This window comes from Gopherus flavomarginatus, chromosome 11 (assembly GCF_025201925.1).
Source record: "Gopherus flavomarginatus isolate rGopFla2 chromosome 11, rGopFla2.mat.asm, whole genome shotgun sequence".
Taxonomy (NCBI): Eukaryota; Metazoa; Chordata; order Testudines; family Testudinidae; genus Gopherus; species Gopherus flavomarginatus.
Genome location: NC_066627.1, coordinates 26,656,593 through 26,944,353, shown reverse-complemented (window position 1 = coordinate 26,944,353; position 287,761 = coordinate 26,656,593). Strand labels below are relative to the sequence as shown.

At 45.9% G+C, this 287,761-nt stretch overlaps 5 protein-coding genes across 8 annotated transcripts in view; 3 read left to right on the top strand and 2 right to left on the bottom strand.

The window, feature by feature from the left end:
• Window positions 1-13,563, bottom strand: part of MYL9 (myosin light chain 9) — a 20,714-nt gene extending 7,151 nt beyond the window's left edge. Inside the window, exon 1 of the mRNA XM_050917488.1 lies at window positions 13,446-13,563. The gene's annotated coding sequence lies outside the window, so the exon portion shown is untranslated. The remainder of the gene's footprint in view (window positions 1-13,445) is intronic.
• Window positions 13,564-25,919: 12,356 nt separating this feature from the next.
• RAB5IF (RAB5 interacting factor) lies at window positions 25,920-37,154 on the top strand. The gene is made up of 4 exons (XM_050917500.1): window positions 25,920-26,111; window positions 32,097-32,200; window positions 34,903-35,032; window positions 36,574-37,154. The coding sequence occupies exons 1-4, from the start codon at window positions 25,977-25,979 to the stop codon at window positions 36,613-36,615; spliced, it is 411 nt and encodes a 136-aa protein (XP_050773457.1). The 5' UTR covers window positions 25,920-25,976; the 3' UTR covers window positions 36,616-37,154.
• A 17,933-nt stretch (window positions 37,155-55,087) lies between these two features.
• Window positions 55,088-103,552, top strand: GGT7 (gamma-glutamyltransferase 7). 2 transcript variants are annotated; one of them, XM_050917328.1, is made up of 15 exons: window positions 55,088-55,294; window positions 65,773-65,999; window positions 68,423-68,574; window positions 71,900-72,017; window positions 74,796-74,863; window positions 76,033-76,106; window positions 78,260-78,453; window positions 85,423-85,510; window positions 86,894-87,021; window positions 92,157-92,245; window positions 94,087-94,239; window positions 94,848-94,965; window positions 96,014-96,151; window positions 98,190-98,289; window positions 101,916-103,552. In XM_050917328.1, exons 1-15 carry the CDS (start codon window positions 55,111-55,113, stop codon window positions 102,077-102,079), a joined length of 1,995 nt encoding a protein of 664 aa, XP_050773285.1. In that variant the 5' UTR covers window positions 55,088-55,110; the 3' UTR covers window positions 102,080-103,552. The 2 variants fall into 2 exon arrangements, with proteins under 2 accessions (XP_050773285.1, XP_050773286.1); XM_050917329.1 differs by lacking the exon at window positions 55,088-55,294 and adding an exon at window positions 64,617-64,744 and having other exon boundaries at window positions 101,916-103,551.
• A 15,693-nt stretch (window positions 103,553-119,245) lies between these two features.
• NCOA6 (nuclear receptor coactivator 6) lies at window positions 119,246-193,053 on the top strand. 2 transcript variants are annotated; one of them, XM_050917230.1, is made up of 16 exons: window positions 119,246-119,373; window positions 129,412-129,527; window positions 137,808-137,954; window positions 139,379-139,657; window positions 142,666-142,821; window positions 143,813-143,935; window positions 152,434-152,562; window positions 155,676-156,491; window positions 159,724-159,870; window positions 160,868-161,978; window positions 167,097-167,218; window positions 168,593-171,055; window positions 174,377-174,445; window positions 177,257-177,293; window positions 187,298-187,446; window positions 192,441-193,053. In XM_050917230.1, the coding sequence occupies exons 4-16, from the start codon at window positions 139,423-139,425 to the stop codon at window positions 192,485-192,487; spliced, it is 5,604 nt and encodes a 1,867-aa protein (XP_050773187.1). In that variant the 5' UTR covers window positions 119,246-119,373; window positions 129,412-129,527; window positions 137,808-137,954; window positions 139,379-139,422; the 3' UTR covers window positions 192,488-193,053. The 2 variants fall into 2 exon arrangements, with proteins under 2 accessions (XP_050773187.1, XP_050773186.1); XM_050917229.1 differs by having other exon boundaries at window positions 168,593-171,532.
• A 12,994-nt stretch (window positions 193,054-206,047) lies between these two features.
• On the bottom strand, window positions 206,048-252,873 carry TP53INP2 (tumor protein p53 inducible nuclear protein 2). Of its 2 annotated transcripts, none has more exons than XM_050917476.1 (4): window positions 252,548-252,873; window positions 224,091-224,457; window positions 211,833-212,178; window positions 206,048-207,274 (listed from the first exon to the last, which is right to left on the bottom strand). In XM_050917476.1, exons 2-4 carry the CDS (start codon window positions 224,212-224,214, stop codon window positions 207,025-207,027), a joined length of 720 nt encoding a protein of 239 aa, XP_050773433.1. In that variant the 5' UTR covers window positions 224,215-224,457; window positions 252,548-252,873; the 3' UTR covers window positions 206,048-207,024. The 2 variants fall into 2 exon arrangements, with proteins under 2 accessions (XP_050773433.1, XP_050773434.1); XM_050917477.1 differs by having other exon boundaries at window positions 211,833-211,968.
• Window positions 252,874-287,761: the final 34,888 nt, after the last annotated feature.

The window sequence follows — 287,761 nt, the reverse complement described above, 5'->3', positions numbered from 1 at the left end:
GTGGCAGCACTGCTTTTGGTAGGCTCCAGGGCAGTCTGAGCTTGCTCTGAGCAGGGTTAATGGTTGAAGCACCCTGAAGAGTCTGCACTAACACACCCACCTCTAGGTCCTACAGCTGCTGAAGCACAGGCGGAGCTGCTCCTCTGCCTGCATCTACACTGCCTTTTTCTAGATCTTTTCCAGAGTCAGATCTTACACTGACCCACCCATGCTCCCGCCATATCTGTAAGACATTAAAAATGTGAAGAGGAAAAATACTCCAGGAACCAAGCTAGCAGCCTTCTTGGTCTAGATCTGCCCCTGCGGCAGCTTCTTGTGTGCAGTCACCGGGGCACCAGCTGTACCCACTGGTCTCAGGCTCCAAACTGTCCTTTGGGGCCTTTCTCTTTAGCCCAGTCTGCAGAGAGAGGCTTCTAGCTGAGCATCTCGCAGCTTCACCATGCTAGGGACTGTGAGGGTCCTGGATCAAGTCTCAAGTGTCATGATGCTTATGTAACACATCCCCCTGCACTCCTCCAGGGAGGGCCTCCTCGCTATGGGCACTTGGAGCCAGATTTTGTTCCTCTTGCTGCTGGTGTAAATCTACTACCCCTAGTGTACGTGCCTGAAAGCAGAATTTGGCCCGTCCTTAACCAGAAGAGCCCTGTGCAATAGACAAGCATCTCTCAGGCTACTAGGGAGAGGGGGCTCTGTGGTCAGAGGGGGCCCAGCAGGTGGCATGCTGCTTAGCTGCCTGTTACTGACCCCCATCCCCTGAGCCCAAGGGCAACCCCTCAGGTCAGGCAGAGTGTCCCCATCTTTAGGATCCTTGCATGGAAGGGGTTATAGATGTGCAAAAAGTTCCCCTTATCAGGGAAAGAGTCCAGCCATCCTCCCGTTCATCACAAAGCCCTGCAGTGATCTGCTTGCCTTGTACACTTTAAACACACAAAGAAAGGCTCACAAACAAGGCATGGGCTCTGGGCTGCCTTCCCAGTGCCGGCCCTGTTAGGAACAAGCAGGAAGTTGGTTATCTGCTCCTTGCAGATTCCTAGCATTCCACTCCCCTCCCCCTGCCCTCTTTGTTTCACCAGAGAGCGGCTGCCGGGCTGGGCTCACCCCCGCAGTAGCAGCTTGTGACCTAGGGCTAGGGGGTCCCAGCACACTGAGCAGAGCTAAGGACTGAACTGTAATCCGGGGGGAGGGGAGGGTTCTGATTTACGCTCAGGATGGCCTAATGAGCACATCCAGCAGCCCCGTGCAGGACAGCAGCAACCTCTCTTGCATTGGTGGGCTCTGTCACGGCAGGGAGAGGGTTAACAGTTACAGATCTTTGAGCACCTGGCCCTAAGCTCACCCTCGCTGTCCTGGCAAGGCCATGGGAGCTCAGCTCAGAGAGCAGACGCTATTTCTCCCAGCTTCTAAGCAGGGTGTGGCATTGCAGCCAGCAGGGGAGAGGCCTGGCCCCCCGCATGCAAGCCCCTCTGCTGAGCAATTGCCATGGGGGCTGCTGGTATCATCATGCCAGGCCTGCTTTCTAAACCCCAGCAGGTCTCCTAGCAACTGCCCTGGCTGCCCATTGTTCTGGTGATTGCCCCTGGCCATGCACCTGCCCATCATTCCTGCACTGGTCACCTGACACTCTATCCAGTTACTGGATCAGCTGGGTGTGAACAGGCCCCTCGCCCCAGATGTTCAATAGGTGAACAGTCCGCCGCCTGCTACATAGTGAGTATTTTTCCTCTGTGCCCTAGTTGTGGCTCTTCCTCTGATCGTCTGCTTAGGGATTTAATTGTTCTGATAATTTCCAGTCACATCACCTGCTTAGTATGTGCTACTGGTACAATACATCTTGCTGCTGGATGGACTCCCCACCTACTTGGGCCATTTCACCTGCTCAGTTCCTGCCTGAGAGCTCAATTAAGGGTGCCATCAGCCCACCCTAACTGACTGATTCCCACATGGCTGCACCTCACCTGCCAACTGAGGGATTCAAGTCATCTCTGTCCCTTTTCACCAGGCTCCTGCACATGGGAGGTAGGAGAGGTGTCACCTGCACCTCCAGGGAAAACTCCCTCATTCAGGGGGCCTATGCATTACCGCCACAGAAAGCTGTGGGTGGGTGCAGGAATCCTGGCCAGGGAACACCTGCATCCCACAGTGGCCGTTGTAACAGGAGTGGGAGTTACTGTAGCTGCTAAATGAACTCACACACACAATGATAAAAGACACAAACACCCTGTTACATGTGGGTGAGCACTTTTCACAAAGCAACCACTTCATAAACAGTCCTCATCCTCATGGGAAACCTGCACAGCAGTTTCCAAAGAGCTTAAACTCATTCTCCACTACAAGGCAAGGGCTGGAGTGAGGAAAGGTCAAAGATCCCAGCAGTCACAGGACCTGCCTGATCCTTGGCGGTTTCTAATGTCTTGTCTGCACATGAACTTGTAGTGGTTTGGTTACAGGTGTGGTTTTAAACGGACTCATTTTTACTGAAAAGGGTTTGGTGCTAGTTTAAGAGTGTCTTATATCAGCTTAGCACGTCTCTTCCTTATTGACTTCAGCTAAACTGCATTAAGCCACTCTTAAACCAGGACATGGGCATCTACCCAGGACCTGGCACCAATTTAACTGACTTGATTTTTAAACTGATGTCAACCCGTGCAGTGTTCTTGTGTAGACAAGGTCATGGGGCAGCTGCTAGGCCTGTAGAGCAGAAGCAAACACTAGGCCCACAGCAACAGCAAGTTCGAAGCCCAGCTGCCTAACGCAGCAAGAGGGCTCCAGGAGAGGCTCATTCAGTCAATCTCATAGCAGCTGGAGGTAGAGACTTAGTTCAAGGCTGCGACAGCCTCTCACAACATGCAGGTAAGAGCCCCCAGCTAGGGATGAATCCACTGTTATGTTTGCCACAGGCCAGCATGGATGGGTCACAACTACTTACTCACCCTTATCACAGGAGACTGTAACCTGGTAATGTTACTAACCAGTTAGTTGCAATAATACGGGGCACTTATACTGTGCTTCACACAGCTGAGTCCTTCCAACTCCTCTGGGGAAGTAGGTTGGTATCATTCCCCCATTTTGCAGCAAGTGCATTTTACTCCCATTTTGCAGATGGGGAAACTGAGGCAGAGGCAGGAGCCTATATTTCCAAGCATTCACTCATTTTGGGTGCACAAACTGAGTTGTCAAGGGCCTGATTTTCAGGGATGCTGTGCACTCACAACTGCCATTGTCTTCAGCAGGAGACTAGGGTGCTTCTCTGAAAGCCAGACTGCTTCCTTTAAGGTGTCTCAAGTGTGGCACCCAGAGTTTATGTAGATGTTTAGCCCCACATTTCCAAGCAACTTGCCTAGCATAACTCAACAACCAACAGGAAAGACAGGATGAGAACTGGGGGGACATCCTGGTTCCGAGCCCCTTGTGCATGGATCTGTGCCTCAGGCCTGCTGGCTGATCAAGTTCACAATGGCCTAGTGGTTAAAGCACTGGACTGGGAATCAGGAGATCTGCATGCTGTTTATAGCCTTCCATGTGATGACCTTGGGCAAATCATGTCACTGCTCTGTGCCTCAGTTTCTCCATCTGTAAAGTGGGGACTTTAGCACACACCTTCTGTGCGAGGGTGGAGGGGAGGTGTGAGGCTGAATTCATACTTGTTGCAAAGTGCTTTGAGCTCCGTGGCAGGAAGTTCAGAGTATTATGATTGGTGCGTGCCCTCTATGCCAGGCTGGGGAACACACTCGCCTGCATTCCTGGCTTATCTGGCGTGGGACACAAAGCAGTTAAGACACCATGTCATGTCGCATTAGGCTGCACAATGCCACTCAGTGCTACGTGCCAGAAGACACACCCCGGCTGTTTTGGCCACCTCATGTGAGCTGTTCTGGGTCATTGTTGCTGATAAACCTGACAAGACCTTCGCGATGGCCAGACCCCACAGGGCCAGGATCTCCTCAAAGTCTGCAAGCCAAGGTTGGCCAGCATGCCCCTAGAGCAGGAGAGCCTGTCCTCACGTGATGAACTGGGACATGGACATCCTTCTCTCGCCTGTTCTGCCGTGCCGTGGCACAGCTGCCACCGCCTAGTCCCTCACTCCTGTTTTTACTGCTCTCATTCTATTTTCTTTCTCCTCCTCTGTTTGCGGCGTATTTCCCCCTTTCTTTCTTCTTTCATGTCTCCTGTTCCTCTTCCCTTTCCCAGCGAAGCTGCATTGGTGGGGGGCATGAGGGCAGTCAGGATGCAGGGCTGTAAACCACACCATGTTGTCTGAAAGTGCTCCCTGCTGCCTGGCCCTTGTCTCACACTCGCATCCTTGGGAAGCAGCCTCCTCTCACTGGAGCTGCGCTGGTGGGAGACTGCCCCGCTGACGTGGGGCACCAGGCCTCCGAGCCCCAAATGCAGTTTTACCACCAGTACATGCCAGTACTGTCTGACATGGGTAGGGAGCCTCCGAGTACTGAATTGGGGCAAGGCTGTCGTGACTGCAGCAATCTCCTCCTGCTGCTGCTTCCCTGAACCCCTGTCTGCTTAGCCTGCCTCCTACCACCTCCTACCCTCCTTCTATCTGCTGCATGAAGAGCACCTGTTATTGCCCCAGGCCCCAGCCCTAGGCTTCGCCCGCTGAGAAAACGCTACAAGAGACCTTAGTGTTTGGACCACCCAGGGAGGGCTCTGACCAGGGAAATGGTACTACAAGTTAGCCCCTTTCTGAGGAATGACACATTTATGAGCCAGTCCGGTAACACAGCTGCCCTCTGAGGGATGCTGGCTCATCTCTGGCCTGGGGGCTGCCTTGTGCCCGCTGCGACATGGGGGTATGTTTCTCAGTGCAACACCACCAACTGCAGGGAGACTTGGAGCGCCTAACAGTGACTTCCCAGGGAGAAGCTCTCTGCCCTCCGACTGGGACTCTGGTTGGGCACTGAGGAGTGCACCCCTACTGTAGACATGTATTCACCCAAAATGCCGAGAGCTGCGGGAGGGGGAAGGGGTAGGGGAGAGAAAGTGAACCTGGAGCCCTTCTCCATGGAGCGAGCTGGAGGAACCAGTAGCATTTACAGACCATCCTGCATTCCTGCAGCTAACAATCTGGGGCTCACAAATAGAGGTAACCCCTCCCCCTTTCCTTATCCTGCCCTCCCCACTGCTTGTCCTCACCTTGGGATGTGGTGCCCAACACGGGGCCTGACTCTGCAGCCCTCACATGCAATGAGCAATGCATTGCACTCGAGGGACTATGTAGGCGAGCAGGTGTCGATCAGCAGGAGGAAAGGTGTCAGAATAAGGCTCCCTTGAGTGGCAAACTCCTTGACTGCGATTGTCCGTTAGCACCGTGCAAATCTATGGCGCAGAACGAATAAGGGACAGTAACCAAGTCCTCCCAGCTGCCACCTCAGGCCACTCAGATTCCACCTAGAACATTCTCTCCTTCCCCGAGGCCCATGAGGAGATGATAACATAACTGAAGCACCAAGATGTGCACATCTAATCTCCTCCTTCCTCATCCCACCCCTTCCCTACTGCTTTGATGCCGCTGCTCGTCATGCCCCAGTTAGATTGTCAAGTGCTTTGTGGCAGGGACAGTGTCAATCTGCATGTCTTGGAGAGCACTCAGCACATGCTGGGTCCCTGTAACAACAATTGGGGGTCCAGATGGCTGCAGAGACTCCAGTCTGCCAACAGGAGAGTTCAGCCGATATGCACGAATCACCCGGGACCTGATCCACAGCCCAGTGAAGTCAGTGGAAAGGCTTCCATTGCCTATGATGGGCTTTGGACCATACCTGCACAAAGCCAAAAATACACTGCAAAAATTAGCAAAAGGCTAGGAAAACAAAACACTGGTTGTGCTCTAACCATTATCCAAATATTTACCCTGCACCCTTCGTGCTTTGGGGACAAAAGAACAACTTGGATTGTTTTCCCTGCTCGATGGTTCTCGTTATGTATCTGGAACATGGTTTTGACAGCATGGAGTTTGGTTGTTCAGGGGCCTTAGACCAAAATGTTCCCTGGCAGAATGCTCAATACCAGAGCCTGGCTTGGCTTGCTCACAACAGTCTAGCTATTTAAAACAACACCATAAGTCTCCATAGAGCTATTTTAATGGAATTCCTGGAAGATTTTTGCAAACAGACCCAGCTAATAAATGATGTAGCTGAGCAGGGAAAGATCAAGTAGCTTGCCTCAACTGCACTTCAGAACATCTAAACCATTGCATTCAATGGGATGCTCTCATCCCAGCTATCCTAGGAAGCTGAGTCCACTGTCGGCAATAGTAATTAATAATGGGTTCTCCTGAACCAGTGCTGGAAACAGCTTAATGTATGTAGGAAATTGGCAGAAGCCCATTCTTCTGTACCGGTGCTGAAAACCTGGTGCCATCTGGGTGAGCAGTTCTAAGCATCACGTGCCATAAACAGGTCAACTTCCTAAAGCAGACAGGGCATGATGGCAGGGAAGCTCCATTTGTCTGGCTTGTTCTTGGACTGTGTCAACGCATCCATGCAGCAAGGTGGTTTTCGACAGGTCCCTCTTGGCATGTCCACATGCCGCCCAACTGCGTCTGTACCGATATTCTCTGGGATTCTTTTCCTAGTGCCCAGCACTGTGGCTGGGAGCAGGGACTTATAGTCATTTCCAAACACCCTGCACTGCAGAGTTAAGGGGACTGACTGAACTGGTGTAGCTGTAAACCCTGTAGCTTCCCATTCATTATGGGGGGAAACTGAAGTAAATGCCATCTGCTTAGCCAGACCTGAACAAAAGTCCTCATCCCAGGTGTTGTGACCAGCGGGTACAAGCAGCACTTGCTAATCATCTGGGACAACTGTGATGTGGATATCAGACTTTGAACAAGGGCTTGTAACTGGTGGTGTATTACTTACAACAGAGTCCCTTCTCATCCAGTGTGAATGCTGGACAGGGGAAGGCTAACCTATTCCAAAGTGGCCACTGATCTGGGGTGCCCAATTTGAGGCTTGAAAATAGGCAAGTCATGTTGGCCAAATGGTAAGGAAGGATCGAAAGCCCAGTGAAGTTAAAGGGTGATTTTCCACTGACTTCAGTGGCATTTGGGTCAAGCCATATGTCGGCAGCTGAATGGGATTAGAATGCAGACACCGCCAGCCCTATGCATAATCCGCTTGACCATGCTTCCTCCTTAAGCAGCACTTCCAAAGCACTATATCTAGCCATCATTCTCTTCTTTTTTGTAGGAGCTACACTCCCTCTGCAGTATGTTATCTCTGTCTCAACAGTAGGGCCCTGTGCTGGAGCAACCTATGGAGACATTGCTCCTAATATTACTAGCACCGAGCATCCCAACTCCAGGAGCTAGAGCCTCAAAAGTCATGAGACTAGCTTAAAAATCAGATCTTGTAAATTAGTTTCTAAGAATAGTAGTGAAGAGCTCAGTCATCTGAATACTCAGTGTCTGCTTATTGTGCAACCTTATTGCTTTGCTGGGATCGTTAACAGTTAATTGCACTGCTGTAAGACTTAGAGGCCTCAGCCAAGAGGGAGGCCCCATGATGCTAGGTGCTGTACAAACACAATGACAGACAGGCAGATGGATGCGTGGGTGGGTGGGGAGGGGAACAGGCACCAAAGATGCCAAAATATGACGACGACATCTGGTCTAAATTGCCAAGCCCCTTAGCTGAGCATTCCTCCTATGGGGATCAGCAATTAAATGGTGAACAATCTTAGCGTTTCAGAGGTAAAGTTAATAAGTGGGCTGCAGTGTTAACGTGTCATTGAGATGAATGAGGGAGTGGGGGAGTTCACACCTCTGAGAGCTATCGTTTCAATAGGCCTGGCAGTAGACTCTGTCATGTGTACTCCCATTTTCTGTCCTCCCTCGTTATATTGCAGCTCAACGTCTCTTCCATGAAAGCAGTTGGATATTTGCAATCAGGCATACAAGTCCTCTAGGAATCCAAGGTGGAGGTCTCTCTGGGATCAAAAACACCCACAAAGGCAGGAGGGGGAGGAGAAGAAAGCCACTAGCAGTCATTCAGTTGCTTCCTCTCCTCTGCTATGATGATGTGAAGAGGCAGGCAGCTGGGGTTGGACCTGGACCCACTCAAGCCTTGTCTACACTAGAGAAATGTTCCAACCCTTTCTCACTTCTGCCAGCGCTGGCTCAGCTACTCCATCAGTGTGAGCAACACCTCAGTGTAGGCAGCCTAGTGCCTGCCACTGGTGGATTTAATGCCAAGTCATCTAACCCTGCTTAGAGTAGCTCTAGACAACACGGTTGTCAGTAACAGCGGTGCCTAGCCTACACAATGATGCCAGCCACTGAAGCTGCAACGGTGGGAAATTCAAAGAGCAAAATTTCTAGTGTAGACACAGCCTTGGGGGGTGGGGGTGAGAGTTTCTATTTGTGGAGTGGCTGGGACAACACAGTTATGGGAGAGGGTGGATTTGGGGTGCAGTCTAAGACCCCAGCTGGACTGAGCTGTAATACCAACCAAGCTGCCCTGATCCTATCACTGTGTCAACCCATCGGTGCTACAAACAAAAAGGGATGTTAGAACATGGGCACCCCTACCACTGCAAGGGAGCTGTGCCCTGCTACCATGAGACTTGGAATGTAGATGAGGCCCCCAGATATGGGCATATAGGCCAAGATTTCCAAGCTGACTAGTGATGTTGGGTGCCCAAGGTGAAACACCTTAAAGGGTCCTGCTTTTCCAAAGGCAGCTGCTCAGCTCTTCTGGAAAATCGGGTCTCTGTAAGGAGTTTCAGGCTTGGCTCCTTTTTGAAAATGTTGACCATGGGCTTGCAGCAGATTGGGGCCTGCCTGCAGTGCTCTGCAGGTAGATAATGACAAACCTCTCTTTCTGCTGGCACGTGCTGCTGAAAGCCTCTTTCCGCCTGGCTAGGCTGGACTGTCGGCATCTAAAGCCAGTGAAACGTGGGGTTTGTTTTTTGCTACCTTTCAGTTGGGCTTCATGGGGCATAAATAACCAAACGACCTGGATGACCCCAGATTAGGTTCTTGCAGTGTAAGTGGCACCTTCGGCTAAGCGTTGGGGGAAATAATCCAGTCTCTTACTAAAACCCAGTCAAACTCTTCTCAGACCAATGAAGTTCGTGGCCAGAAAGTTCAAAACCAGGACAAAGCAGTATTTTGTCAGACTGGGTGTAGTGAACAAGCCCTATTGCTGCCCTAGGTCTGAGCCACCCACTCTAACAGGGTTGTAAAGCGTTATGACAAGTAACTTCATGTAACGGAGGGGTCATCAGATATCATGCTGCGGGGCGCTGAGTTGCAGGGGGGCGGGGAGCACTATCCCCAAAGCACAGTGCAGCAGGAAGAGCCAGCTGCACGGTGGGGGTTTCATGTTGTCCTTTGAAGCTTCAGCTATCAGCAGTGGGGACCAGGCATGGCCTGCTGGAGCACATCAGATGTGCTTTTTCCCCCCCCCCATCATGCTTTGCTGATTGCTCCAGTCAGACACCTTTCACAGACCCAATTAAGATGGTGTTTGGGCACCAAGATGATCCCCCGCCATACCCTGCCCTTTTTTTTTTTTTCCTTTCAAACAAGCCATTTCCTCTCCTTCCCCAGCTACTGAGGCCACAATCTGCTGTCACTATGGCAAACAACTGAGACATCAGCCACAGCAATGTGGCATCACTGAGTGTGTGTCTTCATTGGGCAATTGGCACCAGGGCTGGCCTGGCCTGGGTGCGAACAGCCATGCCGCAGAGTCCTCACTGGTGCAGCGCTTCCCTATGTGTGTCAGCTAGGGCTTCTGGGGGCCTCTCCCACATTTCTTTGTGCTGCAGTGAGCTGAGCCATTCTTTGACACTTTCCCAGTAAACTGTGGGAGATCCTGTCTGTCCTCTGGGCACACAGGGAATGGTGGGAAGGCATAGGAGCACACTCAGCCCTCCAATGATTTAGCTTGCATCCTCACTGCAAAGCGAGCAGGTTACCAGCCCTGAGTGAAAGCAGCACCCAGGCTCTAACCTACCCCCAGTCGGGCCAGCTAGCTTGGGTTGAAAGCACTATCAAACTTGGGTGAGAGGGTTTTGTGTGTGGACGGGAAGGGGGTTATGGCCAACACCAAGGTAAGAGCCCAGGCTAACTATGCAGCGAGAATCTGGAAGAGGCTGGGCAGAAAGCTGAAAGCGTTCAAAGCAGGCTGCGTGGATGCATGGGATGAGTACAGGATTGAGCAGCTGGACCCCAAGGACCTAATCCCAGCTCACTGTGTAGCTCCAGGTCAGGGTGTGCTGCCTCTCTGTGGCTCAGTAAAACAGGGTAATGGTAGAGGAATTACTAATGTGTAGGCAGCACTTTGACGATTTAAAGGTACAAACCGCTGCTAACCCCAGCGTGCAGGCTGCCAGCACAACTCGGAGAAGGAAACTCAGGTCAGATTAATGGGGTTGCTGATAAAATAAGACAAAGCTTGCCAGAGCGTGACTGTGGCTCTTTAATGATCCACACAAATGGTGTCTTCAGAGGCCCGATCGTCCTTGCTGCAGGGAGTGTCACCTGATAGAAGCCACCCCAGCAACTCCTGGGCAAGACCTTTGGGAGCCAAGAACCTGAGCTGGATTTCTGTGTGCACCTCGTGAGGGTAAGGGAGCAGGGGGGTGGGTGGGTGCAACTGGCCACTCTCCGAGCAGTCTGAAATTACCATTTATATGTTCCTTTTCAAGCTCTGGAGAGCGAAGGTTTACCCTGGGTTTTCAGGCTTCTAGTGACCTTGTCCTTGCCATGCAGAAGATTCTGAACTGAATTTTTATTCCCTCCTAGAAGAAATTTTGGGCCATGTCCAGGGAGGGCATCCTGGCCCAGGCAAATGAGAGAGGAGGAGGATTTGGGACAGTGCTTAATTTATAGAGGTGCCAGGGCTCAAGCAACATTTTTACTTTCATAACTGATGTGGCTAGTCCAGAGGTGCCGGGCTGTGACCTGCCAGGCCCAGAGGTCCTGGGGCTCTGAACTGTGAAGCCCTGGCACAAATTAAGCACTGATTTGGGAGCACAGCGATATTTAACTCCTCCCACTGGCGACAGAAAAAGCCAACAGCAATGGGTAAAGAATTTAGATGCCCAGGGAAACACAGCCATCTTTGGTAACCAGCGACTGTTCATGCCTGGAGCTGTCTCATACAGGCACCGCACACTGGCAAATGCTGCCTCTGCCTCCTCTTCCTCCTAGGGTTATATGTTAAAGAGCCTTCCCAACACTATTTTAACACCCCTCTAATATTCCCCAAATACAGACACTCAGCAAGGGGCTCGATGGAGGAAGTACCTGGGACTAGGAAGCAGCCAGATCTCGGATTCTGATGGACATTGTCCGAACAGGACAAAAGTTACTCCAGGCGCCGTGGATGCTACCAGTGCTCCAGCTGCAGCTACGCCACTAGACACTTGCTGTGGAATCGAAGGGGTTTTCCCGTTGCTGCAGTAAATCCGCCTCCTCAGGAGGTGATAGCTAAGTTGATGGAAAAATCCTTCCAGCAACCTAGCTAGGTTGGGTCGACCTAATTTCAGTGCGCCACATGAGGCATTTTTCAGAGCCTGGCGCAGCATTGCTAGGCTGTCTGAAGTTTTAGGTGTAGATCAGGCTTTAGGATTGAGAGAGCAAAAGGGAGGTAAACAAAGTTTTTCTTACGCAAGAGAATTTATTGCTTCAAGCAGGGGTGGATTGGGGTTTTGTGGGGCCCCTGGGCCCCTGGCCCACACCACTTGCTCTTGCAGTCATCATCCCCCCACAGCGTGCTCCTGCTGGGGAAATGGAATGGGGGCTCGGGGGCTTGCCCTGCTCCGCCCGCCCAGTGCTCCAGCTGGGGAGTGGGGTCAGGGTATAGGGGCATCCATTTTGCCAAGGCCCCCCAATTGGCCGGGGCCCCTGGGCACAGGCCCTGTTGGCCCAGAAGCTAATCCTCCATTGGCATCAGGTCGCTCAATAGATCACTAAGGAGCTCTCTAAGATCACTAGGGGATCACCCAAGAGAGGGCAGTGTGCATGTTTGCCAGGATCTTGCCTTGTGCCATCTGCAAAAGGACATGGGAGAAAACAACATTCCAGACAGAAATGAATCTTGCCCAAGAAACCCAGAGGCAGGCCCTAACAGCAAGCTCAGAGCGGGGAAGCAGACAGAAAAGCCCAGCTTGTTTCAGTGCATTGCAGTGTGCTCACAACAGCTCTGATTCCAGGCCCCGTTTTGCCTATATGAGATTGATGCTTCCTGAAAGAAGCCCCCCGACTAACTGAGCAATCCACGGTCAGTAGGAAAGCCCAAGAGAGAGCACAGCCAACTCCTGCCACGGCTGCGTGTCAGTGGTTCCGTAACCATGGCTGTGTCTTGCTCTGTCATCAATGCTCTACGCGCTCTTCTCATCTCTGTTATGGCCACGGGGCCAAGCTGCGCAGCCTTTACTTACTCTGGCAAGTAGTTACCTCCAAACGCAGTGCCACTGATGTTAGTGGGACTGTTTGGAGGAGCCAGATGCTCAGCAGGGTAAGGGCCCTGTGATGAGAGTGGAGAGCTCTGCCTGTCCCTGTCTCCCTCCTGTCACATCCCAGCAGTGACAGCACTGCGTGGGTTCGCTCGCTCCCTGGGGATGCCTGCCAGGGTTCTCTGCTGCCGTAACAGGTGTTGGTAGGTGAACACCCGACCACGGCAGCACCCAAGACCATACACCTGCCCCCGAAAACACACTCTGCTTCAATGTCTTGCCTGAGGGAAGGTAAGAAGTTAAGCAGCGGGAACACAGATCTGGAGGTTTCCTTCCCTTCTCATGCAGGCTCAGACAGGATTGCATGGAATGTGAATCTCTCTACGGCAACTGGCCTTGTGAGAAGACAACCAGCAAAGGGTCTGCACGCCTCAAGTTCCCATCCCCTGCTGAAGGCTCTGCTCCAGGGTGTAGCGCACGTCCCAGGCCATGCCAGCTGTCTAAGAACTCAGACATAGGTTGGGTTTATTTCCTTCCATGCACGTCTATTTGCTCCCTAGACTGATAAACTATTAGCCAAGGCACAGACGCATTTCCTCCCATGTAACTTCTGATAGCACAGTGGGCAGCCTTCTTATCTGACTCCAACTTTCTTTCCTCTTCTGCAGTGAAATGCTAAAGGCACCAGGAACCCTCTGCCAGAATACCCCTTCCTGTGGTGGAGGACAAGTACTCACACAACCCTTTACAGGAGATCAGCATCTATTTCAACAAAGAGGGTATTCTTGACTGGATCCCACTTCTTTCCCTGAGAGGTTCTGATGCTACAGAGCTCTGGTCTTGGTCCACTAACTCACGTTCGTCCCTAAAACTGCTAGAAGCTTTTAACTTGAGACTGGAAAATGTAAGAGCTCAGTTTTTTTGGAATCTTCCCGCACCCTCTGATTTCATCCGTGACACACCTTAGCTGCCCCCAGGAAACCACACCAGATGGAAAGTGAATCAATGGGAAAAGCTCTTACCTGTGTCAGAAACGGTTAAAAACCCAGAGATCCCAAAGGCGTTTCTGACTCCTGCGAATAGAAGAAATTAACTAGCTGTTTTAATCTCCCTGGCTGGAAGGAGCTGGGTCATATGGCAAAGGCAGCCAATGGAGAATGGAGTTTACCTAAACTGTTCCCACCCACCCCAAAGGATTTGGCCATACAAGGCAAAAGAATGCTGCGAGCGTGTGGTAGCAGCCCAGCTGTGGGACGCTGGAGTTTGGGATATGAGAACAAGAGGAGAGGGGGGGAAAAAAAGAAGGCTGGGGAAAGAGATGATTCTGCCTTATATAGATGAAATGCTGACGGAAAAAGCAGCAGAGGGCCTGCAGCCTGGTGAGCAATGCTCTGCAGTGAGAGCCCAACTCCTTGTTGGAGATGCAGCTTCCTTTATAAGGGGCTTGTAAGGAGAACTTCAGCTTGTTTTCTTGGTACGGGACTTTTAAACAAAGGTCCAAAAATAAAAGGACCCACTGCTCCGAGAGGTATTTCCAGTGTACAGTTAGCGTGCAGGTTCTTCCAGCTGTTTCCTTGCACAGTAAAGGTGCTGCTTAGAAAAGGTCAGGTTTATATTAGCCCCACAGCTAATGCTTCTGCTCCGTTACCTGCAGTGACTCCTGCTGGGACACGTTGGGAGCAGAGTAGCTGTGAGCTTCCCCATAGACAAGCTTTCTGGTATCTATCGGGAGTTAAAGCACCAAGACCTCTAACCTTAGGGTGGCCACTCACGCATTCCCGGAAAACCAGATGTTCCAGTGCTTCCAGGAATGGCATGGGCCCTCCCCTGCCAGCGTGACACCCGCCTCCCCAGCAGCATGACCTCACACACACAGTGGATGGAGAGTCACACTAGTGAGGGTGGCAGAGCAGTGTGCTCTTTAAAATGGTGTCCCGCATTCGGTACCGGACAACACCACGTCCTGTTTTGTCTGAGTACTGGATGTGGACAAGCCGTCCAAAAAGAAGACTGTCCATGTTAAAACCAGATGGGTGACCTCCCTATCCAACCCTGGGGCCTCAAGCGACCTGGGAGCTCTTCCTAGTTCTGCCACTGGCTTTCTGGGTGACCTTGGGTATGTCTCTGTATTGCTCCATGCCTCAGTTTCCCCATCTGTAAAATGACAATGATGCTTTGTAAAGCACTCAGATCTATTGATGAAAAGGGCTGTATAAGAGGTAGATAGTCTCAATATTACATAACACAGTGGTTAAAATGCTGGCTGTTGCCAATGCCTTGTCTATATTAGTGCTGGAACTGCTGGTACCTCCAGGGGAGTTGAACCACTGAGGCTAACAATAGGAAATCTGGAGCAAAGACACCTGGTGTAGAAAAGGCTTTTTTACTGATAAGAAGGTCAGCAGCCTGTTTTTATTTGCAATATACAGCTCTCCATTTTCATGCTGGTCTATCAGAGGACCGATAACCTAGTGGATAGGGCGCAGGACTGGAGCTTAGAAGATCCAGATACCATTTGTGGCTCAGCCATTCACTTCCTGTGAAACCATGGGCAAATCACTTAAACTAACCTGTGCCTCGGTTTCCCCATCTGTACTAAAGGGCTAATATTTTCCTGCATTGTACAGATGTGAAGATAAAATCCATTAATGTGTGTGAGACACTACAGTGAAGAATGCCACATAAGTATGTAGAGGTACATAAATACGCCTTATTTATGTGCACGTATCTCTCCATTACTAGCTGTGCTAAACACCTGGTTCAGCTATATATTCCTGTTATAACTGCATTGATGCCCCTGTTTAAAATGTCTGGATCTGAAAGCTTCTAGTGCTTGAGTTAATGGACCAGGTGTGTTAGCTTGATGACAGTAACAGACTCATAAACAGGCTTGGCAGAATTCATTTTTGAAATAATGTTGATAGAGATTGATGTTTATTTTTAAGCATTTCCCCTCAATTTTTATTGATATAATTTTTCACAGTTGTACAAAATTATGGGGTTTAAGCATTTTTTAAAATTTGTATCCATTTACATTTTCACAGTTGCAGGAAATTATGTGGGGAGGGGGTCAGACAATAATTATTTAACGAGAGTAGACGTTGAGATTAAAAAAGTTACTAGTTTTATAACAACGACAACACAAATTGTCACAAGGTTCTCATTTTTCTGACTTTGCCTATCTGTAAATTTCAATTATTATAGATGGAAATATCTTTTCACTGGGCACACTGTGAAATTGACATTTATCAACATTTACCAATAAAAAACTAATCCTTCCAGGCCTACTCATAAACCTCTTTTAGTGACCTGACCACTAGAGGGGTTGCGGAGCTTCAGTGTGTGTGTGTGGGTGGAAGGGGGGGGGGCGACACACTCAATGGAACAGGGGCTGGCCCCGCCCCCCGGTGAAGGGGCAGAAAGGGGGGGGGCTGTGGGTAGGGCCACAGGTGGAAGGGGGGGCACTTGATCTGGCCCAGGGCCCCAGGAAACCTTAATCCACCTCTGACAACTTGGCCCTGGTGCTCCGTATTTCCAGCCCATGTGCAATGTTGTTACTGGCCCGTGTCCCCTCTGAGGAGTGCTCTGGTGCCCAGGCCTCCAAGGCAGCTCTTGGGGAGCTCTAAAGAAGTCCTGCCCCAATGGAGCTGTTTTTGATACATTTTTCCATTGCATTACAGGCTCCATCGCTCCTGTTTACGGCTCAGGGGAACTGGCAGGGTGTGTGAAGCTGGTGGTTAGCAGACTCAGATCCAGATGGCAGCAGCTTCTCACCCACATTCCCTTCCTGTTGGCTGGCTTGCTCTGCTTGCAACCCCAACTGTTCAACCCCAGAGACTGGTTTACATTCGGAAAATGATGAATGTGGGGCCCTATCCTGCAAACTCCCACAACAAGCGTACGGCCATTGAGATGGCACCCAGGAAGTTTTGCTGGATCAGGCCTGTTGTTTTTGATCCTGCCAACTGCAGGTCTCTCCATTCCCCTTGACTCTGATGGAAGTGGAGGATGCTCAGCGCCTCCTAGGACCAGAACTAGAGCTAGTAGAAAAATGCAGGAAGCCAGGGGGACATGCTATTGAGATCTGGTTTGTTTGAGGTTTTTTAGATTCTTCCCCCCACCCCCAATTTTGAAACTGAATCAATGCGACTCTGCCTGTCTGCAGCCAGCGCACCCACGCTCTGTTGGATCGGAGCTGTAAGACTATAAACAATCTGGGGTAGGGACTGTCTCTCATGATGTGTCTGTGCAGTGCCTAGTGCAACAGGACCCTCCTGCAGCTGGGGCTTCTCGGTGCTGCCTGAATACAAATCCATGAGAACAGTACAGTACTGTGTCCAGTTGACACTGCCAGGGGAATTTTAGAGAAGCAAAATGCAGTTACCTAAATAAATAGGGATGTGGATAGGACACCCTGCTCAGCACTTTTACTCTTGTAAAAAAAAACAAACAAAGGAACCCCAAACCATTGGCTCTATAATGAGCAGCGATGGGGGCCTGTGTTTTATGTCTCAGACAAAAGACACCACCAGGGCCAGTGATTCAGGGCTGACTGAATCACAGGGAAGAGCCCTGCTCACTGACTCACCACAACCACTTCCTGTCAAACCCTGGGTTTTCTTTGGAGACTTCCTAGCCAAGTAATGACAAGGCCTGATGCTAAGTCCCTGGCAAAGGCTGATGGGACTGCCGCCCGAGGGGGCAGCCTTTGGTTGCCTTATGCCCCATATGGTGAAGCTGCTGCTAAAGAAAAACAAACAGAGTCTTTTTGGCTTCATGCAAAGCATAAGGAACTGCGGAGAGGGAAAGCAGATGACAAATGAAAACCATTCAGTGCTCTGGGCAACAGTATCCTTTCCCATGAAAGAGACATGACTGGAAGATGAGCCAGGCACCACATGGACGGCCTTCAGGAGAAGCATCAATGAAACACTCCGAAAAGCCTGAGGAGTTCCAGGAAATGTTGCCTTTGAATGTCAATGGTTCTGCAATGTGGGGGATTGATGCAGGAAGAGCCAGAGGGTGGTTAGTCATTATTATCCCTCGGCTCAGGCCAGCAACTCTGCGATCCAGACTTTCTCTCTCTCCACTGCAGAGCCTTGGTTACATTTGAGCTCTGTCCTGTGGTTGTTCTATAACATTCACTTCTGGCTTGAAAAACGTCATAGGGAAAATGAAAATCGATGCTGACACCTACTGGCCATTCTGAGAGATCCTGTTGCTTCTCCTGAAGCCAGGGCAGCCAGAAAAGACCCTGAAAGATCGGTGGTAAACACAGGGCCTGGCCCAAAGCCATTACTCCAACACACCCATTGACTTCCTGGGGAGTTTTACAGGAGTAAGGATTTAAGGACTGGGTCCACAGGGCCACTTTTCCTCTCTGATCTGCACATAAGGTATCCTGGTCTCCAGGCTATAAGTCTTAACTGCTTTGACTTCAGTTGCAAAATATACAGTAATGACAAGCCAGAGTCAGGAGGGTGATGGGCCAATGTCATGGAGAAGCAGTGTTTCCTAGTGGATAGAGCAATGGACCGGAACTCAGGAGAAATGGGTTCTGTTGCTGGCTCTGCTACTGTCCTGCTGGGTGACTGTGGGCAAGTCACTTTGCCTCCCTGTGCCTCAGTTTCCTCATCTCTAAAATGGGAACAATGGTACTGACCTGCTATGAGATCTACTTGTGCATCTGCACTACACTCACTGGAGCAAACTCCCAGTGTTACACTAGTGCATCTCCCCAGGTAGTAGCCAGGGAGGTGGGAGCACAAATGTAGAGAAGGCATCAGTGTTTGTATCACCATGTCACCAAACCCTGCTCAGAGCAGACCTAGATGACACAGTGGTAAAGCTCTCGCAGCCACCTCAGGCCCCTCCACACTACAAATGAAAAGCACAATATAAGAGCCAGGGATTATTACTGCTGCTGCTTCTGGTGGAGATGCAGTATTTCTAGTGAACTGAGGGGTGTGTGTGTGCAAACGTGCAGGGCAGGGGGTGCCCCAGCAAACAGATCAGTGCACATAAGACCTGAGCAGTCCAATCAGTTATTACATTATGCCTAGCTCAGAGAAGAGCAGGGAAGATGGACAGGTAGCTTGGAGGGCCTCTCTGATGGTGAGACGGACAGGAACACTACCAAGATGTGAGCATAAGAATACCTTGAGGCCTCCTGTGTTCCAGGGGTTCTATGCTGGTCTAACTCCTCTGACGTCAATGGCATGATTCCACTGTGCTGTGGCAAATCTGGCCCTGGGTTCACAGTTTGACATGGCCTTTTATGTCCTTGTCTTCCTCCCCCTGAATAAGTGGTGGATGGACAAAAAGAACCACAGAGAAAGCAAACAAGTGGTGCAGTATTGACGTTTAGCATCCCAACTGGGTGAGGTCGGATGCTCAGGACCTCATATCTATAGAGGGCCTCTCAACGGAGTATCCAGAAGTTAAATACAAAAGTTCAGATTTGCATAGCATTCTCCACAGAGGGCCTCAGAGGGTTCTGCTCTTCACCTCTCGCATGGACCGGGAGGCTTTGGTTGCTGTGTGTCAGGTATGGGGAGTTTTGGAAGTGCCTTGTCTTTGCTCGGGTGGGAAAGCCATTGTGGACAGGTGCGTTTAAATCTAACTATTAGAGACCAGGGTGAGACTTGTGTAGGGGCAGGTTATCACACATTTGCCTTCAATGGAGTTCTTGCACCTTCCTCTGCAGTGTCTGGTACTGGCCACTGTCAGAGGCAGGAGACTGGGTTAGATAGACCTTGGATCTGATCCAGTATGGCAATTCCTATATTTAGCACTGTGCACTGAAGACAGATCATTTTGGGTTCAGTCTCACCCACTCGCCCCCAGGTAGCTTGTTCCACAGCTGAGCACCCTATGCATAACATACTTATGGCTGGTGAATTCAAACACAAAGCGTTTTCTGTTTATCTCTCTAGGAGCTACAAAGGGAAGCAAAAATCTCAGTTATGTGCACCTGTTTATTGTAAAATGTAGGTACACTTTGAGCTCCTCGCAAGTGGCCAATGCAGCCTTGGCACACTCTGTCCTTCCCCCCTTAATCCTAAATCATCAAAGAGCTTCTGACATGTTCCAATTTGTATTATTACAGCTCCTTCAGCACACAGAGGCCATCGCACAAAATGCAGGGGGATGGTTTTAATTTGCCTGAACCTGTAGGAAGATCAGCTTTGTCATTTCTTTTATATTTGGCATTTTAATAGGACCTGAAAGCAGTGTGGTTTTTATAGATTTCTTGAGTTTAAGGCGAGGAGGGACCATTAGATTATCTAATCTGACCTTCTCTATAACACAAGCCATTAAAAATTTCACCCAGTTATCCCTGTACTGAGCCCAATAACTTGTGTTTGGCTAAAGCATCCTCCAGAAAGTCATTCAATCTTGATTTGAAGACATCAAGTGCTGTATAATCTGCCACTTCCCTTGGGAGTTTGTTCCAGTGATCAATCACCCTCACTGTTAAAAATGTGCCTGATTTCTCATTTGAGTTTGTCTGGCTTCAGTTTTCAGCCACTGTTTCTTGATACACCTTTCCCTGAGATATTAAAGCCCTTTAGTACCCTGGTGTTTTCTTCTCATCAGGGTATTTCTATGCTGTAATCCAGTCACTTTTCAATCTTCTTTTGATAAAATAAACAGACTGACCTCTTGATGTCTCTCACTACAAGGCATTTTCTCCAGCCATCGAATCACCTTTGTGGCTCTTTTCTGCACTCTCCCCAATTTTTCATCCTTTTAAGAACCTAGACATTAGAACTGTACGTAATATTGCAGTATCTGTCCACCGCTGGATACAAAGGTAAAATCACCTCCCTGTTCCCTCCCACTCCTCCCCTGTTCATACATCCATGGATTGTGTTAACCCTTTTTGCCTCAATAGTGCACTGGGATCTCATGTTCTGTTACTAGTCCACTATTGCTTCCTCAATCTTTTTCCAAGTCACTGCTATCCAGGAGACAGTAGGTGTGGTCTGTAGCCCTGGTTCCTAGATGGAAAACTTTGCATTTTGGTTGCACTGAAATGCATTTTGTTTGAATGGGCCCAGCTTACCAAGCGATCCAGATCACTCTGTATGACTGCCCAGTCCTCCTCATTATTTACCACTCCACCAATCTTTGTGTCATCCATGAATTTTTCCAGCCATGACTTTATATTTACATCCAGATCACTAATGAAAATATTGAATAGCATCAGGCCTAGTACTGATCTCTACAGAACCCCCTTAGAAAATCACCATTTGACGATGATTCCTCTTTTAGAGATCTGTCAGTTAGCCAGTTCTTAATCCATTTAATTGATCTGTATGGCAGAGGTAAAGCCAGCTTCCTTCTCACTGGGTAAGCTATAGTTTAAGCAAATACTGCAGACTCCATGGTATCTTTTTACTCTAATGGCTGCATGTCTGATCCCTGGTGAAAGAAATTCCCAGAGTGAGACAGCGGAGTAGGAACAAGCAGCTAAAGATGTACATTTCCTGCCATCTAGTGGACAAATGGGTTCTGTTCAATAGTAGTCATGCACAGGTCACGTGGGCCTGATTCGCCCCACTGTGGGAGAGTAACTCCCAGCAGTGAACCAGGCAGATGTGTGGCGTCATCAGGAAACAGAGGTACAGAGACTCTATATGTCTTGCCCAAAGTCACAATGTAAGCAGTTGGCAGAATTGGGAATAAAACTCAGCTCTCCTGGCTCCTAGTCTTCTGATTTAATTGCAAAACCATTTAGTCCAGTAGGACACTTTGTTCTGAGTTAGACTGGTAGGCCTGCTAAAACAGGGAGGATAATCTCATGGCCAAGGTACCAGACTGGAACTCAGGAGATCTGGATTCCATTCCTAGGCCTGCCACAGACTTTGTGTGTCCTTCGTGCCTCTCAGGAGTGCTATGGGGTGTTCAGAGACTATGGTGACAAATCTCATATAAGCAGATCAATGGAAGAACCATATACATTTCTCTCTCCATCCATACAGTTTATAAACATATTGTGTGCTCCATTATGGGCCAAAAAGCAAGTATAATGGGGCTCCTCACCTCCTCAAACCTAGTAAGCCTTAACAACAGCAAAGATGCGATGCATCTGAAGCCCTCTGAGCTAGCTCAGCTGCTCTCATTGGTCACCAAACTATAGTTTGCTGGAGCTGAAAAGCATACTTAGATGCATCATGGCCAGATCACATCCCCCCAATCGGCCCTTAAGGTTTGACATTTGGATTCAGGTATCAGAGAAACACCTCTCTGTTAAAGTCTTGACTAGGAAAAGTGGTTGAGTCTGGACCGGGCTTAGCTGCCATGTGCTAGCTCAGTCGGAACTAAACTTGTCCATTTTCCTTGTGTAGATGCAGGATAACACTTTGTCACTCGCAGTTACCCTGCATTTCTACTAGGAAAAGAGGTCATGTTCAGGTGAGGAATAGCATGCATGTATGAGCTAAACCTGACCTAAACTCAAGCACTTTTCCTAGTCATGATAAACCCAAACCATGCAAGTATGGGCTGTGGCTGTGGACATAGCTCTCAGCTCATATGTAAGTCTGCTATCCATCTCCACCCCACAATTTCTATCAGCCTCGTTTATAACTGCCTGAGGATGTAGAGTACATCCTAAAGAGAATCAACCATAATATAGGTCAGCCAAGGACAGTTTATTATTCCTGCGTTATTCCACTGGGATGCAGTTAAAGTGATTCTCAGCTCACTTTCTCGTAAGAAATACAACTGATCTAGGCTTAATGCTGTTACTTTCGCAAAGCAGGAATATAATATAATAATGGCCAAGTTATTAGGACCCAGTTGATATTCCAGTTATTGCTTTAATTGCAGATACAACCAACAGCAGATTTCTGGAGCTGGAATGTGCCTTGCAGGCCTCAGATGGTTTGCATGGGTGTCTGATTGAATTAACTGAGACACAGAACTCCTTTTGACCAACCCCACATTTTCTGTGTTAAAGGACATTCCTTCTTGAGTGCCTCAAGTCCTGTATTCTATAAGGAGTTACTAAGATTAAATGTGTGTCATTTCAAGTAACAGTCATGTAGCAGACAATACATGGTGATATAAATGCAAGATTTTGTAATACGAATAAACATTGTGGGAGTTATCCCCTGAAAAAATGTCTCCGCACATGTGATCCTCACCACCTTAGTGCGTCACCATCATTAAGGGGTTTTATCCTTGCAATACCCCGTAAGATAGGGAAGTTCTACCTGCATTTTACAACAACTTGCCCAGGAGCGGCGCCAGGGTTTTTGGCGCCGTAGGTGGGGGTCCTTCCGTGCTCCTGGTCGTTGGCGGCAATTCTGCGGCAGGGGATCCTTCCACGCTCCCGGTTTTCGAGGCACTTCAGCGGCGGGTCCCGGAGCGAGTGAAGGACCCGCTGCAGAATTGCCGACAACGACCCAGGGCGTGGAAGGACTCCCCCGCCGCCGAATTACCGCTGAGGGTGGCAAAATGCTGCCCTCCCAAATTCTGGTGCCCTAGGCGACCGCCTAGGTCGCCTAAATGGAAGCGCCGGCCCTGAACTTGCCCAAGGTCACACAAGAAGGCTATAGTTGAGCTAGGAATTGAAGCCAGGTCTCCTGAGTCATAATTCAGTGCTCAGATCACTAGACCATCCTTCTTAATACCTCAGAATAAGCTTGGTCCAGTATTTTTCATACTTGTCCTCTGTTTCCTCAGATAGCCTGTACAGGTGCTGCTGCTGTCAGAGGTGTCATCTGTTGGAATGCACATCATACTGGGAAACTGATTGCCTATGGTTCTTAAGAACCCCTGGGTACTTTATGTCAAAACTGGAGTGTTAACACAGGTGCCTTGCCATTGAATTGTAGGGAACTACGTTCTGCTTCTCCAAATTACCCAATAGTTTAAATCAACTATGGGGATTCTCGTGACTGTCCTATAGCGGCTGTAGAGGGAAGAGAATGTGTGGCCTAATGTTTAGAATATAGGACTGGGAGTCAGTACTGCTGTTTTCTGTTACTGGTTCTGCCAGTGACTGTGTGTAACTTTCGGCAAATAATTTTTCTCTGTGCCTCAGCTTCTCTATCTTTAAAACAGGGATAAATAATACTGTCATGGTTCAGGGCAAGTGCACTTATATTTCCCCCTTATGGTCCAGCAAAGACATCCACTCTACACTCCCAGTGCCTCAGCCTTCATCTCTCTTGGTCAGAGATCCACATCTTTCTCCCTCCTGACAGGAACATTTCCAGGGTGCACAGTTCCTGGCCTAGATGGCAAGTATCCCAGCAAGTCAGACTGCCTAAATGGCAAGCATCTGCACTTCGCTTTCTCTCCAGAGGTTATAAACAGTGTAATTGCCACAGTTACAAGCCCTGTCTAAGCAAGCATATTTACTCTTAAGGTGAAAGCTTGACAGAGGAAACACGTTAAAAACAATAAAAGAAATTACAGACATGCTAATAAGCTTACTGGGGATCACCCCCAACTCCAACAAGAACTCTGGTAGGTGATCAGTTATTCAAACCTCACACAGGGGTTTTGTGGTGATAACTTCATAACAGCTTTTTTTATCAGAACAAGAACATATATGCATAGAAAGGTTAACCTTTCCTTTATATAGCTTGGGTCTTTGATAGGGTTGCCAACTCTTCAGGATTGTCCTGGAGTCTCCAGGAATTAAAGATTAATCTTTAATTAAAGATTATGAAAACCTCCAGGAATGATCTAACCAAAATTGGCAACTCAATTTTGATCTTCAGAGACCATGAATAGATAATCAGTCAGACAGTGGTTCTCTTCTCAGGGCTAGCTTTAAAAGGTTGGGTCTGGAGGTGAAAATTTGCATGACCCCCCCCCGATATTTCCTAGGAAAGCCACTTAATTTTCAGAGGGGTAGCCGTGTTAGTCTGAATCTATAAAAGCAGCAAAGAATCCTGTGGCACCTTATAGATGCATCTGACGAAGCTGGTATTCACCCACGAAAGCTCATGCTCCAAAACGTCTATTAGTCTATAAGGTGCCACAGGATTCTTTGCTGCCACTTAATTTTGTTTGTCCTAAAAGTTCCCTCTTGCATGACACATTGTTTAAAACAGTCCCTTGAAGCTCTGAACACTTCCCAGGGTATACACTGGCCATGTGTCTCCCCTAGGGAGTTTACGTGCAATCCCAAAATAATACATAATTTTTGCATTTATAATGCCATTGATCCCAAAGCTATTTAAACTTAATTCAATATGATCTCCCAAAGATATTGCCATATCTCTCACAAATACTTCCTCCCCGGCAAACAACTGGTGCTGCCTGCCCTGTGGGCACCTGCTTGCAAAAGGTATCTTTTGGGAGGGATGGTTGGTGTCCAGTGGACAGGGATGGTGTCCCTGGCCATAGGCACTGGCTTCCCCTCTGCCCCAGTGGGTGCTTGACCCCCTCAGCTCCTGGTCCTGCCCCTTCTCCCTCCCTCCTGGAAAGTCCTGAGCACCACCAAACAGCTGTTAGGAAGTGCTGGGAGGGAGGGGGAGGAGTGGGGACACAGCATGCTGAGATGGGGGGGTGAAGGAGGCAAAGAGTGGGGAGCTTGGCCGCAGAGCACCCATTAATTTTTCCTCATGGGTGCTCCAGCCTCAGAGCACCCATGGAGTCAGCCCTATAGAATCACAGACTATCAAGGTTGGAAGGAACCTCAGAAGGTCATCTAGTCCAACCCCCTGCTCAAAGCAGGACCAATCCCCAGACAGATTATTACCCCAAGTCCCTATAGCCCCCTCAAGGATTGAACTCACAACCCTGAGTTTAGCAGGTCACTGCTCAAACCACTGAGATGTCCCTCCCTCTGTTTGCCAGAAGCTGGGTATGAGCAACAGGGGATGAATCACTTGATGATTACCCGTTCTGTTCATTCCCTCTGGGGCATCTGGCATTGGCCCCTGTCGGTAGACAGGATTCTGGGCTAGATGGACCTTTGATCTGACCCACTACAGCTGTTCTTCTGTTCTTACGTGCATTGAGGCCCTTGGAGGGGAGGTGCTAGAGGCTGGCAGGGGTAGTAGATCTGAGAAGCTGCTGTGGAGGGGTTAACCTGTGGCTATGCCCCACCCCAGACGGTATGGCTCCCCTGTATGGCATACAGCTCCCCAGAGGACACCAGAGAGCATGGGCAGCACCAGAGGGACTGTGGGCTCTGCAGTGGGACATCTGCCCCGTACGCCCTGCAGCTCCCCGCCTCCCTGTGGCAGCGGTCCCCAACCCTGCTCTTTCCCAAAGCCCCGCCCCCTCGTTCCCAAAGCCCCGCCCCATTCTGCTGCTTCTGTCTCCAGCTCTCAGGCCCCACCCTCCAGGGAATAGCAGCAACGCTTTTCAGAATGACCCCTCCCTCCTGCCGTAGGGAAGGAAACGGACCTTCCCCATCATGCGATAGAGGGCGGTCCGGCGTCAGCCCCTCCCCCTCCCCTCCTTGGCAGGAAGAGGTGTGATTGGCTGAGCCCAAGAGCCGGCCGTCACGTGCGGTGCTTCCCTTGCCGTGACCGCGGGGCTGAGGGCGGCCGGGCGGCCTGTGGTGGGGCCTGGGGAAGATGAGCGGCGCCCGGCGGAAGGAGGAGTCGCCGCCGTCTCACCCGCAGCAGCACCTGGTGGCCAACGGCGGCGGCGCGCTGCGCGTCTCGGTGTGGGGCAAGGCGCTGCGGAGCGACTCCGCCTGGGAGGACAAGGTGCGGCCGGGGCCCGCGCGGGGTGGCCCGGCCCGGCCTGGCCTGGGTTGGCTGGGCGGGGGGTGGAGCTCGTCTCCCCCGGGCGCTGGGGGGCTGCTGCTGACCGCTGGGGGGTCACCCGTGGGTGCTGGGAGGGTGGGGGGGCTGCTGCCGCCCGCTGGGGGGGGTCACCCGTGGGTGCTGGGAGGGTGGGGGGGCTGCTGCCGCCCGCTGGGGGGGGTCACCCCTGGGTGCTGGGAGGGTGGGGGGGCTGCTGCCGCCCGCTGGGGGGGGTCACCCCTGGGTGCTGGGAGGGTGGGGGGGCTGCTGCCGCCCGCTGGGGGGGGTCACCCGTGGGTGCTGGGAGGGTGGGGGGGGGGCTGCTGCCGCCCGCTGGGGGGGGTCACCCGTGGGTGCTGGGAGGGTGGGGGGGCTGCTGCCGCCCGCTGGGGGGGGTCACCCGTGGGTGCTGGGAGGGTGGGGGGGCTGCTGCCGCCCGCTGGGGGGGTCACCCGTGGGTGCTGGGAGGGTGGGGGGGCTGCTGCCGCCCGCTGGGGGGGGTCACCCGTGGGTGCTGGGAGGGTGGGGGGGCTGCTGCCGCCCGCTGGGGGGGGGTCACCCGTGGGTGCTGGGAGGGTGGGGGGGCTGCTGCCGCCCGCTGGGGGGGGTCACCCGTGGGTGCTGGGAGGGTGGGGGGGCTGCTGCCGCCCGCTGGGGGGGGGTCACCCGTGGGTGCTGGGAGGGTGGGGGGGCTGCTGCCGCCCGCTGGGGGGGGTCACCCGTGGGTGCTGGGAGGGTGGGGGGGCTGCTGCCGCCCGCTGGGGGGGGTCACCCGTGGGTGCTGGGAGGGTGGGGGGGTGGTTGCTGCCTGCTGGGGGTCACCCATGAGGGTTGGGGGGGCTGCTGCTGCTGCCTGCTGGGGGCACCTGTGGGTGCTGGGAGAGTTGGGGGGTGCTGGTGCTGTCCACCTCATGGGGTCACCCATGGGCAGTGGGAGGGTTGAGGATACTTCTAGCCTCATGGGCTTGGAAAGCCCTTTTAAAAGTGTTTTTTTCTCTGGCATTTTTTTTTTTTGGCACGTCCTTAGAAACTCTGTTTGAGTATTTTTCAGAAATCAGGCTAGTCATTTCTTTCCTGTGAGACTAAAGCACAGAGACTTGGAATGAAATTGCAGTGCTCTGTGTTGGAGACAGTCTGTGTGCTGATTTCATAACTTTTCTTTAATAATTGGAGCAATAAAACTTCTCATGCAAGCAGCTGAAGGCATTTTTCAGCCTACGCTGCTCTTTAGGATACTGTGAATTAATTTGTGCTCATTTAGGCCAGGTCTATCCTATGAGCTTATATTGGTATAACTATGTTGCTCAGAGGTGTGAAAAGTCCACATCCCTGAATGATGCAGTTATACCAACCTAACCAATGCTGTTGACAGACGGACTTATGTCAACATAGCTACCACCTCTCATAGAGGTGGCTTAACTATGTTGATGGGAGAAGTCTGCCATTGGCATAGTAACATCTTTTACTAAAGCACTGTCGGTGGCACAGCTGCATCATTGCAGCTGTGCCTCTGCTGCATTTTAAGTATAGACCTGTCTTGACTCTTATCAGTGAGCCATGTCTGATGAATGGTGTGAGCTGGAAGGAAGCTGAGATTTTTGGAATGATACAGAAGCAGGTGAGGCACCTAACCTGAATAGGGCACCTAACATCACACACAAACAAGCAATTTCATGTTTTGCATGTATAAAAAGGGAAGAACAGAAATAGTTAAAATCTCTCCATGCACGTCTGTTGCAATGAGATGTAGTTGTAGCTGTAGCTGTTTCAGTCCTATGATAGAGAAGGTGAGTGAGGTAATATCTTTTATTGAACCAGCTTCTATTCGTAATAGAGGCAAGCATTTGAACCACACAGACATGAAGAAGAACTCTGTGAGGCTTTGAAAGTTTGTGTCTCTCTCCAACAGAGGTTGGTTCAATAAAAGATACCACCATTCACAATGAGAAGGATATGTAGGAATGTGTTAAGTATTGCATGGTGGTTTAGACTAGTTCTGAAACATGCAATGCTAGTAAAAAATGTCAGTAGCTAGTCTACACTGGCCCTCCTACTGGTGTTGATAATGCTACAGCAGTGCTAGAAGAACAGTAGGTGGATTTCAGAAAACTTCTGGCATAGATGTAGCCTCTAGTGCAAGGATGGGCAAACTTTTTGGCCTGAGGGCTGCATTGTAAATTGTATAGAAGGCCAGTTAAGGGAGGGGGTCATGGCCTGGCCCCCTGGGACTCCTGCTCCATCCAACCTCACCCACCATTCCCTGATGGCCCCCCCGGGACCCCTGCCCCATCCACACACCCCTGCTCCCTATCTCCTGACCACCCCCAGACCCCTGCATCCCATCCAACTCCTCCTCTTGTTTCTGACTGCCCCCCCGGGACTCCTGCCCCATCCAACCCCCTCCTTCTCCCTGTGCCCTGACTTTCCCCTGCTGCCCCACCCATCTCCCTCCTTCCTGACTGCCCCCCCGATCTGTTCCCCCATTCAATCCCCCATTCCTCCCCTGACCGCCTGGACCCCTATCCACAGCCCTGCCCCCTGACCACCTCCCAAACTCCCCTGCCCATTATTCAACCCCCCCCCCCCCGCTCCCTTCCCCCTTACCACGCTGCATGGAGCACCGGTGGCTGGCGGTGCTACAGCCACGCTGCCCAGCTGGAGCCGGGCCGTACCATCACCACCATGTAGCACAGAGACTGGGGTCAGGCTGGGCTCTGCAGCTGCTCTGCCCCAGGAGCTCACAGCCCTGCTGCCCAGAGCATTGCACCAGTGGCAGGGCGAGCCGAGGCTGTGGGGGAGGGGGAACAGTGGGGGGCCAGCCAGAGGCTAGCCTCTTGGGCCGGACAGGATGATCCCGTGGGCCAGATGTGGCACGCGGGCCATAGTTTACCCACCTCTGCTTTAGTGCTTGCTGTAGACTTGTCTAGGCTTAAAAACACTTGCTGGCAGTAGTGGTATATTGGCAGACCCCTCTAGTGGAAAGAGAACTTGTACTAGCAAAAGTTACTTTGTCAGTGTAACTTAAACCAGGTACCTGAACAGGGTAGTCTGTACAGGCAGAAAGCCTTCTTTGCTGGTATGATTGTGTCTACCTTAGGACATAGCTATGTCAGTCGAAGTGGGGAAAAATTGCACTCCTGACTGGCGTAACTGTACTGGCAAATTTTTAAACTGTAGACCAGACCTAAGGGTAGGTGAGTTTCATTTGGTCACATGAACCACCTCTACTGCAGAAATAGACAGTTCCCCTGTAATTTATGTAAAACAAATCATTTCATCTTTCTCTGCCTTTCTCTATCTGTAGTAAATGAGAGTAATACCTTCCTACCTCATAGGAGTGCTGTGAGGATGAACTTTTTATCTGTGAGGTGCTCAGATACTGTGTCTGTGATATAAGTAGATCTACAGCTTCCTTTTGCTTTGCACTCTGCCTGTACTGTCACCTTGTGAGTGTCCCAAATGAATACAACTCCATATTCTCAGTGCAGTTGCCCCTTTCATGTCAATCATTTGCTTAGACTGCTGGTTTAAAAGGGTTATTTGCTCCTGTTGTTCAGCTCTTAGAATGTAGCTGGTTACAAATGTTCAGCGTGAGTTCTACAACTTACGTATTTAGAGGACCAAAGTCTACTCTGTTACACCAGTATAAATCCAGAGTACACAGTGCACTCTGGATTTATACAAAGGTAACTGAGAGCAGGATTCAGCTCATTGACTCTGTTTTAGAGTTAAATCAAATTTCTACCTGCACAATCCAAAAATCAAAGCTAGGAATAAGCCAAAGGAAACACCCAAATGTTAGTTATCTCTTGTAAGATGATGGTCATCCAGCTGGGCTATTTGGGGAGTAACACAGCGTAACTGGTGAATCTGAGGGCAGGTCTAAGCTACTGCTGCCCGTCGATCTAAGCTATGCAATTTGTGTTATGTTAGTAGCATAACTCAAATTGATGTAGCTTAGATCTACTTACCGCAGGGTTCACACTATGCTGTGTTGACGGGAGATGCTCTTCCACCTCTCATTGAGGCGGAGTACAGAAATTGATGGGAGAGTGTTCTCCCATCAATTGAGCATGTCTTCACTAGACCTGCTAAATTGATGCCACTGCATGGATTGCAGCAGCGCTCCATAGTGAGGACAAGCCCTGAGTGTCTGTCATGCTGTCATGGCTTAATTTTCTGTATTTTTTTTTTTCAATTATAAAGGTCATGGCTACTCAATTCGTTGTGATTTTCTTTCAGCTTTCATTAAAACAACACATTAAGGCCAGGATTCTCCAAAATGGATGCATATACCTGACTTTAAGCACATAAAATTGTTCTGCTGAAGTCACTGGAACTACTTGCATGTGTAAATTAAGTTCCGCATATGTGTTTGCAGAGTCAGAGCTGTGATCTTCCAAATAGGAGCAAAGCATAAATAATGCAGGGCTGCCTTCGTAACTTCGAGAGTAGTTATTTTCTGTTTTTATAAAGTTGTATTTGGAGATGACAGAAAACCTGTAAAACCATGTCATTTAGGCATGTTACACATTCCTATTAAAATAAGCCTTAGTATCATTTTATATTTTTAAAAAAAATCAGTATTAGTATTTTTTTCTATTTGAATCAGATACTTTTTTTTAGCAATTTAAAAAAATAATACATTTGGAAGAATGTGAGCCATGATTTTTAGCTGAAATTGTGACATTTTTGCATTTCTTGCTACAAGCGAGCTGTGACTCCGAACTTTTTGTTGTAACAACGCAATCAGCAGGGCAATGGCTTGAGTATTCAGTGCTGTCTGTCAGTCATTGTGCAAATAAAAGGACTTCTCTGGGGTGCCACTGCCAACACGGCAAAGAAGTCATTAGAGCTCTTGCGGATGCTGCCACGTTTGAGTCACCGGAGCATCTTTCCTCTGTGTGCAAATGTTTCTTTAAAAAAAAGACTCTGAACTTGATAGAAAATGAATTGATGAAGATTGCATTATTCAAATAAGAAATATTGAGCTTTTTGGAGAAATTGACTTCTGTATAACATCAATGCATGGAGAGAGGATGTCAAGGCATTAATTTACCTGTTTGGCTTCAAACAAGCTGAGATGCTGGGAAGTGTGGAAACACGAACTACCTTGTACAAGACCATAATAAAAATTCTGTAGGCCAAATTCTGTCCTAAATTATGCTAGTGCTCATATTTGAGAGCAGAATTGAATTTTGATTTGAAGTATGTGGCAGAATAGAATACAAGCGTTCTTAGCTTCATGAGCTCTGCAAGGAGAACAGGAATAGAAAGTTATGCATTACTGTCGCTCAGCTATTCAAGTATGACTCTATATACCGACATGGCATGCAGTTTAAGTAGGTGCCATTTTTAGTCTCTTTGGAATAGAATTGAACTTTAAATCTTTTTTCATAACTGATTCCCCCCCTCCCGCTTTTTTTAACAGTCCCATGGAGACTCAAAATCTTCCCTTGCCGATGATGGTTTTTTATCTCCATGATTCATTCATACCTGTTTGTCATTTGTGGTGTGCTTGAGAGTTCTGATTTTCTGGCAACATTTGTTTGTGGGTGATGGAAAAGAACTCAAGAATGATGTAGCCTTTTAAATTGGTAAAGAATATAAATAGCTGAAAAGTTGGAGCTTTGAACATTTTTAGTATCTAATTCTAAAACAAATGGACTAAATATCTGTTCTCTGTGTCCCACCAGTGGGAGAACTGTAAACTGAAGCCAGAACTTAGAAGAGGAGAGAGGGATGGGATCCATCTAGTGCTGTTAGCTACTTTCAAATACTTTTATATATAGTGACTTAAAATATTTTTTCTTTTGAAAAGCAATCTGTGTTCAGAGCCTTGATTTTTTTTCCCACGTTAGTTGCATGACGGGTTCTTATAAATGTTTTATCTAAACTAGATATTGTATGTGAGATATCAAACTGCTGTTTTTTCTCTCTTCTCAGGATGAGTTTTTAGACGTGATCTACTGGTTCCGACAGATCATTGCAGTTATTTTGGGAGTCATCTGGGGAGTAGTTCCACTGAAAGGATTTGTGGGAATAGCAATGTAAGGTTTGTTTCTTTCTTATCTGACGTGGGGTTTTTTTTTCAGATGTGGAGGTAACAATATCTGTAGTCTGTTTTAAAAAGGCAAAGCAGTGGGGTGCTAGCAATGCATTAAAGTCTGACATTTCCTCTAAATACTGTATCATAGTCCAAAGGATAAATCATTTGATTTCATGAGCCAATTGGCACCTGTAACTCTTCCCTCCACCCCCTATTCTGAATAGTTTTGTTTTACTTTAAAAACATCTCGGACTTACTGGAGAAATGTCCAATGTCTGTCTTTTAGAGCAGTGATTCTGAATATTTTCCATACCATGATGCCTTTTCTCCATACTGGGACTCCCCCCGTCCCATGTAACTGGGATCTGTATGGGAAAGGCAGGGTGGTTACGAACCTGATAATTGTTTGCAGCTTCCAAGCTGAGTACCCTTGTTGTAGAATGTGTTCTGTACAGTCCCACTAGGGATGTTTGTTCCTTCTGAAATCAAAAAGTTGTCTCCAAAACAGTAGAAAATGTAAACTGTAACAAGCAAGACATCATTCTTGGGGGTCTTCTGCTGTTCTCTCATCCCTCTCATGAGAGATACTATTTTACCAAAATCTGTACCTTCAGTATCATTGTAAGAGGAAGGGGCATCCAAAACTAACTTTTTTTATTTATATCCATGCATATGTATAATAAAACCTCTAATCTGCCTACATGTATGGGATCCTTGTTCCCGTCTTAGTAAAGACATCACAGTGTTATAGTGAGCAAACGAATTAATTAAAAACGTTATAAAAGGGTTTGGAAAGCTTACCAACCACCCATGAGTTAAAGGACCAAGCCAGCTAGACAGAAGTAAATACAGGAAAAGGGAAGGGCACCAGAGGCGGTGCTCTAGGTGTGGAAGCGGAGGAGTACTGGGATTTCATATGGGTGCTGTCCCTCAGTTCTGATGGGGGACTCCATATTTCTATCTGCCTGTGGCTAGTTGATGTCTTTAAAAACTTAAACCTTTACACCCCTCCAAGTTCTGGAAAGGAAGTTTTCTGTCTCCCCCCTTCTCTCAGACATCTTAGCTGCTGCAGGAGGGCAAAGGGAAAGAAGGTAGTCTCTGGTTCTCTACACTTTCAGACTGTTTTTGACCACAGGGGTCTTCTCCAGTGGCTGCTTCTGCTTGTGCTCATATTTTTCCACAGCACCAGCAGTGTGATATTCATACAATTCTGGAGAGTTGTATTGTTGCTCACATGGTTCATAATAGTAGCACTGAACCTGACTAGTCTTGTTAATACCATTGCGAAACCGCCTGGGAAAGCTCTGAGCAGCAGAGACATTGAAGCTGTTTGCAGACTCTGGAAGAAAACACTGTATCATTTTGCATCTTGAAAATTATCTTCACCACTCTTAGGGCTAGAAACACTTTTTGTGTTACTGAAACCTTAAATTCTGCAGAAATTGAGGAGTAAGAGCCCCAGGGAAAGCTTTATATTAACCACTGGAGACCTTGTTTTTCAGTTCCTGTTATAAATAGTTAAAACTAAACTACAGTAACAACAGATGAGAAATACTGTGTTCTTGCTTGTGTTCACTTACAAGTTCAGTGTGTCTTCCAGCTGTTTGTGTAAATGAGTTCCCGTGTGGAAGGTTATCAAAGTAACTGAAGCTGATATTTGGTAAACAGTGGAATCTTCCACACTGGAGAGCTTGTGTTTAACAGTTTCCTAATGTGCCAGAAACACATAATGCAACTATGACTATTGTAGGTTCTCTGGTAAATGTTGTGCATGTTCTCTTTTAAGAGCAACATGGAAGGCAGGACTCCTGCCTTCCATTTGGCACAGAGCTCCAGGCTTTTCCCACCCTCCTCCTTTCATCCCATGCAACTCTTCTTGCAAGAAGTGCACTGTTTGAAGGCAAGTTTTCACTTCCCAGATTGTCCCAATCCTGAGTCTCTTGAGGCCAGATATAACGCTGCACTGGAGCTTGTGAGATCTCTGGGACAGGCTGATGGGTGCCCAAAGTTACACCGTAGCTGCGGTGGCCCTTAGCACTGGCCAGGAGCACAGAATGTCCAGGGTACAGATCTACCCAGGCTGCATCAGATCTCCCCTCTGGCCTGTCCAGGCCTGTCTCCGTGTTGCAGCTGATTGTAGGGATCCCCTTCACACTAGCCTAGAAGGCAATAAAGTGTGGTCACAGGGGAACAGCAGATTAGGCCCTGGGTGTTTTAGGGTGAGATGAGCTCTGTTAGACTTGGGTTTAGTTAATTGGTGCTGAGACCAAGAGTTTGATACTGTATTTAAGTCCCTGGGTTTTAGCTTTTATGCTGCTGATCTCCTGAGCATTTAACTACCAGTCCCTGCCTATATGGCCACAAATCTGTACTCTACTGACAGTGTGTGATGGCAGTAATCTTAGGCTTGGATAAGAAGTCATTTCCTGCTACAACTATATGAAGCCAGACTGTAGATGCACTTGTAGATCCAGCACTTGACAGGATGGGAAAAAAGGTGGGTAGAGTTAACATTCCCTGCACTGGAGAGAATCTGCTCTTATATGCTTTCTTTCCAGAAGGCAGAAGAGTTTGAACTGGAGACTCTAGCAAGCTGGGGACAGGAGGACAACATCCTACTTGTTGGCTGTAATGTTGATTAGATCATTAGACGGTTTTATCCTGTAATTTGGAAATGATGGCTCCTAATATCTTTGTCCCCAGATTCTGCCTGATCAATGCTGGCGTCCTGTACCTCTATTTTAGTAGCTTTCAGCAGATAGACGAGGAGGAGTATGGAGGCACATGGGAGCTAACGAAAGAAGGATTCATGACATCGTTTGCACTGTTTTTGGTAATTCCCTCCTCCCCGCTTCCTTTCCAGTTGCTCCAGTTACCCTCTGTGGAGTAGTAGTGATGAGATGTGAGTGAGTAGGAACATGCCATGGAATCCTAGGTAAGGGAGGGCTAAGGGGCAGAAACTTCACAGCAAGGAGAAAGGCTGTACTCTAGCAGTTGTAAGGTCAGTTAGTTCTTAGTGCTCCCCCTCTCTCCAGCATACAGATGAGACACAGCTAGGGGAGGTTACCAACACTTTGGAGGATAGAGTTAAAATTCAGAGGGATCTTGATAAATTGGAAAACTGAACTGCAGACAACAAAGTGAATCCAACAAAGACAAATGTAAGGTGTTACACTTAAGGAAGAAAAGGTAAATGCACAAATAGAGAAAGATAACTGGCTTGGCATTAGCACTGCTGAGAAGAATCTGGGGATTGTGGTGGATCACAACCTCAACACGAGCTCTACTCAGTGCTGGTTCGGCCTTGGCTGGAGTACTGTGTCCAGTTTTGGTCACCAGTGTGTAGAAAGGATGTAGAGAAACAGGAAAGGATCCAGAAGTAAGCAGTAAAGATCAAAGGGATGGAATGCAAGCCATCTGAGCAAAGACTGTAGGAAGTGGGTATCTTTAGTTTGGAAAAGGAGATTAAGGGGGGACATGGTAGCAGCCTTCAAATACTTGAAAGGCTGCCATAAAAAACATGGAGAAAAGTTGTTCTTGCCACAGAGGGCAGGGCAAGAGGCAATGGATTCAAACCACATCAGATTTAGATTAAATCTCAAGAAATATTTCCTAACTGTAAGAACAGTGGGACAATGGAACAGGGAGGTTGTGGAAGCTCTTTCACTGGAGGTTTTCAAAAGAAGCCTGGGTAGCCATGTGTCTTGGATGGTGTAGACACAACAAATCCTGCATTTTGGCAGGGGGTTTGACTAGACCCTTCTAACCCTATGGTTCATGATGATAGCAGTGCAACTTTATTTTTAAAATCTGCTCCCCATCTCCATCAGGGTGTAATCTAGAGCCGTGGCATTTGTTGTTTTCAATTCACTGCTCTTATCTTTTAGGGTCTCTGCTATGACTCAGTAATACTGCACCTTGTAAAGCATTCCCTCTTCTCCTCCCCTCCCCCCCAATACCTGTGATCCCATTTGGGGCTGTTTCGAAGCTGGCATAGATTCTTTGGTGGCACTTCAGCATGGGGCATGTAGGACTCCAAGCCAATCAGATGGCAGACTGCACCAGTCTGTGGTATGTGACATTCCTCATAGCTGTCCGCAGTGGCCCCAAAGTTGAATTTTAGTTTCCTGTCCAGTAGAGAGACCTCTTGCTGAAAACAGTGAGGGATTTCTGATGGTAAAAATGATTTACCCCCCTGGAGTTGCACCTTGGATTCTGTTTGTGCTTGTTCTCTAGCACCACTCACAGCACTAGCACGGCTTATTGAAAAATTCATTCTTTTTTGTGATAAGGGGGAGGGCGGTAAATGTTTGAAACCTTTCCACAGGGGCTTGATTAACCTTCACGTTCTCTCCTTGTTTGTCCCTTCTTCAGGTTGTTTGGATAATCTTTTACACTGCCATTCACTACGACTGACAGTCTGCAGCCCTTGCTTCCCATTCCGGTGTTCAATAAATCCAAGAACATTTTAATAAATCAGAGCCTGTAATGGACTGGTGGGAGATGAAAATCAGCCATCTTTTCATACCAGCGGTTCGAGGAACCTGGAACAGCCCCAGCTCCCCTAACCGAGAAGCAAGTCCGTCTTGATTTTATACAAGCGTTGCTTATTGGAACTTTTTTAAAAGCCATCACAATTTTTGAAAACAGTTCAAGACTATTCAACTTTTGAACTTTTTCCATGACTTTAGCACACAGGAGGTTGTTACAGTTATTGAATAAAGGGTGAATCTGTTAATTTCATTTGTGTAAAGTACCTCAGCCTCTGGATGAAATCTGTCGTTAAATTGTGACTTGTCTTCCATTGTTGTCCTTCAGACATACAGTTTTAAAACAGCAGTCACTTTAAGGTACTGTCAGTGGAGAACACTGCAGCATTCAAGAAGTACATGGAATTCAATGGTTGCCCTTGGCTTCTTTGAAGATAATTAAAGATGTGATTTATTTGAGTAAAATGACTATTGTTATATATTTTTTTAAAATTAAGAATCATTTGATCACCAGAATTTTCAAATGCTCTTGGCTAAAGACATTGATTTTTAAATCATTTTGCTGGGGAGAGTTAAAGTGATCTGCTTTGGGAATGTTTAACTTGTAAACAGTGTTCATCATGCTTAGGACCTCCATCTAGTCCAGAGGGCTACTAACTCAGTTCCCGGAGCCTACCTCAGAGTTCAGTAGTCTAGATGGACAAAATAATTCCAGAGGCATTCTTTTAAATGTCTGAATTTAACTGCTTAAAATCTTAAATTTTTTAATAGTGTGTGTGTGTATATATAAGTTCATGGGATTCCAATTCTCGTCATCGACAAATGCAGGAGACTAAAAATAAGTACAATTGAGGCAGCTAATTTCAGGATGCAGAATTACTAACTCTTCTTTAAAAGAGGCATTTTCCCAAGGGCGGACGGCCTCCGGATTTCAGAGTTGGGCTCTTCATGATACTGAGCAAAGCACCATCTAAACCAGACATTGCTGAGCTATCCCGTCAGTTTTGAGCTACTCCTGGGTGTTGCCACAGAGGTAAGCTGGGGGCTGTTTACTTCTCTAAAATGCTTAATTATGTATCTTTTCACAACTTGTACTGACAGTGGTAACATGCACAGTTCTGCCTACACAGTTATCTTCAGGAAGCAGTGCCACTGTGTGGTTCGGTTGTAGAATAGTCCCTGCTGTTCTAACCTATAGTTCAGATAAACTGGGAGAAGGTTTGTACCAAGATTGTCTTATGGTGAGAATTCGACTTACTTTTAATAATCTCTTGTTGAAATCCTGCATTGTTTCCTTGTCCCTCTTCTGAAAGCTCAAGATCCCAGAATTCGTAGGCTTGCATATAAAGTTAGGCACCTAAATAACTGTTTTCAGTGCTGAAAGTAGGAAAGTTTCCCATTCATTTCCCCCACCCCCCAAACTTTAATAGGGAGGATATCTACTTTGGGAAGGGAAATATGGTTAACTACTAGTCCTGGTGAGCTGTGGAAAGAGGAGCTGAGGCTTGCTGCTATAGCAGTCTGAGTTACCAGTTTAAAAAGTGGATGATCTCATGCAGACTCCTAAACATGCTGCTCTCGTGTGTGTTAGATTTAAACTCTGCTATGATTTTCTCCTCCTCAGCTATAAGCATTAATTTCCTTTGAGAAATGCCCTGTCCACTAGTTTGTTGTTCTTTGCTATCATCATAAGGTTGTGTGTCTCCTTAGTTATCCCCACCCATCAATAAAATAAACCATTGTATACTTGAAAGCAATCTATTAAATAATGTCACCTGACTAAGCAGTTGTGTGGCTTCTATCCTCTGTCTTCTCAGTATTATAAAATGTTGGGAGCATGGGGCTTTTTTTAATACCCTTATTTGTGACCACTAATCTTGATCTGGAGCCCATCATGTATAATTTTGTCTCTTGGATCTGTCTCACAGGGTTGACATATACCCTCCAGAGGGGCAAGGCGGCCACTGGGATTTAAAGCCTCATCTTCACTGATAATGAAATGAGAACTGACCATTTCCCTCCCTGCAAGCCTTGCGTCCCTGTAGCACACTGGTTCTTGCGCTGTGGTTGGCAAGCTCTGGTGGCACATTGGAGCTGGGCACAGAAGCGCTTTTGGAGCCATGCAGCCTAAGTTCTCTGTAAGTTTGTTTGTGCAATATGTTTGTGACTCCGTGCACCACTATAAAACTTGCGTCGTGTAAATTGGTGCATAACTATCCTTGACCCTATGAACTATCCCTTTTTATCATCCTGAGTGGAGAAGACAGGAGCTGGAGAGAATGATGCTGCCCATCTCCTTACCTTGCTGTTGGACTGAGTGAGATCTAAAGCACTTCATCTGGCCCCCATCACTGTGGTACCAGAGCACCTTCTAGTCTTTAGTGTAAGGTAGTCCTGTGAGGTAGAGCAGTGCTATTATCCCTATCCTACAGATGGGTACCGAGCACAGAGATGCTAAGTAACTTGCCCAAGGTCACACAGAAGTCTGTGGCAGAGTAGGGAATTGAGCCTGGGTGTCTCATGCTAGCCCTAACCACTGGCCCATCCTGACCACTGTTTCTCCATTTAAAAAATGTACTGTTTTCAGCTCTGTGGCATTTCTTTGTTTTAATCTCTTTTGGTGGCTAAAACTGGGTTGAATTGCCCTATGGAAGGGCCAACAGGCCACTGCAGCAGTCAGATAGGACTTCATGGAGGTAATAAAACAGGCTGGTTTTACTGTAAAAGACGTTTCTGGCTCCTGGGTTGGAGGGCATCTGAAAGTGCAGGTAAAAAGGCTCCAGTTACTGAAGTTGTAATTACAACTGGCCCTTTGCGTGGAATGCCATTGGATTTAACTTGTGAGTGAACCTGACTAACTGTCATGGCAACTTACTTTGGAACCCAAGAATTGGCCAGTGAATGCTCATGGTAAAAGTGCGGTAAACATTGGAAGGGATTTTTACGAAGCCTTCTGGTTTGACTTTTCAAAGTGAAATAGATACAGAAACATGATGTGTAAAAATACAACCATGACTGAGACAGATACAGTCCTGAGTGTTCAAACCCCAGTGGACTTAAATGTATTGATAGGGTTATTCCTTTCAGGAAGGGGAAATGCTCGGGGACAGTAGCTGCAATCTATCTTGGTGCAGTGTTCTCCAATGGCTAGAGCTAGACGGCAGACAAGCTAGGTCCTATTGCCAATTCTTGATTATTAAAAGCTCATTTTTTTGGTGCAGTTCAGGGTGTAAAGATGGAGAGGCCTTCCCCAGAAAGTTGAAAGATGAACAAGAATGCCCTGAGTGACCCAGAGGATGGTGTGGGAGGAGATGGAAGATTTAAAGGAGGAAGTGTGGAGGCCTGGAGCACTGGGCAAGGGGAGTCAGTCTGGCCATAGAGGACAGCCTGGAGAAGATCAGAGTGGGAGAAGGAAAAAAAGGAGCTTGGTGGTGGGCTGTAGTAATGAGAAGGGAACATGTCGGTCAATGAGAATATGAGAGCTGGGCAGCATTGTGCAGCGTCTTAGAGATCAGGGATGTTACAGCAGATTTAGTAGGTGATGAGGGGGCAGTGAAGAAGAGCAGCAGGCAGTGAAGCTGATTTCAACTGCTGCAGTTGGATGGATGTGAGGAGGAGGAAGGGTACCCTAGTCCAGGTGGTAAATAACTCAGTTAACTGTTCACTAAGGATGAGTGGAGATATACCTATCTCATAGAGTTGGAAGGGACCCCAAAAGGTCATCGAGTCCAGCCCCCTGCCGTCACTAGCAGGGCCAAGTGCTGATTTTTGCCCCAGATCCCTAAGTGGCCCCCTCTAGGATTGAACTCACAACCCTGGGTTTAGCAGGCCAATGCTGGAGCCACTGAGCTATCCCTCTCAATGGATCTGTTAATGAAATGTAGTGGAGAGACTTGAGAACAGTATACAGAGAGAAGAAAAAGTACCCCCTGGAACATGAGCCTGGCCAGCAAGGAGCAGGGCTGGCTCTAGGCACCAGTGTTCCAAGCATGTGCTTGGGCAGCACTTTCCAAGGGGCGGCACTCCAGCTTTTTTTTGTTTTGTGTTTTTTTTGGGGCGCAAAAAGCCAGGAGCCAGACCTGAGCGGAAGTGAGCTGTGGCAGTGGGGGGTGCGGGGAGGGCTGCAGGAAGTAACCTGGGGGTGGGGCAGAGGAACTGCTCCCCCCCCCCGCTCACCTCCACCTCCTCCCCCGAGCATGCCGCTGCTCCTCTTCTCCCTCCCTCCCAGGTTTGCCTGGGAGGGAGGGGTAGGAAGGGAAATGTGATGTGCCTGGGGGAGGAGGTAGGGCCAGGGATTTGGGGAAGGGGCAGAGTTGGGGCGAGGCTGAGGGGGTGCGGGAAAATTGTTTTGACTGGGGCGGCAAAAAACTTAAAGCCAGGCCTGGCAAGGAGGCTGGTGGATTGAGAATGCAGAGGGCTTAGGAGCAATCAGGAGCTCTATTCTAGATCTGTGGTGTTGGAGGAAGAGGTAGGACCTCCTGGAGGAGATCTGGGAGAGACAGGAAAGGGTGGGAGCCTGGGGAGAAGCTGGGGTGGAGTGGGAGGCTGGAGAAGTGGTAACGGAGGCTGGGGAACTGAGGTCAGTCACTGTAGGCCAGTTTGGGCACCGAATGGTCAAATGAAATAAACAGCACCCATCTCAGTGACAGAGCACCTGCAAAACCCAGTGAAACTGGGGAGTCTGGTGTCTTCTAGATAGGTGCCCACCTTTAAGAACCCAAGTTTGGAAAATGTTGGCCTTAACCTCTGTCTGTGCCTCTAAAATGGGGCAAAGGCTGTGTCTACATTACCACTTAGATCAATATAATTTGCCACTCAGGGGTGTGAATAAGCCACCCCCTGAGTGACGTAAGTTATATCAACCTAAGCACCAGTGTGGACAGCGCTATGGTGGTGCGAGAGCTTCTCCCACCGACATAGCTACAACCACTCACTGGGGGTGGATTAATTAAGTTGATGGGAGAGCTCTCTTCTGTCAGCTTAGAGCAGCTACACTAGAGAGCTTACAATAGCGCAGCTGTAAACTCTAGTGTAGCCACACCCTTTGTATCACTGAGGTCCTCTGGGGAAAGGCAGTCTGTAAAGTGCAGCACCGCTAGTGGAGTGGGTCTGAGTGTGAGATGGATTTTTACACTCTAAAGCAAATAGCAGAAGTTTAGCAGTCCCTGATTCTGCATCTTGGTCTGTAACACAGGACCAAGAGGTGGTATAAACTTACAGGGCACTTAATGTATCTGCCATTCTACCCAGCAGCCACTTGATGTGTGAGACTTGCAGGCAGGCGCACACTGCCACTACTGCCTCAGCTAGAAGCAGAGTTCATGGGATAGTGTCCTTTCCAGCTGCTGACAACCAAGCCGTGGACAGCAAGGATGAGATGCTGAGTTTGTGGAAGTGTCTGCCCAGCTCCGACGGGCTCTCCACATTCCAGCTTCCAGGCAGCCCTTTGACGCAGCCAGGATCTGAGATGAGTCTGTGGGCCAAAGGAATGAATCACTCTGCCAGCTGCATGGCCCTGGGACTGTGCCTCTGCAGAAGGCAGCAGATGGCTGGGGGGGCAGGAGAGGGAATGTCCAAGACACCTGGGCTCAACTCAGCTTCTGCCATGAGATGAAATCAAGTGACTTCTTCCCACTCAGCCAAGCGTGTTGGCTAGGATGTGGAAATGGGCATGGATGACTGCTGGAAAGTCAAGTGTAAAATCTATTAACCCTTCCAGGGTGGTATTTTTCAGCCGGCAGCAAAGCAACCAGCCTTATTCCGTGCAAATATGTAGTAAGGAGCTGCACTGAGGAAGTGACATTGCCAGATGTATTGTCAGTGAGCAACAACCGTATCAACAGGGTAGCAGCGAGACACTGCCCCGTGGCCGTGGCGCAACGTGTTTGCCTAAGACAGCAGTTAAAGTAGATTCTCCCCAGGGTAAATCTATTGACTTCCCTGCTTTTGCAGCAGGGATGTATCTGCCCATGTTTGGCAGTGCGTCTAATACCAATACAATGAGCTGTGCAGGTTCAGTGTAGGAGATGACTGTAGGCAGGAAGCCCTGGGAGGCTGTACTTTTCCCTTCCTGGCATTTGCAGCTCAGTGCTGGCACCGTTGCCAGGTAAGCTTCCAACTTGCTCCCATTTCTGCCCTTGAGCAATGTCACAGCTCAGTTAAAGATGGGCCTTTCCAGACATTTTCTGGCTACTGAAGAGCACAAACTGAACTCTGCTGAGCAACGGAAGATTTGCAACCCTTGTTGTTAAACGATCCTGAGCACTTCATCAGTGCACCAGTCTGAGCATCACACATCCCTGTACAAAAAAGGGCAAATAGCAGCAGCAGTTCCAGTTCAGGATGGAGAAACCAAGACGTGGATAACTTAAGTGGCTTCCTTAAAGGCCAAGCAGCTGGATATTCAGCCTGGTCTTGTTTCCAAAAGCAGCTGATCCCCTGGATTAATAAACTGCAAAATTCAATTGAGACTCTCCCTGTATTTAAAGTCATCCCCATAAGTGCAGGTGTCAGTCCTGTAACATCAGGGAGGCAGTGTGGCCTAATGCAGAGAGTACTGGACTGGGACTCAGGAGCCCCATTAACATGAATTTAGTCCATAGTGTTTGTGACTCAGCCAGGATCCCAGGGTCCTATGCTGCTTTGCTTCAGCTAATGTCTACACCAAGTGTTGGCTCAATGGCAGCAGGAGTTCAGCTCTCACTGTAGTTAATGGGAGCTGCAGCTGCTTGTGCCAGGGCTGAATTTGGCCTGATGTCCTACTCAAAAGACACAGCACTCAAATTATTCCTGCTTCAGAAAACACTCCTTTCCAACTCATTTTAGGTAGAGGTGACTGAACTGTCCTTCCAATGACAGTATCCGAGTCTGGTAGGAAAAGGAATTCAATGGCCTGTTTGTGATGGTCACAGATCCCACTGTGTGAATGATTGGGGCTCCAGCCAAGACCCAAGCAGCAGGAGTTGCCTTCAGAATGCAAAAGGCCCTTCTAATTGTGAAGCATAAATCTGTTTTACAACATTGTCTTTGTGTGTTTCAGCTTAGTAGGGGTATAATGCTGCTGATTTCACACAAACTCAGAAGTGAATTGCTGGCTGTGCTACACTTTCATTGCTATTTGCTCCCATGGCTATTCTACATTCTATTCTGTGTAGGTTCTTAGACTGCACTCCTCACTATAGTACCTATAGCCCCATGAAACAATTAGTCTGGTAGCAATAAGTGAAAGAAGACCTTGATTTCAGGATTGTCATCTGAACAAGCAGTGCTTAGAGTGCAGGTACATGCACATGAAACATCTCAAGAATCTCCTTGAAAACTCTTCCATCTGCTTGAGATCCATGGTGGCAAACTCTTCTGGAGTTGAGGCCAGGTAATTTCCAATCTGAGGGCAGGGATGTTGGTTCCTTTCTCATCCCCTAAAGGAGAGCATATTGATAGAGATTCTCCAGGTTTTAGTCAGGAGGAGAGGATGAAAGAGGATAAAGTATGGGCCTGACCAGATGAGATACATTCACATAAAAAAGAATCTGACCCATCAGAAAAGAGCAGACATAAACAGTGACAAGTTTTTGAAGTGCTTGTACACACATGCTAGAAGTCTAAATAATAAGATGGGTGAACTAGAGTGCCTCGTGTTAAAGGAGGATATTGATATAATAGACATCATAGAAACCTGGTGGAGCGGGAACAGTCAATGGGACATAATCATTCCAGGGTACAAAATATATCAGGACAGAACAGATTGTGTGGGGGGAGGAGTGGCACTATATCTGAAAGAAAATGTAGAATCAAATGAAGTAACAATCTTAAATGAATCCACATGTTCCATAGAATCTCTGTGGATAGTAGTTTCATGCTCTAATAAGAATATAACAGTAGGGACCTATCATCGACCACTTGACCAAGACAGTGATAGTGACGATGAAATGCTATGGGAGATTAGAGAGGCTATAAAAGAACTCAATAATAGAGGGGATTTCAATTATCCCCATATTGACTGGGTACATGTTACCTCGACAAAATGCAGAGATGAAATTTCTCAATACTTTATACTTTCTCAATACTTCTTGGAGCAGCTGGTACAGGAATCCACAAGGGGAGAGGCAATTCTCAATTTAGTCCTGAGTGGAGCACAGGATCTGCTCCAAGAGGTATATTACACCTCTACCCCAATATAACGTGACCTGATATAACACAAATTCAGATATAACGCGGTAAAGTAGTACTCTGGGGGGGGGGCAGGGCTGCACATTCTGGTGGATTAAAGCAAGTTCGATATAACGCGGTTTCACCTATAACACGGTAAGATTTTTTTGGCTCCCGAGGACAGCGTTATATCAGGGTAGAGGTGTGTAACAGGACCACTTGGAAATAGAGACCATTAATACATTAACATTTATCATTCCTGTGGTGGGAAGAACACCTCAACAGCCCAACGCTGTGGCATTTAATTTCAGAAAGGGGAACTATGCAAAAATGAGGAGGCTAGTTAAACAGAAATTAAAAGGTACAGTGTCTAGAGTGAAATCCCTGCAAGCTGCATGGACACTCTTCAAAGACACCATAATATAGGCCCAATTTAAATTACCCTAAATTAAAAAACACAGTAAAAACTGAAAAAGAGCCACCATGGCTTAACAACCATGTAAAAGAAGCAGTGAGAGATAAAAAAGCATCTTTTAAAAAGTGGACGTCAAATCGTAGTGAGGAAAATAGGAGCCTAAACTGCCAAATTAATTGTAAAAATGTAATAAGAAAAGCCAAAAAGGAGTTTGAAGACTAGCTAGCCAAAAACTCACAAGGTAATAACAAAATGTTTTTAAGTATATCAGAAGCAGGAACCCTGCTAAACAACCACTGGGGCCCCTGGATGATCACGATACAAAAGGAGCACTTAAAAACGATAAAGTAATTGCAGAGAAACTAAATGAATTCTTTGCTTTGGTCTTTACGCTTGAGGATGTTAGGGAGATTCCCAAACCTGAGCCATCCTTTGTAGGTAACAAATCTGAGGAATTGTCACAGACTGAAGTGTCACTAGAGGAGGTTTTGGAATTAATTGATAAACTTAACAGGAAGAAGTCACCAGGACCAGATGACTTTCACCCAAGAACTCAAATGTGAAATTGCGGAACTATTAACTATGGTTTGTAACCTGTCCTTTAAATCGCCTTCTGTACCCAATGACTGGAAGTTAGCTAATGTAATGCCAACATTTAGAAAGGGCTCTAGAGGTGATCCCGGCAATTACAGACTGGTAAGTCTAACATCGGTACCGGGCAAATTAGTCAAAATGATAGTTAAAAATAAAATTGTCAGACACATAGAAAAACATAAAGTGTTGAGCAATAGTCAACGTGGTTTCTGTAAAGGGAAATCGTGTCTTACTAATCTATTGGAGTTCTTTGAAGGGGTCAACAAACGTGGACAAGGGGGATCCAGTGGACACAGTGTACTTAGATTTCCAGAAAGCCTTTGACAAGGTCCCTCACCAAAGGCTCTTACATAAATTAAGTTGTCATGGGATAAGAGGAAAGATCCTTTCATGGATTGAGAACTGGTTAAAAGACAGGGAACAAAGGGTAGGAATAAATGGTAAATTTTCAGAATGGAGAAATGTAACTAGTGGTGTTCCCCAAGGGTCAGTCCTAGGACCACTCTTATTCAACTTATTCATAAATGATCTGGAGAAAGGGATGTCAAGTATCAGAAGGGTAGCCGTGTTAGTCTGGATCTGTAAAAGCAGCAAAGAATCCTGTGGCACCTTGTAGACTAATAGACGTTTTGGAGCATGAGCTTTCATGGGTGAATATTCACCCACAAAAGTATTCACCCACGAAAGCTCATGCTCCAAAACGTCTGTTAGTCTACAAGGCGCCACAGGATTCTTTGCTGCTGGAGAAAGGGGTAAATAGTGAGGTGGCAAAGTTTGCAGATGATACTAAACTGCTCAAGATAGTTAAGACCAAAGCAGACTGAAGAATTTCAAAAAGATCTCGCAAAACTAAGTGATTGAGCAACAAAATGGCAAATGACATTTAATGTGGATAAATGTAAAGTAATGCACATTGGAAAAAATAACCCCAACTATACTTACAATATGATGGGGGCTAATTTAGCTACAACTAATCAGGAAAGAGATCTTGGAGTCATCATGGATAGTTCTCTGAAGACGTCCACGCAGTGTGCAGCAGCAGTCAAAAAAGCAAATGGGACGTTAGGAATCATTCAAAAAGGGATAGAGAATAAGATGGAGAATATCTTATTGCCCTTATATAAATCCTTGGTACGCCCACATCTTGAATACGGCATACAGATGTGGTCGTCTCATCTCAAAAAAGTTATACTGGTATTAGAAAAGGTTCAGAGAAGGGCAACTAAAATGATCAGAGGTTTGGAATGGGTCTCATACGAGGAGAGATTAAAGAGGCTAGGACTTTTCAGCTTGGAAAAGAGGAGTCTAAGGAGGGATATGATAGATATAAAATCATGAGTGGTGTGGAGAAAGTGAATAAGGAAAAGTTATTTATTTGTTCCCATAATATAAGTACTACGGGCCACCACATGAAATTAATGTGCAGCAGGTTTAAAACAAATAAAAGGAAGTTCTTCTTCACACAGCACACAGTTAACCTGTGGAACTCATTGCCTGAGGAGGTTGTGAAGGACAGGGTTTAAAAGAGAACAAGATAAATTCATGGAGGTTAAGTCCATTAATGGTTATTAGCCAGGATGGGTAAGGAATGGTGTCCCTAGCCTCTGTTCATCAGAGGATGGAGATGGATGGCAGGAGAGAGATCACTTGATCATTACCTGTTAGGTTCACTCCTCTGGGGCACCTGGCATTGGTCACTGTCGGTAGACAGGATACTGGGCTGGATGGACCTTTGGTCTTACCCAGTATGGCTGTTCTTAAGGGGGAGACAGGCTAGGCTAACAGGAAGGGGAGCCCACTTGCTGCAAAAGCTGAAAGGTGCTCGTGCCAGTTGGAGAAGCATCCTGAAGGCTGCAAAGTCTATTTTTGCTCCTTAGAGGGGGTGTTTGTGGTGGGGAATGGGTGTATGCAGAGAGCAAGCTTACTTATAGCCGGTACAAGAGTGCTCCGTATCTGTATAGATGTAAATAGAGTTCATAGGTAAGGTGCCAGTAGATGATGCTCTAGAATATATAGCACAGTTCCTGGGTTTTGTAGGCCAATGGAATGTGTCCTTATGTACCACAAATTGCTTCCTCTGAGAGCTGTGTGTATCCACGTGGAACTGCCATTAGCAATGTCTTGGATGGGGTTCCAGGGAATTGGCAATGAGCAGAGCAATGTGTAAATACCGTTAAACCTGGGTCTGTGTGCATTAGCTAGCAGGAGCAGCAGACTCCAACTTCTTCACTGATTCTGCTCAGTGAAACAGCAAGAACAAATCTCCCACTAATAAATCTGTGATCCAATCCTGGGCAGTGCAAACTATATCCTTCCTGCAACGCATGGGTAAAAATGCCTGTTGCCTAGTTTTCCACTAAGACTAGGTTCCCACCTCTACAGTAGACTGCAGCCCTTGGTCTGAAATCGGTAGCCTTTGTGTGTGGAGTGGGGTGGAACTTTTTTGATGAATTGTAAATTGCATTGTGGGGGCAATGAACCTATTCGTGAATTTGGAAACTTTGTAAATGTCCATTTTGAAATGACGCTTTCAAATCTGTTTGAACAGACATTCAAAATGTTTCATTGACTAAACAACTTCTTTGGTTTTTCTTTTTGGACAGAAAAACTCAGTTTTGGTTCAAAACTGACTGACTTTTTTTCAGGTATTTTGGTTCAGACACCAAAAGGAAAATCAATTATTCACGCGAGTCCATGTGTATTAATAGGGTGGGAAGAGCAAGAAAAGGGTGGGGGCAGTTCTGAATTAATAAACAAAGCAAGCCTGGCTTTTAGCAAGGGTTTGACAGCCAGGATGTCCCCCAGGAGTGTTTTGAGGGATTCCTCAGGCTCTCAAAACTGAAATGGGCATCAGACTAGCAATGGTGCCTTGTCACTATTTCAGAGTCAAATCCAGTATGAGACCTGCTGAAGTGCATGGTACTGTTGCCCAAACATTAGACACCAGCATTAAAACCTTTGCTTTGTCCTATGAAACCTGGGAACTGTGCAATATGTTCTTGAGTGTCACCTACTGGCACCTTAACTAGATATACATCTAGCTATGTATATCACCCCAGTAACAGGTGATGATAAATATCTGCCTGTTTTCTTTCTCTCTCTTTTAAATATACTTGCTCCTCTCTTGTAATGAGCCTTTTAAATGAGCACCGCTGCAGTGTCTCATGCTATAGCCTCAGCTAGTTCACAGGAGACCACAGCGTGAAGAAGGTCCAGAGAAACGCTGGAGGACAAAAGGACTTGCCAAGCTATGGTGCTGTGGGCTATTTCTGAAGTTACACCAAAACACCACTCAATTGTTCCCAGCACAGCATCACAACCGTTGAAAAGTCAGTGTAGTTTAGCAGTAGTATCTCAGATCTCACTGTCCTGCCTTTGCTGTATATAAGAAATCCCTGTGGTACTAAGTGAAATGTTGCCCTTTTAATGCCGTGTTCTTGTAGCTGTGTTGGTCCCAGGATATTAGGAAGGCAAAGTGGGTGAGGCAATATTGGACAAACTTCTGTTGCTGGGGGAAATGAGCTTACACAGAGCTCTTAAACAGGAGTGAAGTAGCACATAGACTTTATGCTGGCCCTCCACATTGGGGTTAATTTGGTGGTGGAGGCTCCAGAAGACCTCAGGATGCAGCAGTCATTTTGATACATCTCTACCACTGCTCAAGAGTCTAGGAAGAGAGGGAGAAGATTACTGCTGTCTCCTTGCTTGGAGCACAAATGCTGCATTCCTCCCCATGGGCACCAGTCAGTTTCACTACAGTTCATAGTAAATGTATAGTTAATTTCACTGTCAGGTTCTCCCACCCCAGCAGACCCTACAAAGTCTGAGTTGCAAATGCTGGACCATAGGGTTGTCATAACTTAGTCCCAGATTTGGACCTTAGCGTCCAAAATATGGGGGTTAGCATGAAAACCTCCAAGCTTAGTTACCAGCTTGGACCTGGTACTTGCTGCCACCACCCAAAAAATTAGAGTGTTTTGGGGCACTCTGGTCCCCCTGAAAAACCTTCCCTGGGGACCCCAAGACCCAAATCCCTTGAGTCTCACAACAAAGGGAAATAATCCTTTTTCCCTTCCCCCCTCCAGGTGCTCCTGGAGAGATACACAGACACAAGCTCTGTCAATCCAAACAGAGTGACTCCCCCTCTCCGTTCCCAGTCCTGGAAACAAAAGCACTTTCCTCTTCACCCAGAGGGAATGCAAAATCAGGCCAGCAAATCCAACACACACAGATCTCCCCCTGATTTCTTCCTCCCACCAATTCCCTGGTGAGTACAGACTCAATTTCCCTGAAATTTCCCAGAAAAGAAAACTCCAACAGGTCTCAAAAAGAAAGCTTTATATAAAAAGAAAGAAAAAATACATACAAATGGTCTCTCTGTATTAAGGTGACAAAATACAGGGTCAATTGCTTAAAAGAATATTGAAGAAACAGCCTTATTCAAAAAGAATACAAATCAAAGCACTCCAGCACTTATATTCATGCAAATACCAAAGAAAAGAAACCATATAACTTACTATCTGATCTCTTTGTCCTTACACTTAGAAACAGAAGATTAGAAAGCAGAAACTACTTCTCCAAAGCTCAGAGAAAGCAGGCAGACAGACAAAAGACTCAGACACAAACTTCCCTCCACCCAGAGTTGAAAAAATCCGGTTTCCTGATTGGTCCTCTGGTCAGGTGCTTCAGGTGAAAGAGACATTAACCCTTAGCTATCTGTTTATGACAAGGGTTTATTTGTTTCACAACAACTCTTCTTGTAGAAATGTTTTTTTTTCCCTTACTGAACATTTTGACTTGTTTCTTGTATTTATTTATTTTTGTAGAACCTGAAATTATGGCCAAATTTGACTAGATATTGTCTCATTCAGGTTTCAAACAACCAACCAACAGGACTGTTTTAAAGCCAACCTAACCCTTTTAAGCCGTGACTGCAGAGAGCACATGGCAGGCATAGTGTGACCATAGCTGTTACATCCCATGAGACAGAGTGCTGATGTACATCTTGCATAGGCTGCATGCATCAGAAGAGCTCTAGTGGAATCCCCACTATGAAGGAGTTACAGTAGTAAAGCCTCTTAAGTTCTCAGTGCTTTGCCTGGAAGCTGGGCCCAGTGATCCCAGAAGAGAAAATGCTCCTTACACAGCATGAGATGCAGTCCCAGGCTAGGAACAGGTGAGCATGAATTAAGAAAAAGTGCCAGCCTCGAAAGGCCCAAGCTTTTGCTTCTCTGGATCAAAATTTCAAAGTTAGTGTAATGGGGCACGTGCAAAAGGAGGGCTCTTAGGAAACCTTGTCTTTGTGCATGCAAAGAGGATTTTATAGGTGCAATGGGCACGTGGACGTCTCTGGGTGAATGGGTGAATCCAGATGTGAAACACTAGCACTGCTTAAGGTGGCTTTGACTTTGTGGATTGTATTTCATTCTCTCTCTCTTCCCCCTCCACTTTTTTTTTTTTTCCTTTTCCAAATCTCAGCTTACATTTAAGGAAAGTGCAATATCCCCAGTTCTCCAGGCCTTTTATGGGATCTGTGCATACTTTGGACCAAGAAAGATGTGACGGGAGCTATTCTGCTTCCCCTCTAATATTACAGCCTTTCATGCAGATGCTGTAACGTATTCCTTCCTCTACCCATTTCCATTCAATTCATTGGATGGGATTTGGGGCATCATTCAGAAATGCATTTTCTCTCTCCCTTTCCCCACCCTGCCCCTTTTACATGTGAATTTAGTGCAGGTGAAAGGTGCTGATGCCTTGTAAACTGTACCCTTCTGTCCACCCACTAGGTACAGACTGGAGAGTGGCAGGGCAAGCCTGGCACCAGCAATGTACCTCAGTCCTGAGCTGCAAGGATGGAGCACCCGGAGCGGGAGTCCAGGCTCTGTAGTTCATTCAGTCCATGGCCTCTTTGCTGAGACTGCCAAGAAGTGGGTGATTTTTATGATGATGATGTCTGCCTGTCTGTCTGTCTGTCCGCTAAGAAATGAACTGAGGACCAATTCCCTCACCCCTATACAAAAACAGATTATTTCCCATGGAGGCCACTCAACAACCATCCTCTTATAAATTCAACCTGGATCCTACAGCTACTTAGACGTGCTTAAATTCCACTATTCACTTGCATAAGGTGTTTGTACGATTGGAGTCTTATAGTGCAAAGTCTTTGAGGCAGGAACTGTGTCTTCCTATGTGTTTGTACAGCACCTGGCACAATGGGACCTTGATCCTGAGCAGACTTTGGGTGCTATAATAAAACAAATACACCTCTACCTCGATATAACGCAACCCGATATAACATGGATTCGGATGTAATGTAGTAAAGCAGCCCTCCAGGAGAGTGGGGCTGCGCACTCCGGCGGATCAAAGCAAGTTCCATATAATGCGGTTTCACCTATAACATGGTAAGATTTTTTGGCTCCCAAGAACAGCGTTATATCTGGATAGAGGTGTAATCAAAAGAATGCATGTTTCATTCACTATTTGACCTAGGTTGCAGATGAAAGGCTCTTTATCCCACTCCCACTCCTGAGCCATCTGGTCCTTTTGGGATGCACTTAAAGGCTGTTTAAATCCCACCATGACAATGAAATTTCCCCTCTCCAATTATTATGCAAATCCCATGGAGTCTGATGTGGTAGAACCTGTTTTGATGTAACCCACAATACAAAACATTCTGGTCAATTAATTCAGTGGGAGTTTTGCATACCGTGCACACGAATTATTGTAATAGGTAGCACCCGTGAGCATAACTTACGTGGGAATACATAGGCTAGTTTATGTTGCTCAGTCATAAAATACAATGCGCATTTATTGTGCATACCAATTAGCCTCTGATCGCTTAAATAACGATGCCATTGCAGTTCAGGCACATTGTGTGGGACTTAATTATAAAATAATTCAATTTAAGTCACAGGACTGGCGCTAGGGGTTTGAGCGCCCTAGGCGGACGGCAATTTCAGTGCCCTGCGTGCTGGTCCCGCGGCTCCGGTGGAGCTGCCGCAGTGATGCCTGCGGACGGTCCGGTGCTCTGTGGCTCCAGTGGAGCTGCCGCAGTCGTGCCTGCGGACGGTCCGGTGCTCCGCGGCTCCAGTGGAGCTGCCGCAGTCGTGCCTGCGGGAGGTTCATCGGAGCCGCGCGAGGAGACGACCGTCTGCAGGCAGGACTGCGGCAGCTCCACCAGAGCTACGGACCAGCAGACCCTCCGCAGGCACCACTGCGGCAGCTCCACTGGAGCCGCCTGCTGCCCCCTCTGGCAAAATGACGCCCGCCAATTTTTCTGGCGCCCTAGGCTATTGCCTAGGCTGCCTAAATGGTAGCGCCGGCCCTGCTAAGTCATGGAGCTAATGATTTGCAACATTTTATTACATTAGTAAAAATGTAGATTATAATGTTCAGATGGGTAAAAAGAGATTAAACAAGTGCTGATCAAAAAGAGACAAATTTCTTGATTTTTGTTGTGGAGAAAATATTTCAGCAAACTCTAGTTAAAATTCTAGATTTATTCCCCTTCTGCATGTAGAAGTTGACAGCTGTGGGCTGCCCGCTGTCTGCGATGCTGATCAGGAGGGGTCATGTTTCCAAACCATTTGCTAAGCTGAACTCCAGAATAGAACTTGCTTGTGCAAACAGTCACTTTAACTGTGTGTTCTATATGTGAAACAAGCAGCGGTGGAGAAGCAACTGTGCACACTACACATGCAATTGAATGTGCGTATGGGAACTTCTGTGTGCAAGCCTGTATGTACATGCACACCTCTTGTCTGGTTTGTGATACATGTGTTGGTGTTGGAAGTACAATTTAGGAGCTGGTGTTTTAAGAGGTGGCCCTTTGTGTCTATTCCAAGCATCTTAAGGCTTCTTTGGCCTCAAAGTGAGGTTCCGTATTGAAAGGTGTGTGGCCCAATTGGCTAGGCTGGCTGCTCAGATAAGCCGGAGCATTGCAGGCTGGGGCTCATAGGCTCTGTGGCCATATGTCTGTACAGAAGATGTGAGAAGCCACAGGCTGTCCCAGGTCTAACCTTCCTAAGAGGAAGGGGGAAAGGATAAATATTGTTATGCTGGAAAGTGCTTACAGCTGCCATCAGGTGAGTCTCTGATCCCTAGGCTAGACAATCACAGCCCGGTTAAAGTCAACAGGTGTGCTAAACATTCTTCTTTCAGACGCAGTGGAAGTAGCAAGTAAACCCCTTTATGTAGAGGGAGAGCTGGAAACAACAGAAGCTACGGCCCAAGGCAATGGGCCACAGGGCAAGTTCTGAGCAGAAGGCAAGATGTATGGTCTGTGGGATTCCCTGATTGCAAACAGAGGCTGTGAGGTTGTTTCGCAGGCTGTGTACCTGAGAGGAAAGCCAACCATCAGCCAGAGAAGCAGACAGACAGAGCTCCTTGAGCACAGAATACTTTGGAAAGGCAAACTTGGAGATTTCTGAGCAAGGAAACTGCCTGTTGCCTGGTTCCCTGAACAAGTCGAACCAAACCAGTCTGTCTATCCTTTATCTATAAACAGGATTGCACCAAATAACATCCCCGGAGCATCATAATGGAAACAACCCTGCAAGGCTAGCAGCTTGGGCCACGAGACACACCCATGGGACTCCGGGAAGGACAAGTTTAGCTAATTATGCTGCTACCCACTGCCTGAGGCCTGTACAAAGGCTGAGCTGGGTGGTTCGGTGACACATTTCTACAGGGCAGCTCTCGTAAAGCAGGTGCAGTCTGTGCCCCTGGTGGTATTGGGGTCACATCTGCTCAGCCCGGACTGACCCTGGAGCTGAAATCCTGGCACCAGTGCAGGCCCTGGCAGAATGCCCCCTGACTGCAAAGGGCCTGGGGCTCACCTGGCCTGGTTAGCCACACAGCACAAGGGGCAGGTAGGCACCCAGCTCCCTTGGACAATCCATGGCCCCAGACTCCCGGTGGTATCTTTGGCTGTGGGGAGGGCGTGCAGAAAGGGGGGTGAACGTGCCTTGGATGCCCCCAGTCCAGTAACAGGGGCGCTGCTCCCATGCAGGGATAATAGCTGGATTCCTGGTGATGAGCAGCTGTATCTCCCCTCCCGGGGGGCAGGGCCAGCTGCAGAGACTGGGGGATCCCCCCACCCCCGGGGCCTTTCTCTTGCAGAGGCGGATCCCGGGCACCTGTTGTCCCTGCGCCACGCAGCCGGGGGCTGGGCGCCCGCTCCTCCTTCCCCTCCCCGCCGCTAGCCTCAGTCACTTCCGGAGCGGAGCCGGGCCGGGCCGAGCCGAGCCGAGCCGGGGCGGGATGGCCGCGGCCGTGGAGAAGGAGGCGAGCCAGCAGAGCACCCTAGGCGCCTACTCGCCCGTGGACTACATGAGCATCACCAGCTTCCCCCGCCTGCCCGAGGAGGAGCCGGCCGGCGCGGCGGCCGAGGGCTGCCTGCGCTCCAGGAAGGAGGAGGACGCGTTCCTGGGAGAGCAGGACACGGGTGAGAGGAGCCGGCCGGCAGCCCCGGCGCCCCCTCCCCGCCCGCCCGTCAGCCTCCCCTCGGCCGAGCATCCTTCCTCGCCTCCGGTCCCACCCGCCTCCTGCATCCCTCCATCGCTGCATCCCTCCCGCCCCCGCCGCCTCTCTCCGGCCAGCCCTGCAGCCGCCCGGCTCCGAGGGCCCTGCTTTGCTCCCGGTATCCCTGCTGCCCTCCCCTCGCTGCAGCGCCCTCCCCGCCGGCCGGCCGCCCCCGCAGCCAACCCCTCCAGGACCGGGCACCCTTCCTCCGCACGCTTCTAGCCGGGGCTGCACGGTTCTGTATCCAGCTTTGCCCACCTGCACCCCCCATTGCACCAAGCCATGCACCCCTCGCTATCCCTGCCTGCAGCCCGCCAAGCCTCCCCCGCCCCCGTGCATGGGCACCCTCCTCCCCCCCGCTGCTGCTGCCTTCTTCCCCCCTTCCCCATTTTCTTCTTCTTCTGACCCCTTCATTTCATAGAATCATGGGCTCTCAGGAGGTCATCTAGTCCAACCCCCTGCTCAAAGCAGGACCAGTCCCCAACTAAATGATCCCAGCCAGGGCTTTGTCAAGCCTGACCTTAAAAACCTCTAAGGAAGGAGATTCCACCACCTCCCTGGGTAACCCATTCCAGTGCTTCACCACCATCCTCAGCCCCTTCCCTCATTACTGCCTCCATCTCTCCTCTCAGTGCCTCTTCTCACTGCTGTCTCACTCCCTCCATCCCCCTTCACTGCTGCCTCCCTCTCTCGCCCCCACTCCTCTCCTGGCCTGGCTCCCAAAGACTCCAGCACTCCCATGTCAGCTGCTCCAAATCCCTCAGTCACCCTGGACCAAGCCGCCCACGGCTCACCTCAGTTTCCGGTCCTGCAAAAGCCCCTGGCCCTGGTTCCACTCAGAATTCACTCTTGGAGCCTTTTGGGGAATAGGGTTGGGTGTTCTTTCACCCACGGTCTTCAGGGTTTGGCTGGCTGGTCTTTTCCCTGCGGTTCAGGGATCTGCCAAGGGGACCACCTCTTTCCTCCCCTCAATTCACACAGGACTTGGCACTTTTCAGTGGCTGGGCTGCTGATCTTCCCTCACCTTGCAGGGCAGACTGGGCTAGCCAGCCAGGGCCTGTGGGAGTCCCACTCCCTTGGGGGTAGGATTTCCCTGTGCAGTGGGGAATCTCCTCATGCAGGGAGGGAAGCTCTCAGAATGCAGGCAAAACCCAGCTACTGGGGAGTGGGGCGCTCTCTGACAGCAGGCAGGCCCAAACCTACCTCCTGGTGCCAGCCAGAATATGCAGATCCACCCACCCCAGTGATCACTTCTTATAATGTGGCTGTCTCCCAAGATGATTGAAGTACAGCTTGGTTTTGTAGTGTAGACAAGACTGAACCATGTCCTTGATCCATGCTGAATCCTTGGGAACAGTTTGGAGTTGTAATTAAAACACAATTATGTCCTGTTACTCATTTTCCCCCAAAATACCACACTTGGTCTCTCTCTCTCTCTCTCTCTCTCAGAATCTTCTAGAATTTAGGCACCCGAACCTGACATTTCAGCCTTTCCCAGGGGAACATCCCATCTGTTTTTGTGTTACCCTTCTCTCTATTCCCCTCACTCTTACCAGCCTCTTCACTTAGTTCATTACTACTCTGCATTATCCCTTCATCCAAGCATCCTCACACCCATGCATCAGTCCATCCTCTCATCTCAGTTACACCAAGCACTTAGAATGTCACTACCCTTTTTATTCTTAATTATTAGTATTTCCTATATCTTATTAGGCTCAGAAGGGTCTTGCTAAGATCCTGTGTCATCATCTTTACCATCCTCTGCCCAGTTTCCCAGTTTAGTTTGCTGGGGTCTCCGGTTTGGTAGTGCAATACCAGCTTCAAAGACATATAGACACTTGCAAACAGCTGTGAATTGTTCCTGTCAACTGCCTGGTTTTAATAAAATTAGCTGGGTTTTCAATTATTCTTGATAAACTTTTTTTTCTTAAGATTGTTTCTTCACAGATGATCAAAGTCATATTTTTCTCGAGTGGATCCAAATTGACTCCCTCCGCCTGCCCCAGCGCTGCTTCTGTGCCTAACCCCTGTCCCATACACCCCCAGCTCCAACTTATGTCTAAGTGAAACCAGGTGGTATAGAGACTGTAGGTCAGATTCATTCCCAGTGTAACTATAAAGAGTTCTATAGACTCTGTTGATGTTAGTAGATGTATACTAGGGATTAATTTGGCCCCTAGTTCATTAATAGCATCCTGATGTGACAATGATGCATGTGACTAGCTGTTGCTCCCCTCTCTCAGAGCAGCAAAGTATTTGGTTCCCAATGATGACTGGTCACTATCAGGTCAGGGCTGCTACCACTGGGTCACCAGATTGAGAACAAATATCTATGCATGCATCTCTCTGTCAAGGCAAGGACTGTTTTGTACAGCTCCCAGTAAAGTCTTTGACCCACTGACTTTGAGGACTGAAAGCTAATTTGCAAGCGGTCACAGTTTTTACCTTTTCATTTCCTTGATCCCATTCTCTGCCCCGATATAACGCAACCTGATATAACACCAATTCAGATATAACGCGGTAAGCAGTGCTCCGGGGGGCTGGGGCTGCGCACTCCGGTGGATCGAAGCAAGTTCGATATAACGCGCTTTCACCTTTAATACGGCAAGATTTTTTGGCTCCCGAGGACAGCGTTATATCGAGATAGAGGTGTACTAAGTTTTCATCATCCATTTTCATTTCATGCCATTCCAGGTTACACTCACTTTCAGGTCCAAGAGAGAAATGTCATCTTGGTTACTTTACCTTGGAGTCTATGGGAAAGATTTTTCAAAAACTTTAGGTATATTGTTGTGTGTGCAAAATGCCAGTGCAATTTCATGCCTCACCTATGTAGTGAGGTCCCACAGAGGTCTATCCTGGGTCCAGTGCTATTCAATATTTTCATTGCTGGCTTGGATGATAGAGTGGAGAGTATGCTGATAAAATTTGCAGATGACACTAAGCTGGGAGGGCTTGCTAGGACTTTGGAGGACAGGATTCAACATGACCTTGACAAATTGGAGAACTGGTCTGAAATCAACAAGATGAAATTCAATAAAGACAAATGGTAATTGCTACACTTAGGAAGGCAAAATGAAATATAAAGCTATAAAATGGGGAATAACTGGCTGGGCAGTAATACTGCAGAAAAAGATCTGGGGGTTATAGTGGGTCACAAATTGAATATGAGCCACCAGTGTGATGCATCTGTGACAAAGGCTAACATCATTATGGGGTGTGTTAACAGGAGCATTGTATGTAAGACAAAGGAGATAATTGTCCCACTCTACTCTGCACTGGTGAGGCCTCAGATGGAGTCTGTGTCCTGTTTGGGTGTCACACTTTAGGAAAGATGTGGAGAAGTTGGAAAGAGTCCAGAGATGGGCAACCAAAATGACTACGGTTTAGAAAACCTGATCTCTCAGGGAAGGATAAAAAACCAGGCATGTTTAGTCTTGAGAAAAGAAGACTGCGGGGGACCTGATCACTGTCTTCAAATAAGTTAAGGACTGTTATGAAGAGGAAGGTGATGAATTGTTCTCCAGGGCCACTGAAGGTAGGATAAGAAGTCATCAGCTTAACTGCAACAAGGGATATTTAGGTTAGATATTAGGAAAAACTTTCTAACTAAAAGGGAGTTAAATACTGGAATAGGCTTCCAAGGGAGGTTGTGGAAGTTTTTAAGAACAGGTTTGACAAACACCTGTCAGAGATGGTCTAGGTTAGGGGTAGGCAACCTATGGCACGCATGCCGAAGGTAGCATGCGAGCTGATTTTCAGTGGCACTCACGCTGCCTGGGTCCTGGCCACCGGTCCAAGGGTCTCTGCATTTTAATTTAATTTTAAGTGAAAACTTCTTACAACCTTATTTACTTTACATACAACAATAGTTTACTTATATATTATAAACTTATAGAAAGAGACCTTCTAAAAATGTTAAAATGTATTACTGGCACGTGAAACCTTAAATTAGAGTGAATAACTGAAGACTTGGCACAGCACTTCTGAAAGGTTGCTAACTCCTGGTCTAGGTATACTTGGTCCTGCCTCATCACAGGGGGCTGGCCTAGATGACCTCTTGAGGCCCCTTGCAGCCCTACAGTTCTGTGATTTGATGTTTGCCATTATCCTGGTGGTGCATGCAAATCTGGCTATTTATGTGCACAGGTACTGAATTTCCACACCGTGCTTCAGTAGTTTCATGCAGAAATCTGTTACACAGTTGCACAGCTGACATTTTTGAATGTTTCATGTTCCTACTCACCTATTCCACTTTATAAATGAAAATATAAATGGTTACATGAATGTAACATCAAGAGGCTTTGAAAAATCTACTTGTGCACTCACCAATGCCAAGTAGGAGACATTATTTGGCATATTGAGGAAGTGGTAATCTAGGTCTTTGTTGTCTGCCCAATCTAAGCTCTCATTTAATAAAAATTGTATTTCCTGTGGTTGTGAAGAGCACCTTCCAGTGAGAATCAGATGGAACCGGACAAGCGCCATCTTTCTCAGCCTATAGACAGGCAGCTCCAGGGTGGGGAGTCAGGAGGGTTAGATTCTAACAGAGATATTTATATGCCTCCCCATTGCCACATTATTTGAGCACTTCTCAGTCATTAATATTTTTATCCTCACAACATCCCTGTGAGGCAGGGCATTGCTGTTATCCATTTCATGGATAGGAAATTGAGGCCGAATGACTTGCCTATATTCACACAGGAAGTCTGTGGCAGAGCAGGAAATTGAACCCAGCTCATGGGCTAGTGCCCAAACCACTGTCCTTTCTCTTAGGCTGCTGTTCCCAACTCTGCCATGGACATCCTGTGTGACATGACTGGCCCAAGGTCGTCTCTCTATGCTCTGGTTTCCCCATCTCTAAAGTGGGGTACAAGAGCATCCCTGCCTACAAGTTCTGTTTTGAAGCTGAATTCATTAATGCCTGTGAAGGTCTCCGAGATCCTTGGATAGCAGGCACTGCGCCCCCACCCAGTATTTGGATTATTTGCCTGTCACAGGGGCAAACAAGGATTAAAAGCTGCAGGGTGACACGGGGTTTAAAACCTCAGCGGTGCAGGGCCAGGCCAATACTGTATGGACTAAAGAAGTGGTTCTCAAACTTTTGTATGGGCAACCCCTTTCAGGCAGCAAGTCTGAGTGTGAGCCCCCTCCCCCATAAATAAAAAATACATCCTTGCAGTTTATTCAGCAGCTGAATTAATCAAACACTCTAGTGCTGTCTCAGTCCCAGGGCTGACCTTAGAAAAAACAGCACTCTGAGCAAATTTCTATTTTGGTGTCCTTTCTTTGGAGAAGGAGCGGGGCTGGAGGCGAACGGGGGTGAGGGTGGATCTGGGCTGGAGGGGCTCTGGGCTGTCAGCCCCATGCATGGCTGGACTTGGGGCTGACAGCTCACGACCCCTATGTAACCACCTCAGGACCCCCTGAGGGGTCAGGACCCCAGTTTGAGAACACCTGGGCTAAAGGGTGGTTACACCAGGCCTTATCTGTTGGAGGGTGGTGCTCTTGCAGCAGCCTTTCCCTACATTCACCTTCAACTTCCTCTGAACACTGGCTCCCCGTGGACCCTCCCTAGGGACCAGCTCCACAGCCTGGCTCTCTCAGACCTACCCATGACAGATGCGAAAGCCCCACCAGTTGCTAAAATTCCCCTTACTGACAAGTGCTCAAATCCCGTTTTTCAGTTGCAAAACCCTCCCACATTCACCTTCTTACCTCTCCTCCCCACTCCTGTGTATATAATACGTGGGGTGTCGAAGTTCCTGGGACCCCAACGAACAAATGGCCCACCTGTTGTAACTGTCTGCCATGAAAGTCTCCACAGGAGGGTGTCTTCTGAAGTGATGGGCAGTGTTTGAGCAGGGGTAGAAGGAGAGTTGAGGGTCTGGGTTTTATTGGGGGAAGAAAGGGGCACGTGTTGAGCTCTGTCATCCCAACTATAGGCATGGCAGAGATCTAATTTTCAGTCCTGCAGTCTCTGTTTCCAGAGCTCTATAGTAGCACAAGAGAAGCCTGGCTTAGCATTGAGATTGGAGACACTCATGGTTTTGCACAGAGATTCCTGCTGCTTTGATTCTCCAAGTAAGAGAGCATCGGTATTTGTCATTTGATTTTCTTGCTAGAGGTGAATGTGGTGCTGGTGGAACTGAGAGAAGTGTGAATGCTGGCTGGAGCCAGGGGATGTGCACAATTTGCCCCCCACTTTTGCCCCAGCTCTACAAGAGTAATTACCTCCCCTGCTAGTCCAGTTGTGGGCCCCTCCAAACAGTTCAGCTTATGCGCTGCACTTCTGACCTGTGCCCTTTTACTCTTCCAATTCCGGGCTTCCACACAGTTCTGCCAAAGCACTCCAATCCTGAGCTGCAGCACCCCTTGATGTTCCAGTCTTGGGCCTCCTCCCATTGCCCCAGCCTATACACAGCCACTGCCTGCCCATCTCAGCCCTGACTCACTCTGTCCATCTTGAGCTCCTGTTGAGAAGAGGCACCCAGCTGTGTTGCACTGTGTGGGGTTTCTTTGCTATGGACCAACATCCACTGGGGACTCAGATGAGAACATCAAACATGGTTCCATGGGTGACCTGAGGCAGGATTGCATCCCTGGTCTTAGAGATGAAATGCAGGAGGAGGGTTTGACTGAGCTATTGTCTGGTACTATTAATGAGTCATGTCTTGGTTGAAGGTTGTACAGGTGTTTAGACCTTAGGGCAATGGTGTCCAGCCTTATTACACAGGAGGGTCACATAAACCTAAGCACCACCTTGTGGGGGCCAAACAGATTCAATAAGATATCAATATGATTTCAGGTCACCTGTACTGATTATTAGTTTGTTCGTCTTGTTTCGTATGTATTTAGATAGGTTGTTTTTATGTGCAGTATTGTCTATTTAAAAACAAATAAAGAAATGAGTGCCTAAAATATGTATCAATTATAGAAAACAGGAAAAATGATGTACACACTATCACAAAAAGCTAATGAATCAATCGGCAGTTAGTATATTGTGTTGAAGCAGGCTGGGATCTTATGAAATGCTCTGGTGAGCTGTGTATGGCTTGTGGGCCGTAGGTGGAGCCCCCCTGCCTTCGGGGATAAGGATTCTTTTATAAGTTGGTAAATAAATACAGTGGGCCAAGCTTGATCTCTCATGCTTTGCCCTGGCAGTGGCCTTACTCCTGAGTTACGGTGAGATTGGTGTAAGAAGATATTACTTTATTGACTCCAGTGCAGTTACTCCTGATGTACTGCAGTGCAACTGAGATTAGAATTGGGGCCCATCCTGACCCCAGGGGAGTTGCACCTGTTTACCCCAGGTCTCAATTTGGCTTAGTGGTTTTAAAATGTCAAGAATGAGACAGGACCTGGAAAGTCATAACTGCTGCCTTCCCCAGAAGCACTTGGAAGGAGGCTGGTAGAAACATTAAGAGGTTAATTGAGGCCTTTCATCTCCACCTGTTCAGCTTGGCTTAGTAAGTGAGCCAAGCCCTTCCATGAGGACAGGGGAATGTGTCCTTAGTACAGGATGAGCAGGAACAGCCTAACATTAGCCCCAGACTATTCCTGCTCCCCTGACAAATGGGGCTGAGGACGGGGCAGAGACCAGGCTGCCAGCAGCCATTCTCCCTCTTAGCTGATTGAGTTAGTTACTGACTGGAGTTGGGGCATATTATTATTATTATTATGTATTTTATTAATCATTTATATTACAGTGTTGCCCAAAGGCCCCAGTCAGGATGAGGGCCCTCACTGGGCTAGGTGCTGTACGATCATATAGGAAGAGACAGGCCTTGCCTCAAAGAGTTTACAAGCCGCATTGGCAAGACTGACAGACTGTCCCAGATAGACAACATACGAGTGAAATAAAAGGGCAGAGGGGCACAACTTGTTACATTTGGTTTTTTTTTAAATTATTTTCCAGATCACCCCTCCGCCCCATTCCTTCCCCTCTCCTGGACTGCCCCAGCCAACCTGCTTCAGCTTGCTGACCCAGGGTCCCCTCATCCCAATCTGCTCATCCCACAGAAATAGCTTTAGGCTCAAGAGGGAAAAAAAGCTACAGTTACAGACTGACAGAGAATGTCTCAGGGCTCCTGACCTAGACCCCTGGGGCAGAAGCCCCTCTTGGCCAGTCCCTTCCCCCTGCAGTGACTGGTGGCAGCTCTGTGCCTCCCTCTCTTTGCCAGGGAGATGCATGGAACCCTGCTGCCCCTTGGGTTAATACAAATGACTGCTAGTTGCAGATAGTACTCAGCTGCAGGAGGCCTGCAGGTCACACATTCGAACCAAGAGCCAATCGTTCTACTTGTTAACTTGTTCTCCAGTTAATATGCAGCCTTTTTATCACAGGGCAAGAGAACAGCTCTTCTCTTCCATCCACAGTCCTCCCCGCCACACACCTCCTTTCTCTGTTGTAAGTGCTGCCAGCCAGTTCACTTCTGCAGAGCACCTCTTGTGACTCTGACACTGGTTTCTTGCTGAGCATGTCCTAGCATCCTCCAGGCTGGGATGCTGTCCAGGAACTTTTCAAAGGCATCTCTGGGCCTGACTCTCCTCTCACACTAGTGCAAACTAGGAGTGATCCCATTCGAATCAATGGTGTTTCACTGGTGAGCACCTGGTATAAGTGGGAGGAGAATCTGACCGTATGCATAATCATTATTATCAATAAGCAGTACTTACCTGCCTTCGCCGGAGATATTTCTTGCTGCTTTTTGTAGCACTCAGCAACTCCCGATCTTGTTGTACAGAGATGGAAAAATAAGGGACATTCCTTGTAATAAGGGACTGTTGGCAACCCTAGCTGCACCTGAGCTCTGACCATGCCAGCACTTGCAACTCAAGAGGAACTTGCTTCACCTGAACAAGAGAGGAACCACAGGGAAGACGACTGTCACAGCTCTAATACCCACTCCCCCAGAACCACCCGGAGAGGGAAAGGAACAGGAGAGCACTGAAAGGTCCCACTCTTAGATGACCATAGATAATCAGATTGGATGTGATAGGCCCATGTAATTAATCTCAGCCAATCACTGGCTAGGACATAGTTTAAAAAAAAAAGTCAGCCAATGATTACTAAGTGGTAAATAATGTGGTCAGTCTTGGAATGGTGTAAAATTTCCTCTGAGCACATGACCTCATCTCAGCCAATTGGAGTGTGTTTGAGCAGGAAATGCTGGTGACAGCACACCACTGGCCAGTGTGAATATAAATCTCTATTTGAAGTAGGATTTAAATAGCAGCTGAGTCGGGCCCAGGTCCTAAGTGGCTATTAACTCCCAGGTAATGCCCTCTGTGCAGGCTCTTCTCACAATCATCAACCTTGTGAAAATAACAGAGGAAGAAAATATAGATTTGAAGGACGTTGAACAGTAAGGTAAATTGTTTTCAAAAGTCTGTGGAAGTGATGTGCACTTCGTTTGCTGTTCTGGCCTTTTTCTCCCAGTTAATGCCTGGCCAGAGCTGGCTCCAGGCACCAGCGCTGCAAGCAGGTGCTTGGGGCGGCCAGTGAGAAGGGATGGCACATCTGGCTCAGCGGCGGCAATTCAGCGGTGGGTGTCTCAGTCCCTCTCCGAGGGAAGGACCTGCTGCCGAAGAATGAAGTGGTGGCCGTAGAGCTGCCGCCTGCCGCCAAAGTCCCGCCGATCGCTGCTTTTTTTTTTCCCTGCTGCTTGGGGCGGCAAAAGCACTGGAGCCGGCCCTGAGCCTGGCAGTGGGACACGGCCTCCTTCTGTTGGGTGTATCATTTCTGATATTGTAATTACACCGAGTCACCAGATTTTGCATTTCTTCTCATCATTGTTCAAAAGCTTAAGTAATGAGAAACTGAAACAGTCTCCTTGCCTCCTGAATGCCGTTAGGTTTAGTTGAGTTGACAGACAAGTAAGTAGAGTTCCCCTATTCCCTCTACTATTTTGATGTGAGTATGTTTGATTAAGTTGCTCTACCTTAAGCACAGGGCCCAAGTAATATTGATGGGGTTTTTGGTCTTAAGTGCATCTTCTGCAGCGTTTCAGAGACTGGTCTGCAAACAGAATAACATGGGATCTGTGTTACAACCAAGCCTAAAGGGGCACTAATCGTGGGTTCATTGCTGGAAATCTTGATGTCCTCGGTCTGTCCATCCATCTGCTGCATCAAGCACAATTCAGAAAAGTTACCTGTCCAAATCTCACCATCTCCAGGGAAAAGTCCCCTTAAGGCTAACAGGTGTTAAAGGAAGGTAGGAGTAAAACGACCCAGAGCAGGATTTGAGCCAGAAAATCTATTGAAAGCTCAATAGGGAAGATAATCACTTTGTTGGAATGGGTACAGATGTAATGCTAATTCAGCTTATGTACTGGAATAAGAACCCAAGCTTCCTCAGTACCTAACCCTCATTCCCTTTCCTCCCTGCCTCTGAAGATCCAGATTCTTTCCTGAAATCAGCTCGCCTCCAGCGCCTGCCGTCATCTTCATCGGAGATGGGCAGTCAGGATGTCTCACCGCTGCGGGAGACCAGCAAAGACCCATTCTCTGCGGACTGCAGCTGCCGCCAGGATGGGCTGACTGTGATTATCACGGCCTGCTTAACCTTTGCGATGGGAGTCACGGTGGCTCTGATCATGCAGATCTACTTTGGGGACCCACAGGTAAGTGGAGGCTTTTTTATTTAAAAAAAGGATAATAAACTAGCTATGGGAAGAATTGGCTGCTGGGTACTACAGCTTCCTCCTTTGCTCTCAGCAATTAAGACACCCAGCAAATGCTGGTAATGCCAAAAAGGGACTGTAGAATTGAGATTGGGAGCCTCCATACCGATTCCCTCTCAGTGATTCCACATCAGATCAGAACCGTTTACACAGCAAAAGCTTTTTCTACCAGCCCGTGCTGTAAGGTCCCTGCAGGATCTGAGAGTCAAGCTAGGTTCTCTCTGCTCTTGCATCATCGTTGCGGCCAGAGATTATGCAACCAGATTTATCTGTGAGGTTTTGGTGATGATGCACTGGAGAGAATAGAATCCAGCTCATCCTGCCCTAGTTGGCTCTGTGGTTCAAACAGGAGAAAAACCTAGACCTGAATAAATGTAGTCAGCAGCTCTGTTATTAAGGCAGAAAGCACCTTTGATACATAGTAACTTTTCTGACAATAACAGAGCGAAATGATAGTGTTGCTGGTCTGTATATTGTGTGGGGCACCTGTCATTGAGGGGTATAATTTTTAAGTGGGACTAGGCAGTGTAATGGTTTAAACTACAGAGGAACCCCCTGCTATTCCTTACCCAGGTCTCATATTTTACACACTGGCCGTCTCTCCCCACTTCACCACAAGGATTTCACAGGAAAGGCAGCACTGCTGTGCGGGCCCATTTTACTAAGACTTCGTTGCTTTGACAAAATAGGCTACAGAATATTTACTAGTGTGCTGTGATGTCGTGTAATGGGGTGTGTGTGTCGCAAACAGGTGTCAGTGGGTCTTGACCACACTGTCCTCCCCATACTGCTCAATGAGGTGGGAGGTCCTGGCTAGATGTCCTGGGGCAGGTTTCAGAATGGGAAAGGAGCATCCTTGCTCTTTCAATTATTTGGACTCTTGCTGATGCACAGAGTTCATTTGCAATAGATATCTGTTTAGATAGCAGTCTGTCTAACCACCTATCTGTCTGTCTGTGGTGTATTTTTAGATTGCTCACAATTAGAGTACTGTACCTAGGTGCTGAACATAGTAAAAGCAAACTGTTTCCTGACCATCCTTGACAAATAGCTAGGCCCTGCTGCAGGGGTTGTGTTTAGGCAGGGGTGGCTCCAGGCACCAGCACGCCAAGCGCGTGCTTGAGGTGGCAAGCCGCGAGGGGCGCTCTGCCGGTCACCATGAGGGCGGCAGGCAGGTTGCCTTCGGCAGCATGCCTGCGGAGGGTCCGCTGGTCTTGTGGTTTCGGTGGACCTCCCACAGGCTGCCGCCGAATTCGCGGGACTGGGACCTCCCGCAGGCAAGTCGCCAAAGGCAGCCTGCCTGCGGTGCTTGGGGCGGCAAAATGCCTAGAGCCGCCCCTGTGTTTAGGTGTGTACACAGGGATGGGGGGCCCTGCTATGGGGTTTTGTTTCGGTACGTGGTGGTGATGGGAAGGCCCTGCTGCAGGGGTTGTGTTTAGGTGTGTACACGGGGATGGGGGGCCCTGCTATGGGGTTTTGTTTAGGTGCGTGGTGGTGATGGGGGGTCCCTGCTGCAGGGGTTGCGTTTAGGTGTGGTGGTGGTGGGGATGGGGGCCCTGCTGTGGGGTTTTGTTTAGGTGCATGAGGGTGATGGGTGGCCCTGCTACAGGGGTTATGTTTAGGTGTGTGCAGGGGGATGGGGGCCCTGCCATGGGGGTTGTGTTCAGGTGTGGTGGTGGGGATGGAGGCCCTGGTATGGTGTTTTGTTTAGGTGCATTGTGGGGTATGGGGGGCTGCTGCAGGGGTTGTGTTTAGGTGTGTCCCCGGGGATGGGGGGCCCTGCTGCAGGGATTGTGTTTTGTGGGGATGGGGCCCTGCTATGGGGGTTGTGTTTAGATGTGTTGGAAAAATGAGGGCCATGCTGTGGGGGTTGCTTGTGATGTCTGCCTTGGTGTTTTCTTCAGTTTTGTATGGGATTTTGAAAACATACAAAACATGAAGAGGTTTGCGTAGAACAAAGAGGCCAGCTGTTCTCAGCCCTGTCCAGGTGCCAATTGTGGTTGTGACATAACATGGTATACCTAGGGCTAGAGCATGGCTGTAGGAATGACCGGCGGCATTAGAGCATTTGGCACTTCACCAGTAGCAGTGGCTGGAGGCCTTTTATCTAAGGAGAAGTCAGGCCTGGCAGTCTCAGCTGCAGCACGAGGAGTGACGTAGTCAGGAATCCAACTGCTCAGCCGTTTACAGGTCAAAACCAACCCCTTGAATTGTACACAGACACAAACCATCTGCAGCTGCCCATGTTCGTTCTGGGCCCCAGACCAGGCCCTGCCATGGGCTTGAATGCGAGCGTGGGAAATGCTCGTTCCGCCAGCAGATGGCGCTGCCTTTCTCCTACCGCATGGCTTTGCTTCTCCTAGATATTCCACCAGGGTGCCGTGGTCACCGACGCTGCCCGCTGCACGGCGCTGGGCATCGAGGTGCTCAACAAGCAGGGATCCTCAGTGGACGCAGCCATCGCCGCAGCTCTGTGTGCAGGAATAATCAACCCCCACACGTCCGGCATCGGCGGGTAGGTGCAAACCGGTCGCTGTGCTCCCCTCTGCTGAGAGGGCCCACTTGGTGTGGTGGCATGCTTTGGGGGCAGAACCAGGAGGGCACTGGGTCTGGGCAATGGGGCCAGTGTCGGGCCAGGAGTCTGGTCAGGCAGGTGGTGCAGAGCTTTGCCAAGGAGCTGAAAGGAGTTCCTCTCTGTGCTGCGGCACTAGGGCTGCCCTGTGCTCTAGGGATGGGCACGGAAGGAATTGGGATCACAAAGTGTCATCTGATTCCATGCTTCTTGCCTCCTTTCTGCACCTGCCAGCTGGTGATGGGGAAGGCTTCCACTGCATCCTCATTATAGGGATGGAGCCCGACGAGCCCTTCACAGCCTTGAAAGCAGGGGAGAGGCTACAACGATCCTTCTCCTCTGTGTGCCTCTAGACAAGGTTGGCCACGCTCTGTCCTTGCTCTTCCTGTGCACAAGGACTATTCAAGGCTAGTGCTGATGATAGTGTTAGCCTCCCCAAAGGGAGAGCGCTGTGACCTCACCCCCTCTGCAGCAGCCAGCAGAGACGGGAGTGTGGGGAGAGTTCTTGGGAGCCAGGCTGACACATGCTGCCCTGAGTCATGCATGCTGCTTCTAAGATCTTCTGCTGTGGAGGTTTGTCATTGCACCACCCCTAACACAGGTGCAATTGAGTCCTTATTCTAAACTATCATGCTGGATGCTAGTGAGGAGGCAAGTTTGGCTACCAAATCATTGTGACAGTGGTAGACCAGATCCTTTCTCCCATCCTTCTGGCTGCTTTGCTTTGCTAAGGTGGGCCAGTGGCAGGAGAGAGGCATGGCTGGAGTGTGCTGCACTCTGATGATCCAGGACCAGTTGAAAGGTTCCCAGAAGGCAATTCCAGCAAGCACAAGCTAGAGCAGCCCTGAGTCTGCTCTAGCATGTGTAGGGGTGGATCTGGCTCCCAGGATTGGGAGAGATTAAACAGAGGTAGAATGCTCCCTATTCCCCCACTCCAGGTATGCTGAGTGGATCTGTCCTGCTGTGTTTTGGAGAACCGAATAAGATTTGTTACACCTGTAAATCATGGCCCTATTACAACAGCAGCAGTAGCATGTTGCTATATGGGAGTTCCTTCAACTACTGGTAGGACAAAGTGAATGTAAGGAGATCTAAACTGGAGGAATGTGCAGAGTGAGGGGGCTGGAGGAAAGTGCCAACTGCACCAGTTTGGACTCCAAGTGACCTCACCACCCCCGAGTCTAGCCTACTGCCTGGAGCTGCTGCCTCCCTTTGGTGTTAGTTTCGAAAGATGTTATGCAAGTGAGATTTGAACCCTGCGCTTGACAGGACACCTGGAAGTCCCAGGGAATGTTACATAAATGCTGTCACCTGATAATGTCTCATCAACTCGGATTTGAGAATCTTTTATTGTAAGTGGAACCCCTGGTTTGATCCCAAAGCCTGTTACTAAATCTCTGTTTAGGATTAAAAAACAAAACAGAACAAACCACAAATGGATGGACTAGTTGGGAATGGATTTAGGAAATATGCAATATACCCAAGACTTCTAAGGCTCAGAGTCCCTGTGTTCTAATTGGGGATTAAAGCATTAAGTGAACAACTAAATTTTAAACCAACGGGCACAAATAATTAGCTATTGGAACAATGTACCACGGAATGTGGATTCTTCATCACTTGCAGTCTTCAAAATTAGTTGTCCTTCTAACATATGCACTGGTCCAACCACAAGCTTTAGGGATTAATGCAGGAATCGTTTGGTGAAATCTATGGTCTGTGTTATGGAGGAAGTCGGACTAGGCTGGCCTTCGAATCTATGAGCAATAGTCAACAATAATGAATAATCTCACTTTCAAAAAAAGCTTCAACGTTTTTGATTCTGAAGGTGTTTTTAGTTTGAACACTGCTGGTTCATCACCTTCCTCTCTGCTGTCTCACACCTTTCTTCATGATCTCCCCCACCAGGTTTTAGTTGTTAAACTTGTAGATGTATTGTAATGGTTTCTAATGCATGCTAGAATGTGCCCATTATGACATGTGGGCCTCTTGAGTACTTGGGTCACTAAATGTGAAATGATTCCTGTGATCTCAGCTGCAGCAGAACAGGCCACATTGTACACATAGAAGCATGATTTCCTAGGGTGACACAAGCCCATTCTTGATCTAAATGTTTATTCTGGAGCCTGAGTGTGGTAGAGATTATAAATAAGTCATTTCTCAGATGAAACTGATTTCTATTGGGTCATATAAACAGTTAGGACACAAAGAGCTGCTATATTGGTGTGAAGGGAAGGTTGTATTGAAGGAACCTGGTAAAATCCATAGTTGAACAAGTCCCTGTAATAACTACATTGGAAAGTGGAGTTGCATTGTTGTTTGTATAGCCGTGAAAGTCAAGAAGATGGCCCCATTGTGCTAGGATGTATGCACAGGAGAGATAGTCCCTGCCCCCAAAAGCTTACAATCTAAACAGAGAAGACAGGCAAAGAATGAGAGAAAGAAAGTGCTGTTCTCTCTGTTTTATAGAGGGGGATCTGAGACACAGATCTGGGATCTTAGCCAAGATCGCACAGGAAGTCTGTGACAGACCTGGGAAGTGAACTGTGGTCTCGTGAATCCCCATCCAGGCCTTCACACCAAACCCTGCTTTTCCCTGTGGGCATCTGCCAAGGACATTGGGATTTTTCCTGTTCTGTAAATTATTAAGAGTGCTGACTAACTGTATTTTGTGTGTTTTGTGCAGAGCTGATAATAGTGATGCTTAACAAACAACCAGTCATCATCAGAGTTAATAAGGATTCCAGAACAAGTTAGAAATAGGCTTATGCAGCAGCTTTCAGGTCTGGATTTTGTACACCCTCATGTCTGAGCTGATGTGTTTGGAGCCAGTACTTTGCTCTGGCCCACTCTAAAAATAGGGCCATTTTCAAAATATGGACTGTGCTTTAGACTCTAAATACACTCCCTCTCTAAGGTTTTGGCTTGTGCTCACCTGTAGATCAAATGTGCTCATGTTACAAATCCGAGATCAGAGATTGGGATCTGAAATGCAGACTGAGCTCTTTCTGCCTCTTATATCATCACTGGTGATAAAGATTCTGTCACTGGCATCAGCTAATGGATTAGGTGAAGTTTCACAAAACGGAACAGCCTCCAAGTCACTCTCCCCTGGCTGTGATGGTTCTGCCTGCCTGCCAGGAGTGAATGCTTGTGTGCGCCCATGAAGTCAGCAGAATGGGGTACAGGCTCACAGCTGCATTAGTAAATGCTCGGGGAGTCCAGTGGACAGCAAGGAGCTCTGTATGCCCAATGTGCTCTTTCTTTGCAGTGGGGGAGTAATGCTGATCCACGATATCCGGAAGAACAAGAGTCAGGTGATTGACTTCCGAGAGACAGCCCCTTTTGGGATCCAGGAGGAAGGCCTTCGGAAGGCCTGGGAGCTGAAGGTGGGCTGGAGAACCTTTGTATTTTCTTTTTGTGGGGCTTCCTTGCTAACGTTCCCATGTCTTCTCCTTCCAGTCCCCACTAACCCTGATTCCCGCAATAATGTATGGGCAGCAAGTGGTGGGATGTCTGTTACTCAAAGGGGAATTTAGCTTGGGTGAAAGGTGCTGGGGTATCAAATCCCCTCTTCACAGAACAGATACAAACACAGGTCAAGCATCCTCATTCCCACACCACTCCTCAGTCTGACTCTGGAGCCATTCATTCCAGAGCTGAGAGGGGAGTTCGGTCTCCATGGCCCACTCTCCTGAGCCTGCCAACAGCAGGGGAGGGTTTGTCAGTCCTGATGGTGGTTTTTGTAACTGACTACGAGGAGCTCTAGGTTTTTGTCCACTAGGAGCTGAACGGAGACTTACCTACTTGTTCTTCAGAGGCCACAGAACACTTACATGATGACGACCGTCTTTCCATTATTGAGCCAGCCCAGATTAGCCCTGGTGGCCTAGAGGGGAAATGTTTCATGTGCAACGTAGAAATCCCTTGAGCCAGCAAGTCTGACTGGAAATGATTAAACCGGATCATGCTTGGGGATAAGGGAAATTAAGTAAGAACGGTCTACTTCAGAGAGTGAGATACCAAGGAGATAGGCGCCTGAGAGTATGTCTACATGGCAAAAACCCAGGTAGTAAAGAGTTTCAGAGCCTGGGTCTACAGATTTGAGCTCACACTATGGAGTTGAAAATAGCCATGTAGATGTATGGGCCTGGGCTCTGAAGCCCAGGGAAAGGGTTGGGTTTCAGAGCCTGAGCGTGAATGTCTGCATGGCTATTTTTAGCACCATAGCACAAGCAGGCTCTGTGACTTGCTGCTGTGCAATTTTTTTAATTATTTTTTTTGCCATGTAGACATACTTTTAGAAATATCCAAAATGTTAGACAGATAAATAGCAAAGGCTGCATGTCATGGGACTGAGCTCATCCCATTGGCATCATTGGGGTTACATCAGGAATGAATTTGCCCCACTTTCTTCCCAAAGGCTTTTACTCCTTAACTGTAACATAAGAACATTAGAACATAAGAACGGCCGTACCGGGTCAGACCAAAGGTACATCTAGCCCAGTATCTGTCTACAGACAGCGGCCAATGCCAGGTGCCCCAGAGGGAGTGAAGCTAACAGGCAATGATCAAGTGATCTCTCTCCTGCCATCTATCTCCATCCTCTGATGAACAGAGGCTAGGGACACCATTATTTACCATTTCTGGCTAATAGCCATTTATGGACTTAACCACCATGCATTTATCCAGTTTTCTGTTAAACACTGTTATAGTCCTAGCCTTCACAACCTCCTCAGATAAGGAGCTCCACAAGTTGACTGTGCGCTGTGTGAAGAAGAACTTCCTTTTATTTGTTTTAAACCTGCTGCCTATTAATTTCATTTGGTGACCCCTAGTTCTTGTATTATGGGAATAAGTAAATAACTTTTCCTTATCCACATTCTCCACATCACTCATGATTTTATATACCTCTATCATATCCCCCCTTAGTCTCCTCTTTTCCAAGCTGAAGAGGCCTAGCCTCTTTAATCTTTCCTCATATGGGACCCTCTCCAAACCCCTAATCATTTTAGTTGCCCTTTTCTGAACCTTTTCTAGTGCTAGAATATCTTTTTTGAGGTGAGGAGACCACATCCGTACACAGTATTCAAGATGTGGGCGTACCATGGATTTATAGAAGGGCAATAAGATATTCTCAGTTTTATTCTCTATCCCCTTTTTAATGATTCCTAACATCCTGTTTGCTTTTTTGACCACCTCTGCACACTGCATGGACATCTTCAGAGAACTATCCACGATGACTCCAAGATCTTTTTCCTGACTCATTGTAGCTAAATTAGCCCGCATCATATTGTATGTATAGCTGGGGTTATTTTTTCCAATGTGCATTACTTTACATTTATCCACATTAAATTTCATTTGCCATTTTGTTGCCCAATCACTTATTTTTGTGAGATCTTTTTGAAGTTCTTCACAATCTTCTTTGGTCTTAACGATCTTGAGTAGTTTAGTATTATCTGCAAACTTTGCCACCTCACTGTTTACTCTTTTCTCCAGATCATTTATGAATCAATTGAATAGGATTGGTCCTAGGACTGACCCTTAGGGAACACCACTTGTTACCCCTCTCCATTCTGAGAATTTACCATTAATTCCTACCCTTTGTTCCCTGTCTTTTAACCAGTTCTCAATCCATGAAAGGACCTTCCCTTTTATCCCATAGCAGCTTAATTTACATAAGAGCCTTTGGTGAGGGACCTTGTCAAAGGCTTTCTGGAAATCTAAGCACACTATGTCCATCGGATCCCCATTGTCCACATGTTTGTTGACCCCTTCAAAGAACTCTAATAGATTAGTAAAACACAATTTCCCTTTACAGAAACCATGTTGACTATTGCTCAACATTTATGTTTTTCTATATGTCTGATAATTTTATTCTTAACTATTGTTTCGATTAATTTACCCGGTACTGACTTTAGACTTATCGGTCTGTAATTGCCGGGATCACCTCTAGAGCCATTTTTAAATATTGGCATTACATTAGCTAACTGTGTTGTCACCAGCCCTTGTACCTACATTTCTGGCATCTTTAACTTCTTTCACTTCATATGGAAAATATGCTAAGACCCTTCTGTATGACGAACAATGGCCTCTCCTTTGTGGTAATCGGTGACAGTGTCCTTAGGGCGACTTGACTCTTCCTTTCTGTGCTTTCTTTTGTCCAGCCGGGTCTCCTGGTGGGGGTGCCAGGCATGATACAAGGGATGCACGAGGCACATCAGTCACATGGAAGGTAAGACTATTTCATATGGTTTTAGCTCTGCACAGAGTGCACTCTACTGAAAGGTGTTGCAGGATAAAACACCCACTTATTCCAACTTGTCAGCTGCTCATGCTGTAATCTCCGGTCAGTGGCAGATTCAGCTCTCATGTGGGTTCCATGGCCATAGGATCTTGCTGTTGGAAGAGCCCCATAAGCTCTGCCCCCGAGCTCACCCTGCAACAGGACTCTCTTGATATTCTTGGATAGGCTACTGATTTACTTTCCCTTGGGACATGTTGTTTTCCAGGTCTCTCCCTTTGAAGTGGAGCACTTTTTGTCCCTAGTGCACTTTACAAACACTGGCTGGGGTTTTCAGAATTTCACAAATGCAATCACAGGACTGATTTGCATGTGCAGTTATCACGGATGTGCCTGCAGTCGCATGTCTATGACTCAGTTTTCAGATGACCTGAGCACTTCAACTCTCATTGAATTCAGTGGCAACTAAGGGCATTTGAGCCATGTGAAAACCAGACCACAAACTTAGACAAAAATCTAATTAACTAATAGAACAGATTGATTTTGTTCCCTCCCACCCCTCCAAGCTCCCCCACAAAAAAGGATGTTTGGCCAAAACAAAACATTTCATTTTGGTTTCAATTTTCTGGGTTTTCGACAAAGAAATTAAAATTGAAAAGTTTGGGATCCATCCCTTTCTCTCATAGAATAGAATAGAATATCTGCCATTTGCAGGGGAAAAATAAGTGAGGAGGTGAGTTTAAAATGAAAAAAATTTTTTTTCAAGAATTGACTTTTTTCTGGTTTTCATTTTCTAAAAATATTCTGCAAAAATTTTCACATGAATTTTTTTTCCCATCTCATTCAAAACCATTCATGGAAAGTATTGGGTTTTCTGATCAGTTCTACTCAATGAATCCTTGCACCCACCCCTGTGCAGTAGATCAATCTTATTACCTCCATTTTATAGCTGGAACATGGAGGGGAGGCATTAAGTGACTTCCCAAGGCTACAGAGATGGGGACAGTTCTGTTCTCTGGCTGCAACAAAGAGATTTCCAACAAAACATATCCTAACTTTACCCCTGTCCTAAGCCCAGTGCTAGTCCCCTGAAGACAGCTCTACTTTTACTGTGCTCCATTTCAAATGCAAATTCCTCTTTGTGTTTTCTTCTTCGCCAGACTCCCATGGTCAGAACTTTTGGGTCTTGCTGCCAACATTGCCCAGGACGGATTCAATGTCACGCATGACTTGGGTGAGCACCTTAACGCAGCAAAGGGGTCCTACGTGATGTATGCCAGGAAGTATTTCCTCCTGCATATGTTAAGGAAGAAAGGGACTGCATTTATGTGTTTGGAATGTGGATGGGGCTTAACTTCCTGGAATTTAATGCTCTTCAGACAGGGAAATGCACTGCATCAGGGTTAGAAATCTGAACAGCACAGAATGAAAGATCAAGAGTGGATCTTTCCTAGGTGGACTCTTTGGTTTGGGCTGATCTCTCGTTAGAAATAGCATGTTGGAAACATGAAGTCAGATCCTGCACTATTGGAGTCTCTGGGAGTTCTCCCATTGATAGTGTGGGCGAGTGCAGTGCAAATCCATGTATCTATCTGATCTAATCTGGCTTGTTACTGAGGCACCTCTCACCCTAATGTTCAAACACGTCTTTCCCATAATTTTCTGGGTGGACACTCCTATGGTACCATTAGACTTTTCCTGAACTGAAGCTGGAGTCCTGATTCACTTTACATTAGCACATTCACTAGAGCATGGCCCCTCTGCTGGGGAGGCTGCAGATGGCCAGACTGTGTCAAAAAGGGTCTGTCTACACTGCAATTAGACATCCACAGCTGTCCCGTACCAGCTGGCTTGGACTTGTCGGGCTCAGGCTGCGGGGCTTTTTAATTGTGGTGTAGACGTTTGGACTCAGGCTGTAGCCTGAGCTCTGGGACCTTCCTACCTCACAGAGTCCTACAGCTCGAATGTTTCCACCTCAATTAAGCAGCCCTGCAACCAGAGCCCCATGAGTCTGAGTCAGTGAGCACAGGCCAGCTACAGGTTTTTAGCTGCAGTATAGGCATACCCAAAGAAAGCTGACCTGCTGGAATGGAGCATGATTAGGGGTATGGAACAGCTTCGGTCTGAGGAGAGATTAAAAAGACTGAGACTTTTCAGCTTGGAAAAGAGATGATGAAGGGGGGATATACTAGAGGCCTATACAATCTTGACTGGTGTGGAGAAAGTGAATAAGGAAGTGTTATTTGCTCCTTCACATAACCCAAGAACTAGGGATTACCCAATGAAATTACTAGGCAGCAGGTTTAAAACAAACTGAAGGAAATACTTCTTCACACAACGCACAGTCAACCTGTGGAACTCATTGACAGGGGATGTGAAGGTCAAAACTATAACTGGGTTCAATAAAGAATTAGACAAGTTTATGGAGGATAGGTCCACCAATGGCTATTGGCCAGGATGGGTGGAGATTCAACCCCATGCTCTGACATGTTGCTAGCCTCTGTTTGCCAAAAGCTGGGAGTGGATGGCGGGATGGATCACTCGATGATTACCTGTTCTGTTCATTCCCTTCTGAAGCACCTGGCATTGGCCACTGGCAGAAGACAAGATACTGGGCTAGATGAACCATTGTTGGTCTGACCCATTGTGGCCATTCTTATGTTCTTATGAGCATTGGTAGCAGGCAGGGACTGCGCTTATACTGGGCATTCCTATGCTGCCTCTAGCAATGGATTTCTTTGTGGATGGAGGTCAAGGTGCAACAGGCCAGGCTGGCAGAGCAAGAAGCAAATTAGACCTCCTAGTGCCAGCCACAGTGCGTGTGGATCTACTGGTACAACTCCAGGCAGGGGACTTGCACACTTATGCTTGCCTTTATGTTCATGCATCAAACACTCTCCATACACAATGTGGGAAAGTGCAGTATGTGCACTCAAGTGTGCACAGCAAATGCAGACCAATGTGTCTTTCCCAAGGACACACAGCAAATCTGTGGCAGATCCAGCAATGCAATCCTGACCCCTAATCCAAATCTCATGCTATAGCCACAAGACAACTCATCTCCTACTGTTGACTGGTCACATGATGATCCTATTGCCCTCATGATCCATGACTATCTATCACTTTTCAAAGAGGGCAATGAATGGGAATCCCTCTCATGTTCTCTCTCTCTCTCTCTCTCTCTCTCTCTCTCTCACACACACACACACACACACGCACACACACACACACACACACACACACCCTCTCTTAACAAACCAGAGAGCAGAACTATACAGGCTGCAGATGCATTATTGGCAGCCATCTTCTTCAGCTGGTCTCTGGGGGTGATCTGAATGTCCTAGGTTGTCTCCTCCTGTAACACCACTGTTACCTTTCTTGCTACAGCCAGAGCTATCACTGAACTGAAGGAGCTGAACTACTCTGACAAATTCAGAGAGACTTTCCTTCCAGATGGCCAGCCTTTGTTGCCTGGAATGTTTGTGAGGCGAGTTGATCTAGCCACCATTTTGGATCTCGTTGGCTCAGAAGGGGTCTCGGCCTTCTATGATGGAAACCTAACCCAAGAGATCATTACTGAGGTGAGCTATGTCTGTACTTACCTGCACATGGATTATTGCATAGTTAGTGCAACCTAGCACAGATAATGATGCCACCTAGCTGTTCCTTGTTTTAAATGTGGACGGACGCATCCTGAGGGTGAGCAGTAGCCAGTTTTGACTTGAGTGATTAAAAATAAAAATTTGGCACTCAGTTTTTCTCCCACCTGTGTGTAACTCCATTGACTTCAATGGAGTTAATCCAATTTAAATCAGGGTAAGTGACCAATGAAGCGGCGCTATCACCTATGAAAGTGAAATCTACTCTTTCCTCTATCAAAATGTCCCAGAGAAACTACAGAAAGGGTCTAATTATCTTATATTCGATAGGTTTTTACAATCATGTCTAGAGAACCCCATTTGTTTAATCTCTATTACATTTGATAGGACTAGTCTGTAAGGATTGAATGGTTAAAGTTTTGGAGGAAATTTAGGTCCTAGGAAAAGTGCTGGAAGGCCTTAGAGAACAATCCTCCATTTGACCACCAAATTTAGTGGCCCGTTAGTGGCTACTAACGGGCCACTAAATTATGCTACTAACTCTTTGCACACCAAAAAGCTATCATACGGTAATGACTTTCAGTCAGTAACAGCTTTGGGGTATTTGAACTGGGGACCTTGAGGTGAAAGTCCTCACCATGAAGACCCCATTCCGTGAACCTTTTCAAAGCATTTGAGTCAGAGTCACAACCATAGTTAATGAAGCCAAATTTTCCCAGGTGAGCACTGATGTGGTTTTGTGTAAGTTGCTGTTGAGAGAGGTGCCAGTGCTACCCAGCCTTTGCCCACACTCACAATTCGTTACTCAGCTGCTCTGCTTTAGTTTTGTTATGTTAGTAACTTCTATAGATAGGAGTTTCCTGCAGTCCTATAAATACAGGCTTGATTTTTAAAGGAGGGAGCATTATCTTTTGGTTAGAACACTGAACTATGAGTCAGGAATTCTGGGTTTTCTCCTGGGCCTTGCCATTGCCTCACTGCGTAACCTTATGCAAGTCACTTAGGCACCAACTTCCCCAGCTGAGATCAGTGGGATGTACAAATGCCTAGCACCTCTGGAAATCAGGCCAGAGGGTCTAACGTTGGATAACCAAAATTGGGGGGCTCTTCTGAAAATATGGGGCTTAATCGCTCTGTGCCTCAGTTTCTCCATCTGTAAAAGGGAGATGGTAAGCAGGGCTGTTGTGATGCTTAGCTAATGCTTTGGGATTCTCAGCAAACGGCACTAGGGAAGCAGCATATATTATTTTTTGCCATGCTGATACATAAACAAGAGGTCATGATAGCCTGTGGTCTCAGAGCCTGTGCTCAATGACTGATTCAGCTATTCAGTCACCATCTTGGACTGCTCTGAGCTGCATTCTGCTTGCTGTAATGAGGCTGCCATGTTCAGAAAGTTCTCTGTTGCCCGCTCTGCTTTGGCAGCACCACAGCGGGAAGGGAGGTCTGAAGAAAGGGAACAAAGATAAAAAGTTCCAGTTTCTAAGTGACTTCTGTTTAAAATTGCTGCACTTCAGTGCTAACTTACACCACATATTATGGGATTGCCCTGTGTCCGTCTTTTCTGGACTGAGGTAAATAGTGAAATTTCTTTCTCTCCACCCTAGTGGAAATGCAAGCTGGCCACACCATCCTAGGCCTAACCAATCCATCTTGGAACCTCAAATCCTTGGAAAAAAATGTGGGTTGCACAGAGCTCTGATCAGAGCCAAATGTTTAACTCTACCTGGTGGCGGTCCTAAGTGCACCCAACTATCACAGAATGGTACTCTGACTTGGGGAGCCTGGCGGCAATGGAACCAATAGATAAGTGTATGGATATATGGTCCACATTTCCGGAAGTATCAGAATAATCATTTAAATTGTTCATTAGTAGGGCTCCCTGTCTGTCACAGATGTCGCAGAAGTCACGGATTCCGTGACTTTCTGCCACCTCCTTGACTTACGCAGCGGTCAGTGTGGCTGACCCTAGGGTCACCCAAGCAGCTGGTTCCAGGGCTAGGTGCACTGTCTACTGCTTGGACGGCCCTGAGCAGCTGGCCCCAGGGACCACCCGAGGAGTGGCTGGTGCAGCTGGCCATGGGGAACACCCTAGCAGCAGCCCCCTGGGGTGTGTCCCCGCCAGCAGCAGCCCCCCCCCCCAGCCCCTCACACAGCAGCAGCCCCCCCCGGCACCCCTGCAGCATCACCCCCCTGTGAAGATTTAGTCAGGGATATAGTATAAGTCATTGATAGGTCACGGCTGTGAATTTTTGTTTATTGCCCGTGACCTGTCCATGTCTTTTACTAAAAATACCTATGACTAAATCATAGCCGCACCCATCAGGTAACCTTGTGTTGTGTAGTGCTCCCTGAGATCATAGTACCTCCCATCTTTCCATAGTATCCCCTCCCTCTCTCCCTTTTCCCCCTCTCCTCTCTGTCCTATCATTCCTCTTCTACCTTCTTTTACTTAGTTTTTGGGCTTTTCTTAGGTCTTTTTCTTCCTCCTCCTTTTCCCGAAAAGGAATAATTCTGGCGATTAACATATGATCTTTCTTTACAAAGAACTCCAAACTAGGGCTGAATTGCGAAAGCTTATGCTCAAAGCTTATGTTCTTTTTGCGGATACAGACTAACACGGCTGCTACTCTGAAATATGACCATTGTTTCACAATATAGGCAAATCTCTTTAACCTGTCAAAGATTATTGGTTATATTTTACTCTTTTGATCTTGCCTATCTTGTTTTAAAATCTGATCCTGACTTTTTACTCCAGATTAGATAGCTTTCTTCTCTTTGCTATTTTTGTTATCTTTGTCATCTGTGCTAAAATAAGCACTAAAGAATAAAGCATGTGCACAAAAGCTGCACTTCCAGATTTCACTGGAGAGTGGTGATCCCTCCCATATGACCCTGAAAGTTATTCCCTTCCCAGGGTTCCCTTCATTTTGCGAGTGTTCCCAAAATGCCATGGCCTGAGTGTGAAAAGCTGCTGTTTGTAGAGTAATCACGCAGAACTTGCAACAAGTTCTTGGGCCTTTCTCCATATCTCCAAGAAGGGGGAACAGCTCACATCTCTATGCTGTGCTAATCCCTGTTTCGTTACCCACCCTCCCCCAAACCCTCTGCTGCTGCAGAATTGCAAAGAAGTGGCTGCCAGGCAAAGGGGGAGCTCTGTAAACAGGAGTAAAGCAAAGGGAGCACAAAAAAAATGTCAGGCAATGGAGTTAAGCTCCTGATTAAAACTTACTCTGCACAGAAGAGCAAAGTAATGAGCTCACAGGTAAGCTTAAAGTGGCTTGTTGTTCTGATTGAACAAATGACTTTTAAGATGTGCAGTTGGGTAAATCTGCAAGACACCGGATCCCTTTTTTCCCTCCTAATGCAGAAAGGCTCAGGTGGGAAGAGTGTTGTTCTGGGAATTTGATACGACCTCTGTTTGTTTATCAGATGCCTGCTCCCCTTTGCATATCATTCACACTCCGTTTGCCTGATTAGCAGCTGCTGTACTCAGTTTTATGCTCGTGTGACTCCACTGGGCTAGAGCCTCAGCTAGTGCAAGTCAGTGGCCAAGTGATTTCAGTGACGCTACTGAAGTGTAACGCAGTTGAATTAGGGCCTTTATCTTTGGGGATGTATCTATTGCTTGGTGCAGGGAGTGGGGATTAAAACTATGGACCACATTTTCAAAGGGGCAAGTGCAGGTGGGAATTTGCACATCTTAGGCAGACGAGATGATGCGTACACATGCTGCACTGCATGTGAGTGCAAACCCTGACTTGCACGTGCCCTTCAGGCTATTTGTGTCCCAGATGAACTTGCCCCGCATGGGAAAGCATTAGCTCTCCTGCTCCTGTGCTTCATCTGTTAATGGTTCCACCTGAGCCGGTATCCTCTTGCTGTGCTGAGTGGTTCATTACGAAAAAACAGATCCCAAAACTGCAGGGTCTGCTTAGTCTGGTCTTTGGGGTGGAAAACCAAAGCACGAGCTAGAGCAGCCATGGGCCTGAGTCTCGTACCGCATCATACACTGATGTCGCTCCATTGGCTTCAGTGGAGTTACTCTCATTTATACGGACGTAAGTGAAGGGAGCCAGGCCCATATGTGTTTGGTTGTAAGAGTCCAAGGGTTTTGTGAGTACACACACTCCAACTTTAAGGCCAGAAGGGGCAATTATCATCTGCTCTGACCTTCTGTAAAACACAGGCCATGGAATTTCACACAATCGCTCCTGTAGTGAAGGGGGCTGCCCTTCCCTTCCCTGTCTATAAGCCCTCTTGAGACCAATAATTTGTACTTGAACTAGACCATATCTTCAAGAAAGGCATCTGGTCTTGAGTCAAAGATGCCAAGTGATGGAGCATCCACCACATCTCTTGCCTTTCTGTCTTTTGTACTGACTGTGATGGGTTTTGCTGGGGTACAACCTGGAACTGAGGTACTGTGGAACCCTCTGGCATACCAGCCTGGGTTCCCTTACTCACTGGGATGCTGTGACAAGCTGCAGACTGCTCCCGGCCCTGCATTTACACAAACCTTTACACAGGCAGGGACACACCCAACTTCAGTTATATGAAGACTTCTCCCCCCAGCTCCACAGCCTGGGATCCAGTAGCGCAGCTAGGGGGGGAGCAGGGGGAGTGGCTGCTCCCACTGAGCAGAAAAGTGGCACCTTTTTAATTTTTACTCACCCGGCATCACTCCAGGTCTTCGGTGGCACTTTTACTCACCTGGCAGCGCTCTGGGTGGTGTTCCAGATCTTCAGCACCACTTCAGCGGCGGGTCAGTTGGGGTTTGTTTGTTTTTTCTTTTTGCTTCGCAGCGGATGATGCCTTTTTTATGTGTTCACTCCCCCTGCTGCTAAAACCTGGCTTCGCCACTGCTGGGACCCTGAGCTGAACCATCTTGCCCTGGTCAAAAGCTTGACCAGTATATGTTTATTACCCAGTCCGCCCCTCCCTCAAAGTGGAGAGGACAAAGCACCAGTTTTTGTTCCTGAACAGATTCCCTCAAGAGCTTCAAGCAAATAACACTGCTGTAGGTAAAAATATAAAACAGATTTATTAACTACAAAAAAGATAAGATTTTAAGTTATTATAAGTAGTGAGCATGCAGATCAAAGCAGATTGCCTAAGAAATAAACAAAAATGTAATCCAAGCTTTATAAACTAGATAGGATTTGAATCAAGCAGTGTCTCACCCTGTTAGCTATATACAGATTATAGCTTTTGCATACGCAGACAGGAATTGTTCTGTCCTGCCTGGGACTCTTACTCTCGCAGTTCAGTCTTTGTTCCTCAGGTGTTTTCAGGTGTTGTGTTGTAGGGCAAGTGAGGCCAAGTGATGATGTCACTTCCCCCTTTTATATCTTTTTCCAGCTTGCTGGAAAGATCTTTTGCTGGGACATGAGTCAAACAGTCTCCATTTGAGTACGTGCTATCTCTGAGAGGTTTCCATTGTATAAAGTTCCTGGGGTGATCCTTGTAAGTGTTTGATTCTCTTCAGTGGGCCATTAACATTGTTTGGCCTTTTTATTGTTGTACCTGAAAAGCTGCTTGTGGGTGTTCCCAACCTCACAACACGTTTCAGTGGCACATTCAGAGCCAAACGTCATAACTTCCTATACAGTGATACCATACACAATTTAACAGGATGTTAATGTTCAACAGATTGAAACTTTTAAAATGATCTCTCACAAGGCATACTGTGTACAAAACATATAATAATTATACCACCATGGTGACTATGGGGCGCAGAGTGTCACACTGACATGGCCTCCATGGCAGTATTATCTGCGCACCTCACGATATTTAATCTGTTTAGCCTCACACCATGCCAGGGAGGTAGGGCAGTGCTATTGTCTCCATTTTACAGATGTGGGATTTAAGCTCAGAGAAGCTAAGAGACTTCCCCCGGGTCACACAAGAAGTCTGTGGCAGAACAGGGAATTGAAGCCAGGTTTTCCAAGTCCTACTGCCCGAACACTGGACCAGTCTTCCTCTCCTTGGCAATCTGTTCTGATCACCTTCACTGTTTAAAAAAATTGCATTTTCTTCCCAGAACCAAAATCCCACATCCAGACACTTCTGAGCAGAACCAGAGCTGAACATTTCAGGTCACACCTGTCTCTGCAGTAGTTCTGAGACATAATTAATTAATACTTGTCAAGCACTTTGAGATCCTCAGCTGAAAAGCACTAGAGAAGTGCCAAGTATCCTCATTATAATGATGATTACTGCAGAGGTATCTAATGGGCTCCAGGGCTGAGATGCAGGCCTCATTACTCCATGGGGTAGCTTTGGCCAAGTGATATGTGCAGCAAGCAGTCTGTAGGAGGAGTTAAAAATAAAAGGAGCCAGATGTCCCTCTTTCACTGGCATTGCTACAGAGGAGAGGAGACTGAGAAATAAACAGGTAAAGAACCAAGGATGAAAGGAGAGAGAACTCTGGGAGAACCTGGGGGAAAGGTTCCTTTCGAAGAATGAGCAAGCAAAGTGCACGCTCTGGAAAATGTGAGGAGGAAGACTAAAGGCAATGGATCAGATACATCCCTTGGGTCACCCCAAGTCTGCAGAGCTGTAGCAGTGCCTGTCACCCCATCATGCCATGGAGGGAGATGCAGAGCTGTTTCATAGTGTCTGTTACCTAGGCATGCTATAGGGACTGGGCTACAGAACTTCTCAATGTGTTGACGCTTAGATGCAGGGGGAGGGACCAAAGCAGTTTTTAGTCATAAAGAATGGGATTTTCAAAGGAAACCTAAGGCAGTCAGGCACTCAGATTCTATTGAAATTCAATGGGCTCCTAACTCCCTTAGGCTCTGAACACCACAGCCAAAATCATAATAAGAGGCGAACTGGTGTTTAACCAAAGTCGGAATACAATGTTGTTTACTGAGGTGGCAGGCTGACTGCAATAACTCATTGACTCAGCTGCTTTGATTTGCTCTGCCTTGCCCTTTTGTTCAGGTCCATAACTATGGAGGAGTCCTGTTAGAAGAAGATTTCATTAACTACAATGCTGTAGTGGAGAATCCAGTCCACACGGTGTATCAAGGTAAAGTGTCCTGACAGCCCTGCCTCTCCGGTGCACAGGCTGCTACATCCTGTGGCACGTGATAGCATCAGTTAGCAACTGTAAATCTGAATTGCCTCCCAAAGCCAGGGGAGAAGTGAGTGTGAGGCAGCAAAGCCACTAAGCTGTAACCTCTGTCAAAGTACTGGCTTGTGTCTGCAGGGAACAGATCCGCCTATGTCATTAAGATTGTCCCAGTCACCTTCCTGCTGCAAACTGGTGACTGTGATGCATCTCACAGTAACTTAAAATGCTTCCAACATTTGACACAGGATCATGTTTTCCTTGACAGAACAAGCTTGTATTCTCTGATCCTCACTTGTGAGATATTGGCAAGCCCTCAGATAGCTTTGGGACTTGTGAAAGCAAGTGTTGATATTTTGATGTAACATCATCACACAGAGCCACATCTTGACAATGTGTTGATGCCATATTGTAACCTGATGTAAGCCAGGCCATGTCATAGCCCAGGAGTTTTGTACAGCTTTCAAATGGCCCTTAAAGGTGGTCTGCAAAGGGGAAAAACATGGGGTTATGCCCTTTTTAAGTCTTTTTACGGTGGATAGAGAAGGCCTGAGAGTAATTTTTTCCCCTGGTTTTTCTTTTACCGTAAAAATAATGGAACTGTGAAAACTGGTCATTCTGTTTTGCTGGAGGTCTTTCTTGGAGGAGCCGCACATCCCTTAACTTCCTCATCCTTTAATTGCAGGGGAAAGGTGTTTAACAAATAACCCTTTCTTCTTTTTCTGCTCATTCGGACATAGACGAGATTTGAATTTCTAATGTAAGAAACAAGCAGGAAAAAAGCCTTCCAGGTCTTCTTTATCATCAAAAAGTAGAAAAATGCGCCATTATCCTATTGCAATAGGGTGGCCAAGTATCCCCTGGTGGCCAAGTGATGACTCTGCAGCCCCCTGCCTCTCATTCTGCTAGCTCAGTTTCCTTTCTGGAACACCAGCCCCAAGGCTACCTCCCCAGGAACCCACCACCAGAGTTAGCGCCACTCCTCCGTGATTCGTCTCCCCAGGCACAACCTGCCTCAGTCACTCCTCCTCTTCCTACCCTCTGACTGTCCTTCAGAGCTCAGGTGTAGCTCTGTCCTCTCTGTCTCAGTTGGGCTCGCCTGCTCTGACACGGGGGAGCTAGGCATGGTCTACTCACAGGGACCAGCTACCCTGTGACACCTGTCTTTTAAGAAATCTTTTTCAAATCTCCTATAATTACCTTCCCACATTTGAAATGATTGTTTTCCTTTCCTCGGATGACAGCTCACTGTAAAGTGTTAAAGGTAGAATAGTCCTATAAAACCTTGACAAAGCAGCTTCTAATGTGAATAGCTGTATTCCTTTCCTCTCACCTTGACAGGTCACCTCATTCTCAGCCCTCCACCTCCACATGTGGGTCCTGCACTGATCACAGCTCTAAATATCCTGGAAGGCTTTAATATCACAAGCCAGGTAACCAGGGAAAATACCCTCCATTGGATAGCAGAGGTAAGACTGGGCTAACCACTTGGCTGAGTTTTCTCTGTTGATGTAAAAGGGCTTTATTTCCCTAAAGATTGTGCAGAGAATTTACATAGGAAACTCCCACTGGGGTTAATGGGAAAACAGCCTGCTAAGATTTAAATCTGGACTTTGCTGTTGTACTAGACGTATGCAGGTACTGTAGGATACTCCTGAGTCTCTTGATTATCTGAACCCCTTTTGCTTGAACAAAACTTTGCAAAGGAACAGCTGTATTGCCGTTTATTTCCTGTATGCAGTCATTGCCACAGCTGAGGACAGTTCTATTTCCTCATTGTTAGATCAGTGTAACAAGCCACTTAGTTATTGACTTTAACAGAGGACTCTTAGGGGATGGGGGTGTTATAGCTTGTGGGCAGATGCTTCGTGTTTGTGACTGGGATTTGGAAGTCCAGAGAAAAGCCTGCTCTGTTCAATCCTTCCCAGGTTTTATAGTGAGCCAGTGCCTGCTGGATAGGACTGGGAGTTTTAGTGAGCACTGTGTAGATAGATACAGTTGGATGGAATTCATCACCTTGCAAAGGGCCCTCCTTACTATTTAAGCCCTAGGTGCCAGATTCTGCAGTCCTTCATCTAGACTCATTAGCCCAAACTCCCAGGTTTGACTTGTATAAGTCTTGAGCAGGGTCTGAAACATTTGGCTTTTAAGGCAGGGTGTAAATGGGATTTGCATCCAAACTCAGTGCCTTGAGGAGGAAGCAGTAACCAGAGAAGTAACAGGCATTTGGAGTAAAATAAGCTGATGTAAATAAGTAATATTCAAAGTGCAGCTATAGTCAGAGAACTAACTTTGTGAACATGACAGTGGGTGATTTAAAAAAAAGCTTTTTTAAGGTTATGCAGTCAACCTTTAAAACATAGCTGTTCTGATGTTGGTAGCAATGTAAAGACATTTTGGGGCCTGATTTTTAAAGGGGCCTGAATTTGTTCCAGTGGTACCAACTCTTGCAATTTTATTATGAGTTTAGCAATATTTGGTGTGGGTTTATTTTTCCTTAAAGCCCCAGGTTCTGGAGTCACGTGATTATTTAAGAGTCTCAGCTTTCATTTTTTTAAAATTAATTCTAGCCCTCACACTTGTGGAGAAAAGCCTGAAAATGTGACCCAAGTGCACCTCATCAACACCAAACCAGAACGCAAATAAAAAGAACCAACATTTATTATTTTTTAAATCTCATGCTTTTTAAGCCAATCTCCTGATTTTGGGGGCCTGAGTCATGTTTTTTGAGTGCTTGGGTTGCCAATACTGTTGATCTCCCTTTTTATGCCTGCAGTTTGCCCCTGCAAATAACTGCAGATTCGTATGCAGCTGCGTACACACCTAACTACCTGATCTGTGCGCATAGGTATGTTGGTAGCCATCTACAACGCACTCAGTGAGGCTTTTTGAATTGGGGCCTTAAAGCAAATTGCAACATTGCTAAGCTGTTGGCTGAGATTCTGTGCTCTACCCACTGGAAATGCAACACAGAAGGTGCAGGCGAGGCACAGCAGAAGGAAAAGTACCTTTAAGCAAGGCTTGCTGGCTGGGCCTTAGCTGTCCTGTGTCCTGCCTGTTCTGGAGGAACTGGAGGAATTCTTCTTTGGGCACCTAAGGGGCTTTTACAACCCTTGTCCTTGGCTGCTAGCTCGCTCGCAGAAAGGAAAATCCCTCCCATAGTGTCTTGACTAGTGGAAAGCAGCGGTTTTCCAACAGTAATTTTTTTTTTATTGTACATCGGAAGATAAATTACGACTCATAAAGAGGAATTGTTTATGCACCACACATGACAAAACATAATAGACATTTGGGCTATAAATCTAAAGGATTAAGCAATGACTTGAACCTGGAATGAAAGCAACACCAACTTAAAGCTGAAATCTCCCAATAAATTGTCTTTGTCTCCTTCCTGTTTGACTGAAAAGCATGTTTGTTCTTGTAACTCTGCCTTCGTCAATGGATCATAAAGCTGTCCTGATCCTAAGAAGCTGCCAGTCAACCTGAGTCAAATCACAACAGTTTTGGAAGGGAACAAAATGTGCATATACACTAGCTTTGGGCTAACTCTTCTCCCTTCTTTCTGTAGTTAATTGAAAGCAGCTTATTGAGCTAAACACACAGGGCTGCATTTTCAAACGTGGGTGGATAAGTTGGCTCTTGGTGGTACATCTTCTTTGCCCATGTGTGAAAGCTTGGCCCGCCTGGCAAGCTTCTGTGTTCATGAAGATGCCCTGTCTCCAGGGGCGGCGAGTATAAGAGGCCAGGGGAGGCTAAGCCTCCCCAAACAGGATGTGGCGCACCTCCCTCTGGACACCTTTGGAGCGCTGCCACTAAAAGGGCGCCCAGGCTATATAACCTTGCTCATACTCTGCTCTGAGGCCCTGCTCCAGGTCATCCTCTTCCCCTATGGCACTGCCTGCATTGCTCCTCTTCCCACCCCCGCTCTGCCTCTTCCCCCAAGGCCTGTCCCCCGCCCAGCACTTGAACCTCTCCGCCCCCTCCCCCGAGGCCTCCCCCACCTGCCAAAGAGCGGTAGGCAAGGGAACCTTGGGGGAGGGGCAGAGATGTGCAAAGGGTGGGGGGCCTTGCGGGAGAGGGCGGAGAGACGCGGGGGTACTTGGAGACTTGGGGAGCTGAGTGGGAGCAGAGTCTGGGGTGGAGTGCGGGTGGAGCATGGGCAGAGCCTCAGGGGGAGAAGGCCAAGCTTGGGGATGGCCTTGTTATGCAAACAAAACTACACAGGATCGTTTTGGGGGCTAAGGCAAAGATGCCACATTTATTATAACACAGTTTGATTTATGACCAATACCTAATACCTATATACACACACACACATCCATACACACACATCAGATGATCTGCAGCTGCTGTATAGTTACCAGTCCTGAACATAGCTTGAGTCCGTACCTTGATTTCACAGCTTGGGATCGTAGCTCATGGTGGCTAACTGGCCAGGAAAGCCGGGCACCAGGAAGGGCTGGGTCTACCTTTCCATGTTGGCAGCAGAACGTTACCCAAAGTCTTTCATCTCACCTATCTTTGTTATAGGCTTTTAGTTTGAATCCAGAGTCTTTAGGTTTTGCTGTCATGCTGCCTCTGGGTTCGGTGTGACTGATCACCCGTCAATTGCAGACAGCAAAGAGTCCTGTGGCACTTTATAGACTAACAGATGTTTTGGAGCATGAGCTTTCGTGGGTGAATAACCACTTCGTCGGATGCATGTAGTGGAAATTTCCAGGGGCAGGTGTATATATGTAAGCAAGAAGCAGGCTAAAGATAACGAGGTTAGTTCAATCAGGGAGGATGAAGCCCTCTTCTAGCAGCTGAGATGTGAAAACCAAGGGAGGAGAAACTGCTTCTGTAGTTGGCAAGCCTTTCAGAGGACAGGTTGGCACTGGAGGCTGATTCTATCATCCATACATACCCCATTCACACATTTAAACTAAACTAATAAGATTACAGCGGGCATTTACAAAATGGAGTGAGCGTTTTAAAATGGAGTTTGAGTTGCAATATGGACAAGTGTAAGGAATGACAAAGAGTGAACAAAGCGACAATGTAGACAAGTATAACGAATGGCAAACAGCGAGTAGAAGTTACAATGTTGAAACAGAGCAAGTTTCAGTGATTTAAGAAGCAATTGGATTGAAAGTGAAATTTATAAGGGCAGCTGGCTGAATGCTATGGTTCTTAACAAGCATCTTCATTGTCAATTAGCCAGTTATTGGGGTAACTGGTTTTATAAATGAATGTTGTTTCATTCATAAAACGTTACTTATGAACTGACATTAATAAAGTGAACAATTAAAACAATTACATTCATCAGTTCTACAACCTCAGGGTGGAGAATTGGGTGGGGCCATGGTCCAGGCACCAGTGGCCCCAACACACACACTTGTAGGGCACTTACAGTTCTCATGCCCAGATTCCCCAAATGCAGGAATCATGCACCACCCATGCATGTCTCCATCGTGCTTTTAAAATGCTGGCCCTTTAAATGTTCTGGGGTTAAAATTTTCCATTCAAGCCACCTGGGTGACATATAATTAGAAATAGGGGTAGCAGAAAAACCCCAAATTCCTGTTTTGTGGCAATGGGATGCTGGTGGAATTGGGCATTAAGAGCACGTGCAGCTCCCTCAGCAGGAGTCTCAAGGGAATCCAGCATGATTTTTTGGTGTTGTGATGAATGCTCCAGAAAGTGGTAATTACCGGCTGGAAAGTAGAGGGAAGGTAATAGAACTGATGGTTGTGTTTCTTACATGGGAGCAAGGAGTACTTGTGGCACCTTTAGAGACTAACAAATGTATTTGGGCATAAGCTTTTGTGGGCTAAAACCCACTTCATCAGATGCATGCAGTGGAAAATACAGTAGGAAGATATATATACACTGAGAAAATGAAAAAATGGGTATTGCCACACCAACTATAACGAGACTAATCAATTAAGGTGGGCTATTATCAGCAGGAGAAAAAAACTTTTGTAGTGATAATCAGGATGGCTCATTTGCAACAATTGACAAGAAGGTGTGAGTAACAGTAGGGGAAAAATTAGCATGGGGAAATAGTTTTTACTTTGTGTAATGATCCATCCACTCCCAGTCTTTATTCAAGCCTAATTTAATGGTGTTCAGTTTGCTAATTAATTCCAATTCTGCAGTTTCTCGTTGGAGACTCTGAAACCTGTTTACATGGGAGTATGCTAGCACGAGTCAGATAGTGTGTACGTACATTTCACCTTGGCCATCAGCTGTACAAATATTGTTGGATATACCTCACGTTCATGTAATGCTGCCTGCAATGTAAAGCTTGTGTCCCTTGGTTGTCTTGTCTGTACCCTTTACTTCTGCTCATTGAGGGGTAGCAAGAAATCTTGGCTTCATACACCTGGCCTGGTGGAACGGATGTCTTCATCAGCTAGATCTGCCTTTGAGGCAAAACACGTTATAATACCCGTGAAGGCTTGCTGCTCAAGATGGTGATTACTGGGCAGGGAGTTGGGGCAAAATAGAAGCTGGATCCAACATGCCGGAAGAGTAAGTGCCACTCTCCATCTGGACAATGGAAGGTGAGACTTCCAGGGCCACCTAAATGTTTCTCTTTGTTTCTTTGTGTTTAATTTAGACGTTAAAAATAGCACTGGACCTAGCTAACAGCTTGGGAGACCCAGTCGGTGACGCATCCATCTATCATAGTGTAGACGACATGATCAGGTACGTCTGAGTATGAGGAATGCTTTGGTGAATAAATGAATATGAATCATTGTAATAATCCTGTTGTACAATGAAATCTGATCCTTGTTCTGTGTGTCTTTATGTTTCACTGATGAAAGGCCAGTTCTCAAAGGGCCTTGAGAAGCATGAGCTGTGCTGTATTCAGAGGTGACCAATGTATCCACTTATTTCACAGCCTGTATTCACATGAGCAAAAACAAATTTAGCCCTGAAAGATTCTGGAGAGTTGCAATGTGGTTTTCTAATTTAGATTCTTTCTATAACCCTGATGTTTATCATCCACTTTTACCCCTCTAAAATCCCTTCTCCGAGGCGCAGGCAGAGGCACCTACCTCCCATCTGAGCCCATCCAGTGCCAGTCAGAAGTTGTACATTAAGGACACTGTCTGTGATCCCTCCTTCCCCCAACACCCAGAATGGTGCTTCCCGTCTCCCTAATGCTCTCTGCCAAATCTCGGACTGAAACATTGTCTCTCATATCTCAAAGCAGGTTTTAGCCATGATTAATGCAGTGGTGCTGGACGCACTTTGTCAATGTCTACACTTGCAGGTGCACCATGTTCAGTGCTGCTTCAGCTGCAGCCATTGCTGACCTGTATGGGCAACAATGGGTAATTTTGCTAGTGTAGACAAGGCCTTTCTGTATTACAAGAACTCAGTAAAGTAAGGTCTTATTTACACATCAGAGGAATCATGCTAAGGTCTGATTCCAGTTGGACAGACATGCTACAGCTCTTTCTTGAGTACCGTCAAAGCACAGTGACACCATTAGGAGCTGTGCCTAAATCATGGTGTGTGTGGACATAATTTGATCAGGAACAAACCATGCTGTATCCTACATACAAACTCATTAAAATAGGGGCTAAAGGCCCAACCCCACTACAAATATAACTGTAACCAGGATGTGATGCTTTTGTCTGATCCCTATCAATCAAAGCCTTTCCCAATCTGCTGTGAAAGAAAGCTTATATGCTGTGCAAAGTCCTTCCTGGGGGTTGGCTTTATTAACAAAGAAATGAACAATAATACCACATAAAATTAGCTCAAACCTTCTTCCCAGACCTGACTGCTCCTAGCATTCCTCTCTCAAGGCTGCTTAGCTCACACACTAGATTCTCTTTCTCCAGAGGCCCTCCCACCTCATTTATAGCCACAAGCATAGTAATGTCTGCCTCACCGAGTTAGTAGGAGATAAATTAACGTATTGCAGGATCAATGCCTGCTAAGAAGGTGGGGTGTTCAGAGCTGGCAGGGGTTGCCTGATCCATTTGATTACAAAAATCATAGTAGGGTAATACAACAGCTTTTTTTCACAACACGGCTATGTGTATCCATTCTTAGGATGTCCTGACAAAGACTCGAGGCAGCCGTCACCTTCCTTCCTTTTGGCAGCTTCACATTATTATTTATATTGTGGTAGCACCCAGGAGCCCTAACCATGGACCAGGACTCCATGATAAAATCACAGTGATGCTCCATCATTCTCACTCCCCACACGTCCATTGAACCTCACTGAACTCCAGGCAACGGGGCGGGTGCTTCAGCCTACAGTCTGACTAACGAATGGTCCAGAACAACGACCACAGAGTTGCCTCCCCGATGCGGTGGCTGAGACGTCTCATTTCCTTCCATTTGATATGCCAGAGAAGCCCGCTTTTCACAGTACAGTTGAATAACCTCCATTTCTTCCAGGCACGTCGGACAGGTCTGCGATGAGTACTGTCTGATGGATTTATATATTAGATGTGCCCTAAAGAGGAGATGCTCTGCTTTCTAAGCTCACTGCTTTTTCACCCCCATATTCTCTCTTGTCATTGCAGTAAATCAAAGGCAGGTTTCCTGCGTCAGCTGATTAACGACTCCCAGTCCTTCCCTTCTGCTATCAATATTCCACACTTCTCCATAGAGAGCGGTCCCCCTGCTAGCCAGGTCCTTGTTATGGGACCTGATGACTACATTGTTGCAATTGTAAGGTAAAGGATTTAGTTTTTCAGCCCCAATGGGTTTAGAGATGGGAAAGCAGAGAAAAGAAAGTTCATTCAATGTGGTGGTGAGAGGAATGACTCTGGAGATTGGTCATGACAAACCTATTTCCATCACCTAACACTCGGGAGTTCAGCCTAGATCCTTGGTAATTGCAAGCCATTGCTATCTATGGCTGTTCAATGGCCTATCTGAAATAACTTGGTGGTCTTAGACTAGTTCCTAATGGGTGTTCATATCACAGATTTCCACCTCTACCTGCCATCCTTAGCAGAGAGTCCCAAGATGACAGGAGCATGAAGACTGAAATAGCTTCTCATCTAGAGGTGACAGCTCCAGGCCCATTGACAGGGCTGTGTGGAAGAATCTTGCATTGCAGCTACCCATGCTGTACCTGTTCCCTAGATACACAGAGACCTTCATTCTCTGGCGTTATCAGCTGGCACCTTTCACGAACACTAAAAAAAAAAACCTATGGAAGGTTCTCCACCAAGGTGGAAGGGGGAATCTGGGGTCGTGCTCTGACAGTACCAAGCCTTGGAGTGTTATATGAATTACTGGAAGTTTTTTCACAAGGTTTCTTTGTCTTCTTTTTCAGTTCCCTGAACCGTCCATTTGGAAGTGGAATAATAACACCCTCTGGAATCCTTCTAAACAGTCAGATGTTGGATTTTTCCTGGCTGAATAGTACATTGAACCACTCCTCTCCTGGCCTGGTAATGAATTCCATGAAGAGTTCTGAATTGAACTCGTTTGGTCTTAACTCTTTTTATTCTTAAATAACTTCCTCAATAAAAAAGAGAGGCTATTTATGCAGGCTGAGTTCTCTCGCTTTCTCTTCACTTTCCATGCTATCCAGCCAGGGCTGCCCAGAGGATTCAGGGGCGCTGGGGCAAAGCAATTTTGGGGGCCCCTTCCATAAAAAAAAGTTGCAATACTATAGAATACTATATTCTCGTGGGTGCCCCTGTGGGGCCTGGGGCAAATTGCACCACTAGTCTCCCCCCCTCACCCCCCGGGTGGCCCTGTATCCAGCAGAGAAATAGAATATAGACTGCAGGAGGAGGTTACCTGTTTGTGTGATCTGGCTACGTGAAATATCATAGTATTGCAAGGAAACCATATAGAGTCCAGCATGGCTGCCATGTAAAAAGCACACTTCCCCCAGGCTGATCACACATTATATTGACTAGAATTAAGGATTATATTTGAAAATTATTGCTCTCCAGGTTGAAAAAGTGATAGACAATGGAAACCACATCCTGAGGTCTCAGGCAGAGAACATCATTGACCACTGCTGGTCACTTCCTGTGCTAAACTGTTGGGTGGTATTGCTATGCACTGTTAAACAGTTGCCACTTTCCACTCCAGAGGTGGCTGCATTTTACTAGTGGGTAAAATGACTTCTGTATATAGTTTGTAAAGGCTTCAGGTGCCTTGGAATGAAAGGTATCAGATAAATGTAAACTAGTAATAAACTAGATCACTGGATGATTACCTGCTCTGTTCATTCCCTCTGCAGCATCTAGCATTGTCCCCTGTTGGAAGCCAGGATACTAGCCTAGATGGACCTTTGGTCTGACCCAGTGTGGCCATTCTTATGTTCTCATAGCAGTGAGAATGGCATTGTAATCAAGGCAATAGTATTAGAGTTATTGACTCAGAAATGAAAAGAGAAACTAGTTAACATAAGCAATTTGGGCTATGGAAAATCGTTGTTCTGATCTGTTTACTAGTTTTGGGGGGTATTCTATTCACCAACAGAGGAATCTCATTCAGCCTGGAAAAAGACCCCTGTCCTTTTTACTACCCACTATTGTTCGACCGTCTGAAGGGATGTGTGGGACTTATCTTTGTCTGGGAGCTAACAATGGCCACAAAGCCTTGAGCAGCATCACGCAGGTCAGTTTTGAGTACTGCATCTGAACATGTGCTGAACCACTTGCAATGGGGAAGGCCCAAGCTATCTTCCAGCATTTGCCTTCTCTGCCCCATGGGCGGCAGGTGGACCGCCCCTTCGGGGAGGCTAGCCCCATGATCCCACCTCTTCTGCATGAGCCCCTGTGGCCAGAGCCCTGAACCCCCCACCTCTCCTTTCCCACAGCCAGAGAAAACTCTGGATGGCCAGAACCTGAGCCGTCCTCCCCATCCCCGCCTCCAGAGGAGCCCCAGACTGGCTCCAGCCTGCCGACTGATCCAAGCACCAGCTGGAGCAGTCCCAGCCATGCCAGCCAGCCTGGGGCCGGAGCAGCCCCAGTTCAGTGTCCCGCGGCAGTGGCTGCCACTGGCCTATTATACCTGCCCATGCTCTGCCCTGGGGGTTTCCTACACCAACACATTGGTTACCAGAACAAATATGAAATACACAATTCCTGTTTTTGAAGAGGTTAAAATATAGTCTTAATGTGCATTTAGTTCTGCTTCAGGGTAACAGCCCATGAAGACTGAAGTCCTCTGGTAAAACACGGGCAGTGGTGTGACGTGGAAGATGAGTTTCACTTGTAACGATACCACCGGTTGAGTCATCTGCAGGGCATGAATGTAGGACCTGTGGGTCTAAAAGCATGAGCCTCTACTACTTGAGCTAAAGGAGCAGGTTCGATAGTTCAGTGGAAGCTGTTGGCTCATATATGGTCTAGCCACACTGTGTGAGCACAGGTTAAGCTTCCTCTTCCCCCACCTGCTATCCCAAAGCTTCTCACATCTGACCTAGAGGGAGAGTCACCAGCGTAGAAAGGAGAGCTCTGTTTCCCCCGTTCAGTATTTGTACTTTCTGCTGAGGCTACCAACAAAAACGTTAACTGGTGTCAATGAGCAACAACTTTCTGTTGCTACTAGTCAGCCTGGATCCAAACTGGTGATCTAGAAATGGTCAGATCAGTCCTCTGAGCCATGCAGGCCTGGGTAATTGGTAATCTAAAGCTACATTTGCTGCGGTTTGTCCGTTCTTTTCACTAGGGCTGTCTACATAGCTAGTTAGTATGCGGCAAGGTAGGGTGTGAACGTACAGAACTATGGAGCTTTTCGTGCATGGTGCCAAGGTCTGTATGGCCAGTTAGTTCACAACAGGCTAGTGTGGTGTACATCTACAACCTGGCTAGTGCTGTGTAGACAAGCCCTGGAACAAGACTGTGTGCCTTCTCTGATGACGGCTCTCAGAAATGTGGGAAAACAGAATCTTAGCAACCTCCATAAAAGTTGTATGACCTCCTACAACCTATTCAAAGGTCATCTTCTTAAAGAACTGTAGAAAATAGAACTGTTGTGTTGTGAGAACTGCAGGAGGATGGGAGTGGAATTTTGGTTCTTATCCCCAACAAAAGTTCAGTTTAGCACATACCTTCCTGAAATCCTTCCTATTATGAGCTCTGCAAATAGCTCTTCCTAATTTATCATTTGTAATGAGACGGAGCACTTGCTGATGGCGAGACAGTATATATAACAGCACTGGATTATTACAATGCAAGGGCAGAACTCAACTTTACTCTGAGTGACTTTACCTCATCGAAGGCATTAGTCAGAGGAAGATTAAAGCCACCCACTTGCCTCCTAAAGTTCTATCAGAAGGGTTCACTTTTTGGTCATAAAAATACCTTTTTGGAGATTTCCCTGAAGTTTCAGCCTCATGACTCCTGCTGATTTAATGGGAACTGTATGCAAAACCTCATGCAATTCTAGAAATATATCCCTTAGGGACTAATTTTTTTAAAAAGGGCCTCCAAAAATGTGCCTGCAGTATCTTCAGGTGCACCTATTTGCATGTATAAAAACATGCATTTTGTTCGTGCAAAGTCGGTAATTGTGTAAAAAAAGTCTGTTTGCCTGTGTTCCATTGGTACATTTGAAAATGTTGGGGTTGCAAATTAGGAAGCTGCTTTGGATGCTTATTCCTTAGTGTTTGAATCAAGTTGTTAATATTTGGGGTCTTTTTCTTGCGTAGGTTTTAGTAAACGTTTTAACACTGAACAAGAACCTGAGTGAGAGTCTGTCACTGGGTCGGCTGCACCCACAGCTTCAATCCAACATCCTGCAAGTTGACAGTGAGTACGGAGATCAGCACTGATCTTGGTAGACTACATTTCTATCATGGCAAAAAAACAAAGGGAATTTTCTTATACGTCTGGGATTACTTTGCAGTCTGCCTCAAGGAGACATCTGTTTAAATGTACAGTGCAGCTGGTGGGGAGAGGGAAGTCCATTTCAAATTACAGTGTGCTTAGGAATAGGGATTGGTGGGTAGGAGGGACAAATTTAAGGGACACAAAGTCAAATTTAAAATTCTAGCAATTTAGCCCATTTCTTTTACTCCTTCAACTTTCACCTATGTGGGTGAAATTGACTGGCATTACTTGTTCCATGATTTCCAAATCCTTCTTGTCATTCTTATTGGACATGGGATCCAGCATTTTAAAACATTGTCTCATGTGCATCAAAGAAAGCGAAGGATTTGGAGATCACAGGACAAGTCACCAGTTTGTGGATTATGTTTCTGTAGGTAAAAGCTAAAGAAATAGACAAGTTCTAATTTAATGTCTTGAATTGTAAAAGGGACTGTGTGTTCCCAGCTTGGTGTAGACTGGTTAGGATGATTCCTGGTGTGCAGAAAAGAGATGGCAAGTGCCACAGAAGAGCTGTGCTCTCATGTTATCCGTACATCCAGTTTCAGTAAAGACAGGAGGCCTCCACGCAGAAACATCCCACAGAGCTGACAATTTTACGCAAAAGACTTGCTTCCTGTTCCTGTGTGTGTGCATCGCCATACTTAGCCATTCTAAGTCTTCATCACGTACAAACTGTCAAGTGTATATGCAAAGAGACAGTTGTTATGAGCTGGCATTTTTGAGCACCCTGTGTATAGGATGAGCAGTTCTTGTACGTTATGCTCAGCAATGAGATCTAATAATGACCACACGGAATTGAAACAAAACAATAATAAAGTATCATAGACATTGGAGATGGCAAAGATGTAGTAGGCTAACATTATTTTCCCAGCCATTTTGTGATTGGTCCTTTCTGGCTAATCTCCAGTGCTTTGTCCCGTCCAAATCATAGAATACCAGGGTTGGCAGGGACCTCAGGAGGTCATCTAGTCCAACCCCCTCAGGGGGAGGGATAGCTCAGTGGTTTGAGCATTGGCCTGCTAAACCCAGGGTTGTGAGTTCAATCCTTGAGGGGGCCATATGGGTATTGGTCCTGCTTTGAGCAGGGGGTTGGACTAGATGATTTCCTGAGGTCCCTTCCAACCCTAATAATCTATGATTCATTTGGCCAAGTTGTATGTGTTCAGTGTCTTCCAGTCTTTCCTCATAAGCTATTCACCTGACTCTTAATAATTGTGTTGCTCTTCTCTGAAAACACCTCCAATGTACTGAGATTATGGCATCATGTGTATCCAAATGAATGAGGCAAGACCAAGAATGTGTCTTCAGACTGGCAGTCCTTTAATGTAGCCAGAGTCTTCATACACGGTGGTGCCTTCCTCTCCTAGAGCTAGCTACAGGCAGCGTTACCCCTACAAGTACTTTTTCTTTTACCTTTCATTCCTCGTGCCCATAACTCTGCTCACCTACAACCTAGCTAGCAGGAAGAGGAAACCCATTATAATATCTTTCCGGTTCTCATGTGCCCAGAACTCTACCAGTCTAGATGTCCTTGCAGTGTTGCCAACTCTCCCAAGTTTATTGTGAGTTTCACATTATTCAGTATTTTTCTTGAAGCTCTGTGTCCTGGAATTATGTAATTATGTGAAGATCTCTGCTTTCATTAAAAAAGCACCTCCTTCCCCAAAGTTTCTAGTCCTCATAGTTGCAGAGAAAAGCCTGAAAATGGGACTGGAATGTAATTTGAAAGCTCAGAAACCAGAAGACGATAAAAAAAATCCAAAATTTACAATTTAAAAAAAAGTCAGGATTTTTTTGCAGCCTGATTTGTGGTTTTTGAATGCTTCAGGTAGACAATACTCTAAACCATAGTCTTACCTACACTTTATATAGGTATAGTTATCATGAGATTTTTACTTATCTGCTTAGTTTGTGGTGATTTATCCTGAGCCAATTTGCAATCACACTTCAGTATTTATATTAAAATTGTGAAAGCACAACAAATAACAGAGCAGGGGAGGTAGGTAGAGAAAGGCAGGGTTATAGGAAGGGAATCAGGGAAGAAATTGCACTGTAGTTTATAAGGCTTGTACTTCTGGCATTTTTTGTTGTGTGTGTGTCTTGCCTTTGTAACTGTGAGTTCTCGGGGCAGGGACTGTCTTCTGTTATGTGTGTGTATAGTGAGGCCTCCAACTCTGGCTGGGGCCCTTAGCACTACTGGAATACAAATAATAAATTATAGGGGAAATTCAGGTTGTGTCTCAGCTCTTAAATAATCTTGGTGTAAAAAAATACATCTTAAATTATCAAAACCGACAAGTGATTTTGGGGGCCCGACTTGAGACTCCTGAATGGGGCCTTGATTTTCAGAAAGCGCTGAGCACGTGGAGCTCCAATTGCCTTCAACTGCAGTTGCAGGTATGTGGCTGTTTGGAAAATCAGACCCCAGTTATCTTAAGCACTCAAAACCTGAGGCACCCCAAGTAGGGAGCACTTTCCTGTTCCAGGCAAAGAGATTTCCACTTTGGCTTTACAGGCTCCAGAGAGTTAGAGAAGCATCTCAACTTTTGACCCAAATCTCTGAACCCTCTGAAGTTCACCCATTAATACTTTTTGCCACACAGTTTATAAGGGGCATAAAAGACGACTTCTCCTCTTGTGCTTAGGAAAAGGGATGCTGGTTTCTGTCGATTATGTGAAGAATCTGAATGGTGCTGCTTCTAAACCTACTTTTAAGGTGGACTACAGCTTTCCCCATACTCCTGTTTAATTCTGATAGCCCTAATATTTTATCCCGAATTAATCTCAAAGGCCTACAATGAAGCCTACAGCGAAGTTCTGTCTGCTGGATTTTCATTTTCTTGCTCCACATTTATCTTATTGTCAATTTTTGCAATGGCAGCAGTTTATTTTCCCCTTTTGTTGAGAAGGAGCATCCTTCACATCCCTAAATGATCCTCATATATCTCCCATTCCCACCCCCACCCTCACTCAAGACTGCATACCTTGACAATGCCCCATTAGACAACCATCTTTGCTGCTGAGAACTGGGTGTGCTCTCTTGAGACACTGCTTCTTACTAAGCCATTGAACCTCTACTCTTGTGATGCCTCTCTGCCTCCCAGATCCCTAAGAGTAGGACACTGATGGGCAGGTTCATTGGCAAAATGGATACAGGGGTCAGCAATCTGTCAGAAGTGGTGTGCCAAGTCTTGATTTATTCACTCAAATTTAAGGTTTCATGTGCCAATAATACATTTTAATGTTTTTAGAAGGTCTCTTTCTATAAGTCTATAATATATAACTAAACTATTGTTGTATGTAAAGTAAATAAGGTTTTAAAAATGTTTAAGAAGCTTCATTTAAAATTAAATTAAAATGCAGAGCCCCCCCGGACCAGTGGCCAGGACCCAGGCAGCATGAGTGCCACTGAAAATCAGCTTGCATGCGGCCTTTGGCATGCGTGCCATAGGTTGCCTACCCCTGGATTAGAAGCTTAAGGTAAAAACTTGGAACTCATGCAATAATGGCTTCAATTAAAATAACTTCTTCTAAAATCTTGACAGGTGAATTTCCCAAAGAAGATATTGAATTCCTTGAAGCCAGGGGTCATCAAGTGTATAAAGTCGACGTGCTTTCCCTGGTTCATGGAGCCAGGAGAACCAACAACTTCATCATTGGTGTGAAAGACCCAAGAAGCATGGATGCTGCAGGAGCAACAATATTATAACAACCTCCAGATGGTGCGTTCTTTGGATAAGGCTTTAAACAACAACAAAAATTATGTGCATGTTCCGAAATGGCCCGGGGAGGAACGAGCAGTGTTTGCTGTGGGTTTCTGCATTGCTGAATAGATCTTCGGCATTCCCCACCTCAAACAATGCAACAATGGCTTGGAAAGCCACAACACAGCCCTTTGATTTTGTAAAAAATCATTTGAGTTGTAATAATGTCAGTTCTTATTAAAGGAATGCTGGGAATACACTTTTACTTTGACAGTGCCCCATTAGTGATTTCAGTCATTTCAAATGCCAACCTTAAACATTTTAATTTAACCAGCAGAAACATAAGCAAAGGAGATGACAAAAAGAACAAAATATTTTGTGCCAAACACACAATTGCTGCTGTTGCTGTAATTTTCAACTCCCTCCTTTCCCGGGCTTGACACCCTTGTCTCATATAAATTAATATATAATACAGATTGATGTACTGGCTCTAGGCAGTCGTACCTGGAACTTCAGGGATTTCTTTAATATTCCCCGTGGCTCAGCTGATTTTTACTAGCATGGATATTCCTATATCAATTCCCATTCATGCATCACTACACATCTTTAGTACCCTTATGTCTCCTTCACCCTCAATGTTTTGACTTAATTTACTGCATAGACTCATTGGGGATCTAGATTTGGAGTCAGACTACGTCTACACTGGCAAAAATGGCACCCGTAATTCACCACTGGTGCCCCGAAAAGAGAACCACTAGGGGTGGCCACAGTGCAAGTTGTAATGTAGAAAGCGTTCATGTAGAGTCAGGGCTTTTTAAACACTGTCTCATCTAACCCTGCTCTGGAAAGGTGAGTCCCTTGCTTTCATGAGGACCAAATTCATGCCAACACTTCAAACCAGTGCTTAGATTCTGTTGTTGTGGGTGCATTAGAGATAAGACAGGAAACAAAGCAAAAACTACGTACATAATTTTTTTTTTTTTAGAGTCCCCAACATCCAAGACAGGTTGAAGGAAGAATTCAGCATTTGACTTGTCAATAAAAATGAGGAAATAAAAAGCATGATCATGATCATTGCACAGATTGATTCTGGTCACCTTTTGAGCACCTCCTCTTCTTTCCACCAGTAAATTATAGACAGTCACCCAGCACTTTAAGTTTTTTAAAAAAATTATTTTGGTCATTGTTTTCACAGCCTATTGTGTACTGGTTTCCTTCATGATGTTAATATATCTATGGCCACTGTACATATTATATATGTGTGTCTGCCTATCTTTGTCTTGGTATTTCATGTGATGCTTTTATGAAAAGAATTCCAGATCTTCTCACCCCGGAGAGACCAATGAGCTGGAATCTTGTGAATACTGCTTTGTTCGTATTATACCAGCAGTGGCCACACTGTAGCTCGCGAGCCACGTGTGGCTCTTTGACCATTATAGTGCGGCTTGTGGAGCCCCACCCACATTCTTCACTTACCAGACTGGGGGAGGGGAGCTTGGGACCTCTGCCTTGTAGCAGGGTGGTGGGTAGGGGTTTCTGCCCAGTGGGGAGGGGGCTTCAGTCCTGCAGAGCACACCTGCTGGTCTCGGGGCTTCAGCCAGAGCAGGACTGCAGCCCTGAGGCCTGTCAGGTGCATCTTATGGGGATGAAGCCCTGGGACCCGGCAGGTGTGCCCTGGCTCTCAAACTTCTGAAGATTGTCATAGGCGGCTCAGAGGGTCGGTAAGTTTGGCCATCCCTGTATTATACCTTTGTATGGCTCAAGTGCAGTTTAATGGGGAGGAGTATGCAGTATCTTCTTAGGGGATCAATGAACTAACAGATAATCAAACTAATAATTCTTTGCACTTATGTCGTTTGTGTTAGCTGAGGATCTCAAAATTTTACAAACGTTAACTAATAAAGTCACACAACACCCTGTTGAGGTCAGAAAGACATACCAGAGAGATCCCTTTCATGCACCACTGAAATGCAGACACCTCTAAGGTAGAACAAGATGGCTATTACGCTGACATGAATAAACTAAACTATTTTACATCACAAATCATACAATCATAGAGTTACAAGGGACTGCAAGGGTCATCTAGTCTAACCCCCTTATCTAGTCTAATTTCCATGATGACTCAGTGTGGGTCAGTCATCAGCCAAGTAGTACTGCAGGAGAAAGGAGAAGTGCAGTAGTGAAAGCTGCGTGCCACATTCAGAACACTATGCATGGTTTGGAGCAGACTTTGTAAGGCTTACTAGGGAAGGGAGGGAGGCATTTTTGTGTATTAATCCTCATGGGTTGAAATCTGGGATTTTTCTAGGACAATGACAGCAGTGGTCTGTCCACTATATATGGAGATTTACTGAACATGATTGTAAAACAAGTGTTCCAGGAATTGTTGTTTATAGTGATCCAGAAGAGTGCACATTACTTTACAGCTCAGTTGGAAAGATAAGGGTCCTATCGGCAAATTGATTTTTTCTTTTCACCAGTATAGTTCTGACACTGAGCCCTGAAGGACAATTTACAAGTAAAGACTCTGGTTCTGATCCATCAGAGCAGTTAAGTGTCCCAACCTGGAATTTCAGTAGGATTATCCAAATGCAGTAAAGTTAAGCATTTTCCTAAGTGCGCTGCTGGATCAGGGCCTATAGTGGGAAAGTGAGAAAATGAAAAGAAGCAGGGAGATGGTATTATACCCAAAGGCCACATCTAACAGAAACAAAGGCCTTATGAATAGTTTCCAATTCACTCTGGTTAAGAAGTGGTGTCAGTATAGTATATATTTGACAAGGAGTCACTTGTCATTGAAGCTTGGTCAGAAAATTTCTACTAGGACCAGCATCTCTAATCTTGGTAGTCAATTTAGTAGGGCAAGATCCACTGAATTTCATTTTAGTTAATTTCATTTTAATTCTACTACAAAATACTTAGTATTGCCTCATGTACAAATGAGACAAACATTGTGAAATTAAAGGGCTAGGCTATTCTAACCTTAAAGACAAATTCTGCTTTTAGGGACATATATGTTAATATGCAGTAATTCCATTGACTTCAGTGGAGTTACTCTCAATTTGCTACAACATGAGAGCAGAATTTGACCCTTAGCCTTTATGCAGAATTCGGCCTTGATATCACTGGGGAGCTCTCAGCACAGAACAATAGTCTGACATGGCCCAAAGTGTTATGAAGACAATTGATATTACACTTTGGTAAAAAATGCTTTTATCATTTGTATCATGATCTTGGAAGTGACTGAAAAAGCAATGCAGGTCAAACTCTTCACCACCCATTTACAATGTTGTAAAATCACAGTAATACACTAATGTACATCAGGAATAACTGAGATCAGAACCTGGCTTGAGTGTCGAGTCAATTAATTAATGATTTCCCACAGAAGCTCAATGCAGTTAATGAATGCAGTTTCAGAGCAACATTTCCGTGGTTTTAAATACAGTAGTGCATTTCTTCTCCCAGTTGTGCCAAACACAGACTGCTATGTGTAAAACTCTAAAGACAAGGATATATACGGTAGGTAAGAATGACATCAAGCAACTTGTGTATGTGTAACAATTATTTTGTTTTACCCTACATTCCCTCTTCTGTTCTGGAGAATCTGTTCTCCCAGTCCAGCCAGTGCTTAATTTGTAATGAAAGGTGTTGGGGCTCAAATAATTTTTTTACATTCATAACAGGTTCAGCAAGCCCAGAGGTGCTGGGACTATGAACTGCCAAGCCTATAGGTGCCAGGGCTCAACACGGGCACAACTTAAGCACTGTGTACACCCATTTGTCCATCACTGACAATTTTTAAATCAAGATTGGCTGTTTTTCTAAAATATCTGCTCTAGGAATTATTTTGGGGTTCTCTGGCCTGTGTTACACTGGAGGTCAGACTAGATGATCACAATGGTCCCTTCTGGCCTTGGAATCTAGGCCTCTATACATTTTGCCTTCCTCATTCCCACCACTAAAATCTGCAAACAGTGAATGGATCTAATTCTGATTTCACACCTTTGTAAATCAGGAGCGACTTCACTGAAATCAGTGGAGTTATGTTGATGTAAAATGGTGTAAGGGAAGTCAGAGCACAGCCAATCTCTTTTCAGGATAGCTGTGCTAATACTTTTCTTAGGGAGCTCTTGGTCCCTTGACTAAGATTGGAAAATTATGAAGCACTTTTCCTGTATTAAGTGGCACAGCCTTTAGCTATCAGATTTGCAATGGGGATTCTCTCTGAATTGCTGATTGTTTTCTCTAGACCAGTTCTGCTCAAAAGGATGTAGACTCCAAGGTCCACCCCAGAAACTGAAGAAGGATTTTTGGCCCGATTTTCCCCTCACTTAGGTCAGTTTCACACCAATTACTCCGGATTTACATTAGTCTGAGGTAAAGATGAATCAGGCCTCTTAAGCATAACTAGATAAAACTCATAACCTTTTCATAGAGGACAAGATTATAGCACAAATCAGAAATAAGGTTGCTTTTTTTTTTTTACCTAATAAAAGTCTGCCTTAGTGGGAAGTGCTGCTATAGTGGTGAATGTTTACTTTGCAATGGTTCTGAGAAAGTTCTATACATCAGCAAAGAGCTTCTTGTTATTATGGGCCAGAGAAAGGAGCACATTGGGAGGGCAGCTTTCAGAAGGAGTAATAGATTGTAATGATCCTTAGGAAAAAAAAAAGCCTCTGTGTGTAGGGCAGACCTCAAATAATGAGGCTATTTTCCAACATAGAGCCCTCCAGTGTTCAGCCCTTGTGCAGAAGGGAATGATTTCCACAGGGATACTTAGGAGGGAGAAAGTCCCTCAATGACAATGGCTTCTTCCAGGCTGAAGCCCTTCAAGATAACAAGGAAGTTCAAGTGGGTATTCACCCATGAAAGCTCATGCTCCAAAACGTCTGTTAGTCTATAAGGTGCCACAGGACTCTTCCCTGCTTTTACAGATCCAGACTAACACGGCTACCCCTCTGATACCCAACTGAGGACAGTCACTCAGCTTAGTGCAAATCTTCCACAAGGGGGTCTCAGATCACCAACTGCAAGAAAACTTCAGGGAGCTGGTCCCTCTAGTCAGGGGCGGCTCTAGCTTTTTTGCCGCCCCAAGCACGGCAGGCAGGCTGCCTTCAGCGGCATGCCTGCGGGAGGTCTGCTGGTCCCGCGGATTCGACACTTTGCCTATGGGAGGTCCCGGTCTCACGGATTCGGCGTACCAAGCCGCTGAATCTGCGGGACCGGGGATCTCCCGCAGGCAAGCCGCCGAAGGCTGCCCAACTGCCACCCTCGCAGGGACCGCGAGGGTGCCCCCTGTGGCTGGCTGCCCCAGGCAAGCAGTTGGAGTGCTGGTGCCTGGAGCTGCTGCTGCCTCTAGTACAGCTAATCTATTCTGTGCCCATCACTTTGGTATCTACATGTCATCTTCCTTTTTCCTACCTAGACAGAAGTATGTGCAGATTGGTAAAAAAACAATTAAAATCTCATTAAAACATGTCTGCTCCCCACTCCCTCTCCTCATATTTGTCAGAGATACCACGTACAGATTCTAGACTAGGAATCACTTTTTGCAGTTCCACTGTGGGCATGGAGAGATTAAGTTCTTATAACAGAATTGTTACACAGTATTTCATTTTGGCAAGTCCATACATGGTCATGAATAGAAGTGTAACGATGCCACATTTATTGTACAGGATCATTTTTATTTGAAAATACTGACCTATGGAAATGCATTGTAATCATAGCCGAGACTTTGATTGTATTGAAATCACATGTATTTGTGCATTTTTTCACATACAATGAAAAAAGGCTGAAATAAATGAGTTTTCCTTTTTGTATTATGCACTCGCAAGTACTTGTTTCATCCTTTATAATGTTCTATTGATAGATTGCATTGTAGTGTTATTTGCATTACTGTAGTGCCTAGAGGCCCAAAATTGAGATCAGGGCCCCATTGCACTAGGGACTCTATGTACATCTAGTGAGATACAGTCCCTGCCCCAAGAACCTAGATCTCAGTGTATTTTATAGAAGGAGCCAGCAGAGTAGCCCCAGATCCAAACATCCCCAATTTGGGTCCACATTTTGAGGCTCTACTTTTTCAATTAATCTAAATAAGATTTTGTTTGAAAGGTTAATATATGTGCCCTTCTATTTCTCATATCACCTATGTCTTTCCAGTGGTGTGGTACATTCATTTCAAATATAAAAACAAATGGTGTGTGTCAGACGTGTTAAAGGGGATACTGCTCTTAACATTTTTTAAAAAGAAATATTCTTTTCTTACAAACAGGTGAGAAAGAGCCTCTCTTAGGACTATTCTCAAATCTCCCTCCTAGGCTACACATCCCTGTGGCTGTTCTTAAAAACACTGGGCCTGATTCTGATCTCACTCACACCTTGGTAAATCAGGAGTAACCCTACTAAACCCATAGGCTCAAGCAGTGCTCAGCACAGGAACAGACTGGAGGAGCCTTCGGCCACCTTTGTACCTCTTCATATTTTGTGTCTCTTTGGCTCAAATTAGAACAGCCTCAGGAGCGAAATTCAGCTACTGGGGGAAAGCAGAGCAGCAGCACTGAAGTGACACCATTGGAGAGACCTACAAGAGACTTGAGCTGTTTGTATTTTACCTGGTCAGATACAACTGGTTAAAGGACATATTACTCTGTTTGTCCACACTAGCCATGCTGAACCATTTTGAGAAGCCATGCTTTGCAACCCCATAAATACACTAGTGCTTTCCTAAATCAGTTCAATCACAATGCATTCTGGGAACTTGTCCCACAAGGCACAAGTCACTGAAGAGGTGGCCTGTCTGAGCATGAAGAGGTGCTGTCAGGAGTGAAACAACTAGTACTGCTCCTTTCACAGCTGCCTCAGCCTGTAAACCTCCTTTAGTTCACTGACAGAACATCTCCTCCTCCATCTCCTTACAATTCCCAAACTTAAAATCCCTCTGACCCTGAGCCTCCTGCAATGGCCCTGTCATAACCTAGTCCCAGATTTGGACCTTAGCGTCCAAAATATGGGGGTTAGCATGAAAACCTCCAAGCTTAGTTACCAGCTTGGACCTGGTAAAGCTGCCACCACCCAAAAAATTAGAGTGTTTTGGGGCACTCTGGTCCCCCCAAACCTTCCCTGGGGACCCCAAGACCCAAATCCCTTGAGTCTCACAACAAAGGGAAATAAACCTTTTCCCTTCCCCCCTCCAGGTGTTCCTGGAGAGACACACAGAAGCAAGCTCCGTGAATCTAAACAGAGGGATTCCACCCTCCCCATTTCCAGCCTTGGAAAACAGAAGTACCGAGAGCTAATCTCTCTTCCCCCCTCACCCAGAGGGAATGCAAAGTCAGGCTAGTAAATCTAACACACACAGATTTCCCCCTGACTTCTTCCTCCCACCAATTCCCTGGTGAGCACAGACTCAATTCCCTGGAGTTCCCCACTAAAGAAAAACTCCAACAGGTCTTAAAAAGAAAGCTTTATGTAAAAAGAAAGAAAAATACATAAAAAATGGTCTCTCTGTATTAAGGTGACAAATACAGGGTCAATTGCTTAAAAGAAATATGAATAAACAGCCTTATTCAGAAAGAATACAATTCAAAGCACTCCAGCAACTACACACATGTAACTACAAAAAAACAAACCTATCTTTTTGTACTTACAACTGGGAAACAGAAAATTTCAAAAGCAGGAAATAGAGAAATCCTTCCCATAGCCGAGAGGGACAGATACAAGACCAGAACAACGGACTCACACACAAACTTCTCTCCACCCAGATTTGAAAAAGTCTTGTTTCCTGATTGGTCCTCTGGTCAGGTGTTTCAGGTTACTTCTTTTCAGGTGAAAGAGACATTAACCCTTAGCTATCTGTTTATGACAGGCCCTGACACCCGCTCAATGTGTCTGCAGCTGATGAATCACATTTGATTTGCTGGCTGCAAATATTGGTCTGACAAACTAAGGTGAAAGTCAAACTGTCAACCAGAGACCACAGCTGGACTGCAAGCTACAGATGCTTTCTACATAGTCCTGCATTGGGGGTCCCCCATTCAGACCAACCCCCTTCACCCTATGCCACCTCCTCCTCCCTTCAGCCTTGGGGAACATGTTTCCCCTCACCTGCATGGAGAAGCTGATCTCTGGATTCTTTCAAGGAGAACTGGTTCTTTGTCAAAAAAGGCTGCTTAATCTTAATCATATAGTGATTGTGCCAGCTCTGGCCTTCTTTACAGGGATATACAGCCCACAGGAAATAGTATTTTACAGAGCTCCAATTAGACAATAATATACTGAAAAGTGTCAGCCCCTACTCCCTATAATGCCCCAATTCTTTAAGATGCGAAGGGCACTCAAACCTCACAGCTGTACTCTGATTCCACGTGCCACTAGACATGAAGCTAGCTTGTCTACATATACAAGCCTCTCAGGGCCAGATCATGAAGTCAGAGCACTTACATGATTAGCTCAAATGGTAGAGTGATGGCAAATCATCACACATAGTATCACACCGTCAGTTAAACTTTTTCATTGAAAAATAATGCAGCTGGCTAATTATGACTATTTATGCATTGATAATGTGTTGGGTGCTAACCTAGACACACAAATTACAACAGTTTCTGCCTTCAGGAGTTTGCAATCTAGACACAAGAGAATAAAGGGTGCTGAAAGAAGCCTAAAGAAGGTAGGTTTTGTTTGGTTGGTTGGTTGGTTGTTTTTTTCAAAAAAAGATTCTACTCTAACACTTCATTTCTTTCAGTGTGGCTGGTTTTGTGGGGTTGGTGGAGATTAGAACATGAAGAGGGACTTCCCACATCGGGGACAGCACAGAAGAAGGTACGAAGACAGGCAGGACTGGCTCTAGGTTTTTGCTGCCCCAAGCAAAAAAATTTTTGCACCGCCCCCCCTCTTTTTTGTGTGTGTGGCTTTTACACATGTTTCACACATGTAGGCAGAACCAGAAAGTCGTTTTCATTTTTGTCCTGGCATTTTAGCCCTATAACCGCTGTCACTGACGCGACACGGAAATTGGCACGAATGGCGCCGATAGGGCGGCACAGTACACACGAGTAATCGTTAACACATTTACACATGTTCCCATTATGAGTGACCGTGTCACGCGATGTGACACAATATTTTTCACGTCACGCTCCTATCACACTACTGTACTTGGCTGTAGGTAGGGCGCTAGTCACTGGGGCGAGAGAGCTCCCCACAAGCTGGGACACACACTGGACCTAGCCCCGCCTGGTGTTTTCCTAGCACTGAGGCTGCACAGCTGGGAGCCCGAGGGGCATGCAATGGAGAGAGCTCTGGGGCTGGGCTTTGGCCAAGGAAGAGGCACTGGGCTGGCTGGAGGGATGCTGCCCCTCTCTGCCTGGTCGCTTGCAGGAGGACAGCCCAGGCACTGGGCATCCCAGGCACTGTGCAGGGCTGGAGAGGGACATGGCAGCCTCTGGGGCTCCAGCAGGCAGAAGCTCCCCAGGTGTCCCGGGGACCGTCCTGCCCACCTGGCTCTTACCTTGCTGTGGATCTGGCCCGAGGACTCATCTCCCGTTGCTCCTGCCGCCAGGGGGTGGAGCTGCTGCTGGATCTCAGCCCCAGTCATTCTCACCTCGGCCCTGGCACGAGTTCGGCTCAGCCCGGGCTGCCGCTGCCCTCCCCAGGCAGGAGGCGGCACAGGGGGGAGGAGGTGGTGGCAGAGACAAGCCGAGGAGAAGCCCGCAGCCGGCGCTGGAGGAGCGGCCCACCCAGCTGCCATGTTCTGCCGCCACCCCCTGCACTCCGTGGCTGGGGCAGGGCTGTCTTACAGGCTCCCGCCTGAGCGGGGGGGTGGCCGCTGCCCACGGGAGAGCGGCGGGGACACGCTCCCCACTGAGCCAGCTCCCCCTGTCCCACCGCACAGCCCCGGCGACACCCGCTCGGAGCAACAGGTGGCCAGGGGCAGTCAAGATCCAGCCCAGGACACTGCCTCAGGTTGGAGCTGGGGCCCCAGCATTATGCCACCCCTGGTAATTTGTCGCCCCAAGCACCTGCTTGTTTTGCTGCTGCCTAGAGCTGTCCCTGAAGACAGGAGTGGTAAAAGGATGATTTTCAGACCCTAAAGAGGTCCAGTCCAAACTTCAGTATAACTAGCTTCTCAGGATTGTAAACTTTTGATGTGTAAACTGCCTGAACAGATAGGAAATTGAATAAACCGGAGCACAGAGAGCTGCTATTCTTAAGAACAATATTCCAGGCAAACAGGAACTCATTGGTGTAAAATCAAATGTGCTTAAAGCTCCTCTTCTTGTCAGATTCTGAATGAGGCTCCCTCCCTCTTTTCTGCTGAGCTGTCAGAAGGAATCCCCTCACACTGAGTTTTCCTTCATTCTTCAGCAGGCTGTAGGCAGGCAAAGGCTGCCAGTATGACCCAGAGGAAAGAAAACAGGTACTAAAGCCCAGATCCTCACAGGTATTTAGGTGCCTAACTCCCAAAGGCCTCGATCCTTTAACGATCAGGTTCCAAGGGACTAGCTGAACAAATGTTCTCCAATGAAAAGCACCAAGAACACACCTCCAGAAAGGGCGTTGACTTGAGCTATAAGACCCAGATCCACAATGGTAGCTAGGTTCCTAACTTCCATTGATTTCAATGGAAGTTACGAGCCTAAATACCTCTGTGGATCTGGGCCTAAATCCCTGTTTGAGTTTTGGTTGCCTGAGAGTTCATGCAGATCTGACTTCTGTTCCCAATGTCACAGAGGTCCTGTATCACCTTAGCACTACTCATATGAATACAGGTTTGTAGCATTAGGCACAAAATCCTATAGCTGCTGATCTTTCAAGCTATTCTTCATGGATAGACCTTTATCTTTTGCAAAGACTCACTGAAGTCACTGGCTCTCCACTCAAGTGCAGAGATCTTCCCATACGGAACAGTTTGCAGTACTGGGGTTCTACTAATTAGGTACATACACACACATTTTAAAAATCCCCATTGTGACCTTTGACAAGTCTAAGGCCATGTCTATACTAGCTGTACCAGTGCAGCTGCACCACTGTAAGATCACACCTGTAACCGCTCTATGCAGGCGGGAGAGAGCTCTCCTGTTGACATCGTAAAACCACCTTTAGCAGCGGCGTTAGCTATGTTGCAGGAGAAGCTCTCTCGCGGATTTAGCTCTGTTCACACCGAGGCGCTTCTGTCAGTGTAACTTATGTCGCTCAGGGGTGTTTTTTTTTCACACCCCCTGAGCAACATAGGTTATAGTGACAAAGGTGATAATGTAGACATGGCCCAAGTGTCTCAGTTTACCCATCTGTAAAACAGAGCTAACAATACCTACTCTGAGAGATGTTGTACGGCATGATCTAATAATGAAGTGCTTTGAGATCCTCAGAGGGAAGCATTATAGGTATTTAAATAGTCCAACCTATTAGTTTTCTGTAAACGTTTCCATTTTCTTTTACAGCATGGTCCAGGAAATGCCTTTTGTTTATTTGCAGAATTGGTTACAAGACCAACAGCATCCTAAGTCATGAGGTGTGAGGCAAGTCTCAGTGGTCTGGAGTTGGGGCAAGGGGAAGGGGGGATGCTCCTCAAGGGAGAAACTTTTTAGAGCAGTATTTAAAAATCTCCCTCCCTCCTTTGTTGTTGCACGGAGTGGGAGGGAGATTTTCCTCTCATGTACATACCCTGTAGTTAATGATACAATTCTGCTATAGGGTGTGGTGTGTAGTTAGCAGGGGTGGCTATCAGGAGTGGTACTCTCCTAAAGTCTCACTCATTGGTAGGGGAAGGGCTTTTAATGTGGGTTTCATTGCAAAGCCTGGCACACAGGGTGATGCGATTTGTGGTGGGGCTCAGACCTCTCAGCAGGGATGGGGTGGGAATCTCTCATTATATCAGGCTAAGTGCTTCTCTTGGGCATGAAGGATTGGGAGTGGTGGTGTTCAGGTATGCGGGGGAGTGAGTTTTGGGTGAATGGAGGTGGCTGTGGAGTGGTGCTATCTCCATGGAGAAAAGGAATGATCTTCCTTCCTGCTTCTACCCACTGTGTGGGACTGAGGGGCCCTCCCAAATAGCTGAAGGGGAGGTCCCCCAACCCATGGGATGTCTTTGATGCTGAGGAGGGGACATCTGAGTCTCTCTCAATGGGGGATGGTGGTGGTGAGTTTTTCCACTGGGGTGCCTGTGGGAGGGTAGGGGAATACAGGTATCTCCTACTTTCAGTGGTGGGTGGGGTGATGCTTTCCTGTGGGGGTGACCCCCAGTCTCTCTCAGTGCGGGGGAGGTCAGGCCGTGCCCTGGGGGGGTTGGGGTCTCTCTCAGTATGTGTGTGGGGTCAGACTGTGCCCCGGGGGGGTCTCGGGGGTTCACTCAAGGTGGTCAGACTGTGCCCGGAGGGGGGGTCTGGTCGGTCAGGCTCTCAGTGGTGGGAGCAGACTGTGGCCTGGGGACATTGGGGGGGGGTTAGGCTCTCAATGGAGGGGTCAGGCTGTGCCCTGGGGGTGTCAGGGTTTCACTTGGGGGGTCAGACTGTAGTCTCGGAGGTCACGGGGGATCAAGCTCTCAGTGAATCGGATCAGGCGGTGCCCTGGGGGTGTCTGGACGGGGCAGTCATGCTCTCAGTGTAGGGGTCAAGCTGTGCACTGGGTGTGTCTGGGCAGGACAGTCAGGCTCTCAGTGGGGGGTCAGGCTGTGCCTGGGGGCATCTGGGTGGGGCAGTCAGGATCTTGGGAGGGGGGTCAGGTGCCTTGCAGGTGTCTGGGCGGGGTGGTCAGGCTCTCGGGGGGGGTGTCAGGCTGTGCCTTGGGGGTGTCCAGGCGGGGCAGTCAGGCTCTCGGGGGTGCAGGATCAAGCTGTGCCCTGTGGATTTTGGGGGTGTCAGGCTGTGCCCTGGGGGGGTCTGGGCAGGGCGGTCAGGCTCTTGGAGCGGGGCTCAGGCTGTGCCTGGGAGTATCTCGGCAGGACAGTCAGGCTCTTAGAGTGGGGTAGGCTGGGCCCTGTCGGCAGGGCCGGTGCAACCATTTAGGTGACCTAGGTGGTCGCCTAGGACACTAGGATTTGGGGGGCACCATTTTCTTCAGCAGCGACCACGGCAGCTGGATCTTCGGCCGCCCTGGTCACCGCCGGCATTTAGGCGGAGGGAGCTGGGGCAGGGGAGTGCAGGGAGGGCCGTCTGCAGCAAGTAAAGGGGGGGCGGCACGCAGGGGAACTCCTCATCCCAACTGACCCCTGCCCCGCCTCCTCCCCGAGCATGCCGTGGCTGCTTCACTTCTCCTGCCTCCCAGGCTTGCGATTGGCGCCGCAAGCCTGGGAGGCAGAAATAGTGAAGCAGCGACGGTGTGCTCGGGTTGGAGACGGAGCAGGGGTGAGCTGGGGTGGGGGGGAGGGGGTGCCTCAGGGCGGAAGGTGGTGGGTGGGGAGCTGCCGCAAGGGGGCACCTCAGGGTGGATGGGGGGAGCTGCCGTGGGGGGGGGCGCCTCAGGGCGGGGGCATGGGGGTGGGCTGAGGGCGCAAGGTGGAAGTTTTGCCTAGGGCGTGAAACATCCTTGCACCGGCCCTGCCTGCGGGTGTCTGGGTGGGGCAGTCAGGCTGTGCCCTGGGGGTATCTGGGCAGGGCAGTCAGGCTCTCAGGGGGGTCAGGCTGTGCCCTGGTCGTGTCAGAGGGGTCAGGCTGTGCCCTGGAGGTATCTGGGCAGGGCAGTCAGGCTCTTAGGAGAGTCAGGTTGTGCCTTGGGGGTGTCCGGGCTGGGCGGTCAGGCTCTTGGGGGGCGGGGGTCAAGCTGTGCCCCGGAGGTATCTGGGCAGGGTGGTCAGGATCTCAGTGGGGATCAGGCTCTGCCCTGGGTGTGTCTGGGCAGGTCAGTCAGGCTCTCAGCGGGGATCAGGCTGTGCCCTCGGGGTGCTGGGGGGGGCAAGCAGACTCTTAAGGGGGCCAGGCTGTGTCCTGCGGGTGCCAGGGGGCAGTCAGGCTCTGGGGGGGGGGTCAGGCTGTGCCCTAGGGGTGCCGGGGGGGCAGTCAGGCTCTGGGGGGGTCAGACTCTAGGGGTGCCGGGGGGCAGTCAGGCTCTCGGGGGGGTCAGGCTGTACCCTAGGCGTGCCGGGGGGGCAGTCAGGCTCTCGGGGGTTCAGGCTGTGCCCTAGGGATGCCGGGGGGGCAGTCAGGCTCTCGGGGGGGTCAGGCTGTGCCCTAAGGGTGCTGGGGGGGGCAGTCAGGCTCTCGGGGGGGTCAGGCTGTGCCCTAGGGGTGCCGGGGGGGCAGTCAGGCTCTCGGGGGTTCAGGCTGTGCCCTAGGGGTGCCGGGGGGCAGTCAGGCTCGGGGGGGGGTTAGGCTGTGCCCTAGGGGTGCCGGGGGGGGCAGTCAGGCTCGGGGGCGGGTTAGGCTGTGCCCTAAGGGTGCCGGGGGGGCAGTCAGGCTCTCGGAGGGGGATCAGGCTGTGCCCTAGGGGTGCCGGGGGGGGGCAGTTAGGCTCTCGGGGGGGTCAGGCTGTGCCCTAGGGGTGCCGGGGGGGCAGTCAGGCTCTCGGGGGGGGGTCAGGCTGTACCCTAGGGGTGCCGGGGGGGGCCGTCAGGCTCTCGGGGGTTCAGGCTGTGCCCTTTGGGGTGCCGGGGGGCAGTCAGGCTCGGGGGGGGTTAGGCTGTGCCCTAGGGGTGCCGGGGGGCAGTCAGGCTCGGGGGGGGGTTAGGCTGTGCCCTAGGGGTGCCGAGGGGGCAGTCAGGCTCGGGGGGGGGTCAGGCTGTGCCCTAGGGGTGCCGAGGGGGCAGTCAGGCTCGGGGGGGGGGGTTAGGCTGTACCCTAGCGGTGCCGGGGGGGGCAGTCAGGCTCTGGGGGGGGTCAGGCTGTGTCCTGTGGGTGCCGGGGGGGCAGTGAGGCTCTCGGGGGGGGTCAGGCTGTGTCCTAGGGGTGCCGGGGGGGCAGTCAGGCTCTCGGGGGGGGTCAGGCTGTGCCCTAGGGGTGCCGAGGGGGCAGTCAGGCTCTGGGAGGGGTCAGGCTGTGCCCTAGTGGTGCCGGGGGGGGCAGTCAGGCTCTCGGGGGGGTCAGGCAGTACTCTAGGGGTGCCGGGGGGGCAGTCAGGCTCTGGGGGGGGTTAGGCTGTACCCTAGGGGTGCCAGGGGGGCAGTCAGGCTCTCGGGGGGGTCAGGCAGTACTCTAGGGGTGCCGGGGGGGCAGTCAGGCTCTGGGGGGGGTTAGGCTGTACCCTAGGGGTGCCAGGGGGGCAGTCAGGCTCTCGGGGGTTCAGGCTGTGCCCTAGGGATGCCGGGGGGGGCAGTCAGGCTCTCGGGGGGGTCAGGCTGTGCCCTAAGGGTGCTGGGGGGGGCAGTCAGGCTCTCGGGGGGGTCAGGCTGTGCCCTAGGGGTGCCGGGGGGCAGTCAGGCTCTCGGGGGTTCAGGCTGTGCCCTAGGGGTGCCGGGGGGCAGTCAGGCTCGGGGGGGGGGGTTAGGCTGTGCCCTAGGGGTGCCGGGGGGGGCAATCAGGCTCGGGGGCGGGTTAGGCTGTGCCCTAAGGGTGCCGGGGGGGCAGTCAGGCTCTCGGAGGGGGATCAGGCTGTGCCCTAGGGGTGCCGGGGGGGGGCAGTTAGGCTCTCGGGGGGGTCAGGCTGTGCCCTAGGGGTGCCGGGGGGGCAGTCAGGCTCTCGGGGGGGGTCAGGCTGTACCCTAGGGGTGCCGGGGGGGGCCGTCAGGCTCTCGGGGGTTCAGGCTGTGCCCTTTGGGGTGCCGGGGGGCAGTCAGGCTCGGGGGGGGGTTAGGCTGTGCCCTAGGGGTGCCGGGGGGCAGTCAGGCACGGGGGGGGTTAGGCTGTGCCCTAGGGGTGCCGAGGGGGCAGTCAGGCTCTGGGGGGGGGGTCAGGCTGTGCCCTAGGGGTGCCGAGGGGGCAGTCAGGCTCGGGGGGGGGGTTAGGCTGTACCCTAGCGGTGCCGGGGGGGGGCAGTCAGGCTCTGGGGGGGGTCAGGCTGTGTCCTAGGGGTGCCGGGGGGGGCAGTCAGGCTCTCGGGGGGGGTCAGGCTGTGCCCTAGGGGTGCCGAGGGGGCAGTCAGGCTCTGGGGGGGGTTAGGCTGTACCCTAGGGGTGCCAGGGGGGCAGTCAGGCTCTCGGGGGGGTCAGGTTGTACTCTAGGGGTGCCGGGGGGGCAGTCAGGCTCTGGGGGGGGGGTTAGGCTGTACCCTAGGGGTGCCAGGGGGGCAGTCAGGCTCTCGGGGGGGTCAGGTTGTACTCTAGGGGTGCCGGGGGCAGTCAGGCTCTGGGGGGGCGGTTAGGCTGTGCCCTAGGGGTGCCGGGGGGGCAGTCAGGCTCTCGGGGGGGTCAGGCTGTACTCTAGGGGTGCCAGGCGGGGCAGTCAGACTCTCGGGGGGGTCAGGCTGTACTCTAGGGGTGCCGGGGGGGGCAGTCAGGCTCTCGGGGGGGTCAGGCTGTGCCCTAGGGGTGCCGGGGGGGCAGTCAGGCTCTGGGGGGGGGTTAGGCTGTACCCTAGCGGTGCCGGGGGGGGCAGTCAGGCTCTCGGGGGGGGTCAGGCTGTGCCCTAGGGGAGCCGGGGGGGCAGTCAGGCTCTCGGGGGGGTCAGGCTGTGCCCTAGGGGTGCTGGGGGGGGCAGTCAGGCTCTGGGGGGGGGTCAGGCTGTGCCCTAGGGGTGCCGGGGGGGGCAGTCAGGCTCTCGGGGGGGTCAGGCTGTGCCCTAGGGGTGCTGGGGGGGGCAGTCAGGCTCTGGGGGGGTCAGGCTGTGCCCTAGGGGTGCCGGGGGGGCAGTCAGGCTCTGGGGGGGCGGTTAGGCTGTGCCCTAGGGGTGCCGGGGGGGCAGTCAGGCTCTCGGGGGGGTCAGGCTGTGCCCTAGGGGTGCCGGGGGGTCAGGCTGGCTCTCGGGGGGGTCAGGCTGTACTCTAGGGGTGCCGGGGGGGCAGTCAGGCTCTGGGGGGGGTTAGGCTGTGCCCTAGGGGTGCTGGGGGGGGCAGTCAGGCTCTGGGGGGGGTCAGGCTGTGCCCTAGGAGTGCCGGGGGGGGGGCAGTCAGGCTCTCGGGGGGGTCAGGCTGTGCCCTAGGGGTGCCGGGGGGGGCAGACAGGCTCTCCCTATCTCTCCGGCTCTGGCGCGCTCAGAGCCGGGCACGGCTGCGGTCGCGCTGGTGGCGGAGGCGCGCGCGCGGGCGCGCGCTGTCCTGTCTCGCGGCGCGGTCCCGCTCGGTCACGTGCCCGGGAGGAGGTGGAGCTGCGGCCGGGCTGCCGTGGGTGTCCTGGGTGCTTGGCAGGGAGCGGGTCGACCCCCTGCCCCGGTGCGACGGGCCCAAGGTCGGGCCCTCAGCCCGCTGCCAGCCGCGGACACGGCGGAGGCTCCCCCAGGTGAGGGCGGGGCCGGGCCGCGGGGTCGGGGGCAGCAGGCCTGACAGGGCCGGGGGGGCGGAGGCGGGGCCGGGAGTGTCAGCGGGAGTGGGCCCGGCCCGAGGGGGGCAGAGGCCGGGCACGGAGCGGGGCTGTGCCCGGAGAGCGGGGCCGGCTCGGGTGCCCAGGGCCCGGGAAATGGGGAGCGTGGGGCTGGGAGAGGGGGCCGCGGCCTGGCCCGGCTCCTGGGGACTGGCCCCGCTCTTGCTGCCCGGGCCCGGCTCCTGCGGGTAGCGGGGCTGGCTGGGCTCTCCTTTGGGCTTCACGCCTTGGGGGGTGCCTCGTAGATGGAGTAAAGGCGGGAATTCGTAAAGGAGCCTGCGGGCGTTGGGCACTGGTGAATTTCAGTGGGGTTTGGGTGCCGAAGTCCCAGCATGTATAGAAACTGCCGGTCTGAGATGGGGCTGGCCCCCTGCACGACGCCCCAGCCGTGTGCACACCTGTGCTGTCATGGTGCTGCAGGCTCCCTGAACAAAGCTGGCTCAATTATTCACAGTTAACAGCTTGACCAGGTCTGACGCAGAGCCACCTGGGAGATGAGGACTTGTGTCGCTTTCCTAGCGTTCTCTGTATGTGGTTAACATAGCACTACAGTTTTGCAGCAAACTTGGTATGCTATGTTTGTGAATTGGTGTATGTCTTGTCAGTCTGTCTGCTGGCTTTCTTACATCTGCTGTTTGTAATTGTGGACACCTTAAACTGGATCCATCACAGTTTAGTAGGAGAGTGTTCAATCTTGAATTGGCTAGACCATCATCACTTACACTTCAAAGAATGTAGCATTGCTGGGCTGGTACAGATTGTTCAACCCTCAAATCCAATATCCTGCCTTTAGTTGTGTCAGTGACACTGTTGCATATGAGCATTGGTAGATCCTGTAACTTTTCTTACTTGATACATTATCCTTCCTATTTCTAATTTCTGAACAGGCAATATTTCATGCATTTATTGTAATTCTCTTTCAACCCTTCTAAAAATAAATTAATAGAGCAACTTTCTGTCCTCTTGTTCTGAGATCTGCATTATTTTTAAAAACTTAACTGCTTTAAAACTTGGTTAAGTGACCTGAGTATAGAAAATGATGGGTTCTGGATTTCTCTGATTTCATAGGGGTATCCTGCCTGGCCAGTTGTATCCCTATTCTGGTTATGACAAGTTTAATTTTAGTCCTGTGAGCCTTATCTGGATTTTAAAGTTGCATATTGCAGATGCAAATACTTAGCATCATTTAAAGTTTAAAGGGAAAATATTTATGCTTCACCATTATAGAAAGTCTGCATCTGTTATCATAATGGTATTAAACCTGCATGAGCATTTTTCATTGTAGCTTTACAAAGGTGATATTAAGGTAGCCAGGACCCAAGCATCATTCTTCATCCTTCACAGATGGAGAAATTGAGCCACAAAGAGTGAAATGATCAAAAGTGGCCTGTAATTATGGAAACAACAACTTCTGGGTGCCCAGCTTTTAGTCATGTATGGTCTGTTTTTTTGGTTTTGTTTTCCAGAGGTGGTGAGCACTTTGAGCTCCCATGGACTTCATGTGGAGCTGTGTGTGTCAACACCTCAGAAAAACTGTCGATGTTTCAAGTCAGATACCCAAAATTTGTGGTTGCTTTTGATAAATTTGGGCTCATTCCCTCTACGGTTACACAGTAGAGCTGGGAATAGAGCATGAATCTCATGACTCCTTAGGTTAATACCCTATCCATTGAACCGTATTGCTTCCTTTTAACATTAACTTAGAATGTCCTGGCTTTACCGTGACATTTTTGCATGGTAATTCTGTGATTCTAACTTTTGCTACTAAGGTCATATTTCATGGTTTCTGCACCATACTCTGGCTTCTGCTCACAGTCCCCCCCTCAGCAGGCTTCAAACTTACCCTAGAGAGAGACCTGAAGTTGCTGCTTCTGTGGGCAATAAGGCTCTGTCTGACAAACTTGCCCCTCGGTAGAACTTACAAGAGAGGAACTGCTTATGGTGGCCTTGCTGCTTACGTGGTAATCTTGCATTAATTAATAACAGTGGCAAATTTGATAGGTATAGTTATTTACTCCCTTAAAAACAAAACAAAACAAAAATCAAAACACCTTGGAAAGCCAGGCATTTCTAAACTAAGATTAAACTTTCAATGGCCTAAACACTTAATGTGGAACTGCACAGTTACATTTCAACAAACAACCACAGTGCTGCCCTGGACACTGTCTATGTAAGGTAAATAAAAGTCTGAATAAGATACTGAGTTGACACCACTAAACCCTATATACCTTGAGTATGCATGTTTAAACATATTAAAACCAGTATATTTTATTGGTTTGTCTATGGACCTTAAAAAGTTTATAATATTAGACATCTTGTACTAGATCCACTGCATTTTAGGTAATGGTTTGAATCATAGTTGAGTTGTGTAGGTGTACTGGGATTGTGATGTGTGCAGCAGCAGGGAACCACACTGTTGAGGATACCAAAGGGTTAATATGACTGTAAGATTCTGATATCAGTTGGTTGTATTTGGAAAAGTGGGATTGCACAAGTTGTTGGTGTGTATTAGAAGTACAGTAGGCAAGATGCTTTTGTTTCTGTCTTACCCCAGAGAGACTACATTATTTAGAAGCTAATTTGTAGTTATATAGGTTGTGCCCGTGGTGAATTTATATACATGCTAGTATGTAGAACATTAGACAGTATTGTACTCAACACTGAAAATGCAGCAAAGAATCCCGTGGCACCTTATAGTCTAACAGAAGTTTTGGAGCATGAGCTTTCATGGGTGAATGCCCACTTCATCAGATGCATGTGGCGAAGTGGGTGTTCACCCACGAAAGCTCATGCTTCAAAACTTCTGTTAGTCTATAAGGTGCCACAGGATTCTTTGCTGCTTTTACAGATCCAGACTAACATGGCTACCCCTGTGATACTTAACACTGAAAATGAGTCTCAGACCCCATTATACTGTGTGCAGGCATAAGATTGTTTGATAACCTTTGGGAAGGCTGGGGGAAGACTAGCTTGAAACTTACTAGACCTGATAAACCTGAGGCCCATACAAAAGATGTCAATGAAGGCTCATCATCAATGTCCAGAGGGGCAGCACCTTACTGAGAAACCAAGCCTCCCACCTCCAGCTGCTGTCTAGATAGTAGGAGTGGCCAAGCATGTACATTTTTCATCTCTGCTTCACAGGGCACTGACTTCTCCTTGTAAGTGGTAACCTTTTCAGCTCTGTGATCTCTAGAGTAGCAATGCTTCTTGCAGAAGGTGTGTTTTGGCCAGTGCTCCTTGGTCTATGCTAGTTTATAATTACTTTCTTTAGCTATAATCCAAGGTGGTGTATTAAACTCGTGAAGCTCTAACTATTTTGGATCCTGACTACCTTTTAAAATCAGTTTCTCTCCTGGTGTGATACTGCTGGAGATCAGCCAAGATTGTGATTTAACAGGAGGGCTGGTGACAGGTTTTTAAGGTGAGATCTTTGTCTCTTTAATTCCTTCCAACACATTGGTCCACCAGAGCTCAGTTTTTTAAATTTTATTATTTCAACATAGATGCTATTACTAGTGGTTGTTGTTGTTGTTGTTTTTTTTTTTTGCAGGCAGCCCATCCTTTGCTCTGGGCATCCCTACAATTAAAATTGACAATATCCTACCTTAATCCAAAATAAGAAAAACATGCCCATTCCATCACAACTAAATTGCTAACTTCCTGGTTGCACCTAGCAGTAAATACATTTACAACAACAACAAATAAAGAAAAGAAAGGAAAATAGTGGAACATTGCAGTGTAACTGAAAGATTAATGCATCTGAATGGACTTAGAGGGAGTTTGAGAGTGGAGAGGAATGCATGGATAACACCTGGTAATAGCTGTCTCCTTTTTTATCATGAGGGAGCTCCAGATTAAGTACCACAGTTTACTTCTATTGTGGCAGTATGACATAGGGAGGAAGGCAGTCTCTTATAACCAGGTGCCAACTTGTTTAGTGTTTAAAAAGTTAAAACTAACACCTGTTAGTATAATGTGCTTCTGCCATGACACTCCACTCAATAATTGAGCAGTTACAATATGCACCATCTTCAGTTTGATGTAGCCCCCCATGTAGGGTGCTGTGAGGGGGAATTTGTGAAAGTGGGAGAGTTTGAGCAGAGCTGAACAGAGACAGAGGGAGTGTTTCCTTTTCTATACACATTTTGAGTATTAAGTGCAGCTCCCTGGTGTTGTTTTGGATTGAGTGCGCCCTATTTTGATTTTGTTCAATCTGTGTGAATGTGAGGGAGGGATACAGATATTTTTTCACTCTGGCTACTAAGTGTTGTGTAACTGCAAGCCTTGGATATGCAATTTAAGATAATTGTAAATCAAATAATTTAAAAAAATAAATCCAACATTGTACTGGGCCCTCTATGGGGACTATACCTTTTTATCACACTAATAGGCATCTGAAAAATTTTAAGCCTCCTTGCTCTTCACCCCTACTCCCTTTTCAGTCCTCTGAAACTTATCTCTGGTTGTTGGAAAAGAGAGACTTCTCATTCTCTTCCCTCCACTCAGGAGCTTCTTGACAGTTGTGCATTTGGAGCTTTCTGCTATGATGCTCCTTTCCTAATCCCTTGGCTGGATAGGAAAATCTCTCTCTCTCTCTCTGTTTCTTTTGGTCCTCCCATGTGAATAGCTTCAGTGTTTGCCTCTCCTATGGGTCATAGGTTTCCTAGACAGTAGCAAAATGAAATTGACATGATTCTTCTCAGCTTCACTGCTGATCACAGGTTTCTTAATAGCACCAGTGACACTAAAAGGAGTCTTGCTAATTTCACCCTGCTTCTGTTTGACAAAGCTAAAGCAGCTGAAGACACTAGTGTTGTTTGCAGAATCAGGAACACATCAGTGTGTCGGCTCAGGTACAAAAAGATCTTGATTTTGAAGGTTAAAAATACATATATTTAAATATGATAGCTAGCATTGTGCAAAAATTGACATGCCTTCTTGTCAGGGAAAATTCTCTTAGTTGCTGCTGGCAATTGGATTTGTCAGTCTCATGCAGAGGCTTTGATGTTAAAATTGTTTGTAGTATCTTAATGCTGTATTTTCCTACTTTAAAACATGGACTGCTTTAGAATTTCTGGACTTTTGCATACTTGTTCAAAGAATACTTTAACAGCGGGGACAGCAGAATAAATTAGATTTGGAGTTCTTCAGCCGCGTTGTTCTTAGTAGTTGGCAAAAAAGCTTTCAGTTAAAACTTCTTAATTTCAAAACATGAATTCCTGGTCTGATTACACCCAAATTTTATAAATACTACCAAGACTTTTCTGGCAGAAGTAATTATGAGAACCTTGAGCCAAATCAGTTTAGTTGTGGGTAAAGTGACCTTTCAGTAGAAAGCTTGTCACAACATTGACTATGGACTGTCTCACCATAATTAAAAATTAGTTTCTTAGCTGCACTTGGAAAAGCAAACTAAAGCACAGTTTATTATCAGAAAAATACATGTAATTTTAATTAACTGATTATTTCATTGTGTATGTTTAATGATTGTTTGAGTGTGCCTGTGTATCTTAATGAAATACTGCATTACTGTAAAACTCTGGCTTTCTTCTGGAACAGAAAATTGAATTTATATTGTTTCCAAATGGAAATGTTCTCTTTCGCATGACACTAACAATTTGGCTAATTGTTATTCACCATTCAGGTATTAAATTTTACGGGATGCCAGTTCCACGAATAGTGGTGACACTTTTTAAAAATTAATTTGTAACAAATTGGCAGGGTAGGGCAGCGGGAATCTCCCTTTATTTGGATCTAACCTATGAAAATATTAATCTTTTTAGGTAACCAATTAGTTGCAATTGGAATTTGTTTCCAGAGTTAGGTCCTCTCTTCCTTATTCTTCAGTCATGCCTGGAGAGCTGATCAGTTGGCTTTATGTACAATAAAAGTTAGAATGTCTCCAGTGATGGAACTGTGTCAAGGGACATCATCTAGAATCACTCTGTTCAGTGAATTTCAATGAAATTTATGGAATTTTAACAAATAAATGCACCATGAAACACAATAAAATTCCATTAAAGCATATCAACATGCCTCATACCCAAGATCACCTACATCAGGGGTGGCCAACCTGCGCCTGAGAAGGAGCCACACTTTACCAATGTACATTGCTAAAGAGCCACAGTAATACATCAGCAGCCCCCGTCATCTCCCCCCTGCACCTGCCAGCAGCCCCACTGATCAGCGCCTCCTCCTCCCTCCCACAGTGGGCAGGAGACTCTGAGGGGGAGTAGGAGGAGCGAGGGCATAGTAGGCTCAGGGGAGGGGGTGGGAAGGGGTGAAGTGGGGACAGGGCCTGTGGCAGAGCCAGGAGTGGAGCAGTGAGCGCCCCCCCGGCACACTGGCAGGTTGGCGCCTGTAGCTCCAGCCCTATACAAGGAGCTGCATATTACCCTCAGAAGAGCCGCATGCGGCTCTGGGGCCACAGATTGGCCACCCCTGACCTACTTCCTAACAAATTGCATTTTCACATGTTGTGGAAATATGGAAGAAAGATTTTTTTCAAAGGATTTTATTGTTTCAGCATTATGGGAAGAGCTGTTGGCTGAATAATATAAACAGTTAATAGTTCTCAAACCTGTTTAATATTTATTGCTACAAACTCTAAACATCATTATAATTTTAATTGTAGCCATTAACTTCTGGATGGTCGCCAAGAACTTATCTTTTCCTATTATTTTAAGTTAAGTATAGCCATGGTGGCTTATACCATTAATGCTAGGCATACAGGGGAAGTGTAAAACTTCCACTGTGGGAACTTCATACCAATTCACCTCAGCCTCTGCAGTTCACATAGCAAATTCCTGGCAAGTTATCAGTTACATCTAATATTCATGTGTGTTAAAATCAACAACACTTCTCTCAAATGTGTATCATAATTCTACCTAAGATCTTTAAGGTTATTTCACTGTCTCACAATGTCTCTGTCCATCCCTCTTACCGCACTATTTGGAGAGAGAGACCAGTCTTTATGCATGTGACCTTCTGTCTAAGCTGTTACTTAATCCTGGCTCTGTGTCCCCTTAGGTCAGGGATCAGGTTTTCTCTCTGCGGCACCCTCAGTAGCTGATCCACGTTATAGTTCCAGGATCCGTTTCTTTTAGGCTTAAATGGTTACTAAAATATTCTTTCATTTTACAGAAATAGAGAGAAAAATCATCAAATAACAATGTGCTAACAATGACTACTATGGAAAACAGTATTAGTCTGACCTTAAATTTAGCTACAGAACATTGAAATCTTCCATACAGGATAACCCTCTTTCAGCCAAAGCCGTGTGTTTCTGCCTGTCAGTTTGATATCCAGACATAGGTTTAGAGAGGTCTGTCTGTCCTAATGTAACTGGAGACGCTGTTGATTTTTGCCGCTCAAGTCTTAATTTGTGTTTGACAGCCCTGGATGTAATGTTAAACAATTTAAAAAAATAATTACGATTAATTTCACAATTAAAAAAATTAATGGCGATTAATCACACTGTTAATAATAGAATGCCATTTATTTAAATATTTTGGGATGTTTTCTGTATTTTCAATTATATTGATTTAAATTACAAGACAGAATACAAAGTGTACAGTGCTCACTTTATATTTATTTCTGATTTCAAATATTCGCATTGTAAAAAACAAAATAAATAGTATTTTTCAATTCACCTAATTCAAGTACTGTAGTGCAATCTATTTATCATGAAAGTTGAACTTACAAATGTAAAATTATGTACAAAAAATTACTTCATTCAAATATAAAACAATGCGAAACTTTAGCACCCACTCAGTCCTATTTCTTGTTCAGCCAATCGCTCAGACAAACAAGGTTGTTTACATTTGCAGGAGATAAAGTTGCCCGCTTCTTGTTTACAGTGTCACCTGAAAGTGAGAACAGGCATTCATATGGCCCTGTTGTAGCCAGCATCACAAGATATTTACATGCCAGATGTGCTGAAGATTCATATGTCCCTTCATGTTTCAACCACCATTCCAGAGGACATGCGTCCATGCTGATGACAGGTTCTGCTCGATAACAGTCTAAAGCAGTGCGGACCAATGCATGTTTGTTTTCATCATCTGAGTCAGATGCCACCAGCAGAAGGTTGATTTTCTTTTTTGGTGGTTTGGGTTCTGTAGTTTCTGCACTGGAGTGTTGCTCTTTTAAGACTTTTGAAAGCATGGTGCACACCTCACCCCTCTCAAATTTTGGAAGGCACTTCAGATTCTTAAACCCTGGGTTGAGTGCTGTAGCTATCTTTAGAAATCACACATTGGTACCTTCTTTGCATTTTGTCAAATCTGCAGCAAAAGTGTTCTTAAAATGAACAACGTGTGCTGTGTCATCATCCGAGACTACTGTAACATGAGATCTATGGCAGAATGTGGGTAAAATACTGCCAGAGACATACAGTTCTCCTCCAAGGAGTTCAGTCACAAATTTAATTAATGCATTTTTTTTTTAGTGAGCGTCATCAGCATGGAAACATGTCCTCTGAAGCATGAAGGGGCATACAAAGGTTTAGCATATCTGGCACATAAATACCTTGCTATGCCAGCTCCAAAAGTCCCATGTGAATGCCTGTTCTCACTTTCTGGTGGCATTGTAAATAAGAAGTGGGCAGTATTATCTCCTGTAAATTTAAAAGCAGCAAAGAATCCTGTGGCACCTTATAGACTAACAGACGTTTTGGAGCATGAGCTTTCGTGGGTGAATACCCACTTCCTCAGATGCATGTCATGCATCTGAGGAAGTGGGTATTCACCCACGAAAGCTCATGCTCCAAAACGTCTGTTAGTCTATAAGGTGCCACAGGATTCTTTGCTGCTTTTACAGATCCAGACTAACACGGCTACCCTCTGATACTTGTAAATTTAAACAAACTTGTTTGTCTGAGCAATTGCCTGAACAAGAAGTAGGACTGAGTGGACTTGTGGGTGCTGAAGTTTTGCATTGTTTTGTTTTTGAGTGTAGTTATGTAACACAAAAAAAATCAACATTTGTAAGTTCAACTTTCACGATAAAAAGGTTGCACTACAGTACCTGTATGAGGTGAATTGAAAAATATGGTTTCTTTTCTCATTTTACAGTGCAAATATTTGTAATAAAAAATAATATCGAGTAAGTAGTGTATACTTTGTATTCTGTGTTGTAACTAAAATCTAAAAAAAATTCAGTTGGTATTCTGTTGTTTAACAGTGTGATTAATACTGCGATTAATCGTGGTTGATGTTTTTTAGTTAATCGCGTGAGTTAACTGCGATTAATCGACAGCCCTAATACCTTTTTGGTCTGGGAGGTGATGTAACTTCTTCTGCAGTGTTTTTTGACTTATTTTTCTAAATATGCAGGGCTTGAAAGCTTTATTAGACATCTACCAGAGGGAGCGCTCAAAGATACATGTGAAAGATAGGGAGGGAGACCAGAGCTCCACTAGCGAATTCCAAGGGCAGTGTTCTGGTGAGATTCCTATCTCACTGCCACCAGCTGCTGGGAAGGAGACAGTGTTGGGTTTTCTGCTTTGGTGGTATCTCTGGATCCTGTTTTGTATTGGTATCTGGCTAGTAGATGTCATATAAACTTGAAGCTCCACCTTTCTGAGCTTTCAGTTTCTTCTTATCCCTTCCCCAGTTTCTGTTTTTGGGATCATCCTCCCTAGTGTGCAACTCCAGAGGAACAGTAGAGGCAGGCATGGAATTTTCCTAGAGAGTGTCCTGAAATTGACCCAATACTGAGTTTCAGTTTTTATGACTTGTAACCATTTATATTCTAATATCAGCACAATAATTATGTTCCTACCACCTACAAAATACTTTGTATTATAAATACAAGTGGTATGCAGTTTTGGTTTTTGCAGCAAAATGTTTCAGTGTTTATTATTTAAATTTTTTTTTTCCACTGAAAACACTGACTATTTTGGGATAGATTTGTATCACATAGAGGACTACTTTTGTTTTGTTTTTCTTTCAGGGTTTTCCCTTGAGCACTGCTGGAGGATACTTTGTTTAAAAATGCTTACTAGTCTGGGGTTAACAAAGAGCTGCATAAATGACATAAACTAAGGAAGTCTTGGGGGGATCATCTTGGTAAGTAAAAGAGTATGTGTGGCTTTTGGAGGTCTCCTGTTTTCCATTCTTAAAAAAACAACAACCTCTTTTCAACTCAATGGCCCTTGGTCACAGTGACTTCATTTTTGAAGTGGACGTCAGGAATGTGATCTCTCTGGAGCTGCTTTTTCAGTCTGCCACATAGGGTTACTAGTGATTAAAGTGAAGTATGTACCTGTATACCCCTCTTTCAGTCAGAAGGGTTGTGCTGCTTGCATGATGTTCCCAGTCCCTGTTGCCATGGGGAGCAAAGGTTAGAGCTCAGTAAGTAACAGTTTATGTAGATTACCGAAACGAAACACTCATTAACATTTTTTCCTAAAGTGAAATCTAGTATATATTTGAATTTATTTCTTTTCAGGGATTTTTATGCATTATAACATTGGTTCCTCATCACCTCTGCTTTCTGTGCATGCAATGTTAATGCACAGCAGACTGCAGTTTGCTTTTTCAAAGTTTTTACAGGACTTGTGCCAAAAATGATGCAATATGGCAAAAGTTTTAATAGATTAGGTGTTTTATAACACTGTGGATAGATGCCTGGAATAAAGTTGTACAATGTGGTCATGGACACTCAGTGCTATGGACCTCTGTTGTCTAAGTGTTATGATGGTGGTGTGTTTTGTAGACTTAGGTAGTGAGGGTGGGGCTCAGGAAGGAACTTGGGCATTACAATGCTGAGTATCACAGCGCGTAACTTATACAACTTTTAGGTGTCTAGAGTATAATAGGAACAACAGTGCAATCCACAAAATCTGAGTTAGGCACCTAGGCTTCCTATGCAATGAAAGGAGAGAGAGAAAGGCATTTTAGAATGTAATCCAAAAAAGTCAGTTTACAGGGTGGTGAGCCGCCTAAGCTAGCCAATGGGAGGTACTGACAATGGGGTTTGTGCTAAGCCCCCTCCCTCTCTCAGATGTAGGCAACTCCCTGCTGTCAGGCTTCCATGCTTATCTCTCTTTAGCAATCCACAAGTGGGAACCCCTCTCCTGGAATCAGGCAGCTTAGGGGCCTAAATAGTTTCTTGCAGGAATGAGATAGGCGCCTACCTCAATCCACAGAAATCCTCCAGAAGAGGAGGAGGAAGTGGTGGTGGCGGCACCCACTTTCTAACTTTTTAGGCCAGTGGCTAGAGCACCCACCTGGGATATCTGAGACCCAGGATCAAGTCTCCCCTCCCTGCTGGGGGAGAAAATTGAACAGGGGTCTCCTACCGCTCAAGAGAGTATTCTAACTACTGAGCTGTGAAATACTCTGATGTGGGGCTCCCTCAATCTCTCCTGTTGGTTCCACTGTGGATAAATAATGAAAGAGTGATTGGAGGAAGAGGAGTGGACCCTGGGTCTCCTACCTCCCACATGGGTGCCCTAATCACTGGACTACAGCCTCTGGCCCACATTTATCCTCAGTGGAACAGTCATGTTCTTTCTCTTTCCAACAGGATTACATTAATGCAAACCAGGTACCTTTTACTTTGTGTGAGTAGTGTCCACATGCGGCAGTTAGCGCACAACCCTTTAGTGCCCTCTGCAACTCACACCCCATAGTCCGCACTGTGGTACAATGTAGATGTAGTTTTAGAACACAACCCAAATGTAAAGAAAAGCTCAAAACGCCCATTCAGCATGATCAAAGGCTTTCATTGTCAAGTGAAACAATGCCTGTGATCCTTTCAGATTTAGTAAACTATATTATATTAGCACCTGTGAAGGGTTATGTCTACTGTGCTTCTAATTTTAACTAGGGCTTTCGATTAATTGCAGTTAACTCTTGCGAGTAACTCAAAAAAATTAATCGTGATAAAAAAATTAATTGCTATTAATCGCAGTTTTAATCACACTGTTAAACGATAGTATACCAATTGAAATTTATTAGATATTTTGGATGTTTTTCTACATTTTCAAATATATTGATTTCAGTTACAACACAGAATATGGACTGTACACTGCTCACTCTATATTATTTTTTATTATAAATATTTGCACTGTAAAATGATAAACAAAAGAAACAGTATTTTTCAATTCACCTCCTATACGTACTGTAGTTCAGTCTCTTTATCATGAAGTTGAACTTACATATGTTGACTTTTTGTGTGGTGTTACATAACTACACTCAAAAACAAAACAATGCAAAACTTTCAGCACCCACAAGTCCACTCAGTCCTACTTCTTGTTCAGCCAATCGCTCAGACAAACAAGTTTGTTTACATTTATGGGAAATAATACTGCTCAATGTCACCAGAAAGTGAGAACAGACATTCACATGGGACTTTTGGAGCTGGCATTGCTAGGTATTTATGTGCCAGATATGCTAAACATTCATATGCCCCTTCATGCTTTGGTCACCATTCCAGAGGACATGCTTCCATGCTGATAATGCTTTTTTTTTTTTTTTTTTTTTTTAAGTGTTAATTAAATTTGTGATTGAACTCTTTTGGGGAGAATTGTACATCTCCGGCTGTGTTTTACCCACATTCTGCCATATAGTTCATGTTATAGCAGTCTCAGGTGATGACTGAGGACATGTTCATTTTAAGAACACTTTTGCTGCAAATTTGACAAATGCGAAGAAGGTACCAATGTGAGATTTCTAAAGATAGCTGCAGCACTTGACCCAAGTTTAAGAATCTGAAATGCCTTCCAAAATCTAAGAGGGATGAGGTGTACAGTATGCTTTTAGAAGTCTTAAAAGAGCAGCACTCTCATGTGTAAACTATAGAACCTGAATCATCAAAAAAGAAAATCAACCTTCTGCTGGTGGCATCTGACTCAGATGATGAAAATGAACATGCGTCGGTCCGCATTGCTTTGGATTGTTATTGAGCAGAACCTGTCGTCAGCATGGATGCATATCCTCTGGAGTGGTGGTTAAAGCATGAAGGGGCATATGACACTTTAGTGCATCTGGCATGTAAATATCTTGTGATGCCCGCTACAACAGTGCCATGAGAACACACGTTCTCACTTTCAGGTGACACTGTGAGCAAGAAACGGGCAGGATTATTTTCTGCAAATGTAAACAACCTTGTTTGTCTGAGCGATTGGCTGAACAAGAAGTAGAACTAAGTGGATTTGTAGGCTCTAAAGTTTTACATTGTTTTGTTTTTGAATGCAGGGTTTTTTTGTCCATAATTACATAATTCTACATTTGTAAGTTCAGTTTTCATGATAAAGAGATCGCACTACTGTATTTGTGTTAGGTGATTTGAAATACTATTTCTTTTGTTTTTTATAGTGCAAATATATGTAATAAAAATATAAAGTGAGCTCTCTACACTTTGTATTCTGTTATTATTGAAATAAAAATTTGAAAATGTAGAAAACATCCAAAAATATTTAAATGGTATTCTATTGTTGTTGTTGAACAGTGCAATTAATCACAATTAATTTTTTTAATCGCTTCACACCCCTAATTTTAACAAATCTTTAATAAATCATATTAAGATCAGGATGATGGATCAGGGCCACCGAGAGGGGGAGAACAAGTGGGGCAATTTGCCCCGGGCTCCGCAGGGGCCCCCAAGAGAATGGCTGAGGCTCCCATCCCGACCCCGCCCCTCTCCTGGAGCCTCAGCACATCCAGGAGATTCCCTGAACAGCTGCATCGTGTCTCCGGTGGGGCCTGAGCTCCGCCCTGCTCAGAGCCGTGTGGTAAGGGGGTGGAGCTGGGAGCCCAGGCCCTGCAGTCAGGGGACAGGGAATGGGGAGGTTGGATTGTGGGCTTTCCAGGGGTCTGTCAGGACTCAGCGGTGGGATGGATAGGGGTCAGGGCAGTTAGGGGACAGGGAGCAGGGGTGGGGTCCCGGGGTGGTGATGGGGGGGTCTCTGGGGGATGGTGAGGGGGCAAGGAGCAGGATGGGTTAGGGATTCTGAGGTGGTGGGCAGTTGGGGGGCAGGAAGTGGGTGGAGATCAGATAGGGGGCAGGGCCAGGCTGTTTGGGGAGGCACAGCCTTCCCTATTCTAAAGCTCATTCAGCAGTTTGAGGCTTGCAGAAGAGCAAGCTGTTAGCTTTTCCATTAGGTCTACCATCCCGTTCACTTCTCAAATGCCAAATTATAGTCTATATTTAATTTCAGTGCCAGAGAGAGATTCATGTCAGGGGAGGGTAGCTTCATTTAAAATTAGCCACTGGGGAAGAGATCACATGAGAAGAGCAATATCCTACACCACCTACCTCCTCCCCAACCCTACCAAGGGAGACCCCACCCCCTCCCCTGTATTCCCTGAGGCTTCAGAGGGCTTAATTCAGTGGTTCTCAAACTTTTGTCCTGGTGACCCCTTTCACATAGCAAACCTCTGAGTGTGACACCCCCCACTCCCTTATAAATTGAAAACACTTCTTTTATATATTTAACATTTTATTATACATGCTGGAGGCAAAGCAGGGTTTGAGGTGGAGGCTGACAGCTCACGACCCCCAGTAATAATCTCGTGACCCCCTGAGAGGTCCTGACCCCCAGTTTGAGAACCCCTGAGTTAATTTAATTTTAGCACCCTGTGTCCATTCACACACGTGCTATTTTGAGCATTTCAGTTTTCACAACATAGGCTCATCCCAGATTCTGGAACAAGCTCAAATGCTCAGTTCGTGGAGTATGTTCATAATCTATACTAAAGACAAACCCACAGTAACCGTCTCCAGTTTGTGAGGGACCCCATGGAGCCAGTCTCTAGGAAACAGATAAATGCATGGAGGTTAAGTCCATTGATGGCTATTAGCCAGGATGGGTAAGGAATGGTGTCCCTAGCCTCTGTTTGTCAGAGAGTGGAGATGGATGGCAGGAGAGAGATTACTTGATCATTATCTGTTAGGTTCACTCCCTCTGGGGCACTTGGCAATGGCCATTGTCGGTAGATAGGATACTGGGCTGGATGGACCTTTGGTTTGACCCAGTATGGCTGTTCTTATGTTCTAAGCTAAATGAACCCAAAGTTATGGAGACAGATATGCGTCAAGGAAGCCAGCAGAGTATCAGAAACCTGGAAGAATCTCTGACTGGATGGGCACAGGCGTTTGATCACAAGCTGAGGTGGTTCAAAAGTTTTGGATTTTTTTTAAGCAGAATTTTTTTTATTGTTTCTTTAAACAATCAAACACAGCAAGCAGCAAATATTTGGCCACACACTTCTGAAACCCCAAACCATATTCAGGTTTTGGCAGACTAATTTCAGCTTTTAAATTAAAAAAAAAAACACAACAAATTTTGAAGAAAAGCAGACATTATCCATGATTTTTTTTCTGCTTTTTAAAAACCCCTAGTTTTCGATCCAGAAAAGTTTTGACGGACAATATTTGTCCAACCCTTTTAATGATCTTTAGTGCATTTTAGTACTAGCTGATTCTGAGAAGCAGTGATACCTTGTAAAGAAGTTTTCTTAAAACTAGGTTTGTGCTGAGATGCGGAAGGTTTATTTTTCCCAGGGCCACCCATAGCGGGGGAGCAAGTGGGTCAGTTTGCCTGGGCCCTGCATGGGCCCTCACGAGAATATAGTATTGCAATTTTTTTTATGGAAGAGGCCCCCGAAATTGCTTTGCCCCAGGCCCCCTGAATCCTCTGGGCGGCCCTGTGATGGATTGCAATTTGAGCTGCAGCATTCTTCTGAATATTCTAATATCACAATTTAAAAGGGCCATGGGTCTGTTTGACCCACAGTCTGTGGAAGATTGCTGCTTCAGATATAATGGAAGAGACACAGGATTAAAAAGCTATTTAGAATAGAATGAGTTCTCTATGTTGTGCAATACTGACTGAACACCACCACACTTTGACTGCCACATCATTGTAATACCTCCAACACCTCTTCCTGTTTGTCTATTGAAAGAGATTTGCAAAGAAGAAACATGGGGAGTTTTGTCTTTATTTTATTTATTTGCTTCTTCATGAGTACTAAGAAGGCTTGAAAGTTGTTGTTGTTTTTTAGAACGCTTTCGTTTTTCTTTTTCTATCGCAATATCATGTCTGACTTTCCTGCTGGAGGTGAAGAGAAGGGTAGTGGGGCTTTCTCAAGTCTTAATTTAAGGCAGATGTACTGAATTCTAGAGATCTTTTCCCCCAGAAGTTTATTTGGGCATTTAGTCAGTTTAATAGGTGTAAAAAAAACAAAAACACACAATAAAACAAAAAATCACAGTTTTAAACAGTAACTAAAAATCTCTTCTCTTAATTGCTCAGGGTTTGGTTTTCTGACTCCTTTAATACTTGAGTTGTCATCCTACTGGTCCTCAGCATTTGATTGTCTGTCTATAGAGTCTTCCAGGAAGAATAGTATAAACAAGACCTGCATGTGTGTGCATATTGTAACACACGCACACACCTATATTGAAATAACATTAAGGTTGCAAAGTTAAGAAATGGTAGATCCACAGTTGCCTGTGCATTCTTAATTCAGTTCTCTTGTGAGTATGCATTATGATAAAGTCTTTAATTACATGATCATATAGCCCCCTGCCTCATACAGTGCATAGGATGGGCCTGCTCTGGGGATGATTCAAGGGTCTGTAGTGAAAGAGGATGTCGTCTTAAGGCCTCCTGCTTTGTTTGCTGCAGAAGCTGAAAGATGTGTAGCAAGTGAAGTAGGGGACTGCAGGAAGAGAGAGGATGGTCTCATGGTTCCAGCAGTTAAAAGTTGCTTTAGAGAACTGGATTCTATTCCTGCCTCTACCAAAGTTCCTATGTGATTCCAGTGAAAGCAGACTTTTCATTTTCTGAGTGCCTGACTTACACACACAGCTGCAATTGACGTCAATGGGAGCTGTTCTTTAACCATATATAATGCTGAGTATTTTGAAACGTCAGATCCTAATTGAGCGCTCAAAATTAGTTGACATTATGACATTTAGCACATGAAGACATTAATCATTCTGTTTTCAAAACAAGATTTCACTGAACACCGTCAATCCTGTGCGGTGCATGAGGCAGAGGTCCTACAGTGAAATTAGTATGCGATTATGTAATTAAAGATTGCATCTTAATGTATCCACACAAAGGGCGTGAACCAAGGTACAGTCTTAATTCTGGCAGTCCTAACTTCTGAGTGCTGGACTTTACAGCTTTAACAGTTTGTGTGTATTTTAAATATATCCATAATAAAGCGGAAGTCCAAGCTCATCTTATGTTTTTAGAAAGCTTTTCCAGATGGTGGTGGGTTTTTCTTTCATTTTTAAGGAAGGGGTCAACTCATTTCCTCCCCCCTCCTTTTTTTTGGGAGGGAGGGAGAGGAAGGAAATGACCTATGAGCTGTGCCCTGTGGTTTTCATGCAGGGTAAAGGACTGGACTGCTACCAAAAACTGATATATATCCTGACCTGAAGTCTGCAGTTCTGAGCTATAAAGGTTTTGATAGACGCTTCTGAATATTGTATTAACCTTGAAATTGTGTGTTCCTTACAATCCTGTCTATGTTAGGAAATTTCATCTGTTGCTGACAATGACTTTCAGGAATTGAGTCCTCTTAACTGGTCAAAGCACATTAGAAGAGTGTGATTTGTCAAGTGCTGTAATGTGCTGCATGGTAACTGCTCCATGTAGAACTTGTTGGCGTGATCTAGGTACCTTTTAGTTTGCGCCAACACGGTCTGTCGAGGACAGTCAGAGCTTAGCATATTAAATCAATTTACAAATCACACCCCTCTAATGAGCTTTACCTTGCCATTTAGACAAGCTCTTAGATGACTATTGTGACCTAACTGTATCCCAGTAGGGTTTATTGCTGGTGCTACAAATTCCACAAAATAAAAATATCAGGAACATTTAACAAGAATTAGTAGAATGTCAGCCATCCAAAACCAGGCATTAAGGACCCACATAGGTTCTAGTTCTGTCAGGAATCCGAAGATCTTTGCCAAATCCACATATGTATATTGTAGTTTTAAAAAAGGATGGTTCAAGTTTCACCTGTTCATAGATCAGCGTAGCTAGCCAAAGGGTCAGCTTTGTTGGGAAAGAAGATGATTGTGGACTTCCGTTCACTATGTCTTTTGCTATGAGTCCTGGGTAAAGGAGTACATATTGCATTTTGAAATCCTGAGATTGCCTTTGGCTTGGTTAAAACCTTGCCATTTCATTTTATCGCCATATTAAAAATATTGGAGAGCTTACTAACTATTTAGGGAATGTTTTAAAATTTTACAATTTCCTGGCACTGTCTAATCACAAGCATTTTGTCTGCAAAGTAATGCATAGGGGTCAATAGTAGGTGCTCTCCTTTTTCTGGTACTGGGATGACAGTGAATTGATTTTTAACTGGTTACCGTTACAGGTCAGCTTGAGTACTTCAAGTTCTGAAGAATTCTGTGAACCAACTCCCTTAAGTTTTCTCTGGCAGACCAACAATCCTGATATTATGATGGCTACGATTTTCAAGATCAGCTTGTTTGCCTTGCAGTTCTTGATATTGGGTCGCCTGGTGAGTTGTTTATTTTCTTGTTGGCAGCGTCTGTGTGCTTTCAATGGTGGCAGTGGAAAAGTTGGCTCCTTTATTCTGTCTGTGTTCTTTCTGACTTTAGCAGCCAGGGTTTCAAAGAGTTCTATAGCCTTCTCTGATTTGGCATGTATTGCTTTGATTTTTATAATTAGTCTTCTCCAAGGTGCCTTGAGCTGCTGAAAATTTCTGTTGACAAGGACACCTTGACACTCACACTTAACTCTTCTGCAATGGTTGCCTCTAGATTTTAATCCGTATTTGTTTTCTTTATCAGACTGGCTGGTCCCTCTCCAATAATGCTTTAGGAAAATCTTATTACAGGTATTAGCCATAATAGAAGTTTTTGAGGTCCAATATCAGTCAAAATTATAAAGCATACTGTTGGTGCTACATATGTAACTGCATAAAATTAAGAAAAGTTACATCCGAGTGCAAGGACCATTCTGTCTGTCTGCCATAACTGTTCCTGCCTGATTCATGTCTCCTCTTTAACGCTTTAAATATTTGTGGCGGGAGAGAGAAGGGAAAAAAACTGGAAGTATGCTGCCTTGGTAGGATACAGGTAGCAGCAATAGAACTATCTGTTGCTCAAAATGGTGTGTGGTAGTCTTGGTAGTCTCCATCATAACAAAATTTCCAAAACTTTTAGAACAAGGCATTTGTTATAAACTGTAAATAACATGTCTATAAAAAGGACAGCTGAGAAATACAAAATGGGAGAGAGGACTAGCAGACAATTCTTTTTGGACGCAGAGTACATATCACATTTGATTGACTTCCTGTACACAGAAAAGTAACATACAAAAAGCATGGTAATCATCTCAATTATTTGGAACTGCCAACTAGTTCTAAAAGTTTGTAAAAACTGGTCCAATTACAACAAACTTAAGGATTTTGGTGTGTGTGGTAGTCTTGGTGACGGCGCTACAGTGGAGTAGCAATGACTTCTCCAGCTGTGATGGGGGCCACCCGCTGTGATGGGGGCCATTGGCGGTCTTCTGAGTAGCTTCAGGGCTGCTGCCCTTCTCCCTCTCTTCCAGTTCTACTTTCTTTTAAAGAGACAAGGAGGGTGAAATAATCTTCTATTGGACCAACAGACTGTTACTGTTGTACCACAGCGACTGAGAGTCTTGTGGCACCTTATAAACTAACAAACGTATTGGAGCATACAGATTAGTCTGATCCAGACTAACACGGCTACTCCTCTGATATTGTACCACAGTATTTTAGAATAATCTGCACTGGGATCACTTGTAAGAAATGTAACACAGTAGCATTTTCCTGTCCTTGTTCCTCTAGAAAATAACTTCTAGTGCTCAGATTATGTATCATGATTTTGGTTTAGATGCCCAATTGTACCTATTTTACAGTGCATTATTATTCTTATTTATGTTTTTCCTTCAAAGCATCTACTTAACATCTGACTGGCTTGCATTGCTGGAAAATAGCCATGGTTTTGGATGATCTACCTAACTTAAAAGAAACCTACGCGTCCTTGCACTCCTCAACTATGGAAGACTTAGAGGTGGATTTTAACTCCAGACTGGAGGAAGATGACCTAAAACAGGATGGTACTCCTGAAGGTTCCACCATCTTTGTCGCTTTTAAAGGAAATGTAGATGACAAAGACTTTAAACAGAAACTGGGTATCATATTGAAGAATGTACCTGGTCTTTTACACATGGGTAATCCATTTTCTTGTCACTTTTCAACTTCTTTTTCCTTCTCTCTCTCTGACACAAATCATATTCTAAATTAAGGTACTTTAGACTGTAATAAATTATTGGGATTATTTTTTTTGGTAAAAAATTACAGTACTTTTCCTCTGGGCAGCGTAGAGCGAAAACATGTTCTGAAATTCTTTAGCTGCTTAATATCATTGTGATTGTATTATTAGTTCAGCATTTTTCCTACCACTTACTGAATTCCCCTATCCCACTGTCAATTCTTTAGTACTATTTTCACCAAAAGTTACATATATATTTGTTTTATAGTATTTTGGTCCATGTCCTATCTGCACCCACAGATTTTCTGAGATGCCCTGGAATTGTGTACACAGCTGAAAACTTCCTACAGCTTCCCTTTAATGTGGCTATTATTAAGACCAGCAAATTGGTCCATGATATGTGCTGTTTTTTCCCATTCCAGAGGGATATTGGATAATTATGTGTGTCTGGAAAACTGGTCAGGATCTTACACTATTTTTGTCAGTGATTTCTTATAGTCTTTTAAAATAGTTTTGAATGCATACTTTTTGCAGATACTAGGCTTACTATGACTTTTAAGGTTCTTTCCAGCTATTAGAGAACTTTAGTTCTCTAGAAAAGATCTGTATAAAGAATTTTACTCACTTTTTTGGGTTTGTCTAAAGAAGAAAGTTTTACAAGCTGTACCAGGTATAATTAAATTAAGCTGTAACCTAAATTTGTTTTTTAATGGTATGAATCCCTGTGTGGACATTCTTATTCCAATATAAGTGGATTTTTTGGTTTGGCTTAAACCTCTTCCCAAGCAACATAAAATAAATCAAATAAGGAGGCTATACCCATATAACTATAGCAGTTTAAACTAATGCTTTTTTTATACCAGTATTATTTTCCTATGAAGACAAGCCTTATTGTAAGAAGCTCTTTCTCCTAGATGCATTTCCCCTGTGCAATGTTTTTGGGCTACACCCTTTCAGATTCTCTGTGGGGGTAGACGCTCAGAAATCTGTCTCAGATTCTGTGGAAGGTTCTTTTTCCCACTCCACATGTTTGAATTAAGAATTGACCCCTCTATTCCATATAGTCAATTTTGTGTGTTTTGAGTATTGGACCATTTATGTTATGGGTCAGAGTTTTAAATATTTCCTGCATTATCATGGATCTCTTTCCACAGTGTAGAGTAATTAATAATTATAATGTAATTGGTCTACCTATTCTAGAGTGCCCAAAACAAATCCTTTTCACCTCATGTTAATCTCTTCTCCTTATTCTGTACCTTAGTCAGGAACTGATCCATCAACTTCAGTGAGAATTGGAAGTCTTTTCTTTGCCTTAGTAAGCACTAAGGTGGATCTATATTTAATTTGAGCAAATCTCACTCTGTTATAGCATATATTATAAACTGTGGCAATAGGTGCTTTAAAAACACAATTACAGATATAAAATTACATACATTAATGTTTCAATCATATGCACAATTAAATTGTCTTATATTTGTAAACTGGATTGAATAAAAGGATGAATCTACATAGTGAAATCAATTACCAGTGTTCATGGTGGAGTTGATGAACATTGTTCAGAGTCTAAAGAAGTGAAGGAATTGGTTTTAAAAATGCATAGTTCTATGTGAAACTAAAACTTTTAAAATTAATGTGAATGAGTGGCAAATTGTTTAAGGTGATTTTAGAACAAAATATAGCTTTGAAAGTATAGAGGTATGTAAACTGCATCTTTGTGAGACCTTTACAAGAACCTAAGATAAATAGTGTTTGAAGGGCAAGAAGGGAAAATGAATCACTAATAGCTAGGGATATTAAAACCAGTAATGAGATCGTTAATATGTCTTTTTAGAAGTACAAAATGAGACCCAGTAAGGCTGTTGCTAGGATAGAACATTAAGAACTATTGATGAAAGAAAAGGAAATGGCAGAAGATTTAGTTCTTTACATCAATGTGAAAAGAAGGATTAAATAATTTATCGTTGAGACAATGTGTGCGGGTACTAAAGAGCATAAACAGGACAATAGAGATTTCTTTCCGCTGTTACAGTAATCAATTGGCTAGGATACTGAGACACAAAGCACTTGGTAGTGATGGATTATTACATTCACCAGTGATATGTTGTTAAGGAATAAATAGTTAACAAATTTAGTAAGACTTTTTTTACTATGGGAAATATTAAGTGATTGGGAAACAGCAACCATAGGCCCAAATTGTAAAGAGACTTTCTTGAACAGGTTAAAAATTATAGATCTGTACATTTATATTAGGAATAATTTTTAGATGATTTTAATGTACTGCAGAGTGACATGTTTTGTACAAGTATAATTTAAATAAATGTATCCAGGATGATTTGCCTTTCACATATCTATTCTGGTTCCTACCTATTACTTTTCCAATAATTGATGATCTGTGTAGAGGGAACTGAATAGATTCAATGTAGCTAGCTTTCTGAAAAACCTGTTGGTTTTACATATGCTTGTTGTGTATGCTGTCTAAATATGGGTTGAATATAACAAAAAAGGTTAAGCAAGTTAGTTGAAGTTAAGGATGTGTATTCTTCATAGATGCTACTGATAAGTTTCAGAGCCCCATATATAGTGAAGACTATTACAGGAATGAAAAACTGACTCAGTCTGGAACTCAGCTTCTCCGTATAACCATTTATTTTGAATAGTTACACCCTTCCAAACCAGTCTACACAAAAAAAGTTTTAATTTTCATATAGCCTCTCTGAGTTACTTTGTTGGCCATGGTATACTGGGTTTCATCTGTTTGGTTCTCTATGAAGTTGACTTTTGGTATGGTTTGGCAGGTAGTATGATTACACAGCTGTATGGGAAAAATTCCCCATCTCCACATATTGTAATAACCATTGACAATCTTGGAAGCCAAATAGGTAGCTTGGTTTTCATCTTTGTTCTGCTATGCTATTACATTGTTTGAAAAATGACTTAATACTCCATTCTTTTTTTCTTTTAACTAAGAATCCAACAAGTTAAAATTGCAGAAGGTAGAACCCTGGAACAGTGTACGTGTTACATTTAATATACCCCGGGAAGCTGCAGAGCGGCTGCGAATTCTGGCTCAGAGTAACAACCAGCAGCTCCGTGACTTGGGAATTCTCTCTGTTCAGATTGAAGGTATGTCACACCTGCTGTTAAGAGGTACTAAAATTGTGGATGTGCTAAAACTGCAGTATTGATAAGAAGCAATTTTTGTGCTTGAGAATGAGCTTCACAGACATTCTGCAATTTCATAGTTTAGAGAAATGTCTTCTTTTGTTTTCTGAAGCTGTCCGTTTTTCCATAGCTGTATTGAAACAACACTTACTTTGTTCCTTCAGGAATAAGTTTACATATAATAGTTACTTGACTTTGAGGAGTTTGAAATTCTGTAGAAGGTTTTTCTGAATGTCATTACCAACATGTTACTAAGGGACTGTACACACTACCGCTTATGTCAGTATAATTTATGTTGCTCATGGGTGTGAATAAGCAATGTAAGTTACACCAACCTAAGTGCTGGTGTGGATAGTGCTGTCGACAGAAGAGCTTCTCCCACCAACGTAGGTACTGTGTCTTGTAGAGGTCATTTTATTATGTCGACGGGAGAGCTCTCCCCGTTGTCATAGAGCATCTTCACCAGATGTGGTACAGCGGCACAGCTGCATCGGTGCCACTGTAGTGCTTCTAATGTAGACTAGCCCTTAGCTTTTAAAAATAATGCATATTTTCATGCTGTTGTCTGAGACCTGAGGTGAAGCTTTCTTCTTAAAATCAGTGGCTTTCATAATTAAAATTACACCCCTGGATGATCCTACGAGAACAAGCCAAGGGCACAGCGTGCAAGGTTCAAACCCAGGGCATGTAGCTCTTCAGTCCTTTTGTCTCAGGATGCTCCCTTCTTCTCTTATTAAAGACCACAATTCAATGTTCAGTATATTGAGTGCATATTTGAAGAGCTGGCAAGAGTAGTGTGTGTTACATAATCACACTATATTCCAAAGTGCGTGCAGCAGGTCAAAATTTGACACCATCTTTAAATGCTGCTTTGTAGGTTGGTTCCTTTCTCTCCCTTGCCCTCCCATCCCATGCATATAATTTAACTTAATAGATTATGTATTACTTCCAGGTGAAGGTGCCATCAACTTGGCTTTAGGTCAAAATAGAAGTCAAGATGTCAGGATTAATGGGCCCATGGCAGCAGGCAATTCAATACGAATGGAGACAGGATTTTCCATCCAGGGTGGCCAAGGTAAGTTCAGTTTTGTTAAATTTAGTATTACATGTTGTTACATTTATTACTAAGTTTATCATGTAACCTCAGTGATCTTAGCAACAGTTGCTAGCAGAGTTGTAACTGCAATATGCATACCAGTTTCCCTGCTGTCAGAGTTCCATCCCATGTAAAATATTCAGTGTGTGAATACTTGTGTGTTGTTACTTCTCATGAGCATCCATGCTAGTAAATTTCAGGTGAATGTCCAGATTGTGAATACAAAAGGTGCATGATCACCGAAAAGTGAATTCATATTAAAATTAGCACAAATTCTCACAATAAATTTGTGCATTATTTAGCCAGTTTTACTTCTACCTTAGTATGGCTGTTTTTCTGTATATTAACATTGTTATAATAGAGAACTATTTCTCATCCAAGTTGTATGCTTAAACAAAACTGCATATATGCCATCCATTATCCTGTCATGCCTGTATAACTCATAAATTGTAGGAAGTCTGACTATTAAATAAGTTAAAGGAAAATTGTTCTGTAATAAAGTATTCTAAGAGTTGCCTTTTATTACAAAGCAAAGTAAATCATTTAAAAACAGTTAAAATAGGATTTAATATAACTTTTAAAAAAATTAACAAATGGGGAGCTTTTGTTGACCTTCACATGTACAGTCGATTAGGACAAGAGAAATGTAGCCATCCACTGGAATGAATGGAAAAGAAATTTACAAGTTGCAAATTATGGGTGGAAATCTGGTTAATTTAAGAGTAGTTAAATCACTGTAATTAACAAAAAATGTGAAATAGAATATTTATTACTTCCACTATGAAAATCTCTGAGGTTCATTTCCTAGGTCTTAATGTACTTCTCATTGAAAGTTAGAGTTCTTCTTCGAGAGATGTCCCTGTGGGTTCTCCACTCCAGGTGTTGGTGCGTCCCTGCGCCTTTGCTCGGAGATTTTTGCAGCAGTACTCATATTGGCGCAGAGCCTGCCCCCCTGCTCTGAGTATACCCTAATAGTACGCATGCGTGGCCGGTCTCCTCAGTTCCTTCTCTACCGTCCCCGGCCTGAGACAGAGCTCAGCAGACTCGCTAAGAACTTTCTTCCTCTCATAAAATTACCCTTCTAGTTAGTTAGTTTGTTGTTGGTTTGTTGTTGTTAGTAGTTAGTTACTTTTTTTTTTTTTTAAAGAAATCTTTGTTTCTGTCAGCTGTAGCTGCTTCTGACATGCCAGGCTCCCCTGGCTTTAAGCGCTGCTCTACCTGCAAGGAGCCTATCCCCCTGTCAGATGGGCACTCAAAATGTATAAAATGTTTTGGGGGACACCCACATCTCCCCAAAATGTGCACACTGCAGCAAACTTAGTTCCAGGGCACGGATGGACAGGGAGCTTAGACTAAAACTGCTCCTCCTTCAGAGATCCTTAGGATCAGCTTTAGACCCAGACACTGACTGCGGCTCTGCGACCCGCCACAGCTCCCCTGCCTCAAAGAAACACAAAAAAACTTCGAAAAGAGGGCACCTTCGGTTATCTATGAAGGAAACTCTGTGGGATAAGCAATCTCAGGGCAGGTCTACTTCCTCCCTCCCGCTGCTTCCACGCTTGAGTACATTTGACACGCTGGGCTCCTCCGTCACTGGATGAAACCCGCCTGCGGCAGCAGGTTGAAGTTCTGGGGCCGAGGCTTCAGGCTTCCTGTTGCCTGCCTTTCTTCTAGCATGGTTCAGCACCGCAACGGACGTGGGTGCCGACATATCAGGACCTGCCTGACCCCCCGCAGGCTGATATTGATCTCCCGGCACCGGCTCCGACACCCACTGAGCTGACCAGCAGTGAGTTAAGGCTCAAAACACTGATGCAAAGGAATTTTTCCTCTCAGCCGATTCCTCCTGCACAGCCTTCACCTCACACAGGAGCCTCAGCACTGCAATTTACTCAGTCAAGAGACCTCCTCGTGTCACCTATCCTGCAGTCACCCATACTGAATGCATACTTCTCGCCAATGGTTGACTCAGGGTCTGCACAGCCTTCCTCCAGTGATGAGGAAGCTGGACCGCAAGAGGATTTTTCACGCTATCAGGATTCCCATCCTCATACCCCAGTCAACAGAGGTAACAGAAAAATTACCTCATCCTACTCTCAAGATCCTGCCCCATGGTGTGTGTGAACCCCTGGATGGCACCACCTATGCCCTTCCCACCGCTGTGGCAATATTTGGCCCCATGGGCAGCGTATGCTCGAGAACACACTCGCTACTCTGCCTCGACCAGGCACAACACCTGCCTAGCACTGCCAGATGATGTACCTGCCACTGACACAAGACACCAGGCAGCATTGTCACAACTGCAGAATCAATCACATCCTGCTCCTGTTCCAGTAGACCCACTTCCACATCATCTTCGGATGACTTCTCACAATTTCAAGACCTCTTTAAAAGAGTTGCTAGTGAGTTGAGAATTAACTTGGAGAAGGTCCCAGAGCAAGAGCATGAGCTAACGGATATCCTACAGCCCTCTTCCTCTTCTAGGGTTGCATTATCAATCAATGCAGCCCTTTTAGAACCTGCTAAGGCCATCTGGCAGACCCTGCTACAAGCCTACCTACCTGTAAACGAGTAGATCGCAAGTACTTCATCCCTTCTAAGGGCTCTGAATTCCTTTTTGCCCATCCAGTGCCAAACTCGTTGGTAGTAAACTAAGCCAACCAAAGGACCAAACAGCAGTATTCCCACTCCATCCCATCCAACAAAGACAGTAAATGCTTGGACCTCTTTGGAGGTAAAGTATGTGCATCTTCAATGCTACAATTTCGTATTGCTAATTATACTGCAGTTCTCACAAAATATAACCACAAAAACTATAACAAGTTCATAAACTTTATTGAGGACATTCCAAATGAAAAGAAGAAACAATTCACAGCTTTAGTCTCTGAGGGACAAATCATATCACATACCGCTCTTCCAGCGGCCCTCGATGCAGCCAATACACCGCCACAGCAGTGGTCATGCACCGAGGTTCATGGCTCTCCTCTTCCTTTCCACGAGAGGTCCAGAGTACCATTGAAGATCTTCCCTTTGACGGTGACAAACTGTTTGCTCCTACCACGAATGATGTACTTCATTCAATGAAGGATTCAAGGGCAACCCTCAGGTCCTTAGGAATCCAAACCCCTACGACCAGAAGGCGACAATATAGATTTCAACCTTACCACTGTCCACACTACCCCACATATACACAGCACTTCCATAGATCACAGGAGCAACAACAACAGCAATGCCAGAGACCCAGATATTGGAGTAGTCGTCTCAATTCTTCGGTAATGCCTCAACCCCCTCCAACTAATAAGCCGATTTGAAGTTTTGGTCGAGGACCTAGAAAACAATGTTTCCACTTCAGCGCTTACATTCCATGTCCCTATTTTTGGACACCGCCTACGGCCATTCTCCCACCGATGGCAGAGCATTACCACCGACAAGTGGGTTATAGAGCTCATGACAATGGGCTACTCTATTCCCTTCCTCTCCTTGCCTCCCACCCATCCTTCCTGTCCCTCTTCAGGGACCCCTCTCATGAGCTACTACTCTTCCAAGAAGTACATCTCCTTCAGTTAGGAGCAGTGGAACTTGTGCCTGAACAACACAGAGGGAAGGGTTTTTATTCCCATTATTTCTTAATAGAAAAGAAAACTAGGGGATGGTGATCGATCCTCGATCTCAGGTGGCTCAGCAAATTTATCAAAAAGCAAAAGTTCAAGATGGTAACTCTCACCACCATAATCCCAGCGCTGGAGCAGGGTGATTGGTTTTCAGCCCTCGACCTATAGTACGCTTATTTTCATGTCACTATACATCCGGCCCATGGATGTTTCCTTCGTTTTACCCTCGGCTCGACACATTTTCAATACAAGGTTCTACCCTTCGGACGTTCCATCGCCCCCAGGGTTTTCTCCAAGCTCCTATCCGTAGTCACGGTCTACCTCAGGAAACAAGGGGTCATAATATTTCCTTATATCGATGATTGCCTCCCCAAAGTCTCGACGTTCGACAAAGCTCTCCGATTCATGCAACTCACCATCGATTTGTTTCCTATCTCTTGGCATACAAATAAACAAAAACAAATCCATATTATGTTCTACCCAGCACCTGGAGTTTATAGGAGCGGACCTCGATTCCCCAATGGGGTTGGCATTTCTCCCACCTGACCGATTCAACACTATAAAACTTCTGGCCACAAAACTTGGCAACAGTCCCCAGGTAACTGCCTGAGACTGCCTACAACTACTAGGTCACATGGCCTTGTGTACTTTCATTTTCCAAAACGCACGCCTGTACATGAGGTGCTTCCAAGCTTGGTTGGCCACGGGTTACAAACCAAACATGCACTCTCTAAACAAGCCTCTCTTCCATACCCTCCCAAGTCAAAGACTCTCTGCTATGGTGGACAGTTCCCTCCAAACTCTGCTCTGGAGTCCCTCTTTCTCCAGGACACTCCATCCCTGATAATGACTACCAATACATCCGTCACAGGGTGGAGTGCCCACATGTCTCACCACACAGTCCAGGGGCTATGGTCTTCCACCGAAACCTCCCTGCACATAAATGTCCTAGAACTTCGAGCCATACGCAATGCCTGCCATCACTTCCTCCCACTAATCAGGAATCAACATGTACGCATAATGACAGACAACATTGTCTGCATGTTCTATGTAAACAGGCAGGGAGGAGCTCGCTCTCACTCACTCTGCACAGAGGCTGTGAAGCTCTGAAATTGGTGCCTTGCGAACAACATCTACATATCGGCCGCCTATCTTCCAGGAGTTATGAATACCACCGCGGACGAATTAAGCAAACACTTTCCCTGGGATCACGAATGGGAGATAAACAAGACAATCATTCGCAGCATATTCTGCATTTGGGGTCACCCAACCATAGACCTTTTTGCAACTGCGAAAAACACAAAATGTCCCGAATTTTGCTCCAGAGCAGGACTCGGCAAACATTCCCTGGGAGACACATTCATGGTCCCATGGCACCGGAATTTACTCTACGCTTTCCCTCCTATACCGGTTCTCCACAGAGTTCTCACAAAGTTATGAACAGATCGTGCCATGGTGATCTTGATTGCCCCATCGTGGCCCAGACAACCGTGGTTTCCGTTCCTCACCAGAATGTCAGTTCGACCACCAATCTCATTGCCCCTTATTCCGAACCTCTTATCACAGCAACACGGCAGATTTCTTCATTTCAATCTGTCCATGCTTCACCTCAAAGCCTGGTACCTACATGATTCTCCCAAAACGAACTAGCTTGCTCTGACCAAGTTCAATGAGTGCTCCTACAGAGGAGAACACAATCTACTCGCACCACCTATCTCTGAAAGTGGAAGCAATTCACACAATGGTGTTAAGCTAAACAACTTTCTCCCATGTCCGTACCTCTCCCACTCATACTTGACTACCTATTGGACATTAAGCAATCTGGCCTTTCTTTCAGCTCCATCAGAGTCCATTTAGCTGCTATTACAACCTTTCATGACAGAATCGACAATAACTCTGTCTTGGCTCATCTGATCACCAAGCGTTTCCTCAGGGGACTCTGAACTCTATACCCAGACATTAAACTGCCTGCCCCTCCATGGGACCTTCATTTAGTATTATCCTGTCTAACTCAACAACCATTTGAGCCCCTAGCCACCTGCTCCCTTTTACACCTCTCTATGAAAACAGCATTTTTAGTGGCAATTACCTCTTCCAGAAAGGCAGGAGAGATAACAGCCCTTATGGCAGATCCACCATATACACTATTTTTCAAGGACAAGGTTACACCCCAAATTTCTTCCAAAGGTTCATTCTTCATTCCACATTAATGAGCCAATACATCCACCGACCTTCTTTCTGAAACCACATGCAAACTCCTTCGAAGCCACAGTGCATACGTTAGATGTGCGCAGGGCCTTGTCCTTCTATTTGGATAGAACCAAACCTTTTAGAAGCTCTTCTAGACTTTTTATCTCCATCGCGGAGCATTCCAAAGGGACACCTATTTCTATCCAGAGACTTTCAAACTAGATCTCTGACTGCATCCGACTGTGCTATCAGATAAAACAAGTTACACCTCCAGCCTCCATCAGAACTCATTCCACTAGATCTGTAGCTACCTCTGTAGCTTTCTTGCACAAAGTTCCCCTGGCTGACATCTGTAAAGCAGCCACTTGGTCCTCTGAACACACATTTGTTAAACGCTATGCCCGTACTCAAGGCCCTCTCTCGGATACATGATTGGGCTCAGCTGTATTATCTACTGCATTCCTATCAGATCTGAAATCCCTACCTCCTTGAGAGATGCTGCTTTTAAGTCACCTGGAGTGGAGCACCCACAGGGACATCTCTCTCGAAGACGAGGAGGTTACTCACCCTGTGCAGTAACTGACGTTCTTTGAGATGAGTGTTCCTATGGGTACCCTACTACCCACCCTCCTTTGCTCCACTTCTGAGTTGGAGTAGCCTCTGTTGTAGAGAAGGAACTGAGGAGACCAGCCACACACGCGTACTATTAAGGTATACTCAGAGTGCTGGGGGGCAGGATCTGCGCATGCATGACCAGTACGAGTACTGCTGCAAAAATCTCCGAGCAAAGGCGTAGAGATGCACCAACACCCGGACTGGAGCACCCACAGGGGAAATTCATCTTGAAGAACGTCAGTTACTGCACAGGGTGAGTAACCTCCTCATTTGGGTGCCTAATTCCCATAGACATTTTTGAAAATCTCAGCCTATCTGAGTGAAACCATGAAGGTTTTCCTCTAAATATCTCTTCACATGGTCCTTTTCTCTCCATCTCCTAAATGCTTTTCTAGAGCCTTGAGTATATGTGTAACTTCTTACAAGTGAGTAGTCCTGTTCAAGTCAATAGGACATGGGTAAAGCTTTATGGGATTAGGAGCTAGATTTGTATATGTGGAATTCAGAATACTTTCCCAAAAGTTCACTTAGATAAATGATTTTTTTACCTCTATGTAGCACAGAAAAAAAAAAATCCAAGGTACATTATTGTAACTAAAGTATGTTTGCCACAGGCTCATGGAAGTCAGACTGATTCTCCATTCCCTTTTTTCCTTGAACCTTGTGACTTGTTTGTTTTTTTGGAGGATGGGGGCCTGCCAGTGATGCTTGTGGCCCCTTGTGTGAGGAAAAAATGAAGAATCTACCATTCCCACTACAAATCTATTCTGCAGAGAGGTTGAATAGGATAGAAGACTTCAGGAAAGAAATAACTTTGAATTAACATATTCTGATTTTAAAATAATAATTCTGTCAATGGGGAATCTGGAGGAATGAGGTTAGAATTTTTACTCCTCAGGTCCTGAGTTCTCATCCTGGTTCTGCCGCTGATTTGGAGTGTAGCTTTGAGCAGGTCACTTTACCTCTTTTGCCTCTCATTTGTAACAAAGAAAATGCGTATGAATACGCCGCATGGTGTATTTTGAGAATGTACAGCTTTTTGACTGTGAAAAGTGCATTATACATTATTACTTGGTTGAATATTACCAAAAAAAAAAGCTGCAAATTTTTCAAAGGTCTTCTGAGTTCAAATTTTTACTTTAATTAAAGCTAATTTTTCTTTTAAGAGATAAAATAATTAATACATTTGGAATAAAGTTGTCTGTTTACCCTAGAATCTGAAGTTTTCAGGGTAAGAAATGCTTCTCACCAGAAATAAAAGGAGGACTGTATATATTGCTGGTTAATAGTTCAGTCACTGTAAGATTTAGGATGCCACTGATTTTTTTTTCTATTGATTCAGTACCAAAGCAATAAGTTAAGCTTAAATGTTTTATTTACATAAATACATATGAAAACATGCTTTGAATTACCTTTTGGTATTTCTGAACACACTAAAGGAGGTGACCATCTTGCTGGAAAAAGTGATAAGCAAATCAATGTCAATATGGAAGCCACATGTAAGAGACTAAATTACCATCCTAGTAAAATATTGGCTTAACAGTCATAAAGCACCTTAAAAATTAATCAAAAGTTTATGGCAGTTAAGTTTCCATCTAGAGAAATATTAGTTCATCTAATCTATTTTTATATCACGCTCCTCACTCTGGAAGCTAAGCATCTTGTTCAGTTTCTCATGTGAAGCTTTCATATTGCCATTGAGTCAAATATCATTTTTTTTTAGCACTGTAGATGCCACCAGTAGTAAGTTCAGAAATTCCAATAGTCTTTCAAAATATTCTTTGTATAAATACTTCCTTTTATTATTAGTGAGAATTTTCTTACTTTGCAAACTTTCAGACTGATAGGCTGAGTAAAATGAGTGGAGTTTTCCTTAAGTAAGTCCAATTTGAGTCTTTTCTTGGGGAAGAATTCTTTGTTTAAAGAAATGTTTTGTTTAATTACAAATTAATAATGCTATTCTAACTTTTTTCTTTTTGAAAGCAGTCTTATCCATTGTAGGTACAGTAATGTGACCAACTGCATCTAAGATCTAACAAATAATGATTTTTAATTTTCCAGGGTTAATAAGAATGAACAACCCTACAAATGTTATGATGTCCCAGAGTGGAAATGTTTCCTCTTCTATGATGGCAAGTGGAGCTAATGCAGAGCTGCAGCCCAGGACACCGCGACCTGCTTCACAGTCAGGTAAAAAAAACATGTACAGTAATAGCATTTATCTGTCACTATTGCTGTTATACAGACAAGGGGGGTGAGGTAATATCTTTTATTGGACCAATTTCTTTTGGGGAGAGAGACAAACTTTCAAGGTTACACAGCTTACAAAGCTCTTCTTCAGCTCTCTATAAGCTCAAAACCTCGTCTCTCTCACCAACAGAAGTTGGTCCAATAAAAGTGATTACAACAACACTGAATATAACTATTGCTATTGACATTTTTTTTTACTGCAAAGTACTTCTGAATTCTTTTTCCTTCAGCATATAGACACATACATGAGTATACTCTGAAGGATAACACCAAAATTTGGTCCTGGGCTGTCCCCCTATTTTTCTAACAGACACCCCTCCTTGAATGATTTCTTCACTGGAAGAAAGTATTGTCATTACCTGGAAAGGTTTCTTCTAATAGTTTTAAACATTAGAAAAACCTTTAGTAACACAAATCTTGATGATCATTTTCAGAATTGTTTCTTACTGTAGTACTGTTAAAATATTTTTAGTTGCATTGGGAAAGGAAAGCTTTCCCACACTGTTGTTCCTCCTCCTCTGCCTGGAGGGGTCACCACTCAGGGTCAGAGAATAATAGTTTTTGTGTGCTGTCAATTCTTAGGGTATGTCTACGCTACAAAAACGCACCCGCAGAAGTGCGTCCTAGAGCCCCGTATGACAGGTTCTCCTCAGGCTGCCACTTGGAACTGGGGTACCACTGAGCCCACCTGACCCACCAGTCTGGGCTCCATTTCACACTGTGGTGCTGTGATAAGTTGCCAAGCTCTCCTCTTTCGCCAGCATACACAGATAGGGACAACACACCCTGCAGCTTCTCACGCAGATACTGAGATCAGCTCTGCCTGGGAAGGCTCAGCTAAGGCACCTCCCAGTTGCTAAGGCACACACTCCCCTCTGGAGTGGAAACCCAAAGTTATACCGTCTGCAACTGCACAGGAAACTGTACAGTGTAAGCTCCTAAAATTCGCTCCCTCCCTCAATGTGGAGAGAGAGATGCAACAGCTTTCTGCCCCAGGTTATAATTTCCCCACACGCTGGTTTTAGACAAAACAAAAACAAGTTTATTAACCACAAAAGATTGATTTTAAGTGATTATAAATGATAACAAAGAGATCAAAGCAGATTACCTTAGTAAATAAACAAAACCGCAAACTGAGCTTAACACACTAGATAGGTAGGATATGAATTAGCAAATCCTCACCCTGAGTGATAAACAGGCTGGCAGATTCTTAAGGCACAAGCTACCTTGACTTTGCAGCTTGGCTTTCCCAGCTTTTCATACACAGGCTAAAAATCTCTCTAGCGTGGGACCATCACTTCCCACAGTTCAGTCCTTGCCCCTCAGGTGTTTCCAAGTGTGTGTTTGTAGGGAGAGTGAGGTCCCATCATGATGTCATTGTCCCCCTTTTATATCTTCTTCCCACTTGCTGGAAAGCTCTTTTGCTGTGACCTGGGTCAAACAGTTCCCATAGTGTAATACTATCTTTGAGAGGTTTCTATTATACACAGTTCCTGGGTAATCCTTGTGCTCGTGTGCATTTCCTCAATAAGCTATTAACATTGGTTGGTCTTTTTTACTGTTGTACCTGAAAGGCTGCTTGTGGGTGTTTCCAGTCTCTCACAACATATTTCATTAACATATTCATAGCCAAACTTCACATACGACATAGCATATAAAATCCAATGAGACATTAATGTCTAACAAATCGAGACTTTTAGAAGGATACCTCACAAGGCCTTACATATCCTAATTAAACGACCGTGGTGAATATTGGGGTTCCAGAATGTCACACCTGGGTCTACAAACTTGGGCTTGCACTACAGCTCTGAAAATAGCCATGTTGATGTTCCTGTTGAGACTCTGAGACTCACCCTCCTCAGAACATCCACAGGGCTATTTTTAGCACTGTAGCCTGAGCCCTGCAAGTCCAAGTGTGTAGACTCAGGCTCTGAGACTTAATGCCATGGTGTGTTGTTTTTTGGTTGTTTAATTTTTTTTCCCCCAAAGATCTACTGTTAGTCTCATTACTGAGACTACCAGCTAGGGTGATGGCATTTTTGTGATGTGGATCTGTCTACCTTTGTCTTTTTAGACTGTACACTCTTCAGGATAGGGGTGTTGTGTTTGGAAACATCTAATATATTTAATGCTTTGCTACTATTATCTAAATAAGATATTTAGGCATCTAAATAAATGGCCTGATTTCCGAGGTGCAGCTCCTACTAGAGTCTCCTTTCCTTGGCCTTTTGCATTAGAATCGTTACTTTATACATTGCCATTGGTGGGCATAATACTTCACAAAGTGGTAAGGTCCCCATGCTGACGAGCTTACATTTTGATATTGTTAATTTATTACAGATTTATATAATTATCATGAATACTATGGTGGGTAGGGCCGGGAAAAGGACGTGTACGTTGAGGCAACTGTAAAATGAGAAGCAAATGCACCTCTTTGGGAAGTAAAATTTTTCAATACAAGTCAACTGGAAGTTGAAGGCCTGATTTCTCTGCTTATTTTTGCCACTTCAAATTGTGGACTATTGAAGCACAGAAAGGTTAAGTGACTTGCTCCTTTTGTAAAATAGTGATTATTCTTGCCCAGTTTTGTAAAGTGTGTCTAAAATCCTTTTGACGTAAGGCACAATGCAAAAACAAAACATTATCACTCTTCTTTACAGAAAACATTTCCAGAGAATAGTTAATATTATCTAATTACACTGTCTTCATAATTTCTTGTTATTCCATCTTCCCTTCAGAGTTGGGAGATTTTTTTGGGTCCCATTAACTATATATAAGGCTTATATAAGAATAGGTTCTTGGAGACAACAGTACTGTATTTATACCTTTCACAATGCTTATGATTAGATTCTTAAGGTTGCCAGAAATTCTGGCTTCTTTTAATGTACTAATTATTGTATACGTTGGAAAATTGGAATGGTGGAATGTGAATTTTTATTGGATCTCGAATTCAGAGGAGAAAGCAAATGCAAGCAAGTAACTTACTCTTTCTTGTTTTATATCTTTGGCTGCAGTATATTATTTATTGTCACATTTGTTTGCTATTTTAATAGATTCGATGGATCCACTCTTGTCTGGACTAACTATCCAGCAGCAAAATCATCCATCTGGCTCTTTAGCACCTCAGATTCATTCAATGCAGTCAGTTCCTGTAAACAGACAAATGAACCCCGCTAACTTTCAACAACTGCAGCAACAGCCGCAGCTGCAGCCACGTCCCCCCCAACAGCATCAGCAGCCACAACAGGGTATTCGACCTTCATTTACCACACCAGCTCAGGTTCCAGTTCCTCCTGGTTGGAACCAGCTGCCTTCAGGAGCACTTCAGCCTCCTCCAAGCCAAGGAACAATGGGTACATTAGCAGTAAACCAGGGATGGAAAAAGGCCCCATTGCCTGGACAAATGCAGCAACAACTTCAAGCAAGGCCATCTTTAGCAACAGTCCAGACTCCCTCCCACCCTCCACCTCCATACCCTTTTGGAAGCCAGCAAGCCTCTCAGACTCACCCAAACTTTTCTCAAATGAACAACCCTGGTCAGTTTACTGCTCCGCAGATGAAGAATCTACAGGGAGGGCCCTCACGGGTTCCTACACCACTACAGCAACCCCACCTGACCAGCAAATCTCCTGCTTCTTCTCCCTCCTCCTTCCAGCAGGGATCTCCTGCATCTTCTCCAACAGTTAACCAAACACAGCAGCAGATGGGACCAAGGCCTCCTCAGAATAATGCACTTCCCCAGGGATTTCAACAGCCTGTCAGTTCTCCTGGTCGTAATCCTATGGTGCAACAGGGGAACGTACCCCCCAACTTCATGGTGATGCAGCAGCAAAACCAAGGTCCACAAGGTTTACATCCTGGCTTAGGAGGTAAGAAAATCAGACTTTTCTGTCATCAAAAATAAGTTTCATTATAAAAAGACAGCTAGAACTTATATCAGACTGTTACTTAAAAAAAAAAAAAAGTACTTTAAAAGCCCTGTCCATTGACTAAGTACATAACTTATCTCAGCTTTCTCCTTCCAAATTGCTGATGTATCCCCATGACCCTCTCCTCACTTTTCTTGTTCCATGTCACCCCCTTCCTCACATTTATACTCTTTTGCCCTCTGCCTTCAAGGGTATGCTACTGTATTCATTTCTAAAATTCACACCTCCTTTGACATCACCTGCCTTGCTATCTTCTTCCTTCTCTTTTGTCTACTCATGCTGCCTCAGTTTTCTCCTCTTTAACTCTCATCTTGATCTTCTGCTTCTATTGCATCAGTCCAGACACTACCTTAACTAGGGTCACTAAGGACCTGCTTTTGGCTAAATCCCACATCCCTGTTCTTGTTGTCTTCCACCTGTCTGTTGCCTTCAACAGCCTCATCCGACTTTTTCTATCTCTTTAGGTGTTTGTAGTTTTGTGCTAGACTGGATCTCATACTTTTTCTGAACTTCCTTCAGCATTTCCCTAAATGGCAGCATTCAGTTCATCATATTTGTTCCCTTCAACATTCAAGCTATTGCTAAATCCTGCTGGGATTTTTATTTCCAAAAACATCTATCTAACTCAATCCCTACTGCTAAAACTTTTGTCAATACTCTAGTAATCTCTTTCCATGCCTAATGCACCATTCACTGTGGCTTCCAAGGTTCTCATGTCGTACACCTCAAGTCCACCCAATAGGCTGTTTCGTGCCTTTTGCTCCAACCAAATCTCCCATCTATTTAGTCTTTGCACTTTGTATCAGATTTCCTTCTGTCAGATTCAAATTCTTCATGCTCTTGTTCATGGGCTTCTGTCTTGTAACTTCCCTCATCTCCAACACCCACAGGCAATTCTTTACCCTTTCTGATGCCTGATCCCCGTTTACCGGGAATAGCCTCTGTGATCCCACACACTGTGGTCATCTCATTCCTTATCAGGATTCACTACTTCCAGATAGGTAGTCTTAATGTTGATCTCCACTCCTATAATCTTGTCAAATATTTCCCCTCAATTCTTAATATGTTAACTTAATAAAAACATAAAATCCTACTCTTTCTAATAACTATTTAAATATTTCACATAAAGACAACCAACTAGCAAGATATGTATATAATTTGAACTTATTTCCGGATCTTTTTCTTGTCCACGTAGAGGACATGGGTTACTGTATCCTCACCTGGTTTAAATTGACACAGTTCTATTGATTTCAGTGGAGTCACAGTGACTTACACCTGCTGAGGATCTTGCTTCTTATCTCATTCCTTTGTTCATAGTTATCCCTTGCTGTATTATGTCTGAATTAAATTGTAAGCACATCAGGGTGGGGGATAGGGATCTGTCTTTGGTTACATAGCACCATATACTCTGTTGCTTTATAAATAATTCAGATATATGCATATATTCATTTTATTCAATGTTTACTTAATTTAGCATAGTACAAACTTTAGATTAGATTTACTATGTGGCAAAAATTATGTGAGATTCTACTTTTCTGTGTTTATCTGAGTTCTGAATGATTGAACTTTAACTCCTGCTAAACTGTTAGGAGCTGACAGTCCTTCCACAGGTTATTTCAAAGAGTGTCTATTCAAGATTTGCCCCTGGGTCTCAGACTTGATCAGTAACCTTGATGTCATCAAATATTAATGATGTTATGAGTTTTTTATATATATATAAAACTTATATATGTGCCAGTGATTTATTTAAATGTGCTAGAATGTTGTTAATTTGCACGGAACTCAGTGGGGCCAGAGTGTCAAATTGTGGTTTGGTACAGAGGCTTAAAAGAGGTGCAAGGCTCCCCCTTATGCCCCTGTGTGCCAGCTACCCACATCACAGGATGTGTAAGAGGAGGAAGTGGACTGTGCAGAGTCATTTACACCACCTCTCACTAAGGTGGGTAAGAATTATTGCAGGGACCATGTAGAGCCTTGGCTCTGTTACCCCAATACACCAACTGGCATAGCTGTGCTGGCACACCAGCGAATGTGCGCTGTGCCAGGTATAGACTCAGCACAGTTACTCCCTCTTGGAGTAGCAGGGGAAACAGGAAGAAGTTTGCAACTTGCTGAGTTATAGTTGCCCTCCTGAGTTACACCGGAGCAGCACAATGCTGCACTACCCCTTACACTGGGATTAGATCATGACACAATTAGTAGAACTCACTAATTGTCACTGTTTAAAGGTTGTGTGTAACCTAGCAGAGTTACCAACCTGAAAAATAAGGCTATTAATTGTAAATAAAGTAGACACGTTTATTTTGTGTATATATTTTGTTGTATGAAGTAAGACAAATGTAGCCTGATCAATGTGAGGAAAAAATTGTTAAAATTTGTTTAATATGGAGATGGAAGACCAAACAATTGTGAACATCTGAGTTAAATCTGTCACTGCGTCTTTTTATTAGATTGTGCTTATTTTGACATATAGGAATAAATGGAAAGCAATGATGGCTAAATTACATCATCTTCTGAGGCTGGAAGTTGCATTTAACACCCCCCCCCCCGCCCTTCCCTCCAGACACACACAAATAGTGACAAAAGGTGTGTGCATGGGGCCTTATAGACAAAGTTTCTGTCCCAGGGAGTTCATAGTCAACACTAAAGACAACAAGAAATTGCCGCACACTCAGTGTGTATTATGACTGTGTATACCGGGTGTCATTAGGAAGGAAAAGACTCAATAAAAATACGATTAGAGTACCATAAAGCATCATGCTTTGTTATTAGTTTTTACAAAATCTGCCCTTTGTGAATGAATAATGATGTATGTAGGGAATACAACATAGGTAATCATAACTTGATTCAAGAAACAGTAGCTTCTTAACCAGGTTTTGTTAAAGCAGACAGCTGTTATGAACTGCTCAAGGTTATAAGTACACGAGCACAAACATCTTTTTTTTCAGTAACTCAGTTACTATAGTTTTGTGTTTAATCTTAAGTAACATTGCCTTTTTGGAAATTCCTATACTGAAGATGAGCAAGAACTGAGCTGCTAGAATATTTTGATTTTCACTGGTTCCTGTTTGTTGCCGCCTGTCCTTGCTACCTTGATGGGAAGAGCTACTCTGTCAGTCTGCACTTGTGTAACCAAATTACAGAAACTAATAAATAAATGTTTTGTTTTAAGGAATGCCCAAGCGCCTCCCACCTGGCTTCCCTGGAGGGCAAACTAATCAAAACTTTATGCAAAGTCAGGTGCCTTCAACAGCACCAGGTACACCTGTGAGCAGTGGAGCCCCTCAGCTACAAACAAATCAAAATGTGCAACATACAGGTCCGTGTCAAGTTTATTTTCTCCTGTATTCCTCAACATTTGTTTGCTTGTCTTAATATTCTGTAATTAACTTTTACTCCTGTAATGTAGGCAGCTTTGTACAGCAAAAATGTTCTGCTCTTGCCAATTTCATATAATTTCTGCAGACCAGCTTCTCTTCTCAGTTCTGCCAATTTCATATAATTTCTGCTAGCTGGGGCTAGGAATACTGCAGAGGCAGCATGCTTAGCTTCCAGGATGAGAGCAAGCACAGGAAGTTCCTCATTTCTCAAACAACCCTATCTGCCATTGCTCAGAGTGGTGTTGCTTCTGGGCTCCAGGAGTAACTGCATCCAGCCTTCTATGTCTGAAAAGAAGATTGTTCCTCAACACTGGGTCTCTGAGTGTAGAAATAGTATAGGAGAAGATCTGTAAGGGATGTCCTCCCCACAAGAAGAGTCTTGGGTCAAGTTTAAAACAACATGTAGTATCTTTGTCTTGGAAGAAATATAATCCCCCATAGTCTCTAGTAAAGCTTTTCATCTTCCAATAAACTTTTAAAGCTACTCCTGTTTAGAGACAGTCACATTTTTGTCTCTTTTGATTACAAGAAATTTCCTTTTTAATGCTTCAGTCACTTGCCAAATATAGTCCTCTAGGGCAGCTTCTCTTCTCAGTTCTGCAAGCTCTGATAACATCATCTTGTCAGTATTCCCCATATGTTGCTGTCTTTGTTATATAGCTTCAAGATTTGAAGCTTGTTTATGTAGGAACAAACACACTTTTACTGGATTGGATTAAGTCCTACCCCTTTTCACTTCCATATGACTATCTGCTATAGTGTCAAATGTTGTGGCAGAAATTTGTGAATGTGTTGACAAATATTTTAAATCACTGGTAAAATAAAATAAATGATAAAGTAACTAAACTGGTGGGTTTCTCTTTTAACTAAGTTAATTGTTTGTCTAATGCCAGTGCAATTTTTAATGTTTAATTTTAAATTTTCATATTTTGCAAGGCGGTCAAGGATCTGGCCCTCCTCAAAATCAGATGCAGGTACCACATGGCCCACCAAATATGATGCAGACCAGTTTAATGGGACTTCATGGAAATATAAACAACCAGCAGGCTGGTGCTAGTGGAGTTTCACAAGTTAATATGGGCAACATGCAGGGACAGCCTCAGCAAGGACCACAGTCTCAGCTTATGGGAATGCATCAGCAAATTGTATCCTCCCAAGCACAGATGGTGAACATTCAGGGTCAAGGATCTCTAAACCCTCAAAACCAGATGATACTTTCTCGAGCCCAGCTTATGCCGCAAGGCCAAATGATGGTAACACCCCAAAACCAAAATCTTGGTCCTTCACCACAAAGGATGACTCCACCCAAGCAAATGATTCCCCAGCAGGGCCACCAGATGATGGCAACACATAATCAAATGATGGGACCTCAAGGCCCGGTCTTGCTACAGCAAAACTCAGTGATGGAACAGATGATGACCAATCAGATGCAAGGCAATAAACAACCATTTAATAATCAAAACCAATCTAATGTTATGACGGGGCCAGCTCAAATAATGCGAGGACCAACCCCAAATATGCAAGGAAACATGGTGCAGTTCACTATGGCACAGCAAGGCCCTGTAAATGGCAATCCTTCTCAGGTTATGGGAATTCAAGGACAGGTTTTAAGACCCACAGTACCTGGCCCCCACATGTCTCAGCAACATGGGGACTCTGCTACTACAACAAACAGTGATGTAAACTTGACACAGATGTTACCTGAAGTTCCCATACAGCAGCCAAATATGGTACCTTCCCACTTGCAGTCAATGCAAGGAAACAACAATAATTCGGGAAGTCATTTTACTGGACATGGGTTACCTTTTAATACCTCTTTTAGTGGACCACCAAATGGGAATCAGATTTCTTGTGGACAAAATCCTGGTTTTCCAGTCAATAAAGATGTCACTCTAACAAGTCCACTGTTGGTAAACTTGCTACAGAGTGATATATCTGCAGGACATTTTGGTGTGAACAACAAACAGAACAATCAGAATGCCAATAAACCCAAAAAGAAAAAGCCTCCAAGGAAGAAGAAAAATAATCAGCAAGTAGAACAAACTAAGTAAGTTTAACATTTGTCTTGCTGAAAACAAGAGAACGTGTATGTAGCCCAGAATTTTGCATGTTGCAGCAAAAGTATTTTTGAAGAAAGATTAAATGATAAAGCAATGGTAGTTCTGCCATTGCAGCTCTGCCTCATTCAGGGTGGAAGGGTAGGGAATTAAACTACAAAAATTTAACTGCCTTACCCATGAGCCCATCCTTTCTTTTCCTACAATTCCTTGGTTCATTAACTACATGCTTTCCAACTTCATTAACAAATGAAGCAGGGGTCCTACAGACAACACTCTCTTTCACTACACAACCCTAATTTATCCCCAGAACAGGTTCATCATGTGCAATGAATGAGGCAGGGGTCCTGTGGAAAGGATATTATATGACTGTGTAATTTAAGGCTGCGTCATAATGCATATGCACAAGGGGGACAAATCAAGGCTGCAGAAGCAACCTTAATTTTGGCATTTCTTAATCGCTGACCTTGCAATGTATCTTTTTAATGTATTTTGTGTATGTATGTTTGTACAGTGTCTCAAACTCCTTGTGAACTCTTCAAAATACTAATCCTCGAGAACCAAAGCAACTGAAGTGTTACAACAAAAGCAGCTTATAGTGGAATTAAATGCACCAAGTATAGTATCGTATCCCAGTATCAAAGAGCATTCTCACAATCTTCTGAAATGTCTGAATCTTTCCACATTCTGTAGAAAGAATCACACTTTCAGTTAATATAATGACGTTCTGGAAAAGGATCCAATTTATTTATTGCAAATAATTGTTTTCCCTTTTATCAGAATGTTTCGCTTTTATCCAGCACCTGACGTCCAAAGATTTCCAAGTGTTTTACAAACAGTAGTTAATTATTACTTGCTATAGGAGAGGAATTTGTTGGTATCACTTCAGCCACCACTGAGATAAAACACAGCAGCTGTTTAACAGCACCCAGTAGCACTATACGGCAATTTAAAATAACAGAAGCTTTAGTTGCCTGTCTTGTTTCCCACACCACCAACAAAATAATAATTCAGAAGAGAACAAAAAAGTGACACGTTTTCTGAAAAGTAAAGTTGTTAATAACATTACTTTAAAGAAAACCAGTGTAAATATTTTGTTTTCATCAGTTGCCACCTTGATGGTCACTGGGCTTCATTATGAACCTAGAAGACATCAATATATGGATTTGTAAAGCTGTCCTCTAGAATTACAATGTCACATAAAGCTGTTTGTTCTCTTGATAGCCTTCTAAATAGGGATGAAAAATTCTACTTGCACCTTGTTTGTATTAACCAGTGGCAGTGATTATTACTAGCTTTAGATTTGTTTTACTACTGTACTGTATTTTTTTTTGCAGTAGTGCTTTGATAGCATTGCTTGGCTTTTACAAAGTACAATTCCAAAACCTTTATACAGCATAGAATTTTGATTCTAAATTTTGTTCGGCTTAGTATTGAGCAGTCAGTAGTATTGTAAGAATATGGCTATATTAGGATGTTGCTGTACTCCTTTTTTATTACAAACTTTTGCCTTGCTGTCCTTCAGCATAGTCTTACTCTGATAGCTAAAACAAGTTTGTTCTCTCTTTCTGCCCTTTCTTTCCATCTAGCTACTTGGAGCTACTTAGAGAAGCTTTATCTTTGTTTGTCTTGAAATCAGTCCTTTCCCTGATTGCCTAAAATTTTTTACTCTTAACTTACTTGGCTTGTATTAACTCCTTATGCATCAAGAACAAGAAAGATTTCTTTGCAGAAAGTTTTTCTTTAAGAGCTGCAGAACAATTTCCATTCAAGCCATAGGGAAGAATTTAGAGCAGTGAACTTTGACTAAAAACAGTACTAGTGTGATCTGCACTTCTTTATTTTTATATATGTATATATAAAGTTACCATTGCACCTAAGGAACTTCATCATGTACCAGGACATTAATATTAATGTTTTAATTTAATTTTAATTTAATTTAATTTTAATATTTTAAAATTTAAAGGACCTTGTGGTCCCAGATGCTATACAGACACAGAACAAAAAGATGGTCCTTAAAAAGGTTTTCATGTCTCCTTTTTCTTTTGGAAATTACACTTGTATTAATTCAGTGGCCAAAAGTTATAATAGTTATTGGTATGTGAACTGAAACCATATTAAGAGTATGAAAATAGTTTGTCCAACATGCAGTTTTGAAGATAAGTTCATGAGTGAGCAGAACACTTGAATGAAGATTTATTCTAACAGAAATATTTGACCTGCAACCGTAAGAGGTCATTGTAGGAGGGTGTCGGGGAGTTGCGGGAGGAAAAAAGGACCACTTCATAGGACGACTACATAGCTCAGCTATGAGAAATTTTGCTCATTAGTGCAAACTTTTTAAACAGGCTTAGTATTACTAAATATAAGTTTAATTAGACATTTGCCTTACAGCTCCATGTATGTTCCCCTGTGTAGGGATAGTGCACATCAAAGGCACCAGCAGGATGTAACTAATAATGCAGTACATAAATCTGCACCCAAGGCTTGCCCTAAAATTTGTAGAACTCTGTTTGAGGCAAGTTCTGTGGAGATGACACCTGCAATAATATAGTATACATTGGTGAGAAGGATTTAGCAGCTATGAGGTAATGGAGTGATCAGCACTGCTCGGCAGAAGGGCATTTAGGAGGATTTTGTCATTTGATAAAGGGTCAGAGTGCTTTTAACTGGAAGGTGGAAAGGAACATTCCTGGTTACACTCAAAGTGATGGGTGTGGGGAAGTCATGGCTTCCCAGAATGCACGGAAAACCAAAGATTTTTACCACAACCGAATGCTGCAAATGTGAGCCCTCCTGCAAAAGGGTGGGTCACTTTAGAGCCATGTGTATGCTGGATGCCTAGGGGCTGTTGCTGCCTGTGTCTGTCCTCTGATCTTACTTTTGCATGTCTTAATTCAACTTTTTTTTTTAATTGCTGTATGTATATTTCAGTAGTGCCTACTGAGCCAAAGTGAGAGTGGAGCAGTGTGGTCTAGTGGATAGAGGACTGGGCTTGGGAGATCGGGGATCTGTTCCAAGCTCTGCCACTGGCCTGCTGAGTGATCATGGTCAAGTCACTTCACCTCACTGTCTGTTTTCCCCTTTATAAAATTGGGGTAATTATGAAAGAGCTAAAAATATCAAGTGCTCTGAGCTCTGCTGATGAAAAGCACTGGATAACAGCTGGATTTTATTATTATTTATTATATTCTTTCTCCTTATGCAGAGGTACTCCCTGCCTTTTGTTTCACAAAATAGGATTTTTGAAATTAAAGGTTGTGTTTGAGCTGAAGCTCTGTAGTGAAGGGTTTGCATATTCGGAAACATTAGGTTCAGCTTTTTGGATTTGTCATAATCTGTTACTGGTTGGTTTTTAAATCCAAATGAGTGTGGGTGACATTCAAATAACCAATATTTCATTCTGCCTCTCTAGTTACATACAGAAGTACTGACGTGGATGGTAATCATTTGTTTCTTTGGCCTAATCTGTGCTTAAAATTTAGGTCAACATAGCTACAGAGCACTGGGATGTGCCAAATCCACTCCCCTAAGCGCTGTAACTTTGCTGACCCAGCCGCTGGAGTAGATGCAGATAGATTGACAGAATAAGGCTTCTGTCAACCTAGCTACTCTCGCTCAGGGTGGTGGTGTTCCTACAGTGACCAAAAACCCCTTCTGTCGCTGTAGGCTGTATCTACACTACAGGGTTATGTCAGTATACCTTTGGTGTCGTAGCTGTGACACTGTAGTTCCCATAATGCACACATGGCCTTAGTGTGCATAGTGAACTTCAGCCATATACATTATTTAAGGTTCAAATAAGTTATTAGTCATTGCTATACACAGAGCAAACGAAAATCTTAGCTGTGTGTTTGTAAAACTCTCCACAACATACTTTGTAGATCAGCAGTTGTCTGATGATCTTTAGGAACTGACTTACAAACAGGGTTATTTGGTTGGGTTTAAGGCTCTTTCTTGCATAGAGATGCCATGTTGCTTTTCTTACCTACTATAATTCAAAAATTTAACATTTCTGGTTAGCTACCTAAGTGTAGACATTTATGAGAGTGTTATACCTGCCAAAATTATGAATAGCAAAATAACCAATTTATCAAATGGTTCATTGCATTATATACCATTATACTAGCTCTAATTGCTGGCATCACAGTCTCTACCTTGCAAGCTCCCTACATCTCTCCCTGGCACTAGGGTTAGTTGCTGAGGAAGGGAATGGATTCCACTGACATTCACTTCCAGTTCAGATTATTGGGGGAGTAGGGGGAGGGCAGGGAACCTCTTCACCACTGTACCGCCTCCCCTGTTTTGCTGAAGTGATCTCACTTTAATTTTAACTTGGAGCTTTCATGTAGTTAAGGTTCTCCTCATCTTAGATGTATATGTGTAGCTGTCAAGCTTCAGCTGCCATCTCTGCCGTAGCTTTCTCACAGATAGGTGGTAATGACAGTGAACACCCTCTGGGTATGTTTGATGTCCACAGAATTGACTGTTTTCTGTATTAGGAAAAGGCTATTTTCAATGTCTGTGAAAGGAATAGATACAATGGCCAAACTGACTATTTTGGTACTGCTTCTGCAGAGTTTAAACATGTATAACTGAGTTCCTGGTGACTAAGTTGCAGAGCCTCTGTATCCACTATTCACAGATCTCTACATTCTGGATAAATAGCCTCTGAAGTCTAGTATCTCAACTGGTTTTTTCTGGAATCTTGATAGAGGACTGTGAGATATGGAACTAGTCTGTTATGAGTATAATATGGGAAATTAAACTCTTCTAGCAACAATAGTAACACTATAGCTGTCACTGTGTTGTTAGAGAACTATTCAAGCAATCTGGAGACATGGGTTCTGTTTTTCTCTACCCCTGTTTCTGTGTGTGATCTTGGGCATGTCATTTAACCTGTGTGTGCGCCTGTCTACCTATCTGTGAAATGGGAATGCCTACCCACTTGAGTAAAGCACTTCAAGATCTATGAATGAAAAGTACTGCATAAATGCTGAGGATTATTTATTTTTCAATCTTAAATAATTCAGGAAAATTTAGAACAAAATTTGGCATTGGCTCTGGAACTCCTGAATGTTCATTAATTACTATTATTTCTGTGTAAGTTCTTCAGAAACACGTCCAGCTGGCCTGGAGGAGACTGATCAGCCACCATTGCCTGGAGAGCAAGGAATAAATTTAGACAACACTGGCCCCAAACTTTCAGATTTCACAAACAGACCACCAGGTGATGATAAGTTCTTAACATGACTATATAATGTAGTAAACAAGTATGATACACAGTCTTTTTTTGACTATGGGAATATTATATGTGGGGATATATATTGTTTCTTAACAGACATCAGGCATTAGCAAATAATTGGTGCTTGTTGTCTAAATGTTTTGTTTTATTTAAAGCTTTAAGCTGTATTTGAACACTTATTGCCAAATTCTGCTCTGCATTATACCTGGAAGTATCCTATTGAATTCAATAGGATAATACAGGGATAACGTTTTAACCTGTGAAATTTACTATAATTGTTTGGCCAATATTCACTTTGCTTTCATGTTTCTGTCAGTGAAACTTGGATTTGTATTTAATTTGGAAATCCATTTTGGACTTGCTTTTATTATTTTACGTGTTTTTTTTCTTGGTGCTTGTATTTTTAAGTCTTTGGCTTATTGGTCTTATAGGGCATAGAGTCAGAGATAACATTTGTCTTTAAAGACTGATTTTCTTTACCTAAAAGTAGAAGTTTTTGTCTATTTTATTGCTTATTTTTGAAAGATGATATTGATGGAGACATACTTGCTCACTGTCTCTTTTTTTTTTTTTTTTTTTAGAAAAGATCTAATTGTTAACATTTGGGCCCATAGTACATCAAATTGATATGTTATGTATTTCTTAAATAATGTCATGGAGAAACTAGGAGTACAAGTAAAAGACCTAATTAGATTTATCCTCCCTGCTTATACAGAATAGCAACCGCAGCTAGAGGATATTTCAGATGTTAAACCATAATGGCCATTAGGACCAGCACACCATTTTTGCTGTTTGGCTATGTGATATGGTGTGGGGTTTTGCAATATACCCCTGAAGCTGTCAAATTTCAGTCCGAGTTTGCTCTTCAGAGTCCCATAGTTGCTGTTATTTTTTTTCCCATTTCAAAGACATATGTAAATATAGGCTATGTTCAACTCTGCCCTTGGCAGTGAAAATGTAGCTATAAAAGCCACTGCAGAGACTTATTCTTCAGATGAAGTAGACCCAGAATGGTAGCCACTGATTTCTGTAATAAAAATTACATGCCTCCTGCAATTCAAGGTCCTGGAAGTCAGCGGTATGTTGAATGAAGCATTATATATAAACCCCTTCAAGGCAAATGTGGGTTTTTTGTTTGTTTGTGTTAAATCTTTTCCCTCAGTAAAATGGTTCTTGCCCGGGGGGTGGTAACCCAGGAGTGTGTATCAACTTGTAGATATTAGTTAAAGAAAACACTGTCATGTTACACTGATACAGAAGAAACATTATTTATCTGTTGGAGCTGGTCACACAAATACTGTTTTTTCTGACGTTTCTAAGAATGAATAACTTATAGGGTTTTTTTGTGTCTGTTTTTAGGTTATCCGTCTCAGCCAGTTGAACAAAGGCCTCTTCAGCAGATGCCACCTCAACTTATGCAACATGCACAGCAGCAACAGCAGCCGCCACCACCACCACCACCCCAGGCACAGCCACAGACTCAGCAGCAACAGCAACAAATGATGATGATGCTTATGATGCAACAGGATCCTAAATCAGTCAGGCTTCCTGTGCCACATGGTGTTCATCCACCTAGGGGCCCTTTAAATCCAGAAACTCAAAGAATGCCAATGCAGCAGAGTGGTAACATGTCAGTAATGGTTAGTTTACAAGGTCCTGGATCAGTACCTCCATCTCCTGATAAGCAAAGAATTTCTTTGCCAGGCAATCCTCCTCTGGGGAATAGTGCAAGAAAGATGGTTTACCAAGATAATGTACAGAATCCTTCCAGTTCACCACTGGGAGAAGTTTCATCAGTACCCTCTCTCCCAGAAGGAAATGGAGCTGACGGGCCACCGGCATCAGGGGCTCAAAATAATATGACCTCTCATTTAGTAGTTTCACAAACTCAGTTAATGATGACGGGGCCAAAACCTGGACCTTCTCCACTTTCAGCTTCCCAAGGTGCAAGTCCTCAACAGCAATCTAATTCTTTACCTGGATCTCATACACACCATTTCCCAAATGTTGCCACCCCATCTCAAACTTCAAGGCCTAAAACCCCAAACAGAGCAAGCCCAAGACCATACTATCCTCAGACTCCTAATAATCGTCCACCTAGCACAGAACCTTCAGAAATAAGCTTATCTCCAGAGAGACTTAATGCTTCTATTGCGGGTCTCTTTCCTCCTCAAATTAATATTCCTTTGCCTCCAAGGCCTAATCTTAACAGAGGATTTGATCAACAGGGTCTTAATCCAACTACCTTGAAGGCCATTGGACAAGCCCCATCAAATCTCACAATTAACAATCAGTCTGGTTTTGCTGCTCCACAGTCTCACAAGATGGATACTGTTGTTGTCAATTCAGGAAAGCAAGCCAACACTGGAGGAACAAAGCGAGCAAGTCCAAGCAATAGCAGAAGGTCCAGTCCTGGATCTAGTAGGAAAACCACACCAAGTCCTGGCAGACAAAATTCAAAAGCAGCTAAATTAGCATTGCCGCAGAACCCATCACTTTTGCAAAACATGGAATTACAAAGAAATATGGTAGTTGGTCCAACTTCTTTGCCAACACCTGTGACAACAAGTTTCCCAAATAACAACATGCTGAATACTCAGAATCCAGCAATTTCTGTATCCGTTATGACTGGCATTCCTGAAGATAGCAAAGAGAGCCTTAATGTTTCTCAAGACAATGAATGCCAAAGTACACAGGTTGTCCAGGGTAACAAAGACCAGCCTAATATTGAACTAAAAGGCCTTCCCAGCCAAGAAATCAAAATGTTGGTTGAAGAGCAATTAAAAAAAGATGAGCCATCTCTAGATACCAACAAGCTTCCCAGCTTGGAGGAAAATAAGACTATGAGAGAGGCACCAACTTCCTTAAGTCAACTTCTTGATAATTCTGGAGCTCCCAATGTAACCATTAAACCTCCTGGGCTCACCAGTCTTGAATTACCATCAATGGTAACCTCTGGCGAGGAGCTAAAGAAGATAGCTGTTGTTCCTCCACTACAGGATTCCTCTTCAAGCAAAGAACCTTCTAGTTCCTTAAGCATGCCTCAAAATAATGAAGCCTGTTCAACTCAAGTGCACCAAGAACTAGGAGAGATGAATTTAAATGTTACACAGAATGTCCCTCCAGTAATACAAAGACCTGTTAGCTCCTCCTCCATTTCCACTTCTTTACCACCCAATCAGATAACAGTTTTTGTAACTTCAAACCCCATTACATCTTCTGCTAACACATCAACACCATTACCATCTCATTTACAGCCTACATTAGTCTCTACTGTCGTCACAATGCCCAATGTAGGTAACAAAGTTATGGTTTCTGAGGGACAATCAGCAGTTCAGTCTAATTCCCGGCCTCAGTTCATTACACCAGTTTTTATAAACTCATCTTCAATCATTCAGGTTATGAAAGGATCACAGCCAAGTACAATTCCAACTGCACCATTGACCTCTAACTCTAATTTAATGCCTCAGTCAGTTGCAGTTGTTGGTCCTCTGCACATACCACAGAACATAAAGTTTTCATCAGGGCCTGCTCCTCCTAACAATCCTGTCCCTAGTATACCAACAAGCAGGTCACTGGTTCTTAATCCACTGGCAGCTCCTATTCAACTTCCTTCTCCCCCGTCTATGGCATCTTCAAATGTTCTTCCACATCCCCATGTTCAACAAGTCAAAGATTTTAACCCAGATGAGTCCAGTTCTCAAGCTAGTGTATCAGCTGATCAGTGCTCTGTAATGGCGACACAGTCTGGAGCTGTGGTTACATCTCTTCTAACAAGTAGTCCGGGATCTTCTGGAAACAGGCGAAGTCCAGTTTCATCCGGTAAGGGAAAGGGAAAAGTGGACAAGATTGGTCAATTTTTGCTGACCAAAGCATGTAAAAAAGTTACAGGCTCCCTTGAAAAAGGGGAGGAACAACATTCTTTGGATGGAGAAGTTGAAGGCCAGGGGCTAGAAATATCAGTCCCTAATAGTCTGGGAACAGAGCAATTACCTGTAGAGCTAGACAATAGAACTGTGACACCTCCAGCACTCAGTCTTCTAAGACAGAGCACTTCTGGGCCTGGGAATTTGAGTGTTAGCACGGCTGCTACTGTTTCTGCTTCTGTATCTCCAAGCTTATCAAGCAACACTCCTCCCACGAATGTACTGTCGGTAGTAACCACTCCTATAATCTCAGATCTTGCACCCACCGCTCCAAGCACTAATAGTAACCGTGGTGGTTTACCAGATGAGCAAATTGGGATTGGCTTAGTGGAGGAAAAAGGAGGAGCACATCAGGAATTGCCACAGAATATAGGTACGTACTCTGTGTGCACTGTTATTCTCCCACCACCTCTTACAATTATGAACCAGAAATTCAGCTGATATATGGAGCTTTAGGAATCTGCATTTGCAATTACCATAAAACCCAGACAGTTCAACAGAGGATAATATAACTTAGTTGCTGCTCCTAGAGCATTGTTTTTATAGCATCTGAATGGTATAACTGTGCTTGTAACATTACACTGAAAATAGCTTATTTTTATTTTAAAAAGTGTTTCTTGTTCCCACATTTAACTCAATTCTTACATAAGAGAATTGCTGTCGGTCAGCTCTTAGAACAGAAACAAAAAGCGTCTTCATAAAAATTGTGATTTCAGCTCAGTTTTATGAGAGTCTTTGAGTGTATTAAGAGGCTGCATAATTTTTTCTACTTGCTGAGCTTGTAAAAATATTCCCAATTTTTAAATAATTTTATTATGTGAAATTCATATTTTTTTTGCCACCTGCAGTAGATCTGAAAGATCTATTTGTGTTCAAAATACAAGTTTACCTGCTTAAAACCATTTCTTTCCCATAATCCTGTTATGAAGCAAAATACTTTGCATGCGATTTCAAGTGTGGTATGCTCTGATGTTATAATGCATGAGTAATTTCACTTAAAGATCAAAAGTAGAGAGAAAAGTTGTATTTGAACACATGTAAAGATGATAAAAGGTGTACGTACAATTTCTGTTGTTCAATCTCTTGTGACCTCTAATTTCACCAGTTCTCCAACCAGGAAAATTCTGTATGAATTGGAAATATTCTTGCCAGAGAATGCAAGTTTGTTTTTGTATTATGTTTAGAGTGATTTTTCTTTCAAATTAGTATATGAAGTAAAACTTTTGTCTCAAAGAATTAAATGTGGGTAAGAAAACTTAACAGTGAGCATGAACACAAGGTCCCCATTCTAAAAATTTTAACCCTTTCTGGAAACTATTAATTACTATCAATGTGCAGCAACTTTTTTAATATTCTCTTTTTTCACTTAAAAAGAGTGAGTTTAAATATCCACATTTCAGAGACACAAAACAGCGAGATGTAATTATGAGTAAATGTCATGTGAGTACAAAAAGTATCTTGATGTCTAACCTAGGTTTTTTGGTCACTATTACTATTCAAGCAGCTGAACAGGTTTTAAGATGACCCAGTTAATTTTTACTGTCATTTTTATAGTCCCCCTGAAAATGGAATGGAAATAAAATAGCTTCTGAAGTAAATTCTTGGAAGCATTTCCCATTAGTGCTGTATATCATGAAATTTGGACACCAGAATTGAAATACTGACACCATTGACTGGGAATTTTTCCATAGATGTGAATGGAGCCACAATTTCACCTGAAGTATTATTGATAGCTTTATCAGATAATTCGATGTCTTAGCATTATTCCACAGTGGGGGGGAAAAGCTGTTAACAAAAATTAGTCATGACCATCTTCCTCTAAAACATTGATGTCAAACAATGTTGTATTACTTTCCAAGTGACTTTGCTGCTGCTCCTTTTATTCAGTATGTGAAATAAATACCGAGAAGAGTAATGGGAACTGACGTGTAATCTAGTTACAGAGAGAGGAGCTTTCATTGGAAGCATAAAATATAATATGGTAGAGTGACCTTGTTAGTTCATGGGAATATAACCCCTGGAATTATGTAGGTTTTATTTCAAGAGTACAAAATAGATAGTTGTTTTAATGTTTGCAGCAAGCTGCAGTTCCACACCTGAAAACTCCATGTCTCACTGAAAAGTAACAGGAAACCCCATCCTCTCCCCCCTACCCCAAAACACCATTTTTTTTTAAACATCTGAAGGCCATGTAACCTTTTCCAGCCCAGCTGGTTATGTAACATAGGCAGTAGTTACAAACCTATAACATAGTGTGGTAACATTTAACTTTGAAATACTAAAAGGGCTGCTGATTGCTGCAGCAGTTCCACACCAGAGGTGATGATATTTTAAAGGTGAAAGCAAGAGCTTTTTTATATGCAAAGAAGCTGCGTTCAAGATTATCTTTATCCTGCAGCTTGAGTTCACCAACTTGTAAAGCAGAGGTAGATAGTTGCATATTCTGTGCTGCTTTAGATTTTGGCAGTGGGATCAGCCACTGAAGGAAGATCACCAAATTTCAGTTAGACTTGCCATGCAGTTAAAGGAAGAACTGAGTTTTCATTTTTATCTCAAAATGTATGTATAATTTTATGGCTGTAAAGTTATATAGTCAGTTGTTTAAGTCGGACCTAAACAGTTTTGGGTTTATTTTCTTTTTGAATTTAGCTGTTTTCCCCTGCTTATTTTTAACTTAAAAGTATAAATAATATTAAGTCAAGTCTTCACTGGTTTTTCTGGAGATCTTCTTGAGAATCTCTGCAATGTATTTTGAACTCTTGCAATTTAATTGAAAGGGTAAGAGTGTTTAACATTAATGGACATCCTTTCTCCCAAATGTTCATTAGGCATTGGAGTCATATTATTGTTAAAACCAAAGAAAGACCAGAATTAAAAAAAAAAAAAAAGAAATGAAAATCCCTTAACTTTTTCAGTCCTTTATCTCATGTGATATCTAATTTCACCAGTTCTCCAACCAACCAAACTGTTTATGGATTGGAGAAATCCAATTTTTTTAATGCAAAAAACAAGCAGAAATTTTTTTTCCTCCTTGGTTTTCCTACCACTGCCCCTCCCCCCCCACTTCCCTCCCCAAAAAGAAGAGTCTTAGATGCAATCAGTCTTAGGTTACCATATTGCTGTGTAGGCTGGGCTGATCGTGCAGGGCAGAAAATCCTGTAATTGCTTTTGAAAGGAAAGTGAATCAGTGCTGACTTTTCTTTCCCTTTTATCTTAGCATCTTCACAACATTTAACCCAGAAGGAAACTCCAGTTGCAACACCAGAAAGTGCTGTTCAAAGAACAGGTAATTTTTACTGTGGAAATCAGCATACAGCTATTTGTTATATATGCAAAATTTTGGGGAAGCAGTTGCCTTTTGTTCATTGTACGCACTGTCCTTACTGAAACAATTTTGATACTGTTATTCATTGAAACAGTTATTTCATAAATTTATGGGAATGATCAGTATGACAGGTTGGGTGGCTCCTGCTGTTTAAGCATTTTGCCCTGCATGCCTTAATTTTAATGTATGTGAGCAGACTATGTTGTTTTTTGAAATGTAGGTTGAAATTTTCAAAGTAGTGATAGGGATTTAGACACATTTTCCATTTATTTTAATGGTGGTATATTTAACTCTCCCAACTCAGCCATCAACTTTAAGGGATGGATTTTCCAAAGAACTCAGTTCTCCCATTTAGATACCTAGATGATTTTCAGAGGTGTTAAATGGGAGCTTCTGGGTGCTGAAGACCTTTGAAATCCATTTAGGTGCCTAAATGGGAAACTGAGTGCTCTTGAAAAACTGTCTACATCATTAGAGGCCTAAATATGTGCTGCTGGGTACTTGATCCCTTTTGAAATTCTGGCCCTAAAATCTAATTTTCTTTTCTACTAGTTTTTTTTTTTTTTTTTTTTTTTTTTTTTTTTTTTTTTTTTTAGTGAACCTATAGCAGTGTTTGCACTAATCCATTTTTCTTGCTGCCTTTGGGAAGAGCTATTTGCTATCATCTAAGATAATAGACATATTAAATTCTGTTTATAAAACCAAACAAATCTTGCTGAGGCCTTAATCCTAAAAACACACACACGTGAGTAGCCGCACTGTCATTGGTGGGACCATTAATATGTGTACAGTTCAGTGCGTGTGTGTTTGCAGGGTTGAGGCCTTAGTGTGATTGGAAATGGGACTTGAAGAAAAGACTGCACTGACTTGTTCAGAAATATCCATTTAAATAAAAGAAAACAATTACAGGCAGGCATGCTTTTGGGGTTATGTTCTGCTCATCAAGCTGGGGGGATGTGGGTGTCACAGGAAGTTCACACGAAGAAACTGCTATTCTGATTTTTACTATGGAATATTATCCTTGCTGATAGAATTCTGCATGGAAGGAAAATTTCTAGTAATTTCAGAATTCTGTCTCTTGCTCTAGATTAGCACATTCAGTCTGTTTTATTTTTCTGTTGTGGGTAAGACAACAATAAAAATCCAATGGTTTGATAAGCCAACTCTCCTTATTTCTTAGTGATTTTTTTAAAAATTCTTTTCCAAACTGTCATGTTTGGAACACACTGTAGAAAAATTACATTTAATTAAAAAGTAAACAGGCATTGTTAAAGCATTCTTAAAGGAAAAGAATGTCAGTGCTTTGTGCAGCAGTGGCTAAGAAAAGTGAATTTTCTTTTAGGATATTTCAGGATGGAGTGGAGAATAATACTGAAAATATATTAAATTATAACACTATTCTATCAATCAGTGGCATGTCCTTGTCTGGAATACTGTGTTCAGATCTGGGCACCCTGTCTCAATGAAGACTTAGCCAAAAAAGAGGGGATTCAAAGACTGGCAACAAGAAGATTAGAGATCCGGAAAAAATCTCATTAAATGGGACTGGTTACCATAGAGAGGAGACATACAAGGGGAGCACATGCAAAAGTTTTACAAAATAATGAATGGTATGAAGAAGGCAGACCAGCAGCTTCTAGTAATCCTTTCTCATAATGTAAGAACAAGGGGACATTCAATAAAATTGAAAGATGTCAAGTTTAAAATTGAAAAAAGGAAATACTTTTTCATACAATACACAACAAGACTGTGAAACTCATAGCTATAAGCTATCTTTGAGGCCAGGAGCTTAGCAAGACTCAAGAAAGGATTGTACAGTTATATTAAGAATATCCTGACTTATACTTTCAAGATTTAAAAAGAAACCCCTTTGGAAGGGATATAAGCCTTCATGCCTCGTGGCATAAGGCAAAAACTAACTCGAAGGTTAAGAGAAACCTTTCCCTGTGAGCAGGCTCATAGACTCATAGACTTATAGGTCAGAAGGGACCAATCTGATCATCTAGTCTGACCTCCTGCAGAAGGCAGGCCACAGAACCCCACCCATCCAATTTTATAACAACCCCTATCCCAGGACCGAGTTATTGAAATCCTCAAAAATGGTTTGAAGACCTCAAGCTGCAGAGACACCACCAGCAAGCGACCCGTGCCCCACGCTGCAGGGGAAGGCGAAAAACCTCCAGGGCACCTGCCAATCCGCCCTGGAGGAAAATTCCTTCCCGACCCCAAATATGGCTATTCTACAGTTTCCTTCTGCGAGGTTTCTTGTACCTTTCTCTGATGTAGTTGATGATGGCCACTGTCAGAGATGTGATACTGGGCTGGCTGGACCACTGGTCTGATCCAGTATGGCATTTCCTAGCTATAGGGTTGTTTAGTTTGAGAGTAACAATTGTCTTGTAGAGTAGGGAAGTTATTTTACCAACCCAGTTTAGGGTAAGTGATCTGAGACGAATAATGGTGCCTGAAGGGTTGTGTTTATTTTGAGGCAAAGAGTGAGATCAAGTTATACTAATGAGAAAAAAATTATACTGTATGTTACACTGAGAATATTTAAAATGAAGTCTAGGTTTCTTAAAATATAGATGTGCCTGTGTATATTTCTGCTGTGTTTTAACATTACCATGAAATGTTGTGAGAATCCTACAGTGTATTTCATAGTTTCCCCCCAAAGCCTGTATTACAGGTAGCAGTCACATATCTTCCAGATATCTGATTTTTAACATGTATATATTTCCACAGCAGGTTAGAAATAATCTTTTTCTCTTGCAGAACTTGAAGCAAATGCTGCAATAGTTGCTGGCCAAAGGTAAGTAGATAGTTATTATAGATTCAGAATGAATGTAGTTCTCTTTTGAAGTTGTCTGTTTCTCTTTGACTTTGCCTGTATCATACAACTTTCAAGAAATTCTTTATTGCCACAGCCTCTTTATTCTCCTTGGCCACACATCTTTTTTCTCTGTTGAAGAAACTGGTTAGCCCAGGTGTTGTTAAAGTAGGATACTATTGCATTAAGACTCCCAAATTTGTCCCTACACTTCTGGACAGCATTCCTTTATATACCTGTAGGTTCTGCTCTGTGAGGATCCTTGTATGGTTCCAATGGTCACTGCTTTCCAAAAAATTCCAGATCAGCAGCATTGTTGGTGTGTACTTCCCAAAAGTGGGGATCTGCAGAGGCAATTTTGAAAGTAGTTTATATACCTTAGCATTATTAATCAACTCTTCTTCAAGTGATGGTCTCTGTTATATTTCACTGAGGGTTTATGCGTGTGCACCATGCATCCTGAGAATGTAAAAGTAGTAGTGTCCGTTTGTCTGCCCATGCACACTGACTCGACTCATAGTTTCGTCCAAGATGATAAAGGGTGGGGTGGACCAATCGCGTCTCCAGTTCCCTCTCACCACTGTGTGGTCCAGTTCAGAATGATTGGTGTCCATTTGCTTGTGACGCACTCCCTCAAACAAACTTGTGTATCACCTTGTCAGATCAGTCCATCAGCCCTCACAGAGAGAGGGCACGCCGATCACAACATGTCATTCATGTTGTTCTAGCCATTCCCTCAGCCACCCGCTGGCCAGGCTGTCAGTGGTACTGGATGGCTGATCGGCATAGCGAATCGTAGCCCAGAACCCCGGAGTTCAAGCAATCCACCAGCCTCCCAAGTATCTGGGATTATAGGCGCATGCCACCGTGCCCGGTAACTTGTATATAGTTAGTTTTTATCAATGTATTGATAAAATTTATTTATTGTTTTTAGGTAGTTTCTAGTCATTTTAGAGTAGAATAGCTAGTTTGGGGGGCCTGTTTTTTGTGTCTGCTCTCCCTGCCACCGATATCCAAACATGGATACTGTACTGTGCCGCAGCCTTTAAAATCTGTGCCTCCTGCCCGCATTCTTTCTCGGTCAGTAACCACCATCAACACTGCCGCTTCTGCTTGGGAGAAGGCCAGGTGCAGTATCTATCAGTCCTTCCTCAACCGTACCCAAGAAGGGTTGGGCTCTCTGCCTCAGGAAGCATCTCATGGAGGTTGCCATGAGACCTCCTTCAGATGCAGGCCGGGGAATCCCTTCTGTACGTCAGCCTGAACCAGAACTTCGTATATGGTTGCTATCATTTATTCTGCTGAAAACTGATATTGGCAGAATCTTGTAGAACATACATGGACAGGTGCTGGCTAATGTATTCAGTAACTCAGGTGGTTAAACATCAGGACGAAGTATGATTTTCATGATAGCACTGGTCTATTGATGTTTTGGGCCACACTGTTTAATAGTGGGAATCTTAAATTGACTATAGGAGTATCTAATGATAGAAATAATATTGCTAGACTTTTGACACAGAGAAAATAGTTATGCTAAAACTACTGATCATATTTTTCATGCTCTTCTAAATGTAACAGAATAGCTGTTAGCCAGGGCAGATGGTAAACCTTGCCCACATTGGGCCCATTGGGATAGTGAGGAGTACCAAGCTCTAAATGGGGGCTAACGCTATAAACCTCTGCGGGCTCTGGGGCTGCCCCTGGCCAGGAGGGGGGAACCAGAGCTGCCTTCAGCCGTCGGAGCACCCTCCCTGAATCCTCCTTAGGTGTAGTCCTCCTCGAAGGCCAAAAAAAAAAAAAAAAAAGAGTTCCTGGGGCTGTTGCTGAGTTAATTATTTAAAATAAACGATCTTGTTGCATGCACTGGGCTCTCACTGTAATTTCGTAGTTAAATTTGGAGATTGCCTACCATTATAATCTCCCTTTAGCTTCAGCAAAGCTAAACTGAAATTTTGTGAGTGAGTCTTCTAGTGCAGAATTTTTCTGATAAAATGAGGCTAACAAACCAGACATATGGGAGATATGAGGGCTCACAACATGAGGTTATCACACTTGAACATTTTCATACCTCTGACCCATTATGTGACTCCAAAGTGTCTGGGAACTCCAAATATGTTTGTCTGTCTTATTCATAGATTCCAAGGCCACAAGGGACCATAGTGATTATCGAGTCTGGCCTCCTGTGTAATTCAGGCTAGATAATTTCCCCAAAATAATTCCTACAGCATCTCTTTTAGAAAAACATCCAGTCTTGATTTAAAAATTTCCAGTGATGAAGAATGCACCACCACCCATAGTACATTGTTTCAATGACATATTATCCTCACTATTAAAAATTTACACCTTATTTCTGGTGTGAATTTGTCCACCTTCAACTTCCAACCATTGGATCATGTCAGAACTTTCTCTGCTAGATTGAAGAGCCCATTATCAAATATTTGTTCACCATGTAGGTACTTGCGGACTGTAATCAAGTCACCCCTTAACCTTTTCTTTGTTAAGCTAAATAAATTGATCTCCTTGGGTCTATCACTATAAATAGGGCCCTACCAAATTCACAGTCCATTTTGGTCAATTTCATGGTTATAGAATTTTAAATATAATACATTTCATGATTTCAGCTCTTTAAATCTGAAATTTCATGGTGGTGTAATTGTAGGGGTCCTAATCCAAAAAGGAGTTGTGGGTGGTCGCAAGGTTATTGTAGGAGAGGGTTGCAGTACTGCTACCCTTAGTTTTGTGCTGCTGCTGGTGGCGGTGCTGCCTTCAGAGCTGGGCAGCTGGAGAGTGGCAACTGGTGGCTGAGATCCCAGCTCTGAAGTCAGAGCTGCCGCTAGCTGCAGTGCAGAAGTAAGGGTGGCATGGTATGGTATTGCCACCCTTACTTCTGCCCTGCTGCCTGCAGAGCTGGGCCCTCAGTTAGCAGCCACCCAGGTCTGAAGTCAGCAGTATAGTAGTAAGAGTGGCATGGTATTGTATTGCCACACGTATTTCTGCACTGCTGCTGGCTGGGCGCTGCCTTCAGAGCTGGGTGCCCGTCCAAGAGCTGCTGCTTTCTGGCCACCCAGCTCTGAAGGCAGTGCAGAAGTAAAGGTGGCAATACTGCGACCCCCTTAAAATAAACTTGTAACCCCTCTGCAACTCCATTTTGGAACAGGACTCCCAGTTTGAGAAACACTGGTCTCCCCCCATGAAATCTGTATAGTATAGGGTAAAAGTACACAAAAGACCAGATTTCATGGGGGGAGACCAGATTTCATGGTCCGTGACACATTTTCATGGCTATGAATTTGGCAGGTCCCTAACTGTAAACCATGTTTTCTAAGTTTTTAATCTTTCTCCTGGCTCTTCTCTGAATTTTCTTCGATTTATCAACATCCTTCTTGAATTGTGGACACCAGAACTGGACACAGTATTCCAGCAGCAGTTACACCATTGCTAAATAGAGAGATAAAATAACCTCTTTATTCCTACTCAAGATTCCCCATGTATGCATCCAAAGATCGCCGTACCCTTTGGCCCGTAGCATCACGTTGAGAGCTCATGGTCAGCTGATTATCAGCCACAGCCCCCACATCTTTTTCAGAGTCAGTGATTCTCAGGGTAGAGTCCTCTGTTCTGTAAGTATGGGCACATTCTTTGTTCCTAGATGTATATTGTGACAAGAGTCCTGCATTTATTGGCGGATTTGCTCACCTCAGTGATCTTCCCCTCTGGTGGAACCCACAGTCTGGGTCAACTCCCCCTGTGTCTGATCAGGAGTTGGGAGGTTTGGGGGGAATCCGGGCTCACCCTCTACTCTGGGTTCCAGCCCAGGGCACTATGGATTGCAGCTGTCTATAGTGCCTCTTGTAACAGCTGTATGACAGCTACAACTCCCTGGGCTACTTCCCCATGGCCTCTTCCAAACACCTTCTTTATCCTCACCATAGGACCTTCCTCCTGGTTTCTGATAATGCTTGTACTCCTCAGTCTTCCAGCAGCACACTCAGTCTCAGCTCCTTGCACCTCATGCTCCCAGCTCCTCACATGCGCACCTCGCTGACTAACTGGGAGGCTTTTAACTAGTTCCAGCCAGCCCTTGATTGGCTTCAGGTGTCCCAATCAATGTTACTATCTCCACTGCCTTCTAGAAAGATCTTAATTGACCCCAGGTGTCTTGATTAACCTGAAGCCACTGCCATTTGGTTACCATGATACCAGGAAGTTGTTTAGCCTGGGGCTAACATACCTGTTCCTCACTACTTTACTGCAGCCATCTGTCCTTGCCCCATCACAATATGTTTACATATAGCGCTATTAAAACACATACTGTTTGCTTGTGCCCAGCTTACCAAGCAATCCAGATTGTTCAGTGACCTGTCCTCGTTATTATTTTTCTATTCCCACAGTCTTTGTGTCATCTGCAACTTTATCAGGGATGAATTTGTTTTCTTCCCGGTCGCTGATAAAAATGTTAATAGCGTAGGACCAAGAACCAATCCCTGTTAGAACCCGGTAGAAACGCACTTGTTAGATGATGATTCCCTGTTTACAATTGCTTTTTGAGCCCTATCAGTTAGCCAGCTTTTAATCCAGTAGTTCTCAAACTTCTGTTTGGTGACCCCTTTTACACAGCAAGCCTCTGACTGCGACCCCCCCCTTATAAATTAAAAACACATTTTTTAAATTATTAACACTTATAAATCCTGGAGGTAAAGCAGGCTCTGTGGGTGGAGGCTGACAGCTTGTGACCCCCCACGTAAAAGTTTGAGAACCCCTGCTTTAATCCATAATGTGTGAGGTGTTAATTTTATGTTGTTCTAGTTTGTTAATCAAAATGTCATGTGGTACCAAGTCAAATGCCTTACAGAAGTCTAAGCATATTACATCAACACTATTACCTTTATCAACCAAACGTGTAATCTCATCAAGAAAAGATACAAAGTTAGTTTGACAGAATCTGTTTTCCAAAACTCATGTTGACTGGCATTAATTATGTTACTTTGTTTAGTTCTTCATTAATTGACTACATCACTGTGACAGTTCTTAAATTGAGTCATCTCATTACTCCTGCCTCCAGCAAGAGGGAGTCCTACTTATGCTTAACTGGGTATCAGCTCCCTGACACCATCAGCCTGTCAGCCACACAAGCATAGGTGTAGTTTGACTGCTATATTTGGAGGGGCAATGCGTGCATGTGCATGCTTGTGCTGAAGCCAGTTCCCTTGATTCACTCTCTCTCCCCCCTCTCACCCTCCCCATCCCGGAGTGGTACCTTGGCTGCTGGTGCTGGGGAGAGATGGGCCATCTTAACGGGGGATCCCCAGCTGCTGCTGCTGTTCTGGTGACCTGAACATGGGAGCTGTGGTCACTCCAGCACCAGCTGCTGAAACGATGCTGCTGCTCTTGTGCTTCCCAATGCTGCTGTAGCTGCTTTCCTGCCCCATCCCCTCCACATAGCTCTCCCCACTGTCCCCTGCCCTTATCCCCCTCACCCCAATGCCCCATCCCTCATCCCCCTTCTCTTCCCCCTTCCTTTTCCACTGCTTCTTTCCATCTTCCCTCATTATCTTGCCTGGGATCGATGTCAGAATGACAGGTCTATAATTACCCGTGTCATCTTGTTTTGCCATTTTAAAATATTCTGTAGATTTTTAAATACGCTTTCTTTCAGTCTTCTGGAACTTCCTCAGTGTTCCAAGACTTATTGAAAATGAGCTTTAACAGTCTAGTGAACTCCTCAGCCAGCTCTTGTAAAACTCTTGGATGCAAGTTATCTGGACCAGCTGATTTAAAAATGTCTGACTTTAGTAGTAGCTGTTGAACATCCTCCTGAGATACTAGTGAAATGGAAAGTGTGTTATATGATATGACTACATCATCTGTTTTTCCCCAAATACAGAACAGAATTTTTATTGGACAATTCCACTTCTTCTGCATTATTATTGATAGTTCTATCATTTTCATCTAGTAGTGGACCAATACCATTGTTAGGTTTCTTTTTGTTCCTAATATACTTAAAAAAAAAAAACAAAAAAAAACCCCCCTCTTATTGTTCTTCACTCTGCTGGCCATAGAGTTCTCCTTGTGTCCCTTATGATTTATCTACAGTTCCTACATTCTGATTTATATTCATTACTATCTACTTCCCCTTTCTTTCATTTGTTATATATTATTGTTTTAAAAAAATGTATAGGTGCCTTCACTTCCTCTTTAAACTAGATCTTTTTTTTAACCAATACAGCTTGCTTCCTCGATTGTGGCTCTTTGGGCATCTAGTAAAGTTTTCTTAAACAATTACAAATTATCAGTCACATGTTTCTGATTTATGTTTTTCCTCACAGATGATTTGTCTCATAATTGTTTTCAGCTTGTAATATTGGCACCAACTATATATGCTACTAGTCTGGACTTCATTCTGTTTGCACATTATAAATGTGATCAAGTCATGATTACTTGTACATAAGCAACCATTAATTTTTAATTCTGTGATCAGTTCCCCCTCATCAGTTAGGACAAGATCTAATATAAAATTTCCCCTATGTTGGATGCCACACTTTGAGTTAGGAAATGGTCATCTGTAATATTTAGAAATTCTAAGGATGTTTGAGTACTGGCAGCATGAGACCTCCAACACATGTTACTCAAATTGAAGTTGCCCATGATCACACACCTTTTTCCCCTCTAACATTATAGATAGGTGCAAAGAAGCTGGTCATCCTGTTCTCTTGTGTGATTTGGTGGTCTGTAACTGACACCAATACCCCATCTTGTGCTTTATCTTCTAGGACATTGATCTAAAAGCATTCAAGATAACTTTCTTCTGAGTTATCAGTGACTTGGAAACAAGTAATTCCTTTTTTGGCAGAGCGTGTCATTTTATGAATCCCTCTGAAGTTTTCTGCAAGTCAGTTTTTATGTAGTTAAGGAATCCTCCCAAGCTGAATGTGGACTTTCAGAACTGCGCATAAGTATCATGCACATTAGGAGAGCCCTGCTTCATGCAAAGTATTAAAGGTCATAAACAATTCAGGAAAGGCGGTCTCTGGCTGTTTTGGATTTCCTAATCCCTGTAAAAACAGCTAGGGCAGTGGCTCTAGTGGCACCTTCAAGTGTCACACCATCTTGTGCATTAATCACAAGTATGGAGAGTCAGACCTCCAGTTCCATTTCCACCTCTGCCAGTGACTGGATGTCATACTTACAGACATTTACAAATGTTATTTGGGTAGGCCTCACAACACCCCTCTGAAGTAGATAATTATCATTATCTTTATTTTACTAATCACATATGGAAAACAGAGGCTAAGGGACCTACATGTGGAATGCTAATCTGATGGATTAGGCCAAAGTGCAATGTTTCTCAATCTTTTTGTGCTGGTAACCTGCTTTGGACTTAAAAAAAAAAATCGTGACTCCCCTAGAAAAAATTGTGACAGCCTACCTTAAGATCAGGGCTTCAGGCTTCGGCCCCCAAGACCAGCTCTAGGCACCAGCAAACCAAGCATGGGGTTTGTTTTGGCAGTTGCGCTCTCGGAGGTGTGTTTTGTTTTTGTTTTTGTTTTTTTGCTTGGGGTGGCAAAAAACCTAGCGCTGACCCTGTCGGCTCCCCATGTCTCAAGGCACAGGGCTTCAGCCCCACTGTGGCTTGCAAGCACAGGGCTCAGGGCTTCAGCCCCCCATGAAACATGTAAATTGGCTTTGCAGAGCCCCCTCTGGTGTGGGGCCCCAGGCAGTTTCCCTGCTTCGTACCCCTTAATGCTGGCCCTGCTTGCAACCCCCTAAATCCCTCCAGTGACCCCACAGGGGGTTGCAACCCACATGTTAAAAAACACTGATCTAGTGGGTTAGATATGAGATCTGGAGAGCTGGGATCGAAGCCTGATGTTGACACTTGTTTTATGTCTTAGGCAAGTCATTTAGTTTTTCTGTGCCTCTGTATTCCCATATGTAAAATGAGGATAGTTATTTGCCTACCTGGTTACTTGCTCTCTGCCCTTCCATGCTTGCCAATGTTCTGTGCCTTTTTGTCTTTGTAACTTGGCTGTTGAATTCCTTAGCTTTCAGACATCAGCTATTAAAACTACAAACTGGTGTAAGTTTTCTCTCTTAAAATGAAGATTTCCTCTTAGAAGTGACTATGTAAAAATAGAACCTTTGTACTCTATAGGTCTCCTCTGTGTGTTTTTTCAGACTCAGGACTGCTGACTAAAATACATTTTTATTCTTGTTAGTCCTGCAGAGACGTCCCATGAAGAGGGCACGAAGTGAATTCTGTTCCTTCTTGTGTGTTATCAACAGAGTGTTGTTTAATTGGTTCCACTTAGTTACGTTGTGAACCCACAGAAGCCAATAGGGTTGTATAGATGTCACTGAGGGCTTCATTTGGCCTGTTGAAATTTACTGGTGAGACAAGGTGGGTGAGGTAATATCTTTTATTGGACCAACTTCTGTTGGTGAAAGAAACAAGCTTTTGAGCTATACAGAGCTCTTCCTCAGGTCTGGAAAAGGCAACTCAGAGTGGCACAGCTAATCACAAGGTTGAACAGATAGTTTAGCATGAGTAGTTAGCCCATATTCTAAAGGTGAAGTGGCTTGTTAATGCCCCTGTAGTCATAGGACAAAAAGGGGGGTTAGTGGGTTACAGATTGTTGTAATAAGCCATAAATCCAGCATCTTTATTAAAGTCAGGATTTTGTGTCTAGCATCAGGTTCCCTTTTTGAAAGTGTTCTGCAGGTTTCCTTTGAGGATGAGGACTAATAGGTCAGACATAGAGTGATCGCTCTGTGAAAAGTGTTCACCCACAGGCGATATGGGTTTTTTTTTTCATGTCTTTTTAAATTTTTCTATGTGAGCTCATTCAAGAGCCTAGTGATTGTCTGGTTTCACCCACATAGTCGTTGTTGGGGCATTTAGTACACTGGATGAGGTACACAGTAGCATGTGTAGGATCCATGGATCTTGAAAGGTGTGTTGTGGGGGATGTTGATCATTGTAGCAGTGGAGAGATGTCTGCAGGTTTTGCATCTGTTCTGCTGGGATCTGGTCTTGGTCTTAATAAAGACACTGGATTTATGGATTATGACACCAATCTGTAACCTACTGATCCCCCTTTTATCCGATGACCACAGGGGTGTTAACAGGGCACTTCTTCTTGAATGATCCTTTAGAAATACGTGCTGAACTATCTGTTTAACCTTGTATTTAGCTATGGCACCTTTCCCAGACCTGAGGTAGAGCTCTGAGTAGCTCAAAAGCTTGTCTATCTCACGAACAGAAATTGGTCCAATAAAAGGTATTACCTCAACCACCTTCTCTTTAATATCCTGTAGCCAACTCTACTGCAAAAACACTGCATACAACAGTGAAATTTACTAGTGTCTGCGTATGAGAAGAATATAACTTAGCTTAAGTCCCAGAGCACAAGATGAATTTGCAAGGCTGGTAGAAATGAGTAAACAGTTTTAAATGTAATCAGATCTAAACACCTGCTAATATGGTGTGAGAGAGAATAAATGTGAAGCCCCACAGTACCATTGTAGAATAACTTTTCATGGCAAAACTATACTTCGTTATTAATTCTTGTAAAGCATTAAACTCACCTTAATAAAGCCTGTTTTGGTCTGGGAATAAATCATTTAGAAAGATTAGCGAAGCAACTCTTAGTTGTACAAAATAGTTGACAACAGTCCCTTCTTAAAGGTTCACAATTCTCTCTTTTGTTCATCTGTGACTTCAGTTCTGTATTTCCTTATTATAGCAGTTTCTTATGTAACCTAAGACTTTTCCTAGACTTCAGTAATGGTGATATCTGCTGACCATTTAAAATATACCTAATTTCTCTGTCATTTGAATGTTGCAAATAATCTCTTCCCTTATCCCTAGCATTTCATATCTTCAGTGCTAAGGGTCTGGAACTGGTACCAGTATGCTTGTCTAATGAATTGCATTTTAAAAAAAGATTCTTGCGCTTCACCAGAAATGTTTTGTCTCACTTTATTAGTAATGAGGCAAAAGAGAGTTGTGAAAAATCTAAAACTCTGAGTAGAAGAAATTCAAGAACAGAGGAATCTGCTGCTTCACAGGAAACAGTAGAGAATGGACAGCGCAAGAGGTCCTCCAGGCCGTCATCTGCCTCTAGCACGGCAAAAGGTAAAATGCACAGCCATCCTTACTGTGGAGTGGGCAGGAAGTGAAGTAGTTTCCAAAATAATAATGTCATTTGAATAAGTGCACCATGCCTATGATGTTCAGTGTATGCTCCTAACCCTAGAGTTAGTACTGATGAGTTAGAGACAGGCTGGAGTTTCAAAGTTTACATAGTTCAGTACCTGCAGTAAATCTCTTGTATGCAAATTTTCTACTGTAGTTTGTTTTCTGCAGTACTCATTAACATAGCATTCAAAAAAATCATAGTACTCTTAAAATTATAGTACTCTTGGCAGTAATGGGCAGACATTGAAAGAAGCGTACTCAGGCAAGACAGTGACATATTTCTCCTACAGTCTGAAAGAAGTGAGACAAAAGCTTATGTCTTCTAGTGTGTGATCTGCTTTCACAAATCCAAATGGTCTTGTTATGCTGCTCAGGCATGCTTAGAATGCTGCCTCAATTACAGTCTAAGAGTTTTGTGTGCTAGTACACAGATCCTCAGCTGTTCTGTCCAAGAACATGTGAAATCCTAAAGTTATAGATATTAACCCATGTCATCAGCAGTTGCAGGAGTGTCTTATTTCTCTAAGGGCTATGGTCAGGAACAAAGTATGCAACATTTGTGTGGCACATACATGTTCACTAGTAGAATGCCTGGTTCATGATGTCAGTGACTGGGACATGGGTGGTCTGGCCTGGTGGTTGGAGTCACAGGTCAGGGACCAGATGCCAGAGCTGAGGGTCGGAACTGGGTTACCTGGAGTGAGGCATGGCTGGGTCAAAGACAGGAGCAGGGCTGGGCACAAGCAGCAGGTACAGGAGCTATCGCAGCCATGGGTGAGTAACTGCTGAACTGCTTCTCATTTTTTCCTGTTGATTTAAGAACATCACATCCCCAAATGACAGTAGCTATGGGTAGCTTACTACAGCAACTGAAGGGGTTTTTCCATTGCTGTAATAAATCCACCCCTTTGAGAGGTCATATGCAGATCGATGGAAGAATTCTTCTGTCAGCCAAGCTGTGTCTATAGTGGGGGTCAGGTTGACCTAATGACATTGCACAGGGCCTTTTTGCAGCCCTCAGTGAGGTAGCTAGGTTGACCTGTTTTAGGTGTGGACCAGGCCATATGCTGACATAAACATTCTTCCTTCAACATAGCAGCCTCTGCACTGGGAGTTAGGTCAGCATAGCTACGTCAGTCAGGGTCTGGCTTTTTCACACCTTTGACTAGCATACCTACGTCCACCTAACTTTTAAGTGAAGACAGCTGAAGGAGTCAATCTCGTGTTAGTAAAGTTCTGGTAGGTTAGACTCATGTAATGATGTAGAGAGAATGTCAGGAGGATTTTTCAGCCAATACTTTAAAGATAACATATAGAACCTTAAGAAATAACACAGATTTATAATGAAATGAAATTGATCAGATTAAATTCAGCAACCTTTTCCCACACTGGGAACATTACAAATGTTTACGTTTTTGCCTTCAAAGTGTTCCAGAGAGCACTTCCAGTAAATATAGACCTGAGTGAGTATAAAAAATTGCATTGAAGTATCTATGTATTCTGCGGTCCCATGGCCATGAAATTCACTTCCTGTAACATCATTGTGCTCCAAAATCTGATCTTTCATTTTAAAAATTAATGGTCTTTGATGGTTTTAAAGAAGTTTGAAAATATGAACAGACTGTAGAGTGATACAGGGATGTCTTCATGAGTTTGAGGGAGCCTGAAACAATAGCTTTGGGAGGTGTAACCTGCCCCATTCACTATAGTAGATTAATTCTGAAACCTAAACATGACAGACAGACTATGGCATTTTAAAAACTAAAAATGTGGGAACAGCATAAAATAAATGATATTTACTATCAGAATAAACAACATGTTTGTTCCACTATTTGTTTTTCTATTAATGAAATAAAAGCCTCCTTTAAAAACAAAACAAACAAAACCCCATGTATCTGAAGCTGCCGCAGAATCTAGGTCCAGCTTACCAAATTGTACACAAGGTCTTGATTTCCTTTCCCTCCATTTAGATTATTGGGCAAGTTCAGACCAAAGACAAAAATGAAAACAAAAACCCAGGAGTTTTTCAGGGGAAACCTTCTATGCCTGTCATGACTAGCTAGTGAACTGATGGAGCCTGAAGAATTTGTAATTTGTGCATACTCCTGTCTGTTCTACCTTTTCACAGTGAATGAGAACTTTTTTTTTTTTAAGTGCATTTATTATTTTAAATGCTCTCAGGAATGGGTTAGGTGCCTTTCATTACAAATAAAACACAATCCGTGCACTAAGAGACATACAAACTAACTTCAGACACTGTGCAGTGAGGGATAGGAGAGGTGATGCAAGTGCATAGTAAGATGGAGTAAAAGACATTGTTGGAAGAGGGATACTTTGCTAGTTCTTGTCGGCATTTTGGAAGAAGTAGCTCTACGCAGGAAGGATTTAAATGAAGAGAGGGTTGTAGCTTTGCAGACTAGCTCATTTGTGCAATGCCCTTGCTGAAAGGCAGCAAGGTAGAAGCAGCCCAAGGACAGTTGTAGAAGTGGGCAAACTGAGTCAGTTTTACGTGATCATTACATATGTAGCACACACTAGTTTGTAGTTTTGGGTAGTGACCGGTGTTAGAATTCCAGTAATGTTCAGAAGGCGTTATGCTATTGGCTCCAAAAGTGAGTGATTGAAACAGTACTCCATATAAAGGTGGAAGTTTGCCATTTATTCTACCAAACACCAGAAATCCTATTTAATATAAACAGAAAACAAACCATACAGCTAGTGTTGCTTGTGGCCAAAGGATATGAATGCTGCATGACTGCTTGGAGCTAAACTCAACTGACAGGTACTGATTTCTAGGAGCAAAACACTCCAGTTGGTATAAATCACGCCTGTTAGTGCTGTTCACTTTTGAGTAGAGGCACTGAATAGATACTCTTGAGAACTATTGGAACATGCCTGGCTGCAGCCTTTATCATTCTCGCTTTTGATTAATCAAATTTTGTAATTTTTTTATTCATGCTGACTTTAATACAGTAACATTTAATGGGCACAAGGACATACCATTGTGTGTTATAGACTCAGATTTTAAGGCCACAAGGGACCAGCATGATCATCTAGTCTGACCACCTGCAAATCGCAGGCCACAAAACCCTCACCTGCCCACTCTGGCAATAACCGCTGGCTGAGTTACTGTAGTCCTCAAATCTTGATTTAAAGGCTTCAAGTTACTGAGAATCCACCACTTACTCTAGTTCAAACCAGCCAGTGACCCATGTCCCATCTTGCAGAGGAAGGGAAATCCCTCTGAGGTTTCTACCAGTCTGAACCGGGGGAAATTCCCTCCCAACCCCAGGTATGGCAATCAGTTGGACCCTGAGCATTTCAGCAAGATCCAAAAGCTAGAGATCTGGGAAACAATTCTCTGGCTGTTGGATTTTGCTGAAATGCCATATCTGGGGTTGAGAACGAATGAGTGGGTGAGTTTCTGTTGGGGACTCAGAGCTCTCCCCATCTAGAGTCCCATCTCTAGCCATTGGAGATATTTGCTAATAACAGTCACGAATGGGCCATATGCCATTGTAGGCAGCGTCCTCATACCATCCCCTCCATAAACTTATCAAACTCAGTCTTGAAACAAATTAGGTTTTTTGCCCCACTACTCCCCTTGGAAGGGTGTTTTAGAACTTCACCTCTCTGATGGTCAGAAACCTTTGTTTAATTGCAAGCCTAATCTTGTTGATGTATAGTTTATAACCATTTGTTCTTGTGCCAACATTGGCCCTTAACTTAAATAACTCCTCTCCCTCCCTGGTATTTATTTCTCTGATGTATTTATAGGGAGCAAGCATATCTTTCCTCAGCCTTTGTTTTGTTAGGCTAAACAGGCCAAGTCTCCTCTTGTGAGGCAGGTTCTCCATTTCTGTGATCATCCTGGTAGCTCTTCTCTGCACCTGTTCCAGTTCAAATTCATCTTTCTTGAACATGAGAGGCCAGAATTACACACAGTATTTGGTTTTTTGTTTTGTTGCTTTGCAACACTGTTTTTCCCTGGTGGTTTTAAATTGCAGATTGTTACCGAAGGACAGTCTTCAGAAAATATTGTAAAGAGCCAGAGAATCATCACAAACTTTTACAATGTTGTATTTAGTTAAAATTGTAAGGATGTAGGTTTCCTCAGTCCTTGCTCAATATTTTTCTTACTGCTTTAAAGTGGAAATTGTGAGTGCACTTGGAATGTCCTCTACTTTCGCTCTAGCTTCTGTAAGTACTTCTGTTTCCTCAGCTGAAGTGCTAGAGTATTTGTAACTTGCGATGCAAGTTATTAGTGAAGCATAGTGGATTCTCCCTACAGCAGCCATACATTAAGCAAAAGCAAGAGTTTCATACACAGTTGTGTTACATCAGGACTCAAGCCCTCTCTGTAGTGGGACCAATAGATTCTGTACTTAACGCACATTTCAAAAAACGTTCATTTTTTTCCTATTGCACCCATCTCTGGAGTGCTTAAGCACTGCATATGTAACCGTGTAGTTCGTTCTTCAAGCCATATGAAATATTTCCTGGGTTTCTTTTTGTGGCAGTGCTTTGCAAGATGGCAGAATCATAACTAGAGCTACTACAGTAATAATACTTACACAGCATCTTTCAGCCAAGGATCTTAGAGCTTTGCAAATTTTAAGCCTCTGAACATCCCTGTGAGCAGGGAAGCTGTTTGCACACATCATTGCAAGAGAAGCTACTGAGAGTTTATTATCATTATTTATTTGGGATTGTCCTATCTGCCTAAAGGCCTCAGTCACGATCAGGGACCCATCGGGTTACATGCTGTAAAAACTCAAAAGGAGAAACAATCCCTGCCCTGGGGAGCTCACAGTCTGAATTCCCCTCCCCCACAGTGTCTTTTTTAACATGTTAAAAAAAAATGCAATGTATGTGCCTCTCTTGAAAGGCTTACTAGCTTAGCATCCACAGATTTTTCCTTTTAATTTCAGAAACGAATGCCAGTGCAATGCAGTCTAAAAGAAGAAAATCCAAGTAAAATACTGCATGGAAACACAAGACTTGCAAATGAGTGTGAATTTACCAATAGCAATTTTGAGTTGTGATTTTTCTTTTTTTGAAAAAAGAATAAAATTATGTACAGTAAAGTCATCTGAATATTATACTGTTCCCAGTAAGTGAAAGGTTTTTTCTAAAAACAAATAAATGGATATAAAATTGGGTTATTGTTAAACCCTCTGGTATTATAAGATGAAGTCCAGAGTTAGTGCATTAGGCTAATGTGTTGTAAGAAATGCAAGGGAGGGAAAGACAGTTGTAAACTTATTTCTAAGTTTCCACTTTTCATAAAAAAAAAATTAGATTACAGGGTTGCTATTTTTAGATATTGAAATGATGTATTGTGCTGTTGTTTTAAGTACTGTATGTGAATAGCAGTAAGAGGGTTACAGGCAAACCCAGTCTTGTTTGGAAATGTAAATAATTTTATTATAAAGTAGATCTGATGTATTTGTTGTAGAAATGGACCAGTGAAATACAAATAAATTGAAGGGTTTGTATAATGTGGAATCCCTAATGCTCTAAATAAATGTTATTGTCCTATAATTTGGGTTGTATTATTATTAGCAGCAGCATACTACTGTACAGGGAGATTGAATGGATTACTTGAAGCTCTAGGCATACAAGCTCCTTATTTGGAGCTTTAAAGAGGAATTTGTTTAACCACAAATGAATTAACTAGTGCAGCTGCTGTTGCAAAGCAAGAAAATATTCAAAGCCTACTACCCCAGTCTTCAGGTTGCATTCATTTAATATGGACCGAGGTGCCCCAGAAGATAGCTTTCTCCATGTGGAAGTGTTCACCAAGAGGAAGATACTGCACAGAAGGATGCAGTCTGGAGACTTTCTGAAATCTGGTACTTGGAAGTTTTATCTGGGTAAGTATTCTGTGCTCAGTAGTGACTTGTTCACATGTACAACTTAAGAAAGTAGGTCAGCCTTCCTGTGCTGGGAAGTTTTCATGGTAAGAAATTGAGGCCTTGTCTATACTACCGTAGTAAGTCGACCTAAGTTTTATGCTACTCCAGTTACGTGAATAATGTAACTGAAGTCGACGTAGCTTAGGTCGACTTATCGCACTGTGTTGCTGGGAGATGCTGTCCTGCTGACTTCCCTTACTCGGGGAGCTGGAGTAGCTACCAGAGTTGTCTGGAGAGCACTCTGTGCTCAATTTAGGGGGTCTATGCTAGACCTGCTAAATTGACACAACTGCATTGATTGCAACAGTGCCGATCTAGGTAAGTGTAGACATGGCCTCAGACACAAGTCTTCCTAGGTTGCCTGTTACCTTGCACACAGGTGATTTTGACAAATATTGCACCTTGTAAAATATGGTTTGTGCAACATAAAGTGGCAAATAACCTGTTTTGTGCCAAAAATGCCAAATATTGATTGCTCAGGAGCTGCCCCAGAAAGCTGAACTTTTTGCATATAAAACTTCAGAGGGAAAAATTCTGCCCTGGGGTAGGGCCAAACGGCAGTAGATGTTCCCTGTGTTCTGAAACTGTTAACTTCCCCCAGAGAGCCATATTCAGTCATGCTCTATTGATACCTTGGATTATTGTATAAAATCAGTTTCTCCCCCAAAATGTCTACCCACTCCTGATGCAGAGATATTGAAGAGCCAGCGGAAGGCAGTATGGCTCACAGAGATTTTGCCAAACCCGGAAAAGGGGCAATTATTCTACCTTTTCACTTTCAACCTCCACACTTCTGCTTCCTTGAAATCCTACCATCTTCAACAAGTTAAGATGTAAAACTAAGCTATTTTAATATTTCTGTGTTTTCCTACTTATAAGATCACACTGCACTGGATTTTGTTCTTATTGAAGTTGATGGCAAAACTTCCAGTGACTTTAATGGAATCAGGATCAGACCCAGGAAGAGCTCCACATGTCACTTTCCCTAAAACCTTTGTGTAAGTGGGAACCCTGCGTTTATTTATAGGTTCAGTAAGTCTTGCCTTACATTTTATTTGTTATGCTGGTGAAAACTCTTGGGGTGATATTTGTGGAAACTGAGCTCTACTTTTTCCACGGAACGGGTGCATGTTGTGTAATGGCAGTGCAGTCTTCTCCACACAACCCTATCAATTGGCCTGAAACTTGAGGGACTAGACCTATGAGGCAGGGGTAATCTGGTCTCTTACCATGCCATTCTTGGCCTTGCTGCTGAGATTGCCAGCAAGGGGGCCAGTTATGGTGAAATTTTTTATGAATGGAAGCTGGAGCAAAACCACAAGACTTAGAGACCGCTAAACCACCCTCAGATGGGAACCATTTTGGACATTTTTGACCTTGAGGTGAGAAGTGCTGTATCTCATAAATCATTCAGTACCCCTAAATTCTGTGAGAATGGCTATGACTTAGTCCCTTTTTTTGTTCTGGATATCTAATATAAAACGTATCTCCTTGTTCCTGAAGCACCTCTCACCACTGTTTGGAAATCCTAGACTCTGTGACAGTGGATAACTCAACCGGCACCTGTGGTTAGGATTTCCACATATAAAATGTTGCAGAATGTGTCTTTGGACTGGAGGGTTCTGTTCTGACTCTAGGGCGGTTAGCTGTCAACATGTTGCAAATGTTTAAACCACATTCTACGTGACGTAGACTCCCTCTTACTTCTCTGCACCCTTCTGGGCTGTGGTGAATGGTGCAAATGCACCAGCCCTTCACATTATGTATCCCTCCGTGTGCTCTGTAGGCGAGGGAAGCTGATGAACCTCTGCTGGTATAGCTAATTTGGGACTTACATAGGCTGGAAATTGTTTGATCAAAGAGGCAGCCTTGTGGAGGTGATCAGCGTAGGGTTGCCACCTGGCTTGTGGGAGAAGAAAAAACAAATCTAGTCTGAGTTTCTTACCAACCCTTCTGGCTCACTTATGTAGGGAAATTTACCAGTATTACTAGACCCATATAATTTTACTGCTATAGTCGGTCTGCTAGCTAGTGTCCAGTTCATTCCTTTCCACCCTGTCACTGAGGTTTGTCTGCTTTGCATCCTCTCACTCTATGCCATTTTCTTTGCCTTCTCCCTTCCATATTCAGCCTCACCAACTGTGTTTCTGATTCTTGCTCCACAGCTGAGGATGCTGCCTCTCTGCCAGTGAGTCCAGTGTGAACTCTGGAAAATGGCACTAAGCCCAGAGCCTCCTGTAAACATGCTAAAATGAAAGCCATCATGTGAATGGGATGTTGTGATAAAGATAAACATACGATTGTGCGGAGATAGCTTAGAAATAAAAACCTACCTCCCACTTTGGATGGTTGCAAAATTCTGCACCTTAGTATTCTTTTGTTTAAGGACAGTATTCTCCACCAAGCCTCAGAAAAGGCCGTTAGTATGAAGACTGTTAACTCAATTTAAGGTCTCCTGCCATTGTACGCAGACTGAAATGTGCTGTATCAAAAATGCATCACTTTGAGCCGAAGACTTTTATTTTAACATCTTCCAACAGATTCCCACTGTTGCATGGACAAGAGCTGTAATTAGCAGCATGACCCTTTACTACTTTTTAAACTTCTTGCAGGCATGTGACATTGAAATCCTGTGTTCTGATCTGTACTGACAGGTAAAACGCTGGTGCTTCCCTCATTAGGGCAGTGCTTAACCATCCTCTGGGAACAAACACTTGCTGCGTCAGTGAAAGACACTACTGGATTTTGAATGGTGGATGTAACGAGTTTTACTGCACCTGGTTCCCTTTATGATTTAAAACACACACACAAAGTATGCTTTAAATATATAGATTTTTTTTTTAATTTCTTGTGGTTTTCCTTTATATTAGATTTTTTTTTCCAGGACAGCATTACAATCTAACAACCAAAACCGTGTTACATACACACACGCACACCACATAACATGTCCCAGGCAGTCGTGTCCTTCGCTCTGTCAACATGTTGCAAATGTTTGAACAGTATTCTACGTGACGTAGACTCCCTCTTTCTACGAGCCTTGCTTACATTGCTTTAACATGTAACACACAACAAGGACGTATTTTGTTAGCTTTCTGTTTTGAACAAGCTTTCAGTTCCTACAGTATAGTGATGTAGAAAATGTGGGGCTTTTTTTTTTTTTGGCTTCTCAAAACCCCTGTTTTAAAAGTTGTCCTGCTATTGTAAGGCATACAATAGATTCTAAGGTTTAAATCACCCTCTCAGCTGAACAGAGCTGGGGGAAAAAACCAACTAGGAGTTTCATCTGCTTGGCCATCTGGGTTGTGTTCTAAACAGGTCAAATGTGCACACACTCAAAATTTGTTGCTTGTTAGAGTGTGGTGGTGTGGAGGGAGGGGAAAGAAGGTGGCAGAACCAGAAAATGTTCTCAAACTCATTTTAAGAAGGTTTAAGGCAACCCTTTCAAACCAAATAGTACCTCCTCTTTAGATAAGCCTTTGAAAGGAAGAAAGATGGATTTTTAACATACAGTGTGTTTTGGCAAAGTGCTGGTGGTAGTCATGTCATTTTTATACTCTATCTTCACCCTCAAACTGGTGGGAAATCAGATTTTAAGCAGGAGTTCCCAAAGGTGCATGGGGATTTAGGTACCAAAATAAAGGTATTTGGGGGCCTAACTCTGTCAGCTCCTTTGAAAATTCCAGATCTATTTTTTTTCCACAATAACATACAGCTGCAGAATTTTTTTTGTATTTAAATTCCCAGTCGTTTTTTGCATAGGACTTTAACTATGGTTCCCTAATTTGTTACCAAACCATGCAAAAGAGTGAAAGGCACATACACAGTCAATACACTATGAAGAGGTATAATGCATATAGGAGAGTATTATGAGTATAATACCTAGTTGTGGGAGTAGAGAGATATATACACACAATATTGCAACACTCAAATGCTACGTTACAGATACAGTTCTGATACAATAGAAAAGAATATTACTATGTTGCTGTTACAGTGTGAGCTGTACCTTTGTCTCAGGAACGGGAAAAGCTGGATTTTGAAAGCACAAAAGTGAATTAGATACAAGTGGTTTGCAGTGAGAATTGGGTGTTTAAGATAGTTTGTATTTATGGTCAGCTTTGCTCCCCTGCCCGCTCTTAGGCAAGAAAGAGTTGGGACAGCAAAGACATTTAGGGGTTCTCATACAGGTGGACCCCATACAAGTTACATGCTACTAGGGTGGTTTTTTCCCCTCTACCCACAAGGAATAGGATCTCCCACGTAAAATCCTGGCTCCATTGAAGTCAAAGTTTTGCTGTTGACTTCAGTGGAGCCAGGCTTTCACCCAAAGTCTGAATCTCCATGTAGGAAGGCTGAGCAGTGATGGTGGTGGCCGTAACGATGGGGGCTAGTGTACACTCCTTCTGACAGAAGAGCCAGTAGCTCCAGGCAGCTAATGTGGAGAAGAGCACGTGCTGAGCCAGAACAATGAGCCTGACATCTCTCAGAGCCTAATGGGGCAGACCTATTATTAGGGAAGTTGGTGTTGCTCAAGTGGGTTTAGACGGGTGTGGGCTGAATGTTTCATCAGGTGCTATCCCACAACCTCTACCTGGTTGTAAACAAAGGGGGTCGGGAGGTGGAAAGAACTTGAAGCTGCAGGTGTTTATTGAGCAAAGAAGGAATAAGTCAGCATCAGCTTGGATACTAGATGGAGCCGTTCATTTTATATAACCATTTTTTTGAGGAAAATGTGGGATTTTTTTAAATTAAATTTCACGAGCTAACTTTTTAGAAAGAGCCTTTTTGTGCCGGCATCAAGAGCATAAAGCCAGAGGCTACAGAGAAGCCCTTTAAAAATCTGACGCTGTGTTTCTGATTGGCGAGAGTGCTGTCACCCTTTCACTTCTGCGCTCCAAGAGCTGCCCGCTGTGGCATGCTCCAGCTGCCAGGCTGCCTTTTTGGGGGTGAGCAGAAAGGGAAGGCAGCATCTCCGCTGTTATGAGGATTCACAAAACTCTCACATGTCAGAACAAAAGTGATTTACTAACCATGCCAGAACACTTCCTCCCCTCACCCCTCCATTTTTATTTATAAATAGAGTTTCTTCTAATCTCCCTATTCCCCCTCCCATTAGCAAAACTCCCAGGCAGTTCAGTGGAATGAGAGCTAGGCCAAGGAGGTGTTCACAGAATGGCTGCATCTCTGACAGCTCACAGGAACAGCTGCAGGAGAAACGGATGGAGGTGAACATAACCAGTTTGCCCTTGCCTGCCCCTTCCCTCAAGCTTTGGAAACAGCTATAACCACATTGGGGAATTACTTTAACTTCCCTTCCAGAACGGGTCAATCCTGACATGAAAGCATGCCCTGCCTATGATCCACTTTTGTCACCAAACTGCAGAATAGTCAAAGGTTCTTCTAGAATGGCATAGAAGAGGCACCTGAAACTAAAGGAAAAAAGACTAGGGTTGGCCTGACTTTGATCCTACATGGGAGTCAAATTGGCCAGAGAGAGGTCAATGAAGTTAAAAACTGTGGACGAGGAGAAGGAGGGCCAGAGAGTCTAAAGAAGAGGTTCCAAAGGTGCCCTGGGGATACAGACAAAATTCCACATCCTTGACCTCAAGCAGTTTTACTTCTTCTCCTCTTTTCCAATTCAGTCTGTTTAAAGAGAAAGTAACCATCTGACTACAGGGTAAGGTGCGCCATCAGTGCAGACAATGGCATCATACTATTCTTTGTACTGTTAGGTATCCATGCCATGAACGAATGGTCACGTTCCTGGAGAATTTCAGAGCTTGGGGGAGTAGATGCATCGTCCAGACATATACTTGTCTCCCATCTTATTTTAAAGCATTCGTGCTCAACCTGGGGCTCTCCAACAGGAGGTGAGAGAGAGAGAGAGAGAGTGTGTGTGTGTGTCACAACTAGCTAGATGGGTATGGGGTCCCAAAGATTGTTTCTGTTGTAATATAGTGTTACATTATGGAAATGGTGGAGAACCACTATCAAGGGGAGTGAACGCTTTCTTAGCTACAGTTTAGTGACCATTGCTGAACCTTCACCTTTCACTGCAGTCATATTTGTCTATTTATTAAATAACAAGTATCTGCCATGCTCATTTGTTAAAATAGCCACCTCTTCCATACCTGGAAACCACCAATTTCAGCTCCAATCTATGCAAGGGAGTTGGGCTGGGAATTATCCTAGCCAGATGCCCTTGCAAACGTGGGCTTTTTACATCGCAGGGGAGTTTGGTACTGTGCATGGCCTCCCCCCAGGGGTTGGGGGGGGGGGAGAAAAGGAAACTGCTCCACATACAGCTACATACGGTTTTAAAATATACAAAGAGAAATAACAGGGTCCTAAAGAGAGGAGCTTTGGGATGAGCTACAAATCTAAATTTGTACTTTGCAATACTAAAAGAAAGGGGCCCCACTGGACCGAATTGACTTTCCTCAAGGCTGGGCTTTCCCAGCAGAGCGGGTGCCTCTCAGAAGTGGTACTTGTAGATGCTGGTTTCCAAGGGCAGCTCTGCTGGCGGATGTGCTTTCCATGGCACCCAGCTTGTCGGCCAGAAGGTGCTGCTCCTCGCCCTTTAAATGCAAATGGAACACAGCCAAAATGCAGTAGGAAGAGTCTAGCATCACGGACTGCTTGTGTGTTTGTGATCTAGGACTAAGTGGTTGAAATGGCTGCTATGACTTGCTTTTGAATTCAGCCCCTGAACTGGGATCACTTAGCTAGGGCTGCCTTGGAGGTGTGTTATATGCAGAATGCTAGAATACTTGGTTCTACATAAATGTTTTAAAAGAAAGGGGGAGGGGGCATTTCACCCAGCTTTGTGCTGGATACTGTGCCCTGATTGAAGCCAACAGCTAACCTCTTATTGACTTCAAAAAAGCAGGGCCAGTGGTGTTTTATGGGGCGAAGCGTTTCCCTCATCCCCTGCCATTAAGAAGGGCAGAATTTACTGCTGCATGGCAGAGAATGTGAGTTCTGATTCTGCACCAGGCCAATTGTGGGAGAATCCACGGGCAGGCAGGGTCATCCAGGCAGAGGCTCTGGCCCTGGCTCCCCTGAAGAGGAGCTCTGCAGAAGAGATAATCTGGCCTGGGGCAATGTTGCCCTTCCCATGCAAGTTACACCCGTTGGAGAGGGAATGACAGTCATCCCCCTGGCTCCACCCCCCAGTCTGCCCCTCCCCTCGCATAGAGCCTGACCTGCTGTGAGCGCTCTCCTGGGTCATGTGGGTGGGGGTGGGGGGTTGGAACCTCGCAGGGATCTGGCTCCTAGGCTCTAAAGATGGGCAAGTCCTATTTAGATGATCTACTCCCTTGCACCGCCCATGCCGCCTGTGTCCTCAGCATTAGCCCGCTGAGAAAGCAAGAGCCAAACCCACCTGGCTTTCTAAACAGATGTGCCCCCAGGACTTTGTTTTCCACCCAGTGCCCTTTTTTTTAATGTCAAAAAAAATAATCAGAAACAACATTATTCCTGAGAGCACAAATACCCGTTGCAGTGCCCCCTCCCCTGCCCCTTTCTTACTCTCAATGCACTTTTTCCAAACCATTTTGCACCCTCCTGACCCTATCCTGCTCCCATTGACTCCACTGGGAGCAAGCTGTAGCTCAAGTTTGTGATTCATGTGGAGCACAGATCCGTTGTTAGCTCTGCCTCCAAGATCTTGGCATTGCCCCCAAGCCCTTGGGGGCTTTGATGCCCTCTCAGAATAGATTGCTTAAAAATAGCTAGCTAGATATTTCCAATAACACTGGCCTAGAGGAGGAATAAATTGTATTTCAACAATTTCCATGTGATTCCTGGAATCCACATGAGTGAGGTGGGTGTGCCACTGCGTGGCCCCATAGCTAGTGAGTGGACACTGCTAACTTTAAATCTGTTACACCGGTGCCATTCAAATTCTTTTCCTCTTCCAAAAGGCAGCCGGTACTAGCAATTCATGCTAAGAAAATAAAAAGACATCTCACTAGGTTTCACAAGTTCCTTTAGGACATGCAGATTAGTATCCACAGCCTCCCAGGAAATAAAAGAATGCATCAGAATCAAATGGTTCTAAAATATGCACTTTTAAAGATCTCAATGCACGTATTTGTCCCTGAGTCCATGCTGTAATTTCCCCTACACAAATAAAAAAGAAATAGAAAACTCAGCATAGCCATTAAAGTAGGAGATCAGAACAACAGCTCCCAGCCAGAGGTTGGTTGGTTTGTTTAACCTTTCAGCTGGGAGCATCACACAACTAACCACAAACTGGAAATCCAAAACCAACACCGTACATCCACTCTTGTGTTCTTTAAATATTTACACACGTGCACACAAAGGTTCTGTGTTTTAAGCACCTTTTTGTTTGTTTTAAGATAGGAGGACCATCCAACCTCAGCGTGAGGGGCTCTGGTTGATCGTTAAAGAACTAGGACAGGAAATTTGGTAGCAGACCAGTACTTCTAGTGATGGCCGCCAAGCACAGTGTGAACACACCTCTGTCACAGCATTAGATGTTTGGTCACACTTTATAGCAGGTGCATTTCTAATCAGCTTAAAAAGGGTTAATAAATGATTCACAGATACTATAAACATATTACAGAGAGGACAGTCTGTGTTTTAGATGCTTGTAAGCCATGGTGATAGTAACCTAGTGACCTGTCTAACAATGATTTCACCTTTTAGTAAAACATTATTAATCATTGATTAACCCTTTCTAAACTCTTGATATAAAGTGGGATGGTAGTTTTGCTTGGTTTCCCCTGCTGACTAGGGATAACATGCAGTTGTGCGGAACAGTGACATCCAAGCAAAGTTCCTTGCATTCTCCTTCTAAAACAAAATACAACTTTAAACATTAGAAATGAGCCACCACTGAAACAGGCGGTCGGGCTATTGGACTCAGTGACTCTGTTTTAACAGCACTTAAGGGCCCGGGCCGGCACTAGTGAGGGCGACTAGAGCTTTGCTATTGACTTCAATTGCTGCTGGATCAAGTCCTAATTGAGTAGTTTTTGCTTCTCGCTGTCCTGGGCAATTAGCGAGGCTGGAGGCTTTTAAAGAGGGACGTCTCTTACTGGGAGAAATGCTTGCGAGCAGCTTAGCAGACACAGGCATTGTAAGGTGTACAAGGTGAGTAGCATTCCCCAAAGCAATTTGTGTTTCTAGGAAGCTTTGCTCTTGCACGCTCGCTCTCTCTTGCAGCCATTCGGCACTTGTCTGATCTGCAGGACACAAAGGTCAGCTCCAAATATCACAAGTGTTATGGGGGCTTTGGGCTCCGGGCCTGGGTGACGACATGTTAAATTTGTGACATCACTGTCATTTGCAGGGTGCCTGCAGCATGTCATAAGTGGAGGTGTAGAACTGTGTAACAGTAACAGGTAGGAGCTGGCCGGGAGGCAGAAAATTACTGACCTCATACAGCTCTTTACTGGTGTCTGCTCCAGCAAGGAAATCTCCCTCTAAAGCCACCTTATGTGCATGAAACAGCCTAATGCTGCAGAACACATTGACCAAACAGCCTATGGAAAGGAGAACTGAACAGGGGATGCAGGGAGGAGGAGACTTGATTAGCATCCAAAATTTAACCCTGTTCCTAAGCTGCTGATTAAAAAATTCTTATCTCTGACATGGACATTGCCGAATTTAGGAAATGGCTCCTCCTCACCTCTGCAGGAACTTGAGTCAGCGTTCATGTAAAATGCACCAGTCCCAACTTGCATCAGGGCTTACTTGAGAAAAAGGCATTTAATAGAAAACCAAGAATATGAACGGCTGTAAATGACCCATCAAGTCAAGACATTGCCAGTCTCTGGTAAGGAGTCGGCTGCAAATGAAATAATAGATGTGTTGCCATCTTTAACACGCTCCTGGTGGGACCCTCAGCAGTCAGCAGATGAAGTTCTATCACAGCACTCCCTGTTCCAACACGTGGAGACCATGTGGAGCTGCTATCAAACGACAGACAGGAGTGGGGATCATCCAGACCATGGGAAATAACACTGGCTTTTCAAGTTCTCCCTCTTAACTGCTGTTAAACCATCTTGCCAAGAGATCTGTGCACATGAGCTTGGCTGCCTCTCCAGATGCTGACAAAGGTGCAAAAGCAAAGAGGAACAATTGATCCTAGCAATATGGGAATTTTGCCCTTGATTTCAATGAAAGGAGGGATCAGGTTCTAAAAAGCAGGTTCCTGTTAGAGATGGGCCCAAGCTACAGAGCTTAGAGCCAGCTGGAACATCAACAAGGTTTGTGTGTGCTGAGGGACGGGGAGTTCAAATCTAGCATAATCTTTGCAAGGCACTGCTCTTATTTCTCTAAGCGGGTTAGAATTTATTTCCATGCTGTGTGAGAACTTTCTGTTCAGTAGTGTCATGAGGGCAGCAGGGCTTTGAGTTTGGAGACACTAATAATAGTCTTGTGCAGAACTTTACAGAAGCCAATCTGGGAGGAGAGTTATAGAGGCAGTGGGGCTGTTTCAAACAATGGTTGATTACACTGAAGAACAAAAAATATAAAATATATTTAAAGTAATCCCGTTTGTGTCTGTATTTTTAGAGGCTCACCTGGCACCTGCATTTTAGCTAGATACTGCAGGCAAAATGATATTAGCCACTCTCCGGGCTAACCAGGTCTGTTAGCATCCATTCCTGCAGGCTGCTCACTGTAAGTTTATTTCCTCTCAAAAGTCTCAAGAGCTCAAATATGAGACATTTTAAAAGCAGCGCTCACATGGTGGAGGCCCACTGTTTACAATTATTTTTAAAAACACAATTTCTCAAAACCTACTATGAAGGTAAAGGTTTGAATAATGGTTTAGAAGAATTCCAGTGAAAGTGGTTTATTTTTGTAGCTCAACGTGGCCTTGCATGGTGGAAAGTCAAACTCAACAGCATTGTGCAAATGCCAAGCACTGGACCACCAGCCTGCCTGTGAACCGGAAGTGGACGGTCTAGTTTTGTTCCCCCGGGGAGTGAAGTGCAAGCAGTAAATAAAGAGTATTAATGGAGGAAAGTGATTTTCAGGAGCTTTGCGGTTTTACTAATCTGTATTATTAACGTACAGGGTTTTTTTTATCTTGCCAGTGGCCTTTTAAGGATAAACATGTTGGGTCAAACCCAGCTCCGGCGTAGCAGCATTAAAACCACCAGGGATGAATATGGCTATTCATGACACAGGGCACAATCTTTAGTGCAGTTAACCGGGGGTTACTCTCTCAGCCCATTCTGACTACGGAGATGAAATTCCTCAACTGGGCTGAACACTTGGAACCTTATTTCCCATCAGAAACTCCCTATAGTCCTGTAGGGACTATCAGACTAGCGAGCATTAGGCGTGCCTGTAACAGTGGAATAGGGGAGCTGCCATATATACCTCTTCTTGGGGGACTTGTATCTTTTTCCATCCACGTGGGCACAAGTTCTGTGCTATGCAGTTCTAGGCCTTGGGCTTGTACCTTCTCAGCTGCTCCAGTTTCCATCCTCGTTTCTTGTCTTGCCCTCTCTCCTCCTGCCTTTCTTTTCTCCCCAATCTCTCTCACTTCCTCTCATTTCACATCCTTTCACTACCAGCTTCGACATACTTTACCACCTCTGTGACTATTGCACAAGCCCCTTTCTGGGCTGCCCTCCCAATCCCTAACTGGGGCAGCAAACCACAGGCCATTATACCAGCGTGAAGGAGAATTGCCATGCCTGGGGGGTTGAGTGATGAGTTATGTCCAGCCACTAGATTTAGGATCATGTTGAAGAAGTATCATCATCTGCTGAGGCAAGACCCATCCACTGGGAGTAGCTTCTCTAACAGCTCCTTGGAGGTGGTGGGATTTACACAATGCTGCTTTGCGTGTTTATATTCCAAGGGCCCAGATTTTGACCAAAAGTAAAAAACGCCAAGATCTGTTTCGACATGTACAGATCACTGGCTTCCCCAGGGCACCAAAACCAGTGGAGACCAGGGAGAACCTTTTGCCAGAAATCCAGTGATTTGGACGGACCGAGGAAATGACAACCCAGTCTGTGGGCAGGCCTCCTCGTTCATTGCTCAACCACTGACTCTGAAGATCTAATATGGTGTTTACAGCCAATCAGATAATCCACTCCCACAGACTTCTGCCCAGCCTGTTGCCTGGAATGAGAATTCTTTCTTTGAGCGGATGAGGGCTTTTTGAGGGCTTCATTATTGTAAAATGCAAGTAAGTCATTGCGGGGTTTGTTTCTTCTTGTTTTTTGCCTGAGCTGGTGAATGTTCCTGACCATTTCACGAGGCAGATTTGTTCAGACTTTCTAAAGACCACCTGATCTCTACCCTGTGTTCCACACGCAATAATCTGCTTAGAGCTTTGACACTTGTCCATTAAACAAAGCTGTTTGGAGTGAGTGGGCCAAACATATTATAAAGACACTCGACTGTAACCTGAAAGCACTGGAATAATAAAATGGACTTTGCACTCTTTTTAAAAGGCTGTGGGGAATTAAGGGCTGCAGTAATACTGCACAGGCTTGATTTCCAGAAGCACTCAGCAGCTGGAGCTCCCATGGATTTCAGATGGAGTTGTGAGTGCTCAACACTTCTGAAAATCAGGTCTTAAATACTTGCTAGGAGATGCTCAAGCAGGGTTCCCTTTACTCCAGCATGGCACCTCTGAACAGACTGCTAGATAATAAAAGCATGCAAGCAAGGATCATCAGTGACACCACAATCCCAGCTCCCAGGTTAATTCAAAGAAAGGATCTAATATACAATCCAGTTTTTAAAGGGGGAGGGAGGCCGTCCTTATTCCACATAAATTGTTACATTTTCCTGGAATTTGGGCCAATTTTGTTGTTAATTTGTTCCGGTTTGCACTTGAACCTGGTATCTCCATTTGTGACATCACAATCTGTTCCATGGAGAAGAGTGTGATGTCATAAAGAAAGGCACTGATGTCACAGGCTCCCAACACAATGGCAAGGGACAAAGGAAATGATGGGGCATCTTCACCCTCCCATAAATTCAGCGTAACGTTGGTGTTAAGCTTAGTGAAAAGTAGAGCATTCACTGGGAACACCAAACTCGGATTCAAATACTGGTAACCGTTGCAAGAGAAGCTGGAAGAACTTACTCAAGTATTGGGGAGGGAGGTGCGGAGCTGGGGAAATACCTCCCATCAGAAATCATTTTCCCGAGGATAACTGGTTGGACACAAGTTTTTCCAGACACTTTAGCGCTGATTCTTTTAAATCGTTTCTTGACATTTAAAAGCTGTCCCCCAGCGTTGTTAGGTTACGTGAGGGTGATGTGCCGGCCTTCTCTCCTGCTCAGCACCAGAGCAAAAGCTGCAGTGGTGGGGAAGAGGGGAGTGCAAGGTATTGAAGTGGAGAAGGAAGAAAATAATAGGTAAGTAAGTATACGCTAGTGTAAAAAGGGGAGTGAAACCGAAGGAGAGCCCAGCAAGGATCTGCTGTGGAGCATCACCAGTTCAGAAGAAATTGAAAAGTGTCTCTCATGGGGTAGGTTTATTCCAGAGAAAGGATGAAGACACCTCCCCTGGAGAAAGCATCGCAAGATGGGACGTGAAGCTTGAGAGTTAAAAGGGTAATGCCCCCCGGTGCAGACTTCCTGAAGTAGTTTAGTAGTTGTACTGGCGCTGGCATGGTTGGTAGACAAAGCTGCCCTGGTGTTTGGCCCGCCGGGGGTGGCGTTCTCTGGCGCGGTTCTGCCGCTGCATGACCTTCTGACTGAGCTTGTGCTTCTCCACCAGCTGCTTTGCCCGCTGGATCCGACGGACTTGGCTGACCTTCTCCAAGATGGCAGCTTTCGCTGTGAGAGAGGTGAGGTGGTGCGGGGTGCGGCGCTCCAGCCGGGGTTCAGGCACATCCCTAGAAAGAGAGAGAGACATTTTAGTTAATGGTCAGGCTCAGGATGACCTCAGACAGGTGAGACACCACTTTGCATTTCCCCAGGGCACGAAGGGGTCAACTGCCAACTGGAGTCACACATGAGACTCCTGACAGCTCCCTTCTGAGTCAAATGTGCAAATGCCCACACAACAAAAGAAGAGATGAGCCCCACGGCATGCTCAGCACAACCAAGAATTGTTCCGTTGGTGGTTGCATGTGGTACTGTGGTGATAGCACCATGGAAATAGAGCTATTTTTCCAAGATCAGTATGATAGGTTAATTCTTTAAAATGCTCGTATTACCCTGGCTGACATTCCCTTAACAACCACTTAGCTGGATTTGCGTGCGTGTCTCTTACACACATACAGGGACAAATTTAGAAGAGATTCTAAGGTGGTTTCTTCTAATCTCTCAGCATGCAAATTACTCCATTTTAGGCTCCCTTTGATTTAGTAATTGGCATTTAATTGAGACCCTTCCCCTACTCATCACCTCTGAATTTGGCCTGCTGTCTCCTGAAAGCAACGCTGTTCAAAGCCCCTTACAAGGCCAATGGAATTATGAGTGAACTGCTCCAAAGGCCAATCTGCAATAAGCAGAGTTGTTAAAAGGAACAGGACTTCCCCAGATCAAACGATTGGCGTGGTTAATCCAGGTTCCATTAGCACAGATGACTCATGGGGAGAAGAGAGCTTCAAAGCCAGCTGCTCGGTCAGCAGAAGTTCTCCTCCAACAATGAGGGAAATCAAGGGCAAATTGAGCTCATTTCCTTCCTACTTTTAACTATTATTTGTAGCCATTTTGCTTTGTATTTCACCCTCTGCCTTCAAACTTTCACTGACTCCAGCCAGACTGGAATTTAGCCCTCTGAAAGAGGAGTTTGCAAAGGGCAAATGAAATCCCAGCCGATGATGCTCAGCATCGTCCTCGAGATTTGCCAAGGGAATTCGCTGTTGCACTGGGCCACGCCCCTCTGTGGTGCTGTATAAACAGTAACGATGTATTTGGCCCATGCTCCTATGGAGTGTTAATGCCAAAAGCCAACAAGCTCTCTGGCTGGCTCATGGCTGGGTCTTAGCCAAGTTTGCCTTTGGTGTGTATGTGCTGTTGTGATACTCTGGTAACACATCCTGAAACACCAAGCAGCCTGCATAGCTTGTAGCTTGCCATGCAGCTGCACATCCGGGCATTGGTTGTGAACTCTGCGGCTGCCAATGGGAGAATGTGTGGGACTGGAAGTAAGAATAGTGCTGTCTCCCAGGAGCGTCCCCTTTCCTGGAAAAGCGGTGGGCTTTGGTCCCCTCTCTTGGGTTATTTTTCTGCCTAGGAGTGTGTGTGGGGGGGGGTGACGGTTCGGTGCCCAGGAGAGCTCAATTTGCAGGAAGAACAGAATTCCAGACTGGAGGATTTTGCGCTCAGAACTAGAACTGCACTGCAGGACCAGGGCGAAGGAGACGTAGATGAGCTGAGATGAGGAGGAAAAGCCAACAAATATCTTTCCTAAAAGAGCCAATGTGGTAAATTCCAAGACACCCAGCGAAAGGTGAGTGGAGCCAAGTCCACTCCAAAGCCTTATTGCCACAGGATCACTTTTTCAGTGTCTGGTTTTCTGCTGTAACGATACCGGTGGTATGACTGAAAGAGTGTGCCCACACTGCGTGGTCTACACCATCTTAAGATGCTTCCCTTCTCAATCACTGCCTTCACAAAGCTCTGAACTTTCTGGAAACAGCTGCACACCATTCTGAACAGATATCCCCGGTGCAATGTTCTGCTCCAAGGGGCCCAGCATTCTGGGCTTTTTCTTACAGTGCATTGTGGGGTGTCTATTGGAACCTACTGGAATTCGGGCTCAAATGAACAAACTCCCATGATTCCCTTCCTAGCATCCCGTAATTTGTCCTTTGTTTGAGAACAAGCACTATTTCTAAAGTCCTGCCCGGCAGTGTGGAGGAAGCACTGCTGAGTGCCGTGACCCTGACCGTCATTAATACGAACAAACCGCTCCACACACGTATGAGCAGCCACACAGCCAGGTAGCTTTGGATGGGTTAGGAGACAGCTGCAGTGTCACAGGAGGGCTGGCCCCTTTAAATGAAGCAGGTCCAGTCCCCCTGTGCCAAAACAGATGCTCTACCTTTGGCCAGTTCAGAGGGCGGAGCAGCACCTGGGGCTAATAAGGATCATGGAGGAGATCTCTGAAGACAGCTGTAGGAGGTCCTTGGGGAAGGCAAGGGAGCAGTGGAGGGGCTTACCAGCTGACATCTTCTTGCTGGAGAACTGGAGCCAGAGGACTCAAGGGAACAGTGGAAGCGTCTCCCTGCTGGCTTTCCTGAGAGGTTAATGAAATAGGGGGATAATGAATGTTCCCTGAGTGAGGACGAACTCCCAGCTGAGAAGTCAGCGGGGGTAAGAGGGGCTTCGCACTGGGAAAAGCAGAGTTGCCCTCCAGCTAGAAGGGTGTCCTGGCAGAAGGACAGGAGAGGGCCTATGAAGAGCCCAGGCGTTGTGGAAGATGCTGGAGTGCAGTATGTGTTGCATCAATGGGCTAGGTGCACTGGGGTGATAAATGGACTACGTCCGGGGACTTTTGCTCTGGATTATTTTCACTGTTTGTAATAACCTTGTCCCAAGGGGCAGGGGATATGATTGAGGCAAGACAGCCTGTCATGGAGTCCTTTGAGGGCTGAGAGGGGAAGTGATGGTAAGCAAGGTGCTAGGATACCCAGGTGCAGGGGCACTTGGGAATAAAGTGGAATCATTCACGCACAGTGATGCTGTGTCAATATGGCCAGAGAAGGAGGATGAAACTGAACAGTTATTTCTGTACAACCCTTTCCTGGAGTGAGTTCACTGGACTGAGCTCTGCATGTGGGCTTGGCAAACTAGCCCTGACTACTACTTCTGGGGTATGACTTCTGAGTGCAGAATGAATGAGTTGTTGGGTAAGTGATGTAGCCACTCTATCATGGCAGCATCATCCAGGGACATCAAACACGTCCATCCATCATCAAGATGATAAGGAGTGCAGTCCATAACCAGATGGCACGCTCTTTGTTCTTGAGCTCCACAGGGATGGGATGGGGAGATCAAGAAGCCCCACAGTAAAGATGCAAGTTAAACTGCCCGTGACCACAACATAATGGGACATGGGGGACACATCAGGATGCTTCATGTTGGCTTCTACCATTAACTTCCCAGGAAGCAAGGAGGACAATCCTGACAACTTGGCCAGTGACCTGCTAACAATGTTACAGCATTGACTGGTGGGACAGGATAGTAATGGAGAACTGGTGATGGCAGCACTTCAGGATGTGGGAAGGCTCCTTTCTGCAAGACTTGCGTGGAGTTCACTCCAGAGCTGCAGCAGTGGAACACCAACAGGAGAGCTGCCCTCAGCGTGGAGAAGTGTGGAGTCACCAACATCTAGAAGCTTGCCACTCTTGATTGCTACCTGTCAGGCTGCTGTGGGTAGATCAACTATTAGGGCTGTGAGTGGAGGGTTCCCAGAATTGTATAGGAGGCATGGATGGGACCCATGTGGCTATTACTGGCCACCACACCAGTCCTCCGAGTTCATCAACAGCAAGGCCAAGTTGATTACTGTGGAACGTTCACCACTATGAATGTGGGGTGGTTTGGATTGGTCCATTATAGCAGAGCTCCTGTGCTTTCCCGCTTTGCTGGGCATGTCCCAGGGGTGCCCCATCTCCTGCATTTGCTCTGCCAGGTCTTGGCATTCCATTACTGCTGTGCAGAAGGTCCTGGACATGCTCCTCTCCTCAGAAAGCGAGAAGTCCAGGCCCTCCTGACAGGTCCATGTGGAAACACAGAACATGGTTTGGTATGTGACTCTGAGTCTGTAAACTCTTCACAAGCTGAAATTGCAGAGGGGCATGCCAGGGTGCCCGTTAAACAGGGAGAGGACAGCCAGTCAAGGTGCCTCCAAAGGAATAGAGGGCAGGCAGGGAAACAGACAGGCCAGTCAAGGCATGAAGCTATGCAACGTGGGACAGCAGTGGGACAATTGCCAGGACCAGTGTAATTAATCGGAAATAGAGAGGCACCCACATGAATCTTAGACCATATCAAGTCTTTCCAGCGTAGAGTTTGCTCACTTCCGAAGCCAATGAATGAAAGCGGGATAGGATCCCGGATGAAAAAAGCAAAACAAAAATCCTTTTGTGGGTGCTAAAAATTAATGTTATAAGGAAAGAACGTTCCCTTGGAGACAAGGCTGTAGAGGCCACGGACCATCCCCCCACCCTTAATATGAAAGTCTCTCTTTAGCGTTTTAGCCAGATGGCATTGCCTGGATATCTAGCCACTGGGCAAGGCCTGTCCCCCCAAACTGCAGCTGTAACCCCAGCTCTGCCACTGATTTGCAGTGTGACCTTGGGCTAGTCTCTTAATGCCTCCATTCCTCTGCCTCCCCAGCTGGAAAGCAGAGATGATGATACCTGTCTGCCTTTGCCATGGGCTACAGACACACCACGTACTATTATTACTATCCGCAGCGTCCCAGGCTGGACTCACCCTTCACTGATCGGTTCGTCAGGGCTCTCCCTTTCCACCACAATGCTGTTGCTGGTGACATAGACGGACATGCTGGGGTGTTCGATCAAGAGGTCCTCCATGGGGTTGCTCTCCAACCTGACGGGGTCGGGGCCTTCTGCAGTAAAACAGGGGGGAGGGGTGACAAACCAACTCTCGTCCATCAAGCAGGGGTCTGGCTGGGAGGGCACGGGCCTGTCGACACAGTCACTGAGTGAGTGGGGCGACGAAGTGGTAGGTGGGGGGGACCCAGGACAGGACTGGGAAGTGCAAACGGAATCCCTCTCACCTACCCGCTGCTCTTCGCTTGGGGCTGAAGTGTAACTAGCTAATGAGAGACGAGAGCCACCATCCACAAGGTGGGAGCAGCCAAAAAACCAGGGTCGTTTGAAGCCATGCAGAGTGGGGGCAGGGCAGGGGAGGCAAGCAGGGGGAAGAATAAAGAAGCAGAGAGACACACACACATACAATATACAGTAGGTGGGGAGGGAAGAGGAGGGGGAAAGGGGGGAGAAAAAGGGGGCATTATTAGTAAAAATGACACCCCAACAGCATTACTGTTTTCTTTCTTTTCAGTCGATAAAACCTTTACCGAAGTATAAACCACCATGCAAAATAAAAACACCACCACAGCACAGCGCGGCCACCTCAAGGGGCGATGCAGCCAAGCATCCGCGTGCCCAAGGGACCGCTAAGAATGATGAGAGCACCGACAGGGAAAAGTACGGGGGACTGGTCTCGCTTGTGCTTTGCTCTCGGACAGATGTGCTCCATCCGCCCCACCTAACCCAATCGCAGCCTGGCAGGAGTCAGGAGGAAACATCCCTGCAGGGCTGCTTCCTCCTTCCTGTGGCCAAGCGGAGCATTCCGAAGGGCTAGGCTACACGGTTATGGCAGCACTAGACTCGAGACAGGGGACTCCCTTCCAGTGCGCCGGCTCCCTGAGCTGGTTACTGGTGGTGGAGGTTGACGGCGTATTGGAACTGGATTCTAAACCTGGACTGTCTACACTTATGTGGCCAACACTGTAACTGAGCACTGTATTTTAACCAGGGCCCTGGTCCCCATCATAGCTGTGATGTTGATGGGGCCTTCCTAAGCCTAAATGGCAGCCATGTCATAATTTACGGAGCTGCTCAGAATCTGTTAGTTCCTCTCCCTGTTTCTTGTCATCAGTTTCTTGCCGCTCAGGTGAAAGAGTGTGATTCCAGGGCTCCCTCGCTCTGATATTGGCTGTGTTATAGCAGAGAAGATGTTGTTATGGCTAGATTCAGTCAGGACTGCTCTGCTGAGCTCCTCGGTGTGCTTCAGACTGGTCTGGTGAAGGGGGTGTCCTTCTGGTCTAGTGAAGGGGGAGCCCTGAGCAAAGATCTATTTGTGGAGTCTAGTGTTCGACCCCTCTGCGGGTTGGGGTGTGAGTGAAACCTGAGCAGCATGTGTGTCTGCAGCAAGACAAAGAGAAGGAAGAAATATGAAAGCACAAAGTGCTGGGCAGACTCTCCATCACTCCTTTGACACTGATGGCTTCAATTAGTCCCATCAATGATGCATCTGCCTACAGTGAGCAACTGTGGTCCAGTGTGGGCTGGGAGAGCTGAGACCCGGATTTACAGCTTTCCCTTGTCACTGAATCACGAGGTGACCTTGGGAAAGACCATTCATCTCTCTGCCAGCTGTAAGGCGTGGTTAGTAATCCGTAGCCTCCTTTGTAGACTGCTTGGAGAGCGATGGATGAGAAGTGCTCTATAGGTGCTAAGCATTAATTTCTTTCAGGCCAGCATGAATTTTATGGATGATCATAATAATACTGGGAGGCGGTGTGGAGAAGTGGTTAAAGCAAAGCGAAGTCACAATCAAAATCCTGGCTGCTGTCCTCTGTTTTGCCACTAACTTCCCGTGCGACCTTTGACAAATGACTTAAACTGTTTGTGCCTCCATTTTTCCTTCTGTACAAAGGGCAGAATAACTCTTTCCTTACAGGGAGTTGTAAAAGGCGTGGAGAGCTTCAATAGGCATCATCTTTTGTAAAATTCTGAGAAAAGAATCATTTAACAAAATGCTGGGTCAGTTGTTCATGAGACAGGACAAAAGGGGCGATGGTGTTTGGGTTGGGAGAGTGCAGCCAATGAGAGACTTCATTTCAGGGGACATAGTTCCAAAGGGCTTATGCTGGTCCAGAGTTAGACTTCCATAGAGCAGGAAGTCATTCTCCCGGTCCCTGGATATTGGGCTATTACTAGTTGTCGAGAGGCCCGGCTGGAGATTATTTAGTGACACAAAGACAAGTTCGGAGTGGTTTGGGTTGCTTGTTTTTTTTTTTTACTTCTCGGAACCTCTACTGCTTGAGCCAATTGTGTAACTGGGAGAAGAGGAGAGGATCTGGCTAAACGAGCCTCTGATCCACCAAGCACTTGGGTTCCCATGGAGGCTTCCTTCCAGACAGGCAATAAGTGTAACTGCCAGGAAGTGGAAGGGGAACCTAAAATTCCCAGGCTCAATTTTCACTGAGCACACAGATCAGAATGGCCTATGGTTTTGCGCTTGTGGTACTCAGCCATTCAGGTTGGGCAACCAGCACCATGTGTGTCCTCCTGCCAGGTCATGGGCACTGAGGACTCCACTTTTGCACGGACTTTTCATGCCTCCTTTCCCAACCTGTGACAGGGTGCCTGGCCCTTTAAAGGGAGAGAGGGCTTAGCCCACCTGTGACACAGCTGATTCGCTGCCCCAGGTGGAGAAAACGAATTCAGTCATGTGAGAGACGGTCACCTGATTAAACCAGGATGGGAGGGTTAGACAAACAGAGGCATGTGGACAGCCAGGGGAGACAGCGAGAAGCTGGAGAAGAGGGAAGGTGCGGGGTATAGCCTCCAGCAGCTCAGAGAGCAGGAAGAGACAGCCTCTGATGTTGGGGTGAAGAAGGCTCCTCTCCAGGATCAGGAACCTGTGTGAATCTGCACAGCCTGGGGGAGAAGGCCTGTGACACGCCTCAGTGAGGCATGATGGTGGAGAAGTACAGACAACAGACCCTCAGGTAGGGGGAACTGGGTCCAGCCCGAGTCTGGGTGGAAAAGTGTTTATTTGGGTTCAGCAAAGAAGAAGCCAAGCAGAGGAATTTTGTTTTAATTTTTTGGACTGTGTGGAATTCTTAAAGGGCCCTGAGCAGAATGGAAAACTGAGGCAGGATGCAGCAGAGCCACTCCGGGCCATGAGGCGTGTTTAGGAGGCAGCATACCCAGCCACAAGCTGATCCCAGGGGTCTAGCTCACCGCTAGCGAGACTAGATCTTTTGAGTCTCTTTCCATCAAGCAAAGGGTGTCCTGCTGATAAAACAACCAGGACTTGCTCTTGTACCAGTTGGTAGCTTTATTCTTAGTCTCTTTCCAGGATATCTAAAAATATCTGAAAAGGAAGAGTGACTGTGGTAAAAAAAAGAGGCTGCTGGGGCAGCGGCAGGAATAGAAAGGCAGGGCACAGAAGGTTGTTTGCTCAAGTTCTCTGCTTAAGTTGTAAGCAAATGGTCCTAAGCTGTCATTGCAAATGGCTGAGTGAGCTAATCTACCCCCCAAAGGAAAAGGCACAAACTATTTAAATTAAGATGGAGAAGCCCCATCTACACTGACCTGCTGCTGCTAACTGCTGTCTGCAGAAGGGCCCCTGATCAGGGCTGGAAGTGGTAAACCTTGAAAAGCAATCTCTAAGGGCGACTCAGTGTTATCACCTAGACCAGAGGTGAGCAAACTACGGCCCGTGAGCCACATCCGGCCTGCGGGACCGTCCTGCCTGGCCCTGAGCTCCCAGCTGGGGAGGCTGGCCCCCGGCCCCTCCCCTGCTGTCCCCTCTCCCCCGCAGCCTCAGCGCGCTGGCCCTGCCAGGCAGCGCGGTGGCACAGTAAGGGGGCGGGGAGTCCCGGGAGGCAGTTGGGGACAGAGAGCAGGGGGCGGTTGGATGGGGTGGAGGTTTGCGGGGGTGGGGGACAGGCAGGGGATGGGGAACGGGGGCAGGGGTTGGATAGGCATGGGAGTCCCAGGGGGCCTGTCAGAGGGCTGGGGTGTGGATGGGGGTCAGGGCAGTCGGGAAGCAGGGGGAGTTGGCTAGGGGGTGGGGTCCCTGGGCAGCGGATAGGGGCAAGGGGTCCCGGGAGGGGACGATCAGGGGACAAGGAGCGGGGGGGGTTGGATGGGTCAGGAGTTCTGAGGGGGGCAGTCAGGGGGTGGGGCGTGGAAAGGGGCGGATTGGGGGGGCAGGCTGTTTGGGGAGGCACAGACTTCCCTACCCGGCCCTCAATACAGTTTTGCAACCCCGATGTGATGCTCAGGCCAAAAAGTTTGCCCATCCCTGACCTAGACACAGCAGCATTGGCCTGAAGCTGTGTTGGGAATAATTTCACTTTCACTTCTAGGGGAATAAAAGGGCCTTAGAAGTGAAACTATTCCCAAATCCTGCAGCAAATGGCTGCTAGACATCAGACGGCCTAAAGCGGTGTTGGGAATAGTTTCACTTCGAGGGGACCTTCATAAGAACACAAGAGGTGCCATATTGGGTCAGACCAATGGTCCATCTAGCCTAGTAACCTGTCTCTGACAGTGGGCAGCGCCAGAGCTTCTGGGGGAGTGGTTTCTGAGACACCTCCATTGTGCACCACCCCAACAGAGATCAGCTGACGCATGTAATGACCTTGGGATTCATTAAACAACAAACCAGTGAATGAGAAAGGAATAAAACTTTTAACAGAATAAACTAGAGAGTTTCTGTGGTGAACTGCTGGGCACAGCTACACTGGATTGTCAACCCCAGCTTCCAGGGCACATCTCTACATTCCTCTATTCACAATACTGTCCCTTAAGAGGGAGTGTCTCTAAATTATAATCTTCCACAAACATATCTCTACATCTTCCCTCTTAAAAAAAAAACCAATTAGCTCTTATATGCATATATATAAACAGCTAACAACTATCTAATAACACATGCATAAAATTCTCAACCCATCTAGTTCATTTCCATAAACCAATGTGTCAGCTACCTAGAGAGGAGAGGTTACCAGCACATCAGTCTGGAGCGAGTCTTTACCACTCACTTTCCACAAAAACCCCTTCTCCTAGCAGGTTAGCAAGTCTCTGAGTCTCTCAGGATGTTTAATCTCCTTCTCTGATCTTCTCAGTATCAGCTTGATCATAATGGTCCATTCTGACCTTAAAGTCTATGACCTTTTCATTAGCAGCTGAGTTTTTCTCTTGCTCTTGGCCGGTTTCTCCTTCTTCCTTTGATGATAAATGATCAATTGGGAAATGCCAGCGTCCACACTGACAGTCAATGTTTTGGAATTTTCTGGGATTACTCTTAGATCCCTTTGATTGCTGTTAAAATGTGTCCACCCTGGTCTGTCTGGAACACATAAAACTTTGGATGCAGCTGTTCTTTAATGGTACCCCTTTGGCCTCGGTAGAGGTATGATTTCTCAGGCATGCTCTCTCGCCTGGGTTAGGAGAGGGGAGGGCCCTTTTGTCAAAATAAAATTTCTGCTTCTACTTCTGATTTTCTTTCATCCTCTGTATGGTTTCCTTGTTATGAGATTTCAGCAAGTTATCAGTGACTGGTAAATTAGATCGGATTCTTCTTCCCATTAACAGCTGAGCTGGAGAAGAGCCATTCTCCAGAGGTGCACTTCGGTAAACAAGTAAAGCTTTATACAAATCAGCCCCACTGACAAAAGCCTTTTTCATAAGGTTCTTTACTGTCTGTATAGACCAGGGGTCTTAAACTCAAATGACCACGAGGGCCACATGAGGGCTAGTTCATTGGCGCAAGGGCCGCATCACTGACACACCCACCCCTCGCTGCCCCCGGCCCTGCCCCCACTCCACCCCTTCCATGAGGCCCCACCTCTTCCCACCCCTTCCCTGCCCCCATTCCAATCCCTTCCCTGAAGTCCCCACCCCAACTCCGCCCCCCTCCTTGCCCCCAGAGGGTACCTGAGGGGTGTGGCAGGGTCTCAGGGCAGACAGTTGAGGTGAGCAGGGGGCTTGGGGTGCAGAAGGGTGTGGGATGCAGCATGGGGCTCAGTGCAGAGGGTTGGGGTGTGGGGTGCGGGAGGGGGCTCAGGGCAGGGAGTTGGGGTGCAGCAGGGGGTTGGGGTGCAGGCAGGGGGCTCGATGGGATTGGGGTGCAGAAGGGGTGTGGGGTGCAGGCAGGGAGCTCAGGACACGGGGTTGGTGTGTGGGGTGCAGCAGGGGGCTCAGGGCAGGGGATTGGGGTGCAGAAGGGTGTGGGGTGCAGGCAGGGGGCTCAATGGGATTGGGGTGCAGAATGGGTGTGGGGTGCAGGCAGGGAGCTCAGGACACGGGGTTGGTGTGTGGGGTGCAGCAGGGGGCTCAGGGCAGGGGATTGGGGTGCAGAAGGGTGTGGGGTGTCGGCAGGGGGCTCGATGGGATTGGGGTGCAGAAGGGGTGTGGGGTGCAGGCAGGGAGCTCAGGGCATGGGGTTGGTGTGTGGGGTGCAGCAGGAGGCTCAGGGCACGGGCTTGAGGTGCAGGCAGGGGGTTCAGGGCAGGGAGTTGCGGGGCAGGGTGCAGGAGAGCTTCAGACTCCAGGGTGGCAGCGGCGCACACCATGGCTGGGCAGGCTGCCAGCCCCGGCCCCAATCTGCTCCAGGAAGTAGCTGGAACCATGCCCATGTGGCCCCTGAGGAGGGGGACGCAGGGCTCCACACACTGTTTGTCGCGCCTCCAGGTACCTCCCCCAAAGCTCCCATTGGCCAAGGTTTCCTGTTCCTGGCCAATGGGAGCTGTGGGGGGGGGGAGCCCCCTGTTCTCCCCCTGGCTGCAGGGACGTGATACCAGCCGTTTCAGGGAGCGGTACGGGGCTCGAAGGGGGCAATCCTGTGGCTGTAGTTTGCCCACCCCTGGCTTGGAGGTAGGCCAGGGGGGTGGGGGTAGTCCACTTGGCGGGCTGCATGTTTGAGACCCCCTGGTATAGACCTTTCCACAAGCCCATCTGATGGGGGATAATTTGGACTTGATGTTTTGTGATGAAAATTCCAATTTATAACAAATGCCTAAAATCTGCATTGGAAAACTGCAGCCCATTATCACTAAAGATTTCAACTGAAATTCCATGTCTGGAGAAGGTTCCTTTCATGCTGGCTATCACTGACTTACTATTAGTATGGTGCAGTGAGCAAATTGCTGGATACAGAGAATAATAATCTGTGACTATTAACTAATCCTTTAATTGCCAGGTAAATAAGTGAGGGCTAACCTTCTCATAAGGCCTTTGTGGAACTGGATGAGGTCTCAGTGACTCTGCTGGTTGGCACGGCTTGTATTTCAAGCAGGAAAAGCAGTTTCCTACCATGTTAGTAATGTCACGATTGATCCATGGCCAATACAGCACTTCTCGTGCTTGCAGTTTGCACTTAACAATTCATAAATGACCCTCATAGATCGTCTGTACCATTTCTTTTCGGGGGTTCATTGGAATTACAGCCTTACTGCCCTTGAAAATCATCCCATCTAGCAGAGTAAGTTCATGTCTGCAGTTGCAATAGTCTCTTATGCTTGGACAGCAACTCCTTATTTTTTCAGGCCACCCTCTATCACTTCTTTTAATAGCCCCAATGATTCATCGTTCTTGGTTTCCTCTCTTATTTGTCGTAATTTCCTGTTAGCTATGGGAACTGACTTTATAATCAGATCTACACAGATTTGCATCTCTGTCTCTAAAGTCTTCTCTGGTTTCGTGGGAGTCACTGTTCTGGAAAGTGCTTCTGCACTGAACATGAATTTACCAGGCATGTAGGTCACAATCAAATCATACTTTTGCAGCTTTATCGTCATTCTTTGAATCCTTAAGGTACAGTCATTTAGTGGTTTGCTAAATAACTCGATCAAGGGCTTATGGTCCATTTCAACTTCCACTGTCTGTCTATAAATATACTGATTGAATCTCCACAGGCAAACAATATTCCTAAAAGCTCCTTCTCAATCTGTGCATATCTGGTTTCTGCCTCAATCAGTGATTGGGATGCATATGCCGCTGGTTGCCAACAATCCTCATACGTGTGTAAAATCATGGCACCTAACCCAGACAATGAAGCATCCACTGACATTTTAATAGGCCATTCAGGTGCACAGAACTTCAACACTGGTTCTTGTATCAGTTGTTGTTTTAAACCTTCCCATGATTGCACCCCAAAATCATTCATTTTTATTCTCTAGGAGTTTTCTCAAAGCTGGTGCTTTGGTAGACAGATTAGGTATGAACTTTGCAAGATAATTAACCATTCCCAGGAACTGCCGGACAGCTTTCTTTGACTGGGAATGCGGCATCATTTCAATGGCTGAAATCTTCCTCTTATCAAGTTTTACATCTTCACTGGAAATAATATCCCCAACAAAAGTCAGTTCTGCAACACCTAAAACACATTTCTCCCTGTTTAGTTTGAGGTTTGCAGCTGTAGTTGCATCCAGGACTTCCTGAAGTCCTTTTACATTGAGTCCCAGATGATGATGTCATCCATTGAGGTTTTCAACACCATTAATATACTCATAGAACATATGTATGGTTTTGTGGTACACTTCTGGTGCTGAAGCTATGCTGAAGGGTAAATGTAAGAATATATATCTTCCAAATGGGGTATTCAATGTGCATAATTTTGAGCTTTCTTCAGTTAATTTTAGCTGCCAAAGGATGCATCCAATTTACTGAAACATAGGTGCTGTAACTAGCGGTGCTGGGAGTCCTGCTGCACCCCTTGGTTTGAAGTGGTTTCCATCATATGCAGAGTTAACAGTTTGGCTCAGTGGCTCTCAGCACCCCCCACTACACAAATTATTCTAGCCCCCTGTAGTGAACTATTGTGCATTTTCAAACTGAGCCATAATCTCTTCTCTGGTTGGTAGTTTGAAATATTCTCTTATTATAGCCTTGTTGAGGTCTCTGGGTTCTAAGCATATGCACAGCTGGCCGTTACGTTTCTCCACAATGGCTAGTGAGCTCACACATTCTGTTGGCTCCTCAATTTTTTGTATTACTTGCATTGCTTCCATCCTTGCAAGCTCAATCTTGAGTTTATCACAGAGTGCAAATGGCACTTTTCTACATAGATGGACAACTGGAGGGACCCCCTTGTTTATCCAAATTGTATGTTCACCCTGCAAGCAGCCCAACTCTTGAAACAGATGGTGATATTCCCGAAAGAGTGCCTCCTAGGCAGGTACAGTACGATCATGTAGTGAGAGCACCCGTTTTACCAGACTGAGTTTTTCACTTCAGCCAGGCCTAAAACTGGTGTCACCTCCTTTGGAACGACAATGAACGGGAGCCTAAATGGGGTGGTTTTATGGTTAATGCTAGCAATGCACCTCCCCTTCAATGGTATATTTGTTCTAGAATAACCAGCTACTTTTTTTCTGTTGGTCCCAGTTTTGGTCTTATCTTCAGTCTCTCATAATCTTGTTCAGATGGAATGTTAACCTGAGCTCCTGTGTCCGGTTTCAGTGGAATTATTGTTCCATTCACTGACATAGGCAGTATCCAGTCCCTTTCATCAGGCTCGCTTGATTTCAGCATGTTTATGAAGAATTTCTCAACCATGTTGTCTTCAACTGAACGCTTTCTGCATTTGGTATCTGCAGCATTTTGCAAAATGACTATTTCCCCCACATTTATGACCGAGTTTCCCAAAGGCAACATGCTATTTGGGGCCATGCCGTGATCCACACCTTCCACATCACCGTTTATACCCAGTCTTCCCCCTAGCAGTGGTTTTCCTAGCAAGTAGTTCCACTTTCTGATTGGACCTGTTCTGGCTATATTCGTTTGTACTTAGTACATGGATAACCCCTTCTGGTGAAGCCAGTTCTTTAGCTTGTGCTGTCAGAGTTTCTACTGCCCTGCATACCTGGAGAGCTTTTTCTAAAGTTAAATCTCCTTCCCAGAGCAGTCTCTCTCTTAACATGTTGGTTTTAATGCCACAAATGAATGGTTGAAGATGCTGAAAGCATGAAGTGAAGTAAAATGCTGACTGAATCGGAGGAAGATTGCATGCCAAAAAGGAACGAAACCTTTGAGAGACAGAGGTTTTTTTATATGCATGCAAAAAACTGATGACACTCTAGAGCAATATGTCATGGAATTGAGAAGACTCAGACCTGTGACTTTGGTGAGTTGACAGAGTCTCTGGTCAGAGATAGAATCATTTGTTGCTCCAGGAGCAACTTGGCCCATGGACTTTGCTCATAATGTTGTGCCTATAAGAAACTACCCGGGCTGCTGGCAGCTCTTAAACACCCGATTTTACCCACAAATCAGGCAGGTCGGTGTTTGCACCCTACTCATTTGTGTGCACAATTTGCTCTGGGCACAACAATTTAATTAAGAGGCTTGGATAAAATATATAAATCTAACTGCAGGGTGCAGCCAGACTTTCTATCCCTTCTTAAATCAAGATTCCCTCCCACCGGCCCAGTGAGAATAGTCTTGGAAAATGAAAGTAGAGTAAAAAACAAACATATTGGCAAAAACAACAGTATTTTCAAATCTTCAGATTTGAGTCTTATTAAATGAACAAAGCAATAAGAAGTGAAAGGCCTGGGAGATGTTAGCCTTCAATAAGACATTGCTTTTAAAAGGGATTTTGGGGGAGGATGGGCATTCTGCATATCCTCAATGTCTGTTCCCAACTCTGGGAGAACAGTCCATAAACAAGTAAGTGCCAAATGTGTTTGTGTTAGGTGACCAGGGTAAAATACTCTTTGATTAAAGGAACGTAAAGAGATCTTCTGTAACCTTTTAAATCAGATTATACCTGACGGAGGGCTCATCATACACTAAAGTTAATACCTCAGAAACTTTGCCCAATTGATTTGTATGTGAATTAGTGGGGGGGCCTCTGTTTCTGGATGGGTTTCAGAATCCTTTGTATGTTCATCCTTCAGGCAAGATACTAACCTGAAAATGCTTTCTGGGCATCCCCAGCACGGGTGAGAGAGCCCTTGGCACTTTGCACGCATGCTCTTGCTCTCTGTGATGGTAGTGCCACTGAGAGCTTGCAGCAATCCTTGGCACATCCCGCAATGACCCAGCTGCAGAGTGTCCAACCCAGATTGTTGCTCTTGGTTGGATCAGTTTAGGAGAGCGATTGAATGACTGATTCCAGATTAATCGTGTTTGGCTTGGCAGCGACGTTAGAAGCATAACTCCAGCCTCTTGCTTTGCAATTCAGACACGGCAGGGAGGATGGGCTCTGCATGAGCCATTTGCTGCCGGGCTAGGAACTCTCCAAGCAAACAAACCAGGAGCAGGTGGCATGTGGCACTGTCAGCTTTAGTGGGCTTGATCCCCAGCTCCCGGCTGCCCTCCAGATGAGATCCTGAAGGTCTCCCCTCCTCACACTCCCTGGAGATAGCTCCTGCAGCACTAGCCTCCAGATGATTTATAACCAATGGAGGGATAGTGGGGCAGGGTAGCTAGGGAGAGAAACCTGAATACTCAGAGCACATGTGTTGGGTGAAATTCCCCTCATCTCCTTCAATCCCCCCTTCAGGCGCTGCAAAGGAGACACGTCGCAAGGTCCTAGGCTCACAGCCATGTAATCCTCAAAGTCCCTGGGAGTACCAGAGCCCCAAGGGCTGCAGCGTCACTACCATGAGCGGTAATGATGGGAACCACCAGAGTACCAACCTAACGTATTTTTGCCATGAAGAAAACTAGATGTTTTGCTTTTCCATAGACCAGATGTAGCACAGACAGCAGCAGTGCAAGCTTCCCCTCCACTGCCCGTCGGCTTTCTCTGGTACATGTGTGGCCCCCGTCACCACAGCATCTCACAATATTTAGCTAGCCACGCAACACCTCTGGCAGCCTGAGGCACAGAGAGACGAAATGACTTGCTCAAGGTCACACAGGAAGTCTGTGGGGGAGCAGGGGCTTGAACCCAGACCTCCCAAATCCTACACTAGCACGCTAACCACTGGACCACCCTTCCTCTCACTGACCTGGAAGTGGGACCTGCCTTGGCCAGAAGAAGAGTGAGGATGAAAGATAATAATGGGGCGTAGGGGGCAGTTAACCAGACCCTCCAGAACCTTGAAGATTCAGCTGGGGCTTCGGTCAAAGTTTCAGATGCAGGGGTGGGAAGGGATGGATTTTATCTGAAGTGATTCACTCATTATTAGGCCTATGGTGAAATAAAAGGCCTTCTAAGTGGTGGCCCCCCTCCCCCGCCCTCTACTTTTCTTACCTGGAAGGTCAATAATGAGCCATCCATCCTCTTCCTCCTCCTCAGAGACAAAGGGTTTGGGTTCCTCCAGGCCCTCAGGTGTGCTGCTGTCACTGAAGAAGAGGCTGGTGAGGCGTTGGAACATGGCTGGGGAATGGTTTCCAAGGTGAGCTTTGATGTGAAGAGAGAAGAAAAACCCAGCGTCGAGTGCCCGCCTCAGAGCACGGAGATGGACGTTGCTGGTGGGAGAGTTACACTTCAGAGTCCTGTCTGAGTGGACGAGTCCTTCTGAAGGGCAGGAACCCCTTCTTTCCTAGCGAAAGCTTAGCTGAGTTGAGTTATGTATAGTGCAATCATGAGGTTCTTCACTTGGCTTCAGTGCAAATGCCTGTGAAGAAAGAAGAAATTCATTCATGCCCTGTGGAAAGCCAGAGCCTCCTGCATCACAAGGGATTCAGATGAGCTGCAGGGAGGAGGGAGAGGAAACCCTGATATGGATCTCAAGGACAAGTCGCTGCAACCATTCTCTTTTTATAGGGTTCTGTGTGCTGGGGAAAGCACAGACCTCAAGGCTGGCTGCCGCAGCCCCCTTGATCTCTGACAGCATCACTTCTACCACCCAGACACCACCTGCAATGCCGAGTTCACTCAGTGTTTCCCTTCCCCTCCTCATGCCTCAGGCAATGACCTTCCTCTCACCCCCTTTTGCTTTTATTCATTTTGACTTGTTTTCCTCGAAAGCAAACCAGCTTAGCACTGGCGCTCGCACGGAGTTTGCAAAGTGCAGGCTAGGTCTCTGGCACTAAATAAGGAATAAGAGATGAGCAGATTGTATGTCAGGAGACCTAGGTTCTAGTACTCTAGTGACCTCGGCCAAGTCACTTTCCCTTGCTGTGCCTCAGTTTCCCCTCTGTAAAATGGGGATGTTGACACTTGCCCATCTGTGAAAAGTGTTGTGAGATCGAGGGGTGAAAACTATGATATTGTGCCACATATTATTATGAAAAACTAGGGATAGGCTAAGGGGCTGGACTGGACAATCACTCAAGCATTCAGATGGTCACACGGAGCACATGATGTACTCATTATTGTAGAGCCGGGTTGGAAAACACATGAGAACTGACTTTCCCAGGTTAAGTCAGTGCTGCTTCCTCTGTTCAGAAGCAGGACACCAAAAGGCTTTGAAAATGACCAGGCCACGCTCTATCTCTTTCTCCCACGGTGCAGGGCCACCCAGAGAGGGGAGGCAAATGGGGCAATTTGCCCCAGGACCCAACGAGAATATAATAATCTATAGTTTTGCAACTTTTTTTTATGGAAGGGGCTCCCGAAATTGCTTTGCCCCAGGCCCCCTGAATCCTTTGGGCAGCCCTGCCATGGTGAGCTAACTAAACAAGGATTAAGGTTTGGGGTTTACAGCTATCAGGGTGGATAATCACCCCTTGAGTCACGGGCCTCCTTGTGTCTTCCCACCGCGTGCTCCTACTTGGGTGAGAGTTGGAGGTGTTGGAGGGAGGGGGTCCAATAAATCTTCATTACAGTGGTGGAAATTAGACCCTAAGCCACGTCCTGATCTCCATCCCCCTGGCATAAAACTGAAGCCTGTTAATTTCAATGGAGTTACTCCAGATTTACCCAGCAGAATCTGGGGCAGCAGATGAAAAGCTGGAAAGGGATTCGAAAGGGTGTAACAGCATGATTGTATCGGGAAGCTGATTAGAATTTAGGTCTTAGGGTTTGATCAACAAAATTCAGCCCTTATCATGAGGAAACAGATGAGACACTAAATTTATACACTCGGAACAGGCATCTGCTGACAGGCAACTCCTGGTCTGTAAGTCTCAGCAGGCAGGATAGTTAAACTGGCTGAATGTCTCTTTTGCAGACAGAGAAGTAGCTTCACCCAAGAGAATAATAAATAACAATTACAAATAGCCATGTTCTCCCTATTTTTCACTGAAATGTGTTGAGTCAGTCCACTAGTTCTCTCCAGCTCTAATAAAAACATAGACCTCAAAGCACTTTGCAAAGCTGTGTATCATCATCCCCATTTCACAGCTGAGGAAACTGAGGCACAGAGCAGCTAAGTGACAAAAGTGAGACCAGACTTCCCAATTCCCAGTCCATTGCTCTCTCCACTGGGCAAGGCTGCCAACCAGGAGCTAACCACCTCTACCAATGGCTGTGCTAAGGGCCCTGTGGTTGGATAGGGTGGGTTTTCATTTAATATTTATCTACTCTGGGAACAATGAGTAATGAAAGATTGCAGGAGAAGTGCTTCATTACTCCATGCCCTCAGAGCAGCCCTTTCCCTGCTGGAGTGCAGAAGAGATGACATAGCCACTTATATGACCACCCTCTTGCCCAGATTTTGCAGGCTCGTATAAATTGGACCCACATCCAAGCCACCCTGGGTTTGGAAAGAAAATGAACCGAAGGGGTTTTGCAGAATCAAAAGCACACGCGTGCTGGCCCATCTCCATTGCATTTGCTTTCATACCTCAGGCAGGAAGGAACATTCAACAACCAGGGGGAGAGGGGTTGATGGGCCAAGGAGCTGGGGGGGAAGGGGAAGACTGAATACAGGCTGGCAGGGCTGAGAGAGAAGCTGAGGTGGGAGGGAGACTAGGACTGGGAGTCAGTCGAGAAGGCTGGGCAAGGAAACCAGGACTGAGAGCTGGGGAGATCAAAGAGAGAGGAGCTTGAGTTGGGAGTATAGACTGAGTCTGGATAATGATCCAGAGGAAGGAGTCAGATTGCCTGGCAAGGAGACTAGGACTGAGGAACCGGTGGGGTGGAGGAAGGAGATGAGACAGATCTGCTGATGAGCTGGGGCACAGGGAGAGAAATGGGAGTGGCTGGGCAAAGAGGCTGGGAGGAGGCACACTGAGATTGGATGATGAGCCTGGTGAGGAGACTGGGACCAGGACCCAGGGGAGGTGGGAGAGAGACTGGAGGCCCGAGGAGGGGAAGAGCTAGATTGGACAAGGAACCAAGAAGGAAGGAACTGGGGGCAAGAAGTCAGGGAGGTAGGTGGGAATGAGAATGGTTGGGCAAAGAGCCTGGGCTTGGGGGCAGGGACTGGGAGGGAGAGTCCAGAGGGGTGGGACTAGAACATGCTGGACAAGACCAGGACTGAGATGAAAAATCTGAGGAGTGGAAACTGGGACTGGAAAAGAGAGTGGAACAAGGAGCCTTGGGTGAGAAGACACAAGACAGGGACTGGTAGGAGGGGATAGGGTAGAAGGGCTCAAGCTTCGGGGAGGGTACAAACAGACAGAAGTGGTCTGTACCCACTAGAGCACACTCCCCTCCAAAGCCTGGGCTGGAACCCAAGAACTGAGTCTCACTCCTTCCTCTGCTGACAGCAAATATCTGTGAAAGCCCCTAGCAAAGTGTCCTTTCCCCCCTCTAGTGCTAGTCCATATGAAGGATAACAACCTACTACTGCTATCATTTGCTCAAGTGGCAGAGGTCTGTGTGGTGAATCTAAAGGTTCCAATGTGATGCCACAAGGTGGACTTTCTGATTTTTCAGTTTGCTTTTTCGAACACCTAGGAAATGACATACACAGACTCACATACAAAGTAGTTAAAAGAATATTATTAAGGCTGCAAAGTCAAGTACTCAGAAGTCAGGGTGGCTGGCCCTTTAAAAGGCAATGGGTCTCATCCCCACCTGTAACACTGCCAACTCTCTTCCCCAGGTGGGGAAAATTAACCAAGTCATGTGACCTGTGGGTCACCACACCGGATCAGGCCTCTGGTGGATAAGGAAGAGGCCTGGGCTAGCAGATGGCTATAGAGAGTAAGAACGTTTCTGTGGATGATAAGGAGTTGCTGCTGGTGAGCAGGAACACAGACCCTTGGGAAGAAGAGGCTCTGCCTAGCTAGATACTGGGTGAGGACTCTTCATTTTGAGCTTATTTTGTGTTTGTGAGTCTTTGCTACTTGTGTAGGGCCAGGGAGAGCTGGATTAGAGGAAGATAGAGAGGTCAGCTGGAAGAAGCTGACCAGAAGCGGAGCACAGCCCCTGGTGGAGGGATGTGGGCTCCCTTGACTGGGAAAGGATCCCAGGAGGGAAATGCTCCCTTTTTTTGATACCTGTGGCCTGTGTGGAGTATTTGAGGAGGTCTGAGTGAAGGGAAACTAAGGCAGGGGACTTGCAGCGCCTTCCCAGGCTATGAAGGGTGATTGGGTGACAGGAAATGCATAGGCAATGCCTGGCATTTCCTAGTTACTACAATCTTGGCTATGCAACTTTAATAATTCTCTTGTAATGCGGTTTTGTGTGTGTAATTAGAATTCTGTACAGTAGTGCAGTAAGAAGAAAGTAACCCAACAAAAAGCACAGGGGCTAGTTTGCTACAATGATGTTATGATCCAGTTCTGCGATGACCTTGGTGTGTAATACAAACCTTGTGATACATGTTCTTCCCAAATCAATAGCCTGTCTAGCAGAGTAGAGCAGAGACTTAGCTATGCTCTAAACAACTGAGAAGAGATCTGGGTCCTCTGGCAGTGTAAAGGGCCAGTTAATGTGTCCCAGGTGTCTGGGCAAGAACTCCCCCAGCACTGGCCTGCCATAAGCAGCCCCATTATGCCCCTGTTCCAAGCCCTGGGATATTGTCTATTATGGTAGTGCCTCAAGACCAGCCATGGTCAATGCCCCATTGTACTAGGACATTGTAGTAGTCCCGTCCTTGCCCCAAGCAGCTTATCATTTAAATAAACAAGATGAAGGGGAAAGGGTCAAATGCACAAGCGGAGAGAAGTGAGTGATGGTTTGTGAATTTCCTGATAGTACCACAAGTTCTATCCTGGCGGTTTGGTATTTTGCATCGGATGGTTTTAGGAGACAAACTGAATGGAAAGACAAGAGAAGGTGAGAGAACAGCTGAGGAAAGGGACTCTGCCAGGCCTGTAATGCTCCGGGGACTCTGGGATGTACTGTAGTCTATAGGCAGCTCAATGATTGTGGTGAATTAAACAGCTGGGGTGGCTCTCATCTATATCAGGGGTCATTTGAATCCTTTGAACACCACAGAGTTCAGAGGGTGCAAAGATGACTTAATGCCACCATTCCCTCACCTCTTCCCCATGGCTGCATCTCCTGGGAGCACCGCCCAGAACTGGCTAATTCAGAACAACCTCTGACCACTCCATTACGTTAACAGGGAGAGAAGGTCAAATAAAATATTTGTCCGAAAGCTCAAATAAACAGAGTTACACTCCAGTGCTGAATACTTGAGTTTGTCTATCTCTTTCTACATTTGGGAGGAAGCGTTGTCTCGTGATGAGAGCATAGTGTTCTGAGCCAGGAAATCATTGTTGAGTTCCTGCCTCTAGCTCTGGGCAGGGCATTTCACCATGTTACAGTTTGTTACCATCCCAATTTTACTGATGGGGGGAAACTAATTCTCTAACTTGGAGCGGGACTGGTGGGGGCGGGGTTGAACTTCATTATTGTCTATAAAGATCTTGAAGACCTACATAATGGTGGTGTGACCTATTAATGGAAAAATATATTCAGATGAGACAAAAAAAACCAGGGATTAAAACCACATCAAGGGCTAGATTTGGGGAAATTGAATTTGCATGCACAAGACACAGTACTGCATGCAGTTCCCTGCTTTGCATGCAAATGTTTGTGCAAGTGAGGATTCTAGTTTGAGAGGGTGGCTGTCATAGGGTGAGTTGCGCCTCAAAGGGAGTTGGGCCTCTTGTGTCTGGTTTTCACTGAATCCTGCATAGGAGTGGGGTCCTATGTGGCTGGGTCTGATGATTGAGCTGGATGCAGTTCTTGCTATTTAAGATGCTGCCTGGTCTATCTCTCTCCCTCCCCACACCCCCCAATGGGGAGAGACCTGAGAGCAGAACATAAGGGGCTTAGCCAGGAAGGGTCTGGGGCAGACTTAGGGAAGTGTGGTGGGAAGAAGACCTGAAGTAAAGGCTAAAGAGGTCCCACCTGAGCAGTGTGGGAAGCAGGCCTGAGGGGACTGTGATGGGGATGGAAGACCTTGAAGTAGATGGTTGTTCACTTATTTAGGGCCTTAGAGATGAAGCCTGGGGTAGAGGGGGGACCAGACTCTCCTACACCTTCAGTTGTGCCTCCTGGAGGGGTGAGTAGACAATGCTGGCCAAGGGTGGTGGACTGACTACAGGCCTAGGGACTGGCTGTGAGGGACCCCTGCCTGAAGAGTGACTTGTTGGAGGTTCTCATCCAGGGGAGAGGGCTAGAAGGACTCTTGAGCTCTGAAGCAGGAATGGTGGCCCAGCCCTGAGGTATGGGGAGTCCTTGCATTGAGGGGCCAAGGACCAAACCAGTGGCACTCAGGCAATGGTTATTTGGATGTGAAGAGGGCCAGACAGACCACTGAGGCCATGACAGCAAGTGACAGAACTTGTATCTGTGTCTTCTGTGGACTCCCAGTTCCTCCTGTCCCTGAGAAGGGGAGCTTATGAAGTAACCGGATATCCGAGTGCACCAACCCACCCATTCTGCCGAGGGAGATGGTGGACCTGAAGGGAAGTGGGGACTGGAAGCAGGTGAAGGTGAAGCACTGGCCCTTATCCCTTCTGAGGCAGAGTGACCTGAAAGCTGCTAACACTAAGGTCTGGGGGACAGAAGTGGTAGCTGGTTTGTGTAACCAGCCAGCCTCCAACAGCTTTGTGTAACACGCTGGCCTGACCATGTCCCTGTCCCTTGCTAGTGTCTTGCCTCAGAGCTTGTTACTTGCAGCCTTCCCTGCCTGCGAAGGAGCTCCTCAGAGCCTCTTCCTGAGCACGTGCAGCCCGAGCTGGGGCTGCAAGAGTAACGGCAGCAGCTCAGCGCTTCTCTCATTCCTCACTTGCGAGCTCTCCTGGATCACTAAATCCCAGGTGAGCTGTCACTTCACCTGAGCAACCCCCACTATAGCTGCATTGCCTCTCCTCTTAAGCAGCCTGACCCAAAGACCACTGAGAGACTTCCATTGACCTTCATGGGCTCTGGATCAGGTCCATAATGAAGTTCAGTGAATAGGGACTCTCCTACAAGCTCGCTTTCTAGTTCAAGTGGTAGGGGCTGGAGCATGTGGTGCTAAGGTTCTGTATTTAAGGCTCATCAACAAAGGCATATCTGTGGCCATGGCTTGTTATAGTTGTATATTTATGGCTTTTTTTTAATGGTACTGACCTGGACTAAGCTATTGCAGGGTGCAGTGCTTTCTTAGAGCTGGGTTGTTAGCACACTTGAAACCACCTAGCATGCAGTAAGGCCCTGGGTAGTCTGAGATGAGCTAGATGCACCAAGATCCCAGGGTTCTGCAATGCCCTGGTGCAGCAGGCTGGAAACTCTGCAGCACTTAATCTAAATACTTACAAACAGAGGCTTAATGAACTAAGCATGGAAACTAATAAGGCAGGACCTCTTGTGTTAGTAAATGCAATTTGTTTTAGAATAGCCTCATCTCCCTAGATTTTTATTATTATTATATTTTAATGTTGTGGATATATCTTTTTTTTTTTTTTTTTTTTTTTTTTTTTTTTTTTTTTTTTTTTTACAATGACTTCTAGGGCATTGTGGTGAATCTTGCTGGCTGGCTGTAGGCTCAAAGATAATACTGCACCAGTTACGCTCAGTTCATGCTTTCAAGGCTTTCCTCTCAATTATGAGGGCTAGGAATATAACATAGCTGAGATCCTGAAGCACAGCTCTCTGGCAAATGCTACGGCCACAGAACCTCAGGCCGAGGCCCAGGTATAGAACCATGTGTGTACACTTCTCCCAGGTACAGTAAATCAAGTACCATAGGGTACAGCAGACTACCTGACCAGTGATATCCCTGTTAGGGATCCTTTAAATAGAACTTACGGCAATCATGTACATAGTGCTCCATGTGGCTGCTTCGCCCAAGCACCTGTGTAATGGGTCTGGCATATGAGCTATTCTCTGAAGCTCTTGCAGGCCTCCCCATAGCTGCACTCAGTAGCCTTTTCTTTGCTGGGAAAGTCACCTATTAACCATATTCAGCTATACCCATGGTCAAGTGCCCAGAATCCAGCTCATTCCAGGAATCCATACTCCTGGACCTTGGGCACTGTAATTGGATGCTACTGAGCTAGGAGGTGTTTCAGTAAGGGTCATCTGTTTTTTTCTCTTGTATTCTGCAGAAAGTGATCAGTCCACTTAGCAAGATGCAGGAAGGGTGTTCTGAGATTGATCTGCTTCAAGCCTTGAAATGAAGTGGGGCAGATCCTGGGCCTGGCTGAGACCTTGTTCAATCTCCAGGAAAACTTAACACAGTCTAAAGGCTGCTCTAAATTATGCAAGTGGGGCTAGTCCCCTGGGGACGACTGCGCTGACTGGGGAATTGCTGGAGTGTGAGATTCTCTGGCCACACCAGCACACTAATCTATGCTTGGGTTCAGGAATGGGTGGCTGCATCAGCTTTATACCACCAGGGACTCCCATAAGTCAAGGGAAGGGATGCAGATGATACAAAACTATTCAAGATAGTTAAGTCCCAGGCAGACTGTGAAGAGCTACAAAAGGATCTCTCAAAACTGGGTGACTGGGCAACAAAATAGCAGATGAAATTCAATATTGATAAATGCAAAGTAATGCACATGGGAAAACATAATCCCAACTCTACATATAAAATGATGGGTTCTAAATTGGCTGTTACCACTCAGGAAAGAGATCTTGGAATCATTGAGTGGATGTTTTCAGAGAACTATCCACAATGTGCAGTGGCAGTCAAAAAAGCAAACAGAATGTTGGGCATCATTAAAGGGATAGATAATAAGACTGAAAATATCATATTGCCTCTATATAAATCCATGGGGGCAACCACATATGCACACAGTATTCAAGATGTGGGCGTACATCTTAAAAAAAAGATGTATTGAAATTAGAAAAGGTCCAGAAAAGGGCAACAAAATGATTAGGGATATGGAATGGCTGCTGTATGAAGAGATATTAATAAAACTGGGACTTTTCAGCTTGGAAAAGAGACAACTAAGGGGGAATATGATAGAGGTCTATAAAATCATGACCGAAAGAAAGTAAATAAGGAAGTGTTATTTACTCCTTCTCATAATGCAAGAACTAGGGGTCACCAAATGAAATTAATAGGCAGCAGGTTTAAAACAACAAAAAGGAAGTATTTTTTTTTCCACACAAGGCACAGTCAACCTGTGGAACTCCTTGCCAGAGGATGTTGTGAAGGCCAAGACTATAATAGGGTTCAAAAAAGATCTAGGTAAGTTCGTGGTGGATAGGTCCATCAATGGAGAGCCAGGATGGGCAGGGATGGTGTTCCTAGCCTCTGTTTGCCAGAAGCTGGGAATGGGCAACAGGGCATGGATCACTTGATTGCCTGTTCTGTTCATTCCCTCTAGGGCACCTGGTATTGGCCACTGTCAGAAGACATGATACTGGGCTAGATGGACCTTTGGTCTGACCTAGTGTGGTTGTTCTTATGAAGGCCCTGCTGTCTGGTTAGGGCCACTTTCCATCCCCTCTGTGTGCCCAGTGAGGATGGAGCCATGGGCCAGGATTTAGCCCTCTGCACTCTGCTTCCTCTTATCTGCTGCAAAGGCCTGCTGTGCCCTGGTAGTACCAATCTCCAGTGCAGATGTAATTGCTCTGGGGGAGCCAGTTACAATATGGTTTCTCTGGTTATGACATGGTTCCACTTTAGAGTATAGATTGGCCCTTAACTCTGCCCTGACCCCTGCCATAGGCTCTGGGCTACATTCCTGAAGGCTAAGGTCTGGCATCCTTCTTTGTGGGCCTTTTGTCTATAAATTCATTGAGGGTATAAAGCCACCTGACTCTTTGCTGGTGGAGCATGTTTTGTGTCAACACACATGATGACATTCAGCCTTCTGTAAATTTAGGGCTTTAAACCTCATCCTATTTAATAATATGATGGACAGCTCACACTTCACACAGTGGAAAAGAAAACACTGCAGAGGCACAATATAGTCATATGAACCACCTGAACTGCTGACCATGGAGCACTTGATCCCTGGTGCTGCAGTAAAGCTGAACTTTTTTTGCATTCAACTATTTTAAAAAAGCATTCAGGAAGCTTTCCATTCATTGGCTATGAATGTCCTTCAGGTCTGGTCTCAAGATAGGGGCACTGCTTAAGCACAGTCTAGTTAACTAGCACAACAGAGCACTTGAATGACTTGCTCTGTTGTTTATGAAAGGCTAGAGAACACCATGTAACTGGCAGCATCAAAGCTAATCAATCTGGTGTGTAAACACCTTGATGGGAACTGCTATGCTGACAACGTGGAGAGGACACAAGAGATGGGTGAAAGTCAGCTTTCAATTAAAAAAAAGTTGTGCGTGCAGTCTTACAGAATTTGATAAGCGGGGGTTGTAGAGCTAGGGAAGAGGGAGGGTCACATCACTCTGGTAACAATGCCATTCTCCCTATAAGAAGAGGGCCATTTGCTCTCCTCTGCAGAGCTGCTGGTACCTCCAGCCATCACCTGCCTTATTCTACATGTTTGGTCTACCTTAGTTCCTGATCTCCATACACATGCAATCAAGCTGTCCCTGTTACAGTTCCTGTAGCAGCCTTCTCTGCACATTACAAACCATTACAGCGTCTCATTTAAATTGTGGAGTCCCTCCATGTACTGAGAGGAGGAGAATCCATAGAACATTCCTCGCATGGAGCTCTAGCCAGAATAGGCCTACTGACATTTACAGGATTACTCTCATGAGCTCATGCTGCAGGATCAGCCCCAGTATTAGCACGCTCTGAGTTTACTCTTTGCACACGGACCGTGCAGCCCTTCAGAAGTGTGCATCTATCAATCCTATAAAAGGGGATTGTGAGGCCTAGACAGAAAGTACCAACCCAGCTTCGTACAGGGACTTAGTGCTAGAGAACCCAGCTCTCATTCCCAGGCCAATGGAAGAACCACGATCCCACTCTGGCAGAAATAGATTAATACTTGACCCAGATGTCCCTGAATGGGTGTTTTCCTGGCTTTCTCGATCACTGGTGGCTGATCCCACAAACTCTTGCTGCCTTTGTAGGGTTTCCATGGAACAATGGCAAGATTCAGTCCTAAGAGAACCACTTTCTCATTTACAGTGAGCCATCTCCTGCCTCTTAAACCCTTCAGGCCAGTGTCTGCTGGTGCTTTATATGAACGTGAGTGGTCATAATGGATGCCCAGAGAGTGCAGCACTGTGAGGGAAGCAATCATAACAACAACACACAGAGGCACATGGTATCAGTAGGTGAACTGGGCAGGGGCTCCAGGGAGAGCAGATGAAGAATGGTTCAGCAGTTAACACATTGGTCCATGAGTCAGCGGAGCTGGGTTCTGTGCAACCTGGGGCAAGTCACTTAGTGCTGAGTCCTCCAAAGGGGGTGAGACTCTGGGGGAGCAGCTCAGCTGTTGGGTGTTAAGACACTTTTGGCCTGATTTGCAGAGGTTCTCAGCACCTTTAGCTCCCACTGACTTCAAGCAGAGTTATGGGTGCTCCATAGCTCTGCAAACCACCTCCAAGGGGCACAGGCTGAGCACTCAGGAACTCAGGTGCCCCAAATCAATGGCCACTTCTGAATATATTGGCATTCCATCCCCCCCACGTATCCCCATCTGTAAAAGGGGGGGAGAAGTGACCTCCCTCTCAAGGGTGAAACCTGCCCCAGAGCAGGCCTCAGCATGGGGCAGGGGGCTCGTATGGGCCCACTGCCCTGGGGTGAATCCTCCCCAGCCCCCCATGTCTGAAGCTGGATGTCACCAGAGAGCTGCAGAGCATTGTTCTGGATCAGAAGTGACTGAGTTGTTGACGGCTCAGATCAGCAATGAGGGGGCTAGGAGGAAAGGATGTTGGTGAGTGAAATGACTCTCTTCCCTGTGCCTGAGTCTCTTTAAAACCTGCTCAATCCCAGCCTTTGACAACTGCTTGCAACAAGCCCAGCTGGGCTCTTATTAAGGGCAGTGAAGGATTTTAAGCCCCTAGTCCAGTCAGCAACTCTCTCTTGACACCATCACTTACTGACCCTGGAAAAGGCGATGGAGGGAGGAGCTGTGTTCATGCCATGGTGTGAACTGAGCTGCAAGCAGCAAACATGGACAACGCAGTTGGCACCTGTCTGGAGCACAGAGCTCCCCTGAAGGGTATAGGAAGGGTTGGAATGAGATTTGTGGTTCACACTATACGGAGGCCTTGGCTTTCCACTTCCCAAGCAGAGTGGGCTGCAGCTAAACATGGCTCTCCCAGAGACTGGGAGAAAGGGGAAGCCATTTCCACGAGAGGCAAGGAACTGACACATTCTGACCTGATGCAGAGGACAGAGGCTGGGCTCGTGGTGCGCTCCTCTGGATTTCAGAGCTGGCACATAACCAGCCCTTGAAAGGGAACATGCCAAGCTGCTCAGGCTGGAAATAAGACCAACCGGTTGCATTTTGACTTGTGTGGCCTCTACTCTTGTAAGTGGACTAGACTGACGCTGGACACCTATGAATCCAGCTTGTTCGTAAGACGGGCTCCTTCCAGCCAGAGTGGTGGAGAAATCCAGCACCCTTTGCCTGTTCTTACAGGGTCTCCTTGTTAGTGGTTCTGCAGTGGGCATGTGGGAGAGTGTGTCTAGAACACCGCCTCTGATTACACCCCGGTGCTCTCACACTGACCCCACAAAGTCAATGGGCAAAGGGTCAGGCCCCAAAAGAGACTTAACAAGGGGTCTCTCCCCTTCTTGAGAGAGGCCTGTAGCACTCCTGCTTCCAGTCAGGAGATCAGAGGGGCAGCCGCCAGCCCCATAGTGAGGCCATGGGACACAGGCAAGTCCAAGCAGCCCAGCCACGGTATTTTAGTAAGTTGCGGGTGTAGGAGGGAGGGGAAATAAAGCTTGTAAGCAGCTCCCTGGACTCTTGTTCTTGTAATGTGTGCCATTCATCCAATCTGCTACACTCCAGAGGCAGATAGCACCATACGCTGTCTGCAGTTCTCCATGCCCTGGGTCTGATGTCACATTGCTGAGTGTCTATTGAATAATTTGTTTTAAACTGAGCTTACTCTGCCCTGCGTTATACCTGCTTTCCCAGCCTTCACCCCACTTCTTCCTTCTGCTTCTACCACAGTATGTTCTTCCTGCACTATTTTCAGTAGCTAGTGTTTGGTTTTCTTTCACTCCTGTCTCTTTTCCCTCCATCCAACTTAGATGCACTTCCTCTTTCCCTGCACTTTCTCCAGGACCTCCCCTAAAAATGTCTCATTCTCTTCCCCTCAGTCTTTCCCATCTAGTCACCTCTCCTCACGCTTTCACCTTCTGCCCCTCAGCATGGTTCCACATCCACACACTCAGGGAAAGGAGCAGTGGCTTCTCAACTTCTCCTCCACGTGCAGTGGCTACAGCAGTCAGCAAAGTAAAAGAGGCCCTGCTAGAGTGGAAGGGTGGCTGCGTGGACCAAGGACACAGCCTGGAAGCATCTTGCCCACCAAGCATAGGGAAGTCTGTAGTTAGCAGATCACTGTTCTCAGATTTACTATTCCCTGTCCAGCTCCTTCATGCAGAGCTGGGTTGAGGCACAAGGCCATGTGGAGTGCCATGGAGTTAGGCAATGTCTGACTCCTGGCTAGTCCTCATGGAGGCAAAGACAAGCCTGAAAACACAACCTGAGCGTAACTGATGCAGAGCTGCCTGCTTGATTTTGCAGGAAGCCTGGAAAAAAGCTGCGAGGTGTGTCCTACCCTATGTGCCTCCACTGTGTTGATTCCAGAGGAGGTGCTCTAAGGAGAGCCTACCAATGCTGCCCCAGCAGAGAATGAGATGAGTGGTGCTGGGTTTTTTCCCTTGTTGTCACCACTCCATCCTGTCTCTGCTAGGTTGGTATTGGCCAGGGCCCTCTCACACCACACAGGCCTCTGGGTGGCTGGGGCATAAATTCTCCCTCCTTCAGGACAGATCTCAACTCCCTGAAGCCTGGGTGGTCCACGCAGACAGTGTGCCCCCAGAGGAGATGATGTGGCAACCTGCCCACCCCATCCCACCAATCCATCAGGTGGCTTGGGAGTGGGAGCCAAAACAGGGGTGTGGCCAGGGGTGTGCCTAGGATGCCAGATTGCTTTAATCTAACCCTGCCTTAGGGCTTGTTTACACATACACACTGCAGCGGCACTTGGTGATGACTCCGTCTAATGCTTCTCCCAGTGGTGTAGGTGCTCCACCTCCCTGAGTGGTGATAGCTATGTCAGTGGGTGGCGCCCACCTGGCAATGTACTGCCGCCTACATCAGGAGTTCAGTCAATATAGCTGCGTCCCTTGGGGGGTGAACGTAGTTATACCGACATAAGGCTTGGTCTGCCCTGCAGACTTTAAGTGCAGCTTGTTTCATCAGCGTCCCCCTCCTAGATGGCACTAGCATTGCAGGCAAACTAAATAAATATAGTGCTACTAAGAAGGGCAAAAGTTACAACAGGAATTTGAATCGGAGCAAACATCACTTTGTTCCCAAGAGCTGAGGTAGGGGTGTGCGTGCTCATGTCTGTGGCAGCAGGCACTTTATTAGTCTGCTCTTCAGGCAGGGCCATGTTACCTGCCTGTGCAGTGTGTAAGGTCCTGATCCCAGCAGCAATGACTGTTAATTATTAGTGAGAGTCCTATGCCTGCTAGATACTTTCAAAGCGGGTGTGAAGGAAGAGTGCTGGCTCTAGGTGGGGCAGAGCTCAAAGCGAGGCTGTGGAGAGCTCAGGGAATCAGCCCTACTGAATCTGAGGTCAGGAAGAATTTTCCCCTCCCCACCGCAAGCACAATGGTTTTCGCTTTCCTCTGGGGCACGGAGTTGGGATTGTTGGGCAGATCTACTTTCTCTGATGGAAGGAAGAGCTTTAGATATTCGCAGATCTGAGTCCTTGTATCCATTTCAAATTGCACTAAGCTAAATGGTTCCTAGTGCATGAGAGCCACTGTTGCCATGATATAGGGGCCCTCTGGGAGTTTATATTGGCTTCTGTGAACCCACTTCAATAATAAGCCCATAAATTGCTCTAATTTCTCTGCCGATCCAGCAATCTTTTTTTTTTAAAGCGTACTGCTTTAACTGGCTAGTGTATATGTGCCCTGATGATTTCTGATGGATGGAATCAGAACAGATCAGCTGTGTGTCAGAGGCCCTACACTAATAGAGAGTCGCCGGGGGGCTGTGCTTTTGGAGCAGGAGGATCTGAGGTCCCATCAACAGCAGCACTGGAAGACGTAAGTGATCATTCCTGAGTTGCCATGGTTTTGTTACAATATCTTAACGCAGGTGGCTCCCCTTTACAGCATGGCAGGTACTAGATTCCATCAGCAAGTCATCTGAATGCTCATGAACGTGTCCCCATTTGCTAAATGCACATGTTGCCAAGAGCACAAGTCAGTTGAATTTTACCATGGAACTATGTGCTGCCTTCTAGCAATACAGCACAGGAACTCTATCGTGTCTCTTTGCACGACATCTGTCATGTGAGCAAGTTGTACAGAAAGATTAGGACCAACACAGCCCAATCTGTGGCCTGATGCGACACACAGGGTTGCCAATTTAGGTTGGATGTATTCCTGGAGGCTTCATCACATGATGATCTTTCATTCCTGGAGACTGCAGGACAATCCTGTAGGACTGGCAACCCAAGTATTGGGGTGTGTGTGTGAGTGAGAGAGTCTCTCTCTCTCTCTCTCTCTCTCAGAGTCCAATTAAATTGCTCTCTAAATCTTAAGATTTATCCTTCTCATTAACCAAACAGATCAGGAGGGAAGGAGATCTAAAACAAATATATTGAAAGGCTTGGTTAAGGGTTATGGGCCAGATCCTCAGTTGGTATAAGTAGGATGAGGACTTGGTCATAAGCATTCTATAAATTGCCACAGTTTAGGTGTTTTGTTGACTATACAACAGAACGTAACTGTTGGTTGCTTAGGTTCTTTTCTGCTTATGTTGCTGGCTGTTTATCTTGATCTGCCTTCACTGTTAAACAACATAGTGTTTGTACATACTTATACATATGTCCAAATTGATCCCTGGTGCAACCATTTCAGAGGTGTTACACCTGGGTTGAATTTGGTTGATAACAAGGGACACCAGGGCCAAGCTCATTGCTGTGTCCTTAAATTACACTGCTTGTGAAAGTGGCGTAAGTTATAAGGTCACTGACAATGTTTTAGGCCTACACATGGACTTCCCTTGGCAGTTGTCCCATATTGAATTGCAGCCATAGGGTTTTGGGGTTTTTTAATTGATGTTTGCTGCAGAACAACATACAAACTTAATGTCTGGCCCATTCTGCAATCTACTGAAAAGTAACTGGCCCTGCAAGAGGAAGCGGGGAGTGGAGAGCCAGGAGGAGCCTGTAAAGAGGAGGAGTCTGGTGGTTCCCTTCCAGTTAATTTACAAGGGGCTTACTTCAGCAAAGCACTGACGCATGAGCATTGGCTTCAGCAGAACTTAAACTGTGGGCTGAAGTGTTTTGCTAAATAGGGATCGACTTAAGCATATTCTTAAAGCTAAGCATGTGCTTAAGTACATTGCTGAATCGGGGTCTAAAGTAGGAGGCAGTCTCTTTTCTTATAATTAGCTGTGATGTGAAATGCATCTAAAACAAGTCCACTGCTGGAATAAAAAATGAAATGCACTTGGATACCATGGTGAAGGGGCAATCTTATCCCGGTTTTTGTAAGAAGCAACACAGCTCTACATGGCCTCTCTGGAAACAACAGATTAGCAGCCCAAAGCATTCTGGTTTAAAGAACCCAGGAGTTTTCTGCGATCCTAGAATGGAGGAGTGTTTCAAAGCACAGACCTTCTCTTTTGTTGCTGTAAAGTCTGCACCTTGCTCACAGATTTGCCCCCCAAGATAGCAAGTTTCTTGCCTGTGTGAATTTTAGGGCTGAGTTATAAACTAGGCCATCAGAGTGTATAATGGAAATTATATATTTTTTTAAGATAAAACACTCTAGAGTCTAGACTTTAACTGATGCTCAACCTTCGTCCAAGCAGGGAAGTGGTATCCCTATTTCTCAGGTGGTAAAGGGGGGAATGAGACACAGATAAGTTGCATGTCCAAAGTTACACAGTGAGTTTGGCAATGCCTGAAACTAAAATTCTTGGCTCTCGGACCCCTGCTTTAGCCACTGTCCAAGGCTCTATATTCCTGAAGCGCTTTCCTTTACCAGCCAGGCAGCTACAATTAGGTCTAGTAGGGCCCCAAATTGCTCTTTCTTATCTGTTATCAAAGGACATGGAACAATGTCTTCACAGGTGTTTAATAATGAACAGTAGCCCAGTGCTCACCATGAGCAACCCTACAATAACAAACCTGTGTAGGCAGTCCTGGAACAATGAACCAGTCGGTGTGTCCAGTGGAAGACAGATTTCAGAAAGGGCACAAGGGTTCTTACTAATGGGAATACAGACTCTGGGCCAAATCTCCAGCTGTTGCAAATCAGTGTAGTGCCACTGACTTAAGTGGAGCTCTCCTGACTTACACCCATCTGATGAATTGGCCCCCATGGTGTTAATTGTATACTGGCTTGACAGGGGTCTAGCTAGCACAAGAAAAGGGGTTGTGTGAGGATAGTCACCAGGCCTGGCTCATAGCAATAGGGAAAATAGGGAAGCCTTTGGCTTATTCTTATGGAACCTGCCCATTCTGACACCAACTAAGCAACACCCTCAGAAATTGTTATCAATTGGTTCCCCTTTTTGGGAAGGTGGGATAGCAGTAACGTGCTACTTGTGTCTTAAAATGACAGTGTCCCACCTCACTCCCTCACCAAGTGTTTTATTCTGAACCACCAGATGCTAAAGAGAGAGCTGCACATTGTTTCCTCAGTTTGTCTGTAAAGAGGCCCTTAAAAACCCTGGCTACACACCTGGTGGAGCGGGTTCTGAGTGCTGCACCTAACTGTGGTTTTTCCAAGCTAGAGTTGAACACTTAAGTCCTCCAACTTGTGCCTTTCCCACATGGAGTCAGGGAATCCCCCTTAGTGAGTAGGTCTCCACTCCTTGCCTGAAGGACTAGAACCATCTACAACTACCCGAACCTAAAGCAAAATAAACACAGAGAGAGAAGATGGGGCACTAGTACGCCACTTCTACACACACAAAGTTTGTCTTCACTGCAGAGTAAACCTAGGAGTTGCTGCTGAGCCCTCCTCCTTCCCCACACGCCACCCTCTCACACAGATTTGGTGGTACTTTTGGCCCAGCTGGAGCTTTCACTTTGCACTGAGGACACAAACTAAATCACTCAAGTTCTGATAGTCCTCCAGAGCCTTCCCATAATTCCACTTGGGCCCAGGCAAACAGGCTAGTTATCTGACAATTCACCAGGAATTCAGCTGCTGAGCTTACTGCAATGCAAAGACTCATGGGATAAGCTCCCAGGCAGGCCCATTGAGAGAAAGCTGGGACCCACTTCCCCCACTGCACTTTATTTACAGACTTAGATGTTTTGGGGGGTGACTTAGCTTGAGGCCCTAGTACAGTGGTCCCCCATGTGTTGTTAGGATTCCTGGGGGCAGGGCTGATGAAAGGGGGAGTGTAGTACTGGTAACCGGAATAGGACTTTGCAGTGTGGCTGCTCACATCTAAGCTCAGTTAACCAGGTGCCAGCCATCAGGGTTACTTCTGCAGTGAAAACAGGCACACCATTAGCAGACTAGTTACTACTTTATGGGTGAGCCAGTTCCTTTCAAAACCAGCTCCATTTCCTGTTCCCTACCTCCCATCTATGAACCTCCACAATGAAGGGGGGGGGGAAGTAGTTAACAAAAGGCACTTACAGCAACAGGTTCCTCTTTATGTGAAGACCTCCTAAGTGGCCTGCCAATCTTACATAGTGTAATCCAGGGGATGTCCTACAAGATAATGCAGAATGACTTGGGGAGGGCTCAGTTGCCTAGGAATCAGGTTTGAAATGGCTACACACTCTGGAATCTCACGTTTTGAGCTTTCAGAGGCAGTTCAGGCCTACAGCCTTCCAAGGCGGAGAAACTGAATTCTATCTAGTTGATGATCTCTTAAGTGAAAGCTCAAACTGAGGTCCTTATCTCTCCTGCACAGAGAGAGAAGGGCCTGAAAGACCTTTCATAAGAGATAAGGTTGCCTGGGTGTCCTTGGCCAAAATGTTTTTTTTTCTACTCCTGTTGCAACATCAGGCATAGCTGATGCCAAGCTCGGTCATTCAAGGCTTACTGTAAAGAATGCACACGGGTCATGCTTGGTGAAGGACACTTCCAGACATGTTTGTGTCATGTGATTCTTGCACTTTTGCTGGTACTGCCCCCCCAGTGGTGCAAGTAGGGCGGTACGATTCGTTGTACCACTAAGCTATTTATAGCCGGTACAGTGTACCAGAAAGACACAGGAGAAGCAGAAAATGGGGCTGCCGGGTGGCCCCACGCCAGCAGCTCCTCTGGTGCGGCTGTACCGCCCCCAGCCCTTCTACGCAGCTGTGTGCCTGTGTCTCCTTCTGGGGTCTGTAGAGCGGCCCTGCTGGAGGACAGTGCTGGGGGGGCGCGTGAGGCTAGGGCGTGGTACAGCCACACTAGCAGAGCTGCCGGCATGGGGCCACCCACCAGTCCCACATTCTGCTCCTTTCACCCCTTCAGTTCCCAGGAGAGCCCCCACAGTTCAGGGCAATCCTGGGAACCGCAGCGGCAAAAGGAGCAGAACCCCACGCTGGCAGCTCCTCTGGCGCAGCTGTACCGCTCCTACCCTCATTCTCTTCTCTCTCCTCCCTGCCTCCCCCCCCCCCCCACAACACTGTCCTCTGGCGGGGCTGCTGCACGGACCCCGGACAGGACCCAGGAGGTGCAGCTGCATGGAAGGGCTTGGGGCAATACAGCCATGGCAGAGAAGATGCTGGCATGGGGCTCGGTTGCCAGTGTGGCTGAAAAAAGTATTCTCTGTTGTCAGAAGGAGCTCCTTTGAAGCTCTTCTGCTGGCAATTCCCAAAGCAGGTGTGTCTCTGTGAGCCAGTTATTGTTCCCGAGAGCAAGCCCTCCTCTTCTCGTAGCAGCCCACACAGCAGCTGTGCCATGTCCACCCACTGGGAGGGGGAGAGCACGAGGCCCTGGGGTGGGATCATATGGGGCGGTTACGTCCGCTCTTCCCCATGCTGGTGCAGCGTACCAGTAAGAATTGAATTCTACTTACACGACTGCAGCCCACTGACTGCTGCCCTTCATCCTAGAAGCAGCTGCATTTCAGAGCTGGGGGAGAGTCCTGTATGGATAGCTTGTGAAATGCAGTTTGGGCTGAAAACAGCTATTTCTGCATCTGTAATAGAGAGAGAGCTCTCTACAAGGGCTGGCATGACCTTTGATCTTAACATAGGCCGTGATCCCACTCTCACTAAAATCAATGGCAAGACTCCAAGGGAGACAGGATCGGGCTGTTTCCCCATACCCTACAATCATTGGCTCTTGTCCAACATGATTAGCATGTTGTGGCATAAACCACCCAGCCATTCACAGAAAACATTCCCTTCCTAGGGGATCAACTCAACATTTGCCAAGGCTTGTGGGCAGCTAGCAGCTGTCTTCATGGCTAGAGAGTAACCCACCAATTGCCCCCTCACATCTGCAGTGCCTCCAGCAAAGAAGCAGACACACTGCTTCTCTGTCTCCTAGAAATCTTCCGCCAATCCATTGTTTGCAATGGTACAGCCACTGGTTGCAGCAGCATGCAGGGAAGTAAAAAGGCTTGTGCTAAAGTACTTGGAGAATTGCTTTGTCTGTCAATCATTTATCTGGATTTTAAAAAAGCTTGGCCCCACTTACAGAAAAAAGCTAGGGCCCCTGGTTTAAAAACAATGTAGAGAGGAGTGAGGGGCCCTTACTGCTCTCCATAATGAGATCTAAGCCTTGGACTGCCTGGGTTTTTAACCCAGTTGTGGAGACACTCCTGGGTCTTGTCTACACTAAGTTGCATCTAAGACACTCCCTGGAGTCAGTTCTTGTAATGTAGATGCTCTTAGATGCTTTGTCCACGCCAGTGTTCAGAGTAATGACAGTCTCTTGTCTCCAGGTAGATAGGCAGGAATCATTGCACCCACCGGTGAAATGCAGCCAATTCTGGGGTACAACATGGTTTAACAGCATTTGGCAACTGCAAAACCTACATCCATCAAACTGAAATTATAGGTGGGGGTGTGGAATCTTCTCTAAAAGGGGACACAATGGCATTGCATGGGAGATGCAGTCATATCACTGAGGCCAGCATACGGAGGAGAATGGGCGCATGAACTACAACTTCCATGAGGCACTATGATGGCAATTCCTAAATGGACCGTTCCAATTTTTGACTTTTGATTGGAAAAAAAAAAATCAAACTTTCCACAGGGAAAGACTCCTCCCCACTCTTCCCCCGCCCCACCCATTCTTTCCAACCAGTTCTAGTGTTTAGCACAGTGTAAAAGACAGTGATAAATTCCCCACAAACTCCTCCCTCTGAACAGAACCCCACATCTGCTTTGTGGAGCACTTTATAGGGCACCCAGGGAAAATGCCTCAAGAAAACTGTACAGGTTTGCAGACTTCTGTATGCTTGGGACAGCATCCCATCACTTGGCTAGGTGAGCACGGTCTGGCCTTGGTCCTGCCTGTGCATCACTTCCTCGAGTCTAGGAGCAAAGTGTCCTGGATGACCAGACAGCAAATGTGAAAAATCGGGGCAGGGGTTGGGGGGTAATAAGAACCTATATAAGAAAAAGTCCCAAAAATTGGGGCTGTCCCTATAAAATCGGAACATCTCGTCACCCTAGTCCTGGTGTGACATAGGGTCTAGGGACTGTACACAAATCTACTCCCGCTTCCGAGCTGCAAAGGAAGCTAGCCATGGAGTGACAGTTCAGACTATCTGTGGATGACCCTGGGTAGGGGACATCCGCTCACAGTCTGACAGCTAGGGGACTACATGCTGCATGAATGGACAAAAGCTTTGTTTTGTTTAGGCTGGAGAGACAGGGGAAAAAAATCAAACATAGATGTGGCTGGTGCCACCAAGTTCTGTGTGATACAAGTTGCCATCTGTGAGACATCAGCCTCAAGCCCCAGCGCAGCAACTCGCTGTATGCGGAAGAAACACCCAGTTCTGCATACGAGCAAGCAAGTAGTCACTGTGGTACAACATTCTGGCTGAGACTTGGATTATAAATTCCTCTGGGTTTTTCTCCTCTCCACCTCCCACTCCCCATATCCCATGCAGAATTTTCCAAGGTTTTGTATAGGTTGTTCTCCAGTCAGTACTGCCTTTTCCCCAGGTTGACCCTTACCCTTAAGGCTGATTCTGGAACTGGCAGCAGAGGAAGGTGGGTCAACTACAGTAGCCCCAACAGAAGGAAGAGGACCATTCTCAGTTTCCAGTACCAAGAGGCTACCTCTTTCCTGCTACAGCAATCCCCAGTGGCCAGACACACCACAGAAAGTAGGCAGTCTTTAAATGACACCTCCTTAAGAATAAACTTGCCTCTTAAGGGTTAAGTTTGTCATCACTCTTCTGAAAAGCCCAACCATTCCATATTTTTAAGCACTTAAATAGATTCAAATAAGAGTTTGTTTAAAGGCTTTAACTATTTTTCCATAATCTTCATACACAATTAGCTTTGTTTTGTGAATCACTGTCTCTGCAAATAGCTCTAGAAGCTAAGAAAAGGAGAAAGGAATAGCAACAAAGACCTCTGATTCATAGGAGCTTCTGAAGCTAGGAGTAGGAGTCTGTTTCTTTGTAGCTAACAGGGGCAGCAGATCTAGAATTGCAGGCTGTAATACTACTCAGAAAATGGCACCGTGATCCCAGAAACTTTCCATAAATACTACACAGCAGGACAGGGACTGACGACAAACATTACATTCTTCCTAGGCAGAGCTAAGAATACTCCGTTCAGTCGTCACTATCCTGCATTGGAAGCACAAATCAAGTGATGCTCTTGGGAAATGCTATTTTCAGCTAGTTCTACAAAAAAGACACACAAATAATTCCTTCCTTTGGTGTTTATAATCATCCTATTCTTGGAGATAAAAATGCTGTGCAATGAAAGAAATGTCAAATCCCAAGATGTTAACTAGACCAGGATTATTAAGCAGTTAGTTTTTGGAACTATATTAACCTCATAGCTCTTAAAATACAGATGTGCTCTTGATGTGCTAGCATCCCCCATACGTTAGGTCAGCAGCAGCACTTGAGCACGGGACCTTTGACACCACAGCACACACCTCTAAACACTATTAGCTAAGGAAAAACTCCATTACATGGCAACAGTAGTAAGGCTGTTATCCCAATAGCCACTGGAGGGGATGCAATACACGTTTTAAGTTTATTGCTCTAGCAAAAAATATAGGGTGAGGAGCTGTATGCAGCCTTCCAACATTGTGGTCACCCAGACAGTCATGAGTTTTTTTTGGATGGATGAGTGACATATCAATATCTTCATTAGCTTCAATCTTCACAGCAAAGGGTGGGGGAGGAGACCTTGTTCCTGGGCTTGTTAAGTCTTCAGAGCAGCTTTGCAAGGCTGGGTTAGTGCATTTAATCCATTTTTTTATATCTATATCTATATAGATATAAATCTCCGCAGATCAACCCCAGTGTCGATATGTGGCTGCCAACTAACAGTGAACTAAATCCATTAATGCATTTCCAAAGGGAACTTTGTCCACGTTAATTGATGCTCAGAGTTAGCCAATTGCAGGATTAGGACCTATGTAGAGCCATCGACTCCAGTGGCATGTCACTTGGGCTCAAGAGGTGGCCTGTGAAGATTGAATTCAGGCTCAGGGCCTTATCGGTTATTAAATGCTGAAGAGGTGCTCTGTAGTTGGGAAATCTAATATGAAGAAAAATGGTTTGTATCAGTAAGTTTTACATTCAGTGGGAAAGACTCCTTTTGCTTTGATCGCTCACATACTGTGGACCAAGGCACTCTAGCATTGTGCAGGAGAACCAGAAAGATGAAACTATCTAGTTTCATTCTCCAAGCTGAGTGAAATGCAGAAAGCAAACATACATCATATATGGGTTTTATAGCTATTTCAGGTGACAAAATAACCACTCTAAATAACTTGTGGTGGAAAGGAGGAAAGGTGTGGGGGGGGGTTTTCCACCCTCCCAAAAAATGCAGCATCCCTTTAAGAATCCTGTCCCAACACCTCACTGAAGTTGATAGGTTTTGTTCTGTCACTGAAGTGGGCACAAGGGTGTTCTCACTCTCATGGGTGAGAAGTTGAGAGAAGTACAAACCCCAGACATACAAATACACTGCAACTCTCAGAGTGAAAACAGCTTTGCTGAGAGCAACGCCCAAAGGGTCAAATTTGTCCCTGATTGGAATCAGTGGCACTTCACTGAGGATAAATTAAATACATTATAGGCTGCATGTGGAGAAAAGTCAACAGCAGACTTCAAGGCATTACCCAGAAGTCTGGGCTTTGTTTCAACAGGCTGGGATATACAAAAGCACCATGGTTTAGCATGTGGATTTTTGGAAGCCATCTTGGTCTCCTTTTGATGCAGATATGTAACAATATTAATACGAGTACCTGTATATATGTTTATCAGGGGATGAACAGGCCAACTACATAAAAATTAGCAAAACCATAAGACTGAATGCTAATCTGGAACATTTTACTTTCAAGATACAAAGGCATCAACCATACAATGAGCACCATGGGGTTGGAGCCCTGAATCTGCACAGTGCTCAGTTCGGGCTCTGCGGGTGCATGGTTGATCTGCCTGGGCTGAGCTTATTGTAGGATCAGGGCCAAAGAAATAATTTATTAGAACTCAGAGGTCTTTACTCTTGGCTGCAAGCATTAGATGTTAGTGCAAAATTATTCCTCAAAGAAAAACTGTGGGCATATCATACGTTCATTCAGATATTCAGAGATTTTGATGTAAACCATGGAATGTTTACTGTGACAATTGGGTATTTTTTTAAGCAGGTCTTTCTGCTGCTATTGGGAAGACTGGGGAAAAAACTTATTGAAGGGCAAAGTTGTTTTTTTTTTTTTTTTTTAAATACATCTGATGAGACTAAATGTGGCAGAATTATAAACTAGATTACTGGAGCACCGAGGCGCCCTAGTCATGAACCAGGTCCTCATTGTGTAAGGTGCTGTACAAACAGAACAAAAAGACAGTCCCTGCCCCAAAGAGTTTACAATCTAAATATCATCCAACAGATGGAGACCAGCTGATGGGGGAACACAAGAAAACACTGAGCCAATATTTGTCAGTTTGATAGGCTGTGGTCCCAGTACACCAGTGGCCTAACCACTGGTTGTGGGTATTGTAGAAAAGGAGAGCTTTTTAAGGAAGGGAAGGAATAGGGTGAAACTCACCCCTGGCCCTGGGCAGAACACAAAGCCCCACACAAGTTTTAATCATGGCTTCTGATACACAGCATGCCCTTGCCTACGCTTGCAGAAAACCAAGGTCAATACCTGTTCAGCTGCACCCATTATTGACATGCATGGTCAGCGGTGGGTATTTCTTGTAGCAGGGACAGTGCTTTAATCTCCCTAGGCTTCAATAGCATCTAGGCCTTGGTTTGGGCTCTGAGTGAGGGGTGTATCTTCCCCCTTAGATTCTGTCTACCCTGGGGAAATTTACAAAATGATTCCCCCCACTCCTGATCCCAGGGCTTCCACTAGTTCTAGCACTGGTGAACTGAAGCTAGACTCTCCCTCCCCATTGCTAAGAACCCACAACTAGAGCCAGATTTTCAGAAGCTCAGCATCTCACAGCTTCCATTGCTCTGGCCAGTTAATGTAGGTGACTTAAAGGACGCTGCTGACTGCTCAGCCCTTATGAAAATCCGGCCCCTAGAGTAGACAATGATCTAATGACTTCTGACATTTCTAACCACCTGAAAAGCAAGTGGTAAGAACAGGTCCAGCAGCCAGAATTTGCCTGCAGTAGGGCCAATGTGCGTCTAACACAAGTTCAGCTGAATAGTGAGATTTGTTGCTGTTCTTGTAAACTTCCATAGTGCAGAGAGGGTTGTAGCAAACAATTCACCATGCCAGTGCCGGTATTTGCATCTGTCAATCTGCTAAGGCTTAACATGAAGAACACCAGGGCCTTCAGCAGAGCATTTAAGCCTATGCCTAAATCCCACTGAAGTTAATGGGACTTCATGCATGCACTTAAGTGCTTTGCTGAATTGGGGTCTAAAAATCTAACTAGTCAAAACTTCAGTAATAAGATGTACAGGATTTAACTTAAATAAATCTGTAACTAGCATTTCATGATGGCAGCTTTTCCAGCCCAAATAACTTATAATAAAGATATTACACCAGTTTGACAGTTGTATGATCTAAAAAAGTTTTTGAGTTTGACTTACTCAAGCAGCTGCAAATAATGCTTTTAAAGTATTTTCTCTCCCCTCCCTCATTAGTGATATGGCTGCTCCATAAATATAGCTAAAATAACTTTCCTATTTATTTTTTCTAGTTAATGGAGCAATCTAGGATCTGCATTACTGATTAGATATTAAAAGATATTTAATGTGGAACATTTTTATCCTGCCCTAGTATCTCATTTCACTCAAGTACTATGGCATAGTTGAACGTTTTGTCATCTTAATGGTATGAAAAAAATAAATTAGGCTTGCTAATCTGCCTGTGCCAATACTAAATTATATATAGCTATTAACATCGCTCAGCGAAGCAACCTCCAAATTCTGGCTAGCAGTGCAGCTACCACTATGGATAACTTCCTAAATTAAAGGTGAGCATTAATATTTCCTCCCCTGGCTCAGCCTTATTCAGTTGAGCAGCCTGACCTTGCCTTGCTCGGTAAGGCAAAGATAAAAATATTCCCGCCTGTCTTTTGCCTACAAAGCTGTCAGAGGAATGTGCTGCAGACCAGCACTGAGCACATTACCTCCCTCAGCACAGGTCAAAAGAGGACAACTTCAGTGTGTGTTGTGGAGGAGGGCTGGCCTGGCTGACGTTTCAATGTCATATGCAAATCACATCACGTCATCACAGGCATCCAATCCCAGGGAGCCAATGGGAATAGAGATCCGCCTTTAATCTTAATCCGTTGGTGGAGAAACAAACAACTAGGGACAAGGGGGTATTGACTACAGCGGTACAACCGGCCAGCAGTTGTTTTTTTTCTGCACACGCAGAGGGGGGGAATCCCCCCCTTCCAGGAGCCGGGGCTTTGTTCCTATTTATGCTCTCGAGGAGGAGGAGAGCCAGGAGCCACCCTCGTGGGCACCACTGTCCGTTTCCAAAGAAGGGTAGATGGTGTAGGACAAACACCCAGCCCCGGGGCTGGACAGGCTCTGTCCTTCCCTTCCCTAGGCCGGCTTAAAAGCCAGAGCGGATCCGGTGCAATTCACGCTCTCTTGTTCGTGCAAGCCAGAAGTGCTAAACCTGCAGTGAAGGAGTTTGGGTGGGGGCAGGGAGGAAATGGGAAATCGATCAGGAAACAAACCAGGCACCAACTTCGCCTTGCCCGTTCCCTGTAAACGCCTGCTGGAGAGAAGTGTATTAGCCGAACAGACAGGCCCGATTTGGATCGTCTCAGCATAAGCCCCTGTCTCTGCCTCAGAGAAACAGGTTGAGCCAAAGCAGTAGCCGCAGCACATCACCCCTCTGATCTGCCGTTAATTATGCTGTACACTTTCCACTCGCCTGCTATGAGCTAGACGGGCTCTCTGCTCACATCCCCGTATCTGCGTGTGCAGCACTAATTTATACCCCTCTGCTTGTGGCAGAAGGGAGTCGAGACAAATGGCTCCTCTTGCATAGGAGCTGGAAAGAGGAATACACCAGCCGGAGCCCGGGTCCCGGTGCATTATTTTTGGCGACCTCGTATGTCTTTTGTTTAGTACCAAATCCAAGCAAAATCACCATTTTAGGTAGCTAGGAGGGTTGGGGTTTAGCTGGGGCCATTTGCTCTCACAAACCTGCCTCGACGTTATGTCCCCCCTCCCTCTCATTATTGGCAAGCCAAGGAGAGAGAGGGAGAGAGACAGACTCTTGTGTGGTTGAAGTAAGTAGGAGCCTCTCTTCAGATCCCAAATTATCCTGTTTTTTTCACCCTGGTCACTACAGGCCAGGGCTGCTGTATAAAAACAACAAAAGACCAATCTCTCTTCATAGCTAATAGTCTCCCCAACAAGGCAATGAGCTCTGTTCTCCCTTCCACCCAACAGCCATATCAAATCATAATGCACACAACATACTAAAACACAAAGGGATGTTCCTGCCTGCACACAGCCAGCTAAATAGAGAGGGACCTTAAATCACACCCCAAGGAGAAAATAGATGGCTCTTAAATCTTAATACGCCCTCACACCGAGATTTTAACACACACCCAACCCATTCAATGCAGAGAGAGATCTTAAAAACGTAAACAACATACTCAATATATATAAAAAAATACTGCCCGCAGTACAAAGAGATAGCTCTCAAGTTTGAATTTAGCCAGCCACATTTCAGAACAGAGGATGGCACTTACCTTGCCTTTAATGTCAGCAATTATTTTGTAAACAACACCGCAAGAAACCCACAAGATTTTTTTAAATATCGTAAAGCACCAGCTTTAGGCAGTCTGTGAGGTAGTTTTAATTAAAATCAACAACAATATTATAAATGGAAATTAAAAAAAAAGATGCAGGAGGTGGTGGTGGTGTGTCTGTTCTTCTCAGAAGATATGCACCATTGCAAGCTGTAGGCGGCTGCTGTTGGGGCCGGACCCTCCCTCCACTGGCTTCAGGGTGAGTATTATTATTTTCTGTTATTGCTGCTGATCTCAGACCAGATCAGAAATTAGAACGTCCAAACAGCTGATTATGACATCACAAAGGGGCCCGCCCGCAGAGGGCGTATCCCGACGGACAAGCAGCCAATGGGAGGCAGAGCTGGGTTGAGGCGGAGCTTCAAGGATGCACCTCTCCGAAGGGATGAGGGCGGAGCTGGAGTTGCTCCACGTGAGAGCCGGGAGCCGTGTGGAGTTCGGGGTGCGGCTGTGGGGGGCTTCCGATTGCTGGCGACAGCGTGGCAATAGGCAGGGTCCGGACTGGGGGTGCGGAACTGAGCATGCGCCTCCTCCCCACTCTGTCTCGAGGGAGAGCAGCATCAGCAACATCCCCCACCCCAAATGCCAGGTCTTCAGTGGGCTTTCCAGGAATCTGCCCCTTCGCCCCCTTGTAGGCAGGATAGAGGGCAGCCCAGCCACCGCCTTCTGTCCATCCCACCCACACTGGAGTCCCTCCTTCTTTGTCTGACCTGGGGCACGGTGCGTGGCCTCTGCTCTGTGCCTCTGCTGTCCCATTTCAGCCCAGTAGCCAAATGCAGGGTTTGGGCAGTACCTTGTTGTAGTGCCCATATAGAGTGTGTGTGTGTTGTTGTGGATGCTGAATTTAGAAGCAACTGCCTCCTGCCGTCTTGTGACTGTTGAGCAGTTTGAAATATGAGCACTTATCCCCCCTCCCCCCAGTCCCAAGCTAGGTGACAGTGAAACCACTTTTATTGAATTTCAGTTGCTTTTTCATGGAAACTTTGCACTAGTGTTTTGTTATGGAGCATAATTAGGTAGGGAGGTGCATATGTCTGTATTAGTGCCTGTTATAGCCATATGCCTTGCTGCTAATACACCTTCCCTCCCTCCACAACTGAGACACAAGATATATTTGTCTAGTACTCTCAAAACATGCTTACTTAACAAATTCTTACATATTCATTCATGCAAATTAATTTGGAAATGTTGGACAACTATAGATTTCAACTGATTATAAACCAAACCCATGGTCAGCTGTTTTCTTCATTCCCTTTTGTTTTTGTTTTGCATTATGCTTTTCGTTAATTTCCATGCTAGCTATCACTACCTATAGGGATAGCTGGCCTACAGGGTTCTGTGACTCAATACCAAGGCTTCTGGAGACACTGGCAGTAACAAAAAAGCATGCATAGGTAGAGCCAACAAAGGTATTTGACACTAACCTTATATATTAAAGAATGTTAGGCCTATAAGCAAGTTCATGACAGATTGATGTCAAGAATATTTCATCACCATGAGTTGGCTCCTGTACCAACGTCAGTGTGCAGTGACTCTGGTGACATGAGGACTGTCAAGGCTAAGTGTAACCTAAAGAAGCAGTCGCAGACAGAGGTGTCAACTAGACATACACCTCTACCCTGCTATAACGCAGTCATGGGGAGCCAAAAATCCCTGCCACGTTATAGCTGAAACTCCATTATCTCGGGGTTGGGGCTGCAGGGCTCCGGTGGTGATTTAAAGAGCTCCAGGCTCCGGTCGCTGCGGGGAGCTTGGGTCCTTTAAATTGCCGGTGAGCCCCGTTGCTGCAACCCTGGGGTAGCAGTGGCAGGGCTCCAGCAGGATTTAAAGGGCCTTGGGCTCCCCGCAGCAGCTGGAGCCCTGGACCCTTTAAAGCACTGCCAGAGCCCCACTGCTACCTCACTATACGCAAACCCATGTTATATCGGGTTGCATTATAGCAGGGTAGAGGTATACTTCAGAAGAAGTCACTCTTATAGTCTTTGTCAGTTCTGCAGTTCTTTGGGTAGTACACTGGCCAGCAAATTGTTTCAAGGACTTTGTGACCAATTTCAGAGTTGACACTGTACACGAGTTAGTAGATGTTGCATATCTTGTCTTTGACAGGTACAAACACTTCAGCACAAAGGGTGTCACAAAATCTAGCAGAGCAACAGAAGCAAGCAGAGTGAATGAGTTGAGTGCAAAATACGCAGTTCCCTCCACAGAAAGTTGTCTTGACAGTTACTGAAAATAAGAAACTGTTGATTGACACATTGGTACAGAACTTGTTCAAGACAAGAAGTTGCAGCAATGACACACTAAACCACAAGCTAGTCATCACCGGCAGAGACAACACCCCAGCTGAAATAAACCGGGGAGATGTGTTGATCAACAGAGAAGATATGGCCATCTTGCATGAGGAAGCTGACAACATCCTTGTACAACAAATGGTAGGAATGTTGGTATTATCAGATGACACGGACCTATATCTTACTCTTGCATCATTACCTTGAACTGGGTCTAACGTCTTCATTGATGATAGGACCCCTAGTCCAAGAGCGAGCAGCAATAGACATCCCATGCTGCTGCAGAGCAACACCAGAATGCTGTACCAGGACTGCACACTCCAGCTATGATACAGTAGTTACCAGCCTGTGTTCGCCTCAGCAAAGGCACTGTGTTGCAGATTGAGTGAACTGGATACTCCCTCTCTCTGCTGACATCAGTGCAGCAGTGCCTGACGCCATTGAACAGGCAACTGAATTCGTGCATGCATGCTACAGACAGTTAAATTGTACCACCATGTCAGAAGCAAGGCAGAAATCACGGGTAGCAAAATTCAGCAAGCCTACCTTGTCAACACCAGAGCTTAACTCCTTACCACCAACTGAAGCATTTCTAGAAAATGAGCACATCTTCAGGCCTGTGTGTGGAAAAGTGCTTTGGATCCAGATGTACCACCACCTGACCCATTGCAGTGCGGATGGGTACGCAGTGTCTCTTTCCAAAAACTGTACCAGACAATGTCCCGCTTGTTCCTCCAGATATTTTGAAATGAAGCAATTGGTCTTTTGTGAGTGATGCACCTTTTAGATGTGGATCTATGTGTGTCAAACTGCCGTGTATCATATGCTGGACATGGGAGAGAGGCATGGTATGATGCAATGAGCTGACAAAATCAGCTTTAGCATTGGCAGATGAAAATGGTGGTGACAAGTACTCACCTATATTATTTATATCAGGACACTCAACTGTAGTTTGCACGAGAGAGAACACTAGTAATCATTTACTGCATTTTGGAATCATTCTGTTTGGTTACAATTCATTGTTGTTGTGGTTGAATATATACATTTTTCGTTTGAATATGTTTCACCTTAAAAAGGGTAGTCAGTGTATCAAATGAAAATTGAGACCTGTGCTGTACTCCCAGCCTCCCTTGTTTTACATCCCTGTTATTCAAATATGTATTGCTATTGATACTGAACATGTTAAATACCCACATTTCATGTATTGGAAATCTTCTGCCTGATTTTTGTATGCCCAAATCATGCAAAATCTTACTCATTATGAGGGGTGGCGTGGGAAGGGTTCAATATATCAAAATGCTCAAGAGTGATAGTGTCATCAGGTGGACTCTTAAAAGTATGGCTTTGAGATACAGAAACCACACCAAAGACTCCCCACCCTTATGTGGACCTCAAAGCAAGGTTGCCCAGAGTGGCTGCTGGGCCATCTGTAAAGTGGGTATTAGGATACTTGCTGTGATTCTAAATTCACTAGTGTTTGTGAAGTGCTTTGCCGTTGTGCCAGGGGAGGTGCTTTAGGTAGGGTCTTTTCCTCCCTCCTGTGTTTGTACAGCATCCAGGGTCCTGGTCCATGACTGGGGCTCCTACATGCTTAGCTGATGATCAAATATTATGATTTAAGGGAGTCAAATGAGAGGGTCTATGATCCACAGCCAGATTTCTTCTTGTCTCTTAGCAGCAAGACTGGAGAGGCAGACAACTCACTGTCTCACCCCACTATGCACTGTCCATTAGTGGGACTGGAGGAAAGTATGTGAGCTTTTGGAAGCCTAGAATAGTCTCCTTGCTTGGAAGCTGTGGAAATCCTAAGGCAAACCATAGTAGACAGGGAGCAGGCAGCCTAAATCTATCAATAAACTTGATCACTTGTGCTCTAATCAGCCACTGTTTAACACAAGAGTAGGGGGAAGAGAAGCAAGTGGTGGGGGTGAGTGGGGAAAGGAGACCACATGGGTTGGGAAATGATGGGAGAGACGAGAGAGAAACTGCTGAGGAGTTAAATCCTGTCCTGCTGGCCCCCGCTCTGTGTCCAGGACAGGTAGGGAATGAAGCTCTCAGAGGAAACCAGCTGGGCATTCGGGGAGGGTGGGAATCATAAGGGGGACTTAGGTGCCATAATGCCTAAGCCCTGCCCTTAAAGAGGTTTAGGCACCTAACTCCCTTTGGTCTGGGCCTTAGATGCCAGACAGACAGGGTAAAGGGAGGCAGCTATCTCTAGCGTGCACTGAGCTGGAGTAAGGATGACTCTATAGCCCTGGGGTTAGGGCTCTCATCTTGCACGTGTGAGACCCAGCACTTTCCTTGCTCCAATGAATATTTAGTTATTTATACATTGTGGAACAGCTTCAACAGAGCACTATACCTCAGAATCCCCCATAGCCCTGCAGTCACAGAGATAGCAGACACACATTCAAATCCCTTATCCACCTCAGGCGGAACAGGGATTTGAACTTGGGTTTCCCATGTCCTATATGAGTGCTCAAACTGCTGGGCTAAAGGTTATTAGGGATGTGCTTCTTCCTCCTCCATGGATGTCTCTGGTGTGGGTTTAGTTGTGCTCAGTGTGTGCCTGCTGGATCAGGCCCTGAGCTCAAGACAAGCAGGGAAACACCCGGTTTGTGAATCCCTCCGGGGCTTAACCGTGAGTTAGGTGCCGAGCTGCTGTGCGGTCAGGACTTAAGAGGTTGTGCATGTGACCAGCTGCCAAATTTAGTAGCCTTGAGGACTTCATCAATGGAAACGTAGGTGCCGGCAGCGTTCCGCAGCATCTGAGCAAGGGTATTATGAACACCACTGGTGCCTAGATGTTGGACTTTGGGGTCTAAGTCTCCCCTGTGAATCTCGCCTGAAGTGCCCAGAGGGATAATGGGAGTCCCAGCTTGCATGGCCAGAAGCCAAAGAAAGTGATGTGGATGAGGGGTGGTGTGGACCACACGGCACAAAAACATGAGGCTTCTTGGGGTGAAACAGCCTCCAGACTCATGGTGGACAACTCACTTCCCTGCTCTGCTTTGGTTTCCCCAGGATTAAGATGGGGATAATGATAAGTGCACCTTTGTGTAAGATCTGCCTTAGTCAAATACAATTTATTGGGCTCAATACAGGGGTAAATGGTGAGATTCTCTGGCCTGCGCTATACAGGAGGTCAGACTAGATGAGCTAATGGGCTTCAGAGGGAACGTGCAAAGTGCTCTCACAAACCCAACGCTCTGCCCCCACAGCTGCAGCCTGGGCAACTCGTCCTGGCTTTGGTGCCCCAACCCCAGTAACAACAAGAACTTGGCATGTTTGTTGACCCCAGATTCTGATTTGCCCAGAACACTGTCTGACCAAAGGCTGAACCTATATGTTATTTCACCTGATCCTGAACACTTCCCGTGTTGGAGGATGGGAGGAAGCAGTTTATCAGTACAGAGATGGAATGTCTATAAAAACAACCCTCTTAGCAAAGCCATTTAAATGGCTGAGTCAAATATGGTAGAATTAGGGATAATTGGGCATTTCTTCTTTTGCAAGTCAGAATTCCCACTTGAATGGGAGACAAGGCCAAATTAACCCTAACTGAAACTTATTTAACTTACTGCAACAATTTAAATAATACTTTGGACACCTGCCACCTTTTAATTGAAGGATCTTGAAGCGGTGTAGAAACACTAATTAAGCATTGCAGCAGCCGCATGGGATAGCTATTATCCCTATTTTCCTGCAAGGTAAACTGAGGCACAGAAAGCTAATGTCAAAATGTTCTAAAGTCCAAGTGTCGCTCCTTTTGGGTGCCCCACTTGAGGTGCTTAGGGCATGATGATCTGGTGACTAATTGGAACTGTAGGTGTCCAGCAGTGCTGAAATATGTTCCTGGGGTATCTGCAGTGCAGCCCCCAAAGGAAGGTAGTTAAAGTAGCTTGCCCAGGATTACACAGTTTGACAGTGGCTGAGTAGGGATTAGAACCTAGAAGTCCTGCACCCCACTCTCCACCTAACACACTGAGTCTCATGGCAGCCTCTTTTGATTAGGCCAGTGGTCCCCAACCTTTTATGCTTGCACACCACCTCTTACCTGGTCTGCACCCCATCCCACCCCCGGGAGAGGGAGTGGGGAATTGGGAGAGGGGCTGAGCATGGGGCCATGGATGTGCGCTACAACTGCATGCCAGGCCCACGGGTCAAGAGTGGGGCTTGGGCTGGGCACCAGGATGGGGGTTGGGACCATGTCCGCAGCTGGGTGCCAGGGGCTCGGTGGCGCTCCCTCCCCACGCACACATGGGGGCTGGCCTGGGCCCTGCAACCCCCACCCAAACATTCCTTCTCACCCCCTAGGGGTACAGGCCTCACGGTTTGAGGACCACTGAATTAGGCTGTTTTCATGAGTCCCCTGGCTTTATTGCACTAAAATATTCACTTCAGTTTTTTCTAATAAAGTCAAATGATAAGGATCTGAATTCATTTTGCTTTTAGAAGAGTGATAAAAGCTAGACTACAGGCATATTGCTATGGGGGGGAGTGAATAGAAAATATAATATTAAAACTATAACCTTAATGGGATTTGAACTCCTCTCCTCAGCTGATGTAAATTGTTGTAGCTCCACTAACTTCAACTGAGCTATGATGATTTACACAAACTGAGGATCTGGCCAGAATGTTTGTAAGAGGAGGCAGACCTTTTGCCGGTTGATTACTAAGTCGTTTGTTATTGGCCATTGCAATTTATTGCTCTAGGAATTTTCCTCTGTTATCCCCTGAATGCAACAGAAACATACGGAGAGTTGGAATAAAAATCATGTAGAGGTGTAGGGTTTGTTACGTTCAGAATGAAGCCCCTCTCCTGTAATCTGAGGGTACTGGGACTCTCTCTGCATGCAGGGGTTTATGCTGGTGGATCTGATTCTAGAATCAGGGTCAAAGAGGTTTTCTCAGTTCATCCTAAGGGCCTCCACACAGGCTTCCTGCACAGACTATGGTGTACAACATTTTGCTTCTTAAAAGAGTTTTAAACAATATTTTCAGTGCAGAACATTTTGGATGACTTTGCTGTAAATGGGTCTCTGATCTGTGTGGCCTTTGGGGGCTGCCGCGATCTAAGTGTTTGATCGTAATAAAGCATGTTGTAATCTGCAAGGAAGAATTCATGTAGGATCTACTCTAGGGGCTGCAGAGTTCCAACAGAGACACTGATCCGGCAATGAAACAGACAGACCTCTGCACTTGCTCAGAAGCCCCACTGACTTTGTCGGCAATAGGAGCTGGAGCTCAATGCAGCACTGGGGCCAAAATGTGCTTCTCTTTTTTGTTCTAATAGTGACAGCCAAACAAACTGGAGGACGTCGCAGTCTCAACCCTCTATGTTACTTTCCCTTTAATTAAGAAAAGAAAAAAGGCACAAGAAAGTTTGAGTAGTTTAGCTGTACACTTATGTACGAATAGGGACCCTATGAACAATTGTTTGATTAGGTTTGCACTAAGCAGAGAATAAGGTTTCAGGGCTTGGTACTGTCAGGTCAAATAAAATATTCCCTTTCTTATCTCGTCGTGTAGCGATCATATCACTAGCGGTTTCTCTGATTTCACCCAAGCCAGTATCATCATAGTCCCTACTGTAGGATTCCAACAGACACCGGCTGTAACATCATGCTGTTCAGGGCTCCTCTAGCTGCATGGGGCAGATTATAAACTTGTCGTTCAGTCTGTTGAGCAGTTACTCGCCCAAGTAATGCCACCGGAGTCAATGGGACTACTTAGGGTGAGTAACTGCTCGTTTTGTGAGGAAGGGGTTTACAATCTGGCCTGGAAACAGAGGCCCATAGATGGGTCTGAACCGAAACCTGGGATCTTAGCAGCCCTGAACTTTGGACTGTTCAAACTCTGGATCTGATGTTTGTGTCTGGAGTCTGCTCTATTAATTGTGTAGACCATATTGCTATTCCTCACAATTAGAAGTGGTCAGCGATTTTAGTTAGTTAATATTTATAATTCACACACACAACATACTTAGACAGTGCTGAAGTATACACGCTCCATACAATACCAGAGTAACAAATAAGAAAAATGAAATGAACAACCTTCCGCCCCTTGCTCCCCAAAGCGTGTCCATTTATTGCATGTCCACAGTTCTGTCTTCTGAACTATTCTTTGTAATGGGGTCTTGAGTCACCCATTATGAGAGTGTCCGAAAAGCCTGTGATTGTTCCATCATCCGTGCCGTTTGAGGGACTATTAAAAGAAAATTAGTTCCATTATTTCATTTCCCTGCAAGTATCTCTTTTCAAATGTGTAACTATTCAGTAGAGCAGAGATCCCTTGGTTTAAGGAGCGTTTGGACCTATTTTCCAAATGATTCTTCATTGTTGGTATTATGGTAGCACCTAAGAATCCTAGTCAAGTGTCAGGATGCCAGTGTGCTAGGTGCGGTACAGACATGTAACTGCCACAGAGAGACTGCAATGTACTTGACAGGCAGGCTGCATTAGGTGGATGAAACAAACAGGCTGGGTGTGGGTTAGGAGGATGAGAGCTTACGCCTTCTCCTGTTAAGGTGGATCCATGACTTAGGAAAAGGGTGTTGTCCTTCTTTTTAAAGATGAAGGAAACTGACTTGCTTCATTTCACACGGGAACTTGGAGCAGAACCAGGATTTTCTGACTCACAGTCCTGTGTTCTAACCACAAATTCATCCTTCTGCCCTTTTGAGAACACCATGTCAATCTGGAGTGATCGTTGAATAACGTTGCAAGTAAAATAACAGACAAATGCTCTGCAGGGAGAGTAGTTGATTTATCCTTAGCAAATCAAACTTTTTTTATGAAACAAAAGACACCCCTCATGCAGAGTCCGGCTTTGGTTCCCTTAGATGTAGCATGGTCATTTAGGTCAACGCCAAACTGAAAAATCCAGGGGACAAAAAGGTTTCCTTTTGAACAGAAACTGAGGTTTTTTCCACATTTTTCTCACTGAAATAAAAAAACGAAAACGAGTTCATTGGGGTTGAACAAAATAACCATTTCATTTTGAAAATGTTCATTTCAAAACAGTGTTGAAACAGTTTGTTTAAAAAATGGTTCGTTTTAAAAAAAAGTGTCCCCTTTAAAAAAAAATTCAGCCGTAACTCTGCCAAATTCAGCCTGAATTTGTGAATAGTTTTGGCTGCCCGAAATTGCATTTTTCAGCAAATTTACTATTCACCAAAACAATTACAACCAGCTCTAATGTAGAGATGTATTAAGTACAAAGAATTAGATATAGAGGCTTTTCAAAGGGGTTTAAGTGAGCTAGACTGCTTTGAAAAGTTCCAGCCAAAACAAATAAGGTATTTTTCAGTGAGAGATTGTAAGCTTTTGGGGGCAGGGACCATGTCTGTTGATTGTGTTTGTACAGAATGAGAACAATGGGTCCTTGCTCCTGACTGGCAGCCATAGGTGCTTATTAAATAAAAATACTAATAAAAAATACCATCAACTCCATCAGGGAAGCTAATTGCCTATTATTCCTATCTCTCAGCTGTTTCTCTTCCTCCAGCCTCCTTGCTATATAACCAAATTCCTTAGCCAAGAGTGTAAAGCCCTTACTCTCCTGTTCCACTTCTTCCAGTGCTGATATCATCTTCCTAGTTTTCCCCATGTGTGTGTCCAGGTCATCCATCCCCTGGTCCAGGCCATTGTGTTCAATAGACACAGTTTGGAAACTTGTCCTTGGACTCTGTTAGGCCTGGGGTTTATCTCATATTGTAGTTGGGAAATCAGCGAGTATTGCAAAGATGGCTCGTGTAATGGGCTCCTCCCCGGTCCTCACCTTGTGACACCTTGCATGTTTGTAGAAGGGAATTAGATGTCAAAACCTTAAAGGTGTTTCAGCCAATAATTACTCTGCTCGCCTGGATGGGAATCTTGCTCTGCTGGTTTCTGCTGTCGAGACTGGGATGTCCAAATAGAGGTTCCTCAGTGACAAATGGATTCCACCTCTAGGACACATCTTGGCTATTTTGCAACTTCAGACATTTGGCCCCGAGAAACCTCCATTTGGATCTTACTGTGGGAAGAGGCCAGACTCAGTCACACCGTGATCTGCTTGGAAACTTAAGAAATGGACCTAAGTCATGAAGTTCTCATCTTCCCAGAGGACAGTGACTCAAGGTGTAATGTTCGAGTTGGGCCCATAAGAGAGAGAAGCCCCAGACACAAGGCTTGAATCTGAACTTCCCCAACGTGTGGGGGATTGGATCGGATCTGGTGTTCTGGTCACGTCTACCTCAAAGCATGGTCTGGAAAGAACGGCTTCTTCTGGCCGTGGTGGCTTTAGCCAGTGTCTGGCACAGTTTGCGCAACTGTTAGTCAGCAGCTCAACTGTTTGAGTTTTCCATCGAACGAAAGAGGGAAAATCCAGCATATGTTCACTCCTCGAGATGTAGTGTTCCCTGGCAAGCACCAGACATACCTCTCTAGCAGTGATATGGTACTAAGGAGCTTACATACAGCAAAGAGCTAAAAATGCTCCTAGAAATAATATTGGGTGCTGCAATTGTGTTTTCCTGAGTATTTGCCATTTGCTATGCCCATTTTTTAAGTGACAAGGTCTAAACTCAAATGTAGCTTGCATGTTTCTGGTTTTGGTCAATTGTCCTGACACTCATTCTTTTGAGATGACAGCAGCTTTCTGCCAGCCATCTTTGAAATCCCTGTAGAAATAAGGATTGTAAAACACGTTTCAGTCATGAACAAAAGGCTCCCTTTGTGAAGTCTGCAGAGTCAGATGCAGCTATTTCTGGGGATTTGTTATGGAAAAGTCATTGGGGGGGAGTCACACAATTGTATGTTGTCCTTCTAGTTGGATACTCTCCATGTTACAGCCTCTGCAAAAGGTCCTTTCACAGAGCCTGTGCTGGAGCCACATGATGGGCAGAGGCAAGCACAAGATTGGTTGACTCTGTAGACAAGCATTCTAAGCAGCTGGGTTGGCAATGTCATCTTGTTCTGTACAAGCCTCTTTTGGGTGCCTGGACAAAAGGAAACATGAGCCAGGGAGATGCATGCCTCCAAATTGCCCCAGGTATAATTAGTGCAATCATCTTGATGCTGCATAACCTTACATCCTCTGCATAACATGTTTTGATGCATTTTCCACCCAGTGTTGGAAGCTATAGGGTAGAGAAGGAGGACAGGTGTTTTTCCTTTCATATAATCTCTCTGGCTCTGATCTTTTCATTACTTTGTGTGAAATAATTTAATGGTCTTTCATTTGTGTGTGACAACAACCCACCTCCCAGCTGGCATTAATCAGCACTCTTACTGGCAGCCTCACCAGAGAGGACGATGGCTGCACGGGTCACAGAGACTGAACCCCTCGATTGGTTTGGTCCAGCCAGGCTACAGCAGAGACATATTGGCACAGCTGGGGGATATTTTCTTTGCTGCTGCTCACGCTGCTCCTGTTCTGTGGAGACACACAAGACTTTGCTTCCTGGTGCTGCTAATGAAGTAGCTTTCCTGAGCAATGAAAACACTTTGCTTTATGTCCTCTTTGAGCCCACAGGGCAGAATAAAGGAGAGAGTGTCTCATGGTAGCCTTTAGAAACCTCCAACTCCAGGCCTATTGTAGCTCTGTCGCTTTCAAGAGGATTTGTCAGACACATACAAGCTCCAGAAAACCCATTGTGCGGTGCTGCAGCACCTCGAACAAGGCCCAGAGTTGGCCAACAAGGCTTGGAGTGGGAACATAATAGTAGCAGGTAAAAGGTCGTCTGTTATATTGGTCTCATCCCTTAATTGTCTGCTCGCCATCCCTCAGCTGAAAGGTGCTCACCTTGTCCTCCGCTTTGTTTTTCATTCCTGACATCCTTGTCCTGGGCTCTCATCACTTATGAAGGGTGTCTTTTATTCTGCACCAGTTTTTATCTTACAGATTCCCCCACCCTTTCTGCGTGAGCTCAGCTCTTCTATGTTTAGTGGCACCCCAAGTATCATTAAGCCTCTAAGAGGGGCTTGGCTCCCCAAGGTAATGCAGGTGGTTTTTATTTGTTGCACTAAAACTTGTTTGAGGATGGGAAGGTAAATATACAATAACTTCTGAGTAAACAATGGCAGTACAGTATAAGGAAGGGTTATGAACTCATAGGTCTAGATGAAACCTGTCTGAGCAGAAAGTAGCTGACTGAATAGCCCTTTGTAATCTTTTCATTACTCAGACATTGTTCTTTCAATCTCTTGTGATTTGATAGGCTGGGAGAGGAGGGAAAGGTAAGGGCTAGAAACAGACCCTTTGGCCCCTAAACTCTTCAGTCTTATATTTACATAGCACCTTCTCGCATCCCAAAGCACTTGACGATCCATACATAATCACTTTCCCCCTAAAATGCAGCTAGCTCTGGTGTGGAACACAACTATCAGCTATACAACTGTCGAGAGCATTGCAAGGGGAATTTTTGCACAGGGACATGGGTAAATTTTGCCCTTATGAAAAGTGCCATGGGATCTTCACTGGCCTTGCATTTTAAGGTCTCATGCCGAAGTCTCCCGGCCATGTTAAATTGTTTGCAATTCAACTTAACTACATTGGAAAGATGAAGGACTGAGTTGCTGTTAGTGGGACTGAAGCCATGGGATCCAGGAATCTAGCTACTTGGAATCTGATACTTAGACCATGAGTTATTCGCTCCAGAAGAAGTCCTGGAAATCCAAATCTCTATACTTCATCCTCTTAACCTTCTAGTTACACCTAGCACCTAAATCCCTTTTCTCTATGTGTGTAAATGATAACCAGTTGCGGTGTAGTTGGGAATGTTGCCAAAAGCTGCTATAAAAATGTCAGTGGCTTTTGTATCCTCCTTTTCCTAAAAGGCCTGCATCGTCCTCAGTCTGATCTCCATGGATCCCTCCTTGTGCTCCCTTGGCAATTTGTCCTAAATTCCAGCAGGCCCTTCAGCCAAATTCTGCATAGGTGCAGACTCCATAGGTCAGCAGTTCTCAACCAAGGGGCCGAGGCCCCCTGAGGGGCCGCAAGCAGGTTTCAGTTGGTCTGCCAAAATAAACCAGAGAGCAGGGCCAGCATTAGACTCACTGGGGCACAGGGCAAAAGACAGAAAGCCAAAGGGCTGAAAGCCAAAGCCGGAGCAACTTAGCTTCGCGGGGCCCCTTGTGGTGTGGGGTCCTGGGGAATTGCCCTGCTTGCTACCCCCTAATGCTGACCTTGGCTTTTAATCTACTGGATATGCAGAAAAACAGTTGTTGTGGCACAAGTGGGCCGTGGAATTTTTATAGCATGGGGGAGCTGAGAAAGAAAAAGGTTGAGAACCCTTGCCATAGACTTTAGTGAGAGAGATCTGCTAGCAGCCAAGGCTGGAATTTGGTCTTTGGTGTACCTATAACTCTATTTGGCTTCTCTGTTGTTCTAACACTCAGTTTAAATCTTTGCCCTCCATTTCCCTCTCTCCTGCTCCTGGATATAGGTAGCGGAGCAAGTTTAATGCTGGGGGGAGAGAAGGAGGAGGAAACGCTCCAGAGTTGCATTCACTTCGACAGCACCTTTCCTCCAACATTCTCAACTCACTTGATAAACTTTGTGGGGTTGACAAATATCTTCCCCCATTTTACACATCAGGAAACTAAGGCACGGAATGGTGCAGTGACTTGCTTCCGCTTGCATTGCAAGTGAATGGCAGCGTGGAATAGGAAACACTCCCACCTCCATATGCTTCCTGATGCCAAGTCCTCTGCTCTAACTGTTAAACCACACTGCCTTTTTTAGATTAGACTGGAGACAGGAAAAAGATGGTGTTATCTCTTCTTGCTGCACCTCTTATGACAAATAGCTGTAATGATCATTATCTGAATATCTGGCTAGCCGGTCTGGAGGCTTGAAACACAGGTTGGTTGGACTCCATGGCAAATGGAGGTTCTGAGCCCAGTGGAAACGGATAGGATAAAATTCAGTAATAGTAAAGCGAACCATTCTGCATTCAGCCTTGCTTAGAGTTGGAACCATCCCCAGGCAGAAAGCTGAATAACTAAGTGACAGCTGCATGTGCAGTTGTTTCTCATAAGAGGCACAAAAAACCCACTTCCAGGATATGGCAGCATAAACGAGTATGGGAAAACTACCTGCAATGGAAAAATCCTTAAACAGCTGCCTACCTGTTGTCAGTTATTCTGAAAACGAGAGTAACTTATCAGCAAAGTTTATGGCTTGTGCCTTCTGTAGTTTATAATGTACTGAAGAGCAGAAAGGAAACCGATAACTTCATAATACAACTTCCTTTGGTCTTGTCGTCGAATGTCGGATTTGTTTACGGGAGGCTGGTGGGTTTAAACAGCAGGGTTGAATCATTGGTACCTAATCCCTACCCTGTCTGAGAGTAAGCAGCTTGGAGGATTGCTGCTGGAGAGTTTGAAGTTCTCTGGCTGATGTATCTGGTTCCAGAGCCAGACTCTGCCCAAGCAGGACCGGCTCTAGGGTTTTGAGCGCCCTAGGCGGACAGCAATTTCTCTGCCCCGCGCGCTGGTCCCGCGGCTCCAGTGGAGCTGCCGCAGTGGTGTCTGCGGGAGGTCCACCGGAGCCGCGTGAGCAGCCGACTGTCCGCAGGCACGACTGCGGCAGCTCCACAGGAGCTGCCTGCCGCCCCCTCCGGACACCCTGGGCTGCCGGCTGCTGCGGCGGCGCCCTGACCCAGGGGACCCCCTGGGCTGCCGGCTGCCGCCGGCAGCTCAGACTCCCTCTCTGTCCCAGCAGCAGCGGCTGCTCAGCCATTTAAAAAAAAATTGGGGGGTGCTTTTTGGTGCCCTCACGTCTCGGCGCCCTAGGCAACTGCCTAGTCCGCCTAAATGGTTGCACCGGCCCTGTGCCCAAGGCTTCCTGCACGATTCTCCTGTCCTAGGGGGATCTGCCTGGCTGTGTCTCAGGGCAGAAATTGATGTACAGTTATCCAAGAACAATACCGAGACATTGCAGAACTAGGGCCTTGGACCATTTGGTAACTTTAGGACTTTTATTTTGAACTGACCTTTATACCCCAGAGAAACAGCCTCCATTTTAAGGGAAGCTCCTTTGTCACCAGTTTAAAATTAAAAGGCCCCACCTCAGGCCAGGTTCATCCATATTTACAAACTTCACAGCAAAGCTGTGTTGAGATTTGAGTGACCGTGGGCTGGTGCACGGTTTCTCCTTGAAATGTATGTAGCAGAGGCTTAATTTAAACTACAATTTTGCAGATGAAATTTTGCAGTTTCAGATGAGTTTTGGTTAGTGTTTTGGGTGTGAGCCCAACACTGAAAGCAGAATGCAGGGGGCGGAGGAGGTGAAGTAAAGTTGAAAAGTGGTACTTCATTTTAATCTGGATGAATTATGAGACTGCTAATAACCACTGACACCTCCGTTTTAAGTTCCCCTTTTTAGCTTATGTACAGGGATGGAGCCTGGCTCAGTGGTGGTCAAAAGTAGCGTGGCTGAGCAGTCAGAACCACACCCTGTGCACTATCTGCAGCTTTGCCACTGCTTTGCTTTATAACCTTGCGCAAGGCACTTCCCCTTCCTGTGCCTCAATTTCCATAGCAGGAAAAAAGCTGAGGAATGATACTTCCCCACCTCTGGGAAGTGCAAGGAGATCTATGGAAGAAAAGCACTGGTATTATAATTAGTATTTTAGTTTGAAACTTAAAAACAAATTGTTTGAATTAGTGATTGTAGCAAGGATGGGTCATGTGCATTGTTGTGAAGACAAGAGTCTCTCCCTCCTTTGTACCCAGCACTGTCTGGTTTTAGAAATAACACATGCCACCTGGGAACCCAGCAAAAATGAGATTTCCAGCATAGTGGAAACTGAGTGGAATGAAAAGTGGTAGAGAGTTCATGCCTGGCAATAAGCAGGCCCTATTTAGTATGTGTGGCGGTTGTTAGCAGGATAAAATCTGAACAAACAGAATTGCTGCACCTTAGCCAGGGTGAAAGGCCTGGGGATGGATGTATGCCAGTCTCCTATCGATTGAAGGGCCTTGTACTGCTTCTGCACATTAACATGGGAGAAGCACAGATATCTTGGAGATTACATTAGCATAGCAAGGTCCTAGAGGACTCCATAGAGACATGTCCCTTTCTCCGTGTTATAGGAAGCTTTGCTTTGGTAGGGTTTCTGTTTATTTTGGGTTTCTTTTTTACAGCAGAGGGAAGGCAGTGGCTGCTGTGAAAGTTGTGTTGTTTATGACGGAAAAGCTTTATGTGAGGGGAAAGTTCTGTCATGTTCCCTGAGGCTGATCAGGATCTCGATTCATTGATTCTGCTCTGGAAGTTTGGTCCATAGCCCAGATCTCATCGACAGAGAATACCTGACCTCCAACTCTTGCTTGCTTCAATCTGGGCTTTGTGATCTGCATTGTGCCAAAGGAGCCCAGCTGTTTCCCTGAGCCTGTGAGCGATAGCAGAGGGTTTGCTCTAACGCTAGTTAGAGGTCCCATCACTCCCATTATAAACCCCTCATTTTCAAGGGTTTATTAGCAGCCACTGACAGTTGCTCTGGGCTGAAGAGTGGCACAAAAGGTGATTGAGGCTTCTAGTTCAAATGCTGACTCCCGACTCAACTCTCAGTCTGCCCTTAGGATGGGCTTAACCCCGGCTCAAGGTGAGGTAGGGTCAATACAAGTTCAGCGTCTCCTTTACCACATGGTCAGTATTTGCATTTCATTGGGGTAAGCTGGGTCATACTGGGAGCTGATCCTGATTGATTCTAGACCAGTGCATTTCTGGACCCGGGTGGAGGCCTTCCTTGAGCCACCAGATCTGGTCAGGGCTCTCATGAGAGGATCACTGGCACTTTTGGTGACTCCTGGGTCTTTTTTAGAGCAGGAGTTCAGCGCCAGCTCATTAGGCTTGAGGCAGGTCTCCGTCACACTGATGTCAGTCAGGAGCAACTCCGCTGAAATCAATGGAATTCCGCCTGGGGAAAACTAACCTGAGATCAGAACTGGGCCTGTGGTATTTCACTGTTTCCCTGTGACAAGGGGCAAAAATTAAACCAAGCTGTAAGCAATGGAAGAATCTGCAGCTAAAAGGAGCAATTTCTTTGGGGGGGGCGGTCTGTCCAATTCTGCATGCTCTCCCAAATGTTACCGTGCCGAGCGGCAAATCCGAGCGGCCTGCTCTGGCGTGCTGTGATGGTAAATGAACCATGCCCCCTTTTTTCTATTTTGCTTTTTCAATTCTAGTGCCAGTTAGGTGTCGATGTAAAGAGAAACAGTAATAGCAGCTCTACAAAGAACACAGCCAGAATGGCGACATGCTTGCTGGAGTGCAGTCAGTGTGAGAGACACTAAGATCTAATGCAGTCAGTGCTAGCTAGTGTAGCGATAACATATTCCCATCAATATGCTTAATTTTACTTTACAGTGCTTGCAGTGCAGAGCAGGGAGGATGCCCCTGGACAACATTTAACTTAGAATAATTATGAACCAATAACATTGAGCTTATTTTTTCCATTTCACGACTCTGTATTAAATGACCCTGTTCTCTCAGCAGGTGAGAAAATTGTTCAGCTCTTTTGCGTGACCTGCTCCTGGGTTGATTTCATCCAGTCTCAGTGGTTTACAGATTGCTTTGCTGCAGTCACAGGAATAACAATTGTCCCTTAACATTCTCTATAGCACTAGCCAGCCAGAAGGACCCAAAAGCATTTTGCAAATGGATACATCGAGGGATTGCTTCATTTGCCACCGAAATACAGCTACCTCTCGGCTAAAAAACACATCAGGTACTCTACAGCACACAGGGACATTGCACGACAGTTAGGAACTGGAAGCAGTGAAGTATACCATATCCAGGGGGATTTAAGGAAGCAAGGTTTAATTATCCAGATAAGAATATGATCAGGAGATGGGAACTAGCACCTCTTCTCTTTCCAAATCAGCACATGATATTTAATTATATTGGTTTTGCGTCTTATCTAAGGGTTGGTGGCTCCAAGTGCCCAGCACTGCCTGCTGCCTTGCAAGGGATCTCAGTTCAGTTTTGACTTGCACAAAAGAGGGCTACCTAACGAATAGCCGATGCTGCTTTTTGTAGCACCTGGCTTCTGCTTGGAGGTCTCCTATCTCAGTCGTGACCTGGCCTAACCCAACTTGCTGATGGGATCCTAGTCCCAGAGCAGAGTTGGGTGGAGAAAGATAATGGCAACAAAGAGTCCTGTGGCACCTTATAGACTAACAGACATTTTGGAGCATGAGCTTTCGTGGGTGAATACCCACTTCGTCGGATGCATGTAGTGGAAACTTCCAGGGGCAGGTATATATATGCAAGCAAGAAGCAGGCTAGAGATAAAGAGGTTAGTTCAATCAGGGAGGATGAGGCCCTCTTCTAGCAGCTGAGGTGTGAAAACCAAGGGAGGAGAAACTGGTTTTGTAGTTGGCAAGCCATTCACAGTCTTTGTTTAATCCTGAGCTGATGGTGTCAAATTTGCAGATGAACTGAAGCTCAGCAGTTTCTCTTTGAAGTCTGGTCCTGAAGTTTTTTTGCTGCAGGATGGCCACCTTAAGATCTGCTATTGTGTGGCCAGGGAGGTTGAAGTGTTCTCCTACAGGTTTTTGTATATTGCCATTCCTAATATCTGATTTGTGTCCATTTATCCTTTTCTGTAGAGACTGTCCAGTTTGGCCGATGTACATAGCAGAGGGGCATTGCTGGCATATGATGGCGTATATTACATTGGTGGACGTGCAGGTGAATGAACCGGTGATAGTGTGGCTGATCTGGTTAGGTCCTGTGATGGTGTTGCTGGTGTAGATATGTGGGCAGAGTTGGCATCGAGGTTTGTTGCATGGATTGATTCCTGAGTTAGTTACTATGGTGTGATGTGCAGTTACTGGTGAGAATATGCTTCAGGTTGGCAGGTTGACTGTGGGCGAGGACTGGCCTGCCACCCAAGGCCTGTGAAAGTGTGGGATCATTGTCCAGGATGGGTTATAGATCCCTGATGATGCGTTGGAGGGGTTTTAGCTGGGGACTGTATGTGATGGCCAGTAGAGTCCTGTTGGTTTCTTTCTTGGGTTTGTCTTACAGTAGGAGGCTTCTGGGTACACGTCTGGCTCTGTTGATCTGTTTCCTTATTTCCTCGTGGGGGTATTGTAGTTTTGAGAATGCTTGGTGGAGATTTTGTAGGTGTTGGTCTGTGTCTGAGGGGTTAGAGCAGATGCTGTTGTACTTCAGTGCTTGGCTGTAGACAATGAATCGTGTGGTGTGCCTGGGATGGAAGCTGGAGGCATGAAGGTAGGCATAGCAGTCGGTAGGTTTTTGGTATAGGGTGGTTTTAATGTGACCATCACTTATTTGCACCGTAGTGTCTAGGAAGTGGACCTCCCGTGTAGATTGGTCCAGGCTGAGGTTGATGGTGGGGTGGAAGCTGTTGAAATCATGGTGGAATTTTTCCAGAGTCTCCTTCCCATGGGTCCAGATGATGAAGATGTCATCAATGTAGCGTAGGTAGAGAAGGGGCGTGAGTGGACGAGAGCTGAGGAAACGTTGTTGCAGGTCAGCCATAAAAATATTGGCATATTGTGGGGCCATGCGGCTGCCCATAGCGGTGCCACTGATCTGGAGAAATATATTGTCATCAAATTTGAAATAGTTGTGTGTGTGAGGATAAAGGCACAGAGCTCAGCAGCCAGTTGTGCTGTGGCATCATCAGGGATACTGTTCCTGACAGCTTGTATTCCATCTGTTTGTGGGATGTTTGTGTAGAGAGCCTCTACATCCATGGTGGCTAGGATGGTGTTTTCTGGAAGGTCACCAAAGCATTGTAGTTTCCTCAGGAAATCAGTGGTGTCACGGAGATAGCTCGGAGTGCTGGTGGCATAGGGTCTGAGTAGAGAGTCCACATATCCAGACAGTCCTTCAGTGAGAGTGCCAATGCCTGAGATGATGGGGCGTCCAGGATTTCCGGGTTTGTGGATCTTGGATAGTAGATAGAATAACCCTGGTCGAGGCTCTAAGGGTAAGTTGATTTGTTCTGGTGTTAGTGTAGGGAGTGTCCTGAATAGATGGTGCAGTTTCTTAGTGTATTCTTTAGTGGGATCTGAGGGAAGTGGCCTGTAGAATTTTTGGTACTGGAGAGTTGTCTGGCGGCCTCCTTTTGGTAGCCAGACCTGTTCATGATGACATTTCACAGAGAATTTAACTATTCTGAAATTTGGTTTCATTCTGATTTGGACCTAACCCCCATATTTCAAAATTCTTGGTGGAAAGGTAATGGAGCCCCACCCTGGGGGAGTCCACCTGGTGGGCTGTCATAGAGGCACAGGTGCTGGGAGCCCTGGAATCGCGCACTTTGAAGTCCCTAGGTTCCCGCCTGATTAATGAAGCAACTTCATCCCAATAGAACCATTTCACCAAACATTTAGATTTTGACCAATTGGCAAATTCTTACCCAAAATGTTTGTTCGAATTTTTCCGCCCAGCTGCAGCACTGACTTCTACCCGCAGAGACAAGAGTACAAATCCTGTCTCTGGTCACAGGCAAGATGAGCTCGCTGCCCTCATCCTAGTTGTCAGTTGTTGACACCACAATGGTTGCGTGATTGGCCATCCCTGTTCAGGACACTCCCAGTACTGCATTAGCAGCCACTTAGGATTGAAGTGTGGAGGCCCAGGACTGAAATAGCAGGGGATGATGCAGGTCAGGACTGAAGCATATTGACAGAAGTTTGTGGAGGGGCGCGAGCCACCTGACAACTAGCATAGCAGAGAGGTGCTGCCATTCAGTGCTCAAGTATATTGGCAAAGCAGTAAAGGAGCCCAGAGCTGGAACAGCAGGGACCTGTGGCCAGTCAAGACCGAGGTGCTTTGGCAGAGGGAAGATTGCATAGCATCTGCCCATGCTGTGACTTGCGCCAGCCATTCATATTAGCCCTTTCACCAACATTAGGTTTGACCCATTTTCTAGGACTCCTTCTCTTTCACTCTTGAGAGTTCTGTCTTTATTTGCTCTTGAGCGTGTTGATGGCAGAGGAACGCATTGGCCCTACCTCTGTGCTCCTTCTGTAACACTGTTGATTTCTCGGTGCTGTTCATTTCCACTTGGCTGCTTGGTCATGGACTTCCAAGCTGAGCTCACTGCAGTGAACAAACACTTAACATGTTGATCTCTAAAACAATTGCCTTTTTTGGGCTTGGACTTTTATCTTCCTCTTTCTTCCCTAAGGCCTGGCATGTTCTCAAAGGACTCTTGCAGTTCTCCCTTGTGTCTGAAGCCTGGGGCTGTTGACTTTCAAAAAGAACAGTAAGGGCCCAAGGTTGCTCAGCAGCCCGGTAGCTCCTAGTTATTTTATCTCCTGTTGCTTTGTCTTAACAGCAACTTTTGGGAAAAGAGCAAGTAATGGGAGGAAACAGAAGCGAGGGAGTCCCCAGATCCTGGGCGTTCTGGAGAGAACCTCTTGAATGAATGAGACTCCTGTCCTACCCACCCTGCATGCCTGCCTGCCTGCTACTTCCAAGCTTTGTTGCTCACACACCTCTTAGGAGGGATAGAAGGATTTCAGGAGACTGACAGGCTGCTGACTAAGGAGATCAACAAATATTACTAATGCTGCTTTCAGGAAGGTTCTTGTCATCTGGTGCAGACAGTTGTTTTTCTGATCAGTCTGGTTTGGTCCAATTGATTTCATTGGCCTTCTGCTGTGAAACCCACAAACCTTAACCACAGTCGTAAAAACTGTCGCCCTTAACCCATCTTAGAAAAACAAGAGCTCTGACTCAGGGTCTCCCAGAGTGTTCTGTGTTTGCCTGTTTATAGGATGAAATCCTGGCTCCAGTTGAAGTCAATGGCAGAACTCCCACTGAGTTTAACTGAGCCAGGATTTCACCCTTAGATCTTAGGTTCCTCAGGGCAGGGATGGGCTTTTCCAGTGCAGAGGACAACATAGGACCTCAGCAAATAATACTGGGATAACTCTTCAGTGCAATACACAGGAGCATTAGTAGCACTGCCACGGAGCAGGTAATTGCTCAGCTAAATTCTTGCAGAACGTTTACCCCATTTCCTTTTCCACTGGCTTTAACCCGTGAGATGCTGTACATGAAAGCGCAGCAGGGTTCTGAGCACACAGCTGTGCTTCAGAACATCTGCCCTTCTGGCCAACTGTTTCCCTGGCCCGTGGCCCGTGTGTGTGTGTGTTTTGAATAGTACCAAAGTGGAGAACTAATCTGCAGTTTCTGAGGCCACGTTACTTCCCAGACCGAGCAAGTCCTGGTTTGATTAACAGACTTGCATGTACGATTGTACAGAACACCACAGCAAGCCCTCGCCATGTGGCTGGCTCTCACCAAAACCCAGCAGCCTCATCCAGCTGCCTTCGTGTAGCCCCCCAACAACCTCCTGGTAGTTAGTGGGTGTCAGGTTGTGACAGGAGATTGGGGAGGGATTTGACAATAGCAAGCGATTTGTTTGTCCCAAAATATGGCCAGCTGCCTTTGTGACAAAGTGTTTGTGCTTGTGTGACATGTTTCTTGTTGCAGAACTGCCTCTTCCCCTTGGCAATCCCTGAACATGGACCTGAGGCTGGCTAGCAATCCCCAGGTGTGATCAGCCATTAGAAAGCCTTAGTCTCAGCAAAGAAGTCAAGGGGAAAATGGACTTGGAGAGTGACCTGGCTCTGACCCCTGGCGGTGGGCCCATCCAGCACACTGTCAAGGGAGTTGGGGGCAGCTTGCACTGTGTTCCCTGCGCTGAATCTGTCCTGAGCGCAACTAGTGGGAATCAGTCTGCAGGGCTGCCAAGCTGACACCTTTCAGAGGCACCATGTTTCCTAAGGGAATCTGTGTCCACGCTGGAGCTAGGCAGCTGCACAGTGAGATAGGCTCGCCGTCGCCAGACGACCCCACCTGACACCCTAGGTACGTATTCAGGGCTCCTAACCCAGCCTGCCACCTGAGCAGCTGCAGCTATGCTGCTAGTTTTAGCCCGCTAGCAAGTTGAGAGCTAGTGCCGGTATGTCTGCCCAAGCTGGAATCCCATGTAGACGTACCCTTTGAGCAGCACTGGGAACAGGTGCAGTTTGTTCTCCTCTTCAGGTGAATGCAGATGGGCTCCTTAAAGGAAGTGCAATCAAAGGGGAGAGGTGCAACACAATGGGAATTACATCTGGTAAAAAATCCCTTTTCTGGGGTGGTCCCATGGCATGTGTGAAACTCGGGTTCAAATTCTTAGTCTGCCCCTTGATTTATCAGCAGGGGTTAAAGAAAGGGGAAGATGGGGAGAGCACAGCTCCACCTCCTCTCTGGGGCATGGCTGAGCAATACTTCCCCACCTTCCTTCCTCCCTGGCCAGTGTGGTGAGAGCTTCCCTCTGCTCTAGTCACTGGTTATCAAGACCTGGAAGAACGCTGATGGCAGTATGTGTGACCTTTTGGGATGGTGAAGGAGAAGGAGGAGCAACTTGCACTGCTCTGCAGTGTCTCCTCGCGCTAATGCAAGGGCAATACTGAGAGGCAGAGTGGTCTAGTGGATAGGGCACGGGAGTGGGACTCGGGATACTGAGCTTGTATTCCCAGCTTTGTCATTGCCTTCATCTATGACTTTGGCATGCAGGGCCACCCAGAAGATTCAGGGGGCCTGGGGTCCTCGGCGGTGGGGGGCCACCACTTCGGTGGTAATTCGGCAGTGGGGGGTCCTTCCGCTCTGGGACCTGCTGCTGAAGTGCTCCGAAGACCCATGCCAGGGGCCCCTCGCCGCCAAATTACCGCTGAAGACACAGCTCTTCAGTGGCGGGTCCTAGGGCGGAAGGAACCCCCGCCGCGGGTCTTTGGGGCACTTTGGCGGTGGGTCCCTGTCATAAACAGATACGTAAGAGTTAATAGAACAGAAGTACTTCATATCTCTTTTGCCTGTAAAGGGTTAACAAGATCAGTGAGCCTGGCTGTCACCTGACCCGAGGACCAATCAGGGGACAAGATACTTTCAAATCTTGAGGGAGGGAAGTTTTTGTGTGTGCTGTTAGTTTTTGGTGGTTGTTCTCTCTGGGTTCTGAGAGTGACCAGATGTGCAACCAGGTTTCTCTCCAATCTCTCTGATACAGTCTCTTATATGTCCAGAATAGTAAGTACTAGGTAGATAAAGCGAGTTAGGCTTATGTTTGTTTTCTTTATTTGCAAATGTGTATTTGGCTGGAGGGAGTTCAAATTTGTATTTTGCTGAAAGGATTTTAATTTGTACTTGAATACTTAGGCTGGGAGGGTATTCCCAGTGTCTATAGCTGAAAGACCCTGCAACATATTCCATCTTAAATTTACAAAGATAATTTTTACTGTTTTTTCTTTCTTTAATTAAAAGCTTTTTTTTGTTTAAGAACCTGATTGGTTTTTTTTTCTGGTGTGAGACCCCAGGGGACGGGGTCTGGATCCACCAGGGAATTGGTGGGGAGAAAGGTTATTTCCTCTCTGTGTTAGGATTACTTTCTCTCTTGGGAGAGTCTGGGAGGGGGAGAGAGAAGGAGAGGGGAAGGTGAATTTTCCTCTCTGTGTTAAGATTCAAGGAGTTTGAATCACACAGTGATCTTCCAGGGTAACCCAGGGAGGGGAAGCCTGGGAGAGGCAACGGTGAGGGAAAGGGTTTACTTTCCTTGTGTTAAGATCCAGAGGGACTGGGTCTTGGGGGTTCCTGGGCAAGGTTTTTGGGGGACCAGAGTGTACCAGGCACTGGAATTCCTGGTTGGTGGCAGCGCTACAAGTACTAAGCTGGTAATTGAGCTTAGAGAAATTCATGCTGGTACCCCATCTTTTGGACGCTAAGGTTCAGATTGGGGAATTATACCATGACAGTCCCGGAGTGGAAGGACCCCTGCCACTGAATTACCACCAAAGACCTGGAGCAGAAGAAGCTCCGGGGGCCCGGGCCCTGCAAGAGTTTTCCAGGGCCCCCGGAGCGAGTGAAGGACCCCTCTCCAGGGGCCCCGAAAAACTCTCATGGGAGCCCCTGCGGGGCCTGGGGCAAATTGCCCCACTTGCCCCCCCCCCCCCGGGTGGCCCTGTTGGTATGTCACTGCACTTCTCTTTCTACACAAACCTCTTGACAGCTTTCTTATGGGAGCAGGATCATCTCCATAGGGTCTTTAGGCATTACCATACAATTAATCTTAATAGCACTGCTGGGATCCTATCCAGCCCTCATTGTCCAGGAAGGAGGTATCCAGAAACCAAGGTCTGGGAAGGAGGAAACCAGACTAAAATATGGAGAAGGGATCCTTGGGGCCTGCAGAGAACCTGGGAAAATCAAGCCCTTTCTGCATGGCCTCTCTTTAAACAGCGAGTACTTCTTTCCTCGTAGAGCAGTTCTGAATGGCATGACGGGCACTCTGACCCTATGTACTGCAGAGCTGCCCGCTGCTGCAGCCCAAAACAGGAAAAGGCAGTATCTGTTTCCAGCTCACTGTTGCCTTCAGGTCTCCAGCATCACTGCTGGTGAGATACATGTGCTTGCACGGTCCCACTAAGGAGAGAAACCTAAGAGAATTAGACAGCAACTCAGAGATCTGGGTAGCTATAAATGTCCATATCTGGGCAGCCTTCTCCACAGAAAAGGCAGGAAAGGAACGCTAAAGTCCTCTCTTAATCCAGCAGCTACTTGTGCTGAGAAGGTAGAAGTGGATTTTATGTTGTGTGCATCATGTGTACTTGTTGGCGTGTGTGCACAAACTACCCCCATTGGCTCCTCCCCAACACACACACATGCCCCCTGCTCCCCACCACCCGCCCTGTCTAAGCTGAAAAATGTAGCACTGTGGGGCTAAAATTAACTTTGGAGCATTTGGAGTCATGACAGTCACATTTCTCGGCTGCAATTAAAATACCAGAGAAAATGCACTTTTAACCCCTTCTGTGCAGTCAATGCAGGTCCTAAAAGGGAGATAAAAAAAATTGAGATCCTCCAAGGGGAGGTGCAAGGGGTCTGGTGGGCTGGCCAGTGGTTAAGGCACTGGACTGGGACCCAGGAGAGAGGAGTTCTATTCCTAACTCTCTCACTGGTTTGCTGTGTGACCTTGCACAAGTTTGCTGGATGCTTATGCAGCGGCAGTAAAGAGAACGCCCCTGTGTTTGCTAACCATCATGGTGGGGACCGGGGAGAAGGAAGAGCATTGGCTGCTGCCAGGCTGCTTTTTCCTATGCCACCTAGGTGGGTGGGGAAGGGGTGGGCCTCCTCCCCGAGTGCTCTGGCTAGTGCAGCTGAGCTGCAAAGCGGCGGATGGAAGCTGAGCCAGGTAAAGGACTGGTGCCACTTCTACCCTTCTTGGGGCAGCACAAATATGCACTGCCTTTAGCTCAGGGTGGATTGCAAGGTGCCCAGTCTAGCCGTTAAATCTCTCTGTGCCTCTGTTTCCCCATTGATTAAATGGGGATAACCCTTAACCAGCTCTTTGGGGTATACAGTTGCAAAGTGACATCATCTGATCCCTTGGTTTCTGGCACTCCATATTTTTTTTCCATGGAAAGCTTTTGCTGAACAAACTTTCTATTGGTTCCTTCTCCGTTCCCCCACACATAGAGCCCTCTTCTTTTGCCTGGCTCAGACAGCTGCGAGTTCTCTATTTCAGCAGTTATAGAAACATATGGTGCCAGGTTCTGGTAGTTTCTGACCCTGCCGATGAGCTTTCTTGACAGACCCTCTGACATTATTGCAAAGGGCTCTGTGTTTCCATACTGGAGATGATGCAGAGAAATCAAGATGGATTAAATCTCCCACAATTTCCAATATATAAATGGGGTGGGTGGTTTAGTAGTCAGCAGGTGCGGAGTTTGGGTGGCTTGGAGGGCTGGGCCTGAGCTCTGGAGGTTTTTCAATGGGAGGTTGAGGGCTCAGATCCAGGCCTAGGTCACAGTGAGGCTAAGGTATCACCCTCTGCTGGGTGCTTGGTGTCCTGAGCAAAGTGAGCTGGTGGTGTCAGGATTGAATAGCCAGGGGTCTCAGCACAGTTAGAGAGAGTCTCAGTCCCAGGAGGGCAGATGAGCCTGGACTGGGTAGGATAGGCTGGATTCTGCTCTGCTCTAGTTCACTTGGGGGTGACACCTGCCAGCAGAGCAGCAAGACAAACACTTGCAGTGCAGCTGCCTGCACTGTGCTTGTTCCAAAAATAAAAGGCATCACCCTTGCACTTTTCACCAGTACTACATCTGTTTGGGGCCACATGGTGCCTGCCCCCATCATAGGGTGTCTAATGAGCCCTGCCCCACTTGTGCCCCCATACAGGGGCCAGGCACCACCTCAAGGACTGTGCTCTCCTGAGCACTAGTACCCTGGAGGTGGCAACCACCCCAAAGGAGGCAGGGTTCCGGCCCCCTTTATACCAGCCAGGGGAACCGAAAGGTCACTGCGGGGGGTGCACACTGCTTCTCCCTACGGGGTGGTGTGGAAGGCACTGTCTGCCCGCCCACCTGGAACTTGCCCTCTATCCCCCCTTAATGCGGGTCTGGGCCCTGTTGGCATGGTCTGGCTCTTAAAGGGCCGGTGTGAGTGTCTGTGAGTGCTAAGCAAGCAGCTATTCAGTTTGATGGCTGTGCTTGTGAAGGTCACAGACACATGTCCTGGGATAGCACTTATAAATAGTTCTACCTGTAAACATGGCACTGCAGGGTGACCAAATTAGGGCAAGCTGCTGCCCTCGCCAGCCATCGCAGAATGGTGCTCGAGGTGCCTGGCAGTCCCTACATCTCCTCCTGGTGCTTTGGGCACACTGGCCTTTTTGTCTCTTTGTTTAACTGAGGCCCTGGCTCAGCTGTTACCAATCTCCACCTTGACTGACAATGGCTGCAGGGGGAGTTTAAGGGCATCAGGATTTGGCTCAGAGGGAATTATTGGATGCGGGAGGAAGGAGTCTGGTCTGCTAGCTGTGGATCATCCCAGAGCCACTCCCCGCACTGACCTGGGCTCATTGGGAGGAACAGCTGCAACCCGGCTCTGGAATGCTGTGGGCAGAGAGTGGTCCCTGGGGGTTCCCAGGAGGCCTTTTCAGCAAGAAATGTTTGAGCATCTCTTCCAAGTGGATCCAGGCAAGAAAATTCCTGCAATGACTGTCCCTTGCAGGGCAACGACCATTAAGCAATGTCCTCAGCCCAGCACTAGCTGCAGGCCACCCTTCTCCATGGAAAGGAAATGTCAGGTTGCAGGCAGTTGTTGAAAGGCTCCCCGTCTCTGGCAGCTGCTGTGCTTCTCCTTCAGGGAACAGCTGATGGATCTGCAGAGCCATGAGGTTATTGGCCATGCCCAGCCCCCAAATCCCCATACTCAGGAAGCCCCAGCAAAGCCCAGCAGCATGTAGGGTGATACAGCCCCTGACATGGGGTCCTCATATCATTCCACCCTTTCTGCAGTGGAATCGCAGCAATTCCATGAGGCCCTCAGGGCCACCAGAGGATTCAGCGGGCCTGGGGCAAAGCAGGGAAGCTGCGGCACTTGTACTCACCCAGCAGCAGTCCAGGTCTTTGGCGGCAGAGGAGTGGGGGGCTCTTCAGTTGCTCCGCATCTTTGGCAGCACTGAAGGGCCCCTCACTGCCGAAATGCCACCGAAGACCTGGACCGCTGCTGGGCCAGGGCTCGTGGGGCCCCTGTGGGGCCCGGGGCAAATTGTCCCACTTGCGCCCCCCTCCCCCCAGGCAGCTCTGGAGGCCCCATGTGGTGGTGGGGGGAGGGGCAGGGTTCAGCCCTGTGTAATTAATTTGTCATCCCTGTTATTAGGCACTGGCAATGAGCTTCCTTTTCTCATGTCCTCTGCTCTGCTCTGAGCTTAGCCAGTGTTACTGTGAGCAGGCTGAAATGCTGTTGCCATGCAGGTCATGTCTGAGATCTTCTGCTGCCCTTGTGTGTTCCCAGCCAAAGCAGAAGTGCTCAGGGATTGAGTATCTCCTGCTTATCCAGTATTATTTCTATCAGCTGCTTGGTTCAGCAACTCAGAATATATATTAGTATCTTGGAAAATGAATGTAATGATCCTTGGAAAAGAGGAGGAGTTGGGTGAATTCTGCTGAACTCAATGTTTGCCCTAGTTATTTTGGATACTACACAGAAGTCAAGGTGAAAGGGATCTTGAAAGGGCTAGTTGTGTTGGTATAATCCTGTTCTGCCCTTCTGGAGTCCTGTCCATCCTGAATTCTGAAGCAAACATCAAACATTAGTGAATTAAATCTCATGACACCCCTGTTAGCTGGGTATGATCACTGCATGGCAAGATGGGAAAAGTGGGCAAGCCACGTCATCGCGATGTGCCTCAAATTCACACAGATTGGTGGTTGGAATCTCCGTTACCTGTTCTAATCACCTGACTATGTGGCTTCTCGTAATGAGCGGTTGCTGCCACGGCTTCTCATTCCACATCCAGGGGCAGCCGGTAATTTGCAAATACATGGCTCCTGACTGACATGGGCTCTTCTGTACGCAGCATGGAGCAGTGACCTTACAGTCGCCGAGCAGTTAGTTTTCCCGTAATGCTGCTAGCCAGTGGAATGCCAGTAGCTGAAGGTAGGGGCAGGTTGTGGGAGCAGGGGTAGAGTGGTGGCTAGTGGGTACAAGACTGCCCTCATACCCCAACATCCGGATAAGACTAAGCATAATGGAACCCCAGTAGTGAGACTGAACATCCCTTCCTTTTACTGCTACTAGCTCTGGTGGCATCACAGTGGTATCAGAGGGTCGAATTCATCACTGCTGCCCCTACTTCCCATGGACTGAGCGCAGAGGAGTTGACGTTTAAAAAGTAAATGGGGCCATGGAACCAGGCCCCCCACCCCAGGCAGGCAGCACAAGGCGTTTCCCACCTTGCGAACCAGCTGTAGAACTGGTGAAAGGCTGGCGTGTTCAACATGGAAAGCTGCACCCCCCAGAACAGGGTTTGGCAACCTATGGCACGCGTGCCAAAGATGGCACATGAGCCGATTTTTAATGGAGTCCCGGCAGGCAGCAGCTTGCCATTAAAAATCCAGCCCGGCCCAGCCCGGCCTGCTCTTCTCCACCCTCTGCCCCTCCCGCAGGGGGAGGGGGCAAGGGCCAGGGGGCTGAAGCTTGGTGCTGCTGGCTCCCCGGCCTCTTCCCACAGTGTGCTGGGTTTCTGCCCCTCCTCCTCCTCTCCATCCCTCCCTCCCTGCCGGCCAATCTCAGCTGATGGCCCTTGAGAGGGAGGGGGTCCGGGAGGAGTGGAGTCAGCCTGCTCGCTGCTCCCAGTAGAGACAGAGAAGGAGTGGGGGCAGGGCCTTGGGGAAGAGGGGTGGTGGAGTAGGAACATATCCCCTCCAGCCCCCTGCCGTTAGCACCCCATGACCCCAGCCCACACCCACAGCCCTCTGCCCTGACCCTCCCTCACACACACCCAGCCCTCTGTCCTGAGCCCTGCAGCCCCGCACACATCCCAAGCCCGTGCCCTAAGCCCTGCACCCTGCCCCACTCCCCTCGGGCCCTGCCCTGAGCTCTGGCCCCCCTCACACATACCCAGCCCTCTACTTGACTTCTTCACCCCCCGTGACCCCAGCCTTGACTCTGGCACCCCCCCACCCTATGCCCTGACACCTGCACCCCACCCCCCACCCTATGCCCTGACACCTGCACCCCCTCACATGCCCCCAGCCCTCTGCCCTGACTCTTGCACCCCCACACACACCCAGCCCCCCACACCCCATACACCCCCTATATCCTGCCTCTTGCACCCCCCACATCCCTACCCCCACCCTGAGCACCAAACGGGAGCTCCTGCACCCACGCACCCCACATTCCCACCTGCATCCCTTGCACCAAATGGGAGCTGCCCAGGTAAGTGCCCCACACTCAAATCTCCTGTCCCAACCCTAAGCCCCCTCCCTTATTCTAGCTCCTGGCCAGATCCTACACCCCAACCCTCTGCCTGCTTCTTCACCCCAGCCCTGTGATCAGTGCACTCCCATCCTCAGCTCAGTGCAGAGAGAGAGGAAGAGAATGGGCCAGAACCAGGGAGAAGGTAGGTACCCACCGTACAGGCAGGGCCAGGACCCCAGACCAACAGCGGGCTGAATGGGTCCGGCAGCTGGGATCCCGGCTGGCAGGAGCTGGCGGATGGAGCCCCTGAGCAGCAGCGGGCTGAGCTGCTCAGCCCACTGTCGGTCTGGGGTCCCAGCTGCCGGCCCCACACAGCCCGCTGCCAGTCTGGGGTTCTGACTGCCGGACCTTTGCCAGCCGGGGTCCCGGCCGCAGGCCCTGCTCAGCCCACTGCCGGCTTATGTGAACAGAACCCCAGACCAGCAGCGGGCTGAGCAGGGCGGCGGCATAAGATCAACATTTTAATTTAATTTTAAATGAAGCTTCTTAAACATTTTGAAAACCTTGTTTATTTTACAATACAACAATAGTTTAGTTATATAATATATAGACTTATAGAGAGAGACCTTCTAAAAAACATTAAAATGTATTATTGGCACATGAAACCTTAAATTAGAGTGAATAAATGAAGGCTCGGCACACCGCTTCTGAAAGGTTACCGACCCCTGCCCCAGAATAACAGCAGGAAGCAGACAGGAACTTGGTTATTAGCACAGTCACTCTGATCTGAGAGCCACTGGGGGTTAGAAGTGCTGCCCATTTCTGCTCTGTCACTGTCATTAAACCCACAGGGGGTTTGTGACATTGTCACTCTTGGGGGACCTAGCACTGAGTACACTTGCATCTATATTGACATTAAGAAACGGGCATTTTTATCCTGGGCTGCTGTCTGTGTTGCTGCAGCCTGTAAAATCAATAGGAAGCTAGCCAGAGACATCAGGGGTAGCAGGAGCAGGATCTTACTGGCCCCTGTTATTGTGATGGCTAATGATTTGTATTACAGCACAGCAGACATACACATCCCAAGAGCCAGCCATTGTCCTGCAGAGCTGATGATCTAAACAGATGAAGGACTCAGGAGAGGAAGGAAGGGCCAGTGGCTAAGGCAGTGATCTAGGACGTGCGATACCGGGCTTCAATTTCCTGCTTCCCCACAGACTTCCTGCATGGCCTTGGGCAAGTCATTTAGCCTCTTGCTGCCTCAGTTGCCCATCGGTAAAATGGGGGTGATCATCTATTAAAATGGATGAAAAGTGCTAATAAGAGCTAGACAGGGTTCGGCAGCCTTTCAGCAGTGGTTTGCCGAGTCTTCATTTATTCACTCTGATTTAAGGTTTCACGCACCGGTAATACATTTTAATGTTTTTTTAGATGATCTCTCTCTCTCTATAAGTCTATATATTATATAACTAAATGTGAGACTCCAGCAGGCAGCAGCATGCCATTAAAATCGGCTTGCGTGCCATCTTTGACACGCGTGCCATAGGTTGCCGACCCCTGAGCTAGGGGTTACTAAATGCAGAGGATAAAGTTTGGGAGAAAGGAAGTATTACTCCCATTTTACCCCTGGGGAAACTGAAGGCCAACATGAGTGAGGGACTACCCCAGGTTCTGTGCCAGAACAGGAACTGAACTGTTTTTACCCTGCTTAGGTCATAGGAGTTTTGCCTTTCATGGCAATGGAAGCAGGATAGGGCCAGGTGGGTAAGCAGTGATTTTCAGGATTAGGCCCCAAAAGCTTTCACTGCCACTCTGTGTGTGAGGACAGACGCTTTGATCCACGTATGCAGTATTGTAGCTTTGTCAATCCCAGGATATTAAAGAGACACACGAGGGCTGAGGTAATAACTTTCTCACCAACAGAAGCTGGTCCAATAAGAGACAAGCTTTTGAGCTGAGGAATCACTCTGTGGAGCTTGAAAGCTTGTGTCTCTCCCCAACAGAAGTGGGTCCAATACAAGATATGACCTCACCCACCTTGTCGCTCTGATCCATGGTATTCCAGAACCACCACAGCCCCTCTCTTCTGAAATCAAGGCGCACAGAGAAACGTGGCAATTAGGAAAGATGAAGCAAACCTCACAAAGGGTTCAAGGTCCGTTTGAATCTTGGGCTGATTCTAATTGTATCCAAACCATTTACACGTAGGGCCTGACTTTTGGACTTGGGCGCCTAAGTCAAGGCACCTGGTTCTACATTCGGGTGCTCAGATTGGATTAAGCACTAAGGGTGTGTTTTTTTTCAGAAGTGCTTAAGTGATTTAGGCGTATAACTCTATGGGACTTTGCTCATAAGTCAGTTGGTGCTTTTGAAAATCCCATGCCAAATGGCTAATTTAGGTGGTTACCTGCCAGTCAGAGAGTTTCTGTGCAGAACTTGGCACCTTTGCTTACTGTATATAGAGCTTTATGTGCAGACGTCGTCTCAGTGTCACAACACTCTTGGGAAGCAGATGGCTATCATGCTGAACTTAGGGAAATTGAAGCACACACAGAGAGAAACCAGCTGTCTCATTCAAGGTCACAAAAGGAGATCTTGGTAGGGCTGTGATTATAACTCAAGAACTCCAGGTTCTTGACACTCTGGCTTTATATTGTAAGCTTTTCAAGGCAGAAACTGTCCGTTTACGTGCTTGTACAATGCCTGGTTGGGGTCTTTGGGCATTGTCCCAAATAATAAATAACAATAGTATTACAACATATCTAACAAGTATCTCAGGAAAAGGTTCCCATTTGCTATTCAAACTTTGAACACAGTCACTCACATCACATGACTTATTCTAATTCCTGATTGGATGACCTACACACAAGGCAGTGCTGGAACACAAGTCATTATCGGTCAGTCAAAGACATAAATTTAGTGTTGAATACACATGTACATTTATACATTACTTCATATTCTCAAATCATCCAATCCACCTCCAATGGTTCATGAACCGCCAATACTAAAGCCATTGAATCAACCAGAAGTCTAGTGTTTATGAAATATTCAGTCATTTATTTATTGTTATGGTTCCAGGATTTGGTCAGGTCTAATGCCCAGTGAGAACCGGTGACCTGCAAGTGTCTGGATTTTCCAGCACTAAGAAAAATTAGTAAATTTAAAATGGCAATAGCTAGTTGGAGGCCCCAGCTTTCTAAATTAGCTTGTTTTTGTTCTATCCATCTATCATCTGTCTAATCTCATGCAACCCACTTTAATATTCTCAGAGAGTGATACTCCCTTAACAGCTAAACAGAATGAAAACCGGGAGCTTAAATGTGACATAACCTGTTCCCACCCGAAGGTTCTGTTCTTCAGGGGCTGGTGTTGGAGGTAGGCACAAATCCCCACTCATTCAGGTTTCACATCAGAGGATGGAACACCTGAGTCTAAGGTGGCCAGGTTTCCGGTTTTCAAATGGAAAGTCCGGTTGAAAAGGGGACCTAACAGTGTTCGGTCAGAACTACTGACTAGACACTCGAAGTCCAGTTACTGTGGGTGGGGGAGGCAGGAAGGCACTGGGTCATCACCCACACCAGCCTTTAATCATCCAGGGTCACCTCCTACCTGAGTCAGACAGATACACCTCCTAGCCCTAGCTCCGCAGATGAGTCCCTCACAACCGGAGCAGAGGGGGGGAGACAACGGAAGAGCAGCAAGTGGTGGGGAAGAGAGGAATTGAATATCAAATGAGGGGTAGGGCCTTGGGGAGAAGAGGTGGGGCGGGGGAAGGTTCAGCACTCTTGCTGGAGCATCCAGATTTTAAATATTACGAAGTTGGCAACCGTACCTGTGTGCCAATCTTTCCAAGAAACAGTCATTAAAAAGAGCAAAACAATAGTGGGAAGCAAAAAGGTTTTTTAAAAGCTTTTACATTTCCATTTTCTCTGGGAGGGAGAAGGGGAGGGGCAGCACAGAGCCCTAGCAGCAGCTTCAGCTAAACACTGCTGAAAGGGAGGTTTTGTCACTTCTGAGCACCAGCTTAAAGGTGACCTGAAAGGAAAAATAAAATTGGGAGCCTGAGCCCTTCTTTGCTTCTTCATGATGCACAGGGGTGTGGGTGTGTGAATGTTTTTGTGACAAAACAAACAAAAAAACCTCC

What these genes read in the sequence shown, in the direction of transcription:
- RAB5IF (XM_050917500.1), top strand. Translation starts at nt 25,977, where the DNA reads ATGAGCGGCGCCCGGCGGAAGGAGGAGTCGCCGCCGTCTCACCCGCAG. An exon ending in ACTCCGCCTGGGAGGACAAG is followed by an intron (nt 26,112 to 32,096) that starts GTGCGGCCGGGG and finishes CTCTCTTCTCAG; the next exon opens with GATGAGTTTTTAGACGTGAT. An exon ending in GGATTTGTGGGAATAGCAAT is followed by an intron (nt 32,201 to 34,902) that starts GTAAGGTTTGTT and finishes CTTTGTCCCCAG; the next exon opens with ATTCTGCCTGATCAATGCTG.
- GGT7 (XM_050917328.1), top strand. Translation starts at nt 55,111, where the DNA reads ATGGCCGCGGCCGTGGAGAAGGAGGCGAGCCAGCAGAGCACCCTAGGC. An exon ending in AGTCCACACGGTGTATCAAG is followed by an intron (nt 85,511 to 86,893) that starts GTAAAGTGTCCT and finishes TCACCTTGACAG; the next exon opens with GTCACCTCATTCTCAGCCCT. An exon ending in CCCTCCATTGGATAGCAGAG is followed by an intron (nt 87,022 to 92,156) that starts GTAAGACTGGGC and finishes TGTTTAATTTAG; the next exon opens with ACGTTAAAAATAGCACTGGA.
- NCOA6 (XM_050917229.1), top strand. Translation starts at nt 139,423, where the DNA reads ATGGTTTTGGATGATCTACCTAACTTAAAAGAAACCTACGCGTCCTTG. An exon ending in TTTACATCCTGGCTTAGGAG is followed by an intron (nt 156,492 to 159,723) that starts GTAAGAAAATCA and finishes TTTTGTTTTAAG; the next exon opens with GAATGCCCAAGCGCCTCCCA. An exon ending in CAGCAAGTAGAACAAACTAA is followed by an intron (nt 161,979 to 167,096) that starts GTAAGTTTAACA and finishes TTTCTGTGTAAG; the next exon opens with TTCTTCAGAAACACGTCCAG.
- TP53INP2 (XM_050917476.1), bottom strand. Translation starts at nt 224,214, where the DNA reads ATGTTCCAACGCCTCACCAGCCTCTTCTTCAGTGACAGCAGCACACCT. An exon ending in GCTCATTATTGACCTTCCAG is followed by an intron (nt 212,179 to 224,090) that starts GTAAGAAAAGTA and finishes GTCTCTCATTAG; the next exon opens with CTAGTTACACTTCAGCCCCA. An exon ending in GACGAACCGATCAGTGAAGG is followed by an intron (nt 207,275 to 211,832) that starts GTGAGTCCAGCC and finishes CTCTCTTTCTAG; the next exon opens with GGATGTGCCTGAACCCCGGC.